We start from the raw sequence: 234,137 nt of genomic DNA, 5'->3' as shown, positions 1-234,137 counted from the left end.
ATTAACCATGATTTCAACTGCTGCATCTCCCCTTCTCTTCTCAAGATACATTGATGGTAAAGTTTTTTTAAAAAAAACAACTCTAAATCATATAAGCCACAAGCTCCCAATTTCGTATTTTTTTTTAAACTAATGGATCACAGTAAGATTCAGCTTATTTTTGTAGTTATGCATATAGATATCATTTGATGACACACATTTTCCTGTTTAATAGGGGTCCTTAGATCAGGTGCAGAATATTTATTGTAACTTTGTAGACCACAGATTAAATCTTTGAAATTCAAGGATCCCTCAGGTATACCAGTGAAAAGCAGGCTTCATTGAAAAAGCAACAGCCAGGAACATTTAAAATGAACCATTTATTAAATCAAACTGTTATTTTAACAGTTACATAAGTTACACAGCATGTTTAAGTCAAAAGATTTCACAAGGAAAAAAAAATTAAATTTTTATTATGCAGGCAAAAATAGTACCACACAATATGTACCTGGGAGGGAAGAAGGGAAGGGGAATCTCTAAACATTCAAATAAGGCCATAATTATTTAAAAACAACAATAAAACAATAATAAAACTCCCCAAAGATCCATTTTCCTTTCAGTGTGTTCAGTGCTGCTAACTATATGTACTTTTAGTGTACAGATGTAATCGAGGCAGTGATATCTTGATAGCTAGTAATGTTTTAAAACACTATCAGAAGTGGAATAAGGCTCATTAGTACATACAGCTGCCCTTGGAATGTCAATCTCAGTTGCCTTCATTAACTTAAAATTCACAAAGTGCACAGTTAAGATATGCCAAAAAATTGAAACTGCTACTCTACCAACAGCTGCCCATGCTTAATACTTAGTGGTCTATTGGAACAAAGTATGTTCTTTCAAAAAAGAAGTGTAAGAAAAGCCACTGAAAACATTTAGTTTCAAAGATGCACTAGGAGCTTTTTGTAAACTGAAAAGTAGAAAAACATGGATTAATTATGTAAAGAAAAGAATACAAAAACCACTAGAAATGACCATCAAACTTTCAAAGAACAAGCACCACAATGGACATTAGCATTCGATGTTGCAGTGTACAGCAATGTAATAATTTTACTCTAACCAATCCACTTCATCAAATTCTGAATCATCTTCTGAATCACTGTATTCCACAGCAATGCGACGAGAAAGTATAGTAGCAACATCATTCTCAATGCGCTCATGTTTAGCTTCTTGTTCACGTTGCTCTTCAACTTTGCGTAGCTGAATACCTAAAGAACATCAAATCACAAACATGTTACTCTCCTCCTTTATCATTACACAAAGTATTTACCTCATGATTCACAAAATGCTTTGCAAGGAAAAATGAAGGCTGAGGACATTGTCCTCCTCAGATGAAAGTTCTCTGTCAAAGTTTTAAAGAGAGGAATGTCAGAATTGCAACGGCAGACTAGATCATCAGTCCTTCCACCATAATATCCTGCTGATTTCTGATTAAAAATACACCCACATTTTTAGTACCATTGTAAGTGATTAAGCCATTTATATTATTTGCATTTCCAGACACTTTCTGTACTCTCTCTTCATGATTTCAATTAGAAGTTATAGCTATTTGAGTATCCTAACAAGACAGGACTTCCTGTAACCCAGCTTTGATTATGTAATGATCTGGTTTGGGATGAAGTATTACTTAAAGATCAATCAGAAAGGAGAAATAACACATCCCAACAGTATGAGAAAGTTAAATCCAGTAACTTAGTTAAAAACATGACAGAGATTATATATTTTGGTTTTATACCCACAACACCACTGTTGCCAACTGACAGGCAACACAAGCACAGGTCCTTAGGTGAGATTTAAGCTGTAGTAACTTGAGCCTTTGTTTCTTGCACAAGACTTGGTCAAAAGCATTTTCAGGAATCACCTGAACTATACCAGCAGGCTCTCCTTTATCAGGTTTTTTGCTGACATTCTCTACTAATGTTCACACACCACTGCTGTACTCAACTGTTGTTGCTACTTCTTTAGATTCAATGATGTTATCAGTTCATGTGCATATAGATGCTTCAAAAATATTTTGAATTACTATTATAGCCTATCTACTGACATTACAGCACCATACAGATTCTGTACTGGGTTGCAGGTGCAGGGGAAAATCAGAACAATGTAGTACTTGAAACATTTGAGAAAGATTAACTATTCAAAGATACCACACAGTCAAACAGCAGCACTCACAGTGCAGTGGGGATTTTTCTGGCCATAAGCACATAAGCTGAAAGGTACAGCTTGTACATACAGCTCCTTGCTAGATCAGCAGGAAAACATTGCCCTGCACCTCTACCATTCGCTTGCATCCTGCCAGCGGGGCACCTTGCAACGTAAAGACTATTCCACTGCCGTGTTGAGACATGTCAAGATTAGATACTTAACAGCTTTAAGTCTTAAGCAACAATTTCTGAATGTCATTTATCATAGAATCATAGAATGGTTTGGATTGGAAGGGACCTTAGAGATCATCTAGTTCCAACCCCCCCTGCCACGGGCAGGGACACCTTCCACTAGACCAGGTTGCTCCAAGCCCCATCCAACCTGGCCTTGAACACTGCCAGGGATGGGGCAGCCACAGCTTCTCTGGGCAACCTGTCCCAGTGCCTCACCACACTCACAGGGAAGAATGTCTGCCTTACATCTGACCTAAATCTACCCTCTTTCAGTTTAAAACTGTTACCCCTTCTCCTATCACTACACTACACTCACTGATAAAGAGTCCCTCCCCATCTTTCCTGTAGGCCCCCTTTAGGTACTGGAAGGCTGCTATAAGGTCTTCCCGGAGCCTTCTCTTCTCCAGGCTGAACAACCCCAACTCTCTCAGCCTATCCTCATAGAAGAGGTGCTCCAGCCCTCTGATCATCTTCGTGGCCCTCCTCTGGACTCGCTCCAACAGGTCCATGTCCTTCTTATGTTGGGGGCCCCAGAGCTGAATGCAGCACTGCAGGTGGGGTCTCACCAGAGTGGAGCAGAGGGGCAGAATCCCCTCCCTCGACCTGCTGGTCACGCTGCTTTGGATGCAGCCCAGGATGTGATCGGCTTTCTGGGCCGCAAGCGCACATTGCTGGCTCACACTCAGTTTTTCATCCACTACTACCCCCAAGTCCTTCCCCGCAGGGCTGCTCTCAATCCAGTCATTGCCCAGCCTGTAACTGTGCTTGGGGTTGCCCTGACCCATGTGCAGGACCTTGCACTTGGCCTTGTTGAACTTCATGAGGTTCACACGGGCCCACCTCTCAAGGCTGTCGAGGTCCCTCTGGATGGCATCCCTTCCCTCCAGCGTGTCGACCACACCACACAGCTTGGTGTCGTCAGCAAACTTGCTGAGGGTGCACTCAATCCCACTGTCCATGTCGCCAACAAAGATGTTAAACAGTGCCGGTCCCAATACTGACCCCTGAGGAATGCCAGTTGTCACTGGTCTCCACTGGGACATTGAGCCGTTGACCACAACTCTTTGAGTGCGACCATCCAGCCAATTCCTTACCCACCAAGTGGTCCATCTGTCAAATCCATGTCTCGCCAATTTAGAGACAAGGATGTCACGCAGGACAGTGTCAAACGCTTTGCACAAGTCCAGGTAGATGACACCAGTTGCTCTTTCCTTATCCACCAATGCTGTAACCCCATCATAGAAAGCCACCAAATGTGTTATGCATGATCTGCCCTTAGTGAAGCCATGTTGGCTGTCACTAATCACCTCCTTATTCTGATATCATTTATATGTTGTTGTAATACACTGATACATGATCAAAATTACAATGCAAATTGATCTGTTCTGCTTTTATGTAACAGTCTGTGAAAAACAATGTTTTGGTCTTCTACACAATCTGTAGGTTATCAGAAATGGCTACATTTTCAGGTAAACAGAAATGAAGAGATAAGCTCCACAGACCATCTATAAACACACATACTTTTTTTTTAAAATCTAACTTCCACAGAGAACCAGTTTTGCCATCCAAACTAAACATCTGATAAGTGCAATTACAAATTGAAAAAATCTGTCTACTTGGCAATGCATACACTGTAGGGGATAGAAAGCAGAATCAGACTTAAGATGCATACCTCTAAACTAACTTCTTACACATGTAAAATATTCCATCTCTCAAAGCTAATGTGTATTTAGCAAGTTTCTGAGACTGTTCTTTTTGCCCCTTAATAGCCAAACATTACCTTTCCGTATTGCTTCCAGCAGAACGCTTCTAGCATCACTGATTACAGGAAGAGTTGAAGGATGGCGTTTGGGTTCAGGAGCAGGAATGACTTGGGATGGTGGAGATGGAGGCATTAGGGGGGCATGAGGGCCAGGGACAATGGTTGTGGGAGGAGGGTGCAGAACAGGAGGAGGGTGAGAAAGGGCTGCAACTGTGACAGGAGAGGAGGGTCGAATGCCAGGAGGAGGCAAGGGAGGAGGTGGGGGTGGTGGAGGAAGTCCCTGTACTTCAGCTTGTGGAGGAGCTGGGTGAACTGGTACAGCTTCACACACTTGGGCAGCTCTAGTGACAGGAGGAGAGGGTTGTGCTAGGGGAGGAGCAATTGGAGGTGGAGCTGGATGTAGGACTCCAGGAGCTATCTGGAGAGGAGCTGGTGGAGGTGGCACAGCCGGGGCTTGCAGAGCCGCTGTGGGAGGGGGTGGGGGAGGTGGGACTGGGGGTGGAGGGGTGGAAGTCATTGCAGCTCTTAATGATGAAGTTGACAAAGCAGATGGAAGAGGCGGCGGTGGTGGAGGAGGAGGAGTGGGGCTCACAAACACTGGTGTTCTGCCTGTTGCTGGTGACTGAGGACGATTTTCTACCAAGCCAGTAGTAGAACTGAAACAACCAACAACAGGACAAAGTTATTAGAGCTGGAGAGTGGAAAAATAGTAATAGATTCACTTCTGCAACTTAAGAATATTGAATGCTGGGCATTAAAGAGCATTACGTACTATAATGATTTCAAGGTATTCATACCTCACATACAAGGAAATCTAATTCTCAGTATGGAGTATGCATCAGTCTTCCAACAGACCTCTGCTCAAATTCGGCTATTAACCAAGTTTATGCTCTTATACAAACCTGCATCTTTATCAGAGGTTTCCTATACTATTATAATTCTCCCCTCCCATCTCTAAGTAAATTGAAATTATTTTTCTGAAGTAAGCGAACTAGCGGTTGATTAACTGCTTCGATTCACTGAACTTTAAAAACAAACCAAAATATTACAAGTGATGAGGACAAGTTACATTTGAAATACGTATTTAAGGTTTGATGACAAGATGAGTAAGGCTCATATCAAAGGTCGTCAATTCTATGTACAGAGTGGTACATTTATATGCTAGATACTCATAATAGCGCAATGAATAGGTGAAATGAAGAAAACAAAAGGGAACAGTAAAATTATTTTCCTGAAACGCCACCAGAGGATTTCTTTCAGCTGTTGTGGAAAATTAATCTAAAGAGCTATGCATTTCTGTGTATAATCTCCTGAACACTAAAAAGACATTCTTTTCAAGAGACTAACATCTTGCCAATATAACAACTGCATCTGAATTAACTGTCCTCTATTCCAACTTGTATGTACCTGACCATAAAGTAAGACTTTGGGTATAAAACAACCAACAGGGGAGTTACAACCAGATCCTCACTCTAGAAAATACTCCAAGTATGTATGCAGTTCTGGAAAGGTACAGGGAAATAGAAAACAGAAACACTTGAGGGAAGAACAACAACAACAAAAAAAGCACTTAAAATTTAGCCAACATGATGAATACATAGTTTTGACAGCTGACTGTCTTACTGCAATATATTCTTCCTTTCATGTAGGCTGAAACACGGCTCAGTTGTACAAATTTCAGATATCCAAATTTCCAAAATTCCAAAGCTAAATCCTGAGATTCCAACATCTTTCACAGAAACGTCTTCCATACAGTTGTCTTGCCATTTAACTCAGAAGGTGACACAGTCACAATACTAATGGCAAGATGAGGCCTGTCTCCACAATGGCACCCTACAGAGTTTAGATGCTGACCTTTCTCTCCAACTCCTGTGTGGCCCTGCAGCTGCAGACATGTCAGGGCTGTGGACTGACGTAGACCCTAGGATGTATATACTGCCTGGGCTGCACGGATATAATACTAATGACTATTAGTGGGGTGGTGGAAAACTAAAACTCCCCAATAAATCTGCATGTGGCTTGACTACTTCATACCTAACACAAGGAGGCACAGGTTTCACATCTCCTGCTCCATGCATGGGAGGTGGTGGTGGTGGCTCATGTGGTCTGACCAACACTCGCTCTTCAGCTCTGTTAAGAAGTTCAGACATCTGGCTATAGGGTAATGCAGAAAGCGAATATGATCCATCCATATGGTCCACATATGCTTGAGATCTGTAGGAAAATAGTGAAAAATGATCCAACGTAACCTTTAGTAAAAGTAAGTGTTAGTGCCCTCAGCTACTGTTCTGTGCTTCACTTTGATTTCTGACTTCAAGTATCTTCTCTGCACCAATGCTGCATATTGTACTTCATGGCTTTTTAATAATTTATCCCACTTTCCATGCCACCACTTCTAGCAGCTCAAGGGTTTAATGATTTTGACAGGTATATGAGACAATTTCTACACTATGTATGTGATCTTAGTGTTTATTAGTCACATTATTTTGAGTTAAGTAAACATAGCAATGCAATCAGAAATACACATATACCAGAGTGTATTATGAAACAGACATTATACTCAGTAATCGTTTCTGCTCCTTGATCCCTATTTCTATGCAACCATATTCTTTTATAACATTCATGAAACATCCACTGATGTTACAATGGTAGAATTTACAACTAAATAATTTAGCTGAACTTCTGTCAGAGGATCTATATTCCAATATATATGGAGAACTCACTACTTTAAACCTTATCATTAATACTCTTTTATGCTGTGCTTTTGGCCAGCAAAGGATAGGGGATGTAACTATTTTTTGGAGGACAGTAAATACTTTTTAATTAAAAAAACCCCAACCCCCAAAAAACATACCCCTAAACCTCCTAATATTACTTGTCAGCCCTCTTTCCTATCAGATGTTTCTCGGCTGGCAAAATGGACTTGGTTTTGCACAAACACCAGAAGCGTAAACACAGCAGGTGTTTACCATGTCAAATGGTACTTTTAGCCACCAGCAAAGACGTGCTGTGAAATGAGAATCCAACAGGTTGGATTTTGTAATAGACTATAACCAGAAATGTCAATCAAATCTTGAATTTGCTCAAGAGTAAAGAGAAGCTCAGGGTTCTCATTTGAGTTCCAAGCGGACGTTTGTTCACATCACACCCACCATACAGTCTTGGCAATGTCTGCTTAAGAAAAATCAAGAGACTGGAATAATAGGGATTTTGTAGGTCAAGGTTGGAATGTAGTGACACACCTGGGTGCAAGCTTGCAACAATGACAGTACACCTTCCTCAAGGAGCAGATGACAACACATCCTCAAGGATACAATGAATTCCAAGGATATAAGCTACTCTTAAAAATAGTAAGATAATAACTACTCCTTTAAGGACACACTAAGTATTTTAAAACTGAGTTTTGATTGAGCTAAATCAATGATTTCCAGTGCATTTCAAGAATAGCAGTAGCATCTCATCATTTACCATTTCTCAAGCATGTTCACTATGTAGTATGAATATCTGTACTTCAAGGATAGAAAAAATAAGAAGAAACCTTGATTCAAAATGTGAAGCTGGGCCATTAGCAACTTCAATGTGCTTATGTAAGAGGTTAGCGTCATCTTCTGCGAGCTCCGGACCTTGGGCTAACTTCTGCCACTCTCTCCGTCTGTCATGAGGTGCCCTTGGCACTTTTTCTGGTTCATGAGGGCGATCTAGATTTTTCTGCTGTAGGAGAGTTGTGCAAACAAAACTGACAGCTAAGACAGTGTTTTTAACTAGTTGCATTTAAACATCAGCCACAAAATAATGAAAAACAATCCCAATTCAAGGGCAAGAAAAATTTACTTTCAGTTGAAATATGATGCGTAAACCAAAAAGACTTGTAAAAGGCAGAAACCTCAGTCTAGTGGATAATTAGCTGAATAATACAGAGAAAAATAACTGTGTAAGTAGCTTTTCATTCTAAGTCTGAAATGAAATTATGAATCCAACACTTATATTTACTGTCTCCATGTATGAAATATACAGAATAATGGTGAAACAAAAAAGTAGCATTACCTTTGCAAAAGTGTTTAATTTTAAAATATAAACATTCTATTCCTACTGATTTCTTTCTAGTTTAAACATATCTATCAGAATGTCATTCAAGCTTTTTCACCTGTGAGATTGTCACAATTTTGTATTATGAAAGAGCGTTCCAGTGAAATTCTTTATTCTTGCTGTATTCCTCCTTTTTTCTCCTTTTTGAGTCATTGCTAGAAGACTTACAAGTTTCTGCAAACCTGCTGGTTTTTATATTAAGACAGCATGAGAGCCCTAAGCCCTTCTATATTATTTTATTATTATTACTATTAAATATTTATTTGTTAAAGTTGATGGAATTGAATGAATACAAATAGTTTTAGTTGAATGAAGATGACTCTGTAAAGTTTGGATTGTTATTAATTGCATAACCAAAAACGTACCATATCTGCAAGCAAACCCTTTCCAGGAAAAAACAACCAGAAGCTATATAAAGCTAACAAATATACCTTCTGCTTCCTCTTTTCTTTTCTTTTGTCCTCGGTGTCCTGCAACATTTTTTCCTTCCACAGATCAAAGAAGTATGAAGGATTGGTATAAAACTTCAAGCCCTCTTTTCCATCATCCCTGAAATATAGTGATGCAAACAGGGCATACTATTTATTTGACAACACATGAATTCAAACACTAAGGCAAAGGAAAGACATATGAAGAAATACCTAGTATCTCAGACCCTGAAATATTTTACTGAAGAGCATTTGAAAGATGAACATTGACCTCCTGTGCCATCATTCTTTACTATCTTTCCTTGTATTCAAGGTCTTGATTTTAGAAAAGTAACTTTAATGCAAACTGTAGATAAAAGAGTATCATAAATCAGAGAACTCCCATTCCAATGACTCAAATCTTGCTCTTAAAATAATGAGCAAATCTGTGTGGCTCCTCGTGTTCAACTACTGATTCAAACTGACTTTGGGACAGCAAACAACATTCATTTCCATTAAAGACCTTTCTTTCTACATACCTAACTGCTTATTTTCTTCACATCCAAGAACATTACACAGTTTAACAAATACAGGTAATAAAAATGGCTTTTTCTTACCATTGTTACACTGAGGTAAAATTTGAGTAAAGTGGAGGGAAGTTTTAAGGCTTATAATGTCTTCTGCTGCCTGTATTCCTCCAGCAGCTTCACAGTTTTCTAGTGTGGCTCCTTAAATAATCAAGTGCTATTCAACATGAGCAAGGTGCCTGCATATAGCATCTCTATTACATAAAAGAAGCTAGAAATTGGTTTTGATTAATTGTATTTTACTAACCTGTAAGGGGTGAGAATGTTAAGTGGAGGAGGCTGTTCACAAATGTCATAAGTTTCTTGCAAAGGAATAGGCAGAGTTTTGCGGTCAAACAGCTGTTGATCTTGAATTGTGGAACTCCGGAAAGCTTTCCTCATTGTAATGTCCTGCAGCGACACTGAAAGAGGATATTGCCGTTTAAAAAACCCACCAAAGATAGTTTATTTGGATTAATCTGGAATTGCTTAATGCTGGTTAGAATATAAAAATTAAGCATTACTCCCAATATTTTATGTGTTTTACAGCAATTATAAATTCATCTAGCACTACTACCATGGGAAGATATTGTCAGACTATGTGAAAAACATGCTTGTAATGTTCTAGCACATTATTCTCTATTTAGCTTCACAAGAAATTTTTACTCACCTGCATAGATACCAGAACTCTGTCTCTCCAAAGTAGTTCAAGCAGATTGCTTACTGTAGCTATAAAATATCATTCTGTAGTTCAGAAGTACCTAATAACATTTACCCACTGCATTTCACAATCTTTTTGGTACTGAAAAATGACTCTCTATCTTGAGGTACAGATTTTACCTTTATACTATCAGCAAGCCAAACTTTGCATGCCTTGCATGTAGGTACGGTTCCACTGAAGGCCCACTGAGATGCCAAACCAGCACATCACTTATGCTACTGATATCAGTGAGTTTTAATGGGAGGTGATACTGTGTTCCAACACATGAAACTAGTCAAATGTTTTTTAATCAGACTGTTTAATCAAGATGAGACTTCTCTGTTTAATTTAGGTGAGACACCTTGAGGTTTTAATCACAGTAGTCAGGAATAATCAATTATCTTTATGTAAGATTCAAACGAAAACAACAGTAGGTGAATGCAATAGATTAAATAGTGATTTGAAATGGTGACTTACTGCTGTTAAAGCCCATGTAATCTTTTTCTATTTCACAATCATTAAGATTTAGAAAAAGATTAATGGAAAAGTGACCAGAACTGATGAAACTTGCACTCTTAATTCTGGAAACAGTGTACCTGTTCAGTCTCATGTTTCTCTCCTTCCCTGATCTTCAGTTACTACATCTGTGAAGTCCAGGTGTGTCTCAAGACTAACTTTGCAGCCAGCATTAGACTTCCACTAGATAAAGCAGCAGCCCTTTTCATTGGTTTGGGCTTTTTTTTTTTTTTAAAATCACAAACAATACTGAAAACAGTTTTAAGACATACTAGCAAGAAAGTATTTTCAGCACATGTATTTTACCTATAATTAATTATGTTTATTTTATACAAACAGGTTGATAGTAGTGCCCCTTTACTCAAGATGAGAGGACACCCCCACTTCCATGTCACAAGGGCCTTTGGCAACAATTTTTTAAGAGTGCATCTTTTTAAGCTGAAAGCTGCATTTTACTCTGGCTGCTGTAACACATACAAGCGTACACATATGTATGTGCACACACACACAGAACTGGATTTCTATTGTACGATCACAAAGGGGCAGAAGGCAGGATTTTTTTCAGGGGCTTGCAATTCCTGGAATGTTCTATCTTCTTACCTAAGCATATTGGCAACATCCTTTTTGAGGCTAAAGATAGGATTTATTTGATTTTCAGTTTGGCTTTTGAAGTTTATAACAGTTGGCAAGGTTGTGTGTTCCTGGAGAAGTTTCCTCCTTTTTACCCTTAGGTTCTATTTCATTACAGTGTCTTTTATTCCTTTTAATACCTTTAATTAGCTGCTCAGAAGCCTTTTAAAGTATGTGAAAGCAGTATTATAATGTATGAATATCAGCTAGGAGTCTCAATTTCTGCAGGCATTTTTGCACTCATAAAAAAAAATATATATTTTGTACCTGTCATGAAGTACAGGTTGTTATTTGCTGGCAAAAGTTCACAGTTGGAAGAACTGGGGTTCACCTCATCTAAAACCCTAGTCTTAGATTCTTTTATACTTCAGCTGCTTTTCCTTTGGGTTGTTGGTTTTACAAATGTCACCAAATGTACTTGTTCAGAGTTTCTTGGCAATCCTGCAAGTCTTTAAACTGTCTGTCACTTACTGGAGACTATGCCAACAAAAACAAAAGTTAGTATACTTCTCTTTGAACCTGTGTCCATTCTGAAGGCAATGAAGTAAATTAATTTATTGCAATAAATACAGTTCTTTGTTTTAATATTAAAATGCTCATAGAGTATGTGACACGTACACTGTTCTATAAACTCTTTATTATCATTCCTTGATCTCTTCAGTGAGCAAACACAGCCGGTCTAATTGATAATCTCCATTTTCTTCTTTAAATATCCACTTTTAAAAAACAGGTAAAAGGGAATAACACACCTGAGGATAATCAATCTCCAACAATAAGCATAGATTACTTTCTCTTTAAAACTAAGCTACGTAGCAAAGGTCTTCATAGAAAACATACGCTGTGGAATTTCAAACAGCTAACAGCATTTCCTGCACTGATATCCAATGACCAGCATTCACGGAAAAGCGTGCCATTATTCAAAACAACTGACTACATTACAGCAACATTACTAAGGAAATGAAAGGACGTGGCACACAAAGTACTGAGAATCATGACACCGATATAACTCGCCTACAGACAGGGATCAGGTAAATCCCATGTGGCAAGCACGGCGTAATCCTGGGCTGTGCACAGTTTGGCTTACAAAGCCATTTGTTTAGCTTGCCAGCTGGCTAAGAAACAGAAGCCCTGCGTGGCTTGCCACCTCAGGGGGGAGAATACGTGAAAACCTGGCTGGTCATCCAGCCACTTAGCTTTGGCTGATTGACAAACTGGCACAGCAAGAGGACAGGTCAAGCAAATTGGATGTATGAATTCAGGTGTGAGAAGAGACGAGACACTGAAGGAGGAGTTGGAAATGATGCAGGTATTTGACTTGATGCTGATAAATTTAAGCTTCCAGTTGCCTAATTCCTAACCTTCGTATAACCCAAGATCACAAATTTCATATGGATACATTTTCCTGAAAGTCCATCTGCTGCAACACTTGTGTTTACTGCAATGAACAAAAAATGGGGTCTGAAATAATTTCCTTAAATGCTGAGATGTTCACAATTTAAGTTAAACATTCATTCAACAATCTGAACAAATGCCAGTTTATCTGTAGTGTGTCTGTTGTTTGAGTTGTACGAAAAGACCTATTGTATGAGCCAGTCTAACCTTCTGTACATGACAATATTTTCCACATAATTGAAATTTATCTCTGTCAGAAAGCTAAGCTACCAATCTTCTGTACATTTGCCTTTGAAAAAGAGATGCCAGTCCATTTTTATTTGTAATCAACAATGAACTGGGAAAAAGAAAAGGTATTTAAATTGCACTCTAGTAAGATACAATAACTGGATTTCTTTGGGGCTGAACTACAAATTAAATAAAAGAACACATCAGTAATATATATCCATAATAACGTTTTACCTCTTGTTAAGCATCTCATTAAACTGCAATCCCCACTTCACAGTAAAAGTCAGGTGAGGAGCACATGAGCGTGTTGACAGAAAGTAGCTACTTTTACATTTCAAAGATATTAAATATTAACATTTTATTTAACCTCACCAGAAGAAAAAAACCTGTTACTAGATTTTTTAAATTCTTTTAAACTCACTCCAATGTACAATTTATGATGAGGTTCTAGGCCAAAAAATGCCATTCTCCTAAAGGTCGTAAATAAATAAATAATATATATTCCTTTTAAAAGCTTGCGCTTTCAACACTTTCTGCAGAATTTCATCCTGACAGCTTTGAAGACCATGAAATCTTGAATGCCACAGCTATGACTCCTTGAAGAGCTGAATGACTATGGGAAATTATATACAAATCAATGAACTCACTTGCCCACAATTCCCTTTCTCTGTTCAAAATCTTACCCAGTGATATGAAAAGTGCAGGGAAGAAAGAATGACAATATCAAATGAATAACTTAGTAATGAGATTCCACTTAAAGGTAATTAATTGGGGGGGGGGGTGTTAAAAATTCTCTTCAGATAAAGATTTGTGTGATTCAGTTCCTAAAGATGCTGCCATCCCAAAGTCTGATTTCTATTTCATATATATATATTTTTAATGATTATCCATTTCAACAATGCCTAGAATCGCACACGTATTAGGTTTCTCTGCCATCAGAATACTTCTGATGTCACTGCAGGTTTAATAGTTGCTAAGCAGAGAGACTACTGCAGAACAGAAACTACTCTCCTTTGGGCTTGTCCCCAACACAAGAAATAAAAATTTTCTGAAATACTGATTTAAAAAAATCCATAAAAGCTCAAGCACTCTTTGGATGGAGAATGTATGTAGCTTCACTACTATGTAAACAAAGAGAAGATGTAAATGTTAGAGCAATCATTTTAAGAGGACTCAGAAGCTGTTTTAAATGCAGCGTGTAGAACCAGGGAGCCCCGAGCAGCCCGTTAGGGAAGATGTGAATCACCCAGCTGCATCAAACAGTGAATCTGCTGGTGAGTCTCAACAAAACCACCACATTATTTACCAAACAACATTTTGTCCAGATCCCTCTTTTTATATACAAAATACAAATTATACAGTATCACAGCTTTACCACTGAACTCTTAAGCATTGGACACACTAATTTAAAACTGATTTACTTAATAAATAATCCATAAATTGAATCAAGGGCTAAGAAAATTGGAGAAAAAGCATGGAGAGGAGTTGGAGCTCAGCCTATCTGCACAGATCTTTGAGAGGGAGGCACACTCAAATCCAACTTTCATTAAGTGGAGATGTGCCAGGAAAAGTGACCTGCTATTCAATTTAATTTAACAGTCTTTTTCTTTATTTGACTTTGGGAGTAAAAATTCTTATGAATGAATTAACAGTAGTGTTATTCTCCACATTAACATATTACACATGGAGGTCGTGACCCAATTTTCATGTGGTCCCTGTTCTTAACTTTGATTACATTTATACTCAAGTCACCAAATTCCTCTTCAGAGGCGTATACTCAAATTCCTCTTCAGAGGCTAGAGACAGTAAGCTGCCCCTTAAAATGGGATTTACTACCCTTTCCTTCTGAGTCTCACAATGGGCTGAGTGTCCTGATTTGAAAGTTGACTGAGTCTCCCATTTTCAGAAGTATACAGACCACAATTAGCTGTCAAGCTTTTTAGGTTTCTCCCCACCAGATGGTATCTCTTTTGCCTATAGCAAAATGTCAAATCTCTCTTTAGCATTAACCCAGCAAACTTCTAAACTACTATCCCTTTTATGACAGGGCAGTATTTCTACAATGTTTAGAAAAAAACAAGCACATGTATTCAAAGCCAGAATCCTACTGAAATACAATTCAGAACATTGATTCCTTTCCTGAAGTATGCCAGGCGGCTCACCCGTAGCACTTCAGCCACCGACTTTTTTAAGCTGCTTATCACAGTTGTAACAGATATGCTGTAGAAATCAAAATTTGATACACTGCCTTTGAGATTAAAATCCTCTCCAGTTTGAGATGTAAATAGAATTAGGCAGTTCATATTAAAGAAACACTAAATTAATACCAAAATATACGGATAAAGTCTTAGTTTATGAATTCTCTTTCAGTCATGATATCATTTACCTGAGTGATACACAACTGTTTTCTAATACTTCATTACCTTGTACATCAGAGCTGTACTGTGTATCCACATTTCAAAAAAAAACAACATAAAAGCTAAAATGCTTTTAAAAATTGTCAGATTTCTACAGATATGAAACTATTTACTTGTAGCAGTACTTCAAGCTTAATGGCACAAATAAATTCACAAAAATGTGGTAGATTAACAAAATCTATTGTTGTACTTATAAAATTTGCATATATATGGAGAGAGTTAGAAATGTTATTTATAAAGTCAATACTGAAATTAAAAATGGTTGCAAAGAAACTATACTCTTAGGGTTTATTTTCTAACTTATGAGGATATCTTACATCGCAGTGCTACTGAAACCATCAACCTTAGTTCACCTTCATAGCAAGAATGTGTTTTTCCAGTCCCAAAAAGACCCCAGATATGATAACTCTTGAATAAATATAGGCTAGTTTCCCATACAATTGAAATGAAGTTCAGTTTACTGAAGAAAAGCAGAGGATTTTTTTTCATCTGTATGCAAGTTTAGTATCTCTTCTGAAGGGGAAAAAACACATGTATGTAAAAAGAATGTAAAAAAATCGATTACAATATGAAATTAATAATTCTGAGAAATCAAGAATTTGAAAACAGTGTAGTAATTCAAACAAAACCAAGCTCATAGTACTTCTTCTATGACAGAAAGATTCTGCACCAGGAGTTAGTTCCTTCAGGATACAATCCTAAGCTTGCTTTCTTTTGGTTTTATTCTTTCACAGAGATATTGCAATAATTCAAAATGAGAAAACACACAGACTATTAAAAAAAATCAGAGCTTTTTATTACTTTGACTCTACCAGAAACATCTTGTCAAGTATCTACACCTCATTCAATGAATCTGACTTGGGCCATTTTCGTTCATGCCACTTAGCTTTAAATGAACCTTAATTTCTTCCTCTTGTGTAATAGCATGGGCCCAAAGGAACACATTAAATTTTCTATTACTGCCTCCTGGCAAAGAACTAGCAAATGAGACTCATTTTACAAGTATAGCCCGCTTTACACATGCTGTTAGCTGAGTACTGAAATTTGCTTAATTCTTGCATAGAGGGTTAAGAAAGGTAAATCCAAATGTTTTCCCACACCTTCATGCGTTAACATCCTCCAGCTATTTTAGCCCAGATCAGGATTAAAATGAAAGTATTTGTGAGGAATTTCTGAATTTCAAGCCCAAAACAGGATACTGAAGGAGAAAGTTTTCTGATCCCTAATTTTTGAGGAAATATAGTATCAAATTTCCTCTCATCTCCTTTGTCCTCATCTGGTGACTCATTCTGGGCAGACGTTTGTGAATAAGGAACACTGGGTATGGCTCAAGGACTGGATATTCTTAGGTTAATAAAAATAGACATTTAATAGTTCCTGACACTGAGGACTGCATGTGTTCCTCTGAAGTACTAGCAGTCCCTGCTATTCTATGGCATGAGAGACAAATCCAGGGTATCAGATTTGGGTCACCCTTAGCCACTCTGGACTTGATCAAGTAGACCTCTTTTCAGCCCTGTTTTCTTTAATTGCAGTGTCTGTCCCTTTCTTTAGCTATACAGTTTAGCAAATGCTACAGTATGCATAGTACTGTGAAAAGTTATTGATCTGGTGTATTTGGGACTACATACTATTTAAAAGTATTTCTAGCAATTCTCTAACATCAAACAGTTATGAACATTTAGCACTGAAACCTACAGCCAAACTTGTCAAAGGCCATTTACACAGGAAAGTACAATTTACATCTTGCTATCCTGTAACATCCTTAGATGCTTTAACTCAATGACTTAAAATGGTCTCTCCATTTTCCTGACCTGTGAATGGTTGCCATATTAGATATGCCATATCAATACACATCCCATTCGGATTTAAACCAAAAACTAGACTGCCAAGGGTAAACGTAGAAATGACATTTAACACTCTGGAGTATTACAGCTCTTACAAGATTACAATTGCTGACAATTTGTTACTGTACACAGAAAGGATTTTTGTCATTATCCAATCATAGTAAACATGGTATTTTATTGGAAAAAGACGTATATGTGTATGATGTATGCTCAGTTGTCAAGAGACTTGGAAAATCCCATTAATGTAAGAATTCCCTTAGGCAAGTCATGATGTTGTGGAAAATCGGCTACTAGCTGTGAACAGCTGTCATTCGAAACCTGCTCTAAAATTAATGTAATGCAAAATACAGAATGAAAACTTAGCTTAAGTTTTCTATTAGTGAAATTTCAACATCAGTAGCTAAAGACAGCCTGAAGACCATGTTCCTTGTTTGACACTTCATTTTTCCTGAATGACACACAGCTGTTATACCTAGACATTCAGAACTGAAACAGCTTTCTATACTTTGAAATTGGATCCCACAAACAATCTGAAGTTATTTTTCATGATAGGATGTTGCTCTACTTTCTAGGTCTTAGCTATATAGTCTAGAACACCCAAAAACTGTTTGGGGTTACAAGACCTTTCATAGTTCCACCTGTAACCAACAGATATGCAGGAAGGCAAAAAAGCTTCACGGCATTTACATATTAGGTGGTCTATGTTACTGTAGTCATCACAAAGCCTATGCATCATTTAAATTCCATACAAATTCTATCTTATAGGCGTCAGCCATACCTTATTGACTTTTGGAAATACTTGTTTTCTCAGTGCTAACCATTATTTATAGCACTTAAAGCTATTTAGGAAGAATCCAGGGGGATATATAGTGTCAATAAATGAAGCTATAGAACTGTAACTTCATAGAGAAAGTAAGATGGTAACAAGTTAAATGCAAAAACCCTACTTGGACAAATGGTTCTGATCTCATAGGAATTTAGTAGGAAGGTTAAAAAAAAAAAAGAGTAAAGACTTATCTCCAAGCATTAACATAATATTACATATTATTAATATTATTAACACTAATACATAACACTACTGAAGTGACACATACTCCTGTAGCAGTTTTTATGTAAATTCATTGGTAACAGTACTGTTCAGTAACCATGAAAATGTTGAGCTCAGAAAGCTGCACAAGGCTGTGAAAGAAACCTGTAGCAGAAATAGAAATAGACCTCTTTCTCATGATGCTTTGCTCTGTGTTCTTATAAATATAATTTAAACTATTATTATTTCCATTTCACTTATCAATGGTGTCTGAGTGACAAAATAAGAAATCTTCAATCCAGGAGTTAACTTACATTCTTCTTCCTTTGGATCGAGTTGTGTAACACTGACAGATAAGCGATCTACACGTTCTTGTAAGGAGTTGACTCTAAATGAGAAACTGTGTGCTTCATTGAAAAGTTCACCAAATATATCTTCAGCATATTTACCTGAAATATGAAAAAAAAAATAAAAACAATCAAGCATACTACAAGACAGCCAAATGAGTTTGCCCTGAAAAAGATTTCTATTTTAAGTAAATCTAAGATGCATGAGTATCACTTGTAACAACCTGTACTTACTGAGCCCATTAAGAATGCTTCAGAAAAGTAAATAAAAGTTAAATAAATAATTTGTAATTTATTTATCAGAAATTAAATTATTTAGTACATTACAGGCCAGATATTCAGCTGGTATAAATTAATTTAACTATGCTGATAAGCAAGAAAATAGACTGATTAGTTTCTTGGATATGTATAAAAGGATGATTTCCAGCACCTGGAGCTGCTCCTGTATGAGCAATAACTAATCTTTACAAGTGAAATTTATCTCAACATTTCTCAAAATGAAGCACAGCTTCCACTCCTACTGTACAGAGTACCTGTCAAAACAGAAGATCAGATATTTACATCTAGGTTAATTTGAACCAGCCCATTCAAAAAAACACACACTAAAATAATAAATCCTACGTTGAAGGATCAAAATTCTAGTAACTGACCAATTTATAGTCTGAAGTAAAAGAAGAATCTCCTTTGTTCACTTCAATGGCCATGACACATTTAGCCCAAAAGAGCAGGAGATTCAAATATCATGAGAAAAGGATCAGTAACAAGTTTCTTTTCTACAGAGTACTCCATATAGTGCTTCTAATGCCCCCCTACAACTTGAGTAGTCTGCCAATGCCACTGAAAAAACCCACCAGACTGCCTAGCAAAATTTGTAGCCACATTTCTAAAATACCACTTGATAGCTTTTAAAACTTTCTACCGTACTGTGCATATGTAATCTGTGTACTGTTTGTGCACTTACATTGGGTTTGGAAGTATAAATCTCACAAATTTCTAACTGCCTGGTCCGCACACAAGTTCTGATAGGTACCATAGGAAAGAATAGTTATGAAAATTTTGCCTTTGGTGAACAATACATCTTGCAGTATACATAAAAATGAGGACTTTTTTAAAAACACACATCAAAAGGACAAAAATTCAATCCCTACAGGTGCTGTGGAATCTACTTAAAGATACTATGGAGTAAGCACAAGGCCAGTGCATACCATTTATTAAGACTTAGGTAATAGCAATAGAAAACCAGCATGACTATAAACAACAGAATATAAAAGGGGGTAATAGAAGAAATGTACAGATGAAGAAAATAGAAAGGATCATAAATTCTGGCATATTAAACATAAAACCCAAAAACTAGCCTGAGGAACAACTAGCAAACTAATAATAAATATTCCTGCAAATACGTGAGGAGCAAGAAAGCCTTCCACGGAGTCTGTAGAGCCAGCTGGTAATGAAGGTATAAAGGAGTACTCAGAGAAGACAAGACCCCTGTGGACAAGCTAATTTAACACTTTCCACTGGTGTTCAGTGAAAGGAACTGGCGAGACCCTCCTGCCAGAACTCTCTGTGGGAGGCTCAAAGAAACTGAAGGGACTATGTAAAAATTACAAAACTAAATTGACAAAATGACCCCTAAAATATTAGTAACAATTTGTAAGTCTCCTTAATACACACTGAAGGGTGGCAAGCACAACAGTAAGGTTCAAAAATTTTTTCATGGAACATCTTGAGAGCTACAAGCCTGTAAGCCCGACATCCAGACAAGTTAGTATAAATCACTATGAAGAACTGAATTAGTAGACACCTGGATGACTCGTTAGAGAAGAGACAACAAAGCTTTTTTAAAGTGAAATCTCTGAAGGGTTTATAGGCACATGGATGGAGAGACTATGACCTAGTTAGATATCCAAGAGAGTTTTGAAAATCCTTAATCAAAGCTTTTTAGGAAAACTTAACAGATGGGGCATAATAAAGAAGCAACATGGCACAGATATATAATTCCCCAAAAGGTACAAAACAGGAGTAAATCACTGGACTTCACAGTTGAGAAGGTGAGTTTTCATAGGTTTCTGTACTGGACCTATTCTATTCAAGATACCCGTAAATGACCTGAAAAAAAAAGGAGATTAAAGTTTGCCAACGATACTAAGTAATGGAAAAGAAACACACTGACCACTAGTAAATACACAGAAACCCCAGCTGGTCGAAGAGGCTTCCACGCTGGAAAGAGCTGGAGGCTGGGAGATTAGTAGGAGTATAGTACACGCTTGCCTTGCTCTCATTCTTGGAGCATCTGCTATTAGCCACAGTGAGAAGCAGATCAAAGGTGCAGCCATTCTTAGAATCTTTAAGTTCCAGCCCACAGTAAAATAGAGATGGAAAGTTAGTAAAGTCTACTTAGCTGGCAACTCATCTAACATAAGACTTTCTAATATATGTCTTGAAACTCTGAGAAGCTTATGTTCTTTAACCTGTATCTGAAGCAAGAGAAATTATTTAAAAATGTGATCCACTAAGAGCAAGATTACTAAACTTTTAATACACATTTACTACAAATTTAATGTATTTCAGATAATATATTCAGATATACTGTTCATTTTAATTAGACAATTCATGTAATATTCAGAGACATGTGAATTAGCATTAAAATCAAGTGTAAAATTTCACGTATAGAATAAAAAGTAAATTGCAGGGGTCCCAAATCCAGTAACTTCCCTTTTATAGGTGTATTTTAAGGCTACAGTTTGTTTTATCTATATCATTTCATCAGGCTTACAATTCATCTATCTCATTAATGAGCTCCAATTGCAAATAATCTGTCTTAAAAATCTTTTCATTATCTTGCATACAGCCACAAACATATTGCAAGGAATAATTTGCCTATGTTTATGAACACTAATCCTCAAATGGGAAATACATTAAAAACAACCTGTCGTGTTTGAAGTGGTATGCCAACCATAACGTCTCTACCTACATGCCCGTTGGCAGCCTCTTTATTTAGCCTGAAGTATATTTAACTAATGCTTTTTCAAGCACAGCAAAATGTTTGCTTTTAGTGAAATGTACAACTTTGTTCAAAAGAATACTGAATGTGAATGTATATATGTATACAACATCTATAAACCAGTATTTGTTTATGTTGCTGTCTCTGTGTGTATTCTATATGAATATATCTTCAATTTTGCATGGATTACAAAAGATAACGATTACAGGTGATAACACTGAACAAAGTGTCACAAACTCAAATAAGTAAAAAAAAAAGTATGATAAAAATACATTAGTAAACAAAGCTGATCTCACTCTACTTAATTTATGGGTAATATGTTAGAAGAGTAAGGAATCAAAATTAATTCCATTATATAGAATGGATATTCTAAAGTATTATTAACATTTCAGAAAATTTACATCATTATGGGACTGCTTGATGAAAAACTCTAGTCCTATCATGCAGTACAATAAAGCGAATGACAGCTGACTATGACAATTAAAATAATAACGCCCTAGGATCTTGGTCACAGCTGGATACATAATACAAGCTTAGAAAGACCAGTGATCTTCATTTGCTTATTAAATCAAATGACAATATAGACTTCTGTAAATAAATTATTTTAACATCTGTAAAAAGCTTATTTTACTGTATTTGCAAAACTTGCTAAATTGACCAGAAATATACAAAAATTTGTCATTTTCAAAAGACAAGCCATATTCCTCCAATATTACTAGCTGTTCTCTCAGTCCATCATACTGGCATTTATTTTTATTAAGAGAGCACAAGTTTTTTTCATTTAAATAAGAGGAAACATTATTATTTATTTTTAATTAAGGAATGTATTATTCACCTCATTATTCTTTTCACAACTTTTGTCTTGTCTCAAAGGGCTCTATTCACAATTAACCCTTCAGTAAGAAAGGGATACAGGAATGCAGCTCCCTCTGGTGTCAGTCAATATCATTTTTTGTGACAGCGATATAAAATGTCTTGGAAGCAACATGTTGTCCTTCCTCCCCTAAGAATGTGCATGTATTTTGATAGTCTTTTTTTAACAATTATTTTCCTGATATTTAAAACAGACGTATGAGCTGAAAATAGAATACTAGCTAGTAGCTACTAGCTGAAAATAGAATAAAAATAATACTGCTCACTGCCTTCCTCATTTTTTTTAAATTAAGACCACCAAAACACGTATCATCCACTCCTGTTCATTACCATGGCAGCAAGTGTACAATGGCTTATAAAATCTGAAAAAAACAACTGATCAGTTTTACAGCTCTCCTCTTTCACCATTTGTTTCTCTTAAATTGTTTTATCTCCTAATTTCCCCCCTTAATTTCTTAAATATTTGTCAAGCATTGGCTTCCATGCACAAATGAATAATTTCTAACTATGCAATACACTAACATGAGGGGATACTAAGGTAAAAGAAAGGTTATTTTTGTCTTGTTCTGAGGGACTGGGTATGTATCAGATACGGAAGTCAACTACAATCACCATGTAAGGTGAACCTGAACCTTATTTCAGGCTAATTAAACAAAGCATGGCAAAGAGTTGTCTTACAAGTCTTATATATTGTGTTGTACAAATTGCTAGAACCATGCTAACATGCTGCCAGATCAGGGCATAAATTAGCAGTCCCCTCAAAACTCCAGTCTTTAAATTCACCTGAAGTACGCATTCTCTATGCTGTATCCAGTAGCAAACCTTAAGGAAAGGGCATTTAAATTAATCATTTTACAACAGTAGATCAGTTACCAGCAGATTTAGTTACACGCTCTCAGACAAGGAGTGGGACACAGGTCCTGAAGCAGGACTTGTGGAAGAAGCCACTTCTTTACTATCCTTTTGCATTTTTAAAGAAACAGAGTTCCAAACTATTCAACTGCATCTAAGCCTGAAACAGCATCCTGCATATTGATTATGGCATCAGCAGACTCTAGGAACCATGGTCTAAATTTTAAGTAGCTATCTAGATAAATAAATTGAGCACCTAAAGTGCTCAATGCCATAAAACAGCATCATTTGTTGGAAATCCAAGAGGATGACTGGTAAATCTCAAGCCAATGCAAGATGCATCAAGCAGGAAAATCAGAATGAGACAGTTGTCCAAAGTTGCCAAAAGTATTAATCTTAATTAACTTTGCCTTAACTAATCTGTCAAATTTCTGGAGGTCAGCAGGGAGGGGGGCTTAACATGTACACAAACAAAATCTAATCCAACATACTTATCACTGGAATTAAATTATAAAAATGTTTAATATATTAAATATGCCATGACATTATTAAACGCAATGTATAATGAGGTGTTATATAATTAAATTTAATATTATTAAACATTATTTAAATATTAAAATAGTAAATACATTGATATATTGAAATATACAAACCTCAAAATATTACAGTTTAAAAATATAGGTTTGGCAATTTGATTTTTTTAAAAGATGTAGAAACTGACAAAACATCAGAAAGAATAAGCTAAGAATTCAGTCTGTTATCCACCTATACACTATCATTCCTTGGTTTCTATTATTTCAATCCCATTCACACACTAAACATTTTTGCCCTAAAAAATAAAAGCATAGGACAAAAGCAGCTGTAAAACCTGTCTCGTGTCCTACTGCACAATCCCTTCCCAATATACTTACACTATTCAAAATTACATTATTCACAACTGAATAGTTCCTTCCTACACAATATAGTGCATATATTAGAAAATACTCTTTCAGAATAATTAGTTACCCCATAAGCCGCTAACAATATATACCCAGGGTCCCTTTATAAAGCAAAACAAGAAAGTTATTCTAAGTCTATTAATACATTTTTCCTCCTCCTTTAATTCTGACACATAATTTAACATATCCATTGTCTGTTGATTCAGCTTCAGAACTTCACTACATTAATTTTATTTAATTGAATGATTTAGCAAAAAAATCAAGGTATATCTGAGTTTCACCTGAAACCCTAGGCTTGTTTCTCATCACGATCATTTCAATCTTAACAGTTCAGTGGCTAGGAGATGGACTAAAAGCTAGGAGACTGAACTGTCTCCCAGGCTTGGAGATAAGAACCTTGGTAGATCCTTGAGACTTTAGTGGCTATGGCTGAGTGAGCTCTGAAAAGCAATGTACTAAATATTGTTCAGTGATGCTAATTAGGAAGCTACCATTATGAAGGTTAAGGGAAGTCCACAAGGACTGGATTTAAGGATTTTAGCAGGAATATCAGAGTAAGGAAGAGATAACTTGGTTCCTTTAGCCAGCAAAATTGAACCAGGCATTTATCAGACAACCTGATCAGGGTATCAAAAGTATCAAATAAACTGTGTTAAAGGCCATCTCTGAAGCAGGTCTGATGCTTCTTGTTGACATCCAAGAAGAAAAAGTCAGCCTTCAAAAATCTCCAGTCATGGAGCTCTGAGATATCATTTCTTATCTCCCACTGAGGACAGCATCAAGTAAACTGGCTGAGATTATCCATTAGGGATTCAGAAATCTGTGAAAGAGACTGCTGAGAGCTGGACCTGATGTTGAAAGCACCAGTCCTAAAGATCATTTCACAGGGAAGTCTTGTTCTTCCTTTCCTTTTTTAATATCACCTGAATTCACTGCTCTATAGAGGCAAGGAATTAATGACAGGTAGGACTTTTTTCTGCTAACACATAGTTGTTTTCAATGAGAAATTACTGACCATTTGTTCATCCCCTCATTACCATCTGAGGTGGAGACAAAAGAGCATCACATTACCAATACTGCCACTGCCAGGGAGACAACATCAAGCAATCAGACAGAAGTCTTTGAGGGGACAGGGGTCTCTGAAAAGCAGAGTAAGCCTTTAGTTTTCAAGTCCTTCAGTTCCCTTACCTCATAAGAACACTTTCTTTAGTGTTCCCTGGCACTCATAGTAATAACGAAGGAAGAAGGGTGACTAATGAAGAAAATTCACAGACTATTGAATAGGCTTGTGAGCACAGTGAGAAGGAGGATTCCCAGGGCAGGACCTGCATAGGGATCCTGCTGGTTCTCAATTACTGACTGAAGGTCTAGCTGCAGATCTGCAGAGACCGACCTCTGATCATGCAACATGCAGGGGCCTCACCATGTGCTGAAGATGTTGCCCAGACAGGATGAAGAAAGAGAGGCTGGTCTTTGAGCTGAAAAGGCCTGGTTCTAAAGATTAGTTGAAGTCCAAACACCTTGTTGGCAAGTATTTATGGAGAAACATTTCCTATTTATTGAATGTTAACACTCTAAGCCATGGCAAACTGAAGGTTTGCCCAAGGTGAGAAAATGTCTTTCAAGATGAGTGTTTAAAACCCTCTAGGGGATGGCATGGTAAGCAAAATTAAGGAAGAAAAGTTATAAGCATCTAAGAGGGAAGAAAAACGGGGGAAAATAATATGCTCGAAAGTCAGGGTTTCACTCCTGAAAACTAACAAATAAGGGGTGAGGAAAAGAAATAACTATCTAAGAGAACATGGTAGAAACAGGAAATAGTATGAAGAAAATATAGAAAGAGGGGAAGGGCTACTGAGGGTTCCATGTTAATTGAAAATTGTTTTCACTAACATAAAAGGCACTCCAGCTTAGCAAACAGAGTTATACAGCATTCTCTTTCTTTATACAGAGGTAGAAGAAAAAAAGGGAAATGACAGCTTGCTATGATTGAATAAAAGGCCTAGTCTGAATGTCTGCAATATAAATATTCATTAAAGGAACACACTCAAAAGGAGAAATGTTGTCCTCCCAAGATGGAGGTGTCAGAGACTGGGGCCAAGAACAAACCTCATCAGTTAGGTTTCTTATGTGGTACTGAGATTCTGTGTACAGGGAACAGCTGAATAAAAGGAAAAACAAGATGGGTCAATAGCTGTGAACAAAATGAGGAGGTTACATTCACACAAGAGAACTATTTATCCATCTTCTAACAATGGCACAGCTACACAGTGCTATCAGTTGTGTTTCATGTATGCTGGAATGCTATGGGCTGACATACACCAACATATACCAACTCAGGCAGTACTGGAGTACTAACATATCTGCAATATTGCTGAAAAAAATATGTAAGCACTTCTCCAAAACAGATACAGTCAGAAAGCAAGAAATACAGGGAAGAATGGCTAGGAAACTAGAACAGCTGTTGCTGTTGTCCAGAGAGTTTCTGTTGCCACAGTGCTAAGAAAAGCTGTCAGAAGAGAGATCCTTTTATTAAGCTAGAGAAGACTGGGAATAGACAGGGAAAAAATTACTTACTGGCAATTTTGTATGTTGGATCAAGACAGAATGATGTGTTTTCATGCTCCAGGGAGAAAGGCAAGGACTATCACTCAAAGCAGAAATAAATATTTCATCCTTTCATCTCTACTTCTTTTAAAGGTCAAAAAATTTCTCAAACTGAACAATTAAAAGCAACACATCAAATAAACTATGAAAGGATTGAGAATTTGTGTGGAGACACATAGCAGCTATTGCTGACATACTGATGTAAAGCTCTTTTCATTTTACATTAAAACACAGGAAAATAGAATTCCTGTCATTTAATAGGTATTGTTTCTGCAAGCATGTCCTACTTACACATAGTATCCAAGGTCATAGGAACACAGTCCTGTTCAGGTTGAAAAGACCTCCAGAAGTCATCTAGTCCAACACCCTGCTCAAAGCAGATCCAGTTAGATCCAGTTGCTTGACTAATCCAGTCAAGTTATTAGTACCTCCAAGAAGGGAGATCTAATGACATACATGACAAAACTCTACGCTTAGCTTTTCCAAATAATGGTTTTCAGTATCATTTAAAGTACCGGAGGCTCTAATTCCGTCACAGCGCTCTTTGTCCCTATCATATCAGAAGAAAGGTTAAGAATGGTTGGTCTTGAGAGTCATAATGGCAGGAGATTAATCCTCTCTTTGAGGGCTGGTAAGTGAAAAATCTTAGAGGCAGAAACAACTAAGTGCTAATCAGGTCAAAGACCACTCATTTAAATTTGCATAACTTCACCATCAAAAGCAAAAGCAGCTTTAGTTTAAAGGAAATGAAACCCAACCAGAACACTCAGTTTCCGCTCTCAGAGCGAAGCCTCGTTTCATCTACAACTTAAAGGCTGATTCTCAAACATACACATTATCCATACAAAACAAAAAGGCAAGGCCTGCAGAGAAGGTGGTTGCCAGGGGACTGCTGCAAAACCATGCCTGCTGGCTATGACTCACAGGCAACTACTAAAATTTATCTGCATGTCAGCAGGCCTCGCTGTACACCAGTAACAGTGACACACCAAGTGAAGACCGGTTATTTGGGTTTAAGCACATGAGAGAGAAAATTCCTATACCAGAACTCCCAAATCTTTTTGAATTTGTATTGCTACTAGCACAAACAGGCAGAAAAGCTAAAAGAATTCTGGAACAAAATACTTTCACAGGTACTCATACCGTTGTAACACCATCTCCATTTTTATAGAGTAATTCTTAATGTTGCTGAGAAATAAGGATTATTTTGCAAAACGTGTTTTATTTAATTGTAGAAAAAAATTTTTTTTGTTGAAAACACACACAGTATAAACCAAAAACTTACTTCAGTTGGTATAAACACTACCATAGAAAACCTACAAACACCATGATGCTGTTTAGAGGGAAGAACAAAAGATTGAAGTAACAGGTCCTGCTCACCAGTGTTTAACTTACTTATAAAAAATTCTGAATGACCTATTCTGGGCTTGCTGTCGCAGAGTAAGCCAGTGCATTTTCCCTCCTGTTTTACCTTCCTTGTCATTTCCAACATTGCATGCCTTTTTGACCACTAGTGAGTCACAAGTTCATGACAGAAACTCCTCTCAAGTGAAAACACCTAATTTAGGGCTCATCCCTATGTAAGTACACTTCACGTAGAACCACGTTCCTTTTACAGAAAATGAGTTTACATAATTACGGTTACATTCCCTTGAAATTATTTCTCTGTGCTATACATTAGGCAAGCCATATAACAAATGTGGGAGCATTCAATGGATATTCTTCAATACTCTTTTCCTCCCTTAATTGAGTTCTTTCTGTTCTGGTATTGCTTCATCCTGACCTCCTCCTGAGCACCTGTACACACAATGTCAGGCATAAGCTCTGTATACCAAGAAAACACAGCAAAGGCAGCCGAATCTCAATAGGTAAGTACTGAGACCCTGATGTTGAGTTAGAAGTTGGCTTTTTCTTCAAAATTGAAAAACCAAGTGATTTGTGTTGGTTGTTTTTTTTTAAGGTCAAATGAAACTTCCAAATGAAAATATCAAATGTAAATTTGGTATGCCACCTACAAAAGGCAATTCCCCTAGATGGAGTATATAATTAAATGAGAATTTTTAAAACAAGCAAACTAAAATATATGAATTCACTATTAATAAGAATGACTTGGAAGGGGAGGCTAGTACACAAACGGCTAGTCTGAGAAGGGCTTTTGGCGGAATGAAGCAAGACCACAGATGGTGATCATATACTGCATCCTAATCTGATATGCTCTTGGTTCACTGAAAAGAATTTACATAGTTATTTTCCTTGCTGTTGCAGCAGCTATACTAATAATGTTCATAGTTATGTGCTGTAAGCATTCCTGTCTTGATTGCATAATTCAGTGTCCTCAATTAGAGTCTTCAACCTAATAGCACCCTAACACCTTTGAAAGGCTGCCAAAACAGTCACCATACAGTATACCATCAAACCAATAACTAAATCAATCTAATTAACAAATTAGGCTACATCACCTATGACTGTAAGGTACTGATGGAGCTGAAAGGTTTTTCACACTGTAGATGTATATACATGCACATTTTAATATTTAATGTGTTGGTAGTCTTACTAATGTCCTAGTGGTTAAGAAGTGCCTGTAGTATTGGAAATTCAAAATGCTATCATGCTGGTGCATCTGACAACTTGTTAAAGTTGCCATAACGCAAAGAAAAAACAACCCAGAAACCAGCCTTTCCAGAAAAACTCCTTCAGAATTCTAGAGCCTGAGAAGTATTCACTCCTCTCAAATGCACCGAGGGAAAAATTGTTGACAGAAGGGAGAAGAAGGAAGAAAAATCTTTACCTGTTTGAAATACTATGTAATAATTACATTTCTGAGTTTATTATTTTAAAAGGCAACTACTTTTTTTTCTGAATGACCACAACATGACCAAGGGTTTAAGTTACAAGAATTAAGTAACCAGTGATACGTTCCTCACTATGTCATATTCCCTACTCAAGAATTGCTCTAAGGTTAGCAATTACTGACTTCATTAACTACGAGATATCTTTTTCTGTCACATTTCACTGGTAACAGAACTATATGGCTGAAAAGTTTTAAGATGTGCTGCTGGAAAAATTCCTAGCTTTCTTTCACAGAAGTCCATGCTAGTCATTAGCCACAAAAGGAGTACATTCAAGGAGCAGCCACAATTTTCTACTGAGAATTTGAAAAAGTGTTCCTACTTCAACCACAAAAACTGTGTCTGTAAAATATATTAGTTCTAAATACAGCTATTAGGACATTGTACTTACTGAGACTACTCAGTTGTCTGATTATATTTGCCAAGGAGATATTGGTGACACATTCCAGTTCATTCTTGATACCTCGGGGCAGAGCTGTGTGGCACAGGTGCCTGGGGTCTATGTTCCTTTTTACCAGCGGCATTCTGAAATGTGTCAGAGGACCAGCAAACCTGTAAAGGAGACAAAATGCTGTTATAAGTTTAATTCTATTTTAAATTCAGATTATGTCTAAAGTTAAATTGACTAATCCTAACAAGATAAAAATACCTCCATAGTACTGATGGAATTCATTGCTCTGTGAGTACATAAATCTTTTCTTCTTTGCCCAATGAAAGACTATTTCATTCTCTCTCTTTAAACCTTTACCTGTCTCAGATGCCAGTGAAGTGACAAATAATTTTTTACAGTTCATGCTTTTTTCTTTTTCCCCCTGAAAAAAAAGACAGGAAAATCTTTGCGGTACAAAAACATTAAAGAATGTTTTCCTTCTTTATGGACTACTTCCTTATTCAGGCCAGGCAAAGTCCAACAACAAATTCCCTTTATTATGAGGTCAAAGTCAAACCAGTTGCTTATTCCACCTGAAAGGTAGATATGATCCATTCATTATGTAATGTCACGCTACTAGCAGGAGTCACCCTCCTAGTCTAAACATCGCTTCTAAATTATACCGAATCAAGGTAAGAAAAGAGAAGAAGTTTCCATTCCACCTACACTGCTACTGGCAATAAATTCAGCTAAGAACACATCTTCCAAATACAAAAGTCTCCTCAGTAAACTTCTAGTGCAAAGTCCTCCACAACTCAGAAATCCTACCCCTCCGCACCTTTCCAAATCCACATATGTTAAATTAATCAAGAGTCTTTACTAGTTCTGCAGACAGCATAAGAATCATCTCAGGCTGTGAATTCCAGGCTTGTAATTTTCTGCACACACGGCACTGATTGGAAGGAGTTTCCCAGGGGGCAAGTTATGCCTCTCATCTTCTTAGTGCTGCTTATTAAGATCTGTCTACTAAAACTTTTCTTCATGAAAAATGGATTCCTTAAAATTCTGTAATTTTTCCATCATCTGTCATGTAAAACTCTGACTGACCAATGCAAACCTCCCATTTGATACGCAGAGAATGGATACGCTTGGTATCGGTATAACTTAGTCTCACATCCCATTGCAGAAGAGATTACACTTTCTCCAGACAGCAAGGCAGACAAGTTTTCCACAAACCAACCTGCAGTCCTAGTCCCTCAACCAGACAGCTTGCCACAACTTCACCTGTCCTCTGCTTAGAAGCTTTATCCCAAAATGTTCCCAGGATGCAGATAGGGCTTCGTGTTGTGCCACAGAATGCATCTTCCCTACAGTATGTATTTAGCCACGGTTATCTTTACTTGGTCCAAACGGAGAGATTTTTTGGATAAGAATAACATAAGACCATGGCAGTAGGGCTGAAATTTTGCTGACCTAGAATAGCATAGGGAATTAAAAGAGTCAAAGACAACTGTAATGGAGTATTTTCCTCTCACAGACTGCTTAGATTTCTCCTTGCCACTTTTCCTGGGAGTATATTCTTTCACTGAAGCCAGAGCTCATAGCTGAGGGACCCAGGCAGGATCCTGAAGTCTACCTGAGAAACGCCTCTGTTTCCAGGATCTGATTAGACTTCATTTGTTGCATTTTAACACCATGTCTCCTGCCCTTATTTTCTTGAGAGAACAATGAAAAATATTTTATGCTTTTGAGGGATAAAAACCAATGAAAATAATTATTCTAGTCACTGGCTTAAGGGAAAGATTATACAGATCCTAAAAGTTTGTAATTTAGTTTCCCAATATTAACAGCAAAAATTATGGAAGTGTGCATGGGGCAGGAGTAAATTATAAGAACAGATTTTTATTTTTATTGTATAGGAATATCCCAAATCTTTCTAGTCCCTCAATACCCAAGTACTAAAAAGCTAGCTGCTGCATACAAGCTAAATGAAATTAAAAGTGCAAATCTGAACACTGTCTCAGATAGAAGCAATGACAAAGTGTTTATAATTAAAGTGAGACTTTATACCTGCTGGTACAAGACACAGATGTAGCATGAAGCAAGGGAGATCAAACAGGCCCCACCAGCAGAGCTTCTGCTGTCTTAGGAGCGTGCAACCCCTCTCCCCCCAGTGACAGGACCCTGAAGAAACCCTTAACTACAGGTTCGTTATCACGGTTCCCCAACAGAAAATAAAGGAACCATTCTGTCACTGTCAAAGAAACACAACAAATGATATGTGAGCAATGTTCTACAGAAGCAATTAAATATTAATTCCAGAGTTAAGCCCTTTCTTGATTACTGCTTTAATGATACTGTTGTATAAACAGCACAGTAGGCAAGCCTTTTAAAAAGAGGTCCAAACAAATATGTAAAGAAACTTTTTTACAGACAAATTAAAAATCTAAATATAAAAGAAACTTAAATAGTCTTTATTTCTATCTATCTAATATAGATCTGGGTTATAAAGGTAAAAATATCTGTAGATACCAAGCATAAAAGCAGTTGAAGGCTAGTGCATTTCTTCTTTTGTTTTATCTTATTATAATCAAGATGTTAGTTAAGTGATGATATTGCTCTCCCTCTTTGATTTTATATCATTCACGAAAAAACTTGTCCAATTTATAGCACGTACAGATAATAAAGCTTCAGATGCCCAAGTGACAGATACTTTAGAAAACTGTGCGTAATAGCAATAAAAAAAAAAATCTTGAAAGTAATTCCAGACATTAGCTAGATTTTAAGTAACAGCATTTGAGTGTGTACTGCCCTTTACCAGTCTGATTTGTCTCTAGAACACTTAACAAAATAGCTGAAAAGATGCAGTATTGGCCCAAATATTTTCTCCAACAGGCATATAAAGATGCTGCACAAGCAGAGATTAAGCCAGAACTCCCTGGACCTCAAAATGTAAAACTCAGAACCTGAATAAAAGTCCATTTAAGACAATGGAAATTTTCTTGCTTTGACCTCTCTAGAATTTGCAGAAAATCTACTCTTCGACATTTTTTTCTCTCCAAAACTCCACAAATACCATTTTCTAGTATCTGAATAATGCAGTTGTGGCTGTCCTTACCCAAAGATATAGTGTAACAAAAAAGGTAGCAGAGGGAACAGTAAGTATGGTAAAAGGTATAGTTTTAAAACAAGAATAAACTCAGAAGGGAAACAAACAACAGAAGATCTAACTGACACCTTCCAAATTATGCATCATGTTTGAAAACTATGCAAAGCCTGAACAGAGAGTATTTCCCAGTTTCCCACAGAAACAAGAACAAGTAGGCAACGAAGGAAAATAATACTCAAACATGCTTAAAACAAAGGCAGAGGCACTTCACACAATGTTTAATAAATTGTGGAACTCATTGCCACAGGATGCCGTACACAACAAAAGTACCTTCCGGTAATTTGTCCACTACGGACCACATATTCTTTGCAGTTTGTTGCAATCACTAGAAGGTCTTGATGATTCTTCCTCAATCGTATTTAGCGATCCCAGCACGGGAGCAACAGGTGTGCAACAGCAAACAGAACTTTACTGTACCCAAACAATTTCTTCGCTCCTATAAAAGAGGTCTTTCCTAACGCAGTTCTTAACAGAAACCTGAAAAATTCTGAAATCACTATATTTACTGTGCAGCTTTAGAGCTGTGAAAGAGGAAAAAACAAAAAAGGCATTGTTACAATCTAGTACAGCCTTTAGGTTAAAAGCAAAAAAATAAACACCCCCACATACCCTGCTCCCAAACCATACGTTACCCAAGCCACTCGGGCAGCAAAGGAAAAATTCATTCCGAGATCATAAAATCCTGTTACCACGGTGCTCCCAAGCAAGCCCTGGAAACTGTTCATAACCCCAGCCAGGCAGAAGGGAGAAGCAGCTTGTCAGTGCCTAAGAGGATCCCTAGGCTGGAAGGTTACATGACACCTCCTTAGAGGCTTACAGTTCTCCTGTCACACAGGTCTCGGAGCTCTCCCTCCCCTCAGCCCCACTGCTCCCCAGCTCAAAACGCAGGGAAGGGAAGGCAATCCTCAAACATGAGTATCTCCTCTTCCCTACTGCCCCATACAAATCTTTGAGGTAATTCTTAAGAAGCAGCGCTAGTTTACACTCGAGTTACATGGAAGTGCTTTACTCTATAGTGATCTTAAACTGAAACTCCTCTTTACAAGGAGATGCGATCTGATCTCTTTCGCAGAGCCACTATTGACAACTCTTCTCCCTCACTTCCTATGCATCCTTTGAAGTACTCTGAATCCACTCGAGAAGCCAACTCTAATCTTCTTTACAAACCCCTCTGCTACTTCAGTTGCACAATGACTGGCACAACCTCATCGCCCACACATACGCTGCGAGTACGAGTGCAGAATACAAATGTGTGTACATAATGACTGTCTAATGTTTTTTATTAATCTATCATGCTTTGATACATGATTTTTTAGGAATTAGGTAACATGCTCCAGTTGCTTTTTCAATTAATTCCTATTACTTAAAAAACTGCAGAACAATGGCACTAATGAAAGTTCATTAATATCTTTTTAGAAGAACAGCTTTAATGGGATTTGACCACACTTCTTTTCAAAAGGCAAGTCGTTTAGTGTGCTGCACAGCCCTCTTCAGTTATTAGGGGCCTTACGGGTGACGCTTTTCTATCTCTGTCTCTTACTTCTCAAACACTGCTGGCAGCAGCTGAGAAACCTGCTTGTGCCTGCGCTGCAGGAGCAGTGCTGCTTCCACGGCTCCGACCACGATGGTTTCACCCGGCTGCTGGCGCCCAGAGAAGGCCCTGGGGAGCACTGCTGTAGGAAACAGCTAACGTTTTCCCTTCGATATGCTCCTGGAGAAATATTTCAGAATCGCAAGATGTGTGGAGAAATGTTACATTACTAGAAGCTTGTGAAAAATTTGAAATGTCAGTTGTCATAGTAATGATTCAGGTTTTCTAGCAAGTACAGTAAGACAAGTAGAAATGAAAGCACAACATTAAGGTGGGAAAAACTAACTAACCTGCCCAACAGTTTAACTGCTAATTAAACTATACTTCAGTTTTACTTTCAGAAGACTAATGAAATTTCACGATCGCACATCTTTTTTAATGAAAGTTTACTTCTGATTAGGTTACATTTTGTCCTTACTAAACTTGACGTTATTTTCTTAGCATTAATGAAAGACATTCATCTATAATTTTGATATAATATACCAATAATGCAGCACTGAATGTCCTTGCTTTCGTGGAGTTAAATTTAATCCCAACAATTTCTATAGCATATCTTTATGCCTTAATATTACCATACTTGTAATTTTTCTTTACCAATGTGCAACAGCAATGCCTTTCATATGCCTCATTTAATTGATCACGTTCTAGCTGCTGGCAGAACAGACCACAGTTTGAAACACAACAATCAATTTAACACTTCCCCCACCCACCCTTAGAAACAGAAATAGAATATACAATAGTTTTTATATTTGCTTGCATAATCATGTACTAACTGCATCTACACTATACAGACTTTGGACAGAATGAAAGTAGCTAATAAAAATCTGCAAATGTGTTAACAAATCTGGTAAAATCAAAATTCTATCAGTTAACAAAACAAGCCCATTCTCTTATCAAATTTTCTTTTAATTATACCACGAGACATCATGTAATACTAGTTGCAGAAAATCCAAAGATGAAGATCTTGTAATACACACCTCTACTATGAAAAGGCAAATGTGCAAAGACTTCATGCAGCTTGTTTCTCTGCAGCTCTCACTGCAAGATCAAGGTCCAGGTAAAAGCTTCAGAAAAAACAGACACCAACAGTATGGTGTCCTTCAAGAAACTAGGCTACTACCACCTACTGCTAAGCTAACATAACGATTTTAAAACTCTAAAGGCAATTAACATCCCTTAGAGGGTACATCTTGGAACTGACAAGATGACAACTGACATCTTAAATTGACAATTCAACAGAAATGTGTTAAAATTACAGTTTTGCAATCCTTTCTGTTATGAACCATGTCACAGAATGAAAGATCTCCTTGGAACACTTCCCTCAAATCTCAGTCTTCTGCAACTTACTCTCAAAAATTTTTCTAACTGCAAGTGACGAGGAAAAGATGACCTTATTGTAACTAAAAAGCAGTGTCAAAGAAAATAAATGCAAAATATTTTACTAGACAGTGATGTTGACATCACTGCTGTTTAAGAAGGAGTGTAAAGTGAATTGTTACATCTTAAGATCTCCTATACTAGATTGTCTATTCAAAAAAGTTTTTACATATTTGGTCAACGTAAGGAGCAATGCCTATTTTAGTGTATGTAAAGGAAGTTGATAATTTATTTTTTATGAAACCACAGTCACTAATCAAATATTTTATTTGTAGTCACAAATATAAAAAATACCATTCCTGAAGTAATAGCAATAACAGTGTCTCAAACATTCTCTAAATAGTCTATTGCTGAACTAAAGGTAAGATTATGCAGGGATGGATTAGTATGTCAATGGCCCACTGAAATTTCTATCTCAGCAACATTGTATAGGAAAGTATTTGATTTGCAAGATAATAATGAATAGATTGTAAAAAAAAATCTAACTTATATAATTATAAAATGTATTTAAAATGCATTTGTAATTTTTATTCTGTATTTAATACTGACTGACTTCTGTATTGGTTTAACTGTCTCTGACAATTATTACAGAACAATCTGTAACCGTCTCAGTACATCTGTAACGTCAGATAAGCAGAAAACAGACAATGTAGTCACAAAAATGGGTAGGACTTGAGTTCTACTCAATCTCTAAGGCATAGTTACAGACAGTGCTAAAAAAATTACTTTTCAGCTACTACCATCCAGCCAATCTTCTCCCAGATGTGTATCGTAAGATTGCAATCTCTCCCCATGAATGCGTGCACACCTGCACACACAGAGGCACACTCATCTTTAAAGCACGTGGAAAAAACATTTTAAAATTATGGGTTTGATTACAGACACAAGTCGCAACTACATCTACTTCCTTGCCAAAATTTCTAAGTTTCACCTTTATTCAGCTAAACAAATAAAAAAAGGGCAGTAATTTTTTACACTGGAAAAAAAAATGTTTATTTTCAGCCCTATATTGGTTGCAACTATGATGAAATAATATAGTAAAATGAAGGCAATTTTGGCAAGTTATGGGTGGGAAGAAATTGAGTGATTAATTATTTGCATGCTGACTTTTAAGAGCTTTATCTGTGATAAATTAGCTTTTCCAAAAAATCTTAAATAGTTACTGTGACTGAGATGACTCCAGCGATGGCAGCAGAATTCTCAATATGGATAATGCTGCAAAATATGAACCCCTAGTATCAATGCAGCAAGTACAACTTCTTTCATAGAAACAGCAGCAGTATTTCAGGGGAGAAAGCTGACGCACCAATTCATAAGGACAGGGACTACCTCAAGTTTTGGAGAAGACAACAGCATATTTTCACTGAGTGAAACACTGCAATCTGTGTCGAGTCAACAAGCTACGTCTAACAAAATAAAGCACCATAGCATGCAGCCAGCACTTTCTACTGAGTGAGTCCAGCCCTCAGGGCTTCCATACCACTTCCAATTCTGTTGGGGAAGATCTTTTAAAGTTTGACTCCCTCTACAACCCGCTGTATAGCTTTGGGCTTCCTCAGGGTCCTTACACACTTGTCTGGAATTCCTCCCACCTGTGTTTTGTTTGTGCTGTCACTGGCCTCTCTTGAACCAGTACACAAATGACAGAGGTAGTCACCATCATTTATACAGTCCTCTCCTCCCCTCAAGCCCTAATGAAAGATTTCACTGCAATCGTGTGTACAGAGCAAAAACCTAAGGTATCCTAAATACAAGGAGAGAGTACTCAGCTCAATATTGGTTTCTGTTTCCCAATACAGGTGTAAAATACAATAGAGTTAAATAAACAGCATGCAGATTTTGCAAATCTCATCCCTTTTGTTAAGCAGAATTCCTATGAGTGAAGTGGAATTCAAACACAAACAATTCAGAGTACAGCAGCTTACAAACTGTGGCTTTTTTAGATGGTTTCTTTCTACAAGACTAAGCTCAGCTTGATGTCACATAACTGAAGTTTTTCCCTTTGTTTTCACCTGTGATCTTCTGGAATATAAACAAGTACCTACTGATTTGTCAATTTGTTAAGCATCGATTCTTTTAACCATGTTGCCTCCTTCATTCTTCCCCACTTCCAACAGCTTCTATCTTACTATGCTAAGTGTCTTTTAAATGTAAGTTGTTTATAACAAATTTAACAAATCTACAGCAAAAGCAAAAAAAGTTCAGCTGCCATAAATGCAGTTATTTGATGTGTCTTGCTAATAACTGTCAAAACATTTCTGTTTGACTTAATAAAGACACTATGTAAATCAAATTGCTCTTGGGGGAAAAAAAAAAAAAAATCAGGTTCAACACTACCTACTCTGAACAGTAGGACTCCTGGGGACAATAAGACACTAAGCCAGTTGCATTTCTGGCTCACAGACGAAATTCAATGAACAAAGTTAGACGCGACACCATTTAGCATGTCTACAGCAAGAAACATTTAGACTCACAAATTTCCTTCACAGTAAGTATTTTAAGCAAAAATGGAAATTAATAAAGACAGTGAACTTTTGGGGGTATAACAACTTACTTCCAAAATATATATAACAAAAACCACAGAGTGCTCAAAGAATAAAATTTCTGATTCAAAAAAATCCCTAAGTATATTAAAAAAAATCCAAACCAAAACGCTAAAGATTTCCAGATGTTAGATCATAATTAATTGGTATTTGTTTTTTGACCCTTACAATTCTACTTCTCAGTATCTTTAAACTAAAACTTTTGTTACATATATGATGATCCAATCCCTTCATGACCTGTGATATTTTTAGTTTACAAAACAGTAAACAATCAGAAACTGAATAGAATATAATTGCATTCTTCAAATCCAAATCCAAATCTTAAAGATACAAAATACTAATCACCAATTCTTTTCCCTCCAATATTGAAACTACAGTATTAAACTACAGTGAAGACTTCCAAAACCAATCTTGTGAATAGTTCACAGAAAAGATGAGAATCATTGTCCCCAAACAGGCACAAGCTCTAATGACACCTTACTACAAATAAAAAAAAAAAAAAAATTAATTAAATTCATCTTACATGTTCATGTATTAATGGATAAGTCACGTGGAAACCATTGCACTTTATTGTTAGGATACTAATCAAGGAAAAAACAAAAGTGACTCTTTGCACTTATGCTTCTGTTAGGCTTTCTGAAGAAGTTAATTTAAAAAATATAAAACATATGCACAATGTATTTGCATTATATACATGCACACACACATACTGCTACCTCTAAATAGAAATCTTTTAAATTATTACATGTAAGATTTGAAAAAAGAGCTGCAAAATTTCTTATCAGCATTTCTAAATATTATTCAGACTACCCTGTACTCGTTAGTTTTCTCCTAGTGAGCTCCTGTCAGGTCATTTGATTAAAAACAATTTTGGAAGTATCCTAGGTTCTAATTTAGGTATAGCCAAGAATGCTCAAATTAATTTTTGATTACAAGTTTTCCTCCATTCCCCAAAGGCTAAAAATGTATTAATGCATAACATACTATGTGATTTGAAATTGCTTTTTGAGACCTATGTTTTATCTGGTGACATTTTTTCTCTCAGCATTAATCTAGTCTTCCTGTTAACAGTTTCTACGTATGGTGCATAACACAAAAGCCCTATGATGGATTGCAACAAAAGCTCTTTATTATAGTCTTGACAGAGACAGATAACTAATCCACTGTTAATTTAAAATCAAAACCTTAGTACCAGAACTAAGGGTACAGCTCCTGTAGGTTTAGCATATCTATCATAACATACTGCTTTTGAAGATTTTCTACAATTTTTCTTGAAAATGTATATTCTATACATTAACAGTTACCTTTGTTACATATTCCTTTACCAGTTCAGGGCGGGACCTATTAAACGCACACATCAATTTTATAACTTAATTTTATAAAATATACTAAACGCATGTAAAATGAATGCCAAGATACTTCTATTGCATGGATACAACTACCTGCTTTTGAACGGACAGTACGTCGTGGCAGTAAATTATAAATATTTAAATAAAAGGTACCTGAACTTCCCAGCTGCTAAGAAAGGTAACCTGGTAGGTAAGGTAAGGAAGGTAAGGTGTTCCACCCTGGCTACAGCACCTCAGCGGTGCGTTGCCAAATTCCAGAACTCCCCACACCGAGGGAGCCCCCGGGCTGTGGCACTGTTAATCGCAGCCAACATCGCCCACGCTGGCCCGCTTCGAAGCAGGCTGGCCCTCGCTCAAAGGCATTAGAATTCAACGCACAGTGCCCTGCCTTAACAACAGAGCTGCCCTTACAAAGGAAACACAGAAGCGCTCACCCCCGGTGACCAAAGCCTGCCCTTTTTCCCCAGACACAAGTAGAGAACCCCCTGAAGGCAGAGCGATTAAGAAATAATTATTCCTTTGATACCAAGCCACAGCTGGTAAATATTAAATTATGATGTGCCAAAAATGAAAGAAATGAGCGGCTGTGCCTGGGTGACAAAGGGAAGGAAGGAGAATACGACAGTCTGGGCCTTTCACGGTGTTGACCTTACTGCTGAATCCGAGAAGGAAATTGGATGCTAATGAAATAATAAATAACATCGGGAATCTACAGTAGTAATGAGACCAATGTACAGAAGGCTGTGACTAAGAAACCTCATACAATGCAGGAGCTACTTAGGCAGTTCCCATATCTTAATCCACCAGTGATACACACTATACTAAGTAGTACTCACTTGCTAAACTAAATAACAGGTGTCAACAATGACTATCAGAAGCTTTTCATGCCTCACAACATTACTTGAGATTTGAAGAAGTGATGTCAGCACTGCAAGAGACAGAGATAAGCCATGTATTTCAAAACGAAATTTTCACTGCACTTTATGCTATGATACCAAATGCGTAAATGCATTTTATGCTAGGATACCAAACCCATGAATGACAGATTACTTGTTTTAATCTTCACAGTTTTAAAGGAAGAATTGTACATCCCAGCTATCAAGTGGGATGTACAGATGCGTAATAATCACCTTATTATTACTAGCCGAGCTTCCTTGTAGATGAATTTTTCCCCCTTGTGAACAACATTTTGCCCTGTCTACTGCCATTTATGCTACTTAAGATGTTTGAACAGACATGCTGTGGGAAAAAGTTATTAACATTCACAGAGAAGTTGTTTACTTTTGAACATAAATGTTATTAAATATTCAACAGTCCAGAAACTCCGATGTTTTATATTGTTGAAGGCTAGAAACTGATCATTTCATCCTTCACTCAGTATAATGTCAAAACTCCCCACTGAAGTGAATAAAAGATTTGCAACGTAAAGACTGGAGGACTCAGATGTGCTTGTTTCCTACCCAGTGCAGTGCTGTTTGGGACAATAATTTTTCCAGTATTTTTCCCATTCAATTTTCATCATTTGAGGCAGGGGGCTTCCAATAATTTCTTGGGTAAACTCTTCTACAACCAACTACATCTCACACACAGGAAAACGTGTCAGTTTTCCCTCTTTCCCTCTCAGTTTTGTTCCCCTTTCAGATTACATATATTAATCCTTATTTATTGTTGTTTGTAACCTTCAGGTATTTAGACATGTCATACCCTTTCTTTGCTTGCAATTCTACTAAGTTATATATTACTGTTCTTATTTAGCAGGAAAAAAAATTGAAGTGTCACTAATTCCAGTAATGTTTATTACTCTTACTCAAGTACTGTCTAATTTATCAGCATTATTCTAGCAATGTAGTATTCAAAATCGAAAACAGCATTCTGGATGCATTTGTGTTACATGAGCACACCTAAACAAGTCTAAACATCAGGATGGTATTTAGCCGACAAAGTGCCCTCGTGGCCCAGAAAGCCGATCACATCCCGGGCTGCATCCAAAGCAGCGTGACCAGCAGGTCGAGGGAGGGGATTCTGCCCCTCTGCTCCACTCTGGTGAGACCCCACCTGCAGTACTGCCTTCAGCTCTGGGGTCCCCAACATAAAAAGGACATGGACCTGTTGGAGCGAGTCCAGAGGAGGGCCACGAAGATGATCAGAGGGCTGGAGCACCTCTCCCATGAAGACAAGCTGAGAGAGTTGGGGTTGTTCAGCCTGGAGAAGAGAAGGCTCTGGGGACACCTTATTGTAGCCTTTCTGTACTTAAAGGGGGCCTATAAGGAAGATGGGGACAAACTTTTCAGCAGGGCCTGTAGCGACAGGACAAGGGGTAATGGTTTTAAACTAAAAGAGGGTATATTTAGATTGGACATAGGGAAGAAATTCTTTACTATGAGTGAGACACTGGAACAGGTTGCGCAGAGAGGTTGTGGCTGCCCCATCCCTGGCAGTGTTCAAGGCCAGGTTGGATGGGGCTTGGAGCAACCTGGTCTAGTGGAAGGTGTCCCTGCCCATGGCCAGGGGTTGGAACTAGGTGATCTTTAAAGGTTCCTTCCAACCCAAATCATCCCATATTTCTATGAATACTTTCAGTTATACCATTATTTGTTACTACCACCTACTCTAGATTTGCACCTGCAGAAATTCAATTTTGCAAGTTAGGGTTGGGTTTTTTTCCTGATTAAGTTTTCATGAAAGTTTAAAAACTTGTTATATTTTAATAAATTCTTATATTTCATAATTTCTGCAAGCCATAATTTAGAACACCTTAAAACATATCATAAGGAAAAACTTATTTTCCAGACAAAATTAGATCTCCTTTGTAATTTCATAAGCAGCATTTAAACACCTCATATTTATGTATGTATTTTTCCCTAAATTTAAATACTAAAATTAATTCTAGCCAGCATTTACTGTCACTGTCCATGTCTGAGTTTGAGAAATATTTTTGCCAGGAAAGGAATAAATATTGCAGAGAAAACTAATTTTTTTTGTGAACACTGGAACTAATTGAAGCTAGTCCTCCCAAGGCTTTTGTGTCATGGTTGACTGTGAGTTTTAACTAAAGCTGTTCCCGTAATTGGGATATCTGTAAGGTGCCTTTCCTCTCTGGTTTCCTGTATCTATTTACATGTAAACTAACACTGTCACCTTTCCATTGCCCATAACATTTGCAAAGACATACATTTTCATAATATGTGCAGGAGTTTAACAATGTTTCAAGTATCTGTTCCCCTATGAAATTTGTCTCAAATCAGACAGCAGTTTAGAAATTATTGGGATGAAATAGGAATCATAGACAAAAAGACAAAAGAATGACTGCATTCACCTCCTTTTCTTGACCACACATTGGGAAACTTGATGTTTAAAATAACCTGGTTCTGTGCTATGCTTCAAACAATTATTTTAAGTTACTAGCATAAATAACTGGAGGCACAAACATGAAATAAGAACATTTTGAAATTCACACATTCTTGTACTTTCCGATTTGGGCTTGGAAACACAAAATCCATGGGAATGAAAACTGCAGTCACTAAACTGGAGATGCCACCTCAGTTTCAAGCAGACACAAACCAGTCACATTTGGAAGCTTTGCAAGGGAACTTACCTTCACAGGGTCAGAAGACTCTTTTCTGTTGTGTGTTCCTCTTACATCAGACTTCTTAATAAAGGGACCATAAACATACCCCTACAAGGCTTATGGCATCATCATTATTAAATCACTATGACCAAAAAACCTGCACGTACATATTTATGAGGGAAAATAAGGTGTTCCCAGTCTGCAGGGAAAACATCCATGGCCCTCAGGACCATTACATGTGACAATCACAGTATCTTCTGTGATATGGGAAACACTGAGTAAACACAATTCACTGCTGGCTCCTTTGAGGGAGTCAAGGGACTACAACATGAAAAGGAAAAGAAAAGAAGATGAATCTGTTTCTTGTTTACAATACAGCAAAAAGTTTAGCCCAGCCAGCCATGAGGAAGGGCAGACCTAGTAATGGAGTTAATAAATTTGGCTCCTTCTTTCTTAACAACTATTTAGCAAAGGGTAGATAGTGATTGTATAGTGATGGAGAAATGAGATTATCTTCAGCTGTCTCTACAGGGAGCTCTGAAAAGATAGCATGGAATTGTTAGACTTTGAATTAGTACTTATAATTACCATGTAATAAAGATACCTGTTTGCCTCAGAGGTAGATAACATTAAGAACCAAGAAACTCAAAATAATTCTTTCTGCATTTAAGATTATGTTAACTGTGGATATTCAGAGAATTTAGGACACAGTATTGGAATAAAACTGTATAAAATTCTAATTATCAAATATAGGTGTTGTCATCAAAATGTTGGTTTCAAGCATAGAAAAAGGGAGGAAACTGGCATGGCTGGGAAGACAGCAACAGTCACTTCAGCAGTCTCTGAGGACAGCAGTAGGAAATCACTGTGCCTAGCTAAACGTCTGCGTTTCCACAGAATGCACTGAAATCACAGGTATCTATAAAGAGTAGTCCAGTCCATTTACATATTTTTTTTTTCTACCAAGGATGTATGGAACCAACGGGAAATCTAAAAGGCCTCCGTGTACTTCAGATTAATTCTGTCTACCCTCTCTGAAGTATAGGCACCAAAGGAAGGATGGTTCTTGCCTCCTGAACAACAGCCTGCTGTTCGGAGAACTCACTCAAGTCTTGGTAAAACTGATTAAAGGATGGAAGCCAGATTAAGAGGATTGAATTCATGCCTCCCTTATTGCAGTAATCAAAAGCATTAAGCCACAGAACATTTTATGTGAAAGCACTTGAAACTGAGCAAGCAAATAAGGAAGCCAAGTCTTATCCAGAAATTGGGATATTAGCTGCAAGTGGCAGAACTAAGTTTCCAGATCTTAATCCCAGAAAATAATTGTGCATTTAAAAAAATATATATTGTCATTAGATAAAACCATCTCCAGAATTATTGATTAAAAATTAGATATGCATCCTTCCAGTTTAATGTCCTGGTTACCTGAAAGGCATTTTTCCTCTATTGCCTAGCCCATTCTCCCCTAGAAAATGGAAGACACAGGTTCAAATCACCTAGCTTGAGTGCTGCACCCATATTTCTCAGTGCTCTAATACAAGTGCATAACCAACCGAATGCTCTATCTGTCAGGGACAGTAATGACCATTCTCACATGAGATGAAATCAGTCATAGATCTAATCCCCAGTTTTCCTTTTCCACTTCTCCTGGGAATGACAGAGAATTTAGGAAGCTGTCCAGATATCTACACAAATTAAGCACCTCTAAGCATGTGTGGGTGACTCAACTTAAATGGCTCAGCTAGGCAGGGAGGAGCCTAATGTATTCATACACATAGTGTTAAGCAGTCTTGGAAAATAAATAGATTTTACTATCTGAGATGCAAATATTTTTGAGTGGCTAAATTGCAATCTGGGTAGGATATGTCATCCTTAAACCACAAATCTAATCCTATGCAATGCAGAAAACAATGCTGTATAATTCTATTCATGAACTAAACTAATCAAGCTCCATCTTAAATCTAGTTAAATCCTTGCCCCGATATTAAATTTGAGCACAATTCACTCCTTAGATGACAGGAGACAATATGCCAATTCCACTCTAGATTTTTTTTTCCCATTCTAAAGGTGTTCTTCATTGCCCATTTGCCTTAGAAAATTCTCTCTCCAACTGTACTTCTGTCCTTTACTATCTTCCCAGTTTTACATAACTAAAACATATTATAATTAAATTTAAGATAATTAAAACCAGGCAACAACATGCCTTTCTAATGGAAGGACAAGTTGCATAGTCAAGGAAGTTCAGAATACCTTGATTATCACATGGACTTTGGTTCAGGTCAAGAGCTGTTCTTCAGATGCTGATTCAGATTATTTTATTAACTTATAGATGAGAAGACTGTCCAGGAGACTGTAGCTAGTATATTGATGAAACACCAGTCAGGAATCCACATATTCTGAAGACATGTCTGACAATGAGTGGTTGTGTAATTTAGCATGGGATTCAGCATGGGGCAGGATGTTAGGTGGCCCAGAATACCTAAGGAGCTCATCACTGTATGGGAAGAGGTTGTAGGGAAACACTAGGAAAAATCCATTGTACAGATCACAGCTTGGAGAAGGTAAGCATAGGTGGAAGCCACGTCCAGAATGGGTCTGCTATTCTCCAGGGATTTGCATAGGAGTTAGTAGAGACTTTTTATCAATATTGCAAAGTGATTTGCAGGGAGCCTTTAACTAATAAAAATAAAAGAGCTTTTCTTTTTACACCACTAAAGGGATACTTTATGCATAAGAGCCTATCAGCCCCCAACACCACACAACAATAATGGTCAGATCACTACAGACTGCAAGGTGTTTTCTGCCAGACAGAGGATATAGAAGTGAGTGTCCTGAAAACCAAGAGTTGTGGGCCAATATCTCTATTGAAAAGACAGTATCATTGTGTCTTGCACATTATCTTGAACCAGTAAATACAGGCATCCAGAGTTCCCCAATTCAAGATCTCTTTCTCTTCGGCATGAGGAAAAAAAATGCAGTAAATTCTTTTCTTGAGATGGGAAGGAATAATTCCATCTCTCTCTGGTTAGAAGAGTAGCTTCTTGTTATTTCAGTCTTTTGTTTAAAAAAAAAAAAAGAAAAAGAAAAGGTAACTGAAAAGAGATGGATATTTTAAGGCCAAGGGCTGCTAGGGAATCAGACTAGATGTAGGCGTTACTGAACAGAATGATGTTGAATACTTCCTTTCAATGTGAAACTGCTTCAGGACTGATCCCAAAGAGGTGTCAGAAGTTAGAGCTAAAGGGAAGCATCTCCTAAGCAAAGATACAAGGAGATGTCTGAGGTACAATGAACACCGAGCACAAAAATTGTCTGCAGCAGTGGAATTGCCGCCTCCTCCACTGAGGGTTGCAAAGTCTTAACATGCCTTTGAAACTCAGGAGGCTGAAGAAAACATTCAGAAAAATTCATCTGAGAACCAGAGGAAAGATTCCAAAAAGGATACCAAGGTAGCCACTGAATTCTTAAAAGGAAAGGTAAACCAGCACCCAAATAAATACCCTCCATCCACAAAAAAGAGACATGTTTTAGCGGCACATCTATAGATGAACAGCCACGTCAGCAGAGTCAAGTGATGTTTATTGGGGGAAGTAACTCCAGAATTATGTCTCTAAAAAGTAGACCTTGTGTTAAAGGAAAATTTGTTATGCAGCAGAGAAACTTTGTGCTCTGTGTTCATTACGCTTTTGGTGACACAAAAAGAAGGTCAAAGACAAGAAGCAGACAAAAAACAGCAATTGGGAAGGAATCCCCTGACCTCCCAATTCAAGTATTGCTGAGAAGTGATTGACTTTGAGTTATATGTGAAGCCAAAGAATTTTAGGAAGGGTTAGTCTTTGCTTACAGCAGTTCTCACATCCCTGAGATAAGGTAAGAGTCCATTACCCATGTGAGAACAGAAGAACAGTTTCCATTTGAGCTCACTCGCTGTGTGGAATTATTCTTTCAGTGCTGCAGTCTTACACCGTAAGATTTCCTTCACACTGTGACAAATGCTTAGGCCAAAGCTTTCAAGAGGGTTGAAAACAAACATCATTTCAGGAGCAGACTAACAATTTGGGTAGCTACACAAGTTCTTCTAGTGTCCTTGCCTTAGTACCACCAGGGAATGAAACATACTCTATGTCTCTGATTTACAGATGTCTGAGACAACCAACCTGCAGCATTCTTCAGAGTATGTCACTGGAGGCTTTGAAGACTCAGCAGAAAAGCAACTCTCTTAACTCTGGGTAACTACTGAACTGGAAAAAGTATGAGCAACCAAGAAAGTAGCTCTAGGTATGGCAAGTATATTATGACACCAAGGTCTGTAAAGCCCTGAGATGTAATATTAAGAGCAAGTAACAGGGCTACCAAAAGCATCACCTATATCCATTGAGTAAGAGTATCCCAAAGTTTTCCCTTCTTTGGCTTGTACATGAGTGTCAATCAAAAATTTTGGAAGTGAGGAAATTCCCTGCCATGCTTCTCTGGCTCTTTGCAAGCTAATAAGTCTTAGAGCAATTTTTAATGGAATGAGGAAAGCAAAGCCATTGATCGTACTTAGTAGAAAAATAGCTGAAGTATGAACAGAAACAGTTCGGTTGAGAACTTGTCCCTGAAATACACGGTGGTCTCACAATCAGAAGCAGTCTTATTTGTTCTTGATGAAAAGTTTGGCTGAAGTGAGAAAACTTTGAACAGTTAGGTCTAGGATCTAAGCCCAAAACAATGGATTTTCTCAGAAGATTACATCTAGAGCTTCTCCTTGAATTCTGCTCTTGCATCTGGCTCAAAGCATCTGCAAATGCATTTGCCAAAGACATGGTGCAGACATGGAAATGTCTGTTCCAATAATGAAATGTAGCAGCCACTCAATGTACAAACTTTAAAGCTCACAGACTTAGCTGAAGATTACTTCACAACAGTAAGAATCGAACTTCTTAATGGGAAAGGGTGAACCCTGAAGAAAACCATACCATTAGTAGAAGACCCAGAACCAAATAGACTGGGAGGGGGGGGAACCAACCAACAAACAATAAAAATTATACCATAAAAGAGAATGCACTAAACAAAAGCTAAAAAAATTAGCCGGAACTGCCAAATGCTAGAATTTACTGCCTACAAATTATTCTGGCACTGTAGACAAGCATTTGAAGCTCTGACCTGGCCGGACAGTTCAGAGGAGTGAAGAGTCTTTGCATCGTGTGTGCGAGGGCTGACGGTACCCTCAAGAGTGCTACTGAAGATAAACACATCTTCAGTTTTGAGAACTTTGGCATATCCACAGCTTATTTTTGAAAGGGAAAGGTAAATGCCTATGCAAATATTACTTCACGTATTGTATCACAGGTAGAATTCCAGTGATCAATGCCAGAAGACTCATAAAAACAAACCAAGGAGTTTTCTTCCTCTTTAAAACAGAGCTCCTACCTATAGTGTCTCTTAGAGACATTGGTGGATGAGAGTATAAAGGCACCACTGTGACTAGCATCCCCAGGAAAGTTTCACAAACATTCACACAAATTGGAAACATTCATTGAGGTGCTGGAGCATGTCCAAACAAGAGCAACGAAGCCGGTGTGGGGCCTAGAGCACAAGTCTTATGAGGAGTGGCTGAGGGAACTGGGGTTGTTTAGTCTGGAGAAAAGGAGGTTGAGGGGAGACCTTATCGCTCTCTACAACTGCCTGACAGGAGGTTGTAGTGAGGTGGGGGTCGGTCTCTTCTCCCAAGTAACAAGGGATAGGACAAGAGGAAATGGCCTCAAGTTGCACCAGGGGAGGTTTAGATTGGATATTAGGAAAAATTTCTTCACCAAAAGGGTTGTCAAACACTGGAACAGGCTGCCCAGGGAAGTGGTTGAGTTGCCATCCCTGGAGTTATTTAAAAGACAGGTAGACATGGTGCTTAGGGACATGGTTTAGTGGTGGACTTGACAGCATTAGGTTTACAGTTGGACTTGATGATCTTAAAGGTCTTCTCCAACTTAAATGATTCTATGATTCATACAAAGCTTAGTGGGAATATTCATACAGCAAATTCAGATAGTTGTCTGTCTTTTGTCAGTAAAAACTAACACAATGAAATTAATTGAAATAATATTCTTCTGTTGTAAATTCTTGATTTCAATGAGATAGCACCGAATAATTTTACATCACTAAAATTCTTAGCAACTAATTTGAAATAATCTAAAAATAAGCTAAATTTCCCTTTTTCCTAATAAATGTAAGAAAAAACAGCTGTAAATAAAATCCTTGCCTTACCCTATACACCACAATGACAGATACAATGAAAAATGCTTGGCTTCTCTGCAAGATCTTAAATCAAAACATTTATCAAAAGGCTAAAAAATAACCAAGAAGGAAAGTAAAAAGCTTGCTCAAAAAACATACTACCTTTAGTGCAATCCAAAAGAAACTAATGCTGCTGACAGCAACAAGTAAAAGCTAAAGCAGCCACCAAATGCCATTTGTATTACGTCCAGATCAATACTACAAAAGAAAATAGACATGGCTATGCACGTAATAGAGTAGATAACAAGTTCCTACTAATAGTCTGGAGATACTTTGCAACAGTAAGCAGGAGAGAATACCACACTGGTGACAAAACTGATACTGCTGTTTAGTCACTGAATAAACACTTATTTTTACATATAGATACAATGAAAGGTCCCAAAGATGATATCTAAAATCACAGATTTAAAAAAGAAAACTTAACTTGGTTTGGCATAATATGATTTCTGCAGATTTCTCAAAAACCATACCAACTTTATCTATGTTTTTATAATCCATAACCTCAATTTAGAAGTGTTCCCAAAGGGCTAGACTCTCATGTGGGGAAAAATACTACCAGAATTCACACCTGAACTGATGACTAGAAAGACTAACAAAATTACCTGCTCTGACTCACTGCAGCACACAGGTTGTAGAAATGCTCCTAAATTTTTTGCACCAACACCAGAACTTCTGCTTTGAACTACATGCATGCAAGAAGTGGAACAAACAACAGAACACCTCAGATTACGGAATACAGGCATATGCTAATTTTCCAGGAAAAAAAGCCATATGCAAACAGTTATAAATAAACCTCTTGTGGTTATGTCATGTCTACATTTTATTTTCCAATTTAAGTTCCTGGCTATAACTGAAGACTAGTACCAGCTTAGATAATTAATATTTAACTCACATGGCAACTCCTACATGCTTCAAGTTATTCTATTAGTACTGAGATGGTCCTTGCCGCGTACATGTTTAGATGAACTAAGGTTTAACTCATATGGCAACTGCTACGTGCTTGGAGTTAGTTTATTAGTGTTGAGATGATCCATTCCAATGTACATGAGTCAGGGGGAGGGAGGGGCACAATAACCTGAGTGTGAAAGCAACAAGAAAGGAAATGTTTCAGAATTTATATTCCTTATCATACACTGAACCCACTTTCCTCCAGAGAGCTAACCAGAAATAAACTAACTAAAAGGAAAACAATAGGAACAAGAAAAACCTTCTCTTTTGCTATTAAGCTACATCACAAGTCCAAAGCATCTTCTTCCAATACCCAGTTTATATCAGGCACCACAAGGAGAATATTTTGCTAGTGTAAGAGGAAAGGAAGAAAAAAATAACAAAAAGCAACCTTGTACCAGACTTTACAGTAATACTATTAAATTATCATTGTGTAAATATTTAGACAACCTTATATATAAAAAGGCTGAAAGTGATCATCCAGCACTTGTAGTCATACATTCATTCATAATGAAGGCTATAAGTTTACTGAGCCATAATTATTCCCCATATAGAAATTATTCCCTACTATTGTTGTAACTCAAAAATATTACTACTTCTTGAAGAAAGAGAAGCATCTTGTCACATCATTAGAGAAAATAACCAAATGATTACACAACACTTAGAGCAAAACTGTTAACTTTAAGACCAAAGATAAGAAGAGGAGGTTCTTGTTCTTTGTAGACCCAGTCAACGTAACAGCACAGTAACAATTAAATTGAAACAAAAAAGCTTTAGGAACAGGCTTTTCTCAGTACAAGAGCAGATAATTTTACTTTGAAGGTACTTTGCTGAGAATGTTTCATTTAGATCTAAGTTTTCAATCACTGCCATATTTTTTTAGTGATTTCTAATAGCTGATACTGAATGAGCAGGATGTGGAGAAAGTAAGTTTCCACAGTTCTCAGAAGTTTGCATGAGACTGATATATTTTATGTCTTCAAGAGGCCCCAGTTTCCTACCTGCCACTTCCAACTTGCTTAAAGGTCACCTGTTCTTCTAAACATAACTGTAGATGAGAACACCAATTTTAAAAATCCCCTTTCAGCTTCTGGTCAGGATTGCTGAAATAGTACTGAAAATATGATATTGGGCACCCCTGCACGCGAGGCAGGTACAAAGAGCATGAAGCCTGCTGAAATGGCTCCACAGGTGAGTTCCTTGGCAAGAAAGTACTCTCACCCAGAGACTCCATCTCCACTTCAGGAAGCCCTGACATCTCCTGCAAGATAAAGACACTCCACTGCAGAAAGCATGAGGAGCTCTGCCAGGGCTTTCCAAAGGTGACTCCCCTAGGGACAGCTGGCAGAATTTCCTGCTGCTTTGAGTCACTTTGGACAGACCTCAACACAACAGTTGGACTCTTTAACCAGCCATGCTCAGCAGAGAATCCTTCATGTCTCTGTTGGCTTTCCTAACTCCTCCGGGCTTTCCAAGGGGGAGGGAGGCAGCAAAGGCACCTTCAGCCAAAGCACTCCTCTCTTCAGCCTGCCACCCTGCAGAGGTGACTTGGGAATATCTGTCTCTGTGTTAAACCCATCCAGGTGCTCAGAAGACTAAAGATTGCAGGAATCCACAATAAGCAAATCCCAAGAGTGCTCCTGTGGGAGTTTTAAAAGATCTAAGAATCACAAAGCTGAGTACAAGAGCAGGGAAAGTTTCAGGTCATCTACAGTCCATTCTTCCATTCTAAGGAAGGATCAATTATATGCAAGTTATTGCTAGCAAATGATAGGTTAACCTGTCCTTAAAAACATCCACAGATGTCTCAGAAAGCCTGGCAAATTCCCAAAGAAAGTTGCTGCAATGTTTCATAAAAACCACAGGTCACCTGCATACTTGAGAACAAGTATCTTTCATCATACCTGGGAATAAATCTTATTTCTCCCGAATAAAAACTACTGGGCAAACACAGGAGAAAAGAAGGAGGTGTAGCGGGAGAGTTCTCACAGCAAAAATAGCTTGTTAGGGAAACAATGTAACCCCTGGAAAACTGTACCTTGGTTTTCTGCCTGTCTCAAAGCTTCAACCACACAAGCTCTGGCAAATTTAGCTTAAGCTATCAGTGGTATCTGCTGATGTACTGAACTGAGAACAGGTGAAAAGTAGACAAATCTCCTGCCCTTGCAAAGGGGCATCCGATAGATGGGATGGACAGCAGGGAGCAGCATCTTAAACCTCTGTAACAAACTAACAGAATTCATTTGTGAGGAATCTCAGTCATCTATGTCAGCAGCATAAATGCCAGTCATTCTAGGACTTGTACTGACTCCCCATAACTGCCAAAAATATAGCAAATCTAGAGTCCTTTATCCCTTTCGTACATAAGGAAGATGGTTTATATAAAAATATTATGTCTTTATTCAGCAGCTTAAAAAAAAAATTTAAAAAATCAAATCTCAGATACACTTAAGTCCAAGCCAAATATGACAGAATTTGAATAGTTCTGCTGTTAACCCAAACCAAACTCATTTCTCAGATCACTGGATGGCTCATGGAATGGATAAACAGTCCCTGCATCTTCTACCACTCAGCTGAAATCCAGGCTACACTGGGAGTGGCTGGCAATAACTACTATGTAATTCTTCTCAATGACCTGTGCAGAAACAATTAATCAAGTAAATAGGTGATAAAACTCCATCGCTCCAATAAGTTTATCCACAATGGCCCGTATCAGAGCAGCTACACAGGGGTGAAAAAGCCCAGTGAAACAATGGAATTATGTTTTTAGTCACAGACTAGGGATATCATTCAGAAATTCAGCTATGCTGAGTCTCTTCCATGTTGGTGCAACAGCCTTAGGGCAGCGAGGATGACTACTTATGAAGAACATGTTTGCCTTCACCAACTACTATACCTGTTAAAACACCTCTTATATGGAAATACCAACCTTAGCCTGGAAAATAAAACCTGCCTGAAAAGAAAGGCAGCCAGAAGAATAGACTGAGCCTGCCTCTTTATGGTGAGGATTTCTGAACTTTTAACACAAGCTCTGTTTCTGAGACCGCTTCCTACATTCAAGGTTCCAGTGTTAGTATCAGTTTCTAGTTGTGCACTACACTTAGTTACCTGCATTCAAAGCACAATCAGATGCTCTCTGATTTATCACTTTAAACATGAATGCTTTTAAAACAGCACTGTAAAGAACTGCATATAATCATCATACTCCATACCAAGATGCATTTTATTCACCTCTGTAAACTGAAACGGGGAGAGAAAGAGACTATTGTCAAGCATAATTATGCACTGCGCAAGTATCCTGGGAAGTTGGAATGTGCTTGTTTCCGACTGAAAACACTAACACTGTCTGGCACTGCTGTCCCAGCAGCAAGGTCCCCGGATCTTCTCCTGACATTGTAATGAACAACCTTATCACTCAGCTGCTCTCCTGTCATTACTGCAACAGCATCTTAAACTGTGGGATTCGGATGAGTCTCTAATAAACCTTGAAATGCACACAGAGGACAAATATTTCTAATAATTTCCAAATAAGGAACCTCATGAGGGAGGGCAGAAAGTAAGAAGTATATTAGACTGCTAATCCACCTCTAGATTTTCCCGCCTAGAAAAGGCCCTGATAGTTCTTGTAATTGTAATAGGGCCAATTCAAAGTAATAAGCAATGGTGGTAAAAATATTCAAAGTATTTTTCAGGGATTAATTAAACTAATTCAAAGCAGAAAAATCAGTACATCGACAAAAAAATTAAATTTTTCATCTACTGTATTATTTCAAAAATAAACATATGCACTACCTGGGAGGCAAATTTCAATAGTTACAAATATTGTACACACTCAAAAATGTAATTCTTAACTTCAACTGGTAATGTTACTGGATTCTTCACTTACATTTTCCTGTTTAAAAGAGCAAAGAATGGGCAAATTTCACAGTAAAACTAAAAGCAAGTGTTAAAGCTGTATAAATGTTCTGAGAAATTCAAGCTAAAGCTGTTACCAGAAAGTATATAAAGTGAACACTATATTCAGTATTTAATACATTTTAAATTACCATCTTTGGCTGGGTGCATACTACATTTGCCACATTTCTGTGTTAAAGAAAGCATTTAACTTTTTTAGTATTAAAATAGACTCTTTTAAGATGCTATATAAATTAAGCATGAAGTAACTGCTTGTTCCTATGCACTACAGGAGATTTCCTCATGCATTAATGGAACTTATATATAAAACAAGACAATTAGAAAATCTTGAAACAGTTTGTTACATATTTTAGCAGCTTGTTTTCTGCATTTGTAATACTATTTTTAATTCCTTCTGACAATATAGAAATATAAAGAAAATGGAAAGACTTCATTGTACAGCTCTGAAGGGATGCTAAATTTCAAAGAATTTGGAGGGTGGAGTGAAGAACACAGATAGTGTGAATAACATAAGTAAGTACTATTTAAACTGTGAGCTTCCTGGAGCTTGTTCACTGAAATGAGGATGGTTAATCTTAAGTATCCAGTAAATTCCATGGATCAGCTGAAAAGTCTTCTGACGCACGGATTAAAGAACTTTCACCAGGCATCCCTAGTTCATGCATGGGGTAACTGCTTCAAAACACCATGTACTAAATCTGTATAGGTAAAGAACACTATCTACAAATCCTGGTAGCATAATTCTAAATTGTTCAGTGTGTTAAATTTACATAAAGTTAATCCAAAAAAAGGCCAAATTATTTGTGTGAGTTCTCATAGTAGAATACACAGAACAAAGGGTAAAGAAGTGATCATGAAAATTGCAAAGGTTTTCTTTTTGTGCTTATTATTATTTTTACTGCAGTATCATGTTGAGACTCTATTTAGTGCTAGATGCTGAATAAAGACATTACTCCTGCCCTGAAGATCTTATTTAGCTTTAGAGGCCACATCCCAAGTAACTGTGCAATCCTGACCTCCTGGTACCAGATTCACCTAATACTAGAGATCAGAAGGAGGAAATGCTGATTATGTGACTTGGTTGGTTTGTTTTTTTCCTAACTAAGACAAAATGCCATTTCCTTTTTTTGAACAAAACAAATTATTTTCCCCTTAAAATGAGAGAGTTATACACTTAACTTAAAAATGTTCAGTCAAGTATGTAGTTCTAGTGTTACTATTCTGGCTGATCTGTTCAGCTATTTGTTCCATTTTATTATTGTGGGCTTTCAACAGAAGAGCTGGAAAAAGTACACATTTGCATATCTCCACATCACCAGCATTTCCACATTAACAGCATGTACTATACAGCTCATACTTTTAGTGCATAGCACTTAAGACATTTCATTTTGTACTCTTCCATGCCAATTTTTCTTTTCTAATTTTCATTTTATATATAATTAAATTTTAAACTATGTTTTAAATGCTTAATTTTATCAAATTATTAACACCTATGTCTCGATATTTATGGAATGCATTAATGAAGCAGAATACATTATTTATACTTTCAGCATTAGAACAGGAATTGAAAATTCAAAGGACCATTTTAGATCCATTTCTTGTCCTCAATAAAAACATTAATATAGCAGGCATACTGGAAACTTTGTAAAAGGAAGCCTGGGGACACAAAATATACAAATAAAGGTAAACTGTGCTAGGTATACAACAGAACTATGTATCAAGAGAGTTTAAGGTCAAATCTAAGTATCAAACTACCATTTCAGTGACTAGCAGACAAGCTGCATGGATTGAAATTTCAGATAGAAGTAAAAAGTTTTGCTGCATATTGCTACTTGCCCAACCATGATAGTGACACCAATCGCAACGGGGGCATCACCTAACAGACATCAGAGATGTAGCAAAGGCAGAGCATTCAGTTGTATTAAACATTATGTAGATGGAACAAACATCATGAATATGACATTTTTTAGATCCCACTGATTTTTTAGATCAGAGGTTGTTTCATGGTTAGCATCACAAAACAAGAAATACAAGCCATGACATGCTTGCACTGAGGAATGTGTAGAGCTGGTCCAAGACCTCCCAGTGAAAAGTGCCACTGAAGCAGTGACTATAATGTACTTAAAATCAGTACCACTGCATGAGCAACAAAGGCCAAGAAAAATCACCACAGTTGTGCTTATCTTCAGAAGGTGGAAATATGTAAAAATGAGGATGACTGTTAAAAAAGCCAGAAGGGGCTCCTAAACCAACTGAATTCTTACAGGCAGTAGTAGAGACTACTGAAGGATACCATATTGGAAGCACAGTGCCAGAGTACACAACTTACTACAGCAAAACCTGGTGCAGGGTAAAGTGTAATCAGCTGACTAAACAACTAAGTCATTAAGTCACTAAGCAGAGGTTCGTTTTCATTTTAAAATGAAAGTAACTATGGAAGAAGATATGGTGCAAACACAGAAATTAACATATCGCCTAGGCTCCGTGGTATTCACCCAAGCGTTCTAATGAAATACAGGATGAGCTAGCCAAATAACTACAACTTTTTCCATACCTAAACACTGGAGCTGACAAATGCAATGCCAAGCCTGAGAAACAAAAAAGTTCTGGGGAATACATTTGGATAAGCCTGAGATTTGATAACAGAAAGTATAATAAAGGACAGAATTAGTGGACATCTCACTAAATACGATCCATCAGTGAAGAGCCAATATAGCTTCTGTAAAGGCAAGTCCCACTTTACAAACCTGCTGAAGTTCTCTGCAGCGGTTACAACCTTATGCACAAGAGTGATCCAACTCACACAGCCTACTCACTTTAAACGGGCTTTAAACAAATTCCTCACCAAAGGCTTTTCAGGAAACTAAGCTGCCAAGACATAAAAGCAAAGGTTGTGGTATGGAAAAATAACTGATTAAAATAGAGGAACCAGAAGACAGGAGTTCAGACTCAGCTCTCACAATGGAGGGAAGGCACTTGCACAGGGGGCTGTACTGGGAACTGTCCTTTTTAACACATGCAAAAGTAACATAGCAAGGGAGAAGGAGAAAAGGATGGCAGTACATCAGCGAGGTGAGAAAGTCTACTGATGGTACATATTATTCAAGGTAGTAAGGATGAGTGCCTTAAAAAACAACAAAAACACTTTATCAGTCTGAGTGATCAGGTAATAAAATGGCTGGTGAAATTCAATTTAGATTCATGTAAAATGATACATGTATGGAAAGCTAATCCTAGCTTCATATATAAAACAAGAGGCTCTGAGTAGACCAGTAACACTAAGGAGCAGAAGAGTGGGGTTATGCTAGATAATTCCATAAAAGCATCAGCTCGATGCCTGGTCATACTAAAAAAGCAAATTAGGAAATTCAAGAAGCATTATGAAAATTAGGAAATACTAGGAAAGGAAAAGAGTATAAACTAGAAAAAGGTCATTCTATGTAATTCTATAAACTTATGTTTGTTCCATACTTTAAATATTGCATGAAGCTTTTGCCTTTTCCTCTCAATAGAGGACACAGTAGCAGTAGAAAGGGTTCTGAGAGGGCGAGAACGACCTACGGTCTGAATTGCCCCCATACAAGGAATGCTCAAATAGATTGGGACTCTTCTGTTTGCAAAAAATGTGAGTTTGGGAGCTGCTACGACAGAGATCCATAAAATCTTTAGTGGCAACATCTTAGAGATTAAGTATTCACGGTTTCTTCCAATAAAACAAACAAATGGATATCACATAGAGGCAGGAGGAGGGAAGTTCAAAGCAAACGTGGTAGGACTCCAAACAACGAGCAGCAGCCCCCTGGACTCTGTGCTGGGGACACTGAATGCAAGAAGTTCACATGATGAGGTCAAGGAAAAACAGACAAGCACTTGTGAGAGAGATTCACTGCAGGTAGCTAAACAGACTAACCCCCAAAAGTTTACAAAACCTTCATGCTGAAAATGCTCAGAAGCTGAAAGAATATTAGAAGTATCATATGGGCTAATCCTAGTCTCACTCCTCTCTAGGCATCTGCTGGTGGCTACTGTTGAAGTAAGACTACTAAACAAGATAGTTTGGTACAGCATTCATTATTTGGTTAGCTACTTGGGCGCAACACTTTCTGCAAACTACTAACAAACAATTCACATTACAAAGGGTGAGATAAGGGGGTACAATTGTATCTAATAACCTTACATAAGCTTAAATATTTAAAAGATAAGCACTCAAATTGCATTCCACCATCCTTGAACTCATGTTCGTGCAGAAATTCCTATCCTTAGAAGCCCAAACCGTTCTTGCAACTTAGTTACTGAACCTATGAAAGCTAGGTAAGATTATAAATAAACTATTTAGTGTACGAGTAATCATTTATTTGAAATAATCTTTCTTCTGGATTTTACGTATTCTGCTTTTTTATTTCCTGTTCAAAACCCATGTACATTTATTCTCATCTTTTATCAATAAAACTGTAATTTCTAAATATTTTCTGTATATTACTGTAGCACATTCATTTGTCATATCATGGCTGTATTTTTCTCCTCCTGATTTTGTCATTAGATTGCACCATTAAGTACAAGATTATGTAAAATTCCCGTTATCTGCTATGAAAGCCCAGTCCACTTGAGACACATGCCTTGAATGTTTGTATTTACCAAGTTAATATCCAATGGGCAACAAAGGAAAAAAGGTTGCGAGTTTTTAAAAAAAAAAAACAAAAACAAAAAAACCCTGAAGCCTAAACCATTATACTGGCACTGAAAACCTTGACATACCATTCTGCAGAAGGGAACCTTTTAATCAGAACTTGAACTTCCTTCACGTTATACACAGAAGGTCAGCTTACTTTAGAGTAAACCTCTCAGATGGAAGAATTTATAGAATATGGGTGATGTTCATCATTCCTTCTGTTAATACAGTGCTTCAGAGCCACAGCTGTAGACGAAGGCTCTATTGTGCTGCTCTGTGTTGCTCAAACAGCAGCATACAGCCAGACTTAGGTAAGAAAGTCCAACATGGCCAATCCTATCATACGATTTTTCTTTAAGCAAGTTCCATTTGACATCTACTGCAGGGCTATAAAAGCTAAAACTTTAATTGAAAGCTATTTCAGAACGACACAACTCTGTATAGTTAAACACTCCTTCGAATTTCCAACCTAAATGTATTCATGCCCAACCTTACAGATATTTGTTCTTTTGCCAGAACCATCATTTATCTTAAGTAATTCTTCTTCCTTCAGTATTTACCCTCTGATGTACTTACATGGGAAGGGGTGTCACAACTCCTTTAAACTTTAACTTTGTACATCAAATAAATCACTCTCCTAGTCCTTAGCTGCATGTATTACAATCGTAATGTATCATTCCTGAATACAAAATTTTACATTAGATCTTTCCAGTGCTTTATAAAATGGCACTATTTTATTCCTAGCTATTTCAGAAATACTTCATCTAATACAGCCTAATATCAAATGTGCCTTTTACAGAATTCAGATTCATTTTTGCTTGGCAATTATCATCTGGGTTGGCTAGCGTTTCTCAGTTTTTCTCATGCACTCTTCTACTGATAAATGTAAAAATGCTTTTTTTGACATTTGCACTTTCTATAACATTTCACCCTAATCAATTCAGTCTTCAGAATTATTCAATCTTTCCTCTATAATAGGATCTTTCACTATTTAATGATGCTTTTCACTGCCTCATCTACAAATTCCATCAACATTTTACCACTTTCTTTGTACTGATTAAGACTGGTATCTCCAAGAGTCTTGCAACAGGAAGCAAGAAAATAAGAGACAGAAGAACATAGACACAAATACTGGCATTAGTATCGCCTATGCCTGTTTAGGTAGGTATTTGACAACAAATTATAGGGACAGTTTTGATGGACTTTAATGAAGTATTTTTACAAATATTAAATAGTGAATACCATTAACATGAGCATGACAAGCAACACAGTTCTGTATGACTATACATGCAAATTGCACCTGGAAAGTTTTCTTGACATACACACTGTCCATTCTGTAATATACTATGCACTGGAAACCTTTTAATTATTTTTTTTTATTGCTTGTGTTTCTTTTCCATTAAAAAGACATTCAACAGGAATCAAAGATAAGGCTGCTTTTAGAATCTTTAAAGAGAATTTTTTATATAACTGAAAAATGGAATCTTTTATTCTATAACAGATGTGCCTGAAGTGATCTCACTGAATTAACTGTACCACTTTTAACAGCTCTTGCTAAAGTGTATCCAAGGGTCAGATCCAAATAAAGGTGTGTGTAACAAATTAGGTGGCTGGCTCTATGGATGGAATTCATAGGTTCCATTTAGTACGTTCCTTGTTGTCCTGGTTTAGGCTGGAATACAGTTAATTTTTTTCTTATTAACTGGTATAGTGCTGTGTTTTGGATTTAGGATGAGAACAATGTTGATAACACACTGATGTTTCAGTTGTTGCTAAGCAGTGTTTATACTAAGTCAAGGACTTTTCAGCTTCTCATACTACTCCACCAGCAGAGGCTGGGGGTGCACAAGAAACTGGGAGGGGACACAACAAGGGCAGCTGACCCAAATGAGCCAAAGGCATATTCCATACCATATTACCTCATGCCCAGTATATAAACCAGGGGAGTTGGCCTGGGCGGATTGCTGCTCAGGAACTAACTGGGCATCGGCCAGTGAGTAGTGAGCAATTACATTGTGCATCACTTGTTTTGTATATGCTCTTCTTATTAGCAGTATTATTTTACCTTCCTTTTCTGTCCTATTAAACTGTCTTTATCTCAAGCCATGAGTTTTACTTTTTTTTTCCCCCCAATTCTTTCCCCCATCCCACTGGGGGAGGGGGGAAATGAATGAGCAGCTGTGTGGTGCTTAGTTGCTATACACTTGTCTATACAAATTGTCTATACACTGTACGTACAATGTTAGGTATAGAAAAATAGTATTCACAGTACTCAGTATCCTGAGTAGAGGAAATATGTACAACCACCAAAACGAAATGTGCAAGAGAAATGTTTCTGAAATTTTACCTCTTTTATGGATTTAGATACCTAAGCTACACTTAAAATAAGCACCTCAAATTAAGTTAAACATTTCCCACATTTAGTTTTCTCAACCATATTATCCGTATCCAGACAACTAGATTAATTGATGTCATTACCCATTTCTTACATAACAGCCTAGGCACTAAGAGGAAACACAGGTTCACTAAGCAGAAACTCCCCGTCTATTCAGACCCATCCTTCTCACTTTCTAGTAGAATGCCTTAAGCACCAGGACAGAATCATAGAATCATTTAGGTTGGAAAAGACCTTTACGATCATCGAGCCCAACTGTCAACCATGCCCACTAAACCATGTCCTGAAGTGCCTTGTCTAGGCCCTTTTTAACACCTCCAGGGATGGTGACTCAACCACTTCCCTGGGCAGCCTGTTCCAATGCCTGACAACCCTTTCAGTAAAGAAACTTTTCCTAATATCCAATCTAAACCTTCCCTGCTGCAACTTGAGGCCATTTCCTCTTGTCCTATCTCCAGCCACCTGACAGAAGAGACCAGCACCCACCTCACTACAACCTCCTGTCAGGCAGTTGTAGAGAGCAATAAGGTCTCCCCTCAACCTCCTTTTCTCCAGGCTGAACAACTCCAGTTCCCTCAGCTGCCCCTGATAAGACTTATGCTCCAGGCCCCACACTAACTTGGTTGCCCTTCTCTGGACACGCTCCAGCACCTCAGAGGATACAGGCATTACTACCCTGTATGTTTCTGAAATCCAGCCAAGAAAAAATGCCGTGGTTTGGGCTTAACTCCTTACTGTCTGTGCATCAAATGTGTTCAGTTTATTCCTCCTGGTTTGCTTTCTTGGGAGAATGCAGCAGTACGAATGTCCACCCATGGTTTCTAAACAGCCTTTACTGCAAAGTCAAGACACCTAAGCATGCTGATGGCTGTACCTCCAGGCCTGGGCTCAGCACAGTCTTCAAAGTTTTTGAAAGTTTTTACTAGAAACTTTACACACTGGTGATAGTTAATTAGATTTTTCAGTTATTCATATCAGTCTCTTGACCCTGGAAATCTGAATCCCATGCAAACTCAAAGCTGGGAAGGTATGTTAGGGGAGAATAGCTGTATACATGCCTTCCCTGTTCTTACACTTTGCCAGTGTCATAGACGGAGTATGAGATTTGTTTCCTCCATTTCAGCTTGGCTCTGCACAGCTCTTAAGCAGCACTTCACACATCTGTGTGTTTCTGGAAATACACTGTTCAGTTCTACAAATTTAATTAAGTTGGATATTTTACATGTATTTTTCCTAACATTAGTGATTTTTTTTTTTCTAACTTTACTGTTACTCTACGTTAACAACCTCAAAATTAATGCTTTGTCTGGAAAGATGGTATTTTCTACTTCAGGAAACATTTCAAGTATAGAAGACAAATATATTTATCGCCTCAAAAACTAGCTGTCATTTGCCATGATAATTAAATATGTGTAATGCAGTGATGATAGGAAATGTCAATAATAATTTCTTCAGCACCATGCTTTCTTTAATACTTTTAACATATGATGAACATATACATTTTTATATACCTGTGCTTAATCAAACACAGTCTCTAAAATTTTAAAGTGCCATTTATTTTTAATATACTTATTCTCTAATCCCCCCTTCCATAGTAGATTATCCCACTGTAAGGCATATCTCAACAAAATCATATGTTTTAAGGCTTCTGACAGTTTCTCTGGCTACTTCTATCTTGAGTCAAGGTTGTACATATATTGTATGTGCAGTTGCATATAAAAAGATTTCTTCCACCCCTCTTCCTCCTTATGAAGAGAACTATATGGAGCTTACTATCAACAGGCAAAAGCACCTTTACATCGTAAAGGAATTTTTAAAGCTTATGAAAATAATTACTGCAGTATAATAAAAGCTATTCCATTACAACTGTAGGGCATTCTCCAGTTCTGCAACACAGAATATATATAAGCATACAGATGCAAGTGGACACACACCACACAAACAAAACCAGCTGAAGGACAGATTTCTTGTCACAACACGGTAATATTGTGAATTGAAGCCCTTACTATACAAGATAGTTTTGTGAGTCTTGTCAGTCAATTTTTTGCCACCTGTAAGTATCCAAATTTCTAGAGCTTTATGTCTACATTTGAATTATAAAAAGAACAAAACCACACACCCCCAAACAAGCAAACCACAAATTATTCTTCACTTTACTTCCCAAAGTGCAGTTCTGTTAGTGGTTAGAAGATTTTCTAAAGGTGAGGGCCAACACTTTATTTACTGTTAGGAAGTAAAAATGGCTTCTATCATTCCTTTTTATCACTCCATCTATTAACACCATTTCTTGGTGGTAGTAGAAGATTTGAAACAAACAAACAAACCACCAAGTGTAGACCAAGGCATAGAGAAAATATTTTTGATTTGTGACTTGCTCAGGCACACCCTTGTGAAAATAGATCTGGCTTAATCCTCTTGCCTGAAAAAATCTGAAACTTCTTTTCAAGCACTTTAAAAATGCAGTTTCTCTTTAATAAGCACTAGCAGTGAAAGCAGCCCTATGGAATGAACATTTCAACCTATCTGCCTTAAATAGTCATTGTATCTACTAGATTAATGAAAAAGGAATAAATATTCGCATGATAAGCTGTTTCCACGGATAAAATTAACATTTGTTCAGGAAGCAGTGCTACTCCTTCCACAAACATCCTAGGAGCCTTCTGTGGAGCAACCTTCCCAACAGTTCTGGCAAAGAAACGCCAGCTGACTCTGAGGAGGAAAGTAAGGGAAAATTATGAAGCTCTTCTTCCCCAGAAGACAGATCCAAGGGATACAGTTTGCAAAAGAACTGGTAGTTAATTTAAGAGTATGAAAGTAGCATTTGGTCACATCTGTGAACAACCAAGAACACAGAATGATCTCATGGCTAACCCAAAAAGTGAATTTATCTTTACTTCAGACAAATTCAGAATCCTAAATCAAACCCTTCCAACAATCCTGGGCAACATGTGTATTTGAAAAGAGTTTTACAGAAATTCTGGACTTGGGCATATAGCTCTGATTATCAACTAATACCAAAAATAGAATACATAGTGAAGTAGTTATGATAATCATTTTTTTCAACACAATGTATCTCACTCTCAATTTTGCAGGGTGCTCTTCAACCTGCCTCCAGTAGGAGGAGTCTCTTCAAGAACAGGGACTCCCAATTAATGGTACATGTACCTCATACAATACCTTCAGTTCTTGAGAGCTGTACACAGTCCAACACAAAACAAAAAAACCCAAACCCCCAAAAACCAGCTTGGGAAAGAGTATCTTAAAATGTGGATTCTGAAAACTGATATAGAAAGATCATAGTCACCCTACCTTAATTAGTTGATTATAGACAGATGAACTAACAGAAACAGATCCACATTTAATTTTTCTTCTTCCATGTAGATCATAATATAAGTAGTTACAAAAGGCCATTTCATCCTTTCCTTGGGTGATGTTACCAAGATAAAGCACCATTACAAGCCAACCCTAAAGAACTGAGTTGTATTTACATAATCCTAAAAGCAAACAAAGATCAAGAATTTGTGAGGAAAAGGAAACACTACTGTTTCTAAACCTTCCTGAAATGAAAAGGCTTGGGAAAAGTAACATTTCCTTCTTTTTGAAAGTTACTCCCATCAGTAGAAGGCACAAGCATCAACGTCACACCCCAATTACTCTCTTTTGTTACTGATATGCATGCTTACCTAAATTTTTCTAAGACACTAGTATTTACTGGCATAACCTAGAGGGTAGGCTCACACATTGTTTCATAGCCTAGATGCCAATTCTGCTAAACAAAATTAAAAAAAAAAAAAAAAAAAAAGCATACAGACCAGAACTGTAGTCATAAACATATACATAGAGTCCTTAGTGTTATGACTGTGATCGTGCCAAGCAGCCAGATTAAAAGCATGTAAAATGATTACATCATATTTTTTAATAAGCTAAGGAAATATACAGGTTTTTTTAAAGAAAGTTTAAGATGTCATAGCTAAATTAGCAGACATAAAACTGCTTTCAAAATTACTGAAAAAAAAATCAATCAAGAGTAATAAGGTTACCATAGGACATACCATACAAAGAATAAAAGATGTGAAGGCTGTATGTAGTTTTTTGAAATAATTATGTAATGCAGTTATTCAGTGTTGCAATACAGACCTCAAACTGGTCTAGGACAAGGTTATCATCTCAATTCTATTAAGATAAAATCATGATGAAAATCATCATGAAACAAAAATGTATAATGTACAATTTTATAAAGCCCACCCTATAAAATAAGATATATTTACCATGTCACACAAAAATATGAGATACGTATTCCAGAGAAAAAATGCCGAAGTTTGCTTTTAGCATCTTTGTAGATGATTACCTACCCTTTTCTTCCTGCTCTCCTTTTAACAAAGGAGAGCTGAAGATTTCAGATAGCTAACTCAGGTATTATTTAAATATAAAAGAAAAAGAATGCGTGAGATCCCAACTGTCGTATTAAAATAAAACTTCATGCTCTATTACAATGTCTGAAAGGAAGCCTCTCAATTAGAAATAAGAGATCACAGATTCCCTATCCCAAGAGCCTGTGGAAATCCCAATCCTACAAGCTGATCTAAAAAGAATGTTTTTGTAGTTCTACTCAGTCAAAATAATTTGTAGGAATGAGACCAAAAGTCAAACAGATATAAATTTATTAAAGACAGAAGGAATTAAAAAAGAATACATACTGTGGTCAAGTCGGACACAGTCCTTATTTTGTACATACAAGGCATTAAAGACAATGGGTTTTGTCTTGATTAAAAAAAAAAAAAAAGGAGGGGAGATTATATTCAGGGGTCCAGAGTTCCTATGTAGGGCTAGTTCTCCCTCTGTATCTAATTTTTACCTGCTATCTGTAGGATGAGTAGTTTGCATTTTTGCTGTATTTTATCACAGTGATGACAAGCCTCCACAGGCAGGTTGGTTGGGGTCTTTGTTTTGTTTTCTCTGGTGGTGGGTTTTTTGGTTGGTTGGTTTGGTTGTTAGTTTTTTGGTTTGGATTTTTTGCTTGTTTGTTTTCCCCCAAAAAAGCTTACACAAGCTTTTTGATATCACTATCTATTGCACAGAACCTTTCTTTCCATTATTTTAAAGCCTTTTACAGAAAAAACATTCATACACTCTCAAAATACCCAGCTCAGTTTCCTGTTTCTGAGAGTGGCTACATATGAATGTCTAAGGAAGGCATCTAAGAACAGTGCAAGTAAAAACACACTTCTGTTACATCTTAGCAACTTTTCACCACCAGCAATTTAGGTACTCCCTAAATTATAAATTGTATCCACATTAGTGATTCCTAACTGGCTATCTAATAATTTTCCTAAGGCTTAGGACAAGTCATACTGTCAGCATACACATCCAGAAGCAACTAATGTCAAAACTTAAGCATTACATGAAAAATTACTCCCTTGTTTTAAAACATTCGCATCATAATTTCATTACGCTGAACACTAGCCTACTTCAGAAAGCAGCTTCTCAGCCACATTCTTCAAACTTTTAAATGTCTTTTTTTCCAAGCTGAAAAATTCTAGTCCATTCAGCCTTTTCTGTAGAAACTAAGGGAAAGGCTGTTCAGTTCTCATAGAATTACCTTAGAAAATTAAAAGTCAAAGATACAATCCCATAACTGTGAAGTCTATCAATATTGTGACCATTTTAATACTGCTTGAATGCAGTGATAGGACCTAGTCAAAATCACAGAATAGCCAGAACATATAATTACATCACATGTTCAGTCTGAAATCTGGGGTTGGGGTTTTTTTCCACTAAAATAGTGTATGTTTGGGGGGGTGGGGAGGTGCTTAATGGACCATCCTCACGTCTTTACTCCATTATGCCTCAGTGAGTCTGTACATAATACATTATTTTATTAAAGCACCAGAGCAAGATCAAGCGGAAGCATGCTGTCTTTTCCACACGTGGTCCAAATCGAATCATGGGTATTTCTTACAGGGAACAATGCCATCTTCTTCCTACTATGCATAGCTCCCAGCTGCTCATCTCTCCCTTCTTTTTCCAGTCTTTGAGCACAGTAAATTGAAAGAAAACCAAAACCAACCCACAAATAAAACACCTCTCTGTAAATAAAGACAAAAATCCATGTATTTCAAATCATTATGCTTCTCTAAGGATTTTCAATCAACTAAAAACCCAGCCATTCACCTAGAATTAAATAACTAATTCAGGCTGAACAGCATGGTCTTTCATTAATTGTTTCTGCTATTTTGTGAGTATAAAAATCAGAAACACAACTATCGCCTTTGGACTATGCAGGAGTTCAGCTTTTTCATAGGAGGTCACCTCCCCTTAAAAACTTTAAACCTTATCAGGACAGGGGCACTGTAAAAATTCTTAGTTACCATATTTGTGTCTATTTTGAAAAACTGATTTTAAAAAAAGGCTGCATGTAAATTACATACAACTATTCACATTTTGTTGTGCTAAAGTATGTAAGTCCTACTCTTCCTTCCAATTCTACTATTGCATATAAATGTAACTGAAGTGCTTTGTGCAACTCAAAACAATAGTTTCCTTGTACATGCAATTTTGCCCACTTCAGGTCTTCAACTATGCAACTAATTTGCTGATTTTCAAAATAACTCAGATAACACTGATTTAAAAGTTAATTTAGTTTCCTGACTCCTCCCTTACTATATTTAATGATGATGAAAGTGGAACCACTTTTGCTAGAGCATAAACTATGTTTTCAAGCACAGTTGGCAAGTTTCCTTTCTTTATGGCCCCAGATGATGTCAAACTAATATCCAAGTATTTTATTTGATGTTATCAAAAGGAAGAGAATGTATTTACTATCTTTTTAAACAATATTTTGGGATGTTGGTTTTTTCTTTTTTCCTTCCATTTTTAAAGAGTTATATAACCCATGGTTAGAATGAGAAGTACCAGAGACACCTTTCATGGGGACAGACAATGAGGAGGAAAGGGGGGTGTTATTTGTTGGTGGTTAGTTTTGGGTTTTTTTTAATCAAACAGCTTGTGTTCATCTGTCTTGAGAATGATAAATCTGATCTGAGATCAAATTATTTAAATTTTCCTTTGTCCATATCCTTATACCTATTTCTTTCTTCATCTTATTTCCTCATGTGTTCTCTCCTTTTTCTTTTTTTTTTAGTTGAGTAACTGTCTCTCCTCTGCATTTCAATTCTGTTTTGGCAGCTTGGATCTCTGACTGTTCCTTCTTCCAGTTACCAAAAAGCTACACGTTGCTGGGTGAAGAGAATGCATTACCTCACCCAGAGTGCCAAAGGAACAGAAAAGAGGCTTAGGTCTGTGATCTGTTGTCAGAGCTTCCGCAGCCAACATTAGGACTAATACAAAATGTGGATAGGAAAACGGGATCATTTTTTTAAAGACATCTGTTGCTTTCCTACTGGAAACATTTTCTGTGTATATACACATAGATCTTAACTTTCTAAACCACTCAATTTTTTCCCATGTCCTGTATCTGTTTAAACTAGCCTGACGACCTTAAGATTAACATTGTGCACAATGTAAACTGCCTAAAGTTGCATTTACTGAAGTACTTCTGATACTTAAATGTTCATCTTTATTGTACTGAATATGCTTCGTGATACCTTTTTTGTTTGCAGAAATAAAAAGACGAATAACTACTAAATTCTTTGCAAAGAGGTGGGGGGGAGTGGGGAGGAAAGTAAGTCTTGAATTTACAAAACCTGACAAAATTCTACAAAACTTCTGTTATTTCAAATGTATTTTAACAACTGTTACTGCCATTGCATAAAATACAGAAAATGGGCAGAGAGAACTATTCACTATATTTAGAGGAACACCTGCTAACACATACAAACCCTGCTTTTCAAGTTTCCAATCACACCATTGAGAATAATTGTCTGAAACCAAAGTACACTTAGCTATAATTAGCTGTAAAAGTGAAAAACATTTTTTACATGTTTTACTTCAAAACCATATATACTGATATGATACACCTATTACAGAAGAACAAGTAAATTTACATCTATGTGCAAGTGTGCGCACAACTATGCAACTAGATCACTCAGTGAAGTAAGCATAATTTCATCAGCTGCACGGGTTTATGTCAACTTCCAAAAACATCTCCCATAAGACATGCACAACCTGAAACCGCCTACCATTGCAGAATATGATGTGCTGCAACACGATTTTCAGTGTTACCTCATTCCTCCTTCCTTCCCCCCACCACCCGCCCATTTTCTAAGGGAGAAGAAAATACAGAACAGAACAGTGAGGACAGTCTTCCATTTGATAATCAGCATTAAAAACAATCAAAACAAGCCCACACGCTGTAACTAGCATATGTATGAAAAGCCATGAAAATTTACCATTATCTAACAGTATAGCCAATGTGACACTAGCTGAAGTGAAAGCTAGTTAGCAGCTAACATGAAGGGATTTGATTATTCAATACAGTTCATTTATTGTGGAGTCATCAAAATGGATCAGCATAGAGGCAAACTATCCTTATCCCACTGACAACCTCTCCATGGTACTGCTGAGGAAAAGAGAGCAGTGGAACTTAGGTACTTAAGTTTACACCAGTTACACCTGTTTTATGAACAGAAAACAGTTACTGATCTAGAAGCAAACAGTTACTCTCAGATGCAGAAATTGCAAACAGCAGGGATAGAAGGTAGGTCATTGCGTGTGTAACAACAGCTCCTCAAAGAACTGCAGCTACAGGTGGTTAAGTTGCTTGGATCAATTCATCATACTGACCCCACTCACGGTGATTAGCAAGAACCCTTACTCACTTTCTAAATCAACGTTGATGAACACATGGATCTAAAATTCACAGGGAGACACAGAATCACAGAGACATTTGGTTGGAGGGACCTCCAGAGGTCATTTACACCAACCTCCCACCCAAATAAGGATTATTGCCAGCACTAAACCAGGGCAGCCTTGGCTTTGATTGATCATCACGTAGAGGCCTGAAAGAACAAAGACTACAATCTCTCTGAGCAACCCGTTCCAGTGCTGCATTATCCTCCTAGAATGTTTCCAGAAAGTTTAAAAAAGTCCACATTTGAAGTTGTAAAAGCTCAGTTCAGTAGAAAAGCAAGTCAGAATAACTTTGGCCAATAAATCACTGAATCAATGCAGTTAAAAAGGATCTCTGAAGATCATCTAGACCAATCTCCTCAAAGCAGGGACTGCTAGAGCAGTTGCTCCAGGCCTTGTCCAGTCATGTTTTGAGTATCTATACAGACAGAAAGTCCACAATGTCTGGACCACCTCTTCCAGTGTTTGACCAGACCCACAGAGAGAAAGTTTTTTCTTATGTTTAAATGGAATTTCCCGTGTTTCAGTTTGTGCCCATTGCCTCTTGTCATGTCACTGGGCACTGCTGAGAAAAGCCTGGCTCCATCTTCTTTACTGCCTTCTGTCAGGCATTTATACACATTGATGAGATTCCCCCAAGCCTTCTCTCCTCTAGACTAAACAACCCCAGCTCACTAAGACTCCCTCCGTATTACAGATGCCCCGATCCCTTAATCATTCTTGTGGCCTTTCACTCCAGTATGTCCATATCTCTTCTGTACTGGGCAACCCACAACTGGACCCAGCACTCCAGCTGTGGTCTTGCTAGTGCTGAGTAGAGGGGAATTGTCACCTCCCCTGACTTGCTGGTGACCCTCTGCCTAACACAGCTCCAGACACTGTTGTCCTTCTTTGCTGCAACAGCACCTTGCTGGCTCATGTTCAGCCAGCACCTCCAGGTCCTTTTCTGCCAAGCTGTTTTCCAGCCAGTCTGCCCCCAGCATGTACTGGTGCCCGGGGTTATTCCTCCTCAGATGTAGGACTTTGCACTCTTTGTGGAACTTCATGAGGTTCCTGTCAGCCTATCCAGGTCCCTCTGAACAGCAGCACAACCACCTGGTGTATCAGCAGCTCCTCCTAGTTAAGACCATCAAACATCTTTTGAAGCAGACACACTGAAGTGTGTACAAATCACAGTGAAGAACCAAAAATAAAATACTAAGAAATAACACCAAGGCATTTGGCTGAGCTTTATGATTGTAATTTCTTTCCATCCATTAAATAAAATGCAAACAATAACCATCATTAGAAGTCACAGGTACTTTACAATATGCTTGAGTACAGAACAAAAATTGTTTTATATATTGTATTAAACGAATCACATGAGCTCTGGATTTTTTTTCTAGTGTTTATTCTTTAAAAAATTGTTACAGCCTGCTGGACAGATGTGTAAACATACTCTGGTGGTTTCTCTGTTTACACATACAGTTGGCACTAGGCCAAAAATCAGGAACTAACAGAACTGCATCTATTTCTACATAAATTTTATTGTGAGGCAATCATAATATAGCTTTTGTTCTCTCTACAAATCCACCAATTGTTTCTCTGACCCAGTTAAAGATAGTGACTTTAAAGTCTCTAGCACTATCAACTCCAAATACCTCAGTGGTTTTGTTAGGTAGGAAAAGGCAAGGTTCTTATATTAACACTTCCTCAGCTGAAGTGAGTTGAAAGAGCAGAGACACTTCTGGGAAGCTTCTTGGTTTTGGAGTACAGTTTGTATTTCTCTGCAGGTGCTGACTGTCCCTCCCTATTCTCCTCACTGCCCAGGAAAAAAAATATTAAAAAACCCAACACAGACATCAGACACATATATACCTTTATTTTACATATTTTTAGAAAAAAATAAAGACTTATTTTAAAGTAATTTTGGAGCTATTTTCTTTCTGAACATAAAACATTCAAGCATCAAGTGCTTTGTTAAATTAAAATATATTTGATTCTTATATTCATCTTTGTAAAACTCAGTATGCCTACAGTAATGCATATGCCCAACAGGAACACAGCAACTGGTGAAATGTTATTAAAGAATGCTTTTTAAAAGTTTCATGTCTTTAATGTATGAACGTCAGGCAGCATTATTAAATTCAGTGTTTTCCCTGTAACTATACTACAGCATTTTAGTCATTACAATATATTTAGAGACTAGATTATAGCTTTTATTAGTTCTCACTGCAAACAGTTAAAAACTCTTTATCTGCATTTTCCAAGATAAGATTAAGGTAAGATCCTTGAGTGAACAAACATACTTCAACCTTCTCCATTTCTTCTATTGTGTACATCTACCTAGTTCTTCGAATCAGAATGGTTTGGGTTGGAAGGGACCTTAGAGATCATCTAGTTCCAAGCCCCCTACCATGGGCAGGGACACCTTCCACTAGACCAGGTTGCTCCAAGCCCCATCCAACCTGGCCTTGAACACTGCCAGGGATGGGGCAGCCACAACCTCTCTGCGCAACCTGTCCCAGTGCCTCACCACCCTCACAGTGAAGAGGTTCTTCCTTACATCTGACCTAAATCTGCCCTCTTTCAGTTTAAAACTGTTACCCCTTGTCCTATTACTACATGCCCTTGTAAAAAGCCCCTCCACATCTTTCCTGTAGGCCCCCTTTAGGTACTGGAAGGCTGCTATAAGGTGTCCCCAGAGCCCTGCCATGGGCAGGGACATCTTTCACTAGATCGGGTTGCTCAAAGCCCCATCCAGCCTGACCCCAAACACTTCCAGAGATGGAGCAACCAAAACTTCTCTGGGCAACCTATTCCAGTATCTCACCACCCTGTCTCACTTTACAACATGTGTGTATATATATATATATACACACATACACACACACACACATACTCTAATTTTCACCTGGTACTTTTAAGTGGCTTAGTCCTTGTTCCAAACACCTTAAAATGTGACACAAAATGAAGAAGCCTGTCCTGGAGCCAGCTGAAACTGTTCAACCTGGGAGCAATCCCTGGTGCTTTCTCACAGAAGCCACCTCTGAAGACCCCCTGCTACCAAAAGCTTGACACATAAGCCCAGTACAATACAACAAAATCTGATCAATTCATTCAGCTATAGATCACTTCACAGAAGTGATACTTCAATATAAACACAAGCAAAGTTGTAAATGTTGTCTCTGGGGACTGGAGAGAATAACGATATATCAAAAAGGGAATAAAATGAAATGATGAAAGAGATGCTGGCAACAAGAGCAGGAAAAAAATCTGAGATGTAACAGGCAGGTTACAAGATCAGGTGAGAAGAAATAGCAGGAGGAGGAGCACCTAACAGAGTTCTAATATGCAACTCAATGGAATGATAATTTTTATAAATTCCAAGATAAAAAATCAGAGCTGGTAAATTCAAACGATATGAGAAGATTCCTGATGTTATGACAGCTCTCCCTTTTTCCCCAAATGCCTTCAGATTGCTAAGGACATCATGTGACAAGAAAGCATTGGGCTCCCTCGTAAGAATTTTTACTGTTATCTTTGTATGTAGGCCTCCAGGACTAAGATAACTACTAACAGGTGCAAACCCTGCTCTTTCAGTGTGGGCCAAGCCCTACTTCTTCACATCTAGCGGGAGAAGAAAGGACAGATTGTGCCAGATTACAGAATTGTTTCCTTAAACCGATGTATTTGTTTTAATTTTTCATGTTTTTCCCCTTTCGGGAACCATCCCTTTCTAGTAAGTACCCTTTTCAGTAAGTGTTATTCATACACATACCAATAATAATTCATTAAAATTTAAAAGAACATATAACAATAAAAACATTAAATGGTCTGCTCTGTAAAAAGGAAGGTCAACCATTACTGCCAATGTTTTAAGACTGCCATTTAAAAAATAAAGATGTAAAATAAATATAAAATTATTAACTTAAAGAACTCATAATAGCTTTCGACAAAATGATAAATTAAGAAGATGGGCTTTTTTGGCTTCATTGCTCTCTTTTCATTTACTTAGAGATAAAAGTTCAAAATTTGTATCAATGTTATAACTATATTTACAATGTTCAAACTGCTACTCACACCGAGTCACTTGTAATGCATCTACATTAGCTTTTTCACAACTGTAACAGAAATATAGCCACAATGCAGAAAGAAAAGTTTTTATCCTCCTTCAATTTTGAGCATGCTCAGTTAAAGAACATAAATGCATTAAGAAAGTCATCTCCATTTACATAGCGAAAATCTGGATGGAAAAACAGATAAAGACTACACAAGATTTTGTAGACAAAGCTTTAAATTAGATATACAAGATTAAAGAACAGATTATGGAGCCTCAAAGTTCAAGAAGAGGTGCAGAGCACCTCAACTATGGGGAAAGGCCGAGAGAGCTGGGACTATTCATCCTGGAGAAGAGAAGGCTCAGGGGGCATTCTTACCAACGTATACAGATATCTGAAGGGAGAGCACAAAGAAGACGAAGCCAGGCTTTTCTCAGTGGTGCCCAGTGACAGGACCAGAGGCAATGGGCCCAAACTGAAATACATGAGGTTCCCTCTGAACATCAGAAAACACTTTTTCACTGTGAGGGTGACCAAGCACTGGCACAGGTTGCCCAGAGAGCTTGTGGAGTCTCCATCCTTGGAGATATTCAAAAGCTGTCTGGACATGGTCCTGGGCAACTGTCTCTAGGTGGCCCTGCTTGAGCAGGGGGGTTGGACCAGATGACCTCCAGAAATCCCTTCCAACTTCTTCTGAGATATAATATGATCTATCATATCATAATATAGTGCTCTTCCTAATCTAAATGTACACAGGAATTTCTCACAGCAGAGTACAAAGAATTCTAGAAAAGTGTTCATGTTTGAAGACACCTGAATGTGACTGTAGCATTCTTATTTACATCCAAGTGTTAAAATAAATAAAACAATTTAAAAAGGCATCTAAACAATTACACCAGAAAAAACAAATCTGCCAAAATTTGTCACCCTCACACTGTCCAAATTTCCAGAAACTTTTATTGACATTAGAATGAAATTTAACATCTTAATTTACTACAATATTCAGAGCCTTCTAATGGCATCATAATGCTAACCTAATGCTCATTGAATGACTACTGTTAATAGTGTATACACCAAGCAAGTGTACTGCATTCTTTTTAATTCCACAGAAAGCCTTCAATAAATTTTTTACACTCCTGAAAAGCAGTTACAATTAATTTATCCAGAGAAGCTGCAGGAAAGAGACCTATCTTTGGTAATTTCAAGTAAACTTCAGCTATACATTAGGGGGGAAAAAAAGAAAAAAAAAAAATTACCTGAGCTCACAAAACATACAAAATACATGCACTTTTTTGTTCTGTAAGGAAAGCAGCTCTCTGTACAAACTACACAATTCCACATATTTGCTACAACCACAGCTTTTCAGCTCCGAGTAACATCAACCATTATGGTATCTTCTGCTTGCTTAGAATTTATTACTCTAAGAATATAAATGCAGGTAGGCAGACAAATTCACTCTATCTGCATCAGGGATATAGATGCTATTCAAGCTCATAAATGAAGAAACTTAGCAATAAAGATTAATGATCCAATCCTGCAAGATGATGTAATCTTCAAATGCATTTCAATGCAAATCAGGATAAAACAATCCTCACAAGTTTATATTCCAAACATCAGCACGTGCACACAAACCCCCACAAATCCCAAGTCTCTGCCCCAATCACAAGATCACAGGTGAGCAAACAAGATTCAACATTGTTCTTCAGAAATCATTCTGAACTCAACACATATAGTATGTGGTTGGTTAGATCCAAACACTGAGAAAAAACCACAATCACCAGAATACTTTCAGCCTCTTTGGAATACCACCATTTCCTGCATGACATAATTCAAGATACACATGCAACCTGCCCTCCTAATTCACCTGACATGAAGTCCATGCTCTTTATTTACGACCTTTCAAACACAGTAGGCGGAAAGAGACTGCAGATGAACCAAATTGCTCTGTAGCTGCAGTCTGCTCCTTACTGACACCTATCTTTCTCTCCCTGCATGTGAGATGCACATTCAGTCCTATGACAGAGTGGAGACTCCAGAAGAGAGAGAAGATGGAAACAGACTGCAGCTACCTAACTCGTCATCAACATATTTTTGATGGTCCTCAGGAAAGAATATGATTGGGAGCATACTATATAAATTGTTGTGGTGCAATTTCTGGATGCTGCCTTTCCAATAGACACAAGCAGGAACCTATGTTGGTGCTTTTCTTGTATTGCACATGTGCAATAAACATTGGTCCTCTCAGAAATATGGAGACCATGTGTGTCCTAAAAGTGAGCATATGACAAGAAGACACCTGTGAGAAACAACCCCTACAGCTGAAGCTATATAGTTCATACGGAAGATGGAGAAAAGCCTATCTATGGTAAGTTTTGAGAAAAACAGAGGTCCTGTACAGCTACAGGAATTTTTCTTACAATTCCAACTAAAAACTGTACTACCTTACAGAAAGACATCACTTCTGACAATTTCATTTCTCATTTGTAGACTACCTCCCTTAAGGCTTCTGTCAGTAAGCAAACTGTCCATTAGATGCCCACTCTTGATGGTAACATTATCTTTTAATTTCATCAGTGAAACACCAGAGCGATGCTCCCCGCATGCTTTTCAGTCTTTTTTGCCACTGAAACTGTAGACTGTTTCTGTCAGGAAAAAAACCAAACCAAACCAAACCACTCCACAAACACAACACAGTAAGAGCCCTTCCCTCAATTACAACTGAACTCAGTTGTCAAGTTTCAGCTTTAGTATCCAAGTATCTTTTGAGAAATATGTTTATGTCAGCACTTTTCTGTAACCAGGAACTTTGCAATTGTCTGAAATGAAACTTTGAAATGAAATTCCGAATGCCAAAAAATGAAAAATAATAATTTTGAGATTAGGGCATAAGGAGTCAGGGGAGTTGGCTCTTCTTCCAAGCTTCTCATATTGTGATAATTTTAAGCAGACCACAAAGATTCTCCATCCTTTAACTTTTTGATATGAAAGACAACAGATAATTCCCATGTTTCTCACACGTTTTACTAAATCCAGTTAAGCTTTGAAGTACATAAATACCTTTAAACAAAAGATGCTGTGTAAGCAGAATTCTTAGAAGACCATCTGAACTGCAGAAATATTTCACAGGAAATAAGAAACTAAACATTCAGGTTGTAATGTGTTTGGGGTTTTCTTTATAAAATAAGCATTTGTGATATAAAAGTTGCTAACATTTTCTATATCTTATTTTGAAAAGTAAATATTTCTTTCTCTATGACATGAAATATTCTGCTCATTTTAAACAAAAAACAAACCCTACTTCCATAAATATCCAGTATCTCTCTGCAGCAGTTGCTTAATGCATCAAAAGTTACCCTCAAAATGATGCTGCCCACACATAATGATTACTCATTTAAACCAGAAACTTTAAAAGAAGGGTGAACACTATCTTTATACCAAAAGAAATTTAAAGAAAAAAAGCCCAAAGAGTTAAAGGAGATAAAAGGAAAAAAATCACACTTGTGGTCATAGCCTGAGAACTTCAGCTTCTATTTCCTCACTGACTATCAAAGAACAGGGACTATGGCCTGTGGGCTTGGTAACAAAGAGATTAATGTACATCAAGCTTCCAAGCAAAAGGATTTTTCTTTCCAAAAGGTTTTAAGTTTTTATGAAGAATAATTCATGGCAGCAACAGGTTTGTGATCACAAAATACTGACTCAAAATTAGTCTATTTTCATTCTTTAAGCTTAGGAATTTCCTCAATTCATATATGGACGCACACCACCCATTACAGTGCCCAGCTCTCATGCACTGCAGCAGCCACTTCCTTCATGCTCCAAGACCCCAGATTCAGGTGCCGTTGGCTGGCCCAATTAGCCCTACCAGCATTGTCTGCTGCTTGGGATCACAGAGCACAGGAGAGGCCAGACTGCACTGCAGCCAAAAAAAGAAAACAAACCCAAACCAAAACAGTATTTCCCAACCTCTGCCCTTCTCCACTGCAAGAGCTTTGGTGGTGTTTTGGGGGTTTTTTTGGTGTTTTGGGTTTTGTTTTTTTTTTTATAGCTATACCAGCCCCTCAGATGATCTCACATTAGTCACATATGAACATCCTCTGCTCAGCTGAGTCTGCTCCTCAGTCAACCGGGAGCAGTTTGGCTCTGTTTGCATACATCTTAGAGCTTACCTGTATATTAAAGTCTCTCTTTTTAAAAAAACATCTATTCTGTGTGTATTTCTATATGTATCTTACTGTTGAATCAATCTGGAGGTACTTTTATCTTTAAATAGATTTTATGTTCCACACACCCAACCCCCAAACATCAATTCACAGCAATTCCTTCTATTAGAGACAGAAAAACATTTAAAGAATTGTACATGCTCAAAGCTTTTGTTTGCTTTTGCTGTGGTAATTACTATCCTTTGTATCCAACTACACCCAGTAAAACTAAATTAAGACCAAATGATTAAGATTTCACACATAACATAGCTACACCTATGCACAATGTGAAACTGAATCACCTGTACCTTCAAAATAGCAAACACTAGTTAGTGTATTTTCCATATGCTTGAACTCACATGGTGAAAAAACTTGTAAATGAAATTGGCATCCAGGGAATTCCCTAAACACCCAGACAAGTGATATGTTACATTTTCTCATCTATGTAGCTAACTAAAGTGCTCATCTGGTGAGATTCCAAAAGACAGAGCTGATTTTTGCCTTTCTTCCCCCCACTCCCTTTTTTTTAAGTACTCACTTTTGCTTTTTTCCTGATGCCCTTTCAGGTTTCATCAAAGTGATTTTGGCTAATGGGAACATCAGTAAGTGGGAAAAGATACCTCCTTCTCCCAAACTCTGAACTTTGGTGTAATATTAAATAACAACAAAAATGGACAAGCTGATCTGAAATGCCTTTACTACAGCAGTATTTGATCTGTCTCAGATTTCCGTAATTTGCTTTGGCTGCTAAGCAACAAATTAAATATGATTTGGTATATTTAAATGCATTATTCCTCCTACTGCTCTTCTGACTGAAAAAATACAGTTATAATAATGCTCTTGTCACAGAGCAATAGTGTTGAGGAAAGGTCCTGCACTTCAGCAGGTGCATTAATTGTGAGCAAAAGAATACACATTTGTATGCCCTGCAGTAAAAATCAGGAAAGAGAGAGAACACAATGTTCTACAATCTATTTCCGGAGTCACTATTGTCTGGATTGTCATGGTACCTACAGGGATTACAATTTTGCCTAAATTAGTCAGCTCATGGCAAATTAATAGGTAAGACAAATATAAGATGGATAAGTAACTCCACCTGGGGCTCTCTGTTTGAGATCTACTAGTGTATTGGGAATTCCGTGCTTCATTCCAAGACTTTACACACATGGACACTACACTTTCAGCTGAGTAAAAAAACTGAACAAAACCAACCTTCGATATCAATCAAAAATGGCCGCTGCCCCGAAATCAGAAGCACCACACTTGCTAGTCTTTCAGTTGCACTAAGCTACTACTGTATCAAAGCACAGAGACCTAAAATTTAATGTGGATTTCAAGTAGAAGTGCAGAGGATCACAACAGGCCTCTGTCTTCCAATTTATATGCACTACAAATTCAGAAAGATAGTTTTTCAGAATGCAAGAGACCACATGTATCTGTTCACCTTCAGTTTAAAACACAAAATAAAGTGCTGTCAAAGGTGGAAAATGACCTTTGAGTTTGGAGAAGGAACACCCAGCTTCCTTTCACATCCTTAAAGCAACTATGTTAAACATGAATTGGAAGCAAGTAACAGCATTTGGTGTGTGGGCAGGAGGCTTGCATTGCTACTACCAGTGTTTGTCATGTATCTACTGAAATAAGCACTTTAAGTCTTAATCTCACAGTCTTAATTGGTAAAACGGTAACAAAACTATTAGAATCACAGGAAAGTTGTATTTGCGTACATCTTAGTATCTACTTGCCAGACAGAAATACTCTTGCATTCTTCATCTCAGTCACATTAACTTTCTGTGTGCTCACTATTCAAATTATTTGCTATTAACTATGTCATTACTAGATGAACGTTAGCCTGTAATGACAACTCTGTGAGGAATATTTTCTTTATTTATCTACATCACTATGATGGATGCTTTTAATTTCAGCTGCAATATTAAAAAATATAAACTGCTAGATTAGGTTGTCAGAAAAACTTCCAAGTTTTTTTCTTTTAAAATTTTAATGAACAGATTAACAAAAATTAATTTCTTCACACACAAATATATCACACCTCATTCCTCCACTTCCTGTTCAAATTATATCTTCAAAATACTTAACTATAAAAATACTTAAACATAAAAGTGGCAAGGGGCTTAGCTTGACCCCATTACTTATATAAAAAGAATCCCAGTATTAACTGTATTAATCAAAACAAAGTATGTCAATAATTGTATTTGAAATACATGGGTATAAAGCAGGTTTTACTGCAGATACTCACAATGTGACTGTACCATTATTTTTGAAGTATCTGTCTAATTTTCCTCCTTTGAAAGCAGTTGGTATTTAGATCCACAAAAAAGGAGGTATTTATTCATCTATAATGCAGATTCAACACCTGTAGTATATGGATGGACAGTCTACTGGGATGACATCCTTGAAAGCCAACACAGACTAATACCACATTAAAGTGATTGTGTAACCACTGGCAGTGCTACTACTAAGAAATTTCAGGCACACCACTATACAGCTGTTCAGTAGCAATAACTTCTCATCACTACAAAGATGAAAATTAAAACAGAAATATTCCTTTTCTCTTTAATTTACAAATCTGGAAATTTGGCTTTTTTTCTTAAGATAAAAATCTAAAAAAGCCCTTCTTTGAGGACCAGGCCTTCAAGATGTTCAGGGCCATTTTTCCTTTTGATGAGTCATTGATTCCTGAGTCGTCTTTAAGATTACCACAGATTGTAAGCAGAGTTGTACAGAACATCTAGCTCTGATCCTGTTTTGACATGGTAAAAAAAAGATAAAGAAAAACAAAACCAACAACAACAAAAACCCACAGCCAAAATCATTGTGTAACAGTAAAAAGAGGGACATGGAGAAACTTGAGGAGCAAGTCATCTGAAACTGTGAAGTTCACCAAGAAGTACTGGGAGGTAGAGTTGCTCCGCATGTCAGTACAGGCTGACAGCTGACTGCCAAGTGGCAGTCCTGCTGAGGAGGACCTGAGGGTTACAACAAACCCTAAGCTGAAGACAAGTCAACAATGCTTTTTCATCACAAACAAGGCAAACGGCACACTGGGCTATATTAGGAAGAAAAAGAACAAGAGAGAAACAAGAACAAACATAACAAGAAAACTTACCATTCCCCTCTAACTCAGCACTAGTAAGGCAATACCTAGAATACTGCTTTCGGGATTCTCATTTCAAAAAGACTATTAGGAAACTGGAGAGGGTCCCCCCGGATGGTAAGGGGCTGAGAACTCACAGCCTCCAAGAAGACTGGGTGAGTTAAACCATTTCAGCCAAAAGGACTCAGGAACAATTTAGTGACAGCAAATGACAACTACGGGACAGGAGTTATAAAGACAATGGAGTCAAACTCCTCTTGGTAGTAGCAGACATTTAAAAGTGAATGGCCATAAATAGCAACTCAGAAGGTTCAGACCAGACTTCTGGAGAAAATTCCTCCACAGGAGTGTGGTGCAGGGCTGGAGCTGGTCATAGAGGAGCTTGCAGAAGCTCCATCCTCATCAGTGTTCAAGACTCACCCAAAGGTACCTGGCCTGGCTTAGTGCTGGCCATAGTTCTGAGCTGAGCAGGAGTATGGACTAGCTAAAATGAGGTCCCTAGTCATCACATCTATGGTTTTATCTTATGAAAAGACTTTACAACTGCTAAGGGATTAAAAGAATACGTAGAGGCAGATACAGAAAAACAAACCTGATTTTCCTGGTGTATGATAATTATCTAAGAATTGTAGGACTATCTCCCCTTATAGTAGTTGTATTCAATACAAAATGAAACAGGAAGTTTGGAATTACCACTGAAATAAAATGTGTCCTTTCACCTGAAGCACATAACGTAAAAAGCAACAGTCTGAACTAAATGAGTCCTGATGCTATATTAAAGGATTATTTTGTGAGAAGAGTGTCATGCAAAACAAACTGCCCCCATTACTTTAACTTTTTAATATAAAATATGTATTTCATTCTTCTGGAAAAATAAGCAATTTGAGAAGTCTGTTTGACATGGCATCAGATTACTGGTAACTAACTTATGCATGCAAACTGCTTATTTGATTTTAGAACAATCTCCTTCTACTGTCTTACAGCACTGACAGCACAAAATCTCATTTCATTTTAAATGTCACCCTTATTGCCCATTTTATTCCAAAATCCCTCATCCCCAAGTTCATCAATAAAGCTTCCCCATCCATAATGCTGCACTTACAATTAAGAAGTTAATTTAAGGATTCACAGAACAGGGTGTCTCCAGCTTTGAATAACTTATTTGCCAAAATTATTTTCTTCTGAAAAACAGTCCAAGTTTAAGATGAATAAGGACCATTTACAGCTATGACTTTAGAAAGAATGTTTTAACTGTGTGGAATACTCATAATTATTTCTGACAAAAGCCCAACTGATAGGTAAAGTCCAATTCCAAACCTACATAGATGCCTGACTTTCTTACTCCGCTAGTTTAAAGCTAAGCATACTGTGATGAAAATGGAAAAGATTACTTGTGTCATGAAAGAGAAACCTCAGGAATTCCCTCCAGCCACCCAGCTTCCCCAGTCTACTTCTTTTTATAAGGAGTCTGATACTATTGAAATCAATTGCAAAACCCCCTTGATTTCACAAGTGCAGAAATAGATTGAAGAGAATTCTTGGAAAAGTTTTGCATAAATCTGCAAAGAATACTTAGGTAATAATTTGATAATCACTTTTTAAGCAGCACAGACAGAAATCCTGCAGTTTCTTCCCTTACCTTTTTACCCCCAGCATACAGGTAAAATTGTCTGAGAAGAACAGATTAATCCAAGTAAAACATAATCCAGCAAACAAAGCCAAAAACACCTTGGGTGAGGACCCAATCCTGCTTACTGTAAGACCATACAACTGTAGGGTGACGTGAATGCAAGAACCATCAGCAGGGGCTGCCTAACAAAATTGGCACCACAAGAATTTCTTGACAATCTACGTTCTTACAAGCACATTTCTGAAACTCACTGAGCCTACTTAAAATACTACATCCATATAAAATCCATATTTTTTCAAAATAGAGACACAGACAAGACAGAGAGACAGGGTTCCTGCCTCAAGTTCAGTGTCAACAGTACAAGAATTTTATACAACACGATATTAGCTTAAGTTACTCATGAAGTTACAGATTGTATGATGTTCTTAAAACCACACATCGCTGAGGCCTTGTGCAGACTGTTGACATAAGGCACTGAAGCCTCATACCCACACTTAAACAACTGGCTCTGCAAAACCTTGCGTTGCCATCTTTAAGGAAAAAAGCATCTACCAGAAGACAAGATGAAAGCCTAACTGATACTCTGAGATTACAAGATGAATGACAATGGCTAATAAGATACTAGTCTGGCTGTCTAGATGTTCTTTTGAATAAAACAAATATGGCCCATAAAGAAGCTCTACTAATACCTACACACCTTTCAGATCTGCATAGGCTTTCTAACCTCAAGTTGTAGTTTAACCTAGTTTTGTATCCCATATCCCTCTTCCTCCCTCATATTTTTGTAAGACTGGTTGTAAATTCAGATTATTTTCTTTTCTTAAACGAGCCCCTGATGTAGGATGGATAGGCACTTTGATCCTCTTCATCCTTAGTATTTTTTTATCCTTCTCTGCTTGCTTTTCTCCTTCCACTTTCTGTTTTCAGTCACATTTTCCACCAATTATATTTGTATACAGGATTTTGTTTCCCAGAAGGTTATTTTCCTTTCCCTTACTGCTGTTCCCTATTTCTTCTCAAATGTACACACCAGCATGTTAGAGCTTTCTTCCAAAGCTCCTTCACCTTTTATTTTTCCCTAAATTGTTTATCAACACACCAGATTTATCTTCCTTTCTCCCTTTTCCAGCTCCCAGATCACTTCCTTTTCCTAGTACATCTTCTATCCTTTAATCCCTCTCCACTCATTAACTTCAGCACTTCTCAGTGTATACAATCTGTGTATATATATATTTATATATATAAAGCTCTCTATCAACATTCAATATATCATTAAAGAAAACCTTGAGAATATTACTACTAATTTCAAAAGGGTTAGGGCTTTAAATAATTTAAGAGAAAAACAGGCATTTTTTAAAGTGAATTTTTCTGATGGAGAAAATCATACAGAAGCCTCCAGTGCCCCTCAAAGACAGTAGATACTTGAAAAATCATGAATGCTACTTTTCTTTTTTCCTATTCCATCTAACTCCTCCTTACAGTTTCTTGGTGCACTGCTTCACCCATCTTATCTTGGTGATTAACTTCTGTGCCTTCACAGATAATGCCATCTATTGATCCCACTCATCCATACGTCCTGCAGCCCCATCACACCAGGACATGATCACACACAGCTATGAACATAATCACTCTCATTCCATGCTGAAAAAAACCAAAGACCTTCCCTGTTTTGCACACATGGAAGACTGACCACAACAGGAGTTTCCTCCTGTTTTCAAAACTGTTGTCTTCCTGATATAAGTAGGACAAATTGGTAAGTATGACAGTGGTCATACTCCCCTTCTCATCATTTGTCACGTTTAGCTATTCTCCAAGGACAGACAGAAGTTAAGTAGATAAAACACTACTTGAAAATAAAACCAAATGTCAAATAAATGGATTCAAAGCATGAATAACTAGTCTGTGTTCTTATTTCAGCCTTTCAGGTGAAAGCGGGGGGGTGTTGTTGGGTTTTTAGCTACAAGTTTTCACTCACCTTGTACTTTGGTGGGGTTTTTTTTTTTTCCCTTCTTTAATAGTCATCCATTTTCTTCCCAAAGATCTATCACAGCAGGCTTGGGAAAAGAACTTTGAAATCTCCCCATCCCATCCCCACCCACAGCCCACCTATGCTAGAAAGCTAGGTGGTTGTGATAGCACAAGAGGCCCTTAAACCCAATTTTTTCATCTTATGAAAAAACTGCTGTATCCATAGTCTGTAACTGGAAAGAAAAGAAGTATGACAAGGCTTAGAGTCTGACTTTCTACTTTGAAATTTTCTAATAACTACCAAGGGAAAAAAACAACTACACTGGCAAGCAAGCAAATATTAAGCTGCATTTTACTGGAAAAATTATGTATTTTTTGTAAAAAGTACAAGTTTATTGAAAGACAAGATTGCATTTGAACATGCCAACTGACATATAAGGGTAGAACAAATTGTGAGTAAAGAGCTTATTTTGTACACAATCTTAGTAGATGTCAAGAGCATATTTTGTTTTGCTAAATCTGGCTCATTCCAAAAAGCTGTAATACTTTAAAAATTGTTTCCTGAGAAGCCCACATAAATTACATGTTATAATGGTGATTTAGCAATATCCAGAAATAAGACTATTATTGTAGACAACAACACTCGAGGTTTCCTTTAATTTGGTGGCAGAATTTTTAAGACTCAGCTGGGAGCCTGAACAAATTTCTTCTGGAATATAACTGCCACACATGATCCTGAACTGCTCACTGTTCATGTTAGTAATTTCTTCTACTTTTCCACATCTTCTTCTTCACCTGTTAAACTTCATTTCTAGTTACTGGTTTCTTCCAGTTTTGAGACAATAATGGGATGAAACCAAATAGTTTTCTTCCTTAGTAACACTGCTGCCCAGGCTTTGAAGAGAGCAGAGAAGCTCTGAACATTCTGTTTGGCTTTCATTATAAGAACTATAAATACTACGTGCTGTTACATGATATTTATCATAGTTGTGAATGGTCACACAGAAATCCTTTAGGATTTCGCACACACATCACCTATCACCAAAGATGACTGGTTTCTCTGAACTTGTGCATGTTTCTTTACTTTAATAAACTGTTACAGTAAAAAAAATCCCAGGATTATGGCTTTATTTTGTTCTCATTAAATACAGTTCTGCCTAGAATTACAATGAAAGCACAAGCAAAAGTTTTTAACAGTAACTGCAAAGTTTTGTTTAGAAAGGTATTTTTTCAAGTCCTATGTTTTCAGTCCAAGGATCTGCAGGGTGAAAATAAAAGCCATGTTCATATGGAGACTTAGAATAGATTGTGTAAACAGCACATGGATGGAGAGCCTGAGAACTTGCCATCAAAATTCAACAGCTCCAGCACAAGAGCAGCCTTGGTCTTACCAAAGTGATAACAAGGATGACAAAGATGTGTCCCTTGCTCGTTATCAAATGCATTGAGTTAGTTAAAAACTTCTCTCCTGAGCAAGCTTTACGTAGCGTAATGTAAAAGCAACACCCTCCCCAAAAAATCCCCACATCTGAGAGTTGTTAATAATTTAAAACAAAAAAAATATTTAATTTTTTAATGTGACATAACAAATTCAAAATTCCAACAGTAAATTTCACCTTCTCTTCATATCCCTAGTTCTTTAAATTATAGTATTTGTTACAAATAAAACAAAATGTTTCTTGTCTTTACATTCTAGAATTTATTGGTCAAAATATAATTCCTTGCTACCCTCTTAATCTTGCTACAAATCTCTAGCTTTCAGTTTAAAATTCAACTGCTAATAAATGCCATTTTTTGCTTCGGTCCATAATGATGAACTCCTGCTTACGAAAATAAGCACAATGTAACACATCTTATCAGCACTCCTACCTTTAAAATTTTCAAAAAAGTGATAAGCCTTACAACTAGAATAATGATGAAAAGAAAATTACGTGTTACAATTTACAGCAATTAGATTAAAAAAAATTCCAAGCAATATCTTTAATTTACAACTCATTATTTAGGCTGTTAAAATGATTAAGCCTTCCACATACATTAAGGTGACCTGCCAATGTAAATAAGCATAGCTTGACACCTGCTGTAAGAGTTTGTAATACATTTACTCACCTAGCCTTGTGTACAATATCTAGACATTAAAACAAGTCCTGCATGTCATCACTCTGCTTTATCATGCAGAGAAGACTTACATCCACAAGAAGAGAACAAAGCATTTTAGTTACCAGTTCACTTAGCAAGGAACGAAAAGGCAAGAACTGTGAACCGTAATTTTCCACAACTGAGGCTGTTGTCTCTTGCTCAAACTAGATACTACCTCAGCAAGTAAAACACTGCAATTTTGTAGAAGAGAGAAGAGAATGGTGACATGAGGAAAAAAAAATCAGAAGATAAATGAAATGCTTGTTTGTAGTGTTCATCTGACACAAAAAACAGACAAGGACAGTATAATATAGCAACAATATCTACTAAGAAGAGTTTAAGTTACTGTTTGCTTACATTTTTTATCTAAAAGATCAAAAAGCAGAAATCAACATTTTGCCAATGTCTGCTAAAACATGCTGTCAAGTTACATCAATTTTTATTGTTTGGAGGAGAGTTATTTTTAGAAGAATCTAGAATAACTGTATTTAGGCTTGAGTTAAATTAGCCTGTTCACATTGCACGCTACTTCTTAATACTTGTGACAGTAGCTGTTGTCTTTCTTTTATGGCCACCTTCAAAAAAATCCCATTAAGAAAACTACACTCTTGAGATCAGAGAGTAGAGCTTTAGAAGTTGTTTAACGGCCGAGTGAATGCAACTACTATCCCAAGCAGTAATGTGTATTGCAGAGGTCAGCCAGGGCTGAAGTGAAATGTTCATTTCAATTAGTTTCTAATACCTGAAGTTCAAAATGTTCTGACAAAGAGTAACTTACAAATTCCATGAAATATCCATTATATACATGTCACAACAGAACATTAAAGTGACTGGAGGTTCTCCTGCTCTTAAAAAGCAGCAGTCACACAACATCTGCAGAGATCTCTTTCTCCATGACAGCAGCTGTCAATCTGAGGGGCTTTTAACGTTGGACTGAAGCATACTGTAAGGGGTGACCCCTTACAGATAAGGCTTTCTCTGGGGCCATTTTGGGTAGGTGTGACAGACCATGGACAGCAAAGCTCTGAGGTGAGAAGAAAGGCATTAGCCAGCATTCTCTAAGGGAAGGTCATCACTGCCCTTTAGAAGAGCAACGGTTTTATGTACCTTCCTTTCTCCACTGAGAACAGACAGTGAACCTATTGCCTCTTTCCATTCCTCATCCTCAGCTGTGTTCTGTGAGTATGCACAGAGGTACAACAGAGCAGGGATAGACAAACCAAGCTGTTGTTTCTCAAAACACAGTAAACAGAAGCTCAGCAGCTTCAAGAAAAAAGGTTTGAAAACTGCTAGTTTAAGTTCTATTTACATTCTTATTAGCTGCCTTACAGTAGTGGAAGTTTGCAGCACACCACCAGATTCAGGGAGAAGAGATTAAGGATATCAGGCACTGAAAAAGGTGGAAGAACACCAATAGGTGTTAATTTTTCTGCTCAAAATTTCTCTGTTGCCTATAGAAATAGATCACCTTTATAAATTCATGCTCCATTGCAATAAAAAAGCTGATAGTAAATCAGCACTTCTGGAGATGCCATATTTAGAAAATTGAGAGGAAAATGGCATGACTTTAAACTTCACACATCCAGGAAAGAACATGATCTTTCTAAGACTAGAGTTTGGGCGAGGGAGAGAAGTTTGTAATCACACATGAAACATGATTCCGCATTCTAGCAATTCTTCTTTCCCTACCAAACAATGATATGACAGTGACTAGTCAGCTTCATTTTTATTGTCTGTCCCCAAACAGCATTCAAGATTACTGATAGGCTGTAAAACAAACTTAAATTACCCAAAATGCATCTAACAACTTTGCTTCAATCAATACTGAAATAATGGGAGGAGGGGAGGTATTAAAAAAACAAAACAAAAACAAAAAACCACCAGTGTTTATTTTCAGGCATACTTCATTTTTCTAAGAAATGCACTGAGAAAGGGACACTATGACTCCATTTCCACAGATAGAAGCATGTCAGCTTTCATTTAAAAGATACTTTTTTTTCAGTACTGCATAGACAGCTTTATTCTCACACAAAAAAAAAACCAACTTGCTTCTGTTTACATGTTGTGGCAAGCAACTTTGCATTATATACCATTCAGTCAAATCTGATCATACCATTAAACCCTAAATCTAATAAAACATTTATGGTACGTCTACTTGGACAGCTGAAGACAGTTATCCGTTAAGGTGTCTGGAAATGAGCCAGCACTGCCTCGGCCCCATCCTATGCCCATGGCAGTATGGACTGCCTTTCAGAGAAGAATTCTCACTTAAGCATCTAGACTACCCACATACAGTATGATGTGGAAAGGGTATAATCTAGAAATCTATGGCTGACAGCAAACACAGGTGAATTTTATATTCCACCGTTTTCGAGATTTCATCTGTCAGATTTAAACCTATAGGCAAGCTTCTTTATCCACTAAAGATGAACACAGCTGTTTACATTCATTCCTTCAAAGAATGAAGCAGATGTCCTCATTTTCCCTTACAAAATGTGGCCAGGAGGGAGGGTGCCCGTCTTTGATATTAGGTCTGTCCCCTACAAAGCGGAAGCATCTTCCTTGACTTTCTCGGAGTTCAAAAGCATACTTCCTACTGCTCATGGGAGAGAATACGTATATTGAAGATAAACTATAGGCAAACACAAATCAGAAAACTATTCACCTTCCCTTTGCAGTTGTTCCACTAACCACAAAACAATTCAAGATTCACAATAGCAGAAAAAGAGCAAGCATTACTGTATGACTCAGCGGTTAAGACACACAATACATCCTCCAGAGAGCCTTTCTGCATTTCATTTAATAACTTTCTAAAACTCTCTGTTACTACAACAAAAAAAAAGTTACAAACTCAGAACACAGACAACATCCTTAAAAACTGAATAAAGAAGAAATATATGTTCTCAAGAAGTTTGACAGTGTTATTTTCATTTTATTTGTTAGAAAAAAGTAGGTAGATACTAAACAGGACAAAACATCAAGGACTGAGTTGCCTGACAATTTTTAGCCACAGTCCAAAGCAGCAAGCGGTTGACACCTTTTTTAAATGGTAAGGTCCACCACCAGTAACATTCAGTTGCAGTAGCCTGATGAAAGCCTAGCAATCCACCACCTTCTTCTTGAAAAACAAGATCCCTGAAGTTCATGTTTTCTATCCCAAGGTCTCATACACTGGACTTAAACAAGGCCAAACCACTTTCTCTCTCCTTTCTTTTTCAGGCATGTTACATGGAAGAGATGAGAACGTACCCAAGTCTCAACCAAGCTGACAGGCATTAATTTCACTCCGCAACTTTGACAAAAATCCAAGCTGCAGCAGAGGGAATGAAACACACTGTGTATGAAAGAGGGCAAAAATTATTATTTTCTATTAATACTTGACAAATTATAGCTGTTTTACTGAAAGTATACATTCTAAACTTACTGAGCTTTAGGTTAGTTTTCATACTTGATAAGGGAAACTTCCTAACTGTTTACTGAGAAGTATCTTCTTAATATTGCTGGTTGTACTAAAGTTTCAGTACATTAATTTTTCCAAAGCTAATCAAACTTACCAAAAATTATTTTCCCATATAATACATACTAGTTACCTAAGATTTTTGAGTACTGGTTTCTGAATCTTTAGGAAAGTCTGAAAGTGGCATCCCAAAAGAACACTAAAATTTTTAAGGAGGAGTCCTGTACTATGATGTAATTCTGATTTCATCAACAAAAGACAACTTGTCATATATTTGACACATGAAAATTTAAGAAGAAATGACAGTGTATGTAGGGGGGAATTGTTAAAGGCCGTGCTTTTCTAAACAGGTTTTCATGTTGACGTTCTTCAAAATACACTTCCATAATAAGCTCAATATGCTAAAAATAAATGCAGTTTCAAGAAAAATTGAAACTCAAGACTTTGCAAGAGTATGACTCAAATTTGTACTTTTGATGTAAAAAGTTTGGAACACAAGTGGTTGGTTTATAGAAGAGTTAAACAACGTAATAGAAGAAGCTAATACACACTTAGATCCATTTACTCCTTGTTTATCCATGGTAGTATTAATGCTAGTTCTGATGATGAGCTTTATAATGCGCAAGCACGTCCACTGAAAATAAGTTTGGGCTCGTATTGGCCTCGGACCAGAGTCAAACAGGATGCCATTCACTCACCTGCCCAACTCATGCACTAGCTAACTATATTTAATAGACAAATTTCTCTCCGTAGCTGCACAAAACCAAACAGTATTAGCAATACTTTTACTTTCTAAATATGTAATAATTACAATTTATTTAATTTTTACTATAAACTTTCACTATCTTTGGAAAACAAGTGATTTTGAAGCACTCAATTGTAATTACACCTATGCAACAAACCCCACAGCATTTGTGACAAAAGAAAAATGATTACATATCAGTAATTACCATCATTTTGTCCAATTAAATCTAGACATTAATTTATAATTTTATAGTTTTTAAATAGACCTGCATGTCACTTATTAAATCTTATCTCCAGAGCTTGCATAATTCTACCCCAAATTAACACATGCATTACAGTGAGACTACCAGGTACCAGTTATAAATTTTCATTAAGAAAATTAGGACAAAACCCCACCAATCTGAACAACAACATGATTATTATATTTATATTAAAACGCTTCATTGTCTGTTTTAGGCATCCTAAAATGTCTGAACTTCTTAAAGGGCTGTAACTCTGTGCACAGAACATGCATTTTCTTTGTATAAGACTCCAGATATTTCAACATTCCTGCAGTCTTACAGACATAAGGTCCTGACACAATATATATTTTTCTGAAGTGTATCTTTTGAATCAAAGTACTGTTCCCAAGTACAGGTGAATCAGGCTTCTCCAGAATACTTTCAACAACAATGTCCGAAGGGTTTCTCATGTTCCAACATGAAATCAAAACCATCTATCATTTTGCCTGCAACTTAAGCTTAGAGATAGCTGAGTACTCTAAAAATAAGGCTAACAGATGCATCTTGGTATCTAAATGGACATTAGTGTCTTGAAAATTAACATAAACTGCTAACGTGCAAAATAGTATATAGGTAAGTTGCAAGGCAGAAAAAACATATGAAAAGCCTCATGTTGCAAGTCAGACTGTTGAGAAAGGTGGGAAACCAAGATTAAAAACTCTTACAGTGCATGTTTGAAAGTGTTGCAACGCAAGCTTATGAATTCCTGAAAAAGGAGGCATAAAACAGGTAGAGAAGAATTTGTCCCTTCAGAGTCTTTCTCGGCCTTCTAGACAGTCACCATCAAGCAGAGTCCTTAGCTCTCTCTAGCTAACATGCTTCAGAACAAAAACTGACCAACAACCAGAACAGTAAATCAACATCTAACACTTTTTATGACTGCATCATACAGTTCTTATGGTTTTCTTTCCTAGCTGCCTCCATTTTAAAATCATGTCCTTACGTCTTTGCTTAATAAAATTAATCTTTTTCCTAAAAAGATTCTTTCTCTAATGATACAGGTTTCAAAGGAAAAATGACTAACTGTGAGTAAAGAAGCTCATTATAATCAAGGATGGACTAGAATACGTACAACAAGCATATGGTTTGGGATTCTGAAAAAATGAAACATTTGCTTTCTTACCACATAAAAAGGACTGGATGCTACATTTGTGCTCTAAAATCAGCTTTGGTAGCCAGTGCCCCATACGCAAGCACTAAGCTAGGGGAAAGTGCTTACATTTCTGAAAACACTCAGACACAGAAGATGACCCATTTAGATTGTTTCTATAGACAAATGGCTTTGCTTTTCAATGTATTCCCAGGCATAGTGAAAGATAGAATTAAGGGACTATTTTATGTGACAGGGCTAGAGTCTGAAAGTATTCAAAGTAGCAAGGATTTTTCTCTACCAATAGGTTATTCTACATGAAACCTCTTACCAAGTATCACTTCAGGACAACAGTAACTATTAAGTGGGTATTTCCCATGGGAACTCTCTAATGTCTAGGCAGAGAGCACGTTCAGTTGCTGTCAGAAGTTCAGTTAATAAAATTTTTAGGCTGCAAAAGTACATACATTCATCAAGATGTCCAACCATTGGGCCACACTGATCCACCACAAGAAGGTCATTCCAAGCATAACATGCTATGCTGTATTAAATAAATCAACAGACACTCACGGGGATGGTCCACAGGTTTCAAGAGAATAGTATTTTGGCAACACTGATCAGATCTCTAATGAATATGCAGATAGTAAACTTGTGAGGAACCTAGAGTTTACTAGAAGACAGTCTATAAACATATTAGTGCTTCAAGAATCTATCAAATATAGTAGATCTTAAGAACCAATCCCATCTACCTCAATTGCAGTAGAGAATTTGGTATACAAAGGCATCAGGTAAGGCCTGAGGAGCCATAAGAGATCCACTTCCCCTTCAATGTAGTATCACTACTATAACATTTTTTCATGAACACTGCCAGTATTTGTAAAGATTTGAGTAATGAAGCCCCACTCTGAATTCTCCTGCAGATCAGACAGATGACTGTATAGGAGGAATACAAATCCGTCCAGAGCTTAAAGACATGTACATGAGTCATCCTGGAATAAAATAATATGTTTATCAGCAGAGTAGCCACAGGTATGGAACAGAGGTCCAGTTCTCCTCCAATGAGAAAAAACAGTAAGAACAAAAATCTTTCACTTTGTTAATAAAACATTTTCTCCTTTCCCAGACAAATAACTAATTATTTTATAGTCAGAAGTAGAATGGATAAAAGTCTAGCTAGATAGGCTAGTCACAGATAATCCCCGTATCTGATTTCCATTACTGGAAACATCATAGCTGGTAGAAAGTATGTTCTTTTTGGACTGAATTGTACAGAACCTCTCCCTGTATCACGTAACTTGCTGAAGGTAGATTTACTTGAAGTTCATTCCCATGGGAAATGAAAACTGTTAACTTCTTTGTAACTCAGATTTATTTTGTTTTTAATAGACCACTCATGCTAGCTAGACCCACAGAATGCATTCCGTTGTCTTGCCTGGGGATGCAGACAGTTTTGTTTCAAGTGGGTAGCCACATCTGAAGTTTCCAGAGCAGAACAGTCTTGAATCTTCAAGACTATGGAATAACATCAGTTTGTTCTGTATATGAATGATATGCATAGGTATTCTGCCATATAATGCCATTCTTCAGCTGCAATGTAGATCCCTGCAACACCAAATACTTGTATCATTTTTTATGTATTTTCAAAAGAGCAAATTCAAATCAGATTGCCATCAATGCCAGAAACTTTCATTACCACCTCCACAGCAGTCTAGGCCACCTATCACTTCTGAATTATTTGTAAGATATGTTTTCCTCCTGCTATGAAGATCATATGATCATAGCACCTTTGAGGTTGCCCAAAGCAGGATCAACTAGAGCAGGCTGCTCAGAGTATTAAGATGTAATAAATATCACTGTCTTGTATTACCAGCAAAGACTGACATTTGCCACAGGGGGTGGCTGGGAAGCACAGAAGTGAAATTTCCCTCCCCACAAATTACACAATTTTTGTAAAGGCCTTGCTCCTGAGGAGAGGCTTCCAAAGAAAGAGCACCTATGACAAACTCAACTTGTATTTTTGGTTGTGTTCTCAAGCCTAGTAAGTTTCAGAACCGCACATGGAATCACAATTGGACAAGTTTGTCAATCACGGCCTTCTCCTTTAATATCAACAAAAAAGCAGAACCGGCTGAGCGTAAAAGACCTCTCTAAGCACTTCTGCACACACATTCAGTGGCTAGTGGCTGAACAAGATTTAACAAGTTAAGCATTTCCTTTTTTAATGGAAAGCTGACTCTGCATGCCATTTTTACAAGAGCTGGTTGAACTACTTAAGTTCACACATATTATAAAGTTACAAATCACTTGTTATTTTCCTATTTTTTTTTTTAATTACTTGAAGGCCTGTGCCAAAATCACTATAGAGGGTGCTGGTTTATCTTATGATAATGAGAAGAATCTTTTGTGGAAAACTGCTCTCAGCTACCAACAATGGCTCTTCAATAGTGACCCTGCTTATCTGGTATAGCTGATCTGGCAGACAATTTATCTGAACCCACATCACCATCCTGAATGTGCCTGAAGGTAAAAGATTCTGGACCCTCAAACCATGAACAGTATCACATTGTAGAAATAATAGCTGACAACTTTGATTTTGGCCACTTCATAGCCATTGCTTTTGGCCGCTCCATAGCCGTTGCTTTAGAGGTGGCAACTGGGTGCTGCTGGACAAGCAGCTGTAATACAGTATTTAGCATAAGTACAAGCAGTAAAGTACCTCAGTGTCAATCACTCTTCCAATTTTCCATAACCTATACATCTATTATGCAGAGCTGATAGTAAAGAAAAGGGTTAACCTGAAAGAGGACTCCACCCCCAGAAAGGACTCTCATGTTCCTTTGCCATACACCTTCACTTTAAGCTTGCTGGATTGGCCTAAGATGGTTTCTCTTCAAACATCAATTTTCATCCATGGTTTGTGTTCAGACTGGCCATCCCCATGCTACAAGCCATTTCCATATTCAACATATTGGTGTAAGACTTTCTCTCATTATCCCTCTGATTTGGACTGTTCCATTTTGTGTAAAACAGTTCATTACATCAAACAGCCAGAAAATTACTCCAAAGACCAGAAATTACAAAATTCACTTCAGCTATAGAAGACTGAGAATACCTCACTCCAATTGATATTTGAGCTATTTATTTGAGCAGTCATCTCTGATTAGAAAGAGCAAAGTTTGAATTATTGGTTTGAAGCAAATAAAGCAAGGAGATTAAGCTGATTCTGTTATTTAAGAGAAAAACTCTAACACTGAGTGACAGATAGACAGATACATACATACATATATATGGAGAGAATTACAGGTGTATTGAGTGGAAGCAGGGAAAAATTCTCAATTCACCTCTCCTTGCAAAAAAGTATGGTTTCAATAAATTGCCTTTCACTGAATGCAGCTTTTTTCTTTTACATCTGCTATTGGAGAGCATAAATTCACATCTATTTTATAACTTCCTACTCCTCACTTGTTTGATCTGCACTTCATTTCCTTGGGTAAATAACTCCAATCTTTTCAATCTCTTGAAAAACTCTGACATATCCTTCATATCAAACTCTCTACAATACTGTGATTTATCTTTTTTAAACTAATTGACAGTTAAGAACACACTTTGAATAGCAGATAAGAATTAAGGATTTTGTATAGAATGGCACTTCCTTTTCTATGCTTTTTTCCCCACTTCTGATTACAGCTATAAATTGGGTAATGATACCTCAGCAAATTGTAATGATGCCCAAATTTTCTTGTTATATTAATAGTGTTAATTTAAGAACTTCTGAGACATAAAAATGGTATCATATTTTCTGCCTCCAAAACAGCTTTGCATACACCAACAATCAGTTTTACTTGTCATCCTGCTGTCCTTTCGCACAGCTTGCTTAGTATTTCTGAATCTGATGAAACAGTTTTGAATCCTCAGTAAATACTGCTACTTTATAAATTAAATTCTACAGATGATTAATAGAAAATATTGAACAGCGCCTGATTTAAGACAAAATGTTAAGCTTCCTATAACTTAACATTTATTTCTGTTATTTCCTCTCAGACACTTTTGTGACCCATGAAAATATTTTACCTCTCAGATCATGGCTTCTTTATTTAATAGCCTGGTGTGCAGAACGTCCAATTACATCTTTAAAAAGTATATGTAAATTAGAACTATATTAAAATTTAATCTATTATGCTATTACTGCAATCAAAAACCCTAGTAGATTAGTGAGGCACCATTGTCTTTGCAGAAGCAGTACTAACTACACTAGTAATACTAGTTAATATTACGGAGTCTACCATCAGTCTTTGTTGTCATCATATACTTCTATCTACAGGCAGTTGCCACTGTAAGGGATGAGAATTACCTGTGCATGTTTTTTCTTTAAGAGCAGCCAACAATTTTCAGACCTATTTCCTACTCAAACAAAGTTTATGAGCTCACTTGCAGAGTATTTGTTGGAAGCTCTCCTTCAGTAACTTAAAATCTATTGACCAATTTCTACCAAACTGGAGTCAAGTACATTGAGGTTCTCCAAATTTGTGAAAACAAGCCAGATAGAGAACAGAGACCCTATTAATACTGCCAGTAAATGAATGCAGCTTACCACAGAGCAGGAAAAAAGGGAAAAAACAGTACAAATGCCCTAGCTATAAGAAATGCTTCAATAGAATTTAATGCCTTTTGTTAGATACCAAAAAAACTCACCTGGCTTTAGAATAGATTCCTGTTTTCTAATAAGTTTTAAGTGTCAGACAGTTATGGCATTCATAATAATCTACTTCTGTATGGAGTCTGCTGTCAGAAGACTAAATTCAGGTCGCAAGCATAGCATCTAAGTCAATCAACAGCAAGGTATCAAGTCATTGAAAACTATCCATTATTTCTGCTATCCATTAAGTGTTTTGTTAAAATGTAACTACCTTCATTATTCTGCAGTTCTTTGTGTGTATAAGGTAATTTATTACACCAACACACTAGCATAAGTAAGCTAGCATTCAATTTAGCTTCCCACCCCCCAAAAATATAGGCACCTAAATTAATTAATATTTTTTTAGAAATGTATACACTTTTGATGACATTTTCTGTCCTTTTAATGATTAAAAAAACATTTTTCAGAGAATTAAGAAATGCAATATTAAAGATATGAGACTTTCTAATTATGCTAATTAGTTCATTTTCCTGGAAGCCTGTAATTAATGTTTTGCTGCCTCTCTGATACATTCTTTGTTCAACTTTTGTTATAAGATGCAGGTCACAGCACCGCATAAGCACTTGAGTAGTTCGAAGAGGCTACACAGCTTCTGAGCTCTAGGGAGGAGGTGACTCTGCAAAAAAAATTCTGTTTGCAAAGTCATCTGAAATAAATATGACAATCTAAGTTGTTCCAGTCTCATCCCATACCTTTTTTTTTCTTTGAAACCATGTGTCCTGGTTTCAGCTGGGACGGAGTTAATTTTCTTTCTAGTGGCTGGTATAGTGCTGTTTTGGATTCAGTATGAGAAGAATGTTGATAACACACTGATGTTTTCAGTTGTCACCAGTAGTGTTTAGACTAAGTCAAGGATTTTTCAGCTTCTCCTGCCCAGCCAGCAAGAAGGCTGGAGGGGCACAAGAAGTTGGGAGGGGACACAGCCAGGACAGCTGACCCAAACTGGCCAAAGGGGTATTCCATACCATTATGATATCATGCCCAGTATATAAACTGGGGGGAGCTGGCCTGAGCAGATGGATCGTTGCTCGGGACCTAGCTGGGCATTGGTCAGCGAGTGGTGAGCAATTGCATTGTGCATCGCTTGTTTTGTATATTCCAATTCTTTTATTGTTATTCTTGTCACTTTATTATTGTTATTATTATCATTCCTCCTTTCTGTCCTATTAAACTGTTCTTATCTCAGTCCATGAGTTTTACTTTTTTTTTCCGCAATTCTCTCCCCTATCCCACTGGATGCGTGGGGGAAGTAAGCGAGCGGCTGCGTGGTGCCTAGTTTCTGGCTGGGGTTAGACCATGACACCATGTCTTGTAAACATGAAATATATAGCCTGTAACCTGTGTCAGACGACCTCAAGATCCCGCCCAAGAAAGTTAAGAGACTGATTCACAGATGTACTGGAACACAGAACTCCTATTGCAATCTGGCGCCTTGATATCTTTGAGAATCCGGGACATAGTCCAAAAAAACAAAACTGGAAAAGAGGTATTATCACCCTTGCAACAGTCAGAGGCTCCAAGGTGGCAGAAAAAGCAGAGCATGAGTTATAAAAGCTGCTTCACTCTCCACACAATTAAATTGAGTACATTAAGATGCATCAGACACACAGGCAGAATGTTATAAAAAGGCCCAATCCGAATGCAGTAACAGTAACCTGATAAGACTTCCATCATGACACTTTTTCTCAGCAGCCAAAAGCATAGGAACAAAGGAAAAAAACTTGTTTTCTTTCAAACTCTGCATTTCCCACAGACAATAGAGCCTCATATTTTAGTTCAGTCCTCTGTCTGATAAGTATCTGGCTTTTTTTTTTTCCTCCTTCCCTCCAAACTGCAGACTTACAGATCTTGGTGGATGAGAAGTGAGTGTATATGCAAGTGGGTTGATAGTAGTTTAAGAGTGTTAAAAGAAATATATATAAAAAAAATAAAGCAAGCAGAATTATATGCATCATCTTCTGTGGGGAAGAAAAACCAACAGAAAACACAGGGTATGAGATAAAGCACATCCAGCAGGGAAAGCAACAAAAAACAACTATGAAAGAGCAAGTAAAGGGAAAAAAAAGTAGCATAAAATACATTAGAAGCACAGGGAAACAGATTTCATTATCTACTATAGGGAAGAAAAGACTGTTATGAAGGAAAAATTGTGAAATGTTGAGTTAAAACTTAATATATTTTACCCCAGCTTTTTAAGGAAATTAGTCACATGCAGGAAGTGTTTGGGGGGAGAGGGGGTGTCCCCCACTTGGAAACTAGCTGGGTGAATTCAATCAAATTTGACAGAAAGGTAGAGGTCTCAAAGATAATTGGCTAAGAAAATGCTAAGTTCGTGAAATCAAGATGCTATGAGTGTCCTGGCCAAGGGAAAGGCTGCAGTACACCTTAAGACCTTATTAGACATTAAATGATCCACAATAGAATGAGACTATAAATGTTTCAAATGGGGGGGGGGGGGGGAGGAATCCATTAGAGCTTACAATCATCTGTGATATTTTTAAAAAAAAAGGGGGGGGGGGGTAAGAAGCCAGGTTTCCACTGCTCAAGGAACTACTTTTTCAAAAAACTTCTTCCTCTCTCACCTGGGGAAAAAAGGAAGACATGGTAATACTTGGTATAGTATTCACCATCGAGTGTAGTAACAGAGAGGTGCCAAAAGGCCCTTTTTATATGCAAAAGTGCTGTACAAAGCAGGACATTTTTATCTTCCTTTGGAGAAATCAAAACAAGAGAGGCAAAGTGACTGCAAGGAAAAACAGCAGTGGAAAAGCTGGATGGAAAGAAAAGCCAAGTAACCCAAATCACCTTCCACCCACTACTCCAGTCTGCCTTCAGAACCAGCAGCATCCAACGCACAACATAATACATTTTCTGGAACCTGATTAAAACAGAACATACTTACACCATACAATAATCAGTTAGAAGCCTGTTTGTTTTTTTTTTTTAAAAAGCTGTATCACTCTCTTGATTTGTTTTACACCAATCAACCCCTTCTTGAATTCACAAACATGCAGTTAATAGCCACTATGTGTTAACATATTATCTCGACACAAATGATGAGCAGCAACTCCTCGGCTTTTTCAATAAAACCAGATTTTAGATAACCCCGTATATTACCCATCTACCCTTTTAAAGCATAGTCAAGTCAGTATTTCATATTCAAAAATGGCATCTGCATGCTTGCTAAAAATTAGTCTCTGCTACAATTTAAGGGAAGAGAAACTTCAGACGGTGTTCCACTGGATACCTTCTTGTGTGCTTGCTTATATACTAGCCTGATAGTACCAGAAAGGCAACTAATTTAAACCAGTGAATGATTTTCTCGGGTTCTACAATGAAAGCATCTAGAATCCCAGATGACTGAATTTCGCTGGCAAGCAATCTAGGATGCTTGGACACAACGAAGGTGAACACACTTAAGCAAACTACCAAAGCTTTGTCAATTAAACATTTCCAATTTAAGGACAACAAAGCAGAATTAGTTCAATTGTTTTCAACACAATTCTCCAGATAAAAATACCACAGACTCGTTGCACAAATAGATCTTGAAATATTTCACTTTTCAGGAAGCGCACCTTTCAACTTCAGACAACACCCAGCATCTGCACGCCAAGAGAAAAAGGAATGCAGTCATATGGAATCAGTTAACAATTACAGACAATAAACAAATCTACTGCAGTGAAAGATCCACTTTTGATATTAATAAGCAGTGATTCACATGAAGCGTCATATAGCTTTCCTTACTTATCGATTCATCACCCATACATTTAAAAGTCAACTCATTACCATATGAAACGCTAGTTAAACGGAGTACATTTCAGCTGTTGGAGATGCAAACAAAAGAAAGGTCTCAGTGTTGAAAATGTGGGACTTTTACCTAAAATCCTGTTTCTAGCATACAAGGAAGAGGCATGTCCACATTTAATAAAACAGACCGAAACGCAGCACCTCGCTCCACTCCATGCTGTGAGCACTTCCTATCTGTCCTTAGGTTTATTCTATTATTTTGTTTTTTCCCAAAAAGAATCCAAGTTATATCTTCCCAAGCCAAGGTACCCGTTTAAAACCGTGACTGCCGAAAAGGGTGGAAAACCAAACTGGAGCATTTAATCTGGTTAAATGCCACCGTGTCGCAATTAGATGTCACTGTACGTTCACTTCAATTCCGAAAGCACATGCAGCATGAAAGGAAGTCACGGCGATGTACCGCTCCAGGTGCAAGCGCATGCAACGCATACCCCCGGCGTTAAAGCGAGCCCTTCGGCGCTCTGTACTTTCTCCCCATTCCGCCCGCGACCGAAGCGGTCGCGGGGAAAGGCGTTCTGCCGGCCGCAGAAGTTGGAACCCACGTCCTTCTCCCGCTCCCAGCCGGCCGCGATCCCCAAGCCAGCCTAACAATGGTAGCAGTGTTCCGGCGGCCCGATCCGCCGCCGACCGCATCGAATCCCCCCCCCCCCCCTCGCCCGTCCCCACCTCTGCCCTCCCCGAGCCCCCCGCCGAGGGGAGAGAACCCCTCACCTCAGCCCGGCCCCGCCGCCGGCCGCTCGCACCTGGCGGCGGCTGACGTCACCCCCGCCCCGGCCGCCTGCCCGCTGACCCCGGCTCCCGCGCGGCCCCACCTTCCCCCGCCGGGCGATCCCCCGCCGCCGCCGCCTCGCCGGCTACGGGCACACGGGGCGGCGAGGAGAGGGAGAGGGAAGCGCCGAGCTCCGCCACGAGTGCGGCCCCCCTCCTCCGCCTCACAACACGCCCCCTCCTCTCGCTGCTGGCGGGGGAACGCTCGCTCCCTCCCTCTCTCCCTCCCTCCCGCCGCCGCCGCTCCCCTCACGGTCGCGGACAAAGGGGAGGGGGCCAACACCTGGCGGCCGCCGGTCCCTTTGTGGGGCGGGCACGTCTCGCAGCGCCGGGGAAGGGGGAGAGGGGGAGCGGGCTCGGCAGCGTCCGCCCCGGGGGGGGGGTGTCCCTGAGGGAAGGAAGGGTGCGGGGGTGGTGGTGGGGAGGGGGGCACTTACTGGCCGGCCCGGCTGCCGTCCGCCGCCTCCCCCTCTCGCCTCACACCTTCACGCCGCTCAGCCTCAGCCCCTCCCTCCTCCTCCTCCTCCTCCGCCGCCGCCGCCTCAGCCTCGCGCTGCCCCCGCGGCCGTTGGGGCGAACTTCAAACGGCGCCTGCCATTCCGCGCGCGCCGCGGCCGGCCAGCCAGCCGACCGACCGACCGACCGACCGGCGGCTCCGGGGGGGGGGGCGCGTGCGGCCCCGGCGGCGGCGCGGAGCTTCCCCCGAAGGCTTCACAATAGACACAGGACAGCGCGCGTGTGTGTGTGTGTGTGTGTGCGCGCGGGAGGAGGGGCCTCTACCCGGCGCGCTGAGGCAGGAGGGAGGGAGAGCTGTTTACCCGGCGGCCGGACCCGGCCCCCCAACTCCGGCGACGTGAGGGAGGCTGAGGCGAGCCCACCCGCCTTCCACCCCCCCCCCCCCCACCCCGCGGGCGGCAGGTGGTACAGTCCGACCCGCCGGTTCCCACTCCCTAGCCATTGTGACGTGCCCGAAGCCGGCTGCTGGCGGCCAATCGGCGGGAAGGGGCGGGGCTCCCCACCGCACAGCCCGCCCCCCCCCGGGCTGACCGGGCCGTGGGCGGCGGGAGCCGGGGGTGAGCGCCGGGCTCCCCGGTTGCGCAGCGACCGGCTCCTCTGCCGCCTCTCTGAGAGATGGCGAAAACCCTTTGTGTGCGGGAGGAAGCGCCCGCCCTCTCTGTTGAACGTTTTCCCCTGCCGTTAAGCGAGGTGCGGGCGAGCGCCGGTGACAGGCCGTGACGGGCGGGAGCCCGGCGCCCCCGTCATCGGCCGCCGCGCGTTCCCCGGGAACGGGCCAGCGGAGAGTTCCCCCTGGCGCTCGTCTCCCCGGCGAGAGCGGTGCCATGAAATTCCTCGGCTCCGGGCGGCAGGACGGCAACAGCCGCCACCATGGCACCCGCACTGCCGGGGCGGCCCGTGCCGCGTTGCATGCTGGACCTTGTAGTCCCGCCCGGGAGTCCTGAAAGGTTAAGCGCCAACAACTGCACAGGGAGATGACCACCCCGCCTCAAACGCCTGTATAGCCCACAAAAGACCACAGTTTATCCTTTAAAGCTTATCTGCCGTTTTAATGAGCTACCTTGTAAAGCGCAGCCCCAACCCGCTCGTCCTGCGTGGGAAGGGGCACGGCGAGCTTCCGCGGAGCTGCCAGGACCCGCTCCTCCCGTCATCCCCCGCGCCAAAGATGTCGGCGGCGATCGCCGCGCTCGCCTCCTACGGCGGCTCCGACTCGGAGCCCGACTCGGAACCCGAGGCCGAGGCCGGGGCCGGCTCCCAGCGCGCCGCCGTGCTCGCCAGCCGCGACGCCGTGCTGCACCTCCGCCCGCCGCCCGCCGCCCCCCCGGCCCTGGCCGTCGACGCGGCCCCGGAAGTGGCCGTGAAGGTAGGCATCCCTCCGCCGCCCTGCGGGACCGGGGCCCGCGGCGCCCGCCCGCCGCTGTAGCCGCACCGTCGAGCCTCTAGCGCTGCGAACGGCTTCGGGGCAGCCCCGGGGCGGAAAGAACCGGGGGACCGGGGCGGGAGGGGGGGACGTTGCCGCCGCCCGGCCTTGCCCTGCCCCGCGGGAGGGAACGGGCGTGTGTCGGGGCGCTGGGCCGGAGGGTCCCACTGCGGCTGCGAAGCTTATCAAAGCGTATTATCTCTGTCTCAAAGCCGTGCCTTGCTTGGGCTTCCTCAGATGCTCTTGTCTTCTGTTCCCTCGAGTTTAAGGTGGTTTTCTGTGCGGTTCGCTTTTGTGATTCCAGACGGGGGGGAAGGTGCTGGTTTGGTTCGGGGGTTTTAGTATAAGCAACTTATTTCTCATCGAAAGCAGGCGTCTCGCTGCGGTGGCTGTCACCGGAGTAGCGTGTTGCTTCCAACTGTTCTGAAAAGTTTCCTACTTTGTGACAGAGGTGGACGGAATCTTTCACTTTGTTGCCATTAGTTAATTCATATGCTATTGCAACTGATAATATTTGCGTGTGCATGTTATATCATATGTATTGACTAGATGCACATTTTCTCATCCCTTAGAGCCTTAGAAATATCTAACTTCTTGAATTGCAGCCTCTGGCTGACTGTCTTGTACAGGCTTTGAAAGGAATGCTAATTAACATCTGTAATATCTTTTGAGTGTGAATGATGATAAGTAGCAAGTAGTATTGGCTGGGCTCTTCACCACTCTTAAGGCTGTAGCAACAGGTTTTCCCTTTGCCATGGCCAGCACAAAGGTTTATGCAGTTGCTTGGTGGCTGACATCAGGGAGCTGATCTGAATTTAAATAAAAAATAAAAAATTCTGGTGCAGTTATTTGTCCTTGAATCCGTTCCTTGTTCTGGTTTGCAGTGTACCTGCACAAATGCTTTGCTGGCACACCTAGATGCCCAGTGCTGGAGTAGGAACAAGCAGCTGGAGGAAAGAGTTAGGTGTCAGTCGCATGTTCTGTTCAAAGCTGTTCACCAGGCTATGCCCTGAAAGGGGTATCCACCAGTACAACTAGGACTGTCTCTGTCACAGATGCTGTGCTAACCAAGATAAAAAGGAAGTGAGGGTTTTGAGTATCGAGATGTTTCATTAAAATGTTGTCTTAACATTCTAATTTGAGGTCATAGATGATGAGGTGCATATAACTAAAAAGATCAATTACTTCAAGCTGAGGCTTTCTGAATACACAGCATACTGGAGCTTCTTTTAGCACCACAACTTTCTTTGTGGAGTAACAGATCATTTCCTTGTACAGCGATATCAGGCTTTCTTTTCAGACTTTTACGGTTTAAGAAAGAAGTGCTGGTCTCATAGACAACGTGCTCTCAACACCTTCCATGTCTAAAAATGATGGCGTCCCACCAATCAGCAGTGAAAGCTTGCCAGTCACCCCTTCAGGAATTTACCCTAATTCTTTAAGATTAGAAAGTCCTTACTGAACAAATGTAAAAGACATGATGTTTGAGTCTAAGTCGCAAGAATTCTTTAAGTACAGGGTTGGAAAAACAGCAAGGTGAGTGAGAAGGAAGGCAGAGTTACAGTTCATTAGTATCACTTCACTTGTGCAAATGTTCTGTCATGAATAAGGATCAAGTACTCTTAAGTGCATGGATATGTATTACACGAGGGACCAGCCATGGATAAGAAAAGATCGTTGTCCTGGTTTTGGCTGGGGCAGAGTTAATTTTCTTTCTAGTAGCTGGTATAGTGCTATGTTTTGGATTCAGTGTGAGAAGAATGTTGATAACACACTGATGTTTTCAGTTGTCGCCAGTAGTGTTTAGACTAAGTCAAGGATTTTTCAGCCTCTCCTGCCCAGCTAGCAAGAAGGCTGGAGGGGCACAAGAAGTTGGGAGGGGACACAGCCAGGACAGCTGACCCAAACTGGCCAAAGGGGTATTCCATACCATTATGATATCATGCCCAGTATATAAACTGGGGGGAGTTGGCCAGGGCAGGTAGATCATTGCTTGGGACCTAACTGGGCATTGGTCAGTAAGTGGTGAGCAATTTCATTGTGCATCGCTTGTTCTGTATATTCCAACTCTTTTATTATTATTATTATTATTATTATTATTATTATTATTATTGTCATTTTATTATTGTTATTATTATCATTCCTCCTTTCTGTCCTATTAAACTGCTCTTATCTCAGTCCGTGAGTTTTACCTTCTTTTTTTTTTTTCCCTGATTCTCTCCCCCATACCACTGCGGGGGAGGGGAAGTGAGTGAGCAGCTGCATGGTGCTTAGCTGCTGGCTGGGTTAAACCACGACAGTGGTGGTAAGAAGGGAGGCTAGAAGGGTCATACAATAAATATAAACAACAGCTGCACACAAGTGCATTTTTGGCAGTTGAGAATGTAAATCTTAAGTGGTTGGTGTTCTGCATCCTAGTTGTAATCATTGTACCTGTTTCTGGTTCAGGATTTTGACCTGTTAACTTGCACAGACGTTATGGGTTCCTCACTCTCTTTATTAGCAAGGCATAATTGTTAGCACACTCAGCTACAGCATTTGGGTTTTTTGTTGTTACTTAAATGTGCATATCAAATATGGCCCTAAGAACTTACTCCAAGATGTATTTCTTTATTCTACAGAAATCTGCTGAGTCCTTGCCTCAAAGTACATCATAAATATATAAAATCATATTTCTGTGAAAATAACTTTTCTATAATTGAAAACTGTACTAATGGTTTGTAACTGTGTTTTAAACTTTTGAAGGGATGGCTTTTGTTGCACCCTTTTCTTACAGTCTGCTTATTAAAATAGGCCTATTGCTGATCTTGATGTTAAATTACCCATAATATATAGCATTGAGTTATAATTATTGGTTACTTCAATCCAGTAATACTTCTACTTTCATTTTAAATTGGAAAGCTGACTTGGTGAAAGTCTACTACTCTTTTTAGCACCACTAAAGTGCTGAAAATGTTACAGTACCTGAGGGAAGACAACAGAGGAAGAAAGTGTGCACTTCTGGTCCCTTCATCCAGAAAAGGATATGGTATAACTGCAAAAAGTTTTAAGAAGGGCAGTAGGGCTGAAGAAGGCTTCTGTGTGAGGAATTAATTGAGGAAGCCAAAACTGAAAAAGAGACGACTGAGGTCAAAAGTATGACAGGGACTTACAAAATCATTTAATGGCATGGGGAGGGGTTGAATACTCGCTGCCTCTTCCAGTACAGCAGCTATAAGCTAACTGGTAGGAGCTGGGTTCAAAACAAACAAAAGGACGCAGTTTTTCACGCAACATGTATTTGGGCTATTGCCTTGCCAAGAAATATTGTGTATGCAAGAAGTTTACACTGTTACAAGGAGTCTGGACAAGTACTTGGAAGAGATCCATTGAAGGAAGAGGTGTCAGTAAATACACAGATTTCTTCAAGCTCACCAAATCTGACTTGAAAATATTTGGCTGTTGGGAGAGTGCAGAAGTAGTATCATGTACACTTGCCCTGTTCTTACTCTCCCCTAGGTGTCAAGTTATCATAAGGCTGATGTTTTCTTTTGTGGGGAGAGTGGATAGGTTAATCAAGGTATTTTCTTACTTCAAATACATCATCAGGTAGCTGGTAAGCATGACACTGTTGTTGATAAAGGCTGTTCCACAAAGGGAGGGGAGCCCACTTGTCCACAGCCAGGGCTGGGAAATGTCTTCCCTCTAGCAGTGGTCATCATGAGGAGTGGGACATATGGAATAGTTTTGTGGTGTCCTCAGCACTTGCACCATGAGAGTTGGAGGTTCAGTACTTCTGCTTGTCCATTTCATCATGAGTGGACTTTCATTCAGAGAAAAGTCAGGTCCTGTGACTTCTGCATGGATTTGTTTCAATTCGTTGACTTCTTGATGTAGATGCAGCTCTTCTCAGCTTCCTGCTGGTAGTTGTGGTTTTTGTATGGAAAAAATAAAGTCCTGTTCTCCTTGTTGTCTCTAAGATACAGTAGGTTCCTCCACTCATGGCAGAAGCAGATCTTCACAAAGCATAGCTCAACCATCCTGTCTGACTCCGTAGTAACTGCACTGGCTAAGCATGCGCCATCCTGGTGCTTTGGCACTGTTTTTCTGTGGATGTTTTTTGCCTTAATCAGCTTCATGGTGAGATTTAAGGCAGTTAAAAGCAATAGTAGGTACGGCCTTTTTCACTCTGTGATGTCTCCTATAAGCCACACGTGGCTTATCTCCCTTCCTCCCTCCCATACAGCAACACCAGTGCTTTCTGCTGCTACTCAGGCCTCACGCAGGCAGGGGTTCTTGTTGTCTGTTTCTCCAGCCTACTTTAAGGAGAAATAGAGCCCACCTGAAGTAAGGCCTTAGGCCTTTCTGCTCTGTAAGAGCATCTTGCTGCAGGATGGGTAGCTCCAGGATGGTTATGTTGACTGGTTATTGTAGGGTGTGAACCTGTCAAGAACTTGAGGCACTAGGTATGAATTGGCTGTAGAGATCCCCTCCCCAGCATGGCAGTGCCTGTGGTACTGGGCTAGGCAGGCTCTTCCTCTCTTGTGCTCTTAAAGCAATCAGTTTTGTGAACTGATTAACTACAGTTAACACCGCGAGAAGAAACCCAGAATATGTTTAAGTGATGGAAGTCTGATGGTCTAGAGCTCCTTTGCTGTTAGCTATCCAGAAACTGGCTAAGTGTGTTTGTTAGTGGTGGCTTTTATGTATGGAGTTAATTAGACTAATTAAGAACATAAACTGAAAAAGTCAAATACAGATGCTCATTTACTTGGTCCTTAACACCAGTGCATTATGAATGTTTGTTCAGTGTTTTAATAATGCTGGCTTTGATTTGAAAGTAGAGGCCAGCATGTGTTTCAAGTCCTATAATATAGCGGTTTCCTTTTTTCACTCTAAACTTCTTATTTTAGGATTCTAAGTTATATTTTGCTAGTCATTGCCAAAACCAATTGTAATTAATTTTCCTACAGCTTCTACTGATATGAAAAAATCACCCCAAGATTGTTCAGGAAGTATTTTCCTTCACTATTGAATTAAAAATGCTGAAGGAAATTCAGGAAACTGCACATTCTGTGAAGAAATCACTTTTACAGGAAATGTTGTAGCTATAAGCTTTGCTTTTGGAGAGAACATTTACTGTTTGATCTCCATCAGTTCAGGGTGAGACTTGGATGGGGGCAGATTTTATGATATTTATTTACAGTGTCTTGTTCACTGGTTTTGAGGAGAGGATACTCAACTGGGCTGAAATCAACTAGGCTGGCCTGGCCCGGTACAGGAGCTGGAGGGTTTGTGTTGTCTTTAATGTGGGAAGGGGTTGGAGGTCTCGGGTCTAATTCTCTGTTGATTCTAGTTTACCTTTGGCACTATGCAGATGTCCAGAAAAATACTACTTCAGGGGAAGAAATAGACTTCAGTCACATTTCTTAATGTTCTTCAAAATCTAATCCCTGCCCAGCTATGGAGAGAGGAAAGATACAAAGTCAGTGAGACCATTCTGTAGCAGCGATGAACATCAGTGACTTGGGAGGTGTTATTTGTTAGGAATCTTTTGGCTTCTTTTAATATGGTGGGTTTTCCTGCTTTCTTTGACGCAAAATATCTTGTAGAGAATAGATATTTAGAACTTGTCATCCTGCAAGATGCTGGGAATCTAGCCTAGTTTAACAAAACCAGTTAACATATGCTTTTCTTGCAGGTTTATTTTTATTCTGTTGATGTTAGTGGGATGGCCATTTACTGTTAAGAGTATACGAATGGGTAGAATGACTAAAAGCTGATAACAACCAAATCTTAATGTTGGGACTTCACTGTAAATGCCATTCATCTCTTGGTACTAAACCTGAAAATCTTTAGAATAATACTGTGTGTTTGACAGCGGAAGTGGTTTATGCAGGTATTGGTAAGTGACAAGTCGCTTAAGCCTCTGGCTCATGGGATGGGGTCTTAATTTACCACGTTTTAGTTTAAAGGATAATTAAAACTAATTAAATCTTACACAAAGCAGCCTGCCCTTTTTAGCTATTTGGCTAATTAGTGATGAATTTACCTGAGGAGAGGGAACACTGTGGGTTTATTGTCTAAAATGTCCAGAAAAAAAAAAAAATATATATAGGCATCACAACTCTTTCCTTGCATGATATGAAATTGGAAAACTCTGACCTTTGCTTTGTTCTAACAAACTTTGTGTTTAGACAAACACTTGAGATTTAACTGTCAAATTCTGCTTCTAAATGCATAAACGGCTCTCATTAAACTTACTGGTGGCCACATATCAGAACATTGAGGATTACAGAATTTGTCTGAAATTTAAAAATATTGTGGATTGAAAGGATTTTGAGTTGCCTTAACATAAACAACATTATATTCTTTCTAAGGAACCAAATTAGTATCCAGTGTTGCAGTCCACGCTGCAGCTTGTTTCTTTTATTTAAGGCTTTGCTTTGATGCCTATTACAGGGATTTGGCCTGTGTTTAATTAAAAAATGTTTTTGTCTTGTATACACATAAAAGAAAATTTCTAGCAAGCTTTTTTTCAGATTTTTTTTTAACTATTGAACTATTTTGCATTCTATAAATCAAGTACTTTTCAGAGATGGTAACGGATTTGGTTTATGGCATTCAGGTGGGTTTTTTCCAAAGAACAACAGGGCTGTGGCATGTTTAAGGAACCTGTAAGAAGGAAAGCTAATCTGATTTACTGTATTTGTAGTCTAAAAATCCCTTTCATTTCCTGTGCTCTTTCCTATGCTGACTTTTAACTGGCCAAAGGGCCTTTATAGCAGGACTAAAGGAGAACACCTTGGCAGGAGCTAGACCTTCTGTGATCTTTAGGGAGTTACAGTGAAGCACCTGCTTGTCTACACTTAGCATCAAAAGCTTCTTTCTGTCTCAAGGTAGATTCCTTAGGAAATGCTAATACTCCAGAGTACAGCCCCGAGTGCCATTCCCCTGTGATAGCGTGATGCTGTGTTGTAGGATGAAAGAGGCAAAAGGAGATCATTTAAGTATCAAAGAAATTTTTTACCTGATCAAATCATATCTGAACTGTAAATCAACCTGATACTGAAAGTAAGTAGGCATCACATCTATTTAAAAAAAGCAAACAAAAAAAACCCAACCAACACACGAAGTAGTTTGGTGATAAGACATCATCTGCTTCTCTTTTGCCTTGCATCAGGAGTGATACCTGGTTCTGTCTGAAGAGACACTCATTTAACCTGTCTACCAAACTTCAGTGGATCTATAGACTGAGCAGTTTTGTCTGCCCCTTATTTCTACTAAGTTGCATAATCTGAATATGGTTTAGGCTGAATTAGGTTGTTCAATTTTTCTATACAGGTCATATTTTCTTACACCTCTGATCATTCTTGATTTTCTCTTTTAAACCCTTTTCAGTAGCAAGTCTTACCTGATACGTGGTGCCCAATGTAGTCACTGTATTTCAGTTGGGCACTTACTACCAGCACTGAGAAGAGCAGAGGTGACGTAGAGCTGAAGTTTGCGGCTCATTGTCTTATGTCTTCCAAGAAAGCCATATTCCATAAAACGTAACTTCCTAAAACCTTAATTTATCTTCTCCAGGTTATATGGGGTGTGCCACCTTTAATGATATTACAACATGCCGTAAAGCCCATATTTTCCGAGTTGCAGCAAACATGAGCTGCTTCTCTGCCAGTCCTACAGCTGAACTTCTAGCTTTCTCTGGAGGAATACTCTGTTTAAATTGACAGATTCTTGACACACACACCCCTTTTTATTATTCCTGTGTGTTTGTGAGTGGGAGGCGACCTAGGGTAATACTTAGCCCATCACTGAATTCACAGATGCCCCCCTCTTTCCATCCTGCAGAGCCACTTGTGTCACACTTGGGACATAAGCTACATGATGAACTGCTCACCTTAGGCTTTTAGGTAAATCAAGACATATCATGTGTGACCAAAGGAAAAACTACAGCACAGCAGAGGGACGTGATCCCTTCGATTACCTTATCTCAGTCACAGCTCTGCCAGACTGCTGCTCCTGTGATCGGTTGTAGCCACTGATCTTCACCATGTGCAGAGATTGCTGATGAGCTCTTTCCTCTATAAAAAAACCCCTAACAATCCAGAATGCCCCCATGCAGATAGCTTGCCAATTTGTGAGACGATTGATGGACTAGGCTAATATTTTTAATGTTTCTGCTACCTACCAGAGTCTCGTAATGCTGTACAAAATGGCGTTTATTGGATGTTGACCAAAGGATAATGTGTCTGCTGCAATTCAAACTCTTGCCATAGACTAAGATTTCAGAATATGTTGTATCAATACTTTATTTTCCTATCAAGATTTCAATTCTTTAAAATACTGAGAAGGTGAAGTGGGGAGTTGGGACACACTCAATTATATAGTTTAAGGCGAAACGGCATAGTGAAAAGATAACCATTATGTGCTTCAGCAGCATATTAACAGATCCTCATTTGATGCCCAGATACATGAAAGCATGAATAAGGCTGGAGCTCTTGCAGAGTATAGCTCTGATAAATTTAACATGTGCTTCAATTTCAAGGCTCGGTGGTTTTCACACAGAAAGACTATGCCTGTGGTGGTCTAGGAGTGAACATATTGTGTGGCTTCCAAGTGACTCAGCACTGTTCCACCAGCAGCGAAGTAGAACCAGAATTGCTATAATCATCCAGCAGAGGATCAGCTTTCATGGCACAATCTGTTTCTTTTCTCAATTACCAAGCGACATATAATAGGACTTAACAGGGAGAAAAAAGGAGGAAAAATAGCAGAACTGAAAAATTCTTGGCACTTCTGCAAAACTGGATTTTTCTCACTTCTTCAGTTTAAAGAGCAGGAAAAAAAACCTGTGTCATAATTTCAAGTAAACTGATAACTGTTTAAATGTCACTGACAGTTAATCAGATAAATTTTGCCATATTATCAATGATACTAATTTTTATTTTCTCAAATTATAAGGTTGATGGGTAAGATGTGAAGTCTAGCTGGCAGAGCAAGCTGTATGATGTGACTCAAAAAAGTTATCTGTGGAAACTGTCCTCAGGTCATGGAGCTGTGAAAGCAAATATAAGTGTGTACGTAATAAAGGTTAGGAAATGGTTTTGATATGCTCTTCTTCTACCTGGGTTTGGGGGGGGGTCTGGTTTTGTTGCTGAGTGACTGGATTAGGCCTGTTGTGCTGTTCCAAGGCAAGTTCATAGGGTATGAAAGTCAGGGCTGTGAATGTACCTGTAGCCGTTGTCATCCAAGCTCAGTGAATTGGAAAGGTCGTGTGATGAGAGAAATGAGGTCAGGTTGAGAATTGGCAGCACTAAGGGCTCAAGCAAGAGCAGAGCAATGGCTGGACCTGCCTGTTAAAATGATTGATACACAGCGAGAGTAAAGCTTTCTAGTTGGACTTAACAATTCTACTAAGACAGTGGTCTTAGAAAAACAACTGATGGGATTGCTGATGTCATTCTCTTAAAAAAAAAATTACACCTTTTTTTTTTTTTTTTTGAGCAGTTTTAACCAAATATAATCAGGCAACAAGCCAAAGATCTTTAGGTACTGTTTTTCTTCTCTGTGTTCTAGAAAACCAGGTTTTAAAACCTTTTAAGTCTTCTAAGCAAATTTGTTTGTAATTGACCTGCTGTTGAACTGGGGAGAAAAAAGGCTTCTGGGCACAGAAAGTCAGAGAATAGCTAACAATATTAAGTAAGTAAAGAACATGCCATTTTGCTCTTTCAAGATACTATAATATAAAGCAAGATTGAGTTTTTTCAAGGTAATTTTCTATTAATGAAGTGACTGCTAAAATTCGATCCTCTATTGTCACTTCCTTTTGTGAGTTGCAAATGCTTTTGGATCCTATTGTAGGTGAGCACTGATTAAACACTGATGCTAAGACAGCTTTTTCAGTATAATTACTAGGGATATTATCAATATACTAGCGTATTGTAAATCCCTTTCAAATGCATTTATTCTAGAATAAAGATGCAGGAAGCAATACCAGTAATAATACCGCAAAATAAGATTCTCCTTCATTAACTGAGCCCTTAATAGTGGGGGGAGGGGGGGGGGTTAGAGTCAATTAGGATCAGTGTAAATGGGCCTTTGTAGAGCTCTGTAAAACCAGGTCTTCTTGAGCACTGCCACCTAATCAGCCTTTTTCTTTCCCATCTTCTTGCTGCACGTGCCTTTCTGAGTTCTTCCCCTTTGAGTTGCTTGAGAAGTTATTCTTTTGGTTAGCCCCTCTTTCTTGTCCCTTCATCTGTCATTTTTGTCACAACAAGCTTGGAAATGTGTTTAAATACTGAAGCTGAATTACGTTTATACCTTTTGGTAAAAACTTGGGAGATAAGCGATCATTGGATTCTTTGAAATTCATTGTTACAGATATGTTTGTGCTGATGTCTAATATTTTTTCCCAACTGTCTTTCAAAACAGTTACTTGTGACTTCTACCTTTTGTAGAACTTTAATTTTCACACTTTTATATTAAATTGGTGACCGTTTTAATTGGTTTTTCTTTACAAGGTCTGGTTTTCAAACATCCTCAAAAAAAAAAAAAGCTTGCCTCCAGTCTTGCTACTGTTTTTAAAATATATGCATGTAAAAAAAAGTAATAATATACATGCAAAATTCCACATGTATCTTGGACAAATTTCTCAGTGAGGACCCAACATTGGGTTTACAATCAATATTTTTTAAAAATAGAAACTTTGGCCAAGCTACTCTTCTCCTTTCATAGTGCTGAAAGTGTCAGCTTGAGCTACAGCCCGAATTTGGTCTGAAATGGGGTAATGTCATATATTTAAAAGTCTGTATGTGAAAAATGGTTTATTAATATGTCTGTTTTATTTCAGGAAGATGTGGAAACAGGAGTCCACCTTGATCCTGCTATCAAGGAAGTTCAGTACAATCCCACTTATGATACCATGTTTGCACCTGAGGTAAGAAACTATATTGATCTTTAGAGCAGAAATGCCTTTGACTTAAAGGGCAGAGGTTCTATAAATCTCATGTGAAATTCATGTAAGACATACCTTCTTTGGATGCTCGCTGTGTTTTGGAATCCAGTTTAGGCAAATAGAAAAAAGATTCTACACAGATGTGTTGGTATTTTTAATGCTTGAATTTTAATATTCTGTATAAAGCTGTTCTAAGAAGAATCTTAAAGTGTTTGTCAGAATTATAGCTATGGAAATTAAAAATCAAGCTAGGAAAATAGCATTATAAAGATGTTGAGTAAAACATGAGCTTCATTAAAGCAGTCTCTTACTATTTATTTTCACATTTTTGCTATTTACTCATTGTGCTACTTAGAGAAAAATGAATGGTTGTAAGTCTTGTGGATATATGGCTTTTAAGAGGAGGATTTAAAATTAAAATCCAAGTACTTTCAGTATAACTATTCACATCAGTGTTAAGTATTTTAGTAACTTAAGCTATGCTAAATGTGTGTAGTGAAAAAAACATTTTAGGCTGAATTTGGACTGCCTGGTGCCATGTGAACCACTCTATTTTATTATAACCGACAGGCTATCTGAAAGATAAAAATAGCTGCTCAAACGTTTAACTTTTTTCAGTATTTAACTTCTTTGTACAGTTTGTCTTCTGTTATACCATGGATTAGCATTTTAGGTAGACAAAGGCTACATCCATCTGAATTTTCTACATTAGTTATGCTTTATGTTTAGAAAACCTTCTGTGGAACCACATAAATTGGCCTTCTCATGGCAAGCTTGCATTTTGCAACATACCAAAGCCATGAGGTGTGTGAGCAAAAATACTAATTTAAACTTACTATAGTGTTACTTTGTGTATGTGTTTTAGTTAGGGAAGCTTAATGCAGGACAGTCTCGGGTGTCCGCAAAGATGGCTGACAAGCATAGGGGTTGCAATTAAGTTTAGTTTGGTATTAGTCTCAGTGTATTACATTTGTTTGTATTCACTGTTCTTTTCCCTAACCATGGTATGGTCAGGAAGACTGGCATTTGTCATCTCACAAGAAGAAAAGGAAGGCAGGGTTTCATAAGTGTATTTCCTGGAATAATACAACAAGTCCCCAGCTGCTTTTTAAATGCATGAAAGTATTGTTGGCAGTGTAATTTCTGTATTAAGTACATGAGTTTAGTAGGACCTGATATCTCTTTCTTGATATCTTCCCCCTTACAAGGGACAGTATGCTGTGGTTTTGTCTTCTGAATGCTTGTACTGATCGCATACTGAATGGCAGTGGTTTGTATCAAGTAGTTGATATTGATTTGTCCTCTGTACCAGTAATACAGGCTAGAAAGTTCAGTCATGAAACGAGCTGTTCAAAGCAACTGTGTAAGCGATTACTGTGTAAAATAACAGACTAAGAAGCTTATTCAGTAGTCATAAAGAAATATAAAGTTGAAGTGACTTTTGCATTACAGTTTTTGAAAGGCCTATATTTTGTTTTTTTCCTGAAAAAGTACACACATATAAATAAGAAATTAGTAATTCTGATATACTTTCTTTTAACATTGTTGATGTAGTTTGGACCAGAAAACCCGTTTAGGACTCAACAAATGGCTGCACCTAGAAATATGCTTTCTGGATATGCAGAGCCAGCTCACATTAATGATTTCATGTTTGAACAACAAAGAAGAACATTTGCAACCTATGGTAAGTCCTTAACAGTGGAATTCACCTCCATCTTTATCATGCCTGGACAAAACAAGTTGTTCTTTATAGAACAGTTAATAGGACTGCAAGTTCTGTAAATTGCTTTTTAACAGACTTAATAAAATGGGGCAAGGTCTTTGAGAATCCATACAGCTGGAGATCATAGTATTTATTTGGGAAATCTCATTTGTAATTTCCTTTGAAACTGTAATCAAGTGTATGACCTCCTACCAAACCCTTCTTAATTAATCCTTCCATTAGTTGCATCAGTGTAGAAAACAGAAATCAGAATTTCACACTTTTAATACAACAAATAACTGTAGATCTGTTATGTAAATAGATTCTTTCATGTGATTCTAACTGAAGGTAGCTGTCTGAAAACCAAAAAGAACGCTTACTGAGTTGTGAGGTTCTTCAGAGTGGTTGCCTCTAGATACAAGCTGAATGAACAGGAATTGAAAAAAGTGGGAATACATTGCTAAAATATTCTTAGCAAAGACAGACCCAAAGAACTCAATATTGGTGGTCATTACAGTTGATGCTTTCTCATCTTGAAGAACCTTTTCACTTGTAAATAGTTGCATTTGAAAAATGAAACATTTGAGTTTTGGAGAGGCTTGAGTTTAAAATAGACTTTTTATGGATTGTAAGAAAAGTGGGTTTTTTTAATAGGGGAAACATGGACAGACTATGGATTCTAAGCATTCTTGTGGACATGCTTGAAAGAACAAAACTGCCATGTATTACATATAACAGTGGTTAGTTTTTCTTCTGTGTTTTATTGTAAGCTTTCATTTCTGTTTTAAACTTGACTACAAGTGCTTGTCTTGCAAATACGAATCTTTGTTTTCAAATGAAGTATCACTTTATATTCTTCAAATTCAGTCTGTTAGGCAAGTTCTGATACTTCTGTGTAAACTTAGTGTCGCAACACTCAACTTTTTGCACAGCTGTCACGGTCCACTCAGTGGACTCATGATGGTTCGTTTGCTATGATCTCGAAAGTGCAAAATTAAGGTGACCAACACCAAAGGGGATAGCAGTAATCACACAGTAAAACTTTATTGTATTGCATGTGAGGAGGCACGCGATAGTTAGAGATGGGTGAAAGAAAGGAGAAAAGTAAAGTTAAGTTTAGAGAGAGGAGAAAGAGAGGTTATAGCTACCACCGCTGATCTCACAGCTGATGCTGCGTCGTTGATTGTCGTGGTCCTCGGTGGGGAAGCTTCAAACTTCCATTGTTCAGAAGCCATCTTTTATGCTTAGTAACACACCTTGCTCCACCTCTGCCTCAGGAGTCTCCACCCTTCTCAGAATACAATTATCATATCTCCGCCCTTCTCGAGCGAGGCTATCATGCAGGCGCGGGGTCAGTGTCCGAGGCGTGGTTAGTCTTGGAGGCAGGCAGCCTTCGACCAGGAGGTGTGTTTTGGTATTATAATGAAGCAAAGTGCGTCTGAAGTTCATGATTTCTTCATGGATGTTATGGCAACAGCTGCAATCCATCTTTTTTGACAGTAGCTATGCAGCTATCTCTAATGGTTCCAGCCAGGTACCTTCCAGGAACCTTGTACCGCACATTCCGCGCTCCAAACAGGCCGTTGTCAGGTAGCGTACTGTTCATGTTCCTGATGACAATGTTGAGACAATGCTGATTTTCTGACCGACTCTTACAACAACAGACTCACGTCTTTCTTTATTCGTATCTACATTCAAAATACTACTCCCTGCAAACTGTCATGCCTCAAGATCACCTCCCCACACGCAAGTCCCCTTAAATTCATTAGGGATTTATGCATGCATGAATGTACTTACTGCATTCTATGATGGATGAGATTGGGACTTTATTGCTAACATCTGTGAGAGCCATGTATTACAGTGAAACCTGGATGAAAAATTTATCTACAGAGACTGTAACATCCTCAGTTTCTCTTTGTATTTGGGTTTTATTAGAGGTTTTCCTGTAAATGTTAAAAATTGAAATATATTTAAAACAGGTTTTTTTCTTTTACAGTTTTAGCTAATAGGTACTTTTCACTGAGTTGTTAGGATGTGGAATATAAGCAAAATGCCAATATTAAGAAATGGATGTCTAGTTCCATAGCATAACTTTAACTTACTTGACAGCAATTTTGATGTTAGAACTTGCCAGACAATGCAAGTAGGAGCCTACTCAGGATCTGAATAGGCAAATTAGAATTTGTTCTGTGAAATTAATGTTGCATTGTGTGGATTGTGCATTTTTGTGTGTGTAAAATAGATACTGGAAAAAAGGGTCTGTAGGCATGTAGTGTTTGGTTGGGGTTTTTTTGTTTGTGAAATTTAGTTTGGGGGAAGATAGAACAAGTAAGTCAACTCAAAGCTCCTACTATTGGTTTATATCATCAGTGTACAGCAGCTGCCTTGAAAGCTGTATTACAAGAGAGTATAAAAATACATTTTTAAGACTGATAACATTGGCAACTGTGCAACTATCATGTTCAGCTTTCTAGAAAGGTTCAACAGATAATGATCTGGGTAGGGTGAAAATGGAGCTATGAAAAGGCTGAGATATAGACAGTTTAAACTGCAAGAACAAGCACCGAGAAGCTGAAGTTCAAGCTAGCAGATGCGGTAAATGGGCATGATATCCTGGCTCACTAAAAGGCCTGTTAAAAACAGCACTTCTTTAAGTTGTCAAAAAGTTGTCTATTAAAAATTTAATATTCTCTTTTCCATTTGGAAGGACGTAATATCTTCTCAGAAAAGACCAAGTATAAAAATGCAAGTGTAATTGCTAGGCATAAATCTAAGTCATACATGTTTTTAATGACGAAGTCATAACAAATTGGAAGAACAGAGAGTACACTTCTTAATTAAAAGCTGCAGATCTTGAGACCTCTGGCCTCTGTTAGGCTGTTTAGCACCATTGTGCTAAGGCAGGAGATCTCAAACAAATCTGCAATGGCTAGCATGTAGATAAGCAGTGACTATAAATGAAGGACGAGTGTGGTACAAGAGGATAATAAATGAGATCATGTATCCAAAACAGCTCAACTGCTGCAGAGTCTTTCAAAACAAACAAAAAAAGTCTTACAGATCATCTTGAAAATACATACATACTCAGTGAGAAACCTATATATTAATTACAAACAAAACCTAAGTATTTTTTGGCAAACAGTCTTTCTCATCTACTTCTCTTGCAATAAATATTTACTATCGAAAGTACTTTTTCCTTGTGATGCTTGGATAGCTCAGAACATCCATGCTGTCATTGACTGAGGGTCCTTCCAGCCCTTTATCCTATTAGACAGGTGGGCAGCAATGGGTACCTAGTAAGGAGTAGAAGAAAGAAGCAAGCAAATAGTGATAATATGCAGTCTCTCAGCCAAGGGCCATGTCTCTGTATTTATTAATTTTCAGTGAATTTGGGTGTTTTGTTTTTGACAAATTTGTCCAGCTGCTTCTTGAACCCATATAATTTTTCTGTGTACATAGTAACCTATTGCAGGCAGTTTGTCAGCTTACCAGCACCTTGTGTGAGGAAGTACCTCTGTTTTGAACTTGTGGAACTTAAGAGCCTTCTAGTTTGCCTTGATATCCCCTAGCCTCTTGTGTTGGAAGACACAATGAGCAGTCACTTCTTATTCACCATTTCTGTGTCGTTCCTTATTTTATAGATCCAGGCTGTAACTTCATTTCAGTCTGCTTTTTTTCCACCAGAAAAGATCTGGTCAATCTTCTTGTTCCTCTGTTGCAGCCTTTCCGTGCCTATAACTGTGCTTGTTTCTCATCTATGTCTCTGTTAGCTCCACTGTATTGTTCCCAAGATGAACAGCAAATCTGTGCACAGTGTTTAAACATGTCATCTTACCGTGAATTTGTTCTGTGGCTTAATAAAGCAAGAGGCTTTTTCCCTTCAGTTTCTAAGAATTCTTAACGTTGCATTTTTCTCTATGACTTTGGGTAACTTTGCAAAAGCTACTTGCTCCCTTTTTCCAGATCATTTACACTATGTTGAACAGCATGGACCTGAGCATGGATCCACCAGCACCTTTCCTGTGCTGTGGAAACCAACCATTTAGTCTTGCCAGTGTTTTAATAACTTTTTATCAATTGACCATGTAAAGACCTGTGGGGTTTTTAAAGTGTCTTTGAGGCATCCTGTAATAAGTCTAACTCAATTTCGTAAAGGTATGCAACATCAACCAAGCTTTGCTCATTCACATGATTGTCACCTCAGAAAAATTCCGGAGGTTTTGTCATTGAAATTTACCTGTACAGAAAGCTGTGTTATCTGCTCTGCTGCAATTTATAATGCTCATCCAAGTGCCTACTCATCGTTTTCTTTATTATAGTTTCTACTGCTGGAAACTTCTAACCATACAAATGTCTGGCTGGCTGACGTGTAGTTCCCCAGATCTCTGAAGCACCTTTTGAAAGTTGGCATCATATTTGATATGTTCCATTTCTGTCATATTGAGACAATGTTAGGCAAGAGTTTTTTCACTGCGTTTCCGCTTTAGATCTCTTGGATGACTGCCATCTGGTCCCCGTGTTTTGTTACCACTTATTTGACTCTTTAGTCTCCTGACATTTCACTTTGAGGTAGATATTTTGTCACATTACCCATAAAGAAAGGTTCTGGCACAGGAGCCTGCCCAAGCTCCTCCATAATGAACATGTGTTTTAAAAAAACTCACTGATGCTCTCTTTTCATTCCTTGATCATCTGTTGACCCACATGCTGCCTGGTATGCTTTCTGCCCCTGCAGTTTTTGACAAAGCACAAGTGTTAGGTTTTATACCTTATGTGATTTTCTCCTCGCGTTTGGTCGGGGAGCTTACTGTAGTGTTTACTTTGCTAGAGTTTGATTCTTTGTATTTTTCACATTTGGATACAGCTTCAGCTCTCTGAAGAATAGTTCCTTATTTCTAATAGTTTCTTTTGACATACTGTTCAGCTGTGCCCACTTCCTTCTGGTCCCTTTAAAGTCGTCTTTTAATAGCTGGCAGGCATTAGTTCTTTTTCAACTACATGGTGTCTTTGAAGTGTCCCTGCATTTGGAAGAGGCTTTACCCTTTAGTGCTCACTTTCTGTTCCTCTTTAATATCTTCTTTACTTAATATAGCCCTCCTGTTTTGAGATTGAGATCATTGTAGTAAATGTTTTTATGGCTTTCTTTGCTTCCTCAACAATGTTGATTTATACTGACTGCATTATGGTCATTTGTAAAATGTGTATCCTTAGAAATATGTCTTAAAATCAGGTTTCCTGCATTGCTCAATTGGCTTTTTTTCATGTGAATCTCTAACATGACTGCTTCATGGTACAAGTACATTGTGTAAAAATGCTGGTTTCATCACATCTTGGTGTGAGATTTGCACAGTCTACTACAGGGAGCTGACTAAAATATGTCATTATTACTGTGCTTCTTTACCTAGCACCTGTTTAATCTCTGTTACCATTTCATGGTTATTGCGTCTTCTGGCTGAACAATCAGTTAGGGAGTCCTGGCAACTATACTCACCACTGCTTAAACCTGGAATTTCAGTCCAAAGGATCCTTTAATGCTTGTTAATGCTATTAACTTGTTAATCTGATTTGTGTTGAAGCTTTCTGTAGCATAGCGCATTTTTTTCCCCACTGGTATGACTACTTATTTCTGTATTCTTTCTGCCTGGTAAAGAGTATTCTATCCAATTATGTCAGTATTGTCCTACCAATTATGTTTATGAATTTAAAACAAGATACTTCAATTTCACTATGTGTTATTTTTAGCCTCTGCCATTTTGTATACATGCTTGGGTTTTCCATTTCCCTGCCCTCAGGTTAAATAGGTTTCTGTGCTTATTGCTATCCCTGTTATCTGAGGTTTCAGATTTCTGTGCTACCTTTTGCTTAAGGATATGGCTTTAAGATTGTGTGTCATTCCAAATGGCTTATTTTTCTTTAACTATTGGCTATCCCCAACTATTTAATCAAAAAGCGCTCTTTGAACCTTCTCAGTACCAACAGCCTTTTAAATCCAGATGAGACCTACCCATCTCAGTAAAGTTCCCTTCATTCCAGGAGTTTGGAGAGGTAAAGTTGACACAGGCACTGGAGATGTTTTCCACATTGGGGTTAAGATCTGCAGCTTTTCTTTGCAGTAAACAACCTCTTGAGAATGAGCTGCCCTTCCAGAATATATTTTATACAAATTCAAAAATACCATAACTTAATTGAGTCACTTTTGTACCGTTCCTCAGTCCGTGGAAAACTGAGGAAGAGCATGCTGAATGCAAACCTCAGATCTCTGACAGGTCAACTGGACCTCAGCTTCTTTATCAAGGATGTCTCTGTGATACTAGCACGTGGAAGTAGTCAGGTATCTGCTGCTGTCTTTATTCCTTAGGATACAAAATGTTGTTGGGGCATATAATATACAAAAGGGAAAGCCAAATCTTTGACTGCTCTAGTCATTCTCCTTCCTAGACACTGGATTCTTAAGCTGTCATTTCCTCCCTGATGCCCAAGAGGTGGTGAATCCTTGTTATTGTGAATGCAAACCTGCTTCTCTTGTCTCCGGAAGAGTCGGGATATTCTGGTCCTGTATCCACAGACAACAATTTGAAACGAGTGATCTAGTCTCAGATCACTTGAGTGAGAATTGCTTCAAGGTCATTCCTATTTTTATACTATCCTGCACAGTTTTAAAATCTACATAAATATTGTAGTTGTACCTTTTTCACAAATGTAGTAGTTGAGATTTTATTGATACCACCCTGAAACTTCTGTGCTGCAAATTTAAACTATTTCTCATATTCCCTTCAGCAGCACTATCAAGCCACAGGTCATTGTTGTCTTTAATGTTTCACGTATTGAAACTACCTTTGGGTCCATCAGGTTTTTGCCTTTTGTCCTTCATCTCTCTTTAGACTGACAAGGATGTTTCTTCAATCTTTTCTAGGCCTTTTCCCTATCCCAATGTTTTGGAGTTTTTTTCTGTTACCCTCAATTTTTATCTAAATTTTTCTTCAAAATACATTGCTTAAAACTGCACATGCCAATCTAGATTAGGCCTTGGTTGTGCTGTTTCATGTTTTACATAGTTTTTGCTTTGCAATAAATCTTAGGTTTCCTTTTTTTTTTTTTTTTTTCCTCATTGGTGTCAGACTTGTGAAGTGTATCAACACCACTACCCTTGCAGCCTGGTTTTTTTTTTGTCCCCTATACCTAATCAGGTTTTTTCTTCTTTTTTTTTTATTTGTCATTAAGCATGTCTTTGCTGAAGTGAAATATTTCACACTTGTCTTTGCTGTCAGCTGCATGTTTTACAGGTATGTGATCCTTTGCTGATGGCATAATCCATAAAAATACTGAATAAAATATTCCAGGCAGGCCATTTTATAATCTTGTATAAGATACTCTCCCAGTCTGATAGAAAGCCATTAATGATTACTCTGTGAGTGTCTGTCCGTTTTTTTAATTGGAAACCCATTTTGCATCTGCAGTCGTAGGTAATCTACTGCATTTTGAATCCATTGATGTAAGGCAATCTTCTTACATAATTTCAGTTATTAAAGAGAAGGCTTTCTCTCTGGAAAAACAAATTTCTCTTCACAAGCCATTATGATGTAAATGGCCAAAAGCTTAACTAGCATTATTTTTCCAATGTTGTAGTCCTTGGAGCATGGCTAAAAAGACCAGGAAGTCCTAAAATACAAACACTTGTTTATTCTTCTGTATCTGTACCCTCAGCAGAAGCAGTCTGTCTTCTTGAAAATTCCCTTTTGAGCATTGTTTAAAAAAAAAAAAAAGCAATATAATCTCCTTAATTATGTGGGCATATATAAATTTTCAGTGTGAAGCAGAATTATGGATTATTTTTTACATGCTGCACACAAACTGTTCATGAATATGGTAAAAAAATAATTTTGTAGCTATTTCAGCATCAGTACTCATCCTAGAAGTGGACTGCTTCATTCATGCAGCATTTAGTATTTTAAAATTTCACCTTCACGGGATATTAATGTCCAATTTAATAAGAAACAGTCTTCTGTCCATGAATCTCGAAGCTCTTTTATGAGTATTCACTAACTTGGTTGTAGCAGGATTACTTCATCAGTAAGACTGATATTTTAAGAGGTTAAAATGACTCTGACTTGGAAATAACACTTCTGATTTTTTTTCATCTACTGGTATTACATGCAACACCTACAGTCACTATTACCTCTTACAGTTGTAGGCACTTTATTCTCTGATTACTTTGATTCTGTAGAGAGGCCAGTGCAGTCAGAATGGGTTAGTCCAGCTGCATTTTTCCACATACCTGAGCTACCTTGGGTCTCTGTATGCTGCATTGCACAGTACGGTGTAAACATACTTTAATTAGCTGTCTTTCTGGAATGCACATCAAAGTCTGATTATTTAACCAACCTTTTTCAGGTGCACTGAAATTATGGATGTAGGTGGAATTGTACCTTTCCTTGCTAAAATGTGGCATGAAGTATCTACCTCCTAAATAAAACTGAAGGAGACGTAGAAGTCGGGGCACATTATATGGCATACCAGCTGAGTAGGATAAAAGCAAGCTGTCTTTTGCAGCTGCGTTTAGGAGTCCTAGCCAGAAAGAAAAGATTCTCTTTCACATATCCACTAGAAAGTAGAAATTGTTCAAAGCGTTTCTATGAGAATGATGCTGGACCAAATTCAACCCAGCTATAAGAAGTCTCCGCTTCCACGGGAAGCTGTGCTTGGCCCAGGGGCCCTATTCATTAGAATACTGTCCCTCTTTTACAAATACTGAGCAAATAGAGTCCCAGAGACTGTGTCAATACAGTTGGAGGACAAGTAAGCCACTGTATTGATTTTGACATAAATCCAAAGTAATATCTCTCTGCTGTTAACAGAAACCTTATAACTTGGAGGAGAACTCATTGAAATAGTGGCTTGGTAAAAGCAGGCAGTTAAATTAGCAAAAGTCTAATTCCAGTGTCTGCTCAGTTTGGTTGTCCATGGAAATAAATCCTACAAATAGTCTAGAATAATTTTTTTGTGGTTTGGTTTAGGTATATCTATATTTCATAAGAGGGCATTGTCATTATTTTTCTCCCTGTATCATATTCATGGAGCATCTGGGCATATGTTGTTCCATGACTGGGTCTTACCGGGTTTGAAGCTCCAGAGCTGCTCTGCAGATGGATTGTTCCATTTGTATGGGAACGCTTGCTGTGTTCTTTGAATGGCTCTTCTACTAATTTCAATAATTATTTTTTTTCCCATCATCTGGAAAGAAATCAACTGGACCATCTTCTAGGACAGTAGTCTTTCTGAGAAATATTTGGGGAGGTGATTTCCTTTGGTTATTGGGATGGTGTTGATAGGTTCTCAACCTGTATGCACCCCAGTGCTTTTATGGGCCATTGGTCTCGGGGGTGGACTGGATAATCTCCCACTGTTTGTGATTGTCTCTGTGAATCAACAAAAACATAAGAATTGGATTGTATGCTGTAGGATTTCTTTGATTTTGTGTGTGTGATTACTTTTACTGGTGGTTTAATATCTTCATTGCTGCTTTTTTTTTTTTTTCTTCCTTCCTGATACAGAGAAATTCTCATTGGGTTGTCAAGGGGCATTTTGTCACTTGAATAATATTTAATAAAAATTGGTGATATGTCCACCAGGGTGCAGTCTTTCCCAAAAGAAAAGCCATGGTGGTCAGTAACTGTTCAGTGCACCTGTTCCTTGGAAACTTTATTTGGCTCTCTTATTCTTGTAAGATCATGCTACCCTTTTCAGGAGAAATGGAGAAAAACTGTAAAATATGCATATTAAAATGAGAACCTCAGTATCAAAAATTGTAAATATCCTGAATATCTATGAAATGCTGGTACATTTTATAAATTATTTATAAGAGTAAATGCAGCAGTATTTGCTGTTTTCTTAAATGAGACTCAATAGTTGTAATCAGGAAATGAAGATGTGAATACTTAATCCTTTTAAAAATCAAAGGCCATTGCTGCTGCTTCTGCTACTATCCACGTTAGTTAAAGCAACTGCTTTCACACTGAAGGAGCAACAAGCTTTCCCAACTCTGGCAGGAGGAGGATGAAACGATTTCTTCTGGGGGAGACAGAGTATGCACAAAGCCCTAGAAAACTTCGTTTGCTTTCATTTTTTTCCCCGTCTCTGTCCTCTTCCTTCCAGCTGCCGCCATCCCCAGCCCTGCCCGAGGCGACCCAGCGGAGGTGGTGGGCAGCGCAGGGGGCTGCTGAAGCCGGCGGGCTCTCTGTGCCCAGCAGCAGCAACGGGCTGGTTCCAGGGTGACTGACTGGGTTTGCCAACCAAGGAACAGTGCCCCGAACTAAAGCAGCATCTGTTTAAAATCACGTGTCACTAACATAAGATTTTGAGCTAGTCTTTTCCTTATGCCATGTTACAACAAGAAGAGGTTGCCATGGCATTCCAAAATGTTTGTGTTCACAGCAAACTGGTCTGAATTCAGTGTTGACCTCACTTGGAGCAGGGTGTTGGGCCAGGGGCTTCCTGAGGTCCCTTCCCACCAGAAAGATTCTGTGACTTTGCTTCCTGTGACTACCCTCCCTTTGTGTCTTGTCTTATCTTAACTGTGCCCTATTATATTTATTTGCTTCTCTATCTTGTGCAACTTTAAGCATTTTGGCAGCAATGCATACGCAAGGGCCTCATGGTAATACTTTGTAGTAGTCTCAGGCCAAGTGAAAAGTGGATGGGATTTCAAAGTATCAACCTTTCCTCATCCCTAGCTCCTTGAAAGCCAACGGGAAGAGATTTGGGGGTAGGTGGGGGCAGAGTAATAAAAGCTGTACAAAACCAAAAAGCTTGAAATAACAGTATTGCATTTCTTCTCTTGTTCTAGGTTATGCGTTAGATCCCTCTATAGATAACCCTGAAGTTGCTACCAAATACATTGGTTCTGTAGAAGAAGCTGAAAAAAATCAAGGTAATTAATTCAGACTTGCAACTGATGACTGTTTCCATTTCTTCTTTACTAAGAAATGGAATAGGTATTGGCAAAGGAAGGAATTATGAGAGACTTACCCATGTCCAAAGACACAATAAAGAAAGATGTGTTGCAATTGTAATGTGAAGAGGGAAGAGAGATACTGGAGTGCTTTGTTTTCTTGAAGTAGCAAATATTTCAGGCTATTATGTCAAATTTCAAATCAGAATTTGCAGTTGGAACCTAGCACGTGCCATTGCATGAACAGAATTGATCTGTATATTTGAAATAGCTTTTTGGTCCTTTTAAATTCTCTCAGCTAAAATTGTCATATGTCTACATTGGGATACCAGTACCTTGGGCTAATCACCTTAACTGTGCTACTCAGTAGCGAACCGATCACTCTGTATGCAACCTCTAGCACTCCTGTTGGGAATTGCATGTTATCTCTGCTTACCAGAGTTAAGCTGTTTGGGTTATTTGGAAAAGAAAAACCATTGGAAGGTTGCCAAATGGTAAAGGCATAGCATGCCACTGGGAGGATTGCCTACCGGAGGCACAGGGTTTGTAATTAATACTTTGATACAAGATATTTAACACTCAAAGTGACTTGTTTGCATTGGAAAATTGATCTTGTGTAAACTTTATGGTTATGCTTTCCCTTGCATGTCTTTTTCTAACATCTTATTCACATGAGCATACAAAGGTTCTTTATTTCTGTGTCCTATTCCACGGCATATATCCAAGGTTACTTCAGTCTTTCCTTCCAAAGTAAGATAAAGAAAATAGACTTATTTTAGTATAGCAGCTACAGATGTTAGACAGAAATGGCTGAGATCAAATAATTTAAAAAATAAAAAAATAACCTTTTCATAATGGAATTTTAGTAATTTATTTTAAGAAAATGCTTGATTAATGTACAATTCCTTCATATGATCATTATTTCAATTTTTACGTAGCCTGTTTCCCCTTGTTTATACAAAGTTCTTTTGGGCTCCTTTGCACTAGATGAGTATTACTGATGCTGTAGGAAAACATTGTTTGAAAATTGCACATAATTGTTTATACAAGCTTTTGAAAAAACTTTTAAGTCATCAGTTTAACATCTTTTAAATTTTAATTTTTTTTTCCTCCCATATCGATATTATTTAATGGTTTTGACAAATTCTGAGGGCACAGCATTTGTGAAAAGCTAGCATTTATATGAAAGAACAAGATAGTGGTTGGATGTAGGTGACTGTCAATGGGGACAGACTTTTTAATAGGGTGTGTAGCGATAGGACAAGGGGTAATGGTTTTAAGGTAAAAGAGGGTAGATTCAGACTAGATAAAAGGAAGAAATTTTTTACAATGAGGGTGGTGAAACACTGGCCCAGGTTGCCCAGAGAGGTGGTAGATGCCCCATCCCTGGAAGCATGCAAGGTCAGGCTGGATGGGGCTCCAAGCAACCTGATCTAGTTGAAGATGTCCCGGCTCATTGCAAGAGGGTTGGGCTAGATGACCTTTAAAGGTCCTTTCCAAATTAAACCATTCTATGATCCTATGAATTTTTACTAAATTAAAATACACAGTTGTGGTTGGTGTTTGGGGAGACTTCTCTTATTTTCGTTTTGGGGGGAACTGAGAGGGGTGAGGGGGATCAGAAGCCAATTGTTAGGACTTTACTTTCAAACACTGCACTATCTAAAGTATGAAAATTGATGTATTCATACAGTCTGCAGACTTATTGTTAAAAATGCATGGGAACATCCATGCTTAAATCCTCTAAGAAACCATGACACACAGTTTAAGTGATTCTTCTGTTACTGTACATAGTTAGCAGTGTTCATAGAGAAAAGTTAGCAATGCTTTGGCCAATTTTGCTCAAACACTTTTTCCATTTTGCTATGTATATTGGAAGGAGTGGTGATGGTGGTTTTTTCTTTTAAAGTGACTATGGTGTGATCTGTGATGTTGTATTTTGTGTTAGCAACTAGGCAGTGTATTGTTTCCTTGTTCAGGGTTAACAGTGTTTGAAACGGGACAAAAGAAAATTGAAAAAAGGAAGAAATTCAAGGAGAATGATGCATCTAATATTGATGGTTTTCTGGGACCATGGGCAAAGTATGTCGATGAAAAAGAAGTAGCCAAACCATCAGAAGTAAGTACTACTTAAACACAATAGATACAAATCATTAGTATATTGCGGTGGTTTTAACAGAGATCAAGCTGCACTAGTAGTTTGTCCAAGCAGAAAATCCATGCTATGTTTTAGGGTGATAGAAACATTTCGGGTAATATTTCCAAAAAAGGTGTTCCAAATATTCTGCATTCAATTATTTGCAAGACTGTTTGGAAATAAAATTCATTGTATCTGTGTGTAGTCTGTAGAGTCTGATTAAAAGAGGTTTATAAACAGAAGCAGCATGAAAATAACTGAAAGTAAAACTTGTTTAAAAAAGAAAAAAAACAGCCGAACAAAAAAACCAATAACACACACACACCCCCAACCCTCCAACCAGCAAACATCCTTCTTGTTCAGTCAGTGATGCTTAGCTGTAGTCTATGAATAAACAGATAATATTTAATTCTTTTCAGTGTACATAGCTTTTCAAACTATTCTGGTTTTCATAAAGGTATTCTCTTTATTGATGCTTAGAAATATTTCTAACCTCATTTAGCAAATAAATGTGTTCTTAATAGTAAGTAAATGGTAGTACAGTTCTGGATTTTGTTAAGTACATGTGAACGCTGAATTTTTAAAAGATGGTGTTTTATTTTTCCAGGAAGAACAGAAAGAGTTAGATGAAATAACAGCCAAGAGGCAGAAGAGAGGAAAACTAGAAGATGATAAACCTGGAGAGGAGAAGACTATATTACATGGTAATGGCATCTTCCTGCCTGTTCTCATTTTCTTGTTCACTGTGTTTTCTTGCCTGCTGTGTTAATTAGTAAGGATGGCAGACAGCCTCAGCAGTTTTGCTGAGGCACCTTGATGTTTCTGTATTAGAGATAATAGCGCTCACAGGCATAAGCATAAAGGACAGGGAAAGAGATAAACTTGGATTAATTCCACTTCATACTGTGAAGAGTAGTGTGGAAATGTCATCTTTCAGAATACTGGTTTTATTTATTTATTGTTAATGTTACCAGACGCATATATCCCTTTCCTGTTTTCCAGAGCAGACATTTTAAAGTTATGAGTTTGGCTTAGTTTCAGCTTCAGAATTACTGCAGTTTTATGTGTCAATACTTTCATCAGCAGGTAGTGCTTTGAGTTATGGCTTACATACAATTTAGAAAATCACTTGGACTTCATACTTCCTCAATTCTTAATGTAAATGTTCTTGCTGTCATACTATGAATAATTGTATATCAAATAATTACCCAATGGAAGCCTATAGCATGTGGTACCTTCAAAGAAGATGGTTTGGTAAGTAAGTAAAATTAAGTGATTTTTGGAAACTGTTACTTCAAGTCTCTGCATGCAAAATAGTCCTGCCTTATATTGCTTGGCACAGTTAGGTGAGCTGAGTCTGTTTACCACTTTCTACAGCCAGGCTCACACACGTAAGATGGAGCATCCTTTCTTACATGCATTAAGGAAGAAGTGGCTATGAGATATGCGCTGCTGACATTAGTACTTCGTTCTGTTCATGTGTAGTAGATCGTGACAATATTTATTGAACAGTGACAAGCATAACAAACCTGAAATTTTAGCCGTTTGAGCCTCCTTTAGAATAATTATTTTGTATCCAACTTTTCATGGTCTCTGCCTGAAGTTTCACAGTGAAACACCTTACAAGATTAAAGTTTAATCTTCTCAAACACAAACATTCTGGAAATATGCCACTTTGTAGACATGTTTAAACATTGATACTGTGCAGGAGGTCACTTGTGCAACCAAAACTGCTATAACAATATCCCAGAAACTGAGAAATTAATTTAGTCGGTGCACAGCTTAATGTCATGGCTATCCAACACAGGTCTACTCTGAAATATCCATTTCCATGCTCAATGCATCCCTGCACATCTGACTGTCCAATCACTTCTTAAGTCTAGTTAAAGAGCAGTTTTTAGCTGCTGCTGACTACTATTAGTTCACACTGGCCAAATAGATCTTTTTTTCTCTGATTTGTAACTCTGTTGACGTGACTGACACAGCACAGAATGCAAATTGCAAGCAAATGCCGGGGTTAGAGTTGCACATTATAATCCGTCTAAAGTTAGTGTAAGCAAACCCTTCTTGGCTGGATCTTGCTGTTTGATAATGAGTAAGATGTGTAGGTGGGAGATTGTGTTAATGTTCAGGTTATCAGGTTCCAAGCAGGCTTTGCTGAAATGACTTAATTTGAGCTTAACTGATGTCAAATAAGATTCCACATCTGTATCCTATGAAGTGGGCTTTTCTTCCCCCTCTCCCTGCCACCCCCACCCCCTCCTCATAGCAGAGCAGCTGTGTTGAGAAAAACCATAATTGTGTGTGGCTGTTGAGCCTTTTGAAGATTAGAACCTCTTAAATACAGGCTCTTGGATTCTCATAGTTCTGTATTTGCCTTTCAGTTAAGGAAATGTATGACTATCAGGGGAGATCTTATCTTCATGTTCCTCAAGATGTTGGAGTTAATCTCCGTTCTACAGTGCCACCTGAGAAGTGCTATCTTCCAAAGAAACAAATCCATGTGTGGTCTGGACATACAAAGGTGGGAAGTCATGTTTGTGAGCATGCATCATAAAAACCCACTTCACTTTGTGTCTGAAGCTAGTAACTTCTATAACTGAAATATCAGGAGAAGGAAGGAGTATTTTCATCTTTACCACATCATGCATGTAGTTGGTTACATTACATGCTCACACAAGGTGTTTGTTTGCCTGCTCAAATGCAGTTGTTTACCTGCATACGCTTTTTCATTAACATAGTGACTTCCTGACCTCCTTTAAAGAGACAAATATTATGCAGTGACTTCGGTGGGGTTTGGAGTTATTTCCCAAACTACTACATGAATAAGAGTAAGACTAATTCTAGACATCCCTGAAAATGTTTTGGTTTTGGTTTTTTTTTTTTTTAAACAGTAAAAGTACTTAAGGGCTATTTCATATCAAGCTTATGAAAAGTTATGTAGGTTTTGTGATTATGATGCACCAGCATTACAGGTTTCCCAGATACAGCTATTACCTTGAGAGGTGTGCATTGTTAAAGAGTTTTCTTTGATGCTACTTAACATCTACAGTTTCTTCTTGTGCCAGAGCTCATAACTATATACATACTTTTGGTATTAAAAAGTGTTTCACTGATCAGGTTTGTAAAGCTTATACTCAATTTGCTGCTTCTTTTGTCTCTAATTTTCAGTATTGCTTGAGGGAATATGTTGTGCTGCATTGGACAGCGCCTTAATGATATCTGAAAAATGGAAGAAAGGAAGACACAGTGAACACTTCTAGCTTTTACCCTTTTTCAGCTGAGTCACAGCTCTAAACTCTTCTTTAGTGATTGCTGCATCAAAGAGCTTGTAGCTGCAACTATCGGTGCTTTCCAGAATAACACGTCCTCCCCAAAGCTCTAGTCACTCCTCTGCCTATTATCCTATTAGAACAGACTGATGTGTAAAGTAGCTTTTTCCTTCAAACAAGATGAATAACAATATTGATGAGAGAAGCAAAAGAAAAATGGGCTGACAAACCTAGAAAAGCTGGGGGATATAAGTAAATAATAAAAAGGATAAAGCACCCAACTCCAAGTAGGGGTGGGAGGAACTGAATGGTATGTAATAGAGTAATGGACATGAAATGGAAAGAAGGGACATCAAACCATGAGTATTTGGTGGTTCTTTGGACTTCCTCTGGAAGGAGTACCTGAAATACAGATAGATGGGAAGATGCTGTGCCCAGGGAGTCTGAGTTCAGTGGGTAGAAGCCACTGGTAATACATGTGAGAAATGGAGCTAGCCAAAAACTTTTTGTGTGGAAAAATTCCTCATCTGCCCCACTAGAAAAGGCTTGTTATACAGAAACAGTCGCTCAAACCCACAGTTTGTGTTTCTTTGCTGTGTTTACCACAGTAATGGTGTGAGTGTTGAAGGAGGGTATATATACAGCTGTTGAAGTGAATCAATTTGTTGCCAATAACAATTGTTCGAAATGCATCACTGTTTCTAAAATGGAATGTGGGTAGGTTATTTCCTTTCAAGATACAGTGTCTGTATGTTTTATGAAAATAAGCTTTAGCTTTTTGCTTAGAAAAGAGGGCAAGTGAACTGAGGAAATATCTAGATGCTCCACTTACTGTTTAATTATGTCCTTATTTACAGGGTGTCAGTGCAGTTAGATTGTTTCCTCTCTCTGGGCATATACTGTTGTCTTGCTCTATGGATTGCAAAATTAAGGTGAGTTATTTTTCTGTTTTCATGTGTATATTTTATACCATCATTGAATGCAGACAATGCATTTTAGACTACTTAAATATTTGGTACTTCTGCCAAATACTTTTTGTCTGTGATAGTTTTATTTTTCTCACTTGATTTTTAAATTACAAATTCATTGGAACAAAGATAAAAATAATACACAAGACTGGGTGTTAGAACAGTGTTAATCATTTCATAATAGAAGGTCACAAGTTCCTCAGGTTATTGCCTTTGTTATTATAATAATTCATTTTCTGTGAAGCCTGGTTTTACTACTAGCAATAGGTTTCTGCTGAAGTGTTTTACTGTAGCATTTGTGGTCTTGAGCTAATCTCATTTTACTCCAGCATACAGCATATTGGGAAGTTGATAATTTATTTTTTTTTTTTTTATACTAGAAAAACCCTAGGGCTTTAAAGTTGGAATATGGTATGGAGGTTTTAGTTACTTTAAGGGGGTTTTGCTAACAAGAAGGTGATAGAGCATTCTTGTGAATGTCTGGGTAGATAGTTGCGATTAATCAGTAGATATCATATGTTTGTAATTAATTTCTTAAAAGATATTGCCATATATGTTTGCGCTTAATTTCAGCATCATTATTGTTTAACAACTGACATCTTTTCTCCTCCTCCCTCTTTTTTTTTTCCAAGCTGTGGGAAGTATATGGTGATCGAAGATGTCTACGAACATTTATTGGTAATAAGTCTTTTTTTAAAAAAACTGATGTATATTTAAAACAACTTCATGGAAGGATATGATTTAGCTTAGCTTATTAATTTATCATAGAGAGGACTTGTAGGCATCCAAGGCAAACAGTATTCAGTAAGATTTTGGCAATAAGAATTGAAAAAGGTGCAAGTTTTTAGTCAACCTTTGTCATTATTCCAAGCAATTTAATGTTGATGTATAACACCTTACAACCCTTAAAACAAAATATCAGTGTACTGCAGTCATCAATACTTTATGCGAGACTCCTTTCCAAAGGCAAAATTGTGAAAATAAATTGCCCCATCTTCATGTTGAGAACAGCAGCCCTCTGTTTTTATGCAGTGAGGGCATCTCATGGTCTGATGATCCCACCTTAAATAGGTGATGTCTTCTGTGCTGAGTTTCTAGTGCAAAAGCATGGCAAATTTTTTTTTTTTTTTTTTTTTAGGTTCAGGTGCTGTCTGTTTATGTAACAGGTGTTTTTTAAAGCAGATAGCTGAGAGAGAGAGAAATACATACTTCTTAGCAGCCTTGAATGCAGAACAAAAGTAGCTGATTCTCCTTTTGAAATGGGAACATTTCTAGAACACTGAGTGAATATATGTTGAGTAACAACAAAGAAGTCTTTTTGCACCTAATATTTCTTATGACAGCAGCGTGGTGAAGCTGATCGCTCAAAAAAGATCCTCTCAATAGACTGCTCTTTCTGAACAGTTTGACTGTTTTTCTCAAAAGGTCCTTATTACCAACCAGATTCACCTGCTATTTTGCTATATTTAAGTTACTGTGCCAATATTTTAACTAAAAAGATCTCCTACAAGTCTGATGCAGTGGACAGATGAAACTATTGGGGTTGAGGGGTAGCAAGGTTAACACCAGATGAAAGCATTCATAATTTTCTGATCTAATATTTCCCATATTTTGTACCTGTTTTATAATTAGAAATGTTTCTCCTGTAAGTGTATCTCCTGTAGTGTTTGTCTCTCTTCTTTTTCATTAGATGTTGACATTGATTATAGTGTTTTAAACTTTTCTTGCAGCTCTTAACCGTGACCAGAACAATCTTTGAAGCCAATAGTACTTAAAGTTCTGCTTATATATCAATTTATGAAAAATGATTTAACTTGAATAATGTTTAAAAAAAAACATTAATTCTGAGCATGAGTAGATAAAAGTCTATCATTGCATTTTTTTTCTGTCTTGTAGGACATAGTAAAGCTGTTCGAGACATCTGTTTTAATAATGCTGGCACTCGGTTTCTTAGTGCTGCATATGACCGCTATCTTAAGCTTTGGGACACTGAAACAGGTAGGCTTGTATTTGTAGACACTGTTATTTGGCACTGTGTTTAATTGATAGTAAATGTCAAGATACATTATCAGTTGGGTTGTTTCCAATTATCCTTAATATCGTTTTGTACTTAAGTGTTTAGGCTTTTATTACAGGATGAATAGTCTTTTTTTCCTAAACATTTTGTTAGCTGTAGTGGTGCAATTGACACTGCTTATATATCTGTATTTCATATACCTTTTTATTTGAGAAGTTTGATAGTTACTTGTAATGTTAGAACAATTTTCAGCAGAAAGTCAAAATTTACCAAATCAGTTAATTGCATGTTTACATTTACAGGCATGAAATTAAGTAATGAAATCACAGGTTTGACCTAAATATGCTTAATTTAGAAGAATTAGTTCACTTTATTTTTCGGTTCACCTGAACTTGAAGAGCACTCCAAATAAGAAAAGGTGGTGGAAACTGAGCTACTGGTATAGGGAGCTGGAGGGTAGGTCTGATGCTCTCACAGAACTGCCTGGGAGATGCTCTGTAACATTCTGCTCCAAATAGTTTCTTAAGCTAAAAAGATAGATAGATTTTTGTCAATATTCTTTTAAACTTAAGTCCATTCCTAAGATAGGAAGTTTCCATGTTTGAAAAAGACATTAGCTTTCTTGGCTAGCAGTGCCACTAGTCTTATACAGGTGACAGCCAGAAAGGTAAAAGTCAAATTCTCCAGTCTTGAGTTTGAACTCAGTTATTTAGACACCTGAAAAACGTATTGAGCTTTTGGATTAAAACAGGCTCCTGTAAGTTACAGATAACATGCAATCAGGGTATTTATGGCTGAGGCTATGAGAGGAGGTCAGTGGTTTGTTTTGCAGTTGGATTACTGTTATCCTTTTCTAGACTTAGGATTGAGGAATTCTTGCCTGAGTTTAAGTCTCTTGTAGAGAAGACCTTTGATCCTAAGGAGGTGATGGTTTGCAAAGACAGTGGTCAGCTTGTGATATCCTGACCAGTCCTGATGTCCTTGATATGCCCTGATGACATACAGGGTACTGAGCAGTTATATTGTTTGGAAAGCTGTAGTAAGGTACAGAACAATTTGTATGTGTATGTGTTCATACAGGTGTGTGCATACAAACATGTGAAAGAAGGTCTAATCAAAGAGCAGGGTAAATTCTACCCTCTAATTCTCTCAAGAGCTTTAAAATAAGTATTTTCTGCTGTTAGTAAAGTAAAAGTAAAATGAATAGGTTTTATCACAATCTACAAAGAGCTAATCAGCCCATAGAACTTCCAACCTGATGCACTATAATGGCTTTTCTGTTGCAGGGCAATGTATTTCAAGATTCACAAACAGGAAGGTTCCTTATTGTGTCAAGTTCAATCCTGACGAAGATAAACAAAATCTCTTTGTTGCAGGAATGTCAGACAAGAAAATTGTGCAGGTATGTCTACTCAATATCTCTTCCTCTAAAAATTCTGGTATTTAGTAAAAAACAAGGTCTTATCCTGACTTTTTTATTTGTAGTGGGATATTCGAAGCGGTGAGATTGTGCAGGAATACGATAGGCATTTGGGAGCTGTCAACACCATTGTGTTTGTGGATGAAAATAGAAGGTTTGTGAGTACATCTGATGACAAGAGTTTAAGAGTCTGGGAATGGTAAGTTTAAAAATTTTGAATTTTAACCTAAAGTATATTATGAGCAAACTGCGAAGAGAGTTTATTTTTAAAAGTATACATAGCACATAAGACACTGGAGTGTACTGAGCTCTAACCAGCTGAGGAAGAGCTAGCTTTAAAACCCTATTCTGGCTTAATGCTTGGGACGCTTCATAGATTTCCTCTTCCCCCAAAGAAAGCATAAGACAGTCCTGTCAGCCTGAAGCACGCTGCACTCTATTAGTGATCTCTGTTCTCTCTCCTTTCCCCGGGGGTGTATTGGCCCTTAAATTAACCTTTTAAAGAAATGTCTGCTCTGTTACATTAGTGTGTGTCAGTTTTGAATGCTTTGAACTTGGATGTGCATAGTATTATATAGTATTTGGCCCATGTATGAAATAACTGGTTTAGTGTAGCTTCATTTCTGGTTTTCTGGTAGTCTGGGTTTTTTGGCAATCATTGATACACACGGTATGAGTACAATAGATGACAGAAAAGTGAAAGTCCATCCAAGAAAAACTCATAAGAAACACCATTTTAAATGGCTTCCAATTTTTAACATATCTGGGGAGAAAACAAATCTCTCCTATCTGAAATGTTTTCCACAAGGTTCTAGGTACTAAGATTTTCAGCTTAGGACTTTTAAGATTTCTCTAGAACTTCAAATTTCTTTTTGAAATAATCACTCCCATATCTTTAGGTATCCATTTCCTTTTGCTGTTCACACATGCAAAGCTGTTGCACAATACGGACACTAGTTTGACAGCTCTGTGACTAATCAGTTCCTTCCTAGCTTGCCTTTTTTTTTTTTTTTTTTTTTTTTTTTTAAACCTAGGCAAGAGACTCCAATCTGTGGTATTTGAGTGTTACCCAAGCAGCCAACAAAACCCTCAGCATGTCTGTGATCAGCTGCTATCATTGCCAGTAGCAGCAGTGGTAATGACCAAAGTCTGGGAACCCAGGCTTAGGCTAGACATGTAATGCTGTCACCATATGTCACTCCAAGAGAGCCTCTGTCAGTACTTCATAATTAGACCCATGCATTTACTGAGCTCCTTAAAGAAAAATCTTTACAATATTGTATCTGCTAAGGAAGGTCTCCTCTCTGGCGAGTGGGAGGGTGATCTCACTTGCACAAATCTGTTACTTCCTTGAGATTGGATTGCCCTTGTTTTGTGAGCTTTGTGTTGATGGCTGAAATAAATAGCGAAGTGGGTGGATTTAGTCACTCTGTGGGGAAGAGCAGGAAAGGCAAAAAGGTTCTGGCATGGGAACATCGCAACCTGATTGTTCCAGTAGCAGAAGTTTTTTTCCTTCTGAAGCAAGAATATGTACTGAGCTTGCTGCACACTGAAGAAAGAGCTCCCTTGGTCAGATAATGGGGAACTCAACTGTAGGCAATATTCTGTAATACAGTCGTTGGCAATTTTTTTTGTTTTATAAAAAGCAAATGTTTTGGTTTTATAAAAAGCAAATGTAATGCTGTCTGCCTAGACACGACTCGAAAACCTTTCTCCACAACCTACCATAATATATGTTAATGGGTCTGTAGGCATGTTCCTTTAATTTCAAGATCCAGATTTTTACAAGGCAATTAAAACTAAGTTAATATATTCACTACAGAGCTTTTAGAGCTTAAAAACCTCCATGGTAAATTATTTCATGCTGCACCTCAAACCCTTTTCTCCTAAGTTCATAAGGAAAATTATTTGCAACTTAGGGTGATTTGGTTACTGCACCTTTTGGCGTGTTTCTTCGTATCTTCAGCACAATATTTCTTCAGTATCCTACAGAAACAAAGCAGAAGTAATTACGACCTGAGTATGGCCTTAAAAGCCAGTAATTAAAGCTGGTCTAATTGCTTAGCTTCAATTGTCTGGAGGAATTTTCTAGTATGTTTTGTAAACACTTTGACTTGGCCAGGGCTGGTAATGGGATGCCATGTCAGACTTCATCACAGTGAGGAACTTCTCCCCTGAGAATTTAAATCTCCTTTCCCCAAGACTTTATCCCATGCATACATTTCACTGTGCTGTACACTGGATTGCAGTTGGTTGCTGAAAGTTCAGACTGCAAGTATAGCACAGACTCTTGCAGATTAAATGGTTTCTTTAGGAATCTTAATGGGAGTACTTTAAAATTTGTCTGCTTTCACATTTCATGTGATTGTGTTACAGCAGGGACATTAAAGTTGGCATGGGTATCATATTCTGTGTTCTTTCTTCTAGAAATGCAAAATGTTATTTAGTTTTTGCCCACTTCATATGCGTTTGGTCCTACTTGGATAAACAGTGAAATAAATGATTTGGGCAATTGGCCTTGGAAGCTTCTATTTCCTTTTACTTTCAAGTCATCTAGCAAAGCAAGAACTGTACAGTGGTAGCTTAGTTATTATCCTGAGAGGCTTAAGAGGTTTGTCATCTCTGTAAAGCTATACCCCTCAACTGGCCTTTTCTCTCCATCGTTCCTGGTAAAGATACCGTAGTCTCTGGAGACAGCTCTTCATGACGTGTAGATCCCAAAACTGGGTTGGGTTGCATTTGGGGTTTGTGGCTTGGTTCCCCCCACCTCCCCCATACCCCTTCTTTCTTTAAAAGGATTTTTTTCTCTCCTGATTGGGGAAGAAGTTGTATTAGAACCCCAGAGTATCACGTTTCTAAATCTTGGCTAGCAGATACTACTTTTGATATTTAAAACTTTTCAGCCTTAGAAATGCTATGAAGTGGGGAAAGGACTTGAAGATCTTTACATTTAAAAATTTGAACAAACAATATATCACATGAGTGTTGAGGTCAGGCAACCATGACAACATCTTTTAAAGTTTTTTTGGTTTTTTTAAGGGAGCAGGCTGATATTACTAATTTAGCAATTTGACTGGAAGCAAGTGTGAAACATAAATGTATCTCTATTTTGGCTAGTAGTTTAATGCAGTGTATCCTACAGCTGTCCTAAGTGTGTCTGGTAGGTTTCAACATAAAGCAGAGCTGTCTCGAATACATTCCAGTAGATGAGCCTGCCTTCATTTGTAAAGGGAGAGAAGGCAGGACAACCTGCGCTGCATTTAAATTTCTTACCGCAGTACAATTCAGCATTGGAGATGCATCTTCTGTGGTGAGACTTTTTTTTTAACGGGGCTTCCAGTGGGATTGCTTTTACCTGGCACTGAGGACTCCAGGTGACTGGTGGGCTCAGGCAGCGTTGGATGGTGGGAGCTGATCAGGATCTGGCCTTACTGCAGCAACGACCTTGGGTCCTGTTGCAGGTGGGGTTTGAAGTTGTTTGGGTACTGATGCAAAGGACAGGATGGGGCACAGGGGGGGCTGCACCTCCTGTGCTGTCATGTTGGTCAGCCTCAGAGATTATGTAGGCTTTTTGTTGCTATTCCTTTACAGATTTACTGTCCAACAGTAGTCTTAGGTCTGCCTGCTTGGAAGCCAGTTATTCCTGTGCATGCTGGTATCCACAGTGTATTAAGGAGGTTGCCCTTCTTGCTGAGGGGTAAATGATTTTAACGTTTAACTCACAGGAGCATTTGTGTTGCTTCCTGACAACAGAGCAGCTTCTCACCCTGCTGCCCATGTGCATGTTGCTTAACACAAGATGACGGGAAATAACTTACAATTCTATTTTATTGTAGAGTAATTACCTTGCTAATGTCAACAGTATTGCCATCCAGCAAGGCTCGGTCAGCTAGTACAAGGCAGCCACCCACGCTCTCTGTTCCAATAGCGTCTCAGCAGCCCTTCTCGTGTGTGAATTAGACAATGAAGTCATAACCATCCCCTTTGTATTAATTAATGTTGCTACAGAACATTTTGCATGTGTTTTCTGCTGAATACATTAATCAAATCTATTTTCTGCTGGAAATTTCTTTTGCTTAATGAGAAAGACGTGCATGCCTTCTCTTTTTACCAGTCGTCTAGTGTAGGGTATGAAGAATACTGTGAATATGCACGGACCGTTAGTAATTCAATTTATATAGTCAAAACCAAATGACAGTTCTGCAGAGTAAGGATTAGACTGTACTTGGTTGTTCCCTAGGCCTTTGTACAGGACAGTGTATGTTCTTAAAATACACTGGCACAGTCCTGTATGCAGTTGAGACCAGCGAGTTCACAGTTCAGTTCAACTGTGGACATTTGGCATTGGTTGGCATCCCATTTGGGGAAATCAGGAGGAAAAGGGCATTGTTAGAGAGACGAGAGAGAGACTCCTGCTTTCTTTTCCTTTTTTTTTTTTTTTTAAAAAAAAAAGAAAAGAAAAAGCAGAAATATTCTAGTTAAAACTCAAGTCAGTAAGACATTCGAATAAGATATTTGCATGTATCAGTCTATTCTTGCTACCTATATAAGAATTTTGTAAAAGCTGCCATTAAACTGGAGGCAATAGTGTATCTTTTGTTACAGTTTTACTCTTAACAGTTGGAATTATGATCCTGCTTTAGACTCTAGGCCATTTGATTGGGGTAAAATCGGTCTATCAGAGGTTATCCTGTAGATGGCTCCACAGCTGGAGCTCTCTAGGTGGGCATTCACAATATTTTTGAGCTTTTGCACATTCTTCCTTTGGACACCACCATACACTCTACATGGTTCGGTGGCTGAGTACATCAGCTGACTGGAGGCAACCCTTTGGAACATCTCCATGTGTTCAGAAAACACATACTTCTTCCTTTTGCAGGGACATTCCTGTAGACTTCAAGTACATAGCTGAGCCAAGTATGCATTCGATGCCAGCCGTGACTTTGTCTCCGAATGGTAGGTTAACACTTTACTGCCTTCTTAGGCCTAGTTTACATAGGCATGTCTTACTGATTATATCTCTGTAATGTTGCCATGTTGCATCCGCCTGTCACCCCATGCTACCCCTCCCCCAAAAACTGTGTGTTTATCAGTTTATTCCAAGATTTGGCTGGATCTGGTTTTGATTTAAAAGTCTTAAGAAAAACAAGTATGTCAAAATGAGGGGTTATATCAGGATACATGTATCAATTTAAATTTAGACCTTCATCCAGACAGGGCAAAAGGACTCTTTCTTTTTACAGAGCTACGATGTGCTCTTTGCTGTATTTAAAATATTAAGAGAAACAATGGTGGGAACTGACAATGGCTGCAAAGTACTAAGCAAGTTCAGCAGTCCTTGTGGTGCCACTGTTAAAGCAGAAACTGATGTTGTACGTGATCCTGTTAATGCTGTTCCTTTCTGTTCCAAATATAGCCCAAATAACTCTTGCATAAGAGAAATCCCAAATTATCTCAGTGTTTCTGTATGTTAATGTTTCACTGGTGTTCATGTTCTTCAATTAGAATCAAACTGAAGGAGGATAAAGGTTTAGTGCCTCCAGTAATCAGTGAAAATCCTTCTAACAGGTCAAAATCTCTGTTATCTGTTCTGGCCAAAATTAAATAGCTTTAGTGTCAATATTATTGAAGTGTTGCCAGATTTACAGTTAACAGTCTCATTATGCTGAGTAGTGGCAGATCAACTTGTTGCACAGCTAACGTTTTAAGCCAGCTATCAGCATCAAATTGTATTTGCTTTGCAGTATAAATATTTTATTCTTAACAATAGAAGTGGGTTTCTAAAATAAAAAGGAAGGTTCTGGAAAAAAGAGGTTTAAAAATGTTAGCTTCCCCTGCTGGCCTTTTTCAACCCCTGTTTCTGAAATTGCACAACTTGCTGTATTCCCATCCAGTTTTTCAGTTCATCTCATTCTTCCACATTGAAATACTGGATTTCTCATTCTTTTTCCAGTTCTGGCTGGCCAGCATTTGAGTGTTTGATTTCTGAGATGAGACAGTAAATGATGTTAGGAATGAAGTAGTCATCTTTTCAGCTCAAGACATCACCTGTCACATTAACTAACATTATCTCGACCTGCAGTCATCCAATATCACACAAAACAAGTTCTTTCGGAATAGTAATGCTACAGATTGTACCAGAAACATCATGCATCATTTTGGAGTTAAATGAGTCCTTTAAAGAAAAGTAAATTGAGAATTTTACAGATCCTGAACTTTTCTGCTTAGGGGCACCGATTTATGAATCTCACCAATTAAATTTTTCCTCCTGAGTGATGCAGGAGACAGACCTTTTAAAAAGTAGAAGAGGAGAGTAACATGCTTGGGGTATACACTTGATTTGTTTCTTTGAGAGGCTGAAGAAAATCCTCAAATTCCAAGCTAGTAGCTGGAAGTGTGCCAGATTTACAGTCAAGTCAGCACATTTTATGTTATCACTGTTTGTGTGAAACACTGGAAAGGCAGTGACAGTATGCAGGGTTCAGGACAGAAGTGTCTCTTCTATGGTGTTCTGTAGCACATCATCTTCACTGGATTCTCAGGCAGGAGTTAATGCACTGCCAAGACGCAAAATGAGGTAGAGTTAAGATTAGAAAAGCCTGTGCTCTTTTCTTTTACTAAAGTATCTATTGAATTGCATTCCATTAGGGCAGAGAATACTAAATAGTTGGGAAAACATAAGGATTTTCAGACTCCTGAGTCTACCTTAGACCTGTTTTTCCCATAAAGAAAATAAGAGGTGACCATCTTAGAGTACCCACAAAACAGGTAATCAAAATAGATTGCAGCTAGATGGGGTTTTTTCCCCTCATCTGAATTACTTGATTGTGTGCACCAGCAAGCTTACTCAGTAGCTTAAAAACTTACCAGTAAGTCAGTCGGGTTGATGGAGCACATTTTTGTAACAGGCAGAGCTTTTCTAGAGTTCTGAGTGCATTTTGTAGTAATAGGCATCCCAAATCCTGTCAAACGTAAGGTTTTGCCTCTTGGCAGTTGTACCAGGCAGAAGCAATATCAGCTGCTACCTAGAACCCTGATACATAATGAAAATCTGGATTAAGGTAGTACAAGAAAAGTTATAAAAATATCTTAACTGGAATGTTTTAAGTCTGTTTTTTCAGGTGCAGCACTCTGATACCACCTTTGTTTATTGCATTTGTAGGGAAATGGTTGGCTTGCCAGTCGATGGATAACCAAATTCTGATTTTTGGAGCTCAGAACAGATTCAGATTAAACAAAAAGAAAATTTTCAAAGGTCACATGGTAGCTGGCTACGCTTGTCAAGTGGATTTTTCACCTGACATGAGGTAAGTTTTTGTGGGAATGAGCTTCATCCTAAAACTTGCTGGCACAGACGCTAAATTTCTTTTTGAATCCTCTGCAACATTCATTGATGCACAACCATCCTATTAACTCAGCATCAGAGCTCTCTAGCCAAGCAGCAGAACGGAAAGTTTACTCTTGTCATTTGATAGGACTAAGCTATACTCATTGGTTGCTCTGAGCAATATTTAGAAAACAGTCCATGTAGTGCAGATTCCCCATTCTGCAAAGATGATTTACACTGCTGTTAAACCATCCAGAGACCCCCCTTGTTTTACCTGGCCCTGGTACAGCGCAGGAGGCTTCCACTTCTGACTTGCATCTGGCTGTTTTTGTGCATGGTCTGCAGTACAGGGTCTGTTCCCACAATATGCACTTGTCCAGAATACCTGGGATTCAGACTTGACCAGTTTTCCCAATTTGCAGGTCTGGTGTGGGTGTCCTAATTTATTTTTTCAGAGAACCATCTTTTTCATCCAATTTGCTTAGTAATGTGCCCATACATTTACCACTGTTCGTACACAAGTTATTCATTACTATAAAAACCGGAGAATAACGTCAGCAAAACTGGAGGAAAAAGTGGAGAGAAGTGTCTATAAATTTTAGAGAAACTTCTGGCACTTTCTCTTTTGCTGATGTATTCTCTTTAGTTCCAGTAACACAGTGTATGGTATAATCGCATTGCTTAGCACATTTACCTCGCAGTTGATGAATCACCCTCTGCAGGACTTGCGTGCTTTAGAGCACAGAATGAATGCTAATTCTTTGGTAGGTATGTTTGCAGATTGTCAGACAGGCAGCTCACTGGGTGAAGCTCTTTTCCATTGCTCAGTGTAAAAGTATTATAATACAAGCAGTCTTCACACATGATACAGCTTTTATTTTAATCCTGTTAATATAGCTATGTGATATCTGGAGATGCAGATGGGAAACTTAACATCTGGGACTGGAAGACAACAAAACTCTACAGCAGATTAAAAGCGCATGATAAAGTCTGTATCGGTGCAGTGTGGCATCCACACGAAACATCTAAAGTCATTACGTGTGGCTGGGATGGTCTTATTAAACTATGGGACTAAAGAGGATGCTACAAAGATCAAAAGATGCAAGTCCTACATACACCTGAGACTAGAGTGAATTCTGCTGTAAGAATGGGTAGACATTTGTAATACCACAGTTCTCAGCTAGCTGTATATATGCAATAAAAAATGGGAAATCTTCAGAAGATACAACTGAAAGGATATAGTTCTAAATATGACCTCTGAGTATGAGAAGCTGAGGTCATCTGAAGCATGCAGAATCAAGTGTTAATTTGTCATGTCACTGTTTGTGTGAAACACTCTTGTAAAATAAAAAAAATTTTAAGAAAAACTATTTTTGTGGTTCTGGCTGTCAGAGATGTGGGGAATGAAAGAAGAAAACCAGCAATCGCGTAACTCTCTTCCTAAGAAGAAATCTTTGATATCTACTGCAATAGAGCTGAAAAACATGCATTTGTTTACCTGGTTTTAGGTGGTATTTTGTTGTCCCCAAAATACTTCTACATTTGTAGAACACAAACCCACTTGCTAAGATCTGTTAATTCACAGTAGAAATGAACTAATCGGAAGCTAGCAGTTGTCAGATAAACTGTGTCAACCGAAGACTGTATTCATAAACTCTGGGGTTCTGTCTGTATTTAACAATAGCATCATGCTGATTACTGAGTTTCATCTTTGCAAGTAGTCCTCAATTTCAAGATTTTGCTTGCAATAGTTGTGTGTTAAGTGTTGGGTTTTTTTCTCTTCCCATATGCTGTTATGTTCCAATAAGCATGACATATTTAAAAAAGAAGTGAATGTGTCTTGTTCAGTTTGGAATACATTGTATTATAAGACCCATAAAGGTTTTGACAATTTAATGTATATACATGTCACACTTTTTCTCTTTAAAGAACTTATTTTTAATAAATCTTTTTATAAAATGTCTCCTTATCTTCATTCAATTCTTGTGTCTAGCAGTGTCCATATAAAATATTCCTTACCATTTGGTATTTTAATTTGCAGTTGTACCAGCATTCAGATAAACTCATTCTCTTGCATTAGTTTTGAATGAACAGTGCAAGTTGGAAGCAGAAGAAAATCCTTTCAACTCCCTATCTGCGCTCTTTCTGAGCACATAATGGAAATAAAAATATGTAATGAATTTATCCCATTGATCAGTCTTTAATTACAGTTTTGAATTACACTATGTTGTTTACTATAAATGCAATCACTGCTCATCAATTATAAACAATAGCAGAAGAGTAATTGCCTTAATTTGACAGCAGGATAGAGGATAAGGCAGTTCCGTAGATGAGATGCAAAGAATCTCAAATTGTGTAGACAGAAGGAAACGAGTTGGTTATTCTGTGGGTTTTTGGTTTGGTTTTGGTTCTTTTGATTGATTAACAAGACAATTCTGTTCTTTCGAAGAGTACTCGCTGAAGTTAGGCCCTTGTGAGTGAACATGGAGCTTGACATTTTTAGACCAACTGTCTGAAGCTGAGCTTGAGCATCTTTCCACTGTCCGTCCATACTGTCACGTACCTGCACCAAGTTTACATGTTTCTGTTTACTTTCCCTTCTTGGTAGCCTTGTGTACCTGAAAAAAACCCCAGACTGTTTTCACAAGCGCTGTACTGGTGGTAACTGGGTATTGCCTAGCACTTGCACCTGTGCAAGTACTGAGACAGGGAATGTTAGAGCCTAGAGAGAGAGGAAAGCGCCGGTCCCGTGTGTCCTGAGGACTGTCCCCTCGGCAGGGAGAGGAGGCTGTTCCTCTTCGGAGGCTCCTCAGGGCGCGGGTGGGAGTGAGCTGCTGCCACGTCGCAGAGGGTGAATTTCCAACGTGGTTCTCTTCGCAGGGAGGACTCGACTCCTGAGCTGGGAGTTGAGCTCTGGTGTGCGCTCTGCCCCTGGTGCTGCTTCAGGAGAAAGTGGGATGAAATAATTTAGAACTGCTTTCTGCCTTCAGATACATTTCCTAAATGGATATGTGGCCGTGTGCCCTGACCATGAGCCTCTTGTAAGTATAGGGAAGTGAGGAGGAGAGGAGGAATAGAGCAGATACAAAAACTTCTCGCAGGAATGTATATTAGCTTTCATATGAGAAACACCTTTCCCAAATGCTTAAAAGCCTTTAAATCATAATACACAAAATGCTTGGCTCTGTAGTTGGTACTGTGTTTTTCCACATCACCTACCAGGCAGAACTTTATAAATATATATATATATATAGTATATACAAAGTATAAAAATAAGTGTATAAACTTTTGTAGTAATATACTAGGTGTTGTCTTTGGGGAACAAAAATAAGAAATGTTGACTCAATAAATTCTGCTGGAGTTGATGAATTGGGATTAAATGTTCACAACAAGCCCGGAACCAAAATTCCCTTAGAAACGTTCAGATAAAATCCTTTGTCCCTCTCAGTTGGTCACCGTGTTAATCTTTTGTGGAATTTCTCACATCTGCATTGAAGCCTGCAGGGGGAATTTTTATGAGGATAATTTCCTCTTGTCGGCTCGAGAGTCGCAAACTCCAAAGCTCACGATGTCAGGTAGTTTGCTGTGCACAAGGATAGACAGCGCGTGTCTGTGCCAGTCTAGACTTGTCTCTGCAGCAGCCACCTGGGAAAAGATTTCTTCCTGGGCTAATTAACTCGAATCATGTCCTTCTCTTATCTTCCCAATTTCATGTTTTGCCAGAAATTGGCCTGTTACAGATGTTGGTCAGAACAAGTCTAGACTGAGACCCCTAGGCTGAACTCGGTGTGTGAGCAGACAGAGCCAGGGAAAAAGCAGCGCTGGGGGGAAAGGGAAGAGCGTGTTTCGAGTTCCCCCAATTTTTTCTTCTCTAACGTTAGGCAGAGAATGCAACAAAGTGATTCGAGCCGAAAGGAGCTTCTTGGGAGGGCTGGAGGCGAGGGTGCTACACTGCCGGGAAGGGATACGTGCAAGCTGGAGTGCCGGGCTGCTGTCACAGCAGCATCATTTTGTTCCCCTTGATCATGCATCTGTAACTTTCAGAAATGATGTGCCAATATGTTGACACTTTTATTAATACCAATTACTTTTACAGCGGAAGTTTTACAGATAAGTGAACTATATCTCCATCATTCTTGGAGTTCTGCCTGGGAAACTTGATAGTTCCTTTGGCCTTGTGCCATCTTTTTCTTGGACTTTTTTCATATGCAAGAGGGTGAAATATCCCACATATCCTCATGCAACTTGCTGGTAAGAAGGCTGTCTTTCTTAAAGCAGATGGTCTTAGCATCTGTCTTGCTCAGAGTTTATAATTGTCCCCAGTAAGATGGTGCTGCTCAGTCTTCGCCCTCATTATGAGGAACAAATATCTAAATTACTGTACATCCAGAAAAGTCCAAGATTGTCTTGTAAAAAAGTTAATTTTTAGCAACAGGCAGATGTTCAATATACTGTTTAACGCTGTGGTCCTTAAAGGCTGATTTAAACAGTCAGCCTTGCAGCTCTGACAGCCCAGTAACACAATGTACTTTCCTTCTTTCTACCAGCTGGTCATTACAAAATCCTGCTCCCGTTTGCTAGGAAGACTCCATATGACAAGCAGCCTGCACGAGGGGGAACACGTGGCGGGGGGGAGTTTTGCTTGGAAGACTTTAAACAGTTGAACCTATACACCAGAAAAACCAGTTGCCAGGGAGGTTGTTCCTCTGGAGGCTGCTCAAGGACTTGCTGCTGTAGGTTGGCTTCACTAGCATACACTCAAAATTAAACCTCATATCTTGCAGTAAAATGTGTCTTTTCTGTCAGGCTTGCTGATAAAAAAAAAAAAAACAGATACACCATGGCTGTCTTGCAGCGCTCGGAGAAAACTGCATGCGGCAGGGTTATGTTCACAGAAGCTCCTTGCAAGTTTAAAGTTGTTAGAAACAAGTTGCAGTGACTTCCAATGGGGCATGGACCTCTAAATTCACCAGGTACACTGGAAGTTTGACCTCAGACCCGTTTGTTATCTTGTTGCGTGATACAGAACATTTAAACTGTGTTAAATGCTAAAGCACCGAGCCTTTCTGAGTCTCCTTTTAACCTGCTGCGCTTCGTGCCACAAAAATGCAAAAATGCCCTTTTCTAGAAGAGCTGTAACAATTTAAGTTCCTACCTTAGCTTGCACCAGGCTGATTTCCCCACGCAGCTGTGACTTTGCTCGCCCAGGCTGGGTGTTTATATTTTGCTTCTGCAACTTTATACGATCTTGCTGCTTCAGGTCCTCCGTATATATTCTGTGAAACGTAATCCCTTCCAGTATTCCTTGCTCAGGAGATGAAGAGGGAAGTCAGACTCTGAATAAGCCGGTCAGTTGTCAGGCCAGACATCTACAGGAAAAAGAAGGCCCTTTCCCTTGAGTTTTCAAAACCACACTGAGTTTTGTCAGAACAGTTTCTCTGCAACAAGCTCCCCTCTTTCTCTGCCCTGGTGCCGACCCTTTGGGAGTACCTTGGAGCGGGGGGGGCGAGCGGGTTTTGTTTGCTTTTGGTCATTGTTCCTCCAATATTAAAAGAGCGGAATAACATTATGGAATGTTTCTTCGGACGCTGGATTCTCCTATTTCTTGGAGCAATTTTCCTTCCCTTCGTAAACAAGAAGTGAGAAGGCATTTCGGGGCCCATCCTGCCTGGCAGGTCAGTTTGGGGGGTCCGCGTTGTCCGGTGAAGTCCCAGCCCCTGCGCCGCGGCTGCTCCTGGCTGGTGTCGGTGGAGAGATGCGGCTGCTGCTGCTGCGTTAGGGGTCTGACACGGGTCGGGCAGCCGTCCCCACCTCCCTGCCAGGGCGGTGGCACCACTCGAGATATCTGAAGGTGGATGCAAGAGTGGGATTCACATTGTTTGGGTTGGATTCAGAAATGGAACTTCAAGTACGGAGGTGGGGGGAATACCAGCTGAGGCACAGGAGCACTTTAATTCCTTGCAGAAGCTTTGTACGGTGTACACCACTGCCCTTTCTTTCAGGAAACTGCTGAAAAACAAACAAATATGGTGGTAATCCACCAAAAAGAGCAGGGACATTGATTGGTATTCATGTTTGAGTTGTCGTTTCTAGGCAGCTCAAAGCAAGCTCCTGTTTTCCCTTTGTGTAAGGTCCTGCCCATCAGGACAAGGGCCATAGCACGGGCTGTCTCTGCAAAGGTCGCTTTCTGGACCAGCTGAAACTCTTTACAACAGGCAGGTCAAACTCCACTGCGAGCAGGGACTTCTATTTAAGGGAAAAGATGCATTCATTATCACAGGTGATTCCCTTCAAGTGCCAGGCTTGCTCTGCTCAGGCTGCCCCTGAAAGCCAGTGGAGGGAGGCAAGTATAAATATGTCTCTGAATGTAGGTCAGCTCTGAACTTCCACCGGCACTAAACCAGGTCTCTACTGACTGCAATTAAATGTCACATTGTGTTAACAAGCAGGAAGAAGTCAAGAGTGATTTCCTACTGAATAACCCTGAGGATCCTTTCAAGCGCAAGGGAGCGGCTAATGAAGCTCATGAAATCAAAGTTTTTGAATGAACCAGATGGTCTCAGCTGTTGAATAATTCACCAGAGAGAATGAGTGCTATTTCTTCAGGTGTGCTACCGGGTGATACGTCTTCTTGGCATCTGCCAAGAAAGGCCAGACATATGTTCCCTTCACGCTTTCTTTGATCTTTCACAGCTGAGAGGCGCTTGTGAAGAACAACCCTTCACAAGTCACCGATGGCATCAAAGCCTGGGGCCAGAAGGGCACGTGATAAACATCAGGTTTCGGAGCGTGGCAGGAGGTCAGACCTTTCTTTGGTCAAATTTTGGAACCTCCAAGGAAGCCAGTGTGACATTCAGAAAGAGACCAGTTTCCCTGGAGAAGTGTGTTAGTGTCCTAAGACATCCCTCTCTGTGCTGCTGTGGGCTCCCTGGGGAAAGCCCGTGTTGTGGTATTAACTGTGGTAGTTTGGGGGATTCACATCTGTTGCTGCTCTCCATCTTCACCAGGTCACCTGTAAATTCTGATTCACAAATGTGTGTGATTTACAGGTCGCTGTGGGCGTCTCTGAAAGGGAAATGCCCTCACCCCTCACACACACAAGGATCCGTGCAAATAAAACTGCCGCTACACGCAGGTCATCTCTGCAAAGATCCGTTTCAGACTGAGCTGAAACATCGCCTGGTGGAGGTGTCCGGCTAACGCGATAATGACTCCGCTTCAGGAACGCGACCCGGTCGGTATGTCCTCGTTAGCTGGGGTTGGCACTGGCTGTGGCCGCCGCGAACGACCTGAGGTGTGGGCAGCAAGGAGGGTCCTGGGCTGGGTTTCGCCCGGCGCCAGGCTGGAGGCGATGGGCTGGCTGCGCTGGAGAGCTGATGGGGATACCCACGGGGTGCGGGGAGATGCCCAACGCACCTGGGGACTGATGGCCAGAAGCCTTGGGGGAAGAGTGGAGCTGGGCAATACCCGTAACGGTGATGCTGAGTAGATCTGGGGCAGCGGAAGGTGCCGGGGCACCCGGTAGACGGCACAGTATGGACACGTGGCCGAGGAAAGGGGACGCGCCACTCTTTTGCAATAAAATCCTGTGCAAGTGCATCGCTGAGCACGTTGCTGGAAGGTCAGTCCGGAGATGCGCGTTTGCCGGCTGCCACCCGATGACTTGGGATGCTTTGGCCTCTGTGCTCCCATCCTGGGCTGGGCTGAGCACCTTCCTGGGCTGCCGGGCAGTCGGAGTTTGAAGGCTGGGTCTGACTTTCTTCCTCAGCTGCTGCCGAGGGCAGGGCCCCACAGCGGGTCTCGGAAGAGCCGTCTCTCCCTCCCTCAGACCAACCAGAGGCAAAAGTAAGCTTTACTGCATTCCCTGCAGGAGATGCTGGATGCTGCCCAGGCCAGGCACTCGGGAATATTTTAGCGATGCCAGGACAGGCCAGTGGCCCTTTCCTCCTGCCTGGCCACGGCCACGCAGTTACCGGTCTCCAGGCTGCGGCTATAATGGAAGAATGCCTCGCCCACACTGGTTTTAATGGCGCGCTCGGAACTTAGCCCTTGAAGAAGGGAGCAGCTACCGCGGTTTCTGCGCAGGTCTGATCTGGGAGGAGATGCGGAGCGCAGCGCTGGCGTGCGGTTACCGCAGGGAGGTCGTCTCAACAAGCTCCTCGCCTGCTTCACGGTCTCCAACAGTCCGCTCTCCTCCCGAGCTGCTCCCAGCACGGAGCCATCCTCCAGGAGCAAGGTGGGCTCAAACACGTGCGGACGTCCCCAAAGGAACCGGTATGGTTGAGAGCCAGCACGTAGCAGTACATCTGGGGGGGGCTGGCTGGTGGATCTTCACCTCTGGCTGAAGCAGCACGAGGCGGTGGGTGCCAGCGGTCCCGGATTCCCACCTTTCTCCCTCCGCGCGGTCCCTGACGGGCTGCAGATACCGCCTGCACAGGGCGTACGGCACCCTGCAGCAGGTCGGGACCCATCCTGCCGGGGTACGGCAGCGGGTGGACGCAGCCTTACCCCCCCCGCAGCATCCCTCAGCGCCAGCCTGCCCGCCGGGACGGAGTCAGCACCGGCTGGTGCCCCCGTGCACGCACCCGGCAGCTCAGGCGTTAGGGGATGGGAACTGAATTCGTTTAAGAGTCTCTCCTCTAGGTGAAAGAGATCAATTAAAAGAGAAGGGGTAAGGGCACAAAAGCAAGGCCTCAGAAAGGAAGGCTGTAACTCTACTTTCAGAGAGGCAAAATAGAAAGGCACAGATAGGGCGTAAAATGAGCTGTTCATTTTCTCCCATAATATCAGATAACTGCCTTCAGAATGATAAACGGCTTTTATCTATCCTGTATCTGAGATAAGGTTTTCTTAAAAATTACCATAGTTATTGGAATCTTTTCTTGCAGAAGATATGTATTTGCTACAGCCTGAATTGTTCCTGACACTACCTGGCAATCCTAAGAGATTAGCTGAGGGCTTACTAAACTCTTAACCAAAGAACCAGGATGGACCTCTACTCCATTTCTGTAATTTACATATACATTACCATTTTTTTCTTCAGGGCAATAAATGATGGAAGATGTGCATCCCTTTGGAAATTTATTTTCTGAGAGAGAGAGCATGTAATTTGTTTTTTAACCTCTATCCATTGGTTTCTTAAACAAATGATAATAAGCTAGTAGGCTAGTTAGTTACTCTAAGCCTAATCAGAAAGAAAAAAACTGTGCAGTGCTACAGCCCATATTTTTATGCTTTATTAATAAATCAGGACTCTCAGCTGGGCTTTTGCCACCCCATTATTTGAAAAATGGGAGTTGAGCTATTCTGCGGTGTAGCAAGCGTGATCATTCCAACAAGCTAGATATTGGTTTAGGAAATCCTGGCACCCTCTTGCATTTTAATTAATCTCCTCATGGCCCTACATCATTAAACAACCTCCGTACTTAATGTACAAGGGTTGCAGCAAGCATGGCTGTCACAGGGAAGGCATTTCCTACTCATTTTCAGAGGTCGTGGATCTCTCGAGTTGTGTATTACCTGGCTCAGGGGCAGCAATATGTAGCTTGGCCCCGAGGAAAGTGCTTTGCCCAACATCTTGGACATGGGGAATGCAACACATCTGCAACAGGTCCTCTTGATTTTGAGCGCTGCAGAGCTGAGGACATGGCGGGCCCCCGCAGCGCCCTGCTCTGAAAGCCCTTTGCTCCCCGGTCCAGGCAGGATGTGCAGGAGCAGAAACAGAAGCTCCGTTTATGGAATCACAGACTATCATCTCAAGTTGGAAGGGACCCAATAACCATCATCAAGTCCCACTCCCTGCTTCTCACGGGACTACCTAAAACGAAACCATATGACTAAGAGCGTTGTCCAGATGCTCCTTGAACAGGAGGTCACCCTTCGGACTTCTCTTCTCCAAGCTGAACAAGGTGAATGACCTCAGCCGCTCCTCGTAAGTCTTGCCCTTGAGACCTTGCACCATTGTGCTGGTTTCAGCTGGGATAGAGTTAATTGTCTTCCTAGTAGCTGGTACGGTGCTGTGTTTTTGAATTTGGTATGAGAAGAATGTTGATAACACACTGATGTTTTCAGTTGTTGCTACGCAGTTTTTAGACTAAAAGTCAAGGATTTTTCAGCTTCTCATGCTCAGCCAGCAAGAAGGCTGGAGGGGCACAAGGAGTTGGGAGGGGACACAGCCAGGGCAGCTGACCCAAACTGGCCAAAGGGGTATTCCAGACCATGGGATGTCATGCCCAGTATATAAACTGGGGGCAGTTGGGGGTGGGGGGATCACCACTGGGGTACTAGTGGTTGGTGAGCAATTGCAGTGTGCATCACTTGCATATTCTAATCCTTTTATTATTATATTATTACCATTACCATTATTAGTTTCTTCTTTTCTATTCTATTAAACTGTTCTTATCTTAACCCAAAAGTTTTACTTTTTTTTTTTTTTTTTTTTTTGGAAACACCCCCCCCCGATCCCACTGGGCAGAGTGGGAGAATCGCCTCCCTCAACCAGCCAGCTGTGCTGTGCTCGAGGCACCCCAGGACACGGTTGGCCCTTTTGGCTGCCAGGGCACGCTGTTGACTCATGTTCAACTTGCCATCAACCCAAACCCCCGGATCTTTTTCCAGGGGGGCTGCTCTCCAGCCTCTCATCCCCCAATTTGTACATATAACCAGGATTACCCCATTCCAGGTGGAGAATCTGGCACTTGCTCTTGTTAAATTATACCAGAAAAAATGGTATCAGGAGGTATTCCCCAGCCTTGACACAAACAGGCAAAGATGGGCTGGCCAGGTCCATTTTCTAAACTCTTTCAGCTTCCCAAACAAGGCGACTGCATCCAAGCTGTCCTTGGCTTGGGCTGACTCCATGGCTGTGCCTAGGAATCATCTGGGAGAGTCCTAGATGGCCTCAGCCAAAATTGTACCAGGGATTTCATTAATTAAGCAGATATAGCCATTCCAGTGCACGCTGCCTGCCACTGCTTAATTGACTAGCACAGGCATAGCTGGGATCATCACCTGATCAGTAGTCCTCCTTCTTCCCCAAATGAGGCGTTTGATGTGCAGAAGCCCTTGTTAAGTCCCCTTAGAATTAAACTCCACTTCAGCAAATCCTAGTGTAACTAAAGAAGAAGATGGATTTCTTTCTAAAAGGAAAATAAAAACGGGGCAGCAGTAAATCAGAGACTCCATACAACCCAAGGCACTGTCAGCGTGACTGAAAGGCAGTAGATTGAAAACCAGCGTGCATTTGTTATAAAAGAAAGGGTTTGACATTTAGCCGCAAGTTAAAATTTCAAATGTGATTAGGAAGACTGATACAAACCTGAACGCGTGAGGGCACAGAGCTGGCCTTCACCGAAGAGATTAAAATCCCCCCATTTCCACTAGCCCCTCACCACCCTCGTCCTTCACCACTGAGGCAGGGAGGGGTTTTTTTCTGCATCTTCCAAAGCAGCCCGAGGTCTGTGGCCAACACGGATGCTCCAAGCTGGATTCACCGCGGCAGTTTCAAGCCCCAGGAGGGGCTCTGCAGGGGCCAGGGTCATCCAGCCTTCCAGCCTCTTTTGGGAGAAAGGAGCTGAGGTCAAGGGCTGGAGTAGTTTCTGCTGGGGAGACCAGTCCCTGCCCACCCTGGGGCAGTGGGAGCCCTCAGAGAGGTGGGAGAGGAGGAAGCCTGGCTTGGGACGAAGCCTGGGGACAGTGAGGGGAATGGCTCAATCCACTGGTGAGGCGAAGCAGTGGCTCTGGGAGAGGGCTGACTTGCCTGCCTGGAAGGAAATGCTCCTACACTTATTTTTCCCCACTTCTGGCTGCTTGCCGAGATCCTGTCCCGGGCATGCTGGGTCCAGTGCAGGGCCCTGCTCTGGGAAGGAGGTGATGAGGGAGCTGAGGCAGCGGAGAGGGTGAAAAAGGAAAGGAGGGTATGAAAGGAGAGAAGGAAATGCCAGGATTGCAAAAGAAGGAACAACATGGGGACAGAGAACGAGAGAGGCTTGTTAAAAACACAACACTGGGCTGAGGCACATCAAGGGGAGGAACACCGAGCCCTGCAGAAGTTGGAAACCAAAGGCAGTTACAAAGATTTTATATCAAAGACACAGAAGTGCTGTCGTCTTGTATTTTAATGCAAAGTTTAATATCAACATTCTTTTAAAGAGAAGGAAAAACCCAACCTGCTACATATTTTTTAGCTCCCCTCATTCCTTGGCTCCTCAGAGCATGGCCAAGGCTGGCTCCTGGGAGAGCGCTGCAGATAACCCACACGCCAGCCTGCAGAGCCCCAGCACGGCCGCAGACCAGGGCACCAGCCCGCACCACCGCCTCCGACAGGATCGGTGCAGACCCGCGGTCTGGCCTCCTGGTGTCAGGGACAGACGAGCGAGGTGGTGAGGAGGTAGCAGCACAGCACTGGGAAAGGCACGCGGCAAAACGTCCAACTAAAGCCCGAAAGAAACAATCAAAAAAGACCAGGTTTCACTTTCAGTTCTTTTAAATAAGTATCTCGCTAGATGAAAAACCATTTGCTACAACCGTTGCAAGGGTAATTGAAAATGAGCTGTTCTTTGAGCAGATGAACCAGGGAAGCCCTGTCTTCTGTGGCTGAAGTCTCCGGAGGGTGAGCACTGGTTGCAGCTTTTCTGGCAGCTGAGTCTGTCTGTCCCACTGCCTCCTGTGTCAGAAGTGCTGAACTCGCCTCCCACAGCCAGACTGCCTTAAAGAGCCAAAGTCAGAGCACTCAGGAGCTGCTCAACAAAACAGGTAGGAATTTAGCTTGGTGGTGATTTCTGCCTCTGCCAAGTTCAGCTGAAATTTGTGAGTGGGTTCAAGAACATACTGTTCTTGCCTAAAATTTGTTCCATAGGAAACAAGGCCGAGGCAAAGAAGGTGCAAATTAAAGACGATTGCTTTACGGAGAAGTAACGCTTGACCCTTCCTGAGAAAGGCACCTCCTCATGAGCACTCTCCTGCCCAAGGGCCAGCACAGCTCAGCGAGCAGAGCTTCCCAGGACAGCCCCCGAAGGATGCCCTCCATGCCGGCATGCTCAGGCATGGGGCAGCCTGAGAAAGCCCTGCTGTTAGCCCCCCCAGAAAAACCTTTATAGAAACCTCTGTCCTCCAAGATGGTGTACCTGCTGGCAAATACACTGCTACATAAATTTGCACCATGTATCTTCTCCTAGTGCCAGTTCTTCTGACAATATATAAAAATAAAAGCCAGTCCATTTTGTTAGCAGTCACTGTGTGCATATTTAGCAACTTTAGCCAGTGACGCCAAAGTCCTCTTCAATAACGCTACAAGGCCAGATGGCTCGCAGTCACACATCATAAAGTCTTTTCTGCTATTTCCATCTTGTATTTACCCAGCTCAGTGTGTAACAGCTACTGGCGTTGAAGGCTTCCTTTTTCAGAAACATCTGTGGTTTTGATAAGTCTTTGTAGGTATGGAAAAGCCTGAAGTCCTTCAGCTCCAGTTCTCGGAGCAGACTGTACCAGTACCGCACCACAGCACTGTCATTGCCGCTGACCTCAAACCCAGGCCAGTGGATGTGCACCTCAAAGACCAGCTGTCCTATCTGCTCCACAACATCTTCCAGGATCAGGTTTTCCAAAATTTTCCACTCAGCGCTCTCCACGTCTGCCTTGAGGACATCAATCTGCAACAAAAACACCATTATTATGTGAAAATGAGAGGCTTTGTGATTATTGCCAGTAACATCTGAGGCCAGGCTTGTCCATTTTATAATATACATAACTGTTCTTATGTACAATTCCTTTCATATTAAAAAAAAATAAAATTAAAAAATCTCAGAGCATCCTGGGGCTAACATGGACAGTATGTGAAGTTTCATGCTTGCCTGTTCACAGCTCCCCTCCTCCTGCCTCTGACTCCTGATCGAAAAAGCTTTGTACCCTGAGGTGTCCAATGTAGCTCATCCTACGACCAAAGCATGTTACTGTTCCTTCACAAATCTTGTGGTGGCATCAAAGCTATGGAAAAAAAGCAACCCACCTAACTAAACAAAGACACTAAGGCATTACTGTTCCTTACTTCTCCATCACAAAATCCTACGACAGAACAAAACGCACCAGCAGTGATTACCTGCGCCGCAGTAGAGCGAGGTCCTCGTGCCCCAGATGCTACGTGCACCACACGAGTGCAAGAGAAGACCAAAGTGAAATGAATTCTATGAGCAGCTCAGGTCACCAGCTACCCAGGGCCAAGCTGCCGCCTGAAGCTTTTGCAGGCATCACTACGGATGCTGAGTGAGGAGAACCAAATCAAAAGAGAATTATGCAAAGAGTCTGAAGGGTTTTTAAGGGCAGCTCCTCCAAAGAAAAAGGGATAGCAGGAAGGAAGCTGTGAGGCTTTTTGAAGGGAAAAATACATCTAATAGAAAAGCACCCTGTTTTAGTTTTAGACCATTATTTAATTTTGTAGGAAGATATTTGGCAATCCAACTTCTCACAGCCCAACACAACTGCGGGCTGACTTTGCCTAGAGATTAGCTGTGGGAGGGGAGTTGTATGCTTTAAAAAAAAAAAGAGCATTTCATCACAGTTTCACACCTGGTAGAAAACGATGCCCGCAGTAGTGGTCACAAGCTGCAGAGCTCAAGGTCCTGTGTTTCCCAGAGCCGAACAGGGGAAAATCCCCTGCCGTGAGAGCCAGCTTTACCTGTGCTGGTTCCACCTCAGCTGCTGCTTCTGCCCATCTGCTCATGCTCAAGATGAGCTTGAAGTAAAAAACTGAAGACTTTATTTAGCGTCCAGAATAGTAAAAAAAAAACCCAAAACAAAAAAACAACAAAAGAACCCAGATTCTCGCCGGCAGCCTACCCTAACCATCAGGGTGGTGTCGGAAAAGGCACCTGTGCAGGTACAGGAAAGAAATTTTGGCAGGTGATGTAAAAGCATTGCCAAGGCAACTGCTTTCCTAAACTGTGCCACCCCAGGATGCCTCGCCGGCATCAGGCCATGCCCCATCCATGCTGGTGATATAGAGAACTAACTGCTTATTGCTTAATGATTGTCTCTCTGTAACTTTACACACCAAGGACTGGTGTTTGTCAAGGATTAAGCCTGTCAGAGACTGGTACTTGGCAGTGATGAGCAAGAAGGAACCATGAGCGATCACAAAACTTAATTAAATGTTTGATGAATTTACGATCTTGTCAAGAAGGCACAAGTAGAGGCCTTGCTTGAATAGATAGGGCCGGAAAAGATAAGAACTCCTGCCTTTGATCTCATCATTGTAGATAATTTAGCTTAAACTAGCCATATGGTTCTACACCACTAATGAAAACTTAGATAATAAGAGCGCTAACAAGCACTGATGTATCAAAACATGTGAAGGACCATACTGCACAGGATCACCTGAGGAGGGTCAAAGAGCGGACAAGTGAGGAAGACTATGGAAGACCACCAGAGGACTCCTGAAGACCACCAGAGACCTTCAATGCGCCTGTGTAAAGGACATTTGCATGTGCTAATAGTTTCTGGGAAAACTAATGAATATGTATAGCATTTCTCAGAAATCTAGTGAATAAGTATGTAGAACATAGAATCATAGAATCATTTAGGTTGGAAAAGACCTTCAAGATCATCGAGTCCAACCATTAACCATGCCCACTAAACCTGACGGTGTGCACGATAGGTGGAGCGATCCCCCGTGCATCCAGTGCTGCTAATAAAGAATACCTACTTAATAGTTAATCAAACTATCATGTTAGTTTCTTTGAATCACCGGCTGGGGCCCTGGCTTGCAGACCCCTCTGCCCAGGGCTGCAGGGCAGGGGTTGTGCTGCGAGCACCTCTCCCGTACAACCAGAGCTCTGCTTCGCACGGGCCACAGCCAGAAACCAGGGGACCACGGCAAGGGGAGGCCACGTCTACCTTCCCGTGTTCTCTGGGTGGCCGACCGGAGGCACCAGGGTCTGACTTGCCGCGGTGCGGAGCGCTCACAACCATGTCAACCCTGCTCTGGGGCTGTGCTCCAGTGCTACCGACGGGCACGGGACGGCAGGAATCGGTAGGTGTCAAACGCTTGCCGCGTCTGGTCTCCATCTGTAAAATGAGGGTATTAACCATTGAACGCCCTCTGCAGGGTGCAAGGCTTGTGCCCCTGAAGGGCTGCAAGACTTTTGTGGGACAAGCTGTAGAATAGCTGAAAACAAAACGCTGCATTTTCAGAGCAGGACTTGGAGAGTGGGACTTGAATGAGGTCCACAGTCACAGACCAAATAATAACAAGCCAAGCCGCTGCTTGTCTGCTCATTAAGGCGGCATTGTGCCTCCTCCACGCTGAGGGAGGCAGGGGGCCACTGGAAAATGACCGAGGGATTACGGAATTAAAGCCCGTATTGTGGCACATCCACATGGGGAGCAGAGAGGAAGGTTGCACAGACAACCTTAGTTCTGGTATTTCCTAACTTGACTCTGCAACAAAGAGCCTGTCAGTCTGTCCGTCCGTGGGTCAGTGAAACAGTTTAACATAGCACTCCCTCGGGTTCAAGGGGAGGCTGAATGTAAATGATGCTGCTCGTGACATTTCAGCTGAGAACTACTTTATGGTTGAGCTCACTTGTTTTCCTTTATACATTTAAAGAGGTTACTTATTTTTCAGGTACCAACTCACAGCTCTACCTGTAATGCAATTTCATAGGTAGTTGATTCCACATGGGTGCAATTGCCATAGGACCGTGCCGCAGGACTTCAGAAACCACAGATTTTTATCTTTGGGAGAATTCTGTGACTTTGAAAGGAGATAAATTATTCAAAACCTTTTTTTTTTCAGGGGGGCAGGGGGGTCAAATGTTTCTAAGTATTTGCTTTTGTTTTCCCATGATCTTGCTTTATGGCACCAGTGGGACATCTTTTTCCCATGGTAATGTTTCCAGCCATCATCTAGGTTGGTTTGTTTTTCTCTTGTGACACTAACTGCTGCTCTGGCTGCTCAGCAGGCACTCTGTACGCTCTGCACTGTATTTGCAAAATTGTTCCGAAAGGTGGCTGCTAACCAATGTTTCAGTTGGATAAAATGAGTTACCACAATAACTGCTTAAACACATACCGAAATGACCAGGAAACAAACACAAGGGTAGTGGGGATGTGCTGCATACACAAACCAGAGGCTCTTTGTCGCCTTCAGTGCCCTGCACTGCTCAAGAGACCTGGAGGGATGAAGGTACCTGCCTCTACCCACCAACTTTTGTGACTGCCTTGCAGGCAAGGCATCCATCTCATCCCGGTCTCCATTTTATGCCATGGATAGGGTAAAATAAATAGCAGAACAGCTTTGTGTCAGAATATCTGAGCGAATAACAAGCAACCTGCTAACACCGAACACAAGTTTTGTGATGATTAGACCGCTCAGGAGATATTTACCATCAGTGATAAGTAGCGCACTACTGATAAGAAATGCACTACCACCTTTCAGATGCCTTGATTCAAAGTGCCAGTGAAAGGATTAGTGGACAAATCTATAAATTCAGAGCTCTAATTCACCTGGGAGCGCAGCTGGAGTCTGGTGCTGGGAGTAAATCCTGGAGGGCAAAGATCTACAGCGCCTGAAGGTAAAGGATAGCAGTCGATTGCCCACCAGTTTCAACTACTCACAGACTAAGGCTGGTTCCTCTTATCTTCCACTAATCCTCTTGTCTTCCACAAACTAACTAGATTATCAGAGAAAAGTAAAAAATGTGGATTTTTTAATGTTTTCTCAGTTTAGCTCCCTTGAAAAAGCACTGCAGCATTGTACCAGTTACACTTGGAGGAAAAAAAAGGCCTTTCCTCATGTACAACCAAGCATATAAAACAGCTGAAAAAGAATGTGTTTTAGTTAGTGAAGGTTCACACGTACTGTATAAAGGCTCATTTCTTCTTTTTAGGGTAATGACTTGTTACGACTGTGCATCATTTCCTAAATCAGAGATCAGAGCTCTGTTTGCCTTGATCGTTTTTGAAATACCAAGGTTAACGGGAGTTTCAGGCTCTGTGCTGCCCCGTGGGCACCATTTAAAGCTCCCCATGGAGAAGAGTCAATTGAGAGTGAGTAGCTGGAGGAAGCAATTTAGCTGCATTACTTCCAGCACGAACTCAGCATGTGAAAGCGGCAGCCAGGAAAGGCAAAAACAGCAAATGCGACACAGGTCAGGTAAGGAGGATCCCTCCGTTTCTGTGGGAGCAGCTCTGTGGCGTAAGCTGGGAGCAGGGAGAGGTGAGCTGGTTACAGCTCTCAAGTAGAGGAGCGGAGCTCAGATCCACCCTGGTCTCCTGAACCACAGGATTTGAGGCTGTGAGAAATAACCCTATGCTCCGGCTCCCTGATAGCACGTTACCTTTTTGACATCAGCTGTACAGCAAGACGAACTCTAGAAAATGCTGTTTAATTCATATTTTGATAGCACACGACTTTGCAGGTAAAAAACAGGTTCTTGAGTGAGGTTTTTTTTAAACATAGCTTCCCTCTTTTCCTATCTGCAACCTTTCGGCATGATACTTCCCTCACTTTCTTTCCTTTCAAAATGCATCCACAGCCCGTCCTCGCCAGCAGGCCACGGCACGGATGTTAAGTCCCTTTCACTCCCTTTTATTCCGAGCCGAGGCTGTAATTGATGGCAGACAGGATGCCACGTAGCCTAATAGCAAATTACACTCCCAGCAGCTTGCGACTGCCTCTCGCCATGCTCCCTGTGATCGGTGGGAGGGGGAAACCATCCCGTCTCTCTCCGAGCCATCCGGCAGGGAGACTGGGACTCCTGTGGGCACAGTCTGAGCAACATGGATACTGAAATCAGGAGAAAAGTCAATCGCTACTGGTCAGTGATGTACAGCTCCAAACAGCAGCACTTCTTCAAATTACCTCCCTTCCTTCCTACTCACTTTTACACCCCCCTCTGTGATGGTCCGTTTGGCCAACTTCAAAATGACTCTGGGACAAATGTGTCATTTGATATTATTCATTCCCAACGTGACAGATCGGGCACATCTTCAAGTATCTGCTTAAGGCATCAAAGCCACAAAGCCAGTTTGTGCAGTTGGGTGCTTACATGGTCTTTGGTCTTTTTTTACAGTAAAGGGCAACTGTCCAGTTGAAGTCACTCATACAATATACACATCACCAAAACAGAAAACCGGCAGCGAGTGCAGATGAGCTTTGTTCCTCAGCTCTCACCACTGATCCTCCTCAGCCTTGTGAGTGCCAGTGAAGTCTTTTTTTTTCTCCCCGTTTCAGTGATGTGCTTCCATGAAAGCATTACACAGCAGGAACAGGATATTAAGTCATTTTATGTTTACCACTTAAGCTGGAGAAAATGTTTCAAAATCATATTAAGAAAACTTATTTGACTTTCTCTGATGGCCAACCTCCAGTATAGCAACAGCTTGCCAGAAGCAGTAATGGCCCCAGACAGACAAACGTACCCATCTGGAAAGCCCATCCAGTGCACACAGGAGGCATCAACCTCAGCTGAGTGCTCAGGAGCACTACCAGCACTTTGCCCATGCTGTCCCATGAGGGACTGCTCCCGGCAAGGACCCATGCAGGCACCTCAAGTGACTCCCTCCCACAGCCGCAGAGCCCAGGTGTGAGGGCGACCTGGCACTTTTATTCCCAACTTCTTCCCTTGGTCTCTGATGCCGAGATGTTTCCCACATACTCTCTCTATCTGGAAGCAATTTCTCTGTGAAGACTCATTACAGAAAAAGAGACACACACACCCCCTGCTTCTGCCCAGCCCAGTTAAGTGATGCCACTTACTCCAGTAGACAGGCAGAGAAGAGGCCTTTTAGCTGGCAGGAGGTTTTTTCAATGCAACTTTACCAGAGGACAAAATAATCTCCGGACAAACAACTCCCACCTGACTTAGATCATCAGCATTGCCTGAAATCCTTTCTCCCTGGCTGCATTTGGTCAGGAGGCTGCAGGGTTTCACCTGCGGTCTTCCTGCCATCACAAACATCTTTCTTCACCGCAGGATTAATTCTTGGCACCTTCCTATCTTACCTCATGCTGGGCGCCGGACCAGCCAGAGATGGCAGCTCACTAGTTAATCATCTTCTGGTCATAAAATAATACATGTTCATGATTTCTAGGCAGGTGCTTCTACAACTTCAAAATAGTCACCCCCAAGCCTGAACTGATTTTCATACAGGTTTGATGGGTTTAGCTAGCATTACACTATAATGAACTTTAAGCTAGAGGTATGGTGCTTAACATCTTGTCTAGCTTGCTACCCAGCAAGACCAAGGCTCCTGTACAGTGACCCAGAGAACAGGATCTACAAGCCCTCAGCATGGGGCAGGCCAGCACTACACACAGACAATGCTGAAGGAGAGGACCTTCCCCTCACAAAAATTCTGAGCATCAAAGGTCTTGGTTTCCCATCTCTTTAAACCGAGACCAGTCTGCAGACCAGGCAACAGGAACCTCACCACTAGCTGAGGACTCAAAGTGATGCTTTCTCAGAGGAAACAGGGTGAAGAGCCACCATGAGGACATGAGCCCCTAAACAGTGACTTCCTCGCCTACTCAGAGTGGCAGCAGCTCACTAGTGTGCATCCCTGCTCAGAAACACTGTGCCCCAGCTCCCATTTGCACCGTGTTACCTTTTTCAGTTTGCACTGCTCTTCTGCTGTACAGAAAAAGACGAGAACATCCCCTCACCAGGTCCCTCAATCCAATGGCTAGATTGCACAAGTGGGAAAAATCCCCAAAGGGAGCTGCAGAAACCCTGATCTTAAATTATTTATCAGCCTGATCATCAGCAAGAGCTCTGCTCACCAAAGCCTGTGCTGCAAACAGACACTTTAAATATTGTATTTATTCCACCAGCAGCCAACAGCCCAGGCTGGCAGCGCAGCCGCCCCGCACGCAGCCCTGGCCGAGCACACGAGTTGCTTTGCAAAGAGTGCATTCAGCCATCTAATCTCACAGGAGATGTCCCGCTGCCCGCTCCCCCTGCAAAGGGGGGAAAACCCTTTCATTTCTGTTCTTTTGATCTTCTCTGCCAGACGCTGCTGGATGCCTGTGGGAACGGATGTTTACTCAAAAGAATAAATGCCGTACACTGGACCCTCAAGTCTCTTCATTAAAGGGGAACAAACATTTGCAGTCTGTTTGTGTTGCCCCGGCACCAAGCGAGGACAGTGGGACCCAGCTCCGTGCTTACATAAAGCCACGTTATCCCAGCCTTGCTGAAGGCGAAAGCCAGCAGCAATACGACAAACGCATCGCGAGGGGATGAGGGGGCAGTCGGCCCAGGAGGTTTGCGTTAGAAGGCAAATAGTTAAGCAGCGATCAATCCCGAAGCCCTGAGGAGCAAGACCCGCGAGTGTGTGCACACGTGCAAGGGACAGAGGGCTTAGGCTACTGTAAAATGGTTGTACATAGTAAACAGCATTTTGGCTGCAAGATCTGCTATTGTTTATTAATGCAGTGCCTGTGGGGGCCTTCAAAATGTAAGTAATTGAAGAAAGGGCTCAGAGTCCCACCTTCAAGAAATGTTCACCACACCTTAAAGAATGTCTCTTGCAGGATGAGAACATGCAGCCCCGGTATAACCGAGCAGCTCCAGTTAAATCTGCTGGAGGACCTGGTTCCCATCTGCACTAGCCAGTGCAATAAAGTCCTTTAAGACTACACCTCTTCATGGGGTTCTACTTATTTCACTCCATTTCTGGTCCAAGGTGTCAATCTGCCTCTCTTCTGCTTCACTGTTTGTCTGCCCACTCTGCTGTTCGCTTCCAACCATGGCAGGAAGAAAGCTGCGCGTTCCTGAAAACGTGAATAAGGAACACCCTGAACTGTGTGCACGACTGTCAGATTTCACTGGGGACAGGCAGTGAGGAGGGGGAAAGAGAGCTGCTGTGGCTTTGACCTCTGGATTTCAAATTTTTGAGAATGGAGGGATACCTTAAACTGCTGTCAGATCAAAAATGAGACCAGAAAGGATCCAGACACTAAGGTGAAAGTATTCAAACAAGAGATGGCCAATTCCAATGACAAGAACTTGTAAACAGTGACAGGAGGAGGGATGAGCTACTAGGGACAAATGTGGAGGGAAAAAACCTACTTTTTTTCAGAGAGCTCCTAAGTGCTCTGGATAGGGCATTTATCAAAAGAACTTGTTAATGTCAATTGCTCCCTGGAAATTTTGAGAAAGATGGGCAGCGGAGAAAGACCAGGATGCTTATGGAAAGGGGGTTGCTCTCAGTCCTCATAAAACCAGTGTCACGTCATGGATCACCACCCTGAGCAGATATTCAGCACCTTGGCCAAATTAAAACCGTACAGATTCACACGACCGTGCTTAAGCCAGTGTTAATGGCTTAAGCAGGAGCTGGGGAACATGAACGCAGGTCTGAGCTCAGCAGGTGCCCTGCATCTGGTCCCACCTTCTGAAGCAGGGCAGGCTCCCCAGGCTCCTGCCGAACTCTGGTTTCGGTGGGAGGAGGGAACCAGGAGTGACTGGTTTCTTACAGCAGCAGCATACCAATGATGACTCCTTGGTGCCTGCAGCCAGTGCCGTGCTCTTCTGAATGTAACGTTTGACACTGAAATAGTGGTACGCTGCTGCTGCTGTTGAAAAGAAGGTGGAATGGTGTAATAGCGCACCGAACTGTGCTGGGAATTGCACGCAGCTTGTGCAGCCCTCTAGTAAAGCTGGGGGAAGACAGATTTTTTTAATACCTGATTTTTGCTGAAGGGTCTTAACAACCACAACAAAGGCAACAGAAAAAGAAAATAAATCCCTAAAAAAAAATCCTCCTTCCTTTCTAATTTTTAGCAGACAATAATATGCTTCGAAAGGGCTTTTGGTTTTTTTTAAAGATGACCTGCATAAGTTCTGTTTTAATAGTGAGATGCTTTCATTACAATTCAGGCATTGCACTAGCCCTTTTCCTAGGAGAAGAAAAGGCTGTAGATCACACCACATTCAGCCAATGGTATCATTAAAAAGATCTTCGCTCCATGCCTGACAATTGCATACTAAACAGCACCTTCAGGTTGCTCCCTAGAACCACCACTGTTCTTAAAAATATCTTGAGAACCGCTCCTGGTGGAGAGAATTTAAACGAGGCAAAAGAAGATATAAGGGACTAAAAGAAAATCTCCTAAAGGAATGCGTATGAGGCATTCCTGGAATACAATGCAGAGAGTGGAAGAGGTGGGGAGCAGTAAATCACTGTCCAAAGATCTTTGCTTCCAGAAACATGAGGTTGTCAAGCCCATTTCTCCCTGCAGCCAAACTCTTCAATCTAGTTACAATTAAAATACTTTATGCAGCAGCAGCCCCAGCTGACTGAGCAAATACAGAGCAATTACCACCTTGATTTCATTATCACTAAAATTAAAAAATATATACATCCAGGAAAGGAACACTGTGTCAGGAGCTTGTAGATTACTCAGGGGCAACCATTACAAGGTTACAGAAGACAGCATTTCCAACTGCAGCTGGAAACATCTGCATCAGTTTGATTCTCCCTTTTCAGCAAATGGAGTAAAATTTGCCAACACACTGACACACCCCCAAACAAAAGGTTCACACATGGCAACGGTTAGTGCTCAAACTGCAGCTCTGCTGTAACTCTAAGGAAATCAGCTGCATTATACAGAGAATGAGTTTGGCCCAGCATGTACAAAGATAACCTCAAAGGGACTGAATGTGTGTGTTATGGGCAATAAGTCTCACAAGAACTCATAAATCAAATTACAGAGCTAGAGGCAGATGCTTATTGTACAATAACGTGCTCTCCACAACTCTGAGCTTTTGCTCTAATGGGATGACTTAAAAGAAAAAAAATTACATTTTCTGGCTAGCTTGCCCAATGTTATTATCTCCAACGCTCTCCCTTTCAGCCCAACCAGCACGGAAATCAGGCACGTGAGATGGGTTTGCAGAACTTTTAAGTCTTGATCTCAGGACTTGTTAGACAGATGCTGAGAACAGACAGCACCTCAAACGGACAGATGCTGAGCACAGAGCTGAGTTTGTGGGCAAGTCACTCAAGATGGGATGCACCTCACCCAGCCTTAGATATCTAAACCCAAACCAGTTGCCCAAGCTCCCTTTATAGACCCCTGGGAAGAACAGGAACTTCTGAAGGGCAATTTGAGATGTGCAGGTCACATCATCCAGCCTGTTTTAACCATCTGCTCTTGAATGAGATGAACTGCACCTTGATGGTTTCCCTTGAGTTTATGAGGACCTCAACAGCTATCTCAAATGTAGAAATTTAAGTTAATGGAGGTGAGTTCCATGTTCGTCCATCTCCTGGCAGGTCATTTATTTAGCCTATAAGCTCTTACAGCTATGGTATTACATCTGCCTGGTGCAAAAGGGTCCAGTGCTAACATGGGACTTTACTGTGTAGTTACTCCTACAACAAATAGGCCAGGACCAGCCATTTACACTTGAAAAAAAGCAGTGCTCTGGGACAAAACTTTTTCTACTGTGCCATGCAGAAACTGATATAACAGACAGACAGTCTGGTATGTCCACATAAAAGCAAATGAGATGACAAGCAGTAGCAGTGCAGATGCTTCCAGGGGAGGAAGGGGAATAATGCTGTCAGAGCCTGAGCCTTAGCAGAGACCCAGCTGGGACTTCTGAATAGTACTGACTGCTCATGCTCCAGCTGCAGGAGGGGCAACGAAGCACTAATAAGATGTTATGGGAAGTACAGGATCTCTCATGTTGGAGGAGGCTTAGAGAGGCCAGTATGATAACCCGACCAAAGCAAAGGCTGTTCTTCACAAATATATCTGGATGGTACAAATATATCTGGATGCTAAATAACAGCTGCAGAAAAAGGGCCACTTAAGCCTAAAGACCACTGACTGCATAAGAAAATTTGGATGTGAGAATAATGAGACTAAAAACCAGATGAAGGGTGGGGTTTTTCCCTCTAGAATTGAGATTCTGGAAAAGCCCCAAAGCAGCATAATAAAGCAAAGAAAAAAATAAGCCCTTTCAAGAAAAAACTCCAAACATTTACTTAAGGATTTGTATGATGCAGTGATTCAAGAGATCTGGTCTCATTTGGACTTTCTGACACTAAGCTAAACGTAGCAGAGTGCAGATCTGAACCTGTGCCTCCCGCTCCAGCAAGGTGAAGGGGGCTGTTCCCCGGCTGCAGCACCAACAGTGACAAGGACTCACATCCCTGCAGGAGCTCCCAGGCTTCTGAGCTCCTGGCTTCTCATCCCACGCTCAGGCTTCCACAACGGGACATAGACCAGTCTGCAGGTGCTCACCAGCCAGTACTGAGCACCTTCTGTGAGTTAAGATGGCAGCTGAGCTGAGCTTATAAACACCGCTGGCATCCACACGCTGAACTTGGGCACAGCAGCCCCTTAGTGAATGTAACTCACTCTAACTAACCCCCAAGCTCCCTGTGCAACACCTAAGTCTACCCTTGCAAGGGATAATCAAAGTTAAATGATTTTGTCTAAGCAGGGTCAAGAATTCAAAAGACTATTCTTGCCCTTGCAGTCCACAGGTATGTCTAGTAAAGAGTAATTGCATGGATTTGGCTGCTCCAAACTTGAACATGCACTTTTCCTAACCTGGAGAGTTAATTTTTTTGTTTTGTTAATCAAACCTCCAAGTATATCTACGTTGATATACAGTTTTCCCAGGGCTTTTATTTTATATTTATTTGTGTACTGCCAACAGAGCCAAATTTAAACAAAAATGGTAAATTGATTTTCTTTAATCTTTGCTCTTTCACACCAGTCTTCACAAAAGTGCAGCCAAAATAGACTCTATGGTATCTGCTTTAAGAGAGGAGCAAGTGATAAATTACTTGCCTAGGTGAAGATGAGGTTATTAATCAAAATGGCTTCAGGGTGTAGTGTTTTGAAGTTGTGTCGAGTATTATATAACAGGTGACAGGAAGAAGGTTTTTCCTTTTGAAACCCTAAACCTAAACCTGTTCAATAAAATGAAGCAGACACCTGTTAGCCAGGCTGTCACAGAAAAAAAATCTTCATGAAGAGCCAGTGTAAATTAAAGCCTTCAAATCAAAATCAGGACTTAAAGATTGTTTTGCGTTTCTTTTCATACTATACAACGGCACAGTTTGGTGTCTTACACAATTTGTTCAAGACATCTTGAATGGCAGGAGTTGACCACAACTCTGCTGTCCCCTGAAAGTTACACCTATGAGCACTTCCTGATTAAATGAAGGTTTTACTTTGCATTCACAGACTCTCCTTTCCAGCTTAATTTGTTCTCCAAGAAAACAAAGTTTTCCACTGCTGAGCTCTACTGCCAAGGAATGCAAATTCATAGCACTTACTGATGGCATCACATGAGATTTGTCCTACAGAGCTCCAGAAAGAGGAAAACTACTACTGAAGTAAGAGTTTGCATGTGTGCACACGCATGATTTACTCATGCATGCCCATTCAGGACAGAGTGAACTCTTGCTTGCTTCTGCTGCTCAGGGCCTTTCTGTCAAAGTTTTTTAATTTTGCTTTATAGCATAACCTTTGGAATACAGAATATATGGAGTAGCTTGGTTTGAATTTCTGGTTAAGGATTAGGACTTCTTGTGGAGGGGATAATGCTGGAGTGAGGGGAGGGAGCTTGCATTTCCATACAGTCTTCCCCTTATAGTTTTATTGCATACTAAAATCTGGGCTACATGGAACATAGCAACCTCCTGAGGAGGACACTGTACCATACACAACACAAATCTATGCTGGGAGTAGGTGAATGGTTTATTTACACAGCTGAATTGGCCTCCTTGTAACTGAAATTCAGACTGATGATCCCCTTGCAAGACCATGGAACCAGCTGTGACTAGTCTAGAAGAGCACTGGGATATATTTTTGACACTGCCTCCCACAGTAGTCTTGTATCCAAGCCAGGACGGTACAGTCTGGATGAACAGACAACCACACAATTAAGAAACCGGTTGGACGGTCGGGCTCAGAGGGCAGTGGTTAAAGAGTTGTACTCTACCTGGAGGTCACTTACAAGTAGAGTGCCACAGGGTCTATACTAGGATTCATCCTGTTTAACATCTTTATCAGTTACCTAGAGGAGGTGTTAGATGACACTCTTGCCATGTTTGTGCATGACACCAAATTGGTGGGACCAGTCAATACACACATTTAAGGGCAGAGCTGCCATCCAGAGGGACCCAGACAGGCTCAAGGGATGGGCTGGCAGGAACCTGATGAAATTCAGCAAGGACAAATGCCAAGTCCTGCACCTGGGGAGGAAGGACCACCTGCAATGACACAAGCTGGGGACTGCCTGCCCGGCTGGGGAGCAGCTCTGCAGAAAGGTCCTGGGGGTCATGGTACGAAGAAGGCCAACAGCATCCCAGGACGCATTAACAGGAGCATGGCCCGTAGACCAAGGGATGTGATTATCTCCCTGTACTCAGCACTTGTAAAAGTGCATCTAGATCCTACATCCAGTTTTGGTCCCCACAACACAAGACAGACAATGATAACCTGAGGTGAGTTCAGCTGGGTGCCACCAAGATGGCTGGGGACTGGAACACTTGACCTGCAAGGACACACTGGGGGAATGGGGCTTGTTCAACCTAGGCAGGAGGACTGGGACTGGGGGAGGCTAACATCAGCCTGTAGAGCCTACAAAGAGGTCATCAAGACAGCAGAGACAGACTCTTCAGCAGTGCATAGAAGTAGGACAAGAGACAACAGGCATAAATGGAAACTGGGTGCTTTCAGACTGGATATAAGGAGAAACTTTTTCACGATGACGACAGTCAAACAGGACAACAGCTGGCCCAGAGAAGCTGTGCAGTCTCCATTTTGGAGACAACTCAGTGTTTTTTAAGACCAGAGTGGGTAAAGCCTTGAACAACCTGGTCTGACTTCACAGCTGGGCTCGGTTTGAGCAGGGGATTGAACTACAGCCCTCAAGATCCCTTCTGACTTGCATTATCCAGTGACCCTGTATGAAGGAAGTTCCCCATCCAGCTATCACTAATCCATGGGGAACACCAGCACTATAGCATCCTTACCCCAGTAGAGAATATGAAAGTGAAAGCTTTCACAAAGTTGAACTCTACTGCAATAAGAAAGAAAATCTTGTGCATTCACTGGCTTTCTCCCATTTTTCCGCTGTTCATCAGCAGTGCACTACAGAGTATGCAAGTTCAGCAAAAAAATTGGGGCAGGGGCGAGTAGGAAAGATGAGCAAGATCAATTTTTACATCTTTATCCTTTCCTGTGGCTGATAAAATACTGCTCTTCTCAGAAGATACACCAGTAAATTTTCAGTTTAGATTTACGTACCAGGAAATAGGACTCTCATGACATCCTTTGGAGATTATTCCAGGGCTTAAAAGATTTCACACTCTAACAGTTCCCCAAAATACTCTGACTACATGTTTCCTTTGTCAGTCTCATCCTAATATAGTACTAGATAAATCCTCTACCTCCAGGCTATTTACACTCCCCAGAGAACTGAGGACTGTTACGCCACATAGCCAATTAGAAAGATCAAGTTCTTTTAATCTTTCTTCAAATCCACTAACAGCAAAAACCTGTTTGTATTTCTTGCCATAATATCAGGATAGGTTTCCCTTTCTGTGGATGAGGTCCCAGTACTGACTGCAGAATATCAGGCATGCTCTCATCTGAGCCAGAGTGTAAATGAGCCCATCCAAGTTCTTTGATTCCCTTGCAGACAAAACCCCCAAATTGCATGTTTTCTTTTGAAGGCTACAACGGCAAGAACTCCAGGAGGCCTTGTCTGTCCTCTCTTCATCAGCCCCATCCAAAATCTCTGATGTCAGTGGAAATAGTCTCAATCACTTACAGCGTCTTGGATCAAGTCCCAAATCTTAAAGAATAAAGGCAAGGAGAAAATGAGGCATTAACTTCAAATGCAGCTGCCTGGAATTCCTGCCTTGAAGTGGGAAGAGAACGACTTTGAGGGTAGGCAGAAGGATTTTTAAAATTAAAAAGAATGGGATGAAGAGCATGTTTTAACTTTCTAATTGAAAAAAGTGCTTTGGAAAATACTCTGTGAAACTGTTTTGAATTAACTTATTTATTCAGTCAAGGGAACATTCCAGTCACATTCACCGGAAGAATAAAAGCCTGAATGTCACAATATTTACTTTGATATTCTCTTCATAAATTGGAGCTTATCGGTGTCTTTATGCAACATACAACTTCTCAGGCTGCCTTCCAAATTACAGAAAAACTAAACAGAACAATGTGAGGAGAGTCAGCCCGTTCAGGTATTTCACAAATAGGAAGTAACAGAAGATTACAAAGTGTATAACTGCTTTAACCTCACTGGGAGAAAGGCAGCTCCTAACTTCACTAGCGCCATCGTTTTGCACAGGGAAGCTACCTGAATGCTAATAGAGCAAGAAGCTGTATACACTTTTCATAATGTGCCAACACACTTAACCAGATCCTATGCCACGTGTACACAGCTAGAGGAAAGCCTGATTGCATGAGTTACATGTGCATTATGTTCCTTGGCCTTCCAGCTGGCTGCTTTCATGTCAGGTAACTTTCACCCAGAAAGCTATACACTCAGAATTCATAGCTACACCATTCTCATTCACAGAAGGTCTTACAATCACTCTGTACTACCATGATTACCTGAGAACTGACTGTTTGCAGCAGGTTTGGTATATCGCAAGACTCATACACTTTCTGGATCAGGTCATTAAACATTCGATCTGTGACTAATTCTTCTAAAATCAAAACAATCAATGTAAGGCACATGTCAAAGGAAAGTCATCTCTCTTTCCCCAGATGTTTCACTAATGCACAGCCTAGTATAGTTACAGTATGACTAAGAAGTAGGAAAAAGCTTCTTTTTTCTGCTCTTATATTCAAAATGGTCCAATCAGTAGAACTGAACCAAAAGAAAACACTGAAGAAAAGCAAGAAGTGAACTGAAAAGGACATCTTTCATTTTATAATAACAAACCAAACAAACATTGCACTGCTTGCTTTGTAAATCTTGCAGAAAAGCTCCTCCTTAGCTCAGGCTGCCTATTTCTTAAAAAACAAAGACAAGCAGAACTAGCTGCAGGCAATGAAGTATATTAGCATTTGAATTCATGCTTGTATGTTCTCTGAAGGAAAAACTCTCTTAAAAGCAACCTAAGGAGCTTCCTCAAATGTATTCTGGCAACAGTTATTTGAGACTTGAAGATTTCTGATGTCTTTAAGGTTCCTTAAAAACAAACTGGGAAATGGTAAAAAAACCCACAGATTCCTGCCAATTTCAAAACAGGATGTTTTTGTTGTTGATGACTGTAATTAGGACCAATGACCTTGAAAATGTAAACAACCCATCCATTACCTCTTCTCTTCTAATTATTGTTGCAAATATTTTTTTTTTCTCTTTATAAACTTGGCTGTATGAGTACTTTAGTGCTCATACTCAGGCAAAGACCAGAACTTCCACAGCACTGAAAATACTAGCACCCAAGGTCACCAGCTAGTTGAAGGGAAAAGGAAGGAAGGGAGAAAGAAAGTATTTCGTATATAGCTAGTGATTTAAAATCAAGGTGGCTGTTATCAGCACACAGAAAAAGCAAGACAGAAAAGGCAGCCCTAAAAGAAATGCATTACAAGTATTGCTGAAGACCGACCCATTGTCAGGAGATAACCTTGGAAAGTGCCTGAACTCCCGAGACAGCAAGGAGAAAGTTCTGCAGCTTTCCCAACACCTAATCCTGCAGCCGGAAACCTGACCCTCAAGTCCTTACCTTCTGGTGTCCAAATTCATTCAATATTGTGCCCAGCTTCTTTGTGTTGCTGTGAAGTTTATGAGCAGCAATGGCTGGATTGGGATCCCTCCAGTCAATGGACAAGCGATGATACCAGAGGTGCCGACCCTCCTGAACATGTGCTGACTTGATGCTGGGGTCAAAGCGATGCACCTCGCATCCGCTGTTGGCCATGCTGATCTCAAACTGGTTGTCATCATTGCCTAGCCTACGAAACAAACAAACAAAAAAAAGTAACTATTAATGCTGCAAAAAGCACTATTAGTGAGTAGGACATTCTGAGGATTCATAGTAAAAGAAGGTAAAATCCAACCTATTTGTTTCTGAAGCAAAGCAGAGGAGCTGTTGTGCTCCTTCTTGGGATATATCCACAGCACTGAGCACAATCTAACCCTAATTCTGCCAAGATAACCAGAAATAAATTTAAGGGTCCACAATAACACCTGCTGAAGATTTGGAATAAGAAGTTAAAGGAAATTTAAAGGAACATGTGTTTTTTTCCCCAATGTCACATTCATAATTGACCTTAAGAAACTTTTAATGAATTTTTTAATTTATAGAATGAAACCACTGGAGTGGATTGGATGAACTAACCTCACCAGAAAATCCAAGCTCAATGCAATATACCGCATACAATTAGGAAGAAGGGCTCCTTTCAAGGTAAGAACTAAACCACTTTTAGACAGGCTGATAACCTTCCCAAAAAGATTCTTCTTAATTCAGAAGTTGAGATCATTTATAAGAAAGTAAATTAAGTGTTAGAACCTTTGTGCTGTCATTATTCCTCTATTCATATTTTATATTCATATGTATTACTCCATTTTCAATTTACTTTTTGTTGACAAGATTACAATATGTTCCTTAGTCCCCACTGCACAAACTTCCAATAACCAAGCCATAAGCAGAAGAGCAAATACATTTAAAATTTATACAATACTGTTTTGTAAAAATCAGGCATATTTCCCAACATGTCTGTAATCTGGTGTTACAAGGATGAGCCACAATGGCCACCAATAGGGACAAGACGCAAGAACCAAATGCCTCTCTTTCTCTGTGCACAGGAAGAAACAGATAAAAAAGCAAATTTTAAAATAACCCTTCACAACAGTAGTGGAGTTTTTACACAGACTTAAGAGAAAGATTGCTGCTAATTTGGCAAAGACCTCAAAGAAGAAGAAAAACTAATAGCCCCATCATACCGCAGTGTTGTCTCAGTCCCAGTCTCTGCAAGGAGAAGATGTACTTTACAAGGCTGTGCCATAGTCCCACCTCCTACAGTCCATTGGTTCAACAGAAGGTACACTAAAACTAAAAAATTCTGGTATTTACCATGGCAATCACATGTCTGGACGACAGGCCTTCCCTACTGCATAAAACAGGATGTCCTCTTCATTCCTACTCCTCCAAGTTTGTTCCAAACATGGTTCAAATCATGCACTAAACCTTAAACTTAATCAAAATTATGCTGTTGGATATACACACATGTAGTGCTGGGAAGCGAATCAAGATTTTTAAATCAGCACTTCAACCAGTTGTACTAATTGAGAATATCCACTATGTACTCTTAAGCATGGCATTTATCTATCATACACAAACCATTACAGGACAGTACTCTTAGAGCTTCTGCCAGAGCACCTGCTACACTACACCACACCACAATTATCCTTAGAAATGGTGTGAGTCTGAAATAATTCTGGCTATTTGCATCAATATGTAAAACATAACACATTTTAGATCATGCTACACTATGGTACAACATTAAGCCAGCACTAAATGTTTTTCACAGATGACATACTGGTAAAATAAAATGAATCCAACTCATGAAACAATATTTGGAAGAGCTTATGTTTTAGAAGTTACCAATACAGTATGACACTTGCTCTAATACTGGCTAAGCACAGCATAATGTTGCCCTATTAGAAGGTTTTCTAACCATCTTCCCTTCAGGTGTCCTGGGAAAGTAGGAGGAGACAGGGTTTGGAAAAACAGCCCAGCGTCCTTTTAAGAACAACTCTATTTCACAGGATTACAGCCTATACAGCCATGTAGGAGGAAAAGAGAGGAGTTTTCTTTTAATACATTCAACACACATTAGGAAAAAAGTTCAGAAGTTAACCAAGTGAATCGACATATTTGTTCGCATGTGGCTTTCTACAGAAGGGACACTGATGAACAAAGACCAGTGTAATCCCTTAGGAATGAGAAGCTGGCTAAAAATGAACAACATGCAAATTGTTGGGGACAGTTACAGCATTAGAGTGATGAGCCTACCAGCAACTGACAGACACATGAGTCCGTGACACACTTCTAACTGTACCAGCTGGTACAATCCAGAGGGCCAGATGCTTTTGATGTAGACAAACCTCAGGCTGCCTCCAGACAGACTGCTATTCATGTGGACTGCAAAGGGAGGTTCACAGTGGTGCAAAACAGGAAAAAAACATATATAGATGAGGGTGAAGAAGGTGCTGATATATCTTCTGGCACTCTAGCTAACAGCTCAAATTTATGCCTGAAGAGAGATCTAACCAACAGCAAACATTTAGGAGAGAAAAATGACTCCAAAAGAACCGGTTTGAAAAATTCCTGGCTCACATGTGATCACACTAAGGGCTAATGCAGCATGAAAAAAGTAAACAAATGAGGTCTCCAAAGGAAGATTTTGTGTTACTTAAAAAGGGACTATGATTTTAAAAGAAAGGTGTGGAGGTCACAAAAGAGTAGAGAGACCCTTCCTCACCGTCAGGAGAGAGCACCTGCTGCCTCCGGCAACAGCAAGATAAAAAGTGCTAAAGACCTATTTTTACTGTAAAGGAGAAGAGGGGTCGGTTACAGAGTCGGCAGTCGCACACAGTCCCCTGCAGCGGGGATAGAGGTGGGCTCCCAAAGCAGCAGGACCAGCACCTGCGGGATGGGCTCTCCGAGCCTGCATGCCAGCGGGAAGGAAGGGCTGGCTGGCACTGCTCCCCCCGGCAGCGGGGCAGGGACGCTGACCCAGGGCAGAGCGCAGCACAGCAGGGAGCAGTGTCCCTTGGCTGTCCCCTGCTCCCAGGGTTGGCGGAGGGTCACAGTACACAGAGCCTCACGCTCGGAATAAACACCGGGCTGCAGCTCGCACCGAACGGAGCATCCCACCGGCCCCCGCGTCATCCTGGGGCACAGCGAGCGTGCAGGTGGCACAAAAGATGCTTTTTCTCCTCCGGCACAGCTCTAGTGGACACCAGCTGATCCAGCCCGATAACCGCAGGTACTCCAGCTCCCACGGGGACCACAGGACAGAGCTGTAAGAACATGCATGTTAAGGTCCAGCTTTCCCTTTCTGTGCTCCTTCTCCTCCCCGTCTTTCTTAAAGGAAGATAACTGAGCTCTGAAGCTTGGGGGGGGGCGGGGAAAGCATCTCCTGCTTGGATCCTAAAGCCCCTACACTTTAAGATCCACCTGAAAGGGCTTTTATACAGAATTGCAGCGAGTCTCTCCAAACCTCAACTGGTAAGTTTCCGAAATCCTATTCATTTATATTATCCCAGCGTGAGTGCCTGCCTGTGGTGTTTGTAACTGACTTAGCTTAATCTAAGCAGATTTAGCACTAATAACTAGAGCTCACTAATGCATATTGCAATTATGTATCATACTGGGAAATCCTGTCCCCCAAGCAAAAACATTGCTGCCTCCCAGCAGTGGAAGCAACTAATACTAAAAAGATCTCCAGACATTTCAGCCACTGCTTGCTCCCATTCACAAGTAACCTTTTCTAGAGCATTCAAGAAGGCAAAGCCTCAGCAGCATGTTTTGTTCCATTTTTAATGATATATGGATTTAATTCAGAATTCCCAGTAACACACTGAACTTTCACATTTGTCCTCCATCCATCCTCTCCACAGAGAATGTTCTTCATTGGAAGCAGCTGCTCCCCCTTTGCTCTTTATGAAGTATATGAGATAACAAAAATGTTTAAAGGGGACTTTTGTCTTACTCAGAACAAAATTACTTTTCTGCCTGTGATAAACTAAAGGGAGTGAGTCTGAGAGAAGAATTATGCAGTAACAAGCTCCAAAGGCTGCAGAAGTAAACTGGAGGATTGAAGACTGCTCCTCCTTAACCTCAAATATTTTCCTTTTATTTTTTAGCTGTTTCATGTGATGCATCACGGTTGGGTATTTACTGCACATGTGTATCTGATGATTGATGGGAGAACCAACATCAACTTCAATCTCTGCTAAGCCCTGCTGTTCCATCAGTACAGAAAATCTGGCATTCAGGCTCCCCATACCATACCCAAAACAGCACCACATATAAAGCACTGGTATACATGCACTAGCTCAGATTTGTTCAAAACCATTAGCAAGTTAACTTTGTGCTGGTCAGCTTTGTGCCAAATCTGCATTTCCTAGCACAGATGAAGTTAACTCTGCATTGTGCCTACTGGCCAATTCAACAAAAATACTGTTCTCGACCCACTCTTGGTCCGTAGTAAGAGGGAAGAGGGACATTAATAATACAGGAGCTCAGGTCTAATATTAATGATCATGTAACTTGAAGGGCAAGTCTAGATTAATTCCACTGAACTTTGAGTACTTTGCTAAGACATCTAAAGTCAGCAGCCACATTATCCCAGACTTCCTCTATAATCAAAGGAAAGCTACACCTACCTCCAGAACGTTATTTAGCTTAGCTGATTTTCCACCTGAATGTGCATGCCTCTCCCTACTGATTACTAGAAGGAGCCGCAGGCAATGAGCCAGTACTACAGTCAAGCAGATGAAGTCTGGACCTGAGCATGGGATAACACAACATCTCTCCTAACTTTCACAGGAATGTAAAAAACTGAGGGAAAAAAAAATATCATATAAACCTACATTTTGCATTAAAACCAGGTAAGTATAATTTGAAGCAGATTGCAAAGAACATTCAGAAAATAAGACGCAACAGCAGTCAAGAGGAGTTTGCTCTCTGTATATGTGATTTGTCTCTAAGGGGCATGTTATTGTTGTTCTGCCACAGAGCAATGCAGCTGAACAAAACCTGAGTGCCCCTCACCCTTTGAGGATTTTGGTCTTTACAGCTCAATATAAACTCAATCCAAATACAAACCCACCCAAATTAACAGAAAACACTCCCTTTAACTGCAGTGCACTCTACATCCACTTTACGTTAATTGCTGGTGTTAACTGCCACGTGCTAATCACTAAGAAATGCCACCCAGACACAGTTCCTTGATATCCACCATTTGTAAACCCACAGCAGCAAAATCACAGAAATAAACTGTGCTGGTTCAAGGGAATTAAGCCTTTCAATACATTTCTAACCTAAAGCTGGCTCCCAGCACAGCAAAGACAGCTTTATTAGGCAGCAGCCATGTGGTTATCTGTGTGAAACAAGCTCCAGATCCCAGCGATCATTCTCGTAATGCTGATGGGTAATGCAAAAGGCCAGTGGCCTGATGAACTCGAGAGAACTGACCTCCCTCGTCCTCCCGGGAAGCAGAGTGTTTTATTAGCAGGGAAACAGGCTGCATTTGTGGCTTTATTACCTGTGAAAGCACTTGTTCTGTGAAGAGTGAAAACTTCAATCTCAAGTGCTGTAAACATCATAAACGCTACAAACATTTTGAAATAAAGCCGCAACATCCTTTATTATTATCCCTTCGGCACATGTCACCCCTGAAGTGCTTAGCAAACACACTCTCATAAGGAAATGTACTATTTTGTCCCAGGAGTAGTTAATGAAGTTTTATAAGTAATGCTGCTGAAGTACCTGGCAATTATGCAAGTCATTTCTGCTCAGGGAAGATGCGGTAGGTTTCTCAGTTTGTCTCATTAATTTCCATCTTCCTATGTTAACTACCACTCACTACCCACCATTAAGCAATTTGTTTTCATACTGGTATTAGAAAAGCAAAGGAAAACAAAGACCCTCATGGACAATGGTTTTTCCCTAAAAACAGAGTTTACAGAAGCACATCAATGCGGAACAAACACACCTGAACAAAGTCTGTATTTTAAAGGACAACCTTGTTGCAGCCTGAGTTGCATTTATAGGGCTTTTTGAAGCTAGGTGTCATGAAACAATTTGCTGTCTTTTAAAGAAAGCACTTACCCAAGGGAATAGAGACGGCATTGCTTGCTTCTGATTCGATGAATGAGGCTAAACCTCTCGTCAAGGCAGATCGACCAGGGCTTCTTTGCAGTTTCAGAGTACCCTCTCAGGCTGTTCAGGTTCATGTGTTCACATGAAATCTGTTGAAATCAAAGGATGTGTCATTTTAAGACATGACTTTCAATTTGGTTTTAATTTGCCTTCTGGGGAAACAGTGGAAACAAGAATAATGTTAATTGGTTTCATTTGAATCTGATTGTCAATCTGATACGCAGCTATGGAGATCTGATGATTTTTTTTCCTTGTTCGTCTGTTCTGCTCGGTGAAACTTAAGGCTTACATAATCCCTGAGAGAGCAATGCAGTTTGAAAAGCAAATAATTAAGTATTAGTACTATATCCCAAAATTAATTTTACTGAGAAAAAGGTAGTTTGACATTAAAATGTTTAATTTTTTTATTTTCAAATCTTGGGAGTGGATTCTGCATCCTGAATAATGTTAAAATCATGTCATGATTCAAGATTGTAATCACAAGTTGCAGTGTCACCACAATGTACGCCGTATACCTTACCTAGAGTGTCCTGGATCTCAGTTCCAGAAGGGATTTAATCATTACCCCAACACATCCCCTCTCCAACAACAAAGGGATTTAACTAAACAGAGGAATCATAGCATGTGTGTCTACGCTGTGCTGGCTTAGACACTGCAGTCTAAAGCCAGGAGAAAAACACTGCAAAAGGAGGAGATAGAGACCCAGCAGGGAAGAACACTAAGTCAAAGTCCTTGGAAAGACCAAGAAAGCAAGGACTAAAACGTGCTGGATTCATCAGAAACCTGGAAGGGTCAAAAACCAGTTAACTTAGAGGCAAAGTCAGCTTTGCCAGCAGCTGGGCAGCTGCCTGCAACAGCCGAAAGACAGTCGTGACTGAGCCAACGAAGCTACGGCCCTGCGAGCTGCACCCTACAGAGGAGACCCTGCCTGCAGCACCAGCTCTGCCTGTCCACCCAGCAGCTCGGGCCAGCGCTTCACCCCCACCATTCTGCACCATCCTCTTCCTCCAGACCCGCTCTGGAAAAGGCAGGCATGGAGCTGGGGAGCGCCGCAGCCTTTCCAGCATTTGGGAGCCAGGGCACAGCAGGCGATGGAAAGCCAGTGCAATTTGTACAGCTCTCACCGTAGCAGTGATAAAGAGGTAATGGGAAGCAGAAGTAAGCACCAAAGCTGTGGCTACTTCTGCCCAAGAAAGGCTGAGCTGCTCTACACCAGCATCAGCTTACATGTGGTGGCTGAAGAACTTCTTGAACCATGTGCAGCCCTGCCATCAAATTCAGGGGTTGCAGGGCACAGGCTGCTAACACGCAGATAGGAAAGCAAAGACTGAGAAGAGCTGCGGGAACCCAGCTGAGCCATCGTGACAAAAAGTTGTTCTTCGGGTCCAGTACCAACCCTGGCTGCAGGGATGGGAGCTGGCACTGCCAGAAACCCAACAATAAAAAAGGTGGAAAGAACAGTAGTAGAGACAAAACCAGGTTAAACATCAGTCCTGAAGCGACTGTTCTCATCTTGCTCCTTCCTTCCGCTACAGCAGACTGCCCAGGCTCAGCTCTCAGTTTTAGCCCAACCAAAAAGCACAGGTCCGGCTCCACCTAGAACCACAGGAATGGAACAATTTTACACAGGGGTGAAAGTGAAAACTGAAACGCAGCCTTTGCTGTGGTAGGCACTCTCCACCATTTGTCTTACAATAAGTAAATAAAACTCTCATTCCTTAAGAAGCTTAAGCTCTGAAAGTTCATTATCTGGAGCATTACATCCAAAGAGCTGCAGGTTGCATCACCACCTCCCAGCTCCTGCTCAGCTCATAATTACCATGGAAAATTCATAAAAGCTAATATAGCATCTCTTCATGCTGCTCTCAGGATTCACAAAGTTTTAAGCAATGATTTACACTGCACCCCACCACCCATTTCCCTTCAGTCACATAACAATCAAGGAATAAATGGCATTGCAATAACAAGCACTAATTTTAAGACACAGAAGAATAATATGCTCTCTACAGAAAAGTAAGATTCTGCAATGCTGCCACTTAAGTGACTCACGGTATTATGAGCAATTACAACACTCAGAATTTGGAGCAATTTTAATAGCTCTTGCTACTTAATAGCTGTTGCTATCAAAAATTAAAAAAAAAATGAACTCTGCCTTTAGCACCATCACCAGTCTGTTGCATGATTTACAGACCCCGACGCACTGAGCTCACGTCCTTTTCTGGGCTTCTACTTGCTACTATCACACAAACAACAGCACGTGTATGATGGTTCTTCTGATCATTAGATAACCAGCATTGAAAAAGCTTTTTCTGGCCACACCTCGACCCTGCTGATACGGAATCCTCCCCCTCCACCAGTTCAAGCCATTCTACACTAACGGCAGGGAGCTGAACTCGGGCACAGCAATTAGTATACACTTGCTCAGCAAACAAGGAAAATGAGATTCCATGCTCATCTACGTAAGCAGGATCCCACTTCCAGAAGTGCTCATACCAGTCATGGTGTTACCCTGTCAGTTATTAATCCTATAACATCTGCCAGGTCACGAACAAGGATTTCTCTGGTTTTTTCTTTTCACTTATGCTTGTGTCCCCCCCAACATGAGGGTCAGTTACTCTGGGAACGAAACTTCTCGATTAGTGTGTCAGAAGCAATAAACTCTCTGCTAATTGATGTCCTTGTAGGCTTTGACCCAACTAGTGGAGTTTAGCAGCATCTGCCACTGTTTATTAAGTCACCAAGATGAAGGATGTTTTCAGCTTAATATGCCTGCCACAGCCTAAACTGTACAACAAAACAAGCAGCTCTACACACATCTCTTGCTGTCTCCACATGACCATCTTGCCTCCTGCCCTCTCAGTGCTGGCACGAGTGGAGGCAGAGATGTCATTTTCTTGAACGTTTAGCCAAGGGTACCTGCAAGCTGGAGGATAAGTGAACACTCTGCTACCCTCCCAGTTACCATACCATCAGCACAGCAGCATATTTTTAGATGTGTTTCAAATGAATATCATCTCAGCCTTGAAAGTATTGCATTAACAAAGAATTTCACATGTGAATGACATTTCAGTGACATTAGCACCTGAGGCTTTTTGCTGTTCTCCAGTGTAAGCAATGGTGCAGTTAAATCTGTATTCAAGGGTCAATTGCTGAAAGACCTGGGTACCGAAAGCAGCTGCCCTGTCGGAACTGTGGGCATCCAGCACCTTTTCCATTTTTTTATTACAGGAAATGCATGCATAAATGCTGTTGTGCAGAAGTGATGCCTCCATTAAGACATGATGGCCCAATTTCCATAAATGCTGAACCCTGGAAGTATCTGTCAATACAATCTGGATTTGAAAAAGCACATAAAACCACTGATTTTCCAGGTCATCATTTTTGTCCTCAAAGTATCAGGACTCTATTAGTACCATTGGGACCACTTGTCCAAGCTAGGGACTGATGCCTTGTTCTCATTTTACTGGGAATCTCAAATGCATTCTTTTTAGCTAAAATGAGCCTGGTTATCACATTATTATTGAGAAGTGGAGTGGCTGAATACACAGCTCTCTCACTACAGATTGGTCTGTATTTTTCTGTGTCAGAGAGAGTGAGAAAGAGAGTGCGAATGGGAGAGGACAACCATGTCTGGAATTTCAGCCATATCGTACTCCTGTCAGGACACGAACGCATCTGGAAATAAAAAGTAAGGAACTAATACATTCTTTCTACCCTGTGTTTTGACCTTTACATTCATGTTGACGGTCACTGTTAGGTAAAGTAACTTTAGAAATAAAGCAGTTTTGAAACAAGTTTGGTGTGATGTTAATTCCTTATCTGAGAGGGAACAGCCTGTGCCAGGCAAACTGTTTTCTAAATGAAATGAAAAACCTACCTGAGAAGTGCTAATGTACTTCAGGAACCTCAAGGCCTCGTAGTTGAGGGAAGGAGTTGGACTTGCCCATGGTTGTAGTTCAATGTGCCATCTTACAGTCTGCAAAGCAAAGCAAAACAAAAAACACCTTAAAGGAACAGGATTCATTTCTCAGCACGAGCATAAAATGCAAGGGCTAATAAATTGAGGAGATTTAATTTCAAACAAAAAGAGTTTCCTAGGGGCTTGTGTACACATGAAAGTCATTTCAGAATAAAGTAGGGTTTGAACTACAGTGAAAGAGCATCTAACTATGATTTATCATGATCAGCTTTGAAAGCAGATGTAGGTAATTCAGAAAGAAAGGGCTCTTCATCCAGGATACATGTGTCAACACAGTTACTTTAGGACACCCAAGTAAGCCCTGGCTTGTAGAAATGCATGAAGAAAACTAAGATCTGGATAACTAAGTCCTCTAGCAAAACATCTGAAAACAGTGAAATAATTTTAATTTTATATCTATTGCATATCTCCGCTTGAATGTCCACTGAAACAAGAACTTGGATTGCAAACACTAATCACCAAAGGAAACCTCTGCAAACAATCTCTTTCCTTTTTTAAAATCAAGGTTTGATAGAAAAGCAAGCTTCTTGTGGTCTTTGAGAAAATTCCTCTTCCTCTCCCACGCTTGCCTGACAAGATACACCAGAATTCTGAAAAAACATCAGTGTGGCTACGTGTAGCCCTACCACTCCTAATTTTCAGAGTCCCAGAGAAGTAGATTTGGTGGATGTTTTCTGTACTCTGTATGAGTCCCCTCAGCTCTGAACCTCAGGGATCCTGTCAGCTCTTCCAGCAACACTTCCCACATAGAGTGGGACAGAAGAGGTCTTTCAGACACGTGCTTGCAGAGCAACGGGGCTCTGTGCTCCCATCTGCACCACCTTCTCCAAATTCTGCCCGCTTTTGTCACACCGGGAAGTTTAGACATGTTATCTCTTGCCCTCAAGTAGATATAAATACAAGCACGGTGTTAAGTTGTACTAAATTAAGATTGATTCCTCATGACTCTTCATCTTGGGGCTCCAAAACTCACTTCTATGGCTGGGCAGGTATTATCAAACTTCCCTTTAATCATCTCTGACTAACTGAGCTTCCATAATGAACAGGATAGGGTTGTTTTTTTTCCATAGGTTCATGCTGACATTCAATAAAATACCAAACAAACAGGAACCTCATTTGGGATTCCCACAGAACCTTATTTCAAATGAAGCCCTGGAAAACTTGGAAATAGCAATAAACCGGAGGGGATGGAGGCAGATCAGAGAGGCGAGGTGCTGAGTCCCCAGACAGGACCAGTCTGCGGTACCAGGAGAAGAGCCAGCACGGTGACAGCGGGAATCCTCTGACGCCATAGAGGAACGCAGGAAAGAAAAAGAGAGGTGAAATTAGAAAAGAGAGATGATTAAAGAGGACCACCAGACCAGATGGTGTTTGCCTTAAGCTGATATCATGAACTGATATTTTTGCAAGCCTAAGTAAACATGGTCTGAAGTGAACGTGAGCCAGGAGGTCTGTATGAGGTTTATTGTTCCTTTAGGGTTTCCTGGGGTTTTTTTTTGTTGGTTTTTTTTTAGCATAAGAAGATGCTGAAAAGGACATTTGAGATTTTTTTTCCCCCAGAAGCAGACAAAAGTAGCATTTCCCACCCTGAAACTTGCTGCCTGCAGCACACACGGGCTCCTACACCCTGCACAGCATAAGGCTGTGGGAGCAAGCTAGCAAGCAAACTCTGCAGCAGCACATAGCCCTGACCCGCTGATTGCAAAAGGCAGCCTGCAAACAGCTAACAGCAGGAGGATAGGTGCACACCGGGGAGGGAAATGCCTGTAATCTTTCAGAATGAGTCACAGTTCACATGGCTGAACAACGTTTGCAATGACAGGAATGCTGCCGTTTCAACAGGCTTGAAAGCTGAAATGAAAATGAAGACCGACAATCATTTTCAGGCAACCCCCTCCCTCCCCCAGATACCTAAACATCTGTGCCCAGTTATTCTGAAACCTATTTGTGTGAGAAGTAGCTCATTAAGTAGGGGAATTGCAGGGTGGCCATTGTGGCACCATTCAGCAAGAATTCCCTCTGCACAGAATTGACGGGGAAGAAAGAGAGGGAAAAAAAAAATCCTTATAATTAACCACGTGAATGAGGTTCTTTTTCAGCAGAGTGCAATACCAAAGAGCCACTGTGGCTTTCTCTCAGGTTCTTAAAATCTTAAAGATGACAAACTGCCTTTCCACTGCCTCCAAAATGTATCAATAAACACACGACTATGAAGATTAAAACCCCAGTGACTCAATAATGCAGTTTCACTTTAACGGGGGATGGGGGGCTGTGTGTGGAGAAAGAGATCAACCTTTTATATAGTTCTTTAAATTTAGGAGCACTACACAAATGCTACTTTTGTGACAGAGATCAGAGCTGAGCTTCTGTTTGACAGCAATACTTTCAAAGAGCTTCCCAGGTCCCTGGCTCCTTACTAATCAGCAGCCATTTTCCATTCACTAACTAATACATTAGAGAGGTCTGCTCCTAACACTTTCTAAACACCCCTATGGGGCACTTCAATAGCTGCATTACAGTAAAATTCACAGACGGTGAATGGGGGTGAAAATCCAGTACCTCTCTTGGACCAGGAACACCCTCCCAGCTGGTAACTCACTGACACTGGTGATGTGGTATGGGCATGTTCAGGTCTCACAAAATACACTCCTGAAGAGCCATTGCCTATGTACATTGGTAGCCTTTGTTTATAGCTTTTTTCCAGGTAATTTTCAGCCTGTTCCATAGTGTTTCCACGTAAGCCTTCTCAAATAAATTCTGCAGATTAAATGCACCTGGTCCCTGAGAACCAACTACTTTGTGAAAATCAGGTTTATTCCTGGTAAACACATGTTCCTTATTTTGAGGAGTTTTTCACCTCCAGACTTCACAATTTTATTTCCCCAAAGCAGACCTGACTGTGGCATCATGATTTGGATTTTCTCACTTGTCTCACAGAAACCTCTAGAGTAAATTACCAAGAGCAGGTCCCCGTGGCTGCTGTACAAAACAGGCTGAGGAGCAGCTCCTTTCACAGGGGGCTTCTACAGCAAGTACACAAGAGGAGCAGAGGAGGTATTACGGTCCATATTATGCAGCTTTGGATATGAAATTCAGACAGACCTCCCCAGGATCACCCAGGAGGAGCCAGAAAACCACTTCAGACATCCTGCATCTCTGGCTATCGCCATCGGTGTGCTATCTCCCTATGGTAAGGACGCATCTAACAAGACACCATGACTGTGTTTCCTCAACACCGGTGCATCCTGGTTTCACAATACAAAGAGATGGAAGTACCTGGAAAGTTACAATGCCACTTAAAAAATATCCTACTGAATATCTTGAAGTATCCCTATATTTATATTGTTTCACTTATAGACACCTTACCTGAAATTAGCATTGTATGAAAAATCAGTCTTCAGCAAGAAGACTGGCACTGGTCGGACACTGACTTCAGCTACCACACAAGTGTAAGAGATATCTAGAAAGTGCTGTCCAGAGTGATGTCTAAATTTTCACCAGATGAGATAACCACAGAGCAAAGAAAGCCTTAAAGCAATGCCATTGCTTTGTTAGGAAAACTAGGATGCATTTGAAGGTCTGATTTCTTTCCGGGTACTTCACACTTAAGGATAAGGACTGATGTTTCCATCAGACCAACCTGATAGTAATCCACAGTGACTTCTCTCTGGAGACCACTTTCTAGATTTTTCTCCTTCATCAGCCATCTATGATAGTCATTTGATAATCCCTTAATAATCTGTAGTATACATATGGTATAATTTGTCCTAAAAATCTGAAATCATAATATAAAGTTTAAATCAACATGCACCAAGGGCTCACAAACTAGCAGGTGTAAAATTGCAGGTTTGCAAAACATCTGGCTTTCCTAGCAGAACTTGAACACAGAAGTATAAATCATTAAGTTCTGTCCAGATCAATCATACAGTTTCAGTGCACTCATTCAAACAGCCCAACCCCACCCTTCCCGTCTGTTTACATCTGAAAGGGAATTATTAAGTTTTCCATACTTCCATCTTTTTTAACTCAGTAACTGGTTTTTTCCCTCCTTTAAATCTCCTTCCTTTTTAGCAGCCTATTAAAACAGAAACATATTAGCCATGTTTATAAACAAAAATTTGGGAATCCCATTGCCCTGCCAAGCAGTCTGTTGATTCAATGAAGAAACAAAAGACTTGTCAATACATACAGAGATGCCTTAACCAAGGCAAAAATTTTAAATCCTCTAATTAGACTGTGCAACAATGATTTTTTTACATTTGAGGCAGGACCAAATGTAAGCGAAAAGCACTTGTGGCAATAAACTCCATCAATAAACATAAATATTTGCTAGCCATAGAAACAAGTGGCATGTGCATCTTCATATCCAACCATTCTGGCTGTATTCTGTGTATCATCATGCTCATCCCTTTTGGAAGGGTACAGTGGAACAGAGCTTGCTCATGGGTGAAATTTTGGGTTTAATCAGTTTGAAGTGCAATGGGTGGGATTAAAATTGCAGAATTTCAGACATCTACAGGGCAAATGTGTATTTATTGGATGGCATTCCTGAAGGCTAGCCCTTCTGAGAGTAGATTGACCCTAGATAGGATTTACAGGGCTTGGCCATCATTTTCTTTGGGCTCCCTCTGGAGTTCCAGTGGTCCTAAGCATATTATTTTGGGGCTTGGGGTTTTCTCCCCAATTCAAAAGTACCTTAAATAGGGAAAGCAGCGTGTTGCAGCCCACCCAAGTACTGGCTTTGCCTCACGAGGGACATGCAACAAGTGGAAAGCCTGCTGAGATGAGTGGGAGGGCTGCTGAGGGTAGAGGCGGCCAAACCTGGCACATTGCTCCTCTCGCTGACGACACGGAGCGGCTTCAGCGGCGAATGATCCCTCGTGAATGCCCACATTTAGTTTCAGAGGCAATTAGCTGGTTGACTCCAAGGGAGAGCTGGGAGTGAAGAAACATTCCTGCAGTGCAGACAACCAGGGACCAAGCTCCCACAGCAGGCTGGGGAGCTAAGCTATTTGACAGGACAGATGAGGCAGACAGGCTCTTTAAGGGAATGATTCATCTCACTATAGAGAAGACGTCTAAAATAAGTAAGATGACTCATGCACTGGAAACATCCATTTCTCTCCATGACCTCCAAAGGAAGCCTGGAGGACAGGCTCAGATGCGCTTACACCATAGATGTTCAACATCACAGAAGAGGAACCCCAGACCAGAATATCATACATGCCATGCTGCAGAAAAACTTGTATTTTAGAGGGCTGAGCCTACTCTTTAGTTGCAAGCCTCAAGCAATGCTTAATTGTACTTTATTCTTCAGCATGGTTGCGTAACTACAAATGTTTTATGTTTGGAGCAGCAATACGTGGCAAAAGTAAAAGAAACTCCACCTCAAAGCGGAGGTGTCAATAGGAAAGAACAAGCATGCCTCAGCCTTGGCAAAGACCTCCTACAGAAAGGTCAATTCATACAGTCCCCTTTAGCTAAATGTAATCAGCATCATGCAGAGGGCTCACAAGAGGTACACTCATAAAAACATGCTACGCTACATCATTAATGTAGAAGTAGCGGGGACATGCACAGGCTCAGTAAACTGTAATTTAAAATACAGGTTTACAAAGTGACTATGACTCATATTTAAAGCTCCAAGTGAATTCATTTCTAACGTGGCTGGCTTTATACATAACCCATCCCTACATGTCTGAACTGTTTCTTTCCCTTTTATTTTCTTTTATATTACTATTATTTTCTATTTTCCTTTGCTGTTTGGCTTTCTAAAACATCTGAGGTTTTTGCTTAAGAAACCATATTGCAGAAATTGCTACATACACTCCTGCTCTGTACGTGTGTGCCTGCACTGAGCACAAAGCAGTGGGTTCCCTGTGAGGCATCAGGCATCGGGAGGATCAGAAGGAAACACAGCTGACATCCAGTCCTGCAGCCACCTAAACTGAGAATTTCCATTCCAACAGTGAAACCTTTATGTGCTACATAAAGTCCATAATGAACTGGAAAAAAATTAATACAGGAAATCTTCCTATTTCCCCATTTTTTACTTTTCCAAGTTTATCTAAAGCAGAAGCATCTCTGACAACACTGCACGGAAGCACACGGCCTTCTTCATACCCAGCCACCGCAGGGTTGCTCCATCCTCTGCATGCATTGGGTTGGTGCAGTGGAACAAGCAGACCACATCAGGAGTCCCTCCCACAGACAAACTCCAGCGCTATAGAACTGCAGCGTGTTACAGAATCACAGAATGGTTTGGGTTGGAAGGGACTTTTAAAGATCACCTAGTCCAACCCCTCTGCCATGGGCTGGGATACCTTCCACTAGATCAGGTTGCTCAAAGTAAACAGTATTGGTCCCAGTACGGACCCTTGAGGGACACCACTCGTTATTGGTTTCCACTCGGACATTGAGGCACTGACTATAATTCTTTGGATGTGGCCATCCAGCCAACTCCTTATCCATCTAACAGTCCATCCATCAAAGCCATTATCTCTCCAATTTAGAGGTAAGAATGTTGTGGGGGACTGTGTCAAAGGCCCTACAGAAGTCCAGGCAGATGGCATCTGTAGCTCTTCCCTTGTCCACTGATGCAGTCACTCCATCGTGGAAGGCCACTAGATTAGTCAGGCAGACTTGCCCTTGGTGAAGCCACATTGGCTGTCTCTAACCACCTCCCTGTCTTCAGTATGTTTTGGTATATCTTCCAGGAGGATCTGCTCCATGATCTTATCTGAAGATTTGATTGTGGAACATCAGGCTGAGGAACAAAAGCTTTGTGCCAAGATGAGCAAGCAACATAATGCATACAGTCAGGCTCTCCCGTGCAGCAAGGCTGCTTACCAGAGTAAACCCTGCCTATGGCAACCAGTCCCGTGATAAGAGTGGTTTTTTTCTGCATCAATAAGTGGGTGTCTTCAACTTAAATGAGTTTTTGACGTGACTTGTGTATGAAGAATTTTAGTCACTAGAGGTGTTTCTATGTCTGGACATGTGTGTTTTACTTTATTGAAGAGGGAACTTCTAGGATGCACTTAACTCTCCCTTGGCTCCCTCACTCTCTGTGCATCACCTCCTCTGAGCCCCTGCAGCGCAGCACACATCTCTCTGCCTGGGAGCAGGAGGCGATTGCTGCAACAGCCAACTTACACAGCTCTGAGCATCGCCCAGAGGGCTTCACTTGAGAGCAGTTTATCAGCACTTGCTTCCCAAGGCTGCAGTTTGCATGATAAAACTCTTACGCTTAGCAGGGAAAAGGGAAAAAGCAATACGTTGTGAATGCAAAGTTTTACACTGAAATGAAGAAAACAATTTTCTGACTTCAATTCCCATTAGAAACCAAAAGAGTCTTTACATGCATACATAACAAGCCCTGGAAAGGCAGCAATCATCAAGCCTTTCACCTCTGCTCTCCTTTTGTTAAAGTTCATATTTATTTTCTGCTCCTTCTGCTTCTGATTTCCCATCTGATGGTATGAAATGGAGCCACACACATACAAATTACAGCGCTCGCGGGGAACTGCTGGCCTAACCTGCAGGCAAGCCACACCATCAACCTCCATGCAAAACACCAACAACTTCCACGTCATGGGAGGTTCAGTGTTTCGCAGGCAAAGCCCACGCTCAAGCTCTCTCCAACTCTACTTTTAGTTTTGTGTCTTTTCCCCCAAACAAATGTCTCATAAGAAAAGCATACGCAGAAAAAAACGGATGCTTGGCACCGACTTTAAGTGACAGAATTTATATCACTTTAAGAATTAAGAAATGGCTTTGGAAAAAATAAAGAACATCTTCCAAAACTAACATCATGCAGCCAGATCTGTAGAGCAATTTAGGTGACTAATGCTCCACTGAATTCAAATCGAAACCCTGACTTCCATAGGAAATGAGTATTGGGAACCAGCTTACCAGGTTTAAATTAGCCGTTGTGGACACCCCCTTGTAAATTCACTGGCAGACCTGGGCTTCAGCAACTAATATACATCACCCCGGGTGCAGGTTTGTGACTTACAGGAAGCACATGTTTGAGAACACTTGCCAAAATATTAATTTGTAGGTACTTATGAATTTGGAAAAGCATTACACCTAATTTATTATTTACATAGCATAACTACCACCTCTCACTACCTCTGAGGAATAAATCCACTGCAGCCAAAGGAGCTGGGAGCTGCAGAGGTAGGAAAGGGCAGTGTTGAACTGGGAACTCCTCCTCCAACCTTCAAAGGTCACCAAAGACTGACGGCTCTGCTGTTGGAAATCCCAGCAACATCAGGGAGAAATACACATTTATTAAAAGAGAGATTGATTTTACTCTGCTAACAGACAAACGGCTTTAAAAACAGTCAAGTGGGATTTCTTTTCTATGGTAATAAAATAAAATAAATAAATTGGGCAGCAGCATTCCAGTGCTATCCAGAGGCTGACAGTGTGATAATTTATATCTGATGGAGATCAAACCAGGAGCCAGAACAGATTGAAATTTATGGAAGAAAATTCTCGAAACTGCTTAAGCAGTGTAATAATCAGGTGAATTATTTCCAGTGCCTGCATGCCTTTGCCAACACTTAAGGATAACAGCAAGAAACACATACAGCAACTACTGGTCACTGCTTGTCAAATTCAGACTTTAGTTAAGCAGAGGCAAGACCACAGTTTCAACCTGTATTCATAACTGCTTTAAATGAAGTGCTTTGGCTGAGGAAATATGGGACATGTCATAATCCATACAATGGGGGGGGGGAGAGTTATTTTCCTCTAGGTTGACTTCATTGCAATATTCAAACCACAGAGTACAACAAACAGAATTCATCAATAAATAGTCAGCTAGCCAGATAAGCCGAGTTTATTTTGTGCAAATTCCAGCACTCTGTGATTTACAGATAGGGATGCCTCTGGCAGCCTATCCGCTGACTTCAGCAGGCTCTGCCTGCGGCTAAGAACTGGGGAAAAAGAAGGCTCTTTAAAGCAAAACTTAACACTTTCACACAATTAAGACTATTTCGCACTTGTGCAGCTTTCTGTCACATGCAAGTGGAGCACAAACGTCTAACCAGAAATGGTCCACCACACCTTCCAGCCTAAAGGGAGGTCTGAAGCATCAGAAAACCCCTTCCCCTTCATCTGCCCCTCCTGAGTGAGGACCAGGAGGACCTTCTGTGCCCAGGGAGCAGGAGAGGGCAGTATTTGTCACTAGGCATCTATAATATCATAAAGCAAGTAAACATTAATTCTTATCCATGGGTAAATCAAAAGGCTGAGTGACTTCTACAGGTATTTAGATTTCATAGCATAAAACCTCAGGTAAGATAGAACATATTCACAATAGGTACCTAGGGGCTTCAGTTCACTTGATCATACTGGGTTTTACTGGATAGCCAGGGAAGACTTAAAAAGCCAAACTTCACATTTTTCTTCTTCAACTCCTTATTTCATATAAGCATTAGTTAATAAAACAGGGTAATGGAGCTCCACAGAATGAAACATATACTAGCTTTAAATGTCCACAAACATAGTCCCTTTCTTGTTTTTATTATGATTATGGATTACTGCCCTTAGTCTAGAGCTATGTAAATGTTTTCCAAGCAAAATAAAACAGTGTGTTGGGCAATTAGGTCCCCATGTCTAGAAAGGGAATGAGAGCTGGCTTACAAGTTGTTAGGACTTTAAGTACAAGATGATACATTTATTTTCCCATTATAAAGGAGAAAACCAAGCTTGTTTCAAAGCACACAATTTTGAAATATTTTTTGTTCAAGACAAGTATAGACCCCAGTATCATAAGCCCATGGAGGATGGGCTGGGGCAAATACGCACCATCCTCTTTAGTTAAGGACATTTTCCAAATGTTTTATTACTAATTCTGAGCATTATACAGAATATAGCACTGAACAGCTACAGGGTTTGACCCTGAACTCCTGATGTACCCAGAATTCCCACAGATTTCATAATGAATAATAATTGCAAGATCAAACTGTTAATCAAGACTTCTAACTAAGAAGAAACATCAGCTCAGCAGCAGCCAATTGACACATAATTGCTTCTTGTTTAATTTTCTCAAAAGAGCAAGGGAAAAGCAACAAGATGCCATTACCTTGCTCTATTCAGGATGAAACAAAGTTAACTTCTTTGAAAGTTTCGCTACTGCAGAGCAACTACCAGGAAAGCCCCAAAAGGGACATGACATCAGTATTAAATTTTATTGTTCCTTTGGGGTTTTTTTTTCAGGCAGCTCCTACCCTGCAGCATTCATCTCTGGGATAAATCTCAATCCTCCACTAATGCCGTCAACTCTGCAGGGAGCAGGAAGGATTTCAAACTGATTCTTACCATTTTTAGGCTTTTAAGTGGCAAGTATTATTTAACATTACATGCCATATCAATAGACATTACCATCTCTTCCCCCTAGCATTTCAAACACTGTCTCTTTGTAAAATATGAAAGACGATGTTAAATAAAGGGCACTGACTTTGAAGCTCCCAGTTAATTATTTGACTTAGCTAGCTGCTAGGAGAAGAATGAGGAAGAGGGCTGGGGATGGATGGGGCAAAGTGGGGGAGGTTAAAGCACCGATGGCAACTCTATGATATTAACGTTCACTGGTTCTAACATCATTTTCAACTGCATGAATTTCCCAACCAGGTCCAGCCCCTGGCACATTACCGATATTTGCTTCTTTGCTAACTTTTCATCTAGGTTAATTTTCCCCAGCAGACTGCCCTGTCACACACACACAAAAAGAAAAAAGTTACTTATTACCTCATCAAAAGCAATAGCAAGAACACAAAGCATCCACTGTTTTAGCAATATCCCTAAGGGAGACAAGTTGCCCAACTGGCTCTTTGCATGCCTTTCCTTGCTAAGCTCTCAAGGCTCACAAAGTTTGTCTTCCACACCCCAAGAAGTGCAGAGGGTTCAATTCCTTCAGTCTGCAGGAGCCACAAGGTCAGTCCTGGAAATGACCCAGAATTTTGTCACTTCCAGAAAAACCAACAGCAATGTACCTGAAGCTGCACCTGAAATCTATCAGAAAGCAGAACCTGAAGTAAACTTCAGTGGGTCACTTGTTAAATGAGCTGTTGGTTAGCTTTTTCTGCAACAAGCATGTAAACTCAAAGGTTTTCCATGTAAAATCTGAAGCAGTTGGCTTGACCTGAAAATCCTAAAAGACTTCAGAAGCCAATGGCTCACTGAAAAGTCCTCCTGATCCTACACTCCCAGAGACAAGAGAAGGTCCCATTGCATGACGGGGAGAGGTGGCAGCAAGAAGGACATTCCTCACAAGGATCCCCCAGATTTGGGATTTGCAAAGCCAAAACAGTTCTGTGGTACTGACTTTCGAAGAACACTGCAAAGCTCTTTTGTTCCCATCTGCAGAGCATAAGGAGAAGACTTCGCTGAGAAGTAAGATTTCTGTGTATGTGGTAACAGCTGCTGGAACTATTACATTTATCACTACACAAAGGCATAAGGGAAGATTTATTTATCGTATTTATACATGTGTCAGGAAGGACGTAAATTACAGGGCTAGTTTTCAAATGTTGCAAAAAATGAGGAAGAAAGCAAAATAACCAGCAAGGCGTTCCCCCAGAGCCAGACCCAGGACTTGTGCTCTTCAGGGGGTCAGCAGTCACCCAAGGACACCCCGTCCACCCATTCCCTGTCAGGGCAGCCCATGAGCACCTCACAGCCAGCGCCTTTCTTGATGGCACCTGAGCCTGATGGCAAATTTAAAAGAAAGACTACTGAAGACGAAACAGAAGACCAGGCACGGGAAAACACGTGTCACTGAAGATCCAAACTCTTCCACTTAGTACTACCTAAACAGCTGGGAAGGCTTCCGCCATCTCCTGCTTAAAGTGACTGAGTTGTTGCTGTAAGAATGAGCTCAATATCATGGCTTTCATCTCTCTGATACCCAAGGCATCAGTCCACCTACATAAATGGCTTCCATTACCCTTAGAGATTTGCTAACTCAAAATCAGACAGCGTGTCAGTCACCCTGTCACTTTTGTATACAGAAACACTGACACAAACAACATTGAGGCGAGTAATATATGTTACGGATTCCAGGATATACATGCTATACCACAACTGAAAGAAAAATCAAATCAAATCTCTTTTTTTTCCCTTTTACTTGTTCCAGTGAACTGAATGCCATTTGATCTTAGACTTCAACAGCACAGAAGGGCTCTGGACAACATTTCATCACACACAAAAGTATCTTGGTCTGTATCTGCTAGCTACAAAAACACTCGGGTTGATTAAATGACTCGCATCCACCCTACACAGCTCTGGAGCGCTGAACAGCCATCCAAGACAAACACAGCTCAAAGTTAATATTAGAACAAGTGATAAGAGCGGGCTGCTGCAGATGCCATCAAAGATTAGCGGTGATTCACACAGACTTTCTCACCTACATGTTAAGTCTTTTATCTAAGCTGTGCCATGAGTGATAGCTGTCACTGCCAGGCTGCAGGAGGAGGACAGTGTGGTCTAGCACAACCAAACCAAACTTTTTGTGGGAGGACCGGAGGTCCCTCACTAATGCTATCTAAACTTCCAGATTCTACATCTGTTTTGTAAGAGAGATGATGCACTTGTCACGTTGTCTCTATGAGTCTGTATGGCAGCTGTTAGTGGGTTTTGTTCTTCACTGCTGGATTTCAGTACTGCATCCCTTGTCATGGACCACCGCAGTTTTGCTCTGAGTTCACACCAAAGATTGACCAGCTGCACCTCAGTCTGAACCATGGCCACAGTTCAGTAAAGGTGGCACAAGAGAGATGTCTGGCATGCTAGCACCTACCATGCAACCTTGAAGCAGACACACATCTCTGTTAACTGCTTGGCTGGATGCATAAATGTTGATGTGAATTGACTGAGCAAACTGGGATGGAAAACCTTACTAGCAAAGTTAAATATTTGTCTCATAAGAAGGCAGCTAAAGGTCAGAGATGTAAAGGAAAAACCCTAAGGCTTTCTGAGAAAATTTTACTTGTCCCAGATCTCTCTTTCTGGCCTCTTCTCTCTCCAAAGAAGGAAGTTTTAGAAAAGAATGAAGCAAGTTTGGCCACCTTGAGAACTGCTCGAGCAAAGAAAGCTGTGTGTTCAAAACTGTCCTCGCTTCTATTATTTCTAGTATAAAACATGAAACGTGACAAAAGATCATTTTTGGTACTAACTCGTTGCACTCGTTGTCTTCAAGGCTGTCAAAATTTCTGACTTTCAGGGACTCTTGCTCTTTTCCCATTACAAGACTGTGACTTGCTGTACAATTGACTTTCATACCACTGCTCTCCTCCTCCCATCTCCCGCTCGACAGCTGCTTTCATGCAGAAGACATCCTTCCTCCTCTGAGCACGTACACAGCACGTGAAATGGAGTCCTGCTTGTTTGCTGCTAATAAGGTCTGATAACCAGCAGTACCTCAGACAACACAATCCAGTACCCCAAACACAGTGAACTGTGGAGGGGTGAAGAAAGAGGTGAGAGCAGAGGACATGTTTACGGAATTGCTGCCCTTTAGTGGGACACAGGGGCCATGACCAGAGCTGCTCAGCCACGCTCTGAGCATCACCGTGTGGGCAGGAGGGCAGCGCGGGTCACTTCCCTGCACGGCAGTCCCATTCAACAGTTTGAGCTGAAGACAGCAAATGGGACTGGATCAGTATGGGGGTTTTTTCTGCACCTGCTACCACAGTCATAAGGGATTCATGTTTTGTACAAGGCCCGTGGACCATCTAGCCTGGTTCAAGAAAAAGATGGCACAACTGTAATGGCCATCTTGGAGCAAGGCATCTGCAGAAGAAATCACCACCTCGGTCCCTGAGTTATGTCCTTAAATAGGAAAGCTTATATACGCTGAAAAACATTTTTTCCGTGACACAGCTATCTAGAAAAAAGTATTCCCCTGTCTATGTGCTGAAAGAAAGCCTTGAGTAGGTATTTGAAAGAAATCTATATTATTGGATATAATTAAGTCTCATAAAGCTGTAATGACTTTCTGAAGGATAATATTCCCCAGCTGCTTCTCAAAAATTCATGAAGGAATAACCTATTTTAGGTAATAAAACGTGTGTAAGAATCAAGGTTATTCTGAGTGATCATTTACCTCACAAGCTCGCAAGTGACATCACTGTCAGAGAAAACATTACCATCTCCTCTTTACGATCTACCATAAACACGTTTCATCTGCAGTTAAAATACAGTGAAAGCCCAGTATTGGCCTTGCTTGGCTACTTGGAGAAGGATTCCCGTGCTTCAGTACCTTCTGGTACCTCGGCTGCCCCCTTTTACAGGCAGAGCTGGCTGGTGCTCCCCAGATTTTGTTGTCCGCTGTTGAAAACTGCTATCAATACAAGTTTATTCTTTTCTTCCAAACACAATAGCCTCTCTCAGTCTGTGCTATTACCCTGAATATTTGAACAAAAACCAACCAAGGCTCTCACAGCTGTTCCCCAGGTACTAATGGCCTGAAGCCATAAAGCTCCTACCTTGTGCTAATCTTACAAGCTAAGCAGCTTTGGGTCGGTTTATATTTGGTAAGAGACCTCCAAGTGAAAAAAGTTGTCAAGTAGCACTCCCTCCTCTGGGGTCCACTAAGTCATCACAGGACAATTATGGTGCGGTTTGGTCTCTCTAGTGAGGTATTAAGCCAGGGCAAGGATCCCTCACAGTCTTTAAAGACCCCATTACCTCTTTTTATTACACTGACATTAGATCATTGTTCAGGCTAAATTCCAGTTTGACTAATCATGTTGTACCTGCCAGACTGCTTCTCTAATTGCAGAGCAGGTAAATGTAGACAGAAGGACCTCAGGTGGTTGACTGACTCTACCTCCCTGCCCTAAAGCACAACCAAGGATACCTAGACCTCCCCTGTGTGGATACCCCAAGTTCACATTTTTCTCGGCAGTCTTTCCACTGCTTACCCAACCGCAGAGTTAAAAGATTTTCCTAATATCTTGCCTGAAAAATTAAGCCAGTTACTTCTTGTCCTACTTGCAGTGGACCTAGGGAACAATCGGTCATTATGCCCTTCAAAAAAAATTATTTTCTTTAGTTTGAAGAGTCTTGGCACACTTCTCTCAAAACCTCCTTTTCCCTATTCAAAACAAGTATGATTTCTGCCAGGCTTTCCCTGCAGTCCTGCCTTCCTGCACCTCTTAATGCCTTTTTCCTCCCATTGAGACTCTCTCCAGTTTGTCACCTGTTATTAAAGGAGGTGCCCAGAAGTAGGCACACTCAAAAAGAATAATCAATACCCAGCTCTTCAGCACTGCACTCCTCTGCAATGGAGCCACAGCTGCAACCCACGTTCATCAAAGCTAGGATGCTATTCACTCCTCACCACAGCATTTAACAGTGCTGCACGCTGTAAAGCTTGTCAGGTCTGGTACACAGGTGAGGTGACTGGAATAAGCTCTGGATTTAAATTCACTAGGAGATCCAAAAGGCTGCCTTGACCCATGCTGCTGCCCCAGCAGCTCCGTTGTTGTGGCTCAGCCTGGGCAAATCTCCTCCTTTAAACACAGTCTGATGCGACTCGCTGAACAGCTTCCAAAGCCCTGTCGCGTTAAACTTTGCTGTAATGTTAAAACATTGCTCCAGGCATACATAATGAATAAACTGTTCTAAAAGTTAAGTCCCAATCCAAAACAGACCAGCTATTACACCATGGGATATGGAAAGACAGATGGATACACTTGACTTCAGACTAACCAAGTTTTCTCAAAGAATTTTGGCTCCTGCTCATCAAGAGGCAGAGTAACTTCCTATTCAAGTAGTACCCAAAGTTTACCAGATTTTTAAAGACGTGAAATCAGCTTGAAAACACTATATATACAAATAGGCAACAAAAACATCTGATACTTTTTTTTTTCACCAGATTTGTAGAAGAATTAAAAAGGACTCTTTGCATAAGCCCTACATATCGCTGACACAAAATTAAGTAGCATTGTTGTTTTTAAATTAAAAATCAAACATAAAATTTAAGCAAAACCTTAGCAATAAAGTAATGCAAAATTGTATGAGGATAACTTCAAAGCTATCACTCCAAAATAATTTGCAGGTTTCAATTACATTGATGATGCGACTGTTATCAGTCATTACTGCAGAGAAGCAGTAAACTCTCGGAAATAGTTGCTATTTAAAGAAAAACAAAACCTGCAATCCAACAAGCAACAGCAAAGGACAAATAGTCTGTACTTACAAAGAACCAAAATACACATGTATACAAGTGTAAGTAATGCCTATCAAAATATAACCTCACAAGGTTTTTCTGTTTTAGGCAATGATACTTCATGTTTCAAAATACGTTTTTAATCCCAGCCAAAATACAAACAGGCCCAGCAGCAAAATCTAACTCTTAGCTTTTAATCATTGAAGGCAAACATTTTTATATCCCTAGATATAGATGAAAGAGCATCCAAAATAACATCAGGTTAACTTCGGCAGTGTACCGCACTCCCCACCTTTGGACAGCCACAACAACAGACAAAGTGAGTTCCAGCTGATATTACCACTTTCAACCTAAATTTAGTATTTTGCTTGTCTTCTAGCAGGCACACTTTCAGAAGACACACCTGTGGCTGCAGCCTAGCAGCCTCAAGCATCTCTCCAAGCCTGCCTTCCAGGAGTCCCCCACTGCGCAGCTCAGCTACACCCATGCAGAAAGCAAGACCCTGAACCTCAGTTTTTAGGAGACACATAGTCACAGCACTTGCTGCATCAGCAAGCAGAACTGCAGGAACTTAAAACACCTGCCCAGACTAACATCGGCCTTTTTTCTTTCATGCATAACCATATAAAACATTTTTTCCCTCCTCCTCCTCCATGGAAATAAATCTGCCCAGAAGGCAAAGGACTCCAGCTTTTCTTAACCAGACTCTCAGAGAGGGCTCCTCCCCATTTCAGAGCACGAGAGCCAACATAACCTTGTCATTGCAATCATTGTGATAAGAATTTGCTGTTATTTCAAATTCCACATGCAACAATTTTTTTTTTTTTAATTTACCATCACACCCTGCAATAACATTTTAAAACTCACCTCACGTGTCTGCAGCACTATGTGGGTGCAGACCTTGCTAATACCTATTGCAAGAGCAGGTACACGTGGCAGAATTTGTGTGTTTCCATGTAGCTGGAGTTTTTATCTGCTGCATATGTTACCAGACCAGTGCTTAACACAACCAGAGCGCAGAATCACAGTTTATAAACATAGTTGGGCATTTTATTAGCAGCAACACAGTTTTAAGGACTCCCACCAATATACAAATGGGATTACAAACTTCCATTTGCTTTACATTTGCAGTGCAACATATGACTCTTCCTATTCTTCAGATAACCATCATATACTCTCAATGCTGAATTTTGTTTATTATTTGTCAGCAAGAGCTGCAGCATCTGCTCTTTGGTAGGCTCCACCGGGAGCAAACAGCTGGGAGCAACATGGCTCCCAAAAGCACCAGAACAGGCAGCTCCCAGAGCTGTCACATAGCTAAATTACTTTATTTACTTCATTCCCTCCTGCTTTCAGTCAGGAATTTTTATGCATGCATCTTAAGGCACAAACAGACACTTGTAACCTTGGTGGCCAAACCCTCCCTCTGCCGCACAGTCACTCTCTCCACTGACGGAGATTTACCAGCGGTCAGGAAAAGCGCACAACTGCACAGGCAGTTTCCTGCAGACGCAAGGGCCATTTTTGGATGAGTCTCCGTCCTCCCATCCTGTCTGGGTCTTTTCTTTCCCCTTCTGGTGCTGTTGGTTGGTTGACTGCAGTTGTGCTTGGGAAATAAATAACACAACTCTGCTTCAGGAAACTGTATAGTGATCCAAAGTAGGCATAAAATAATTTTCCTGCATGTTTTTGCCATTTTTTTATATGGTCACAAAGTAGGATATTCAACTAGACCTATGGAAATACACTGTTCATCAATCTTCTGCATTAATTTGGTGATGTAAGTGTGAGCAGAGTTATAACCAAGTGGCACTAGGAAAACCCAGCGAAGTTTGGCCCCGCTGATTTTTCATTACTGCCATCCTGCTGGCTCACGTATCGCAACATATTCCAATACCACCACCACAATCAGCAGTGGGGGGTGGTGGTGGGGGAACCTACCTGAAAGCCTCTGCAGGCTTCAAAGATGGACTGACAATGGTTTTCAGGCACACAGAAGACATGAAGGCGCACAAAACCCACAGAAAAAGGCAATCCCAACCTGGTACAGCAGGGAGCCCGTCCCTCTCCCCCAGGCAGCATTTACACACACCAGCACACTGCCCCAGCAGCAGTTGCATGCTGCTGCCTTTCTTCAGAAGCCATGGATCACCAATTTAAGCAGCCTTTTCTGATAAGAGCCTTTTTTCTTGTCTTAAAACAGACTGAAGTACAATGTTTCCTGATGGAAAAAATTAAAATAAATCACCCTTTTTTTGTTTTTAGCTATCATGCATGATCACCACCTGCACAAAAAAAAATGGCAGTACTCAGACCACTTCTACTTTATTTTCCCATCACTTTTTTCCCCCCTACATTTTTATTTAACAACTCTATTTCAAAACCAGTAATTCCCAGAATTTCAGTCCCACTATCCCCAAAGCCTTATCTTCACTTTAAGTAGATTTTTCTTCACCTGAAGCAACATGCTCAAGTCAAATAGCTGAACGTGGAAGACACGTGATGGTCTCAAACTTAACCTGGCAACTCCACCCTGTATTATATTTACTAATATTTTTCACTTGACTTAATTAGCGGCATTCAAATGAGACCTCAGCAGCAACGTGCCCAACACCACAAACCACAGCGGTGATGTTTCACACATTTCACCTGGAGATGCACCACAGCGTACCATGGGCTTTCCAGAGCCTCGAGCTCTCTACCACCACAAGGCACCGTCAGTTCTCCAGTACAACTAACTGCCTCTCCTGATGCTACTGCTCCACTAGGATTTCCTCAAAAATCATGAGATAAATCAGGATATGCTTTACTGTTGCCTCCTGTGTTTTGATGCCATGCTTAGCACATGTTTTCAAGAAACTGCCTGAATCCACATGATTACAATTTTCCACCCCACCCCCCGTGAATGCTGAAATTCTTCCATAATTACAATCACTTAAAAGTCGGGCTTTAGGAAAATACCAAGTAACATGGCATTGACAACAAAACTCACAAACTGACACTGTAATATCTAGATGCCTCAACATGGTATCAGACCCCACGATCACTGGACATTTGCTCAGATGGTGGTTTGGATGATAGCAAGAGGTCTCTTCATCAAGGGAGTCTGAGCAAACCCAGATAAAGTTTCAGTGTAAGAACAGGAGAAGGTTTAGCCATTCCACAGATAACTGGTTTTATTCTTGTCAGGGCAGAAATAGTTATTTACTTTGACCAGGAAGGTGGTCCCATCTCTAGCAAAATCCCATTTGCTCCTCTTCATGGTCATTCCAACTTCTTTAGGTAGCTGCACGTCTCCACACAGACTGTTACTATTGCACCCTGACAGCGGGACCTCAAAATAGGTGACGAGCTACTCTGTCCCAGCCTTCGAAAGCTGTCTCTTCTCCCCCTGAAAGACTGCCAGGAAAACTCCACAAAATAAACATTGGAGTTTCCAAGTGATGCTGGAGAGAGTAGCATCTGCCAAAAGCAAAGATGTCATGGAACTTGCTGAAGAAGGCAGCATCCTGCTGCTGGTCACCCGTGTGGCTAACAGGGAGGGGTGGGAGAAGTCAGTACTGACGGTCCTCATCTTGGTGAGCTCCAGATACTAATGATGGTCCTCACGTCTCCAACAGGCTTTACAGTCATTACCACGCCTGAACCTAATTACAGGTCCATTTACCGACTCATTAACTGACTCATTAATTCTCACACAGCCCACGTCTTAGAAACATTTCTTGCCGGCCTTCAGCGAACAAAATGGCATTCTGATGCCAAGAATGCCAAGGGCCAGGGACCTTTCTGGAGCTCTCTTCAGCCTGCTGAGCGAGCTTGGTGACTCCAGGTCAAGGCCACCTTTAGAATCACAGAATCATTTAGGTTGGAAAAGACCTTCAAGATCGAGTCCAACCATCAACCATGCCCACTAAACCACGTCCCGAAGTGCCTTGTCTAGGCGCTTTTTGAACACCTCCAGGGATGGTGACTCAACCACTTCCCTGGGCAGCCTGTTCCAACGTCTGACAACCCTCTCAGTAAAAAATTTTTTTCCTAATATCTAACCTAAATCTCCCGTGTCTCAACTTTCCAGACCGAGGTCTGACCTCGTTCAGCGCCCGTCCTGCAGCTGAGCACCACGGCTCACCAAACCTCTTGACCGCAAGACGGGCGCCTTCCTCTGAAGCTGCCGCCACCTCACCTCACCCCACCGCCCTCCGGCCACCCCCCTCCGGTGCCAGCACCACCTCAGCACCGAGAAGAGCCGCACCTGCGGGCGGATGTCCCCCACCGGCCACAAACCGCGGCGACAGGGGGACCCCGGGCGCCGGGTCACCCTCAGCTCCGCCTGTCGCGACACGGCGGGCGCTTCCCCCCCTCACACACACAGACACACCGCCCCCGGCCCGCCCTACCTTCCTGCGGCGGCCGCCCGGGGGCCGCAGCGGGCAGCAGCCGGGCGCGGCGCTCCCCCGCCGGCCGCTCCGCACGTAGGTGACCCGCCGCCTGCCCGCCGCCGGGTGCTGCTCCGTGCTGAGGGCCGGGGGGGCCGCCCGCCCCGCCGCCGCCGCCGCCGGTGCCCGGGGCTTCTCCTCCGGGCACCAGGATCGCCTCATGCCCAGCTGGAGGCAGAGGAAGAGCGCGGCCGACAGCAGGCAGAGGCGGAAGGCCGGGCCCCGCCACAGCGGCCGCTCCTTGGGCATGGCGGCGGGGGCTCGCCCTGCCCGCCCGCCCCACCTCAGGGCTCATGCCGCCGGCGGGACGGGCCCCGCGGCCGCCGCCGAAAGCGGAGAAGACCCCGCCCCGAGCGGGGCCGGCCGGGGAGGGGCCGCCACGACCCGGGGGACCCGGCCCCGGGCTGCGGGTCGCCGGGGGTGGCCGCCCGAGGCCGGTCCCACGGGGCGTGGGGCCGGCCCTCGCCCCTTGTGTGCCACGCGTGGGTGTCGCTCCCGTCAGGGGCCCAGACCCCGGCTGCCCCCCCCCCACCCCCCCGCAGGCCGGGGCTAAGGGGCGACAGCCGTGGTGAGAGCTCCCCTCCCTAACCATCGTACCAACCCGTCTGCTGCAGGATGGAAGCGTATCCACTCGTTAATATACATTAGTTCACGTTATCCGCTGTAACGCCGCGAGGTAGTGGGATTTCGCCGGAGACTTGGGTATTGCTCGTGCTTAAGTAAAACAAGCTACAGGACAGCCCGGCCCTGGAAGTCGGGACTTCGCTTCTCGGAAGGTTAGAGCTGTCCGTGAAGGATAAAGGATACCCCTGGACAGCCAAGATAACACCAGCACCCTAACCCCTCTGACAGCTCTTCAAAACCCTCCCGGTATCGTCTGGTGTTACACATAAGTAACTCCAGCAAGGCTGACTCCGGGGACGTCTGGGTCAGTAGACAAGCAGCAAGAATGCTGCAAAAATAAAGTTGCTTTGCAAAGTTTTACTATGGTTAGTAATCGGTACCGCAGGTGTTAGTGATTAGTCGAATCGTGTCAGACCCAAACGTTTGAAGGCTGTGAGAACCCCGCGTGAAACCACAGCTGAGGTGCCCCAATGTGGCTGGGACACCGCATGCGCATGAATAACTCTTCTAAGTCTACGCTTTGCGTCCTAGCCTCTCTCCTCGGCTGGCACGGGCCTGCTGCGAATTTTCATGACACATCCTTGGTTTCACCCGTGAAGGAAGGCTCTGGGTGAGCCGAGCAGGGACAAGAGGCAGTGCAGAGGACAGATGTCCCGCTCACCTCTGCGGGAGCACACGGGGCCTTTTTTCTCGCAACGGGGACACGCTGCGCAGAAATACAAAGTGCACAGGCCGGCTTTGGTCTTAAGCCGCAGTGCTAAGCCATCTCTGAGCAAGGAGCGGGTAGTGGCGGTTGGTGGGATTTTTCGGCAGCGGGAACCGCAGGTGGAGAGACGTGTCGGGGGCAGGAGGCAAGCTCTGCGGGAACGGGGAGGAGGGCGATGGCAGCCGGTTTGCAGCACATGCAGCTCAGTGAGTAATCAACACGTTCTCAGGCGGGATGTGCGGGACACGGGCGCGCAGCTACTCCCCGTTTCTTTGCCGAGTAGGGGAGAGAGGTGGTGACTCTCGTCCCCTGCGTGCGGCAGTGTGCTTCCAGCACCCCTGCCTTGTCTGCTGGCAAGGGAGAGGCTTTCTGCGCTGAGCTGCTTCTCCCTCCTTTCCACCGTCCTCTCCCCAGCAGCAGCCTGAACCGCTCCTCTCTGACCTCTCCTGTCTGTTCACAGCCTGGGGCAGAGCCGGAGCTGGCTGCTGCTGGGGGAGCAGGTCAGAGAGGAGCACTGGGAGAAGCGGAGCCTGCCAGCAGCCGAGCAACCAGACCTGCTGGCAGCAGGATGGAGGAGCTGCACGCAGGGAGATAAGGGAGGGAGCGGTGATCTGTCTGCTGAAGTGGGATCTCAAGTATGGCTCCAAGCACGGATGCGCTGGCAGGCCAGGTGCATGCTTCCTTGCCATTTAAACATTGCTATCCTCTTTTTTTTAGGTAAACTATTCTTCTGAATTAGGTTAAAGCAATTCCGTGGTTGCTTTAAACCACCCTAAATGCAGGCTCCTCTTGGAAGGGGGTCCTGCCTGCCATTCCCGTAGCAGGTGGGGGGCCGCTTTGTCCTAAGCTAAGTCAAACCAGGGCAATGACCCAGAAAAAAGCTAACTCCAGAAAAACTCTATCTATCTGGAGCATTTTCCTAATAGACCTGGACACCCTTTTCAGTACCATCCTGTCTTTTGGTCAGCCTACAGCCAACACAGGGCAGCCTCTGTGTGGTTTATGCCTCAGGGGAAATGCGGTGCAGGTCGGAGCGCTTCCCCTGCCCCTGCTCAGGGGTCCCTGTCCCTCCCTTGGGCAGGCTCTGGTGCTTGCCCCAGGGAAGCGAGTTGGCTCTGGCAGCTGACCTGTCTGACAACCACACGCTTTTCCTCTGTTTCCAACCCCCTTAGGTGGCTCATGAGTGGATCAGAGAAGCCCTGGTGCCAGTGCAAGGGAGAAAAACATTTGTGAGGGCAGAGGGAGAGTGTGACTGCAACAACCACAACTGGCATCAGCTTAAGAGATGGGCACCTCTCTCCATCCGTGAGCATCTCCTGGAGTTCATCAGCAGAAGGTCACTCGGGCAGGCATGGGGCCGCCTGGCCATCACTTTGCTCGTCCATGTGAAATGGCATTGTTCATCTGGAGGATGGAAGCAATGCCGCTGCTCGGGGAAGAGAGGTTTAGATATACGTCGAGTACACTAAATGCAGGGATAGATGTGACAAGACACAAGACTTGCAATACTGCTAGCCAAAATCGTTATATCACAAAATTCTTAGCACCAAGGTTGTTTTAAACTATCAGCATCTGGTCAATAAATAATGGCCTTTGAAGGTCCTATTAAAATAAAAGTTTGTGTTTGTATGGTTATGGAGAAAATCTTAAAGGCAGGAGTATAAAGGTCAAGACTCAAAAAGTATATAATGCCCAAATACATTTTAAAACTCTCTCTTGAAGTTTGATCCTTGAGAAATCAAAGCTTTCCTAAAAGCTTGAACAATGCATATTCAAATAAAAGAGGTCTAACTGAGCAGAATAAAAACCACAAAGTCTTTCTTGGTTTTAGCATCGCAGGTTCATTTGTTGTTCTTCTCTCATTGTATAGCTTCAACAGAAAGCTCAAATACTTGAATCCAGCTACTCTTCTTGTCATCATTGAGCTGTAACTGTAAATGCTGACCTCGTACGAGACATTTCTTTCCTTAGAAAGCTGATCAGTCCCAATCTGTGAGCATGCTAGGAGTGGTCCTGATAAAGAACAGTTCACAAATTTAACTCCATGTTTTCATTTTGGTTTTGTGTTTTAACAAAGGATTGAATTTCTCACGCTTCCTCCCCCATCTCTTTTGAATGTAAGTCTGCCCATTTAAAACACAACAGAGGGTTTCTAAAGTTAGAGAGAAAGGGAACAGTGGTAGAGAAGGACCTCAGGAAATCTTGGGAACAATGAGAAATCTTATCTGGATTAGCATGAGAATCAATGGACATTAAGATAGTACCTTAAGCAGTCTTACCTCTCCATTTTAACAAGTGAATTATAAACTAATTTCTTCCCCCAGGAATCAGCTGCAAAGACACCCGTATGCAAGCAATGCCTGTTAAGAAGAAAAGCAAATTAAAATTGCAGCGTAATGCATGCAACTCCAGTTCAACTGGAGGATGGACCTTTTCGAGGTGATTGCTGGTAAATACAGCTTCTGCAAAACATGCCCACTCTTTGAGTCAGGCAGCAAATGGCATCCCCTCCCCGTTGTCGCCAAAGCAAGATGAATAGTGTTAGAGGAACACATAGCATGCTGCATCCAAGAGAGCGCAAAGTACTGCCATGTAATGCAAGGAGTAACCAAAACAGTGACTCTGAATATGAGCGTGCAATTTCTACTGAGACCAGTGAGCATTAAGCCCTGATAACCAAAATCAGGTATCGGTCCTACTGTATCTACTTTTTATGTAGGTGCCACAGATTTCTACAGCTCCCTTCATTTCTCCAGGAAAAGTCTTTAAAAATGTAAAATTCCTCCTGCATTTACAAATTTGTCTATGGGGAGAGCACAGTGCTAAACCTCTGGAAGGAAAAAGTTTAACATCAATGGAAGTTCATTGCTTCGGTGCTGCCTTTGCTGCTTATAAATTACATCTTGCCTGGAATGTTGTTGGTAGCAAAATCTCTCCTTTGCAACAGTTACTTAATGTTGATCTCTCTTATGGCCATTTTCAGTTCAAACATCTTGCCTACCGCCATCCATCTTCTGCCTCCACCCACTGTCAAGGCTTCTGTTTATCTTCTGGCTAGTCAAAATGCCTGCCCAGATCTCTGTGCAAAATTAAACCCCAGGCAGGAAAAACACTACTGGGAATTCCCTAGATTCTCCAAGGACTGTTAATGGAACATTCCTCCTATAAAATGAGTAAACGATTAAAAATGCTCTTTTCGACTCCGCTTAACAACCTCGCTGGATTTGGTATGAGCCACGTGCCAAAATCTACAGGACAGAGCGAAGGAAGACTTTTTCCCCTCTCCTCCCTCCTACACTCATGGCTAATGCTTTGAAAACTGCAGTGATGATGTTGCCGTGCCCATGAAAACAGACAGGTTTTGTAGAAACTTTCAGTTTGTAGAAGCTTTCACAAGGTCATTTTAAAAGTGGCTGTGTGAAGAGAAGCACGGCGTGTCCTTCCCCAGAGAAGATGCGTGTGCCTCTGATCCTGAGTCTGCAGGGTTCAGAGCTTTGGTCCAGGCCTGTTTCATCGCCTTGCACATTTATGTGCGAAAGCTCTGCCAGAGCCTTGAGGAACCTGGGATGATCCCCGGGTGGCTTCTCAGTGATGACTTCGGTGCAAGCCCGGTCTCACTTCTGTTCCTTAAAACTGCAGCTGGAAATCCTGGAAATGTTTCTCGATGCACCAAGTGACAGACCTCCCGGGAGCCTGCACGCAGCCCAGCAGCTTTGCAAGAGAGGTACAGCCCTTACTCCTTCCTGTGCCTTAAATCCCACTGAAAACTCAGAGTAAGAATCTCTTTCTGTTATCTTTTAGCTGTTAGCAATGGAGAAGTAAATTGGCCGCATTGGTCTATTACCCACTTACCGCTGCTGAGAAATACGTGTCTGAACAGCTGTCAGGGCTAAAGCTCAGCTGTGTGGATCATTAAAACCACTTCTCAGCTCACCACTGGTAGGTTTGAAGATAACAGCTAAAAAAACCCATGTTCATGCAGTCTCCCATTAGCTCTCCTGAAGCTCGTGGGCTATTTCGGCAGCTTAACACAAGATTGATCTTGCTGTTCGGCAGCTCAGCGCGAGGCGTGGGCAGAAGCTCTCTTTTCCTTCCAGCTACAGAGAGATTCAGACACCACAGCCTAGCTGAGTACTCAGAATTTGATGAAAGAGATAGTTGACAATTAATGGCCTGGAGAGGGGATTATAGATCAAGATTTACCCCTGAGTTACACTCTTGTGCGTTTGCACGCATAGATACCCCTACCTGTGCACATATATTCACTGCAGGAATGAGAAGAGGAATGAGACAGCCCTTCAGTAGAAGATGTTCTGCAGTTCTCTGCTATCCCTGGGCCTTACCTTTATTTATTTAACCCTAATCTTCGTGGTATCTACAAAAGCGACTCAAGAAGCTGCGTTTCACTCCTGGAGAGGAGCAACAGTGGTTTTATGGTCTGCCTTTTATTAAATTGTCTAAACATTCTGAACAGGCAAAATTGTCCCTGCTTTTTAAAGTAAGCACTGGCAATTTTATTGCACAGATACTAGTATAAAACTTGAAAACATGTATCACCATTTTTTAGAAAAGATGTTCCAGTTTACAAGAATTAAGCAGTGATAGCTCATAGGCAGCTCACGTACTATTGTACAAAGATTTTTGCAACATTAGTTTGTTGTCTGTATTTCGCCTGTATCTATACTGTAATCCCAGACAGATGTCCAGCTTTGCTTAAAAATTACCCTGAGTTTCTATTACAAAATCCTATTTTCTGTATGTTTTAAAGATTACCTTGGTGTTATTCTGGGCTCAGCTTTCTCCCTTTTTTTGGATGCAATCAATTTTACTGGCATTTTTACACTTCTGAGCTCAAGGATAAATGTCTTTCATTAAAAAATGAAATTTGGCAAAGGGATTAATCTATAATGCTCAGAATTCTGCAAAACACCACAGCTGGAGTAGTAATTATGGCTTTAAGAAGTTATATAAGCCTTTTTATTACATGTTTTTAATGGGTTTACATAGTACAGTACAAATGCCAAAGTATTTATACAGGGGATGGCAACAGCACTGGAGTAATTGAGCAGATGTCACAATTTGATCACTGAGAGAGAGTTTCATCTGCAAGTGTTTGGGGAAAAGGGGAGAAGAGATGCAAGACAGAGCACTGGGGCTGCTAGGGAGAAGAAGAGCAGCAACACGTTCCAGGTAGCAGTTTCACAAACAAATTAAGACCCATAATTAATGTGCTGTGCACTTTTTCTACAGTCTGTCTTGCAATATTGTTTGATATACTGGCATGTGTCTGTACAGTTTATGCCTCATTAAAGGCAATGGGATAAAATAAAAGCTGGGAGTGACTGACAGCATCTTTGATGGACCTGATGGGTGAAAAGCAGCTTTCATGGGAGAGGAGGCATGCAAAAATGTCCTGGACCAGTATGCAGGCCAATTTAATAATATGTATCCATCTTTAATAAAGGTCTCACCCACGTGTCTGAAAAGTGTCTGGTTTTTGCAGGACACTAAATTCAGTATCACTGTCTTTACCTGTAACAAAAAAAGTTGCTTTTCTGAACTATTACTGTGTGGTCAGCTAATCCTCTCCTCCAACTGGTTGCATTTTAAATGTCTTAAACAAAATCCTAACGAGGAGAAGAGAAATGGCCTTGCCCTCAGCAGAAAAGATGCCATGGATCCCCTGCAGCTGAGCAGCCTGGCCAGGACCAGACGGTGAGGATAAAACTCTGTGCTCTTCCCGCAGGCTCTTTTCAAGGCAGTCTGCCCTCAATGCCATGTAGAGCAGCATCAGTGATGCAGAGATATCGGTATCGATTCAGAGTGGAATAACCTCCATAGCTGAGAGTTTGTATAGAGATTAGGTGTTACCGCAGGGGGTATCCTTTCAGCACACGTCTTCCCACAGCGTGTCTGCCTCCATCCCCAGAGGCCAGCCAGATGCTTCAAAGATGCACTGGGAAGGATGAAGCAGGTTTGTGAAGATGCAGGCACCTCTGCAGGCATCACTCCAGGCGATGAACACTCGGCCAGGCTAATGCTTGTGGTTGTGCCCCAGCTCCTACCTCGCTTGCGGGCTCCTTGTTAGGAGGAGATCCCCTTGCCAGAATGCGTTGAGTTTCTTCAGGATGGAGGTCATTTCTCTATACTCTGTCAGGAGGTCACGTACACAGTCCCAAAAGCATAAAGGCTCTTTGCAGAGCTTGCACGGTGCCTGCTACGGTCCTGGTGGCAAGGCTGGAGGTAAAGCCAGCGGCTTGCCCTGCGGTCCGGTCAGCGTAGCTGCGGTGGCATAAAGCAGGGAGGACCATCTCAGGGGACACTGGCCTTCCCCCCAAGGCAAAGGAGAAGCGACTACTCTGAGCCATAGCTGGGTCAATGCCCAAAGCCAGGGGAGCGCGGGAGCTTCCCGAATGGAGCCCAGGGCACTGGGACAGGCAGGGAGAGAGCCCAGCGCTGGGACCCACAGAGCAGCGGCTGGAAGAGGCAAATTTTCCCACTAACTTCTCAGTCCTCTTTCAGGCTTAACGTGGAGGGAAGAAGACGATCACTGACGTACAGCGACGGGAGCCTTTAGGAATCGATGGCTTTTTGCTCGATCTTTGTGCTGAAGTGCTCAGTCTTACACTGTGAAGACAAACAGCGGCAAGATTGCTCTCAGCAACCCAGACAAGAACATTTCAGTGCGTAATTATGGATGAGATGCAAGAGGACGAAAAAAGAAGGAAAACATCTGTTCGCATAGAGTTTATTGCCATTCACTTAAGAGGCCCATTAAATGCCAGAAAAAGCTATTTATCCTTCTGTTTGAGGCAATTATCCTGCTGCAAATCTCTGTGGCAATTCGCCCCGTGATTATTCCTGGAGTGCTGACACTGTGCAGATACGCTCGCAACACGGAAAAAAGATGTGGGCCTTGTCCACAAAGGCTTATGGAGGGATTTTCAGAAGCGGGGTAGCCAGTGCTTCTCAAAGTTTTTAACTTACACTTTACCTCTGTGGAGAAGCGTTCTTTTTCTTGGAATCTTTGCCTGGACTTCAGGTACCTCAGCCCTTTCAAAAATCAGAAGGAGCTCTTTCATTCAAAGCACACCTAAAAGTGGGATTGCTCTTCTTGTAGCCACTGTCTCAGCGATATGGGAGGTGAGAAGCCCAAATCCAGTTCCTTGCATGCTCAAAGGAGACAAGCTGTCCCACTGACAGCTCAGCTCACCAGGTGATAAGGTGTGTGGGGACGGGAGATTTCATTTCCTTGAAGCCCAACCCTGCACTCATTTGGAAAGGAGAAAAGGCAGCGTGAGGCTCCCTCCGTGGCTCTAGTGCATTCCCTGGTGGAAGGGTTGTTTTCCAGACCTTCACATTAGCCAAAAGGCTGACTGGAGTTGCGTATGCAGGTGCTTCAGAAATACCTGCAGCTGGCTCGGTTGCTTAGTTCTCAGGTGATACAGAAAATAAACAAGCCTCCCCTCCCCTTTTTGGCTCATAAATATAAGTAAAGGCTAATGTAAGGCTTGGATATCAGCTGGTTGACTTGGGCTTTGCAGAAGTTCAATAAAAAGGCAGCAGAGGTGGCAGTGACAGGAGCAGAGCATGTGGTGCACACCTCTTACAATGTGAGAAATATATTGTCCCCATGGTAGGTAGTAGACATGAAGAGGAACAGAGGAAAGCGATGTGGGACAGTGCTCTTCTAAAGCTGGCTGCTGTCAGCGATGTGAGGCAGTCTCAAAGGAGGAAAAAAAAAACCCACAGGAAAAAAGATTCCCTTGAAACTTCTTTTATATTTGGAAATACCTTTTTTATGAAGTTCACTTTCAGAAAAGTTTCTTTCGGCTTTCTTTTCTTCCCAGCTGCTCCCTTTCCTCATAAGGCTGAGTTTTGACTCATGTCCACTTTTCCTTCTCCAGGAGATGTAACTTCAACTTCTTCATTGAGAAAAACAGACACATGGGGGGAAAATTCCCAGAAAGAAAACAGACAATTTCAGATCGGCTTTAAACCAGTGCTGGTTTCTAATACCTGAGCACCCGGAGGGGTGTGTGTGAGCTCCCCAGGAGCCAGTCCAGGCAGCAGAGACCCCCTGCCCCGCGGGATGTCTAGCCCAGGCGCAGCTCAAGGGGCCGGGGGACCCCAAGTCCCCACAACACAAGGAGCCGAGGACACTTGGCTACCCGAGACAGTGGTTTCCCCTCCATCCTTTTGGTGGGGGGAAAGCTCTGGGACATGCTACTATAGCAACAGCTTTGCCTAGGATTATAATCCCTTATTTTTCTTAACAACAGCTTCTGGTGTGCTGCTACCTTTACATTTCTATTTCCTCAATGTACTTTTTTTTTAAGCATTCCCCATGACATTTTACTGCCCTAACCGATTCCCGATTATGGCTTAAGCCCTACTGCAGCACCCAAGTCCTCCAAGCCTTATAGGTATTTGGGAGCCCGACGGGCACCCACGTTTCCACCGAGTTCAGCATCACTGCAGCTGCTCTTTGAGATGGAGTGTGTGGGTTTCTTTCAGTGACTGCTTGATCCAACATCTCCCTCTGGTGGAAAATAGGGAATAAAGCAGGATAAAATGAAGCCTCGTACAACATTGATTTAAGACAGTTGTGAAAACAATACAAATCTCGGTCCAGCCCATGATTTTCTCTATTCCAAATGAATTTGAATGTATCAAACTGAAGTTTATCACAAATAGTATTCAACTGGAAAAGAATTGTAATGAATGATGAATCCCAATTTTCCCGTATTTTTTCAGAAATTTGGCAAAATTGTTTTAAATATAGGCAAAAGCCTATATCGAGACAATATGTCTTTATGGCTTTGTTTCTGCAAAGAAAATCAACAAAATTCCCTGTTGCAGCTCAAGCTCTAAAAACCATCATACAGCCCATCTGCTGTCTGCAATCACAAGGATTGATATAAATGTCTCAAAATATAATTATTCCCTTTCTAGGCCATAATTATGCCTTTGAAGTTCCCTGTGAGCGTGACAGATCGGTTGCCCTCTGCCAGGAGTGCCTATTCAATGTAGAACATAAAGTGTGGATAAGAAGGGAATACCCAAGTACGGTCTGGTTAACTTTTGTCTGGACACACATGGGCTTAAGGAATGGCACAAGGATAAAATGCTTTGCATAGGTGACAGCTAAGTCTTTCTTTAAGGGTGCCTTTCATCACCATGGAAAGTCGTGGAGGTTTAATGACCCTCCACTGTTAGTCCTCTCCCACGTGCGAGTGTTTCCCTGACGCTCTGTGTTTCTGGATGAAGACTACAGAGCCGATGCAACAGCACAGACAGATTTAGGATCACAGTGGAGTTTTGCAAATTCCTCAGCCGTCAGCTCAGCTTCAGCTGGAGCTGAAGAGTTAACACAGGTCACGTCTTTGCTTCAGCTCCTGGCAAGGACGTTGGGTGAGGAGCAGACACTCAGGGGTGGCTGATGAGATACTGCCCAGGCTGGGCAGCTGAAGCAAGAAAGGACTCATCTCAACAAACTTCAACTGCCTAAAAGCCAAGCGGTCAGTGTCAGTGAGCCAGCTTGCAGGTATCGAAACGTTGTGACTCCACTTTGTGGGTCGGTGTATAGCTGGCACAGGGCAGCGTCACTATGTTTCTGTGGATATGTTTTAGAATATTTACATTTTCCATGCATAGGGAGAAAAATGAGGGAGGGTTGTGCAATTATTCCCAAAATATTAGGACATATTCTTGGCAAATTGAAAACTTCTGGAATAAAAAGCTGAAGCTCCTGAGTAGGATGCTCAGCCTTTGTGTGGCATGACCTCAGCAGGGAAGAAAGCCTCTGTGAGAAAGAGTGAGATTTTAAAAGGCATTTCAAGCTAGAGATGGGGGGGGGGGGGGGGAAGTGAGCAGGCAGAGAAGAGCAGGAGTTCATGATGGCAAGTCCTTAAAGGTGCCATTTTGACCTCTTTATAACCATAAGTAAGCAGGAAACAGCAAGACGCAATCTGGACAAATAAAGCTCCTTTTAACAGGGCATAGGAGCTGGAGCAATCAGGCTGAATGTAAGCTTGTTTCTATTTGCTATAAGTCTGAAAATAGGATATGGGTCTAAAATGATTTTTATATGAGACTATTGAAATATCAGAGACATTCCAGAAGAAAGATAATTAATGGCTTATTGTAATAGCATGATAAAAATTACATGGGAAAGAACCAGAATAGATCCTGTCCAAATGAGGAAAAGGACATGAACTCTGTCAAATTAAAAGCAGAAACAGAAAGGCAGACTAAAAAAGATTTTGAGGAGATAACTCACTAATAGCCAAAAAGCTTCCTCTCCCCCAGCAGGAGCAGGGAGCCTGCCGGAGGGTTCTGCAGGTGACCAGGGTGTGCAGTCAGCAGACGATCAGGGTGGCAAAGGAGTTTGAGAGAAAACGAGCCCTAACACAACAGCGAAACAGATTACTTGTGTCTGTGTTTGGTGCAGAAAAGCTTAGTGAAATTCCCATGGCAGAGCCATTTGTTAAGGCGATAATGCAGAGAAGCTGCCTCAGACTGAAGGGCCATTAGATGAGGTTTTAGAACAAATAGATGTGAGGGATAGTAACAAATTCCTGAGAAGCAGATGTTACTTGCTTGTGGGGTTTTAAGGAATGTTAATGGGAAATTCTTGCACTATTAGGGGTGGTGTTGTGGTGGATTGACCCTGGCTGGACACCAGGTACCCACCAAAACCATTCTATCACCCCCTCGCCTCAGCTGGACAGGGGAGAGAAAATATAACAAAGGGCTCATGGGTCGAGATAAGGACAGGAGAGATCACTCACCAATTACTGTCATGGGCAAAACAGACTCAGCTTAGGGAAAATTAACTTAATTTACTGCCAATCAACCAGACTAGGGTAATGAGAAATAAAACCAAATCTCAAAAAACCTTCCCTCCATCCCTCCCTTCTTCCTGGGCACAACTTCACTCCCAGATTCTTTACCTACCCCCCAGTGGCACAGGAGAATGTGGGTTGGGGTCAGTTCATCACACGTTGTCTCTGCTGCTCCTTCCTCCTCAGGGGCAGGACTCATCACACTCTTCCCCTGCTCCAGCGTGGGGTCCCTCCCATGGGAGACAGTCCTTCACAAACTTCTCCAACGTGGGTCCTTCCCAGGGGCTGCAGTTCTTCATGAACTGCTCCAGCGTGGGTCCCTTCCACGGGCTGCAGTCCTTCAGGCACAGCCTGCTCCAGCGTGGGTCCCCCGCGGGGTCACAAGTCCTGCCAGGAGCCTGCTCCAGCGTGGGCTTCCCACGGGGTCCCAGCCTCCTTGGGGCATCCCCCTGCTCCGGCGTGGGGTCCTCCCGAGGCTGCAGGTGGAGATCTGCTCCCCCGTGGACCTCCCTGGGCTGCAGGGCCACAGCCTGCCTCACCGTGGTCTTCATCACCACGGGCTGCAGGGGAATCTCTGCTCTGGCACCTGGAGCATCTCCTGCCCTCCTTCTGCACTGACCTGGGGGTCTGCAGGGCTGGTGCTGTCATATGTGCTCACTCCTCTCTTTAGCTGCAGTTGCTGGGGGGGGTCCCCCTCCTGAAATCTGTTCTCCCAGAGGCACTATCACCATCACTGATGGGCTCAGCCTTGGCCATCGGTGGGTCTGTCTAAGAGCCGGCTGGTATTGGCTCTGTCAGACACAGGAGAAGCTTCTCACAGAAGCCACCCCCGCAACCCTCCCGCTACCAAAACCTTGCCACACAAACCCAATACAGGTGTATAACCTTTTACTTAAAACAGCCAAAAAAAAAAGAGGATGGCATGTGACACTGTTTTCATTTAAGTGCTGTGAGGGATCTAGAGAAATGCAAACCACTAAACCTGACACCCATGGCAGGCAAACGGTAAAAGCCATGGTAATAGAATAGTTGCAAGGACAGGTACGGACTAAGAGGGAAGAATTGGCAGAGCTTTGCAGTGAGGAGCGATGAAGCTGTGCTTCACCACCCTCTTATGGCTTCAGAGGAAACAGTGAAGCTGCAGACTAGAGCCATCCACTCGGTATGATCTGCTCAGCTTCTGGAAAACCATTAATAACATCTGTCACCAAGGACTCATAAAGAAGCTAATCTGGCATGGGATAAGATGGAATATTCTCTCATGAGTCAGCGACTGCATATAGGATAGAGAGACAAGGTAAGGATAAATCAGCTGGTTTTCACAGTGGAGAGAAGTCACCAATGACATCTTAGAGGGATCCGTGGTAGGGCCAATTCTAACCCACAGACCCATCAGTCACCAGTAAATGGTGAAGTGGCTCGGTCTGCTGGTGGTACCAACTTATTCAAGGCAGTAAAATGCAAACTGCCTGTAAGGAGCTGCAAAAACTATCTCGTGAGCCTGAGCAAGGTACTGGCAGGTGAAATCCAGTGTGGATAACAGCGGAGAAAATCACATGGCTGAGCTGGGAGGAAGACCCCCTCATTATCCAGCTTCAGGAATGGCCTCTGAACCAGCTAGTACCATTCAAGGCAGATATCTTGCAATTAGGTAGTTCGATTCAAATGTCAGTTAAAAGCTTGTTAGTGACTACAAAGCAATTAAATGTAAGAAATTATTAGGAAAGGAAGAGAGATGTAATTAATTGAATACAAGTTTCATCCTCTATCATGAGTACTGTGTGCAGTTCTGGTCCCTCCATCTCGAAAAGAGTATGTTAGAGTGAGAAAAGGTATAAAGATGGGCAACAAGGAATACCAAAGATATGGGATGACTTTATGTGGGTAGCAGCTACATAAACCAAGATTCTTCAAGGTGGGAAAGAGGGTTCCCAGAGGGAGTATGGTGCAGCATTATAAATTCAAGAAGGATCATGGAAAATAATTAGTCACCATTTCTCATGAGAGGCAAGAAAGGGGCATCAAATTATGTTTCCAGGTTCAAGACAAAGATAAAGGCAAGGAGCTCTGCTTCTGGGCAAGGAAATGTCTCCCTTTACAGAACCTGTTGTCACAAAATGTCGGGGACTACAAAAGCACCATACATGGTTTCAGAAGCAAGTCGACAAATGTGTGGAAGATAAATCATCTGAGGGCCATGAAACATTAAGCTACCCCTCAGCTGAGGAAGCCCCTGGGCCAGGAATGGCTGGAGGTGGCCCTCTCCACTGCTGGCCATGGCCAGAGCTAGGACACCAGACTGATGGGCCTTGCAGCTGAACCTATTTTGACATTTTTTGTCAACCAGACAACTTTTAGAAGTATATTAGAAGAAACCCTGCCACCCTGCAGAGCAGAAGCACACAACCAGAGCTCTGGGGCTCTCGTGGGGCTATGAACATCCCATTAGCATTAGTAGTGTTTCTTGCTCCAGGGTAAGATACACTGTTTGTTAGTTTTCAAGATTAAAATCAAGATTAAGAAAAAATAGCCCATTCTCATGTTCTTTTTCCATGTATTACTATGTTCCATGTTAGCTGAGGGCAAAGCTGCAGTTTGACAAACCCTACACCAACACTGCTGCCAAAAGCAGCAGCTCTGTCCTCTCGTGCTGCTGGAAAGGACAAACGATGGGGGAAGGAATGCAAAATCAGCCTTCGGAGCTGAGGAGAGGCGGGCAAGGCTATTGAAGGCAGGGCTGGCTTAGGCTGATCCCAGGCCCTTATTGACCTACAATTTAATTTGGTGACGTCTCTTCTGACAGCTGTCCCTACAATTTAATTTGGTGATGTTTCTTCTGACAGCTGTCCCTTGCAAAGGATAACTGTCCTCATCCCCGCTGAGAACAGCAGGAGCTGGCAGCCATGTCTGAATGTGGCCTTTCTTGGCCCTGTCAGGCCATCCCAAATCAAAGAAAACCCCTTGTTTATGAAAGGAAACACTACAGAAGTGACCTTTGCTCCATTATTAGAACTTTATTTATCAGTTCATCTTAGCCATGTGAGTTCTTGAAGGAGTTTGATTTGTTTTGTAGCTGTAAGGACAAAAAAACGTAGACAAAAATGGATGCTAACGCTCTTGAATGAGCCATTTAAGAGCTAATGAGTGGTTTAATCGCTAACAGTCAGATCTATACCTTGACAGTAATCTCCAACTTTGGGGAGTGACTATTTTCAGCCACATCAAAGGGGTTGAACTGCTGAGGGGAGTGTAAAGCCCAGCTCAGCCTCTGCCATGAAGTGAGGATCTGGGCTTTGGTGGCTCAGCTACCTTACAGCAGAGGATCTTGCTCATGTCCAGTTACAGACAAATTTGTCTTTGGAGTGTTTTAGTCTTAAATGGCTCTTCTCTCCCTTATGAAACTGAGGCAGGTGTTAAGATCCTTGTTGGTTTGTCACTGGTTTATTCGTATCAGCTGTTGCAAGAAAAGCAGCCAGTGCTCATGCGAAGTAGAAAAGAGATGCTTGCACTCCCTAGCCCACCCTGAAAAATCCTCTTCTGTAGAACACGGGCCATGTCAATGCTGCTATTGGGGGTGGGGAATCATCTGTGTCTGAGAGCAAACCCTGAGAGGCTCTGAGAAAAAAAAAAAAGATTTGTAAACAAGCGTGAGAAAAGATGCACAAAACTGTAGCTTATATGGGGCAACTTCCTCTCGCAGAAACTTTGTGTTAAGTTCCCTGAGGAGTCATATGAGCAAATGCAGTGATCACTGTCACAGATCTTCTCTTAAAATCATGCTTGCCTGGTCACTGTGCATGACAGTGACCTACTGTTGCTTTCTATAAGAGCTGACCTGGACCACTGTAATGCAGCACTGCATGGGGTTTTCTTTTCCTTGTAAATCATATGGAAAACGGTAAGGTTTAGTAGTAAGATGCTGGGAGCAAGGGCAATACTAGATTAGATTTGGTACAAGAGGAGAGAACTAGTTCTTACCCAATATGAGCGTAGTGCATCCAATACCCTTTAGATGCAGACGAAGAAGTGCTAAATTGATGTTATTTGTATTATACTGCAGCAATCTGATCCCTGTCCCGTGAAGAATATTTACCATCTTGCCTTCTCCTTAACATGAGGCTAGGACAAATGCCCAGGGTAGAAACAATGGAGGAGATAGAACAGCTAGAGGAGATAGGACAGATAGAGGAGAAGGACAGCTGGACTAATACTTGGATCAACCCATCATGCCTTTCCAAGGTGGCAGCTGGAAGCCAGGTGAGATACCACCGAGCATCTGCAATGGCACAAGCTGCTGTCTTAGGTTCCTTCTATCCAGTAATAGAATAAAAGTCCAAAGCTGCTACTAGGAGATGCAATACTAGCCTGTTGTAAATGTGAAAGTAGCCTGTGGGATTCACAGCTTGGCCCTCGATGAGGACCCTGGCAGGGTAGCAATGCACTCTCCCACCAAGCGAGCAGCCTCTTTGGCTGTGCCCCTCTGCACCGAAAAGCCACCTGCCCCGTGCCCATAGTTGTGGACCACCGGGAGCTTAACTCCTCCTCGGCTCAAGACCTCTCTCTGCAGTCTCACGCAGCGCCGGGATGGCCTCAGGCCCACCTTCACCGCGATATCCTGAGCTCCCCGCAGTGAGGGCTCAAGGGAGCAACATCTGTCAAAGATGTCTTTGGTAGTGCCGGGATCAGGGGAGAGACCCCAGCTCCCCTTTTCCCTGGTTCCCCCTAGGGTTACCCTGTGTATCCCCGGGTAGATGTAAGTTGAGCCATCCCCGTCCCGGATGAAGTTTTTCACCCAAGGAGCATGAACCTTGAGTACTTGTCCCCTGACGGGGAAGAGCTTCTCGTCCCCCACCAGCTGGTGGGCTCCGATGCCCGCGCAGTTGACGACGACATTATATTCACTGTGCAGGTCCCACAAGTCCGCAACTTTTCTGGTGTGCATCTGGACGCCGGTTGCTTTCAATCTACAAAAAGAGTCCAGAAGTGAGGCAGAAAAGAAACCCCTAAACCCTCACACAATTATTATGCACATCAAGTAAATGAGATAGATTGCCTTTAACATACCGATCTAAACCAAACAGATGGGACAAAAAGCAAAGAAAATGTCACGGGGTTTCTGTTTGTGATTTGTCTGATTTCATTGGATCAAAGCTATTGTTTAGCTTGTTTGGGCTGGAAAAGATGCAGCAAGTTGATCAATATTAGAGAAGGGTCTGGCGTTAGACCCTAGGCAGACAGTCAGCTCCTCGTGGTCTCATTGATTCATTTCTATAACCATACCAAACTTTAACAGCTCAAGCAAGCTGAAAAATATCAGACTTACTCCCCAATTTACTTCTGCTAGTGACAACACTATCATCCTACACCCCCTTTAACGTGCCTGTTACACACCGTCGCATTCATTCCCAACTCACCCCCCTGATATTAGGCACCACTTAGTCATCTAGTGCCATGTGCGAAGCCCTGGGGTACCCAAGATGTCCCCGCAAGCTGGGCAGATGTGGCACGGGACCCCCAGGAGCCCCATACCCTTCTAGAGCAGCAGCCAGGAGTCACCCAGGACAGCTCAGAGCACTCTACATCCATGTCTGCTCTTCAGCAAAATTCACCCCTTCTTGAGGTTCATCTTTGAGCTCAATCTCAAGCCATATTCCACCCTGAACTTGCCTGAAGCTCGAAGCCTTTCCCTGGGGAAAAACATTGGTGTGAGATGGATGCTGTCCGCTGCATCCGGTCAGCTGGGGGTCTTTAGTGGGGACCTTAGCGTGAGCAAGTCAGGAGACAGGTCTGTGATGGCAATGCATTAAGTGGGGAATCCTGTCCTTTGCAATACTCCGGCAGCTGGCAAAGTGATCAACCCCGCTGCAAAGGCAGTGGTTTCCTACAAAGCACTGACAAGGAGTGAGCCGAGGATGCAGGGCACAGCTGATGCTCTGGGGACTGGGGTTTGGGTGCAGCAGGACACTCAGGCTGGCTGGGAGAGCTCCTAAGCGTTGTAATTGGGACTCTGCCATCATGCCATAAAAAATACACCAATAAAAAAACCTGCTGAAAACTCCTGAATTCAGGCAAGCAAGCAGGAAAAAATTCCTGAAGTCCATTTTTGGACCAGCAAGGTGGGCACAAAACCAATTTTCCTTGTGGATTGCCAAGAGAATGGTCTATAAATACTGCTCAAGTCACTAGGGGTTTGAGAATTAGTTACATGTTTAATATGCTCTCATTTCTCATCACCAGAAAGAAGAGAAAGAAAAGGAGTTTGATCATCTTATTCGACTACATCCTTGGAGAAATAAGAAGGCTATAGCAGGAATAAGGAGAGAGCAGAAATCACATGGCAGATACTAAATGGGTTGTACAACTTAGTTGTGCTTCAGCAGAAATTTCCAATTCGGTGAGGCAATGAGACATGACAGAGCGCGCGCACCGAGGAGACAGCATAGAGCTCACGTGGCACTGGTGCCACTGGAGTACTCCCAGCCTGGCTGGCTGCTAGAACAAGAAACATTTTTTTCACGTTTTACAGTGAGATGAAAGGCATCCAAGCAACTGGCTGAGCTGGCAATTTGTACCATGGTGTCGGTACACGTCTCTTTACTTAACCTCAAATCAGCTTGCAGCCTGTCACTTTCTCTCAAGCGGATACAGCTATTTGCTCACTTTAGGGGTACTTAAATGGATTAAATGCATATCCCAGGTGTCAGAAGCTTTTTAGATCTGCATCCTGACTCTCCTACAGTTCTCCAAAATCCATGTATTTGGGGGAAACCTGGAAATCGGCAAATTGGCAAATTTTCTAACTTTTATGTCAATCCAGGTACGAACTCTGAAGCCATGACTCCTTGGAGTGGGTACATCACCCATCTTAGGCAGGCTAACGTTTCCAAAAGCTTTGTTACAAGATGATGCTATTTGACCTTTTTTCACCTGACTGGATTAAGAAATTATTCCAATTGTTGACCAAATTTGAGATTAATTGGTCCAGCTACCTCTTCAGTGCAAAATCTTCTGGTAAAACATCTTCCCAGAGATGCCTATTGTCCCAGGGACTGGACGTATCTTCAAGAACAGAGGGATATTATTTGGGAAGTTTGACAAATGAGGAGCACCCACAGGTTTTCTTAGGACTTGGCATGCTCCTGATGTACCTTCAAGGTCTGGCTGGCCACGCGTGGCCCCTGTGGCTGTGTCGGTCCTATGCCCAGAGGTGCTCCCATGCTAAGCCCCACTGTACAGCCACAGTGGTAGAAAGTGAACATTGCAAAAATGGGGTCTTTCACATTTTGGAAAAATTGGGTATTTATTTCTTGTGCTTGCTGCATTTTCCCTGGTGAGAAACAGCCCTTTTCTAGTTTGGTCCAAACCTAAGGCTCTCAAGGAGTCTCTAGGTTGCCCTCAGTCCCTCTGCCTGGGTTTTTCTCTGCATGCCCAACCTGCAGCAAAACCAACCTTTTCTCCAGCCACAGCAGGTAGGGTGGACAGTCACATTTCAGTGTCGTAAAGGCCTGACCAAATCGGTGTTGCGGAAACTTTTGGAGTTCTGCTTCGGACATTGGCCGAAATCCCAGGACGACATCTGACCAGAAAGGTAACTCTTCCTTGGGAGTGTTTTTAAAGACCTGCCACCTAAAGGACAGAGAAAAAGCTGCAAAACTTAGCTGCTATTGCTCTGCCATATTATGTGTCACGGCAATCTTAGCACAAACCCAAGAGCTCAGGAACCTGTTCCCGCTCATCAGTGCAGCTCTGCAAAGGTAACAACAACGGGGAAACATTGCTGCCTGCTACTGCAATACCCGCCTTGGCAAACAGGCAGAGGGCTGCCAAAGCCGAGCTTGAGAGTGACACACCTGGGTAAATAAACCAGAGTTCTTCCAGCTATACTGTATGTACTTCCAACTATAGAAGTACAAAATCCCCTCACACAGTGTCCCCACCACAGCTGTGACCACCCTAGCTGGACCTTCGCGTAGGGCCACTTGCACACCTGGTCACATTTTTTTGGGTACCCATAAAGCTACAGAGTGGCCAGCCTCAACACTCGCAAGAGGCAAATTTCTGTGTGCGTAATAGGCAGCACAAAACACCCCCAACCACTCCCCTCCCCGCCAATTGCAGCCCTATACCTAGTTGCTGAAGCTGGAAGATCCTGCAGTCCCATCCCTATGGAGACCACCCCTGCTGCCAGCAACTGGTGGATGACAGTATGGAAAACATTAGCTATTAAAAGACATTTGGTGCCGGCCAGTCTTGAATGGTTTCTCTGTGCACACCCATGCATTAATTTTCCTTGAAAATACATTTTATCTGAGCAGTTGCAATGCAGTTTCTTGGGAATATGGTTATAAGAGCTATGCCATGAAGGGAATACGCCTGAACTCCAGCAAGGAAAACCTCTCTGCCTGCTCCAGCAAACAGCACAAACATACCAAAGGCTGCCCGGGGGGGAGGCTGTTCTTACCCAGAGACCAGGTGAATGCCAGCCTCTGATGCCTCGGGTGAGTTGCTGATGGCAAAAAGGAAAGTGAAGGTCTCCTTGAACCACTGCTTCTGCACGTGGATCGGTGTGCCTGCATATAAACAAAAGCAAACATGCAGAGAGGAATAATGCAAAGAAGAGAAGCCAGTGTCGAGGAGACGGGACAGATGGGGAACGCAGGTCATTGCACTTTTCTTCCTGAACGCCTGTGCATCGCTGCACACCTGGGCACGCAGCCGTATGAGGTGCCACGGGCACCGGCACGCCGAGTTGCACGCACCTGGGTAGGTGTGAGGGATGAGCATCCCGGCTGCAACATCACTCGTCGTGTTGGGGCTGAACTGGTCTGAAAGGACCGTCACAGAGCAGCTGGGGCAAGTCTCCGTGATGCACAGCGCTGTGGACAGGCCGATGACTCCCGCGCCAACCACTGCGACCTTGGGTGCTGCCATCTCCAGGGTGCAGAGCCAGAGGAGAGGTACCTACCTACATTTGGAAATAACATATCCCCTATCACCAATATCCCTGCCGGACACCCTCGTCAGGCTATGAAATACCCATGCAAGATGTAACATAACCCCGCCAGGGCAGCTAATTGAAGACTAACTGCTGCACACAAGAAAGACTAAGGTGAAGATCAAAAAAATCATCAGCCTTCAATATGAAGACAAATTTTTCTAAAGTATTTCAAGAGTCACTACCCCATTCTCAGCACAAGAGCAAAGGACAAGAGAGCAATCTGTATATATAGCACTGATGTTCGGGCTGTAGCAACGTGGGGCAAGGTTTTTTCAATAAAACCCAAGGGAGTGAGGCACCCGTCCATTTTCCATTGTGCCAGGGGCAAGAGCTGGAGCTCTGGGGAAACTGGCTTTTAGGCACCATGAGCAAAAAGGTTGTCTGAACATCAGGATCTCCAGCAACGAGGTCTGTCACTGCCTGGGCAGCAGAAGGAAATTGCACAGGAAGCAAATTGATTATGCAGAGCAAAGGGTCCAGCGCATTGTGGAAGATGTTTTTTCTTAACATGCGTCTTAGTTCCGCTGCTGTGTAGGGCTCTCCCTCCGACCCTGAGGACTGCTTAACTCTGTCCTACAAAACATGAATTTTAGCTATTAAACACAGTGCATAGTTTCCCAAGGTACAACCTGGCTGTTTATACTCCCACATCCAAAAATCAGATCCCACGATGCCTTGGTGGGAGGACTGTGGGAAGAGAAGCTACCTGTACCCTGGGGCATTTTGTGGCCCTAGTGATCTGAGCTCTCCAACCCATCCTTGGCCCCATGCCTGCCAGCGTGACCACTGCCCTTGGACAGATTCATGGACATCTGAGTCTGCCACGCTCTCCTGGCAGCACACAGTGGTCCCCAGGAGCCAGCCAGCCTCGCTACCCCAAGAGGCTCTGTATTTGCTTCTCTCTGCCTTGCTTTATAACCTGCTTTATGTCCCGGAGCAGCTCCACTCTACTCCTCAGTATCTTCAACTGCTGATGGCTACTCCAGGAGGTGCAGCATCTCTGTTTTCCCTTGTCCCGGCCAAGTTTCGGATCTTGGCACCTGCACTGGTAAGTGGCACACAGCTCCTGGTTGACAATCACCTGGCTGCCCGTCCCAGTGAGGTGCCAGCCTATGTGCCTGACCACGGCCAGGTAACAGGTTTCACACCGGTGGGGGCACAAAGCACAACTGAACCATGCAACTCAGCGTGCCTTGCAAACTCCCCAAAGCCAGGAACTAAATGGGCCCAAAGGAGACTGGGCAACGTCAGTGGTGATAAATCCTTCAGCAGGTTTGAAACAGGCGAGTCGGGGTACACCTGCTGGCTCGGGCACTCCTTCGAGGGTTACTGCCAAAAGCTGAGCAGGGATGTAGGGGAGAATCTCCTTTGCCTATGGCTCTTACGTTTTCCTGGAGTATCACCAGTATTCACTCTTGGAGTGGATGCTGAGTGATGTGGACCTTTGCTCTTGCTCCCTTACAGTCTTGCTTTCTCCTCGAGAAGTCGCTCTTCGTTGACTGTAGAAATCCAGCCTCACTAGCTGCTTTCCGAGAACCTTTTCTGGAAAGCAGTGCCTGCAGTTATAAGGATGGGCTGACTTCCCATCTTCTTGTGGCTTTTGGCATCTTTGATGCAAGTTTAGGCAAGACAGACTGTGTGGGATTATGATAGGTCAGGTTTATTTATGAGATCCTTGCTCATAACCCTCCACACAGCTTCTCACTTACCCCTGAGGTTTTACTACTTAAAATTTGATATCCCTACTATGTAGGAAGGGAGAGAGGAGCAGGCACTGTTGCCCGTCATTGCATTCCTTCTGCATTGCAGCCAAGGGTTGTTACAGCCCCTTTTCTTCCTCTCAGGGAGATGCTTATGTTTCTTCCTGTTTGTTAATTATTACATCTTTCACAAGCTGACTATAAAAGTGTCCACACAGCAGGGAAAGAGGACACAGTGCAGGGGTAAAGATGAATCCTGATCCAGAACCACTGGCCTGCACTGCTGTCACCCCCAAACCCAATCTGATAAAACGCTGATTTGAATGGGACTTGCACCCCTCAGCTCTACCATTGCCCCAGGCTGCCTCAGCCACCTGCACTGGAAACGCCTGCGGAGGGTCAGAGCATGGACGGTGTATGCTTCCTTACCATAATCTCCAGTATATTTTGTACTGGTAATTGTTATTACAAAAACAAAAACAAAAAACACACAGAAAGGAAAAAAAAAGAGTAACAAGAAATTGGGGGAGTTTTAGTAATGCTGAAATTCCTTTTGTTAAGAAAATTGGTTTTGAGAAAGGTCTCTAAACACATTTTTTATTAACAAACCTCACTCAGCACTGGCAGCTGTGGAAATCGCGTGAGGCTGTCAGCATGCCCAGTGAGCCTCCCAGCAGTCCGTGGACGACCGCAGTCCTGCTGGAACATATGCGCTGGGTACATTATGCGTCTGCCAGACATGTGCTCTGGTTCGCTGAAGCCCTTGGACCATGGTGAAGATTGAATTTCCTGACTGACCTCCCCGCTGCTGGGGAAGAAAGGGGAGCTGTGGCTTGGCGGAGGTTCAGGTTTCACAAGTCTTCCCAATTCGGATGGGATTTTCGCAGATGAGGCAGTTCGATATCAACTGATCCCAATGTTGCAAAAGCCAGTGAGGGTGGAAAGGGGCTGCTGACGGTGCTGGAGCCTGCGGGAATGGCTCGGAAGGCCGTGACAGGCACCCATCATACGCACCGTTTTTCTAGCACTTTCTGCTGCAATCCAGCAGCGCATCCAGCCTGAACGTGCTCATGTGCCAAAAATCACCCGGGTGCAAAGCAGAGGCTACGTGCAAGCACAGCTCGGGCTTTGCAGAGCCACTGACCCCGCCACGAGCACAAGGCTCACCTGCGGCTCTGCGCCGGCAGGGAGCCCTGCACCTTGCTGGGGGGGCGCAGGAGGAGAAACTATTTTCAGCTGATGTGGCAGGCCAGCTTAATGCCAGCGGGGTGACGCTTCCCACCTCCTCAGACCGGCTTGTGCTGAGGGTTTTTCCAAAAATCGGCATTTAAAAGGCAAATCAGTCCCAGTAACTGTTGGGGAGGGAGGGGAAGGGTGTCAGGTACCCTTTAGCTCTCTGTCCTTTCATGGTGTCAGAAGAATGGCACAGAAGCCAGACAGAGCCACCTGGAGCTCTAATTCTCCAGCAAAGAGGACGCTGGCTGCCTGAAGTGAGCTTCATGCCCCTGCCACCCTCCTGCTCCTCCCAGGCCAGAACAAATTATTTTTAAAAATATAGCAATGTTTTGTGATGTGACTCAATCTTCCAACTCCCGCAGCTGAGGAGACAGTATCAGCTTCATGTGATGCAAGGGGGTCCTTATTCTTTCTTGCCTCGCACACCTGCGTATCACCACTGAGTGCCACTAACCTTCGGCCTTAACATCATTCTAGCAGCGGATAACATAATCAATATGGACAAATATGCTGCTCCCCAGCATACATACATGCACACACACATGCACACACGGAGGAACATGCACACCCACCGCCAGCTGCAGCTGTAGCCTTTTGGCCCACAGACCCCGGGAAACCGGCATCCCTCATCTGGAAGAGCTACACGAACACTATTGCTTTGGCATCTTTGTGTTCCAGGCGCAGCCCCTCGCCATACCCTTTTCCCCCTATGGCCCAACTCCACACACGTGCTTGCCCGGCACGCCGGCCGCTCTTCGCTTGTGTCGCAACCCGGCTGACCTACTAAACTGAGCATATTTACATGCCCAACTGAACAGCTGAAAAAGTCCAACCGAACTGTTGACCAGAAAATGGATCAACAGGGAGTAACCAAAGAAAACCAACACCTGTTACCTTTGAAGTCCTGGGGTTTTTTTGTTTTTTTTTTTTTTTTTTAAACTAACTCTCACCACATCTAAGTGCTGAAACATTGGATCGTACCAGGGAGCAAAGGCTCCAGCCTTTCTGGACGAGGAGGGACTCCTCATTCACGGGGGCGGCTGTGCCCGCTGTCCCCATCCATGGAGCACTTTCTCCCTTCCTTTTTTTTGCAGATCACTCTTTTATGTGTTCGCTTCTCCAGTTTACAAGCACCCTTGGTGTTGCTTCCCTTTGCCTGACCCCAGAGAGGGGTTTTGCCAGGCTCTTTGCTAAAGGTAGTTACAGACCCTCATGAAGCTTCATCCATTCCTGGGGGTTTGCTGAGACGCGGGCCCTGATTTTGTCCTTTTGACTCTGGTCTGGGCCCTTTTCTGTCATTTGGGCTGCTCTGCGAGACGCACATTTGGGACCTGCCACGGGAGGAAGGTGAGGATGCTCTCTCTTCACCGAACGAGGGACACCGGAGGCTCCTTGAGATCCCCTCAGCCTTTCTGCACACACAGCACCACTGCCAGAACCCAGGTGGTTCTGAGCCACCATCACAGGAGACCCCGAGGCTACCGGGGGGGCCTCAGCTCCTCTTTCAGGCAGCTTTTTGCATATGCATGCATGGGAAATACCTCCTAAATGTTGGTTGGTTATACCCACCCTATAACCTACCAGCAATAGTAACCTCCACCAGCAGCACCTATGTGCCAAGCGAGATGCTCTTGCTTTTCTCCCAAACCGGAGAGGTCTGCGATCCTCGTTCCCCGCAGGGCGAGCGCTGTTGAGTCCCTTGCCTCTCTGTGCAGGGAGAAGGTGGAAGCAGGGAGAAGCTGAGGTTTGGCAGGCGCCGAAATCCCCCCCTGGCCAAACCCTGCGGCTCACTGCTCACGCCACAACCAGCCGTGACAGCCACCGCGCTTATACGGCATGGCCGCCTCTACGTGTGACCTAAATCCCTCCCTGCCTGAGCTTAAGGAGCTAGTGGAAAGTCCCCGGGGGCAGTGCGAAATCCCCGCGCAGCCCCTGCGGGCACGCTTCCCAGCCCGCGGCACCAGAAGGGCTCCGTCATCTAATGTTTCCCCATTTGGCTAGAAATACGGTCCAAAAAAAAAACCAAACCAGAAGTGGGGAGGGAAGGCAATACCTGGTGAGGAGGAGGCCCCCGGTCCTGCCTGGAAGAGTTGCCTTCCCGGGAAGCGCGGGGAAGCGGAGGGGGAGACGATGGAGCGCGTTGCCGGGGGTGTAGGGCACAGGGGCTGCTGGCAGCTCCCCTTTCCCGAGGCTGCTCCCCGAGTGCCCGGCTCCGCGTCCCTCTGCTAATGAAGGAGCTGTTTGTGCTCGGGCAAAGGCTGCCTCCAGCGCTGGCACCTCTCCCAGCGGAGCCTGGCAGCTCCGCGCTGGCACTGCCGGAGCTGTGCCCCTCGCCGTCCGGCGATAACTTTTTTTCCTTGATGATTTCCCCAGTGCGCTCCAGAGGAGGCTCAAGAGGCCCCGCTGTCCTGCACAGAATATATTGTCTTTTTCCCTCTCTTACAAGCAATTAATTATATTCTGAAAGTTTCTGAAGCTGCCTTAAGACTGCCATAGTGCTTGAGCAATCGTGCTAGCAGTTAGGACAGCAGTAACGCAGCACGTCTGTGGACCTGGTCATTGCAGTCATCAGAGGCTGATGAAGAACAAGTCCCTGCTAAACCACAAACACTTAATGAGCACAGCCAGGCAGGACTGTTTGGATTAACCTTTTTCAGCAGAAAAACACAAGTTTGTGAAAAACATACCTGTCTGCAGGATCACTAGAATTAAATCGTATACCGAGGTTTCTTGGCTCCAGGGCATTTGCCACTGGCAGGACATTTTGGCTAATATTTGACAGCCTGAGCATTCGTCCCTGAACAGGTTCAGCAGGACAGTGTTTGCTGACCGCTCCCCTCCAGCCCTGATGAACAGCACTGGCCATAGATCTTCCAAGCAGGTGCCTTTTCTTCATAGCCACTTAAATACAGACCAGCAGCCATCCGAAGAACATCTGTACATACAGCGACAGCGTGCACAACACGTGACCAGCTGTTCCCACCTCCCAACCCAGCTGTGTTCTTAAATTGTAAAACTAAAGCCATGATATATTACACATATGTAATCACTGACCTTTTTAGAGAAATACTCTTTACGTTTTTTTCCCTTTAACAGGGAAAAGAACAAGGAATAATTCTGCCAAAGTTATAGTATAGCTTGATTTTTCTGAGTGTTCTGAAAATAGGGTATTGAATAAGACCGGGAAGGAGGCAGAGGAACAGAGAAGGTTTGCTTGTTTAGAAATGAAATAGTTGATGGGCTTGGTGTATTGACTGTCAAATGTACACTATTCTAAGTCATTGCAGGATATCTGCAATAGCTTTGGAGAGGATCCTTTCATATATGGAAATCTCTTTTAAATATAAACTCCCAGTGTGTCTTTTCTTGAGACTGAGACTCAGGAAGTGCAAGCTGGTTTGGGATACCAGGGATACCAACTCTTACAGGAATTTCATTGAGAAACTCTTGCTCTTCCATGGGCTAAAGTATTTTGGAAGGTTGAACACACTGTGTTT

General features: G+C 41.2%; 4 protein-coding genes across 6 annotated transcripts; 1 reads left to right on the top strand and 3 right to left on the bottom strand.

Moving 5' to 3' along the window:
- Positions 1-340: 340 nt before the first annotated feature.
- Positions 341-102,870, bottom strand: WASF1 (WASP family member 1). Its single transcript, XM_075046393.1, has 9 exons — positions 102,809-102,870; positions 29,851-30,011; positions 18,307-18,441; positions 9,504-9,657; positions 8,694-8,811; positions 7,715-7,887; positions 6,211-6,390; positions 4,195-4,832; positions 341-1,244 (listed from the first exon to the last, which is right to left on the bottom strand). The coding sequence occupies exons 2-9, from the start codon at positions 29,981-29,983 to the stop codon at positions 1,087-1,089; spliced, it is 1,689 nt and encodes a 562-aa protein (XP_074902494.1). The 5' UTR covers positions 29,984-30,011; positions 102,809-102,870; the 3' UTR covers positions 341-1,086.
- Positions 102,871-103,938: 1,068 nt separating this feature from the next.
- On the top strand, positions 103,939-147,000 carry CDC40 (cell division cycle 40). Its single transcript, XM_075046815.1, has 15 exons — positions 103,939-104,250; positions 115,142-115,228; positions 116,801-116,930; positions 127,792-127,875; positions 129,876-130,015; positions 130,641-130,737; positions 132,418-132,557; positions 134,163-134,237; positions 134,906-134,951; positions 136,170-136,271; positions 137,577-137,692; positions 137,776-137,909; positions 142,590-142,666; positions 144,873-145,017; positions 145,935-147,000. Exons 1-15 carry the CDS (start codon positions 103,939-103,941, stop codon positions 146,110-146,112), a joined length of 1,863 nt encoding a protein of 620 aa, XP_074902916.1. The 3' UTR covers positions 146,113-147,000.
- Positions 147,001-157,143: 10,143 nt separating this feature from the next.
- Positions 157,144-206,861, bottom strand: METTL24 (methyltransferase like 24). Of its 2 annotated transcripts, XM_075046391.1 has the most exons (5): positions 206,491-206,861; positions 185,806-185,904; positions 181,878-182,017; positions 175,761-175,989; positions 157,144-158,686 (listed from the first exon to the last, which is right to left on the bottom strand). In XM_075046391.1, the coding sequence occupies exons 1-5, from the start codon at positions 206,776-206,778 to the stop codon at positions 158,372-158,374; spliced, it is 1,071 nt and encodes a 356-aa protein (XP_074902492.1). In that variant the 5' UTR covers positions 206,779-206,861; the 3' UTR covers positions 157,144-158,371. The 2 variants fall into 2 exon arrangements, with proteins under 2 accessions (XP_074902492.1, XP_074902493.1); XM_075046392.1 differs by lacking the exons at positions 181,878-182,017; positions 185,806-185,904; positions 206,491-206,861 and adding an exon at positions 176,981-177,048.
- Positions 206,862-221,500: 14,639 nt separating this feature from the next.
- On the bottom strand, positions 221,501-232,848 carry DDO (D-aspartate oxidase). Of its 2 annotated transcripts, XM_075046389.1 has the most exons (5): positions 232,694-232,848; positions 227,466-227,671; positions 227,168-227,276; positions 226,156-226,332; positions 221,501-223,670 (listed from the first exon to the last, which is right to left on the bottom strand). In XM_075046389.1, the coding sequence occupies exons 2-5, from the start codon at positions 227,635-227,637 to the stop codon at positions 223,103-223,105; spliced, it is 1,026 nt and encodes a 341-aa protein (XP_074902490.1). In that variant the 5' UTR covers positions 227,638-227,671; positions 232,694-232,848; the 3' UTR covers positions 221,501-223,102. The 2 variants fall into 2 exon arrangements, with proteins under 2 accessions (XP_074902490.1, XP_074902491.1); XM_075046390.1 differs by lacking the exon at positions 232,694-232,848 and having other exon boundaries at positions 227,466-227,945.
- Between the last annotated feature and the right edge of the window lie 1,289 nt (positions 232,849-234,137).

Source organism: Buteo buteo, chromosome 15 (assembly GCF_964188355.1).
Source record: "Buteo buteo chromosome 15, bButBut1.hap1.1, whole genome shotgun sequence".
Classification (NCBI taxonomy): Eukaryota; Metazoa; Chordata; class Aves; order Accipitriformes; family Accipitridae; genus Buteo; species Buteo buteo.
This window is presented reverse-complemented; position numbering and strand designations above follow the sequence as displayed.

Excerpts from the sequence above, each read along its gene's own strand:
- WASF1 (XM_075046393.1), bottom strand. The coding sequence starts at position 29,983 with ATGCCGCTGGTAAAAAGGAACATAGACCCCAGGCACCTGTGCCACACA. Across the intron at positions 6,391-7,714 it reads GCTTCACATTTTGAATCAAG|ATCTCAAGCATATGTGGACC; the intron begins GTTTCTTCTTAT and ends ATTTTCCTACAG. Across the intron at positions 4,833-6,210 it reads CCTGTGCCTCCTTGTGTTAG|TTCTACTACTGGCTTGGTAG; the intron begins GTATGAAGTAGT and ends TGGTTGTTTCAG.
- DDO (XM_075046389.1), bottom strand. The coding sequence starts at position 227,637 with ATGGCAGCACCCAAGGTCGCAGTGGTTGGCGCGGGAGTCATCGGCCTG. Across the intron at positions 227,277-227,465 it reads CATCCCTCACACCTACCCAG|GCACACCGATCCACGTGCAG; the intron begins GTGCGTGCAACT and ends GTTTATATGCAG. Across the intron at positions 226,333-227,167 it reads GGCATTCACCTGGTCTCTGG|GTGGCAGGTCTTTAAAAACA; the intron begins GTAAGAACAGCC and ends TCTGTCCTTTAG.
- METTL24 (XM_075046391.1), bottom strand. The coding sequence starts at position 206,778 with ATGCCCAAGGAGCGGCCGCTGTGGCGGGGCCCGGCCTTCCGCCTCTGC. Across the intron at positions 182,018-185,805 it reads AGTACATTAGCACTTCTCAG|ATTTCATGTGAACACATGAA; the intron begins GTAGGTTTTTCA and ends TGATTTCAACAG. Across the intron at positions 158,687-175,760 it reads ATGAATTTGGACACCAGAAG|ATTGATGTCCTCAAGGCAGA; the intron begins GTAAGGACTTGA and ends TTTTTGTTGCAG.
- CDC40 (XM_075046815.1), top strand. The coding sequence starts at position 103,939 with ATGAGCTACCTTGTAAAGCGCAGCCCCAACCCGCTCGTCCTGCGTGGG. Across the intron at positions 116,931-127,791 it reads AAGAACATTTGCAACCTATG|GTTATGCGTTAGATCCCTCT; the intron begins GTAAGTCCTTAA and ends CTCTTGTTCTAG. Across the intron at positions 134,952-136,169 it reads ATGTCTACGAACATTTATTG|GACATAGTAAAGCTGTTCGA; the intron begins GTAATAAGTCTT and ends TCTGTCTTGTAG.